Raw genomic sequence first — 281,552 nt, 5'->3', positions numbered from 1 at the left:
CAGGCCTCACTTATTTTTGGTTGCATGCTGTACAATAGGAAATGCCAAAATGGTTTGAAAAGTTATTAACATATATTTTAATAACTTTTTTACTAATAGAAATTTGTATTTACATTTGCTCCTCTTTTTTAGGCTTTTGAGGTTTGTATCTATCAGCTTTCCATTACTAGAAACTGAGTTTTTGTTGATTGTGCTTTTTCAAAGTAGTTCAAATTCAGTCCTTCTGGTTGGAGAGGGTTTGTGAAAAGTTCCCAGGCGTGCATTTATTTTTAATCTCAAATATTACATTTTAACACTTTGTATTTGTTTGTCATGTTCAAAGAGAAACCGCAACTGCAGTTACAAGCCTTTTGCAGCTTTTAACGGGTTTTCTTTCAGTAATTGCTGATATTTAGCTTCACCCAAATTCCCGTAAATCCTGAAAAGCTTCCATGTGTCTGATGAAAAATAGCATTCCAGCAGCATTATGTTGGAGTGTTAGGTGCCTCTAAAGTGCTACTTTTGTTAGTTTATTTAAGGGTCCCCATTAGTTTCTACTTTTCTTCCCAGGGTGCATGCCTCAAATATTGCAATAACATCACGCTTTTAGAAAAAAGACAATAAAATATATTTTTATAAGATGCTTTTTAATCTGTAATTAATGTAATTAGAGAAGCCAACATGCTCCAGTACTAAAAAGCTCTATACACAGCTGTTTTTTTTTGTTGTTGAGAGTGTTAGCTGGAGGCAGAAGTACGGTAATATAAAAGTAACAACAGAGGCTTGTCTAGTATTACCATGTCTATTGTAGGGGGGGTATCTTTTCTATATGTAAACTAAAATAATACTTTCTACTCAAACTGCAAGCAGGACTTCTTATAGCCTTCTTTCAAAAACAGTTTTCCTCTTGCCACACAAGCTGTATAGAAACTAAAATGGATTCCTGCATGTGGAAAAGAGTAGCTGCATGAAACACAGCACACAATTTCCAGTGTTTCTGATAAAAAAATCTTCTGTTTTAAACAATTACTTAGAACTAACCAAAGGAAAAAAAAAAGTTGATCTGCAGAATGTCGGCAAAACTGAGATGATTCACAACTTTATCTCCAAGTCTGTGTAACTTCATCAGTGCTGCAGCTGGCAGTGTACAAAGCCCTTTGAGGTCATAACTTACTCCCCTGTCCAAGTAGCATGGCTTCCAGGCAGCTTTGGAACAAAAAGAACGGATTTCCAAATTTCCACATCTATGGCTCCGCAACAGTCAGACTTAGTCACTCCAAAGGCCAAGTGGAAGAAAGACTTTTGCACCAAAGTAAGAATAGGACACTCTCTAGCACACCGCAGGGAGACAGAAGACGGATGTAATCTAAGACTCAGCAGTAGTCAAAAAACTATAACAAGAAGAAAAAGGGCAATAATCTCACTGTTAGTTTTGGAATTGTGTCTTTATAAATAACCACAGACAGCCACATGGCTGACTAGAATATGAATGTGTGTGCAGTACTGCAGCCTCTGTTCTCCTCCTTTCAGCAACACCATTGACTTTGGGACTAAATCATCTCAGTTCTCAGTAAAAGGCAGCTAACACCTTCAGGGTATCATTACCCAGTCAGTAGACTGGCCTGAAATGACATCAGGATGGAATATCTCAGGAGAATCAGAGTGAAACTGCAACAAAAGTGCTTAAAGAATGAAAAAAAAAAAAAAAAAGACTTCCACTATTATTTTCCTTATGTTAAAAATTTGCTGTAAGACCTACATTTCCCCACTGTGGGATAAATAATATTTCTAGTCTAATCTATTCTGCTTCATGTTTGGACAATTCTCTTCTCTGGTTTTGGACACAGCCTAAATGTTTCTTGTTTTCCAGCTAAAATTCCAAAAATTATTTCAGCTCGCTAAATACCAGAAGAATGAGAAACAGTGCTTGCATATACTCAGATTGCTGCACCTTTAAAAATTTAAGAAAGCCGATAATATGCTGCTATGGTTCATACATTTCTGATCGGTTAATCAAAACATTTTAATTTCCCTCCCAATCTATCTATGAAACGCTGCTTCCCTCTGTGATGTAATTGAAAACTCATAATAAAAACAATTTAAAAAACCATCACTATATCAGGAATTTTTTTGGACCTCCACAAGTTTGATTCATAGTTCAGTACAATTTCAAAATTCCTTAACATTTCATATTTATCTTTACAGACACATTAATGCAAAAATAAGCAGCATGGGAATATCAATAAATTATATTTTTTGGAAAAGAGTCTGATTCTGTGGAAGATATGAATATGTTTTGGTGCTGAATGAACACATTACCTCTAGACTAAACGCAAAAAGAACTTGTGGCTGAAGAGTCTCCTTACTGACACAGGCTTAAACTCAGAAAGGAAGATGCCTGAAATGACTTTCTGTGAATTTTCATGTAGCATTTCCACTGTTTAACAGGGACAATATTCCAACAGAAGCTGAGCAATAACTCCTCCCACTGCAGCTCTGTCTGCGGCAGCTGGGTGTTCATCCTGGTTTTAAATGGTCTGATTTTCAGCAATAAAGCTTTAAATGATGATTCTGTTACAATGAGTATTTTAAAATCTAGAAAGATCTGCTACAAACTTCATTGTTGCAGATTTTAAAATAAGTTTTTCTAACATACTTCTGTGTATTCTTGCCTTTTCAGAATATTGACTTCAGGAGTTGTTTTATTAGACATTTTCTTTAAATTCCTTCACATTCTACATTTTCTGCAGGACATCATGCATAGTTTTGTCATTTTGGATCATAGACAGTAATTTTATAATTGCATTACACTCAGAATTGCTTGTCATGGCTGCTGATGGCAATTTTTTAAATTGACTCAAATACATTTTAACCTCTGAAAAAAGCAAGGAGCTTGTCAGTGACATTTGATTTTATATTTTATTTTCATGTCTTTCCTCTTTGAAGAAATGTGACGCCTTTCTTGGTTAATTTGGTGATAGACATTTTTTCTTTCTTTAGACAAATTTCTTTGTGACATTTGATCCATGATGTAACAGCATGTAAGTTTATAATGAAGCACAATAAGTAACCTCTATGAATGCCAGAATGTGCTATGTTTTCCTTAAAGAACATTTATTGAGGTCTGAATTTAGCCAAGAGGAATACACATTTGTGGAAAACATATCAATTGAAATCAAACACTCCTTTGTCATTCCTTCAAATTGAAACATTGTCTCCTAAACAGGGAAACCTCAGTCCAGGCTTAGTAATGCTCCTATTCCTCTGAACATAATAAAACATTTGCTTTTTTGTTCTTCAAGTTAAAAGATTGTTCACAGGCTCCATCTAGTGCAGACAAAACATCATTTCACGGCATTTAAATCTGAAGTGTGTGTATCCAAACCAAAGTAACAATTAAATCAAATGAAATCCCAAAGTGGTTTTACGCTGTAGAAATGTGCAGCCTCTAAGATGAAAACCGCTCTTAGTTTTCATCTCGACTTCACTTCTGCAACCTTTAGGGATTACAAAGTTTGTAGCAGAACAACCAGCATGTTTAATGAGCCTTGAATGAGCAAGGCACTGTGACCTTTGCCCTCCCATTCAAAGTGGAAAGGGAATCTGAAAGCTAATGATCTGCAGCCTCATATGTTCATATTTCATTTTCAGGCTCTTGGTTTAATCATCAGTTTTTTTCTGACACTTTTCCAGCGAACAACATGCTGAGGTGACTTTGTATGAAGGCTCATTTTTAATGGAGGAAAAGTAAAAATATATTCATGGAACTATATGAGATGTAAAGATGCATCTTGATGAACTAGAATATGATCAAAATGTTCCTTTGTAGTAATTTAATTTGAACAACTGAAAATCACATATATGGACTCATTATATCCAGGCCAGCTCTCCCTAGTGTGCACCATATGACATAGTTGCTGTCGTTTAGTTAATTATTGAGTATTTTCAGAAGAGTGGCACACAGAGGTGCATTGCAATAATTTATAACGTTGAAAAGTTCGTTTATTTCTGGAATTAAAATAAAAAGTGAAAATCATTGATTGATTGCACACATTGTCAATTTTTAACAATACAGTATAAATGGTATTTTAATTTTTTCATATAAAGTCATGTATGTTTGAAATCCATCACACATCGGAAGGAGAATGAGATACAGTCTTTGTAGCTCCTCATTGAAGCAGATTTAACTTCTTATTAATTAACACTTTCCAGAGCCTGCGTGGTTTCTAGTCAGTGTGAATAGAGCTTGCAGTAGTGCAGTAACACTATTACATTTTCTGGTTTAATAATGCAGTGTTATTCAGCTTGATTAAACAATTTTAATGATCATGTGCATCATAAAATGTACCTATTTATAAATCTAACACCTTGTAAAGTTGCCAAAGTGTAAAACTGAAAAAAACCCAAAAAACAGATAAATTTGGATGTGTCACCAGGATATGGGTAAAGTATGAAAATGAGTGCAAAGTTGTTTGCCAGATAAACCTACAAAATGACCAGTGTTTTTTTTTTTTTTTTACCAGGGATATGTTTATCTATTGTAGTCTGAAAATGTTATTCCTTATTAGCATGAGTTCAGTGGATTTGTATAAGAGCTGTAGAGCTGTTAACCCAGCCATGATTCTCCTCTGGGAAACGGCTAACAACACTCCACAAATTCCCTGAACACACAGCTGAGTGCAGCTTAAAACTGTGTATATTTTCAGAATAAATGGTGAAGCGAGCCAAATGATGCTGTAGGTAGCACATTTAATATAAGTTTGATATGAAAGACTGCCAAGATTGTAAGTGGTTGAGTCCCTTGAGAACAGTTCACAAGTGTTTTGCTGCATAAATTGCTAACATGATGAGCAACAGTCATTTTGTGGGATCAAACACTGTCCTCACTTTCACAGTCAAAGATTGTCCCTAAAGATTTTACATGTTTTTTTTCTGAATACAGGCATTGCACACATTTATAGGACCATGCATCTTATTGTCTATAACTCACATAATTCACATAATTCACCCAAAGTGTGATAAAATTGTCCACTTGCTTGTTGAGAATTATACAGTTTAACTCTCTGTGGGTTTTATCTGTTGGGGGTCTGTTCATTTGCTGTTAGATGTTCTGGTGAGTAAGTGTAGAGAAAAGCTGTAAAGTCCAGTTTTTCTTCTTTGAGACTGTCTTAAGATGTAAAGATCATAAGAATAAACACCACAGTTTCCCATCATTTCGAAAACTCAACTCAGTTCAACTGAATTTATTTATGTAGCAAATGACAGTAAAAATCAGGCCCTTTTAAAACAGGCAGGAACAATTAATTTCAAAAATATATGATCAAATAAATCTACAGCTCCACAATCATATAAAAAGGTTAAAATTAAATTAAGCACATTTGAATTTGATCATAGTTATAAAACAATGCAGTGAAATTCTGTTTATAATGCAGGTTGGTAGAAAGTTATTTGTTCCAGGTGATTGTGTCAAGTCAGTGACTTTCCAGCAACACCCTGAAAAAGCATGTGGTGAAGGTGGGCAATTAAAGCAACTTAGTTTTTAAATTTGCAGCAATCCTGTTCTTGACTAAAAATGTGTCAGCACTGGATAGTTGAATCGTGGTGATAATAACGTTACAGCAATATTTCCTCCTAAGCAAGTATGTGGCAAGATTAGCTGGTTGATTGCATCCAATCATTGACTCCGCAGTAATCCCTCCTCCTGAGCTCACATGCGGTGACAGTGGATGCATTGAGCCATTAGCTTTGTGGCAATTGCTCCTCCTAACCAATCATTAGGCAACATTAGACAGTTGAATCAATAATTTTCCCTGCAATCACTTCTTTTCAGCAAGTGAGGACAATGAATGGTTTATTGCATCCGGTCACTGACTTTGCAACAATCCCTGATCCTGATTAAAAAAAGAAAACAAACAGTTCTCTAAGGACTTAGAAACCTCTAACACTAACAGGGGCATTATTAGTGGCAATCTGTTGCAAATTACTTGGGGTTAAAGAGAAAAAAAGACAAATTAAATTATCACTTTGCTGCTGAGTGCTTGCAAACTAGATAAGTAGGATATTTGACAGGTCACCAGCCTTAAATTCTAATTGGCAGTCCAGCTTTGCCAGTGCACGGCTGAGACAATGCATTCAGTCTCTAACATTTTGTGGCAACCACCTAGATAACACAACTTTTTCCAAATATCACTGTATTGACAGATTTGAAAACAATGGTGAGTGAACTCTGACATTTTTAGGTTCTTGTATTCCTAAAACTAACAATTAAACACCAAAACACACACAAGCTGCTGCAACAGAGTAGAATAAGTTAATGCAAAGCTGCAGACAACCGATCTGCCAGAGACGCACATTAGTGTCTGTACTTTCTGCAGGATCACTACCTCTGTAAAAGTCTTAAAGGCCAGAAAGACAGAATATTTTAAACAGGGTGGAGTTGTACCAAGAGCGACATAAACTTGCCTTAGGCGGGTTATTCAAGCCTGCAACACCATCACCTCACAAAGAGACAAAAAAAAAAAAAAACCTAAGAAAAAGATGTCCGCTGTTGTAAATACTGTGAAGATAAACTGCTGTGGCATAAATGTAAAGATGAATTGTCTTTGTCATCTATTACTTATTTCTATTTAATTATTTTTTATTTTAATGTAATTAAAGCTGACAAGTGTTAAGTGTAGAAGTGACTACTACAAAGTAATGATCGTAAAATTATTTAGTCAGAAGCCCTCTGGCAGGAATCAGATCTTAAATTAGTTGGTAGTCTGTCAGCTCTTATTGCATACATTAATATTTTTTTTCACAGCCAGGATCTATTTAATTTCACAGAGTGTATGTATCACTTCAATTCAAGTATGTATTCACCATAATTCATGTTTAAATGTAATGCTATTATTCCTCTTTAAAAAAACAACTAACAGGAAGCCTGTGTGGAGTTATCAGATTCTCCAGTTTTCCACTAATATACTGGTTGTAAAGTCCAAATCATGTTTGTCTGGCCATTTCTTGCTTCCAGTAGAAGTGTTGTAAGTGTAATTGAAGATGATTATGTGTGTATGTGGTCCTGTGACAGGCAGGGGAATATGTATTCTGCCTTTTACCCGTTGACTGATGGTGAACCATTGAAAGCAAAAGAATAGGTAGATATTGGTCAATCATGCCATAAAAGAGATACAACTGTAAGGTTCTAGCTGCAGCTTTGTTAAAGATAAAGTGGTCAATTTGATCAAGCAGTGAAATGATTCAGGTGAGTTTTTCACATGTTAGCAGAAGAAAGAGGTGCAGCTTTGCTTTAAAACAACATTGTCAGGAGTTTCACAGATGATTATTACAGATGACTGGAGATAGATGATGCAGGGGGCTCAAAATGATGTCATGAAAGCCAGTCAAGTCAGACATCCAGATCTAGACTGGACTGTCAGCAGGATGGTCACACGTATTATAAGACAAATTTGTTTCTACTTATGAGATCAGCTGATGTTTAATGTGGTAGAAAAGAACTACTGTGAGTTGTTAAACATGGTGGTGACTTTTACCATTTTTTGGTCAGAGAGGAAATTTACTATTTTATTGTATTTGAAGCCAAATAGGATCAACATTGCTATTCTAAAACACCAAATTGCAGAACATGAAAGCTTTCTCTTAGTTGCAGCAGACAGAGAAGTGCTTGATGATCAATTTGTCAATCTGAAAGCCCGGCAGAATAAAAATGCTCCAAGAAAATTGAAAAATCAGTCAGAAAAGCACAAAATTGTAGCTTTTTCCACACAAGGCAGCAGAAAACCTCACCCTGTCATTACCACCTGGCACACAGTTGCACAGAGACAAGATGTAGTGATTTATTATGAAGGGGGTGATGCAACACATTGCATTTTTTGCTTAGTAATCATAAAATGTTTTGTTGTCATAAGGTGCTCTGATTCACACCTAGTTTCACTGTGGAGTTTTATTTTCATCACCAACATGTCTAGGTTTTATCTTGGGAGAAAAATAATACTAATTTTCAACTGGCTGGAGTGCAGTTATATGATTTCTGAGGAACAGATACAAATAAAACTTTTTCCCAGAAATCTTTTTGGGGGGGATTTTAAAAATTATACACTTGATGGCAATGTGAAAAGATCATTTCAAGTTTCCAAATAGTTTGCATCTTTACTTTTCATTTTGACTTTACTTTTAAATCACACAAGTGGGACAAGCTATGTAAAAACACCTCAAGTTTCACCAGGTTCTCGTGGTCTGCAATTGCACATCAGACAAATACTAACGTTCCTCTCCTCTTGATACTCTACTGACCCAAATTCTTTTGTTTAGACAGACCTTCAGTATTTTGGGACACCGCTGTATAGGTAAGAAAAACTGTACATCTAAGGATGAATTACCATAAACAGTAGAAAAAATATAGTTTCAGAAACATCCACCAAAAATCTGCAATGAGTTTATTGAAGTGACCATTAATAGTGGCCATTTTCCATCCTGGTCTTCAGGTTACAACCATGATAATGAAGAAAATATACATTGTTTAAAAAGTTTAAAATGGCTGTTTACTAAAAATGAAATATATCAACAAATCTGTTGCACAAGCTTAAATTTTTATTTCCACTTCATTTTGTTGTAGAAAATGAGAAAGAAAGAAATTAGTTTTAAAAAAATCTCCAAAAATCAAGATATTGCTGTTTACATTGATAAAAAACTTTAAATCACCAAAAACCTTTATAAGAAGGATCAGGGAGGAAATGAGAGAATTTTCTTCTAATGATACTTTTCATTTTATGTATTTAAAATAAGATCAGAGGTAATTTCAGATAGCTCAGACTTGAGTAACTTGCATGATATGCTGTTTTATATTTAGGCATTCTCAGCACCGAAGTTTTTGTCAGAGTCGGCCATGAAAGCTTCGATCTCCTCCACTGTTCGAGGCACGCAGGTCAGCAGCTCCATGCCATTGGCCGTCACTGCAATGTCATCCTCGATGCGGACCTGGACAAGTTAGAGAAACTGAGGTCAGTTCATAAACCCAAAGTCCCTGTGAGTGAAAACATTTATTTTACACAAAGAACAGTGAATGAATTGTGAACTGTTTTACATTCAATGATTTCCCACTGATTCAGGACCAAAAGACACAAACGTGTAAAAACTCCAGAAGCACACTGACCCCTCCGAAGCCTCTGAAGCGGGCCAGCACTTGGGAGTTGATGAAGCAGCTCTGAGCAGGGTCGGCCAGGGCCTTGTCCAGCAGGTGGTCTATGAAGTATATCCCAGGCTCCACAGTGAGGACCATCCTCTCCTGCACCAGGCGGCCCATTCGCAGGCTCTTTAGTCCAGGCTCATCAATGCGCTCCACCCCCTCAAAACACGTAGATAATTGTGTCTTTTTACAAAAAAGTTACAACCACTTCCATTTAGAAAACAAGATAATTATTTAATTATTTAATTTAAGATAAATATTTTTTGAAAGTTGTCTGTTTTTCAACTGAATAAGGACTATTTTGCACCGCTGAATCCAAAAGTAACATCCATTTTTCTCAAACAGGTCAGGTTTTTCTTCTAATTTGATTTAGAGAAATCTGATCTTCTGACTAAATTGATTACATTTTCGAAACATTATTAGTTCATTTCTGCTAATATTTCTCATACAAAAAAGGTTTTGGGAAAAAAAATGTTTTCTGGCAGAGTGTATTAATTAAATGTTACATACTTGGATTTCTGTGAATTGAATAATAAACACTTATAAGGGTAAGTACATGTAAAATGAACATTTCGTCTTCATTGTGCAAAATTCTCCATCTCTTTTCTGTCCTGATGGAACCAGCTGCTCATCACTCATTGATCTCAGAAAACTGATCCATTTGTCAGAACAAGTTATACATTTTGATGCTCATGTTGCATCCATAGCTTAGAAAGTTGACCTGATTGTGCAAAACCAACGTGATTTTTGGATTCAACACATCAAAATTACCCTAAAACAGTTGAAAAACCTCAGGCAGTTTTTTGGCTGTTGACCAGAGTAATTTACGACATTCAGTTCGTTTAGCCACTAGTTGTATGAAATGTAAATTTTCTGAGGAGCACTAATCAAATGGCCAGAGATCAGAATCGACCAATATCTCCTGGATCAGCTATAAATGCATTAAAATTAAGAACATCTATAAACATTAACCAAAAGCATCCGCTTTGATTATTTTCACTTTGAGTCAGTAATATTTAAGACATATTTGATCCGAAGTATAAATGTGAAAAAGCTTCTAACTATTTTTATTTTACCCCCTTACCTCTGGGTAACCTCCCACGTCGTGAACATCAATGCCCAGCAGGTGTCCCAGGCCGTGCGGCATGAAGACAGAACCCAGGTGGACCTTCAGCATGTCCTCAACATTTCCATGCAGGATGCCAATCTTCACAAGTTCCTCCAGGTGAACTTTGTCAACCAGACGGTGCATGTCAGTCCATTTCACACCTTCAAAACAAACATATTTTAGCTACTAAGGAACAGAAAGTGTTTTTGCATAGAAAAGCCCATTTTATTTATTGGAAAATAATACAGACATCAATCAAACTGTAACACATACGGACTTATGTGGTAAAGTTGCACCTCTAGAGGAAGCAGAGGTGAGGTAGTTTTGGGGCCAGAGCTGCTGTCACTAATATTTAGTGTGAACAACTCTGCACTGGATGAGATTTTCTCTAAGGTGAGAGTCATACCTCTCACACCTTCTTCTAGTCCTCACATGAATTCAGTCAGCTATATCTTCCCCGCCTCAGGGTCCTTCCAGCTGCCCCTGTGCAGCCCTGATTTTTTGTGACTGCTTGCTGTGTGTGCTAACAGAAATGATTAAACTTCCCTTCAAATGCACCAAGCACAGCATATACAAAACAAGTGGCAAGAAGTCTTAAAAATCTGCCATGCATGTCCAACACAGTGTGGTGGTCCTTCTATAATTCCTTTTCGTTTATTTTCAAACTGAATAAATAAAGATACAACACACTTTTCTTAAAGAAAAAGAGCCTTTTGAGTCAGACCCACTGAAACGGGAAGGCACTATCACATATGTACGAAGATATGTTTTCTGGAACAACAACAAAAGATCTTTCTGATGGTTTAATGAATTTCTGGTAATTTATTGGGAACGCCGAAAATAAGTTCTAGTACAAATGTTTGCTGCAAAGATCATCAACAGGGATTATTTCTCCTTACCTACTAAAAAAATTGTTTTGTTATTTTGTTAGAAACATTTTTGCCCCAGGATAAGAAATACTTTTCAGCATCTGATTCCCAAAACAACAGAGGAAGAGTCTCATGATACAACTAGCGGAGTACACAACATTAGCACTAAATTAATTAATGGTGGTACAGAAACAACATAAGCAGCTTATGATTCTTCTCAGGTGCATAGAAAACCCAAGTTGTTAAGAGAAAAGCCTTTGGCTCTTCTGTATTGTTAGCTCTGGTGTCTCTCACTCTCCTCTAGTCAATACTCTACAGATTCCTACGGGTTTATGTAAGGATCATTTGTGACCAAAGCATAGAGATGCCTAGGTCATTGAAATATGTATTAGTATTTATGGCAGTGTGGGCAAGTTCTGCTGGAAAATGAAATCAGAATCTCCAAAAGGCTTCAAAAAAGAAAAAAGAAATGTGATGGACTGGCGACTTGTCCACGGTGTTCCCCGCCTGTCGCCCGAAATGTCTTGCTGAAGATAGACACTAGCACCCCTCCCGACCCCACTTGGGACAAGGGTGTAAAAAAAATGTATCCATGTATGGATGGATGTTATCTCAAAGGTTCTACTTCTATAGTCTAAAGAACCATATAAAGACTTCTGGTGGGCCGGATTTGGCCAGCAGACCACGAGTTTGATATGTGTTCTTGACTTTTGTTTGTTATGAAATGCAAAATTTACTTCCTCACTGAGCAACATTTCAGTTCCTTTTCTTCTGTTTTCTGGTCTTACCTCACAATCCCAGAGATTGTGGCCTTTTTTCTACGACACCCTCTCCTTGCACTCAACTTTCTATCAACATGCCTATGAACAGTCATCTTCTACATTTATAAACATTCAATGAAATAAATACTTGAAATATATCAATGGGTCTGTAATGAAACTATGAAACAACTAAGTATGTTTTGTAGTTGCTAACTTGTCCTTAGCAATAATGCAACTATTGATATGCACCTCTATTGTTTTTAGCAAAGCAACATTGTATCTATTCAAACATTCATAGCATAAATATGCTTTACTATTATTGATTTTTCCTGAAACCCTCTTACATGTTGATTTGGGAATTGCAATCCTTTTGGAGTTTTAAGTAGATTTTTTAGCTCAATGACAGTAAAGCAGAGAGAAGCTCTGCTTCTTCTATTTCTGATTGTGAAAAACAGAAATAAGCAAAAGCAAGGTGCATACTGTGGCTATATTGTTCAACAAAATCACTAAAAGAATGACAAAAACAACTGAGTAGGATGTTTCAAAATGACTGTACTGTATGGAATATGTGAAGACTTTTTGTCATGTATTGTTTCTAAAATAATAACAAGGTCACATTTTCTTTTGGCAACTTGTCCTTAGCATCACTGAAGATGATAACCTGGGCTGAGGGCAGCCATGACGGCGCGTGAGGATTTTAGGACCGCCTCATAGATTGCCCTCTGGTCTGCAGTGAACTTTCCGTTGGCTGGGAAGGAGCAGGTTATGTCTGAGGAGTAGCAGTAGTACTCTCCTCCCATGTCAAACAAACTGCAAGAGGAAGCAACATTATAACTCATTAATTTGTTTCTTGTAGTTTGGTTTTAGGTTTGAAGTTCTTCTGAGTTTCCAGAAACAATAGAAAGGCAATTTGAAGCCAATATCTTAAGACAATTTTTGAAATGCTTTCAAAACAAATTGTGAGTCATGAATCAGTAATTTGATGAAAAACTACTAAAGTCTGCTCACCACATGTCTCCATCTTGAATTGTCTTGTCATTTGGAGCCCCAGCATGACCGTAGTGGAGGACAGAGGAATTATTGCCCCTGATGGGAGTAAATGAGGAGGAAAGAAATCAATAACATTTCACAGCTTCAGCTCTCTGGTATACAATTATTCAACAATGACATAGATCGTAAAATAGCTGGCATTACAAACTTTTCTCTCATGTTTTAAGCTCATAAACTCAAAAAATGAGATATAAATCACTTTGTGTTTATTTTTCCAGATCACACTGAAACGTCCCTGTAGGGCCGTCCACATGGCAACCCGTCTAAAGACTAATTATTGATTGTGTCAAGCTCTCCCAATTCACTGATTGGAATATTGATTGAGATTAGAAAATAGAGATTGCTCCCTGGAAACAAAGGCTACCTTTTCAGACTTTTAAGGAGTTTATGAAACAGATTAATTTGTAACTATTTAAATAGTTAAATGTAACTCTGCTACAAAAATACCTTAAATGCACTATACCCTATACGAAAAGTATGATAAACATGGATTTATGTGATAAGGAAAAGAATGCTACTGAATATGAACATCATCAAGTAAAAAGTAAGAAACTAAAAAGTAGTTTATATTAATTTTAATTAATAAAGCCTCACGTTCCACAGATGCAGGTGTAGGAAGTGTGTCGCATCCCGCCTTTGGAGTAGCAGTAGTGCTGGAACAGACTTAAAAATACAAACAAAAACACAGCATTACTAATGAGAAGAAAAGTAAACAATCTGAGCCCAGTCATCTTCAGTGAAAACGTTTGTCGTCTGCATTAAGTAAAATTAATTTTATTGTCAAGAACTTCAATGACCTTCACAATCCTTGGTGGGACTATAAAGACTGAAGAACGGGTATCTCATATTTTGTCTCTTTCCATAGAACAAATATAAAATTGAAAGACAAATATCAGCTAAAAGTTTCACAGCAATCTATCAGCACAAGGTGCTGTGCTTCCATCTCTTATCAGCAAATGCAGAGCAGCAGATTCACTGATGAAAACTAAAATTACAACTTACCTTTCCATTTCATATTCTTTCTTTCCAGGTCTGATGTTTTTCATCACCTACAATAAAGGGCAAATATAGATTATCATTAAGATTAACCTCAGAATTATCAAGAATTAATTATTAAGGGACTATTATGGTTAAACTAATCTGAAACAAAATATTTGCACCCACTAGATGCACAGAAATCAATAAACCCTTTATTTTTATTTTGTAAAAGGGAAGGCAAAACTGGAACATCAATCCCACAACAAAATAGGTGAAAACAAATCATGAATGGACCTCTAAGGGTTTTTTGTGTTTTGCCTAATCAAATTTTAAAGATTTTTGATTTATACGTATATGAAATTAGTTCAGGGAAAAACAATAAATAAATCAAAAAAAATACAGATCTAATTCTCTGTTGTGTAAAATTCAGAAAAATTTTACTGACCAAATTGTGAAAAATCAAAGCCTATCTGTGCCCACTTAATTCAAATATTGATGCAATAATTAAATTCACAATAGATGAATGAAAAACAAAATGTACCCTTTTGTTATGTTGCTTCCCCTTTTAACATCAATAAATTAAAATGAATAAGTCTCGAACTCCTTTTGATACAATGCTTCTTGTTTAGTGATCCTCTCATATAATCTGTCTTGAGAAGGAGTATATTACCATTTTGTGGGCTTCACTGGAAACCCTGTTGGTGTAGCGCAGGACCTCCAACTCCATATCAGTCTTAAGGAGGCGACTGCAACACCAGACAGAACAAGGAGCAATCAGTTCACGTTATGGTCATCACACAGCTTGTGGACACCCTGAAGAAATCTTCTTTAAATCTATAAAGTTTTAAGACACCTTATAAAGTTACAATTCAAGCAATTTCCAAACATAACTTTTTAAAAACAAATATGTGTGGATTATTTTCACAACAATTTAATGGGGTTTTAGTTATAGGATGTAAAAGCTCATTGTAATTGTAATGAAAATATGTTGTTTTTTTGCCTCGGATTGGGACAATTTTAAGTGTCTTATATGTGTGTGGGGGAAGATTAATTAAATATAAACTTCACCCTTTTAACTTTTTTAAATTTACATGTTGGAAATTAACTGTGTAAAACAGCATGTCTAACATTAACCCCAGGATCTTCTGCATTAATTAAATCAAATATTCAAGGGAAGAACCTCCATTAATCGTCACCCCACAACAAAACAGTGCTGCAGTCTTCCTTTAGCTTACAGCTAATTCATATCTTTCTCATTCAGTTGGGGAATTGCTAGGGAAAATGTTTAGCAATTCCTGCAATAATGGAATCAAATAAATTCAAGGCAGGGGTAACCAGTAGAAACACTGACGTCTATTCTAAAAACAGATATCCAATTAAAAGAGACCCATGCTACTTTCAGCAAGAGGAGCGAGGGAGAGGGTTCAATCAGGCTCTGGGCTCGAAGAGATGTGACTGAAAAGCATTCTTCCTCATTTCTGAGAACATCGATTCATCTGGAGGGCTCAAACTCTAATAGCAAAGACAACCAGGCGAGCACGTAGATCATTATGTCCATGCAGAGAGATTTCTGACTCAGAGGAAAGAAGCAGAAGTAGAAAACTTCCACCCTGAACACAACCACAAACAAAAATTCCCTAGGATACGTGTTTGTTTAAGAATTCTGCTGAAAAAACATTTTGGAGCTCCTTAGGCAACCTTTCCCAGTTATGCAGTATAAAATGCAGTTTGACACACTCACCATTCCACAATGACTGGGTGTAAGAGAGTGTTGTTCACTTGGAAGCTGAAAAAAGAAGTACACCATAAACAAAATGTAATGTGGTACAGTACAACAAATGCATGAAGGCAAGCAACATATTTCTGATAAAGTGAGACCTAACAAATAAAAATCATGGATGTTTACCTAATTACAATCACTAACATGTATGTAGAACACTGGTGTATGTTTAGCTATAAATGTAAAACAGCTGGAATAGAAAAATTTATACATTTGTCTGATTTCTTATTCTTATAGACATGTTTGTTTAATTGTATTTAATTAGCTCAAACAAGTATCTAGAACAAAGTGCAAGAAACATATGCAACCAAAGGTCACACAATCTGGGTGAAATCACCGAAAGAGAAACAGTGTTTAAGCAGATGTTGGTTAGACCTGTATCTCTACAAGCTGAGCTGTTTATCTTTCAGTCACAGGTGCTGGGTTTTCCCTTTGTTCTTCATCTCATACTGGCGTGTGTTGGTGTGTGTGTGTGCGTGGGTGTGTGTGTGTGTGTGGGTGTGTGCGTGTGTGTGTGGGTGTGTGTGTAAGCAAGATGTGGTGATAAAAACTGTATAAAAAGCTTTGTGCAACTCATATCGGGGTTCTACTTCTCTGACTTCCAGAGACAGAGGCTTTGAACGCTTTTGCCTTCGAAAAAAGCATTTAAAATGATTGATCTTTCTCTAATTTAGCGAACAGTTTTCTCTTCTTTTGGTAAAGAATTTCCACCACACAGCCAGCCTTAACAAATAAAAGGTAAATCCTGTTAGTGCAAATTAGACACACCTGCTGATTCCTTCAAAGGAGGCTTCACGGCAGATGCTCCCACTGTCCGTGTTCTGTCCTCGCTTTAAAGGAAATAAAATTATTACATTTCAAACAGTATAAAACAATTATTACAGTAGCTGTACTCCAGTTTTAAAGTCAAGATTTGCTTTTGATTCTCTTCAATCAAGGGAAACAAATTAAAAAAATGGCCATTATAGAACTGACTGAAGATTTGGTTTGACTTTTTTTTTTAATGGAGGTTAGCCTGGATTTTGCTGTACCAAACACAAATATGTAAAACGTCACACCCCTAATTCAGTTGCTTAGTATCTAATACAAGCAGGCATCATAAAGCTTAATCCTGTTAATTAAATGATAGTTACCAGTGTCAGGAGAACTGATGGCTTCATGTTGGACAGGACTTCAGAAACCTACAAAAAATAAATAGAAGACTCAGCAGTGCTTCAAGAAAGACAAGAATCAGTCCTCATGAAAAGGTCACTCTGATACTGTGGCCTTTCCAGTAATAAGCACCACAATTGATGACGAGAGTCTGCTGTACTCTGCCAGCAGCATAAACATCTCAAAACAAATTCTTGTTTCAATGCTCACAAACATTGCGGTGGGATTTGAGAATGTCATGTTGACCTTACTGAGATGCAGTATACTGCATGTTGCCTGGTTTTGGTGGAGAAAGCAATAAATAATATCTAAATAATAAATAATCATAAATAATGTGACAAGAATTTTTTCCTCTTGCTATAAATGTTGCTATTTATACGAGAATGACAAAATGAAACACTTTGCAGAGCATAAAATCCTGTCAGCTCTTTGACGAGAACATAAATTACTTCAAAATAAATCAAAACAAAAGAAAAGAACATTAAAAAACATTGTGACCTGCTTATGATATGCTCCTATTTTGTGTAGTGTATGTTTCAGTGTTTTAGTGTTTAGATTTGTTCATTATATAAGTGGATAAGTTAATTGCTAAATTAATTATAAAGTTAATCAGAGTGCATCGGTTGGAGATGCTGTGGTTATTCAGCATCTCAAGGTGAGTGCGTCTTTATCGGCACAGACCAAACATTTTCAAAGCGCACACATTCAATGAAGAAATGTAATTATAGGGTCATTGCTGCGCTATTTGAAAACTTAAATGTTGCAAATGTGAATTACAAATGGATTCTCAGAGTCGTAATGATCTTGACACAAAATATTTCAACATTTCCAAAACAATTAATGGCAACTTGTTCTAGAATGTTATAAAACTGTGTATGCTGCCGCTTCAAATGTCTAAGAAGGTACGCACAAGGGACATATGTTTTTATTTGTTTTTATCTCTGCAATATTAAGAGCTTGACGACTTTGTGGCGAACAAAACCAGCCCAGCTAATCATTTAAAAGTGAAGAAGCCATTGTCAACTTTGCTCTCAAAGTCCATAAACTTGTGACATCTTTCAGAGCTAATGATTAGCTTGTGGACAACCACAAGCTGCTGCATCTTTTGCTTTCCTCAGCACTTGTCCTCAGATATTGCTCAAAAACGTGAGGACTGACCATACAAGCCTCCCAGATTTTCATAAAAATGCTTGCACATGGCTTAAAAGAGGAATCATATAGATATTTAGCTATGAGTCAAACATATTCTTCAATATTACCCTATATCTTTTATCTCTGTAATTTCTATTTGAAATGCTGAACTCCTGCAGTAACAGTTATTGGATTTGGATCATTTGAATTAATATTAGCTACAAATATAAGGTTAAACAGATTATCTGCCTCAACAGTATCAGTTTCTGCCACCATTAAATATCATATGGTCATGCTAAAATGCCATGTCTGGAAACGTAATACATACTTACGTCACAGGTGTACTGCACCTCATCGACAGCGTACTTCTCCTTGAAGTACTCCCTAGGAAAGATCCTGTACACAGATGCAAGCACAGCAACTGACAAAGTCCAAAAAACATGTAAAATGTACAAATGTGGTATTATGCACAGTGCTGGACTCTTTGAGGAGTTTTAGGACTTACTCCCCCATCCAAGTAGCATAGCTTTCAGGCAGTTTAGGAACAAAAAGAATGGATTTTCCCGTGTCCACATCTATGGCTCCAAAACAGTCAGCCTCTGTCACTCCAAAAGCCCAGTGGAAGAAAGACTCCTGCACAGGAAAAAGAATCAGAAGTGTAAAAACATGAAAATATTTTATCTTCTGTTCACAAAGATGGTAAACTGATTATAAAATGATAAATAAATGCAAAAATACAACCCACCTGCCTGAAGAGGACGTCGGTGTCCGTGCAATACCTTTGCGTTTGCTCTCCCCCTTGCAGCAACACGACTGACTTTGGCAGTAAAGCCTTTTTAGCTCTCAACCCCAGGCACAATCTTTGACGATTCTCAGCGAAAAGGGCAGCGGACACCCTCAGGGTGTCATTACCCAGCCAGTAGATGGGTCTGAAAGGACAAGATACATCTCAGGAAGGTCAGGGTGGGGCAGTGGCTGGTGACACTGAAATTCATTTAATAGGTTTTTACTAAGATTAGCCTTAAGATTAGTTTGTCTTGCACCTCCTGCAAAATGACAACCATACTGACTCTTCTTATTATTTTTATCCATGTAGTGCATGGATAAGGCAAACCATTATAAATTGTAAAACAGCACTGACCTGCAGTATATTTAGTTGAAAACTAACATCTTTAAAGTTTCATTTCTGTTTCAGTGGTACAATAATTAAATGTGAGAACGGATTGAAAAAAAGTTTAGCCATAAAATGACTTAATAAAAAATAACAAGACTACTTATTTAGACATGTCACAGTTCTACTTAGTCAGCAGTTTTTTATGTCTGTCTATATTTATATCTATACTGTGGTATTAAATTGTGGCTTTAAAGAAATTTAATAGTTCCTTATTCATAAATATGCACATTTTCTGATGAAAGTAATGTTATTAGGAGTTTAGTACATTTTAAAGTTTGTTTTCAAGGCAGCTTACAAAAATGAACTGATACACACTTCCTCTCTGTAAATCTCTATGCAATATTAGAAAATGTAATGACAATATTATAATTACATAATGCGATGACGATATACGTTTAGATAAATCAACATCTTTCTAACATCTCTGTTTCTCATGTGGCACTACAATATTTCCAACTCATTCTGTGACCTTTGGGATCTTGAACACCAGCTCTACATTATCTACACTAAGTGTTCAGCCTCTGCGCTCTCTGCAGGTTGAATACTTTAAATACAGAAGGCAAGGTTGCATTTTAAAGAGTACTTCAGAAATTTAAAATTGTTCACACCAATTTGTGATGACAATCTATTTGAAATATAGGCACACCGAAAAGGATTAGACGAAAGGGCAATAAAAATCCAGTTCTGTTTAGAAGAAACAGTTTAGCCAGAAGATGCTGACAAGCAAACTTGTAGATCTTAGGAAATAAATCTGATCTCCAGCAAGAGGTCTGCTGATAAGATAAAACACGTTTCCACCTAGAGCAGAGGTTAATCCATGAATCAAAAGTATTTTACTGCAACCTGAATGAATGAGGCTTATTCTAATTTAGTAACAGAAAAATCTTAATCAGATACAGAGACTTGTTGTAATTAAGCTGCCTGTGTGTTTCTCTGTGTAAGGTTTCCTAGATTTCTCATCATGTGAACAAATTGTTTCTACACTATAGTCAAACTTTGCGATATCGTTCGATATTTTCTACCTCTTCAAAAACTGGATTCTTTTTTCGGAAAAGTACGAATATGTGCATTGTTTTCATTCTAATATAAGAGATGTTTGCACAAGTCAAAGACCTTTGAAGATATAACCTACATTCCAGTGAAATGCTAAAATATTTAATTTTATCCCCTCGGCTACGTGCATCCTGTTAAAAAAATAAAAATAAGAATACAGAACACTATTTCAATTATTCAGAACTGTGTAGAACACCTAAACTCATCTATTTATTTCAAGCGTAAAATTAAAACTCAAAGTATTGTTATTGTAAAGACAGAGATAAGATGCAGGCTGAAAAATGACCCGAACTATTACTATTACTAATTAAAGTTCTGCCTAGCAACAGCTCCAGCGCGCAGCTCACCCTGGCAGCAGTTAAAATGGCAAATGAATGGCAAAAGTTGGAATTTTGTGACTTAACGGGAATATTTACATAATTAAATAAAATAATCTCTGGTAACTCACTGTGCAGCTGAAGCCATGTCGACACTTTCTGTTCCAGAGGGTCACGTGTTGAAAATGGTCACGTGGGCTTTGCAACGCAGCAGCATCAGCTGACGGGAAGCTGCGCTTCTTTTTCTTTTTGTTTTTTTATTATTATCAATGTTGACATAAAACATAATTAGGCATACTACATAAGAACGTAAATTAAAGACTATTAAAGATGAAACTACCGTTCAAAAAGAATACATTAAATAAAAACGTAAAACAGAAACTGTTTAAATAAAGAGGAAATGTTTTTTTAAACTAAATATTTAAAAATCATTAAACTACTTCGAACCTTCGTGTTTTTGCCGACTGGCTGCAAAATGATTATATAGTGCATTACAAGAAGGCGTGCTGCATTGGGGTGTTCGGGACATTACAGTGTCAACGGTGAAACTGCATAATAACAAAAAATACATCCTTCTACAAAGCTTTGTAGTCTTCTTACACAAAAGTTTAATAAATAAACAAGCAAAACGATTTCTGCAAACACCTTATAATTTAGAACAGATAATAGTTTTTAATATTAATTCAGTAGTCTACAATTTGTTTCACAGTTACTTTTTAGGGTGCTTTTTAAAAAAATAGCATATTACGTCTTTGTATTCATTTTGTGATTCATTTAGGGAAAAAATTTACATCAAATACTATTGCAGCATAATCATTTATAAAACTTAGCAGTGAATTCAGGGAAACACAAAAGTCCCTGGCTACACTGCACACAATCCTGTTTTATTTAATTGCGCCATGGTGCAGTTACAGTAAAAACAGCAGGGGGAGATACTGCTCCCTTTAAAACAACAGTGGAGCAGATTGAATTATTATCATTATGGATCAGTGCAGATAAATGATGCAAGAACTCTAAATGATATGTCATGAATGGCAACATCCAACTGTGGCCAACTGTCAACATGGTTAGCACCCCATTATCAGCCTTTTGTCCCCACAGAGACATAAGGCTGATAATAGGTTATTAGATAACAAGACATTGACAGTCGTTTATTTTTGTCTCCTGAAGGGCAGATTCGTTAAGCCTTTAAATGCTTAAAATCTTGGAAGACATAATCTATTTTGCCTGCCAGAGAAAATGTCGTACCACATGTTGCCCTTCACATTCAAAGGCAGTTTGCAATCATTACAAGATCTTTCATTTCTAATTTCACAAAGTCAAACCAATTTCACAGCACATTGTGAACATGTTAGTACCTCTAAAACATTTTATCATGTTAAAACCACGGCAGTCAATGTTTTATGTGATGGGCCATCACAGAGTAGTGGGTGACATCTAATTGAAAGTTCAAAATTGGATAAAATTGATTCTTTAAATCTGATTCACCTAAATTAAATGCATTTGTACCAGTTTCTTTGACAAGCTGCTTAAACAGAGGCCACCTTTGTTTAATTTATTCTCAGTAAAAATACAATTCTGCCAAGCACTTGGAAGTTTAAGAGAACTGCATCATGGATACCAAGGAACACACCAATACAGTTCATGGATGAAGTTTTGGAGAAGCTTAAAACTGTGTTGATTGTAAAGCAATACGTTAAATTTAAAAATCTCACAGAACACTGTGAAATATATATAGTAGCCTGCAAATATTAATGCATTTTATCAGTCATAGATTTGGATATAGAAAATGCTAACTAAGAAAGAATGTTATAACCAAGTTAATAATAATACATTGGATGACTCTACTGCTGGAAGAGGGGAAGGTTTAAAATAAATTTGTACTTGGACCTTGAATGCGTAAATGTACTTTATTGCTGTTCTGCTTTTGCTTGCTTTTTAAAATTTTCTTTGAATGTGACTTTGTTTATTCTTGTATTACAACACATTCACTAAACTCAAACTCAATGCATGCTATATCTGTGGGAGCTAAAACAAATCCACAAGCTCTGTGGAAGAATCTGCCAACTTGGTAATTATTGTTCATGCCCTCAGAAAATATGCATTTTGTGGAAAAGTGGCAAGAAAAAAGCTACTGTTGACAGAAAATTATTTTTGGAGTTTAACACAAGTCATGTTGAGGACACGACTTGCAGAACACCCTTTCAGATGAGACCAGAAAAACACTTTTTCCCGCCAAGAAAAAGGTTACGTGTGGAGTAAAACTAATTCTGCACATCACCCAACACATACCACCCCGTTGGGTGTGTTGGCAGCCGGACAGCATTGATGGTTTTTGTAGATTTATCGCATAAAATCTCTGAAAGAAATATTGAAGTTTGTGGTTTTAATGTGACAACTTAAGAAAAAAAACTTAAAGGGCATGAATTCATTTTCAAGGCCCTGTAGATGTGCAAGGATGATCTAATGTCACAGAAACCAAATGTGTTACTTGGAGTTGTAGTTATTAACAGGATTGGCAACTTTTCCACTATTCATTTCGCTGCAAAGCCACCAGCTTTCAATGAGTCATGCCAAGATTTAAACAGCAGCAGCTTTAGACAGACTTCACTTTACATGTGTAAATACACCTGGGACTTTATAAAAGGAAAACATATAATCAAGGTTTGCTGCTCAAGGTTTTCTTTCTTGATAATCTGGGCAGTTATGCTGAGAAATTCATAGGATGTTCACCAACCACTTCTCTCTCAAGTCACTCTTTGTGTGTGTGTGTGTGTGAGATACATAGTTTTGAAATATTGTCAGTGTTCATCCAAAATGTACACTGGTAGGAAAGAGGTGTTTTTCCTGGCAGTCCAAAGCTACAGGACATCAGGCGGCCAGCGGGTTAGTATACATTGGGGACTAGTTTCCCAGGATTTTATATTCTATTTTTGGTGCCAGATGCAAGTTATGCTGATATAGCTGAACCTTTTGGCTTTGAAACTTGAAAGCTCACATCTTGTGGACTTTAGACATTTTCAGGGAAGCACTTGGCATCTTCAAAGACTCTTGCTCTTTCAGACAATAATGAGTTGTGTCGGTAAAGGGATGTGTTTGAAATTTTGAGCCCAGAAATTCCCAAAATCATCATCTTGTCTAAGAAAGGATGAAAATGCAATGGAACTGTGTGAAGTACAGTACATGATTCAGAAGCTTGTAAAGTGAATATTAAAGACAAAAATCTGAAATAATTGTCTTCTGGATGACCTCCCAGGTAACTTGCGGTGTCTAAAAAAGCATTTTAGCCTACTTTTCTTCAGGTCACTGAAGTCTGTGAAAATTTGTTTTTACACAGACCTATCACAGCATTCCAATCATGTTGCTGTCCGGAATTTAAAAGAGCCACTTTTAACACTTTGATCTTTTTTCCATTTTCACTTTTCTGACAGCTGCTGCTGTGTGTTGCCTGACCCACTTTTAACCAAGTTTAGTCTAGAAATCTCACATTTGATTCGGTGTTTATCTGATTAGGGCCCTGGTTGGCTGCAAAACAAACCCATGTCATTAGCTCTCCTCCATCATGCTTTATCAATAACACAGGATGTTTTTGCACTGGACTTGAACCTTGTCAAGTGGAGCTTAACAATATGGTTAAATTGTCTTTAGTTGTGTCACATGTCCAGAGGATGTTCTTTGAGCCCAGCTTGCAAACAGAAGCTGTATTGGTAGTCCTTCAAAGTTATGCACAAATCCATGTGATTTATCAACCACAGTTCCTCCAAAACTGTTATTCTGAATCATTCAATTTGAGGAAGGTTTATCTGGCCTCTTTCTGCTTTTAGACTGATTGGATAATGTGCATGATGTACTGTGGGAGATCAGTTAACATGCCATTCTTATTTTAAAATCTTTTTGTTGTTGGAGTTAGAAAATTTTGCTAAGAACAATGAGCACGATGTTCCTCTTTTATATACATGTGCCAGGCCTCAAATGACTTGCATGTGTAATTGCAGATAAAGGGGGTTGTATAAACTATGGAATATGGTGATGTGATTTAATCTTGCCACACTTTTAGATTTTTATCTATAAAACATTTAAATATCACATCTCATTCCTTGTACTCCACAATTATCCACTGCTTTGTGTTGGTCTGTTACATTAAATTATTTAAACCTGTTAAGACGGGTATTGTTAGGAGAAAAAAAAAGTGTAAGGGAGAAATCAGTCTACCTCAGCGTTTAACTCCTGGAATAATGACACTGGCTTAAAAGGTATTTAAGCAATGCTAATCACCTCAGAGCTCTCTCTGTTACCTTCACGCCACATGATATGTTTGCTACCTTCTTTAGCCCTCATTTCCAGCAGCAGCTTTAGGATGATGTATTCTCTGATCTTCCCACCACCAGTCGCATCAAACACATCTGCTTTTCCTGACCTTTTTAAAATTTGCATATGTCTCCTACAAGATGAGCCTAACTGTGCACTGCACAGTTTATTTTCAATTCATTCAAGCTGTGTGCTTGTATGACCGATTTCCTAATTTAAGCAATTTAAACGAAATAGTTGTTTTTTTCTCCACAGCACAAATTAGTTCAAGGTATTCTGATAATACCTTTCAAAACTGGAGGCATATAGTCAGTGTTGATCTACAGAAACAAAGCTTAGGTCATCTCTTATCAGGGTCTAACATACAGATGTATGCACTGCTCACTGATTTCGCAACATGAATCTGCAAAAGACTGAATGAACAACAGAGCTGTTGGAATGAGCTTCTTGAACACAAATCTCTACCTGTATCATAACAGCTGATTACCATCTGAATTGCAGAGCAAAGTTAAAACAGACATGAGGAATTTGTTGGTGCAGTTCTCTCAGTAGGGGTTTCTTTGAGGTAGAGTTGTGCTGATTAGAAGCTCTTGAGCAAGATGAGTTACCGACTAATTACTGCAAAACCTTCACAACAACAAGATGCACAACCAAATTTGTTTTGACAACATCAGACAAAATGCCTTCAGAAAATTAAATGTTCTCCAACAGAGACTGAATGTGGCATAGGGCTTTCATGGTATGGGGCATTTCCACGGCTATTATACAAGTTTGTCTTCACACAATACCAAACCTCATCCTCATCAACAATGACATTAGAAAAGAAGTTATGTCTTTACTTCACACTGACTGTACATTGCTCATATAAACTGCATTAAGATGTGCAACACACATTTGTATTCAGCCCCCTTTGAAGTGACACATCTACATAAGTGATTAGTAAATAGAGTCCACCTGTTTGTAATTTAATATTTTCCCCATGTCAGTACTCTGCAGGGCAATTACAGCTGCATGTCTGTTGGGGTATGTCTCCACCAGCCTGTCACATCTGCAGATTAAATTTTTTGTTAATTCTTCATGACAAAATAGCTAATGTGCAGTCAGATTTGATTAGACAACATCTGCGGACATCAATTTTAGTGTCTCGGATTCTCAAATGGATTTAGTTTTGGAACTTGTCATTCTAGCATATTCATAGTTTGACCTGTACCTTTCCAGTGTAGGTGAAATTCTTTTGCAGCTTGCAGAGGTGTCCAAAACTAGTCCGCTTACGTATATTCTGGCACTTTTAGAGTAGCCTGGTAAAAACCAGCCCTTTATTTTATGCTTTGCTTTGCACAGAGGTTCTGGAGCCATGCCTATTGAAAAACACTTTTCTGCCAGAGGCCTGAACTCTGCTGAAGGTTGTTAACGATTGGATTTGATTATACCCAATTATTAATGTTTGACCTTGATGTATGAGAAGTAAGCTACACTATGAAGCTTACCAGAAATTGCATGTGCTGTAAACAACCATCTCATAGTGCAAAGAGAGAATGTCAAACTGAGTGGCATCTTTGCATCAACGTTTCCTGTTAGGAACCAGATATCAATCTTAGCAAAGTCATTTTAGTTGTACATGTATAACATGATGTACTACAGTCAGAAACTGTAGTAATAAAATACACCTACATGATGCAGTGGTGTCATAGATAATCTTTAATTTAAAAAACGTTTGATGTAAAGGCGTTGCAGCATGCCTGTTTGACATTTGCTTATTTTGCTCAAGATATGAGCAGAAAAGGAGTGATTTATAAAATCGGAAACTATAAAAAGATAGAAACTGATTCAAAGCAGAAAATATTTTGTTACCATAAATTGGCCCCTCCCAGCTTTTTGAGTGGTGCAAGGCAAAGTAGAAAATTAGCATAGCATCTATTAAGGTGCTTTTAGATCTAAAGTTTAACAGTACATATAAAAGTCAAGGCTGATTCTTTGACCAGGATGAAAGCTGTCTGTATGATTGGAAGCAGCATTTGCTGCCTCTTGTATGACAGCCTGGATCTCTTCTTGCTTGAATTGATCGACTAAAGCCACACGAACACTGCTTCAAGGTCAGTATGTTTCCATGTTAACGCTTCAACTCACACAATCCCATTTTCATTGTGTCCTTAAAATTCTTACAGTCCTTTTAATGTGTCAAAAAAAATAAATCCCAGAAACCTCAGAGTAATTCTTGCTATTTCAAGAATTTGATTATTAATCCCAAATGAAAGATGAACAGAATGTTTGATGGGGGAAAAAAAAACTGATCTCAGTTCTCTTCTAAAATGTTCACATCTGTACTTGGTTGTGAGAAATAGTTTCAACTTAACTTCAAACAGAATGTCCTTCAGAGTTTGACTTTTACTTCCTTTGTGCACCCATGGGTGCTCTGTTGGTGGCACAAGTATCATGTGCTAATACGTTTCCATCTGCTCAGATGCCAGACGGAGAGATGAATGGTCTGGTAGAATTAGCTTCGCTTGTTTCCATCTTGTTAGTATGCCTCAGAGAGTCATACTGTTGTCAGAAGGCTGACTTGAGGCTTCTCTCCAGAGAGCTGTGCAAGATAAACATGGCTATACAAGGTAGGGACAATCCTCAGAGCAGAATAAATAACATCATGACATGCAGAGGACAAGTCATTTCAAACTCCTTTGTTTTTGTGAAGGTACAGATGGTTAGTGATAATTTAAAAGTGCCTTTGCACAAGACGTAAAGATACCAAACTGTGTTTCAAATTTTAAAATAAGATTGGTCTGTAACAAAGCTTGTGTCCTGCTCACAATTTCCAGTGAGACATCTTTAATTGTGCATAGAAAGTGAAGACATTGAAATCTGCACTTGTATGCATTTGTAGTCAGATGTTAGTTATGTTAGTCAGTAACATACATAGTTGTTAAATTAAATCCAATATTTTTGGGTGTGAGCTGAAACAAAGTCTGACAGCAAATCTGAACTCCTCATTATATATGTATATATACATATTACTATACAGTTTGGAGAGACTCATATGGACACAATAAATCCAAATTGTTAGAACTAGAATAGCACAATAGAAAGCAAGGAACGAACAAAATATAATAAAACAAACATCTTTAATATCTTTATCTTAAAACTATATGGCATCTTGAAATTTAAAAAGTGCAGTTTATATGCAAAATAATACTTACTGCGAATTGAGAAGTATGTTTGACTCTAAGCAGATGGAGTCTTTTCTTGTTTAATAGCACACAGTAGAAAACTAAAGCTATGCGCTTAACATCCACTATATCTTCTATATAGACTGTTGCTCACCACCATCTGAGTCGTTAATAATTGTTCATTTTATCTAATAAAGTTATTTTCATTAATAAATAAGATTTGTTCTTAGTAGATAAGCTCCAATGTTTAGTCATATATATTTGCACCAGTCAGCTGCTGTAAATAAGTTAAATTGGAGCGCTCCCTAAAGTTGTTACTTCTATTTTAGCATTGCTGCAGTCTTTGCAGATTTCAATAAACTAAAACTACGCACCACACTTGATTACATTGAACAGTGAGGATAAGAACCGTCCAAATGTCAAGGGAGATGATACAGCAACACAGAAGGTTGTCCTTTGAGAGTGGAGAATTACATACTGCGGTTCCAGAGAAAAGCTTTTAGCTTAATTTTAGGATTATCTGGGCTGAATACAAAATACTAGAAAATGAGACATCTGTTGCTGCTAGAGCAATAAATAAATATAGCAGGACAAAATTCATTTTCTTAATATCCTTCTTATGTTAATTCCCTCTCAAGGATGTGCAGAGTAAATTATAATTTTGTCCTTGACACTTGTAAACACCTTGTCAAAACAGAATATTAGCTCAAATAGAAAAGTTATAACCTGGCAGGAAAGAATTCACTGGCTGACTTTAAAACGACAAATATTGGATTTGCAGTCAACACCTGGACCTGAGGTTAGAAATGAGAATATACACGTGTGTAAGCATGCTCAGAGTGTGATTAAAAACAAGCAACTGAAAATGTTGATGCTATTTAGCTTTTGAAATCTGCTTTTGAAAGATGATTAATAAAGGAATGACAGATGGTGAGAAAAGTGGATCAGGTTAGGGTAAGCAGAGCCAAATCCAGATCAAAGGCCACTCCCTTTGCAGGTTAAGCAAGCCGCATTCACTAACCCAGCTCAGCTGTTTATGATAGATGAAGATTAGGGACAACACGCATATTTCATCAGGATTTGTCCCAGTCATATGGTGAAACTGGATTGGTCTAAAGCCGCTCACTTTAGCTGTTAAATAATCTAAATTATTATGCAACTGCTGTCCAGTAGAGGTCATCCCTACTGGCATCCCAGGCGTGTGGCAGATCAGTCATTATTATTCTCAGATGTCCTTCAGGTTTAACAGTGCAGAGAGGAGACAATGAGGACCATCTGTTTTCATTTTTAAAATGGCTGAAGTGCTCATGGTGGACATACAGTCAGTCAACTGGATGCAGAAGGTGTTCGAGGTAAGATGCACAAAGATATCTAATCCTGATTCTGAAAAGTGTCTAAATACTCTGTCACTCAATTGGGTTAACAAAGTTTTTGGGGAGGCATGTTTTATCATAACGTTAAAAGTACAAAAACAAAAAAGGTTATAGGTCTAAAATACACAAACACATCAGATTTGACTTTTCGCCAACAGGGGTTGCTTTTCCTGTAAATATATGTCAGTGTTCCTTTCATGTGAAAGTTTGAATGTCTGAAAGCTTTGAAACATATCCCATTATAAGTTTAAATTTTCTTAATGATTAATATGCAAAACCCTGAAATGCAAGTCTGTTTTTTCACTTATTTAAGCGAATGTTTGAAACTCTGAACATGAAAACTTAGGAAATAGTTGCATCTATCAATCAATTGTTGACATTTTTATTCTCTCTGAGTCTAATAGTAAAAGTCCAATAAAATATTCGATCCGTTTTTCTGACTGGATTTGATGGATGCATGTCATATCTGTAGAATTACGTCAAGTCTGCCTTAGCAGATCAGCTTTTCCTGACTGGCTGAGAAGCAGAGATGGATTTAGACAGAACCTATCTGACTCTTGATGGGATTTTTGCAATCCCATCGAGACGGGACTGCAAAAACAACTTGATTTCTAATGAGACAGTAAGGTGATCAGTTGTTTCTATAGTGGTTCTGATTTTGATAGTTGAAGGTTCAAAGGTGGTGGACTTTAAATGCCCCCTATTCAGACTGATCACTCAAAATTAGCCTCCTTTGCCCCTTTCCTTAAACTTCTGAGTGACAGGTAATCTCGATGGACTCACTAGGGACGATGGCAGTCATACACATAATGGAACGGTTTAAATCACATACAAAGTACCCAGAGTACCTGATTGAAGAGCCTGAGAGTGATCACGGACTGCAAGAATGACAGGAGAGAAATCTCAAATCGAAGCATTAGCCTAGATTCACCAAAATGTTCATGGCTATATATTTTTTTGTAATCTTTGCTAAAAATATATGAAAAACCAAACCAAATGGACATTTACAATTCAGACAGGAAAAGCTCTAGGGTGAGAAATGTGAACTTGATAAAACACTTTCTGTGTTTTGTTGGCTTGTGCACAAAATAAACAGATAGTATTCTGTGATTGTGGAGCCAATCTATCACAAGGCTAGCACAACGACCCAATCAAACATGCTCAAAAGAGCAACACATTCTTTGGTAAATGGAGTTTCGCATCAGAATCCAGTAATCAGAATGTCTCAGTCAAGTTTGTGTTAAGTTTCAGTCAGTTTTAGTCTTCCTAAGTCAGACATACTAAAAATCTGAGGGAGGCAAGACAAATCCAAATTCAAGAACCAGCCAGTTTGTTCATTTTTAGCACAAGTGGTGAATTAATGATGGTAATAGTAAAATAGTTGTTGCTGCTATTAAAAAAGAAGAGGATCATTTAATGCTAGGTTTGGACAAAACGTTTTGGCTCTTCCTCTTTTCTCCCCGAGTCCTTGGCGAGTGACGCTCTCCGTGCAGCGACGTGCAGCGACCGCGTGCTGGTAAAACGAAACAACAACAAAGCGTGTTGACATCACAGATCACAGAGTTTAATCTCATACAAAGCAATCGACAACAAAGCTGCAGAGGAACAGAGATATGCATTTTATCACAAAATAAGACACACAAGGGAAGACAAACGAACACAAAGACAGACAAAGGCGCCCACGTGGAGAAAAGATGAAAAAACTCCCCGTTGGCTTGCTGACTTGTACTTTTTAATGAAAAAGGTGTTTCCCTATTTAATATATGCAAAGAAGGCGTTCTGCTCTTCGACCAATTAGAACTCCCTCAGGCCCCCAAAGAAAATTGGGACTTCCTGATTCATAGCAAAGGTGTCTGTTCTTTATCTAAGCAAAGGGCGGACTACCCCGTGGTCATCTCTGCCTGATACGGAAGATCCCTGGCGCCAAGAAGTCTCTTGCCCCCCCCATCGGAATGTAAATTTTATTGCTCTGGTGTGGGGGAGACAAAGGGCCCTGCATCTCAGACGAGACCTGTTCCAAATAAGAGTATTATACATAACTGTTACAAATGTTGTAGATTAACTGTATTTAAGCAGTAAAATTAATCATTTTTTCTCAACACTGCAAACGTATAAGGAAAATCTCATTAGCCCATTTGCAAGCTAACCAATAACAGTGCAAGTGAAAATGTACAAGTTAACATTTTCAGCCAGATGAAATGCCACTCGGCAATAACTGGGAAAAAATGCATATTTCTAAACTGTTGAACGATGGTGGAGTACACAGAGCACAAGCATACTGACAAGAAGAGAACATCTAAACTGCACAAAAACAAGAATGCACAACCAAGATTTTGAAATTTCAACACTGCATCATACCACACAGTCCAATAATCAGACTGCAAACAAACCACATAATTGGAGGTTTGTCACAAATAGTGAAATATTAATATGAGATTAAATTATATGTGCACATCAAGGACATCCACAATTTCTGCCCTGAAAAACTTTCCATGTCAGACTTTATAGCTGACATAAATATGACATGTGAGACAACAGGCTCCCTTTGTTCTATTCTTCCTTCTTTTAAACAGTCCAACCTATGCAGCCCTCCCCATCTATTTTGTATGACTTCTTATGAATATCAAAAGCAAGCAGCTGAAAGCAATCCAGCACTTTAATCTGGATTTCTCCTTGGTCTACATACTACATAGAGAAACAAGCACTCTGAAGGCCAGTTATGCTTTCATTGAACCCCATAAAGCGAGAGACTAAAACATCAGAAGGAACCGTGGTTGTTAATTTAACATCCTGGTCTGGTTTCAATAACAAGCTGATGAGTTATTGGCTTCCAGAAGCATTTGAGGTTTTGATGCGATACATGGACAAGACAATTATAGTAATTGGATGAACGCACTATGAAAAGTCATAAAACCTGACATCAGGGTTTGGTGTAAACTCTTCTTCTTGTCTTTGTTCATTTTATGGAATGTAATTTGCTGACTGGCAACATAAGCGAGAGACTGATTGTGTGAGAAACATCATAAAAGAATAAGCTTCCTTTCTTTCTGAGACAAATGCCCACTGGAGTTTGGTGCAGTCTGTACATTTGGAATGAAATGGCTAGGAATTGCATTACTGTGTATACTTCACTCTGTGGTTATTAAGTCCTGCCAATCACATCATTAATTACATACACATATCTGTACTCAGTATTTAACACTGGGACTGGTTTCATGCTTTAAATATAAAGCATGAATTCATGCTTTATATTTAAAGGATGGTTTCATATATTGCAGTGCATGTTGCAGGTCATAATTTCTCATTTGTTACAGACAATGATAGTTGAACAAGATTAGTAAATTAATGAGAATAAAAGACATTGTATGCAGCCCATTGAAATAGGCTGATTAATCTTGTGGAGCAAGTTCAGCTGAGTGAAAAGATGGCAAAATTGGGACAGAAATGTTATCATACAGTGGGTATGGAGGGGAAAAGTTAATTGCCGATATGTTGGGCATTATATTCTCAGAGAGTTGCCTCTTGTTCGGAGCAGTGTGCTGTGACAAGTGGTAATAGATTCATCAGCGATATTTTCACACCGTCAAATAATTGCTTTTCTTGTTAGGTAGCTTTTAATGTGGGATTAACATACTAATACGGCAAATTCATGCAAAAGTTATGTTATGCTATGAGGTAATTGGACCTATTAGCAGTCTTTGATCAGCTCTTATCACACCCCGTTGGCTTTTTCCCCCCACCTCATTTTCAACTTTCTTCATGCTATTTCAGTTTTAATCTTGAAATGGATGAGCAACAACAAATACGTTCTCCCCTTCTTTTACTCCCTTCGACCCCAATACTCTGTCATAATAAAACAGAGTCAAAAAGGTTAGAAACATGAAAGCCTAAATTTAACTCAGTAACAAGAAGGAGTAGGCCAGTTGTTTTCCAACTCTGGTCCTCGAGGCATACTGCCTTCATGTTTTAGATGATTTCATACCTTAACACACCTGATTGAGATGATTTCACTTCAGTAACAGCCTGTTAGCCATCAACTGGAGTCAAAGCTAAAGTTGAGAAACATTCAAAGCATGCAGGCCAGTGTGTATTGAGGAGCGGTTTTGGGAAACATCGAGTTAGATGATGTTCCTTGTATTTAATCAACAAGTATGCTGAACAACATGTGCAACTGTAGTCACAGGAGAGTCAAGCTGCTTGCAGCTGGTCTCATAGCCTTTACCTTTATCATGCTTGTCTATAGTTTTCTTTCTCTTCTTCTACTGTAGAGCTATGCTATGCTTCCTTTGGTCCTACTTCACTGTGTTACACACCATGCCATGAACAGCACAGTGACTACATTCACCCTTTAAACAGGCAGTTTGACTGATTGCAAGCTTGAAGACACCTGCAATGCTAATTAGAAGAGATACCTTAACATGTTCCCATGTTGTTTTCATTTTTTTTCTGTAAGTATCATCAGTTTTGTCCAGGCCTGTTTAATTAGTTTCTTTTTTTTTTTTTTTTTTTTAGAACTTACATTTTTTATTTTTATTTTTACAGAGCAATAATACAGCCGTACATCAATGGTACATAACACAAGTGTTGACAATATGAAATCTTCCATAAAATAAAATAAACATCTTGGCATGATATCTTACAACCTCAGCATCACATTTGTAGACTCCTCACCATACAACATTAAAATAAAGATACATTTTGGGCAGGATAGCTAAACACCATATGCCAAGAGACAAACTTGTTAGGCTTATTTACATCAACAGAGCTTCTGCTGGCCCCCAGCGCAGACTAAAAGTGGTTTTTTGAAGTCTTAATGAATAGGTTATCTGTTCCATTTTATACAATTCCCTTACTTTTTGGATCCATAAGTCATAGGAAGGTGGCTCCAACTGCATCCACCTGATTGTAATGCACTTCAGGGCTGCTGTAAAAAGGATATTTAACAGATATACTTTGGTCCGTCCTTGCAAACCATCTGGTATAATACCAAGTAACGCAACTGTAACATCCTTTGGTATAACTTCCGGGAAGATTTGGTTTATAGCCCTGTACACCTCATCCCAAAAGTTTTGAAGTTTGGGGCATGACCAAAAAATGTGTGTATGATTGGGGACCGCTGAGCCACAGTTTCTCCAACACAAGCTTGGTACTTTAGGATCCATCTTGGAAACTACATCTGGGGTCCTGAAATATCTGCTAATAATTTTCCATTTATATTCCCGCCACGTATTTGAGTTTGTAACTCTATGTGCCTCAGTCCAAACTTCCTCCCATGTTTCGTCAGAGATTTTTTTGGCCGTCTCTGCCTCCCATCTTTGTTTTGTCCAAGTGGGTTTGTTAAGGTTCATTGACAGAAATACACTATATAACTTTGTTATCAATTTTTTATCTCCTCCCCCTTTCTGGTAATGGATTAGGAGGTTTTCTATTGGTGTGGGATTTAGTACTCTTTCCCAGTCCCTGTGTGCAGACAAAAAAGAACGCAACTGTAAATATCTAAAGAAATCATTTTTCTGGAGATGAAAATTCCTACATAACTCTTCAAATGACATAAGATTGTTCCTGTCAATCAACTGATGAAGAAATGTAAGCCCCTGTTCAGCCCATTTAGAAAACGTTTTGTCTAAGAAATTGGGTGTGAAGGATTTAATATGTCCAATGCTTGTTAATATCGACAAACCTCTTGGTAGCTTGAAAGAAATTCGCACTTTGTTCCAAATGTTAAGTGTGGTTTTAGTCCACAATGGCAGATCCTTTACTAGGATATCTAAAAATGGCAATACTTTTAATGGTACTGAGCACTTTGCTTGCTCAATGCTCAGCCATCTTGTTTGAGAATCCTGTTGGATCCATGAAATTAAAGGCTTTAACTGAGCTGCCCAGAAATAGTATTTCAAAACAGGAAGATTGAGGCCCCCTTCCGTCTTACTTCTTTGTAGTGTTTTGTATTTTATGCGAGGGCGCTTGCTTTGCCATATGAATTTTGATATAATTTTATCCAATTCTACAAACATGGACTTTGGTATGCCAACTGGTAACATCTGGAATAAATACAATAATCTGGGTAACAGATTCATACGAATGGTCTCAATGCGACCTAGGAGGGACAAAGGCAATGCTGACCATCGCTCTAGGTCATTTTTAATTATATCCAGTGTTTTGCTGTAATTGGCATGATACAAATCATTTAATGAGAGAGGAATATTGATGCCTAGGTATTTAATGCCCTCCCTTGGCCACCTGAAGCCGCTCTGTTGTTTAACCCCCAGTGGAATATTGTTATCGACATCCATTGCCTCAGTCTTATCAACATTTATTTTATAACCAGAAAAATGTCCATAAACAGAGATCATTTCCCTCAGACGTGGTATTGATGATGTAGGATCAGACAGATACAGAAGTACATCATCTGCGTAAAGAGATATTTTATGTTCCTCTGTGCCAATCAAAATCCCTTTAATTTCATTATTGTCCCTAATAAGCTGAGCTAGTGGCTCGATACTAATTGCAAACAAAAGAGGTGACAAAGGGCAGCCCTGTCTGCATCCGCGCTCCAGTTTGAAACTTGCTGACCTGAAACCATTAACTCTTACAGCCGCTTGTGGGGATGAATATAATGTATGTATCCAATCTATAAACTTGGGCCCAAATTTAAATCTCTTTAATGTTTGAGTAAGGTATTTCCATGACACGCGATCAAAAGCCTTTTGGGCATCTAAAGATATTACAGCTGTCATAGCTTTCTTTTCTTTTTGGTGAGACATAATATTCAATAAACGACGCAGATTATTTCCATAGTGCCTCCCGACAATGAATCCAGTTTGATCTGGATGTATGATTTGATTTATTATAACATTTAATCGTCTCGCCAGAATACCAGTTAGAATGCGTACGTCTCCATTAAGCATCGATAATGGTCTATATGACCCACAATCAGTGGGATCCTTACCTTCTTTATGCAAAACAACTATTGTGGCATCAGACCAGGATGGCGCCATTGTTTTAGTTTCTAAAGAAAAGTGGTATGCTTCCAATAAAAGTGGAGTAACGATGTCTATGAAACATTTATAGAATTCATTTATGAAACCGTCGGGACCAGGACTCTTATTATTTTTAAGGGATGAGATAACGTTTTTAATTTCTTCTTCTTGAATTGGCTTATCTAATTGTTTAGCTACAATATCGGATAATTCAGAAATATTTATATTTTGTAAGTAGTCAGCTATCTTACTCTCATCACCGCAAGTGTCAGTGTCTCGGTATAAAGCCTTGTAAAATTCTGCAAATGTTTCAGCAATATCTTTCGGTTTTAAGATGGATTTATTGCCCGATTTCAGCTTTTGAACTACGTTTGAGGACTGTTGTTTTTTAAGTCGAAAGGCCAAAAGTCTACTCGCTCTATTTCCATTTTCATAATACTGTTGCTTGGCAAAACGAAGGTTACCTTCTATCTTTTCTGAAAGTAAATCTTGGAGCTCTCTGCGTGATGTATTCAAATCATTCAGAATCCTGGATGCTCTAGTCTTTTTATGTTGAAGATCCAGTTCCCGAATTCTATCTTCTAAATATTTCTGTTTGGCTGCCTTTTGTCTTTTTTTTGCTGTCGTGTAGGAGATGATGCTACCTCTTAAATAGGCCTTTGCACAGTCCCACAGCATAATAGGTGATGTTTCAGGGGTATTGTTTATGTCCAAATAATTTTTGAGGTCTAATTTAACAAATTCAACAAATTCTTTGTCATTAAGAAGGGAGGCATTAAGTCTCCATTGCTTAAATGATGGTGTCAATCCCATATTCCACTTGAGAGTAACAGGTGCATGGTCAGAGATTGTGATGGGCAATATTGTGATATCCTCAATTCTGTGTAGCTCGGCCTTGGCAGTAAAAAAGTAATCTATTCGTGAGTAAGATGCATGCCGGTTTGAGTAAAATGTGAAATTTCTGTCCTTTGGGAATTTGGATCGCCATACATCCACTAATCCAGCTTCCACAGACATATTTTTAAGCATTTTACCCATCTTAGATATAGGGGTTCGAGAGGCTGGGTGCCTATCTATATTTGACATTACACAATTAAAATCCCCCCCCATAATCAGTAGACCAGAGCTGTATTCTGCAATCATATTGAAAACTGACTTAATAAACCCTGGTACATCTTCATTAGGGGCATAGACATTTACAAAGGACACTGATGTTCCATCAATTATCCCATTTACCAATATAAATCTACCCTCCTTGTCCTTATGTACTAACGTTTCAGTAAAGTTAATTTGCCTATGTATTAATATAGCAACACCCCTTTTCCTGCCAGAGCAATGTGACGAATAGTAAACTTTATCAGCCCAAGACTTATTTAATTTTGCATGTTCTACATCTGATAGGTGTGTTTCTTGTAGCAGTGCTACTTGACATTTTGATTGTCTAAGTTGCAGCAATACTTTTTTTCTTTTGATTGGACTATGCAAACCCCTCACGTTATAACTTGTTACTGTTAGTGTACTCATAACTGAGTTAAGTTAAAAATATATATGTGGTAGTATTGTGTTGGAGGCAGAGACGGCCATTTGACAGATGGAACCAAACTTGAGTAACATGGAAGCTGAACACCAAGATGATGCAATAAACTAAAAATAGTAAGGCTTTGCTGTACAATATTGTCAAAACTAAGATTCAAATGCTCTGCTTTTTTTGATGCAAAAGGATCCTTGGGGAACAGAAGGATCAAAACGCAAAAAACACAATTAAAAATGTGCATTGCTAACAAAATGCAAGGTAGTGGGTTTAAGTCCCTAGCCACTGTAAAAAGCGGCAACAAACACAACCGAAAAAGGGTTGGATGTGTGCAAAAACAACAACAAAAAAATAAGAGTGTGGAAGTTCAGGCTCCTGCAGGAGAGCATAAGTATGTGTACTTTAACCACAACGTAAAATCTACTAGTAATATTAATACAACTTAATTATGACTAATTATGACTTAGTAATTTAACAAGGTTAGAAGTGACAATGTTACGCACCTTTCAAACGTACCAGTTTAGATAAGTGGCACTGCCGAACATAAACACGGTTAGTATTTAAGCAGTTTCAGATCCCGTTATTGTAGCGGGGATGGTCTTCCGTATGTAGTCCATGGCCTTCACGGGATCCCGAAACTCCTTACTGTCCTCTTTGTATGTGATTTTGAGTCTTGCTGGATAAAGTAATCCGAAGCGCACATCGCTCCGTCCCCGTAAAGCTTTCCGTGCATCGGAGAAGGCGGCGCGCGCCTTGGCGACACTGGTGGTGTAATCCGGGAAGATGGCGATCCTTTTACCCTGGTAGGTCAGCGGGGCTTTGTCCCTGGCTCTCCTCAGGATGTCAGCGGCGTCTCCATCATAATGCAGCTTGGCGATGATCACACGGGGTCTTTCTCCGTCTCCTGGTTTCGTCCGAGCTGCTGTTCGGTGTGAACGATCGACTTTTACATCCCGGTCCATCTGCAGCGCTTCTCTGATCATTTTTGAAACCTCTTTAGGTTCGGCGGAGTTCGGCTGTTCCTCAACGCCAACTATGCGGATATTTCCGCGCCTCATCCTCCCCTCCATGTCCTCGCACTTGTCCCGTATCTTAACCAGCTCGCTCTGAAGTTCGGTGACGGTGGTCTGCAGAGTGTTTACCTCATCAGACCATGTAGACAGTCCACCTTTCACGTCTTCAATGTCCGTTTTAATTGAGGTAATTTCTGCATGGATGGCGGTGGCGTTGCTGGCTATTTCGGCCCTCACTGCGTTGATGTCAGCTCTGAGAGCGGTGAACTCTTCAGACAGCGCACTCCTCATTTCCTCCCTTATAATTTTGGAGATTTCCCCTCCTATAGAGGTTAGGATATCGGCTCTCAACTCCTCACTCATACTAGGGCTCTTGGGTTGTGGGTCTTCGCCTTCTGGAGTACGCTGCCTCGTGGCTCTGGTGCTAGCCGTTAGCTTTGCCGTGTTACCGTCGTACTTGAACTTTCGAAGTTTATCCGCCATTTAACAAGTAACGTCCACTGGAACGGAATTCTTTATAGTCCAACACCTTTATCAATCCGATTTAGGTCGCAATTAGTGAGCAGTTGTGGTTTTTAAAGCGAAAATATTAATAAGCCTGCAGGAGCTCTGAAATATCCGTCTTTACTCCATCTTGGCTCACTAGCGCCCCATTAGTTTCTTTTTTAAAGTGATTCTGTTGAATCTGATTTCCAAGGGTTAGTTTTCAGTAAATTTTTTTGTATTGTAACTTTTGTCAGTTTCAAGTATTTCAGTGGCCACTGTGGGATTAACAGCTGTACATGCTGTTGTTAAACATTTGTAAATTGTACAAAAAGAGTCATAAAAGTTTAACTCACTCAACATACGAGCTTTTTGCAAATAAAAATTGTTTTGGCAATCCGGATTAGCCAAGAATAGGAAAAGTTTAGCTTTATTTATTGTCAGATAACTTGGATATTCTTTTTTTCATACAGTGGCTGCACACATCTGGTTTTAACTCCAAAGAAAATTGACAGTGACAAGTTATTTCATAATGAGCTGATATTAATAGTTGATCTACACAAATCCACTCCTCTTTGAACTATGCAACATTCAGTATAGTATTGATTTTGCTAAGTCTTAACTTGACAATAGAGATCTTCCTTTAAGGCTTTACAACCTGTGACTTTTCTCAGCTGAAAGATTAACTGTAAGGGATTTGTGCAAAAAATTGTGACATTCTAGATAAGACAAATTGGAAGTGATGGTTACATTTTGCCTTGCTTTGAGAAAAAAATATATATTTTGGGGTATATTTTGGGACTTCCGATGTCTATAGCCTTTTCTCAAAACTTTGAAGTCATCAGTAATGCATATGTAGAGTACTCTTTTAACCTCATGGAGAAGCTTATGTAATAGTTTAAAAATGGATTCATGGCGCATTCTGGGGGCTTTTCAAAGCAAGAAGAAAAAAGTTTCTTATCAGCAAAATTAAGTCAAAGGGATTGAGTGTAGTTCATATAAAATTAAAGTGAGCGAAGACACCCTTTAGCTATGCAAATGAGAATGTGATCTTCTATAATTAACTCCGAGAACGTTCTGATCAAAATAACCAATATGTAAAAACACAAAATTCCAGGCTGGCAACTATCAACAATATTTATTCAGAAATTGCAAATGCCATTTAATGTTTCTTTTGAAGCTGCTGCTTTTCTGAGTTCACAACAATCAAAGCGCATCCACCCACACTAAACTTCTCCGGCTGATCACAAAACTCCTCCTGAGATTGTTTCTGGAAGGCACTGCACTCCAAAGCAGTTGATAGGAAGAGATTCTTTTTCTTATAGGTTGGAAATCAGTGGGGAGAGAAAATTCACACCAACTAACTTATCTTGCCTCCCACTCACATCATTACTGGGCACTATATAGGAGATACTCATTGCCCAGAAGAGCAATGGCAGATTGATCAAACCACTTGCATGCCCTTCCTGGCTTCGAAAACCAGTACAGTAAGAGTTCTGGCATGCCACAAATCAAAAGAAAGCCACGACTTGTTATCTCATTGCAGCTTTTCTCTGGCCATTCCTGGCAAGCCATTTTTCTAGCTTTGAAGTTGGAGCCACTGGCAATGTCTCGAGCGCTTCTGCCATCTAGTGAGTGCCTCTTTATTAAATCCTAGAGCTGACTCTAATTACAGACTTTGTAGAGAGGCCCTTGGTGATGGGCACTGGGGCGGAGAACAATGTACATGACACAAATGCCCAAAAACTCGTAGGAGAGTCTGGGAACTCAAGACTCTGATGACAAGACATGATGCCCATGTCTAATTGCTTTCAAAATCTGCAGGACAACTTTTGCTTTTCCCTTTACCTCCATCCTAATCAGAAAAACAACAACTGAAAACTTGCATGAAGGCATTAACTAATGCAGCTTAGGTTTCTGTGCAACTGTGGCTTCACTGATGTTTTGCTCCAAGTTGACAGATCTGCTGCTCTGATTTGTGGGGCAGATGTCATCAGTGTCTTTCATCCTGAAACTTAGTTCCCCTGTCACCTTCACTTCTGCTCTATTTATAACTTGTAACCATAACAACTAGGCTTTTCTCTTTGCTGAATGAAAAAAAAAAATCCTGTCACTAGGTGTCTCTGTGCCTTAGATAAAACGACTGACACTGCACCCAAAAACTTTCATCAGTGCTGTCAGCGATTGCATTACTCTCACAACCTGTTAATGATGAGATCTGCTGTGTGGATTTACTTTAATATGGTAATCAGAGAGCGATGAAACCATTACTGTTTCAGTTCCAAAAATAATTCTTTTGTTTGTCAGCAGAGAGAGATGAAGAGATGACACTTTTTAGAAGGAAATCTGTGATCTTTCATCAGTTTCCATCAGGCTTAATGATCTCATGAGAAGTAATGCTTTGTCTTACATTGAGAATGTGATGGAAAGAAAAGGGAAACGTGTCAGATTATTGTTAAGGAGTTTGATCTAGGAACGGGGTTGGGTGATTATAACACCCCGCCAATGATGCAGAAAAGCAGGCTCTATTGAGCAGAGCACTGACGCATGCAGCTGGGTTGGTGTGCACTGAAAAACACCAACAGTTGAGGAACAGGGGGGAGCAGGCGTGTAGCTGATGAGGGGTGAAGTCATTGTTCGACATCTTGCTGCTTCCACCATCCCGGAACTTTTAGTAAAAACTAATTGCCCCCAAAGGGACCAATCCTGCAGTCACACCTAAATGAACTTGACCCAAGTGCATTGTGGGGTATAGAGTTGAAACTGTCTCCACTGTTTAATGTTGCATGCTCACAAGCTTCGACAACAGTTACCAAAGCAAATAAACAGCACTGGCTTTTGGAAGGAGGGAAGGGAGAAAAGGAGGTGAATGAATAATCCCTGTACCAAAAGAGGAAACCAAAACTGTTTATGAAACGGCACTGGAAGAAAATAAATCAAGAACGCAATTTATCTTGTGGTGAAGCAGCAGAGGGGGATTAGAAATGATTATCGAAATCTTATTATTTTCTGAAAGTGGTCTGACCTTGTTTGTAATGTAATTTGGAGAGACTTAAAAGATTATGATGAGATGAGTCACGTTTCCGTTCTCAAATTAAAGAACAGAGCAGTGTGCAGGGAAGGCCAGAATGAATGTCGTCCTAAAAATAATGATTCGATTCATTCTGATGCCAGTATGACGCCAGCAAGAAAGAGGAAGATATGACCTTCAGCAAATTAAATTCTCTTGCTGTCTTTGATCCAGCATCAAGACATACAGGAATAATTCTGACAACAAGACATGGAAAAAGAGAAAAAAATTAATGACTCTGCTGAAAAGTGAAAAGGAGAAAAGGCTCTTCCAAAAATATGGTGTTTAATTTATACACAGTGAGATGAGATCAGGAGGAAATACAGGGTCTTGCAAAAGTTTTCCTATTGAACTTTTTCACTTTTAGTGTCTTGTATACACAATTCTTTCAAGCCTAGCTCTTTTTTTCACCCTGACATCTCTGCAGACAAGGATCCATTCAGTCTATCCATCTTCTGCTCTATTCTAATATCACTGTGCAACAGCTCTCCAAAAGCCTGACCCTGACATGGAGCGTACCACCCACCTTTTTTCCAGTTTAGAAGATGACTCCTGTCCTGGCCACTTTACAGGATCACTCCAGTGCATGCTACAGATCATTTGTAAAAAAAACAAAACAAAAAAAAACCCACAGATGATATCCAGAGACTCCCAAACTAGACACCCAACAACTACACTTTGACATTCAGAATGGCCAGAAAAAACTTTTGATGAGTTCAACCTCGACTGGGGACAAACTTAACCCTGTGCCAGCTGGGACAACGTTTGCTTTGTCAGAAATTATCAAATTGAATTGTTTGTTTTACCTCTTTTGTGTGACAATGTGACAGGAGAGGTGTGACCCATGTGTGATGCACTATGACTTGCACACCAGGCAAGCAGTGGTTGGCTAGTTTTCCGTGGTAGTTTGGCTAGTTGCAGATAAAGGTATAACTCAAGACAAAACGAGAGCCAGAGTGGGAAATGCCAGTGACAACCAAGACAAATTAACTTTAACTTTTTCTCTTGTGTGAAACTTTTTTGATGAAAAACTTGTCTGAGGCTCACAGCACTACAAAGTAAAGTGTAAATTTAACAGTAAAAAAAAAAGAACAAAGCTGCATCTTCTGAGGCTTTAATGAAGAGAAAATAATGACTGAAGAATGAAATGCTCACAAGAAACACCATTAATGAAGATAGCCACAGTCTTTGAAATTGATACAAGTAGAAATTAATATCCTGCACTGCAAAGTAACATTATTGTAATTGAACAAGCTTCTCAGGAGAATGAGTTTTCAGAATTGGCAATACATCATAATTATATTGTAGCAGAATCTTAGAGGCTTTTTATATTTATTTATTAATGTTTGCATCCAGTTTTTCATAGTCAATACCTTTAAATTGTCCCCTATAGAATTCTTAAATGATGAAAAGACAGTCTTTTTGAAACTGTTTTTGCAGCTTCTGTGTATCTATCTTATATGTTGTAACACAAACCTTTTACAGAATCATGATCTCACTGAAAATGGTTTTTAAATTTAATAAAACAAGCATTTTTGATTTCTAGAGGGGAGCAATGTAATGATGACGGATGAACACATCAGGCTACAACAAAACTGGAAATCTCTAAGAGTTTGAACTACACTGCACATCACCCTGACCACACAATTATGACTGTAAACAATTGTGGTGGCAACTTGGTGCTGTGGCCATGTTTTTTTTCAACATGTGCAGGTTAACTGATCAGACCTGATGGATGGAGTGATTTACAAGAAAATCTTGTAAAAAAAAAAAAAAAAATCTGTAAGAGGCTGCAAAACACTTGATACAGAAATTCACCTGCTAACAATATACATATGTTAAAAGAATTTAGGTTGTAAAACGTCAGTATAAAATAACAATGTGGAATAACAATATTTGATACATTTTATATCTTGTGGATATAGACTGAGCAAGAGTTCAATCCTGTAGAAAATATATTTTTTGTTTGCAATGCATTAGAAAAAAAACTCATAGCCACGCTACAAAGAAACCCCCAAAAAAGACACCTGGGATGTGGTAATATGTTGGGTTACTGAGGTGTGCTCCCTCAGTTCCGACAAAAGAGCTGTTTCCATAGTGATGCCATTGAACCCAGGTGAACCGATGCTATTTCTTGTCTTTGTATCAAACAAAGCAACAAAGTGGTTTTTTTGTGTAGTGAAAGGTTGTGTTTTCTCTGTGTATAAGTGGACTCAGTGTGAAGGGTTGTGGTTTGTGAATATAAAGCAACAATTAATCCATCCTCTCCATGACATTGAATATTTGAAAAGAATAATTAAACTCTCCATTTCAACAGAAACAATTTAAAAAAGGACAAGAGTGCACACTCAAACAAGTTTTCTCCTAATAAATAGAAATAAAAGGTTGTCATAATAAATTGGAGGTGACTATAAAGGGCTATTTTAATTCTGAGTAATTAATGTATCCAAGTGAAGTGATGGGGTTGCCATAGCAACTTGTCTTTCAATCTAAAGAAGCAAAATGAGCCCATCGTGTAATTTTCAAGCCTGTTCAATGTTTATTTATCTTGACTGAAAAATTTTTGCACCTTAAATATTTGATGACTCCACAAACATTGCCAAGGAGAAATGCTTTTTTATTGATTCCATATCATTCCATTGTTTACCAATATAAATTAATAAGTCTGCAATTTAAAGTTTATTTTGGTGAGTTCATTTATGGTGTGGAATATATATTTTTGCATGACTGCTAATAAATATTTCAGCAAAAAAAAGAGACCAGCTAAATTCAATGTGTCCTGATTCATACTTAAATTATGAACACACTGATTAATTAGCTTCTAGCTGCAATAAAAAATAAAAGTAAATTTTTCAAAACCCATTATGACTCCTCTCAAAAAGTAATTGTGAATATTTCAGTCTACAGTCAAGAGAGACTTATTTAAATTACTTTATCTTGTCACAGTATTTTACATCTATTCAAATAAAGGAGTATAAATATAAAAATAATTGTATTTTATATGGCGAAATAAGAATAAATACAGTCTAAACAAAGAAAAGCTTGATTTTTCTTAAAATGTATAGTGGAATGTGCAGACAACAGGTTTAAATATTCAACAAAATTCTTCAATTAGAGACAGTTGCATTTAATTCAGTTTTTGATGATGCAGTGTTCAAAATGTTAAAAATGCACAACAAAAGTTTCATTTGATTAAATTATATATGATGGAATATGCAGAAAGAATAGAATTAGGCTAAAAGGTATATTGCTTTATAACATATTCAGTTTGTGCTTTTTTTAAAGTAACTAAGTAATTATTAAAGTAGCTAATTTCTTTTGAAAATAAGTAATAACTGGATTACATTATTGGCTAAGTAGTCAGTATAATGTATCTATGATGCTTTGATGTTTCCTGAACAGGTTCTTGTTGAAAATGAGAATTTGTTCTCAGTCAACTTTCCCGGTTAAATACAAGTTAACCAATTACTATTTCAAGTAACTTGACCAACTCTAGTCCAAGCAATCGACCAAGGCCCTCTGCACGAAGCTTAGAGCAATTGGCTGGTCTTCATCAGGTCAATTAATTAGTATTTAGTCCCATGTGTTCCTCACACCTGTGTTAAAAACTTTTGATGAACACAACAATAACGACACAGGAAAGAAAGAGCTCGCCAAAGGGTTTGGAGTGTTTAGATGAAGGGAATGTTTGTTGCTTGATGTGACATGTATCGCGGAGGCCAGGCCAACACAACATTTACAGTATGATGCTTCACAAAGAGCAAAGACAATTTGTTCTTAGTAAAGCTGACATGTAGTGACTTGTTGTCCTCTTACAATCTCAGATAATAACCATCAGTGAGGACCTCCCTGTAAGCAGCTGTCAGAACCTAACTTTGGTTTAAACAATGATTATTTTGAAAATAAAGAGACAGTATTTATGAATTTGAACTTGATGCTATTGCAAGTGATTTGTATTAAAATACAGTAACTGCAAATGACTGTTACTGTATGTGTGCAGCTGACCTGGGTTCATTCCTGACCTTTGCTGCATGTCTCTGCCTGTTTCCCTTGTGATCAATGTAAAGGCCACTAGTGGAGTCACACAAAAATCTCAGAAATAAAAATGTGGAATAAAATTAAAAAGCTCACCTTAATCTATGAGCTATGATTCTAATATTTGAAAAGATGCCAAAGACATTATAACAATGTTTATAACAAACATTTTCAATAGTGGGTCTTTGCGAAGACTGACTGTGTCTGTGCAGCAGCTGACTGTCTCTATACCTGCATGCACACAGAGACAAAAAGGAGTCACTTGGTTCTTGCCTTTAGGGAAAATATTGCTGGCTCTTTTCTGCTTGAAATATCCAAAACTTGCCCCTGAAAAACATAGTACATATTTTGTTCTTCCCTAAAAGAGCATGGTTAAGTGACATCAGGGTGAACTGCGCTCACTTGGTGGTGCCTCTGGGAAACAATTATTTCCAGGATTAAGAGGTGCTCCAAAAGGTATGAACAATACAAAGTCCTTGAAGAGAAACAAACATAACTCCAAAAGATAAGGCATCACAAATACAGAGTCCAGTGAATCTTTTCATTGACTGGAAATTATACACAGCGATTGCAATAATATTTTGAAAGAAGCATTTGAAAATTAAAAATTCTTAGAAATGATTTTTCTCTCTTCATGGCTACAAAAAAAAATCAAACATATAGCATGTAAAACAATATGAAGTGAGTTTGTATAAACCACATACTTGTTTTTAAAAGAGTTTTCCATGTCACATAATTCCTTTCTTTCACAACAACCGACCTCTTTTAACCTTCGCTGGTTTCAAACATGACAATCAAACCCTGGATGCTGTTAGTGCTGAGTGATCACAGGAACTTCTTCAGTTGTAACTCATCAAAATTTGATGCAAGGGCATCAAACACCATCTTTCCAAAGTCATCCTCCAAACAGCACGAATGAATAATTACTGTCAGAGTAATTAGATTTCCCTGCATTGTTGATGATGGAGACCCTGTGATCACTCAATGCAACAAACCTCATTAATGAAACCACCAAACGCTCTCTAATCTTGACATATTGAATCCCCATAGATAATAAATATCCAACTTGTTTCCTTCCCTTATTGTCACAACAGAATTGAGCAACATCTTGTTCTGCTCAGTGGGTGCACTTTTAGATTTGTTGGTTTGACATCCACTGAGCTCATCTGTGTTTGAAAGGCGTGCAGCTGTGGAGCTTTTCTTTCATTTTTAAAACAGCATTTGGTTTTTTGCTTTATGCATTGACAAGTTAAAATGATGCTCTTCAAGCATTTCATGATCCAAAAATACTGCAGACGTCTCTGCCAGAATCAGAGATTAAGGCTGGAGTACAGATCATCCCATCCACCAACTGTGAGCCTGTGGATTCTTTCTGTTCACTAGATTTGTGCTTCTCTGTCTGATAATCCGATGTTTTATTTAAATCTCAATATGGGTTGATTCCATCAAGTTATTCAAACCGTCTATTTACAATACCCACCTGTACTTGCAGGGTCACGGAGAAGCTGATGCTGATCTCTAGGCGTCATTCACAAGAGACAAAAGAACAAACTACCCAGCATCCACATTCATACTCAAGGGAAATTTAAAGTAACTAATTAAGCTAGCTGTTATGATTTTTATGACTGTGCCACGAAGCTGGAGTGTCCAGTGAGAACCGGCATATGCACAGAAAAAACTCCATGTTGACACCCTTCACTGTAATACTAAAAACTTTTAGAGATGATGTACTATTTTATAGCTTCACAATCTAAAGGTAATTATTAATTATAATGAAGGTCCTGGGATTTTTAGAAAAAATATATCATAAAATACTAGACTTAGAAAAATGCGGGTAATGTGCATAAGCTCTGTGAGAGTAAACAGGAGAAAGGAGCAGATATCTCCTTAAGCAGACAAGAAACTCTTAATTGAAAACACTCTGCCTTAGGAATATGAAACAAGCAGTTGGAGACGATGTAGTTACATTTACTTTTCTGCCCTCTGTCAAGAAAACAATATTTAGATTTCTGCAGATATCATTTAATCAAGTTCACATTCCTCTTATAGGTTTTCTATTGATAATTTGTTTCCATTCTGACTTGGTTTTCCTCCAGATCTGAGACAAATGGAGGGGAAAGTTGTATATCTGCATTTTGACTTCCCTTTCATCCACCATCAACTTAGTTTACAACTTAGTGTACAATCTGTGGATGGGGTGCTAGTTTGTTGTCACTGATGACAAAATTTCTTTCAACTTTGTTCTCATCAAAGGAGAAATAGGGATATGTATTTTGACTTAAGGAATTAAAATGGCAACAGGAGAGTCAGCTATCACTTCATATTGATGTCAAAGCCTTTTACGACTTTCCGTGGTGCTCTCAGCCGGGCTCATGTTTTCCTTTCATGCATTACAAAAACACACTTCTCAAATTTGAATTTGGAAATTATTATCACTCTTAAGACTTGCAAGATCAAAGACAATTAAAGAAAATGTTGTAAACAACAATTTTACACAATTTTTGTGTGCTTTTAAAATAATCACTGCCTTGCTAATATGCTGAACAGAAAGTGGATCAGACAGCAGATAGGTCCTATCAAATGTATGCTGAGCAGAATGTAGCGTGTCAGGACGCTCTGTAAGTGTTGGGTCACTGGCTTTGTCCCCTTGTCATGTACTATCTCTCAGAGTGAGCACATGACTGCCTCATGACCTTTTCATAGAGGATGGTAGTCTATCTGTGTCCACTATTCTTGTCTTTAAGCTCCACCTGGTTTTCCATGTCATTCCAGCATCTTAACTGGCTCAAAGGTTGGCCGTAATTTCTCAGAAATAAAGAATAAACATTTGAGGGGTAAAGGAATCCCTCCATGGCAACAAGCCTTTTCCTTCATATTTATCAGTGCTGAAGCCCCTGGAACACAGACACACAAGGGACAAAAGGGATTCCAGGTACAATCCTATTTTATCTCTTTCTGCTGTAGAAATAAAACAACCAGAACATATGATGAGGTATCAGAGAAATTTAAAAGATCGGTCAAATTATGAGATAAGCTATCCACGATGGAGTTATATCTGTGGTCAGTAGTTGCATTTCTAACACAGCAGATGGCTCTGGACACACAGCACTGCAACAGATTGGCTAAAATAATTATCTAGGGAAGCCTGTGGTGTTTTGTTTGGAATAATCCTTTCAGTGGGCACACAATTGAGCACAAAATCACATCTTGGCTTGGTAGAAGTGCAAAAGAAAATCTTGAGGACTGTGGAGATGCTGTGTGGTTGTCTTATCTGTGTCAGGATGAGTGTTCTGAAACAAAAGGCTATTTTTAGAATACTATACCAGGAAGCAGCTAATTTTAGCCAACATGTTTTCTTTGTTTATTTTAGTCCTTTTGGTTTTTGTATTAAATGAGGTGTAAATCAGGAAGCCACCATAGTGCAGAGGAAATTAGCACAGAAATGTGGGTTATGCACATTAGGGCTCGCTGGTATGGCTTCAAGGCAAAAAGGACATTTTTCACATTCCAGGTGTTCTCTTGACAGGTCACTTCCTCACTCAGCATAAAAAAATAGATTCTGGCTGTGCATGTATGCTTAAAATCCCAGCATTAGATAAAATAAACACTTGCATTTGCCAAACTAAGGCATAGATGTGAGGTACACAAGTGTTGCTGAGGAGACAAGTCAGACTCACATGTTTAGGTTCTTTGAACAAGTGTTGTTGAGCGTGAGAACAAGCAGAGAACACTCTTCATCTGTCCCTCACTTCTGTTCAGCAGCAGACTGCTCAGGTACAAAGAACAGGAACAAAGCAGATATTATTTTTAGGGTCAATTAAAAAAAACATAACCCTGTCAGTTTACCATGCGATAATACAGACAATGAAAATATATGTTTCTAATAATAAAGCTCTGTTTTTCTATTTATTCTGTGCTAATCTGAACTTGGTTTTCTCTATCTACAATGTATTTAGAGTACCTTCTTTCTTACATGTGCTTTGTCCCCTAAATTACTTTTTCTGACTTCTTTCAAGAACTGACTTTTCTTGTCAATCTTAAAGACCAAATTTTGGAGAAAACAAAATGTAGATCAGTTTTATTCTCATCTGATGAGACTATCTTCATGTACATGTTTGTTGTGTCTACATAGTTTGTGACAAACTTTAAATAAAACTTGCAATTTTTTTATTTATTTATTTTTTTAACAGAAGCCTTCCTCTTGCCATTCTTACATGAAGGCTACGTTTGTGGCACACAAGAGCTGTGGATCTTTGCAGCTCCACCAGACGTGCAGTATAAGAGAGTACTGTTACAGCATTATAGTTAATTGTACTATAAGTAATTAGAACTTATCAGATACAAAGGTTAAGCTCCACATATTTTCTTCAATTAGTCCACAGAAGAAAAAATTCAGAAACCAAGACTTTCCTATTTCTTTCATTTATTAGATGCTAAAGTTGTAACATAGATGCTCTTCTGATTGTCCCAGTCTGGCGAAGGTCAACATTAATGCTTCACAACAATGACAGCACATTGCAAGTTGTTAGCTGTCAGAATAAATCAATAAGCACATTGACTGATGTGTACTGCTGTCCAGGGAAATGTCAACACTTCTGATAGATATGCTTGTCTGAGCTAATTTAAAATTCAAAGGTCTTTCCAAGGGCAAGTCCACTGGAGACACCTGGTTTAATTGTACTGACTGAATACAAAATAGCAAAATCAAAACCCCCATTAGAGGATATGGGTGTTTGATGAAACGATTTGTTATGTTTCCCTATTAAGGCTTGAAATTTAAATTAGTTTAATCAAATGATCAGACACAAAAAATCCAAACAGTCCCATTTTGCTTACAAGTCCACCAATTTCATTTGTTTATATGTTAATCAAATGTCAATTGGTGGTCACTGTAGATAATGAATTGCCTTGCAAAAAGCGTATCAGAACGTTGCAATCACAGACTTAACTGCATTTTATTAGAACATAATGTGACAAACCCACAAAGTGTGCAATGGACAATGTTCCTCACTCCTCTTTTCTTTCAGATTATCTGATTAGTGTTAGAAAATTGGTCAATTGCTCCCCATCGACCTCAACAGTGTCAAAAATCATTAGTAATCAGGTTCTTGGTGCTCCAGACTATCTTCTTGTAACTTTTCTGCTACAGAATTTATCAGGATCCAAGATGCTCTCTTTGACATTAAAGACAAGCCACAATTCTTAACAAAGGGTAAATGGCAAGATCAACTGTGCTTATCCCCACAAAGGTCTTGAGCTTGATTGAACTACAGGTGTGAAGATTTGGATTATTATGCATCAAGACAAAATCAAACAAATCACAAATCATTAATTTTCATATTTCAATGAATGTGTAAACTTTTCCAAAACACTGTGTTTGGTACATTAGTAAGAGAAGTAGAAGAGAAGAAAAGAGAAGTCTTTTCTCTAAGGTTGAATATAAGAACAACAGGTCAGAGGTCTGCTGCAGCAGCGTCAGAGACACAAAGGCAGCCTGAAAACAAAACAATAAATAAATAAGAACATTTGAAAACATAAAGGAACTGAGTCATCTCTAACTTTATAAAGTGAAAGAAAATTGATTGCTGTGCACAAAATGGTTTGGCTTCTCCTCGCTTGGCCTTATTTTTACTTTCCTTTAGAAAACTTGAGGGAATAAGCCTTCTAAGAACATCTTACAGAAATTGTCCCGAAACTTTTTATTGCACTGTTTTAACAGTCAGCATTCTCAGCTAATGCTACAGTTCAGTGGACAGTCTCAGCAGACAACATCAAGAGCTTCAGCTCTATCACTATCTTTAAAGACACATGAGAAAAACAGCTTAAAGCTCCTCAACTCCTTATCTACTGACTCTGCATTTTTATCAGTTTTGCCTTGTATAAAAATATCCTTGCTTTTAATTTGGACTATGCTGACACAGTATGTGTGTGTTTCTGTGAGCTTGTGATATATGCTTTTGTCAAAAACACTTATTGTTTACCAGCTTTAACTTTCAAATTTGGAGCAGAGTACTTCAGTATCATCATTTTCACTGCGACTGTCCTCCGGTGCACTGCGGCAGCTTTACAATGACTGCTCAGAAGGGCCTCTTAACACAAGTTGAGTTGAATCATGGCTGGAAAAATGTGTTTAAAGAAAGAGGAAGTTTGTATGTTCAAAAAAATTAAGCATGCTAATGGAAAGAGGACATCACATAAAGCCTCAGGGAGATAAGAATGAACGTGGTCAGATTTCTAAAAGAGGCTCAGGTGCCGGAAACTGAAATTTAATGATGTCCCAAGAGAACACAAAGCTAAAGCAGACTGACCCTGTCAAGTCAAAGTCGAGGATAGTTACCTTGTGAGGGCAGGGGACATGTAAATGGGCTTATCCCCCCAATGCTTTGACATTTCAGAGAGGCCAAAATAGTTTGCTGCCAAGAGAATCACTGCACCCTGCAAAGTTTGTGGCAGAAATGAGAATGACGGTCATGCATTTTGCTCAGTTCAAAATGTGCTGAAATTATTATTTTTTTGTCAGCAGTAAGTTGATTCAACCCACAGGATTTCAGACTTGTTGATAACAGGCAACAGTATTTTCCTCACTGAGCCACACCAGTTTTTTTTTTGTTTTTTTTCTCCATGGTGACAGATGGCGCGGTCAGCTTGAAAACAATGCTGAAGGACATGCGGCCAAGATGTCACAGAACGTCCCCTACTCCATCGATATTGACTTAGCGTGAGCGCAAGTGAGACGACCTCACATTGGGCCTCTCATATAACGTAGTACATCAAGTTGACACAGCGTGTGTCTCTATTTCCCGGATCAAACCGCGCACAGCACCTTCTCATCAAACTGCTCCAAGGGTCAAACGGCTGTGCAGCCTGCCCCTTGTCAGATTTACTACATACTAAAGGCCTTCAGACACTTTCTTACATTTTTCAGTGCAGTACACAACTGGGTGAAGCTCATCTGTGAAAATGCATCTCTATCATAAATATTGGCCTTGAAAAGCCTCCAGATTTTAGTGGTTCCTGCTGTTGTACTTTTAAAATGACTTTACAAGCTTGTGTGCAAAGCAGTATTTTCAAACTCTTCCTCCTCCTACCATCCTGAATCTACTGAACTTTTATGAATAATGGTTGTGGAACACTTTTATATTCCTTCAGGATATTTCCTTGTATTTTAAGCCATCGACCATTTCATGGTAAACAGACTATCCTGCCATCTGGAGTCGGTAAAATAATTCGATCATATAAATGATTAGTCAATATGCTTTAAGTAAAATGCCTTGCAGATGGCTGAGAGGCATTTAACCCTCCCATCAACCCAGGCATCTTTCACAGGGGGCCTAAAACCTGAAATGTAAATACATTTACGATGCAGTAGTTCAGCATGTCAAGCTGCTCTTGGATTTATTTTAACCACACACCCATCTGTACCTGATTTTATTTGAAATCAACAGCACATGATACCATTTGGCAAAAACAGCATTTCCAGTGTCATGCAACGTAATCATCTTGTCTGAACTGTCACATTACAACCACAGAATATGATGAATTTTGTTGGGATGTTACATCACAAATTAACTCATTAATAAAAAGTGAAAGACAAGATTTTCCAATTCTAGCAGCACTACCTTTTCCTGCAATTACAACTGCAATTGTAATTGCAAGTCTTTCAGGGTAAATGTGGGGATTTGAGTTTTTCTGTGTGTTTATTTTAGGTTTTTGTGTCTATTGAGTCTCCGTGTTGACCTGACTACTCCTTGATTGTTCCCAGGTGTGTCTCGTTCCCTGATTGCCCTCTGTGTATGTATACCCACCTCTGTTTCTTGTTCTCTGTTGGGTCCTTGCTGTATCTGTCTGTTCAAGATGTCGAGTCTAGTCTGCCATCAGTTATTCATTTGTTTCCAGTTGCTGACAGTAGTTGAGCTTTAGCCTTCCGCTCTCTCTGTGCTGCCTGGACGATTGGACTTGTTTTCTGTAATCTACATTAAAATCTTCATTTTCTTCACACCAATCTGGGTCCTCAGCATCTGCCTCACCTCTTCAACCACATTCATAACAGTCAAACTCAAATTTCCACATTTAGAGACTACCATTTTTGCCCATTCTTATTTCCAATACAGCAGATTTTATACAAACCCTCTATGAAAACCCATTTTCAAGTCTTGTCACAGATTCTCTGTTAAATTTAGGATATTTTTTTCATATCTACATTGATCAAAACCATTCTATTACAGCTCTGGCTATATTTTTAGGGTTACTGTCCTCGAAGCAGATCCTCCACCCCAGTCTCAATAGACTTTCTTTTATGATTCATTCATCAAGTCTGACCAGCTGGATTGCTCTAGATTTAACTATGGATGTGGTTTTTCAGCAGTTCACATCATTTATAGGGTTCAATTTTTACATAAAATTTTAATTTAACTTGCCCTGAGCTTCTTCCACTTGTTTGCTGTCTCTCTTTTCTTGTCACTCTTCCATTAAAATCAGATTTATAGGAGGGAACAACACATAGTTTAGATTATTATGCTGTTTGTTCACTGATGTTCTCTTATGAGCTTCTTGGTTGTATTTATACTGAGATTAAATTACACTCAGGTGAACTGCGGTTATTAGTTAATTCTGGTTGCCCTGAATTTCATTTAGGGGTATCAGAATAAATGTATGCATGCATGTTTACAATGAAACACTTTTGAAAACCATCTGTGTTTTGACAAATAAGGTTTTGCATGAAATGGGTCAAAATGTCAAAAATAAGAACTCTTTTTACCTCTTAATGTTAGGCTGCTTTATATGATTTAATTATGTTGTATTGTTTGCTTATTTACATTATTATAATGAATGAGCAAAAGTGAGATAAAAGAAATCACTTCTTCCACTTTCTTCTAGCTGCCAGCTTTATTGGCTTTTTGATGCCATTCCTTCACCTTCACTGAGAAGTTTAATTATGTTTGAGTAAAACAACAGACAGGTTGTCAGTCAGTTTCATTGTTGAATATTTGGCTTTAAGCTGAGACAAGAAACGTCTGGAGCAAGAGTGATATTAACCATTTCTTGACGACAGGCAAAATTGGCAGAGTTCTGTTAAAAAAAAAACAAAAAACAAGAAATGTCACAATGAATCAGTGCATGTATTGATCCCCTAGACACATTTATTTACAGTCACTGAGCCGAGAAATCAGCCTGTGTCTCTCCTCAGAACTGGCTCAGACTGTGTTCTCACACAGAGAACTTTTCTTTCTGCTCACCACAGTAGAAAATGTTCTCTCACAAAAAGTAATGAACTCTAGGTTGGAGTGCTAACAGTGTGGATTTAATAAAATGATTTTGCACAGTGGGATAAAATTACATATATTATTGTACTGCGATGTAGTGCAATGTTTCATAGTTAAGTAAAAATAAAACTCTAACTCAATCAAAGCTTGGTATAAAATCTGGCACACCTGCAATTATAGCAAGTTAATCCCAGACAACTAATCCATAACATTAAGATTCTGAAAGTCCGACAAGTATGAAAGTATGAAAAATGCATACAAGATGCCTAAAATGCAAACAGATACTTTTTTTATATATATATTTTTTCATTATTCAGAAAGCCACCATCCACATTGCCTTTTTTTAAATATTCATTTTTCTTCTGTAATATGTCAAACCTTTTTATTCTCTCTGTGGTAATTCAGTCAAAAAAAAAAAAAGATAAAGAACAACACCAACAAAAGTGAGATACACTGATACAGTATCACACATTGAGGTGTTATACAATATTTAGTATTTACATTTGTTCAAGAGTCCACTGAGATATAAAATAGTCAAAGCTGGAGAAAGGAGTCTACTTAAAGTGTGACTAAAGATATAGGGCATTATTGTCGTCAGCTGGTGCAATTGGTGATTTGACCAAAATTAAATATTTTTTTGTGTAATTTTTCACTTGTTTTTTCACTTGTTATCTAAATCCATTTCAATTAAAGGTCGATGTTGGTACTGCAGGAGCCTTGAAAGGCAAGCAAGAAAAAAAGATTCTTCCAAAATGTTTAAAAAATTTGAAATATCATTTTTTAATATTGTTTTTGCTTGCAGGGTTTCCTGGTAAAGCATGCATCAAACATTAAAAATGATTGTAATGATGTTCACACCTCTTTTCCAAGAATGCCAAGACACCAAGCTAAAAATACAGATTTAAATTTCCTTACCCAAGAATAAAGCATGTAGTCATACAGATTTATAATCCATTAGCTTCATCATAATATTTAATGAGAAATCCTATTTAAAGCCTCCCTGTGTGAAAATACTCAAGAGTTCAAATAACCAGGCAGGTAATGTGCTTGCATGCATAATACAGAACACACTTACCCAGTTAAAGTGAGAGAAACAGAACATGTCCTCTTTTCCACTTGTGCCGCACTTGTGCTGCACTTATAACAAAGCAGGCTGTGTGCTTCCGTGACCTTTCAGATGGCCAAGTCCCTCAAGTAATAATCTTTCCAGCTGAATATGCACAAGCCTTTGTTCAAAGACTTGTTCATGCAACCCAAACACACTTAAAGTATATATATATATATATATATATATAAGAACGAAGGAAATGTACATGTATCTTCATGTACATACGATTTGCTCCTCCTTTCTTTTTCTCTCTTTACCTAAAGCCATCAGACCCCTGTATTACTTTAAGAATCCCTCTAGTGTTAAAATTGTTGAAGCCGGTGAAAGGAGTGCACTTATAAGTCTTCATCAAGCCAGTGAGACAATGACACTTATAAAGACCTATGTCATTTAATACACATCACCGGCTCAAAATGGAAGCAGAAAGCCCAGGCAATTGCCCGAGGAAGCTCAAGGCCGGGCTAACCGAGAGGCAAACGGAGAAATCAGCCTTGCCTTTCAAGGCTCCTGCTGGAAAATAAGACGCAATGCTCATCTCTCTTCAAAGAGCAACACTTAACTATATAAAATGCTTTATGTATTTTGGGATAAAATTTTGTATGGCACTACTAGAAAGCCTTTTGAAACCAGATCTCTTGGTCATGCACTCTTGTGTAAAATAATACCTATACAACTAAACTTCAGCATGGTTCTGTTTTTACATGCAATAGATTCCCATTTTACAGTTTATACACTCTACATCTATACCCAGCAATGCTTGGGGGAAAAAATATGCCTACAGTGAATAAATGGGTATGTTTAATATATGGTTTACAAAACTGTCAGTGAATGGCACAAAGAACTAGTAAATTCATCATTGAGTTTAGGAAGAAGAATCCGCTAATTAGAGGTTCCTGAGTTTGCATGTGGATGACATCACTGAAAACAAACGCCAACACTTGTTTTGAAAGCACAGCAGCATCTCCAGTTCCTAAGAACCACCTGACCGAGAAACTGCTGCTGTCCTTACACACCTGATCCCCTGAGGGCATGCTGAGCTGTGCAGCATCTCAACGTGGCTCACCACTACCTCAGAAAGTCATCGCTACTGCACAAAAAAAGCCTTGCCTTCTGTCTTTTGAAGAGTAAATCTGCAACTGAGAGCTAGAATGTTTTTGGCTATCCACAAATACATTTCAAATAATAGCTCTGTATTTTAAAGAATCTAATAACTTAGAATGATTGAATCTACATTTGGTAAGTGTACGTACAAATTTTCTGCTTGTTTAAACACAAGTTGGGCTATTTGCACAAATAGAGCAAAGGACTGTGTTTAAACAAATCTCCAAAAATGTTTGTTCAGTGCAGAATAAGCAAATTTAAGTTTTACAAGTCAAGATATTTTAGATTTTAACTTAGAAATTATGAAGAGTTAGATTTCAGATTTTTTGAAAAAGTTCTTCATCAGCACAGGTTAATGTCAACTACTTAAATAACCAACCATTGTGCATGGCCATATACATTTTTCTACACTGCTGATGTTGCGCACAATACAGAACGTCCAATCTTTAATTATCTGGACATACAAGTAAGCAATGGAAAACTCGGAGAACTGGACCATATCGTCCAAATTAGAAACCACCCATGGAAACAAGATTTTTCTTCTCTGGGGTTTATCCTACATCTGGACTTTTTCTGCATGACTGCTCACATAGAAACATTTCAACAAACTCTAAAAGCAACTGAACATAGATGCCAGATGTTGTTGTTCACCTATCTCTTAGTCTTAAATGTCACTGTAAAAAAAAAAAAAACTGAGTTTGCAGAGAGAAAAGTCCTAAACACCTGCACAGAGGACAGTATCTTTGCTGAGCAAACATATATGTGAGGAATTGTGACAAGTTGCTAGGTTGGAGATGGTGATTGTTCTCTTCTTTTTTTGTATTTACACATGTATAATTTCAATAATACCTTTCCACAGCAGTAGTGCTACAACTCCAAAATACAATGGAGTACATTGTATTTTGTACTCCATACTCCATGTAACCCACCTTTAGGTTATAGGTGGCTACAAACCAATTATATTAACTCATTTACATTTAACTAGCAAGTAGCTTCTAAAAATATGTTATGGCGGTCAAGTGAATATACAGTAAACAGTATTTATTGTACTTTAAGTACTTTACATTTCGCTAATGTGTAAATTAACTACTGCAACTACCGGTTTTATAATCCTTGTTTTATAAACATGATTTCAAAATGTGTTTCTTATGAAATTATAACTTTCTAATGATGTTACTCACTTTTACTTTTTTAAATTTTACTCCTTGTAATACTTGAATTTGGATATCATGTTGCCTTGCATATATTAGGCATCAGGTTGGAACCCAGGACTGGGTCTGTTTGAATGGAGTTTGCATGTTCTCTCTGTGCTTGCTTGGATTTTCTCCAAATACTCCACTAAAAAAAGACAGATTATACATAGGTATGTTTCTTTGTTTTATGTGTCTGTGTGTCGGCAAGAAAATGGATGCAACCGTATTACAAATTAAGTCAGATACTATAATCAAATTGTACTTAAGTAGTCTTTTTACCAAGTATGTTTCACTCTTGCTGGAGCTATTTTTCGCATGACTATTTTTTACTTCTACTTGAGTAAAAACATACTGAAGTAATACTAGTCTTATTTGAGTAACATTTTTGCTGAAGCTGAACTCTGCTGATGCATGAGATTAAGTGTTATTCCCATCTGATTTGAGTTGTTTTGTTTTTTTTCCATTGGAAGACTACATGCATTTGTAGGAGTAGAAAATGGCTCTGTGGAAGAAACAGACTGCACCTTATTAAAATGCTGAAGAAGTCCTCCAGCCCAGAAAGCTTCAGTTGAGATACTTAAATACTCCAAACTATGCAGCATCTCTATAATTAGATCAGCAGATTTAGACAACTTTAAATCACAAATGAGAAAAATTACCAGAGTAAATTCCATGGAAATAATTTTTTTAGAGAATTTTCCTTAGACATTTTGACAGATAGTAAAATAAAACATAAACACACACGTAATAATCAATGATTTGCAGCAACAAACCTTTAGGGTTTTCTGAGAATGTCCCCAATAGATCCAAAACTGACAAAACTGAACTTTTTTTTGTTCTCAATAAGAAATGTACAGTATAATTAAACTATTTTGTTCCTTTTTGCAAACAAAATCACAGGGAATGGATGGACAAGCAGGTGTTCTAGATGCATACTTGCTCATTGTAGCTAAAGTTGATAAGTGACCTTCAACAGATCCAGAAATGTCAAGAGGTGAACATGACATTGTCATGGAATTATTTTGCTCTTTTCAACATGACCATCCAACAACAAAAAGGAAGAAAAAATAGAGACAAAGGTGTCTGACAGATATTTTATGTTACAATCCATTTTTAGGTTCACAACTTGAAAACAACACACTTGGTTCAGTTTGGTTCAAGAAATTCTGTTGCTGGAATGATGCAGTTTGGAGTGAAACAATAGGCCAATCAACACTACTTAATATAATGTATTTGTATACAATGTATTTGCTTTTCTAAACACTCACGGACACTTTACAGAAATCAAGTAAAGTTACAAACAGAGCACCAGGTACATCAAACAAAATAATAAAAGCATAACACTTAAATACTTAGGATGTTGTTGGTCTGTTGCATACAACCAGAAGAAAAAAAATCATTCACCATATTTGTGGCCATAATGTAGTCTAAAATATGAAGGGGTTTCAAGATTTAATGCTTCGTTATCAGGCTATCCCTACACAGATTGTTAGTTTGGCCCATGGGTTTTTACATCAAGCTTCACCTGTACACACACATAAAAATCCAAAACAACTCTGTCACTGTGTATTGTGAGCCAATCAGGACTGTCATGTTTATTCTATCTTTTATGAGTTTTGTTCAACCCTCTGCAACATGCCAGCAGACTTTGCTTTGCTCTCCACTCAGACTAAATAATAAAAAAGTAGAAAGTGGTTGTTGTTCAGGCGTTGCAGTTGAATAACTCTCAGGATTCCAATAATGTTGAACCTCTATTCTAGCTGCCAAGAGATTCTAATGCTGGGAAGGATGTTCTTGAGACAAAGGCTTTCTAACAACGTTGGTGATTGGAGATCCACTTAAGGTCCCATTATGGATTTTTATCCAGTCCATTAACAAGGGTAGACAGATTTTATTTTCTTCCTAGATATCAGTGAAATATTGACAGGATTTTTGCTGCATTGCTTTTTCTATAAGTTTCTAGCCTTTTCCCACAACTTATGTTGTATCCAAGTTGTTCTAAATCTAAAATTCTTAGTAATTCTGTCATTTGTAGATTTTACTTGGCAGCTGATAAATGTCTGTTAGGATAACATGTTTCATTAACAGAACATTTAACTGTGTGAGAGTTTTTGTAGGTTAAGATATTTACCATGTGCTCAAACATTGAGACATTTCACCACTATTGATTTTTTTTCAAAAAGTGCTGTCAAAAACTCTCCTACTAAGCTAGCATTTTGACTAAGGCTGCTTTTTAATGTTTAACCACAAAAGTGCATTTCCTGTAAATATTTTCAGAAAACAAAGAGTTTATGCCTGAACTACAGGAGACTGAGACAGTGAACTGACCACATAAAAAACTCTGTTGAGCCTGCATGTAAATCACCATCACTTGTCCATGCAGTTCAACTAAAACATTTAGTTTTAACAAGTCTGTTGTCGATGCTCTAGGGATGACCTCCTACTCCTGTCCTGCATTTCCAGTACCTGTTTCTCTCAGCCTCGGCACAGAGCTGCAGAGACTGCCAACACCTCCATCTCTAATATACCTTCATCATGGACTTTTCAAGAAAACGTGATTCAACAGCGAGTTCTTTTCCCATGTGGCAGGTCTCACCAACCCAGGAAAGTTTCGCAGCTTGACTGAAAATCTTGTTAGCACAGGACTCCTTATCTGTCCTAATCAGAGGATGTGAGAATAGAGAGCAACAAACGCAGCCAAGATCCCCTCTCTCTGATCATTACATCAGCTACTTGGTCTGCTAACTGAATATTTATGAAATATCTGCTTTTGCATGCCTGGACAGAACTGAGGAACACTGCAGCTGAGCTGACCTTTGAGTTGTACTGTATGAAGCACTATTTGATGTTATAAAATTTTACTGGTACCTGATATCTGGGACTGTCAAGAAGTCTTTATTACTGTAGCCCGGGAATTACTTAGCCTCACGGGAAACAATAACTGGGGTTCTTAGTGTGCAGTATATTTTATTTTCCGTTGAGATAGATTAAACAAAGGTGTCTTGTTTCTTATTTTTGTTCACAAATCAGAACATGTGTACCAAACATTAGGTAACTACTGATGACATGTGGCAATCTCTAAAATAACAGAGAAAATGCAATATATAAAAGACAAGAAAAGAAATACGGCAGTGGCCTCTGGCTGCACAAACAAAAAACAGAAAGCTGCATTACACCACACTGATTTAGAGCACATGGAATTGTGATGACTTATTTTATCAACACTTACATTCCACAGTAACTTCTCAGTTCACTCTTACTACTAGAGGACATCATGATCAGACATCGTATTGTCACGTGCAGGAAATGGCCGCCCTGCACATACAGGTTCTCTGAAAAATACTGGCTGCTTATCACATGAATGAGAATGTACCGACATATTTCAACAAGTGATGTATATATTTACCGATTTTCTGCCGTTCACATCCACGTTCAACACGTAGCATAGCAACACAGGAAGAAAACAAGATGCCTTTCCTGCCCCTTCTTGGGAAACAGTAATCACCTTGAAACACTGCTCTCTGGTGGTCAAAATGTGCAGCACCCGAGACCAACTACCTGCACATATTTAAATGTGAAAAAACAAATACAATTACGTAACTGAGCCAAAATAATTCAATAGCATTGCTACTGTAATTTAAAAGAAAACCAACACTTTGAAACAGTACACTTATTCAACCAAAATTTACCACCTGGCTACATTATGATCATTAATTTGTCTAAAATTAATCTAAGTATTCTACGACATAAGACAAAAAGCTCCACTACAAGTGCGTATACCATCTGTACAGAACAAACTTGTACCAAAACAAAAGTAAAATCTTTCGCACATTGTCATCTATGTCATCAGTAACTAATGATTACTCTAACTATTAGAGTCATTTCAGCAATTACTCTAATAATTATTCTACATTTTCTGAAGAAAATGATTCATTTTGAAGAAATTTTTTCTTCTTATTCAGTTTGTCCTTGTGGGCAGCGAAGTTGCTGATTTTGGAGCTGGTGCTTTTTTCTTGGTCCGTAGAGAATTTAAACTGATTACCGTAGAAATAAAACTGGTGTTAATTCTTTTATCTGTGGGTAAAGTTTGGGTCTTAGGCCAAACTTAGACATACTGGTTACATATACAAATGATTTAGATCTTTCTTTATTTGTCCAAAGGAATCATACTTTTGTCTGTAGTTGTCACGATTTGCGGTAGAGAGGTGCTCAGACAGATGCAGAGGACCCAGGTTGGTGTGCAGAAGATGATAATTTAATGAAGAATTGATGTCAGAAATACAAAATCCAAAACTCCAGGCAGCACAGAATGAGCAGAAGGCTAAAGCTCAAAACTGGTAGCAACTGGCAACCAACAGACTAGACAAGACAGCTTGACAGCAAGGCAGATAAGACAAGGAATCAAGAACACAGGTGGGTTTAAATACACAGGGAGACAATCAGGGGAAACAAGAAACAGGTGTAACTAATCAAGGGGCAGCTGGGACAAGACAGAGACTCCACAAAACACAGAAATCTAAACAAACACACAGAAACAACCCAATCCTTACAGTAGTTGGACAGAAATTGCACCAAAGACATGCGTAAAGCTACAATTCTCATTGCTAAACATAATTGAGTTTGTTTTGAGTCTTTTTATTCCAAAGATTTCTGTCAAACAGGCATATTTCATACTGACACATAAAAGCAGCTGCTGTCTATCATGTTTGGTATTAGGAAGCCAATAGAACTTGCTCAAGTTGAAAAACCTTAAACCTTCAACAGAACTTAATAAAAGATGTGAACAAATAAAGATTTCTGTGTCCAATTTTTAGTTTTTAAATTCAATATTGTTGTGGCTTGTATGGTCATTATGTGCTGGGGGGAAAAACATTCAACTAACATGATGCATGTAAACATAGTTTTATGAACTAATGCTGCTTCAAATGTTTCTTGTATGAAATTAACTAATTTATGTCCCTTTTTGCCATCATTTATTCTGCTAATTTATTTCAGTATTTTCCTTTATATACACATGCTGTTTAGTCAACTTCTCCATGTTGTGTTATTTTCTAACTATTGCTTGCCAGACGGGCTTTGTTTCCTCTAAAATGTCAAGGAAATTTTAGTGAGCTGCTCTGTCTAACGATCTATCCTCAGTCACTCTCCCTGAAGATTCCTGCTCCACAGTTCTTCAGCAGAAGCAGCACCTCCGATGACTCACAGAGCAGCAGACACCAGAGATTATTAATGTTTTTACAAAAATAGTTACACAGAAATAACAGCGGCAGCAGTAACCCATGGTTACAGTGACTACGTCACTTGGTGTCATTGATCTCTTCACAACTTCACCTCCTCTCCGCACCAACCAGTCCTCCCCAAGTTCTAATTAATCAGAGGCAACAACACTGTTTCAGAATACTCTCCTGAGTTTTATTTATTAAACGGACGAAAACACGTTTTAATTGCCACCTATCACGAGAAATATGCAGTTTTTTCCCCCCCACTGTGAGATGTACCCTACTCGGGTTCTGGCTTATTTGAGAAATGTAACATAACCGGAACAGTTCATCTCTTCAACTCTCTTTGATGATCTTCAGTAATAAGCGATAGGAGAGAAAAAGTTTCCGTTTTTCAAAGGACAGAAGCGTAGCTGTTATGAACTGCTTTCCTACAGGGTAATAAAGGTCTGCATCTAATGCCAAGGGCAGTTGAGAAGGCACGGAGACCATTACAGAGGAGCGTGCTAGCTCACAGCTTTGTCTGGGAGGCCAAAAACAGCTCAGTCCCCTCGCCCCCCACTCACTCACACACACACACACCCACCCCCACACCCCAACCTGCTTTTGACTTCAGACACAATTATCTTGACATGCTGCAGCCAATATTTCCTTAGTGGTACCAAGGGTGAAGACATGTTAGAAATGTCATCTTTTAAAAATACTTTTCTTCAGCCAATGAATGTGCAGCAAGGACACTCCCTGAAGCATTTCCTCTGGACTGCAGGAGCGAAAAGAATAGAAGCAAGGAGGGCAGACAGCAGGTCATGGACGTCTCACTGCTGTCTGCAGCATAAATAAAACATGAACAAATTCTCATAAAGAATGTTAAGTTTCTTTCTTTTTTTTTATCAATAAACAACTTTTAATGAGCAGCTTTTTCCTTCTGGTTATTGTGTTTGGTATCACAGACGTATGATACCAATGCAGCACTGGACCATATGCTGGAACAAATGTGAAATGATCTTACCATTGCTCTTTGGTAATAAATTAGTGAATTGAAATTAGTTTGGGTCATCTAAGTGGGAAATTACCGAATGTGTATCGCTGAACAATGTGGCTTGAAGAACAACAAACTCATTATTTTGGAATGGCTTTCATAACCTTATGAAACAGAAATTTGTAGGCAAAGCTGAAAAGGTGTGTGCAAACAAGAGGACTAATACACCTGAATTAGTTGTTCCATAGATAAAATACAGTTTAATCACAAATTGTCTGTGCTATACAAAGTGTTTTTTCAGTTACTTTATTTTGATTAACTAAAATATATGTTTGATTGTCTCTTCCCGTCACTTGCGCAATGTAAAACCACTCACTTATGCTATTTGTGACCTTGTATACCATGTATTACAGGGTATCATAATCCCTTGAACTGAGAGGCATTACCTCTCAAGAAAGAGCAGTGAACAAAACCGGTTTGATTAAAATGGGCCTCACTGTTCTTTATAACCCAGTTACTTCAATCAAGATCAGTCTTTAGTGTTTGTTATGACAGGTGGTTGTTCAGCTAGACAGCAAGATACCCTGTCAGAAAATGTTTCTCGATGGGACTGTGGGATAGAAAAAACAGCCTGGATGATGACAGGATATCTTCACAACAAAACCAACTGTAGAGCTAAAGATAGGCTTCACAGGGATAATTAAGTTTTTTAAAGTGGGTATTGTTTAAAACACATATGGAAAGTCAGTATCTTGCTGTGATGTTGTTGTAGCCAAGTTTTAAAAAACAGAAAAGATACACATACTGCTGGTGTGTGGTGCATCATGCAATGAGCATCATTTACCACCAGAACACTGGAGTTGTGGTCAACATCCACATGTGTTTGGTGTGAGTTATTGTGAGGAATTATCAGTTCCTGTGCAATTAAGTTTAAACAGAACGCATGAGTCTCTGCTGCTTGTCACCACAGTTTATTACATGACATTTAAAAAACACATAAGTCAGAACTGAAGCTTAGTATCTGTACGTGCTTTCTGAAAGGACCAACATTAAACATACACCAAAACCATCATGAAAAAAGATTAAAAGAAAAAGATTCAAGTCTCCAGACACCTTATTCTACCCAACAATGGATCTAAAACTCTACAAAAACGCTTGTTTTTGTAATTTAGATTGGATTCAGGTCATGGTTCTGACTAGGCCTTTCCAAATTTTTACTTTTCTTCATTTGTTAAGTTTTGAGTAGTGGTTCTGAAAGGTGTTTTGCCAACATTGACTGGTATTTGGAACTATACATATCTTCCTCCAACTTGATTAAGGCCCCACTTCCAGTGGAAGAGGAAAACCCCAACAAAAGGCAAATTTTCACAAGCCGGTATTATGTAAGTCATTACTCACCCATTTTGTAAATGCAAAATGCATCTGTCACAGCATTCACACTTGCATCCAACCAGACTTTGTGTCTCTCGTTCTTCCTCTTGGAAAAATAATAAGAGGCCCTAATCACCTTACAGACCTGATGTACGACTCGTTAGAGAAATTTCTTGCCCACTGTCTTTGCTTCAGTGTTGGCTGATAAGGCAAAAATTACACAAAAAATGTCTCTGGTAAAGTATTGAGTACCACTACCTCTGCCATTATAACACTGTTTAGTTGTCAGAGGTTGGCTCTACTTCAGCATGGGGGCAGAGCCACCCTCATGTCAATTTAACATGAGTTTGAATGTGATTACAGCCACAAAACCACCGGGTGACAAAAACCAGTAATAAGATGTACATAGTTATGCAACTACATTATTTTGTTTTTATCTTTTTATGAAACAGGTTTTCGACTTTTTTTTTTTCATAATTCACACTTACAGTGTATAGATAACATTAAAGGAAGACAAAGTTCCTAAGTTATTTACCTTAAGCTCATTTTTTACCTAACAAAGAACTGACCGTAGGGTAGTGTTGACATTTCATACCCATTGGGTATATTGTGACAGATTAAGTAAAACAGGTAAGATTTTTTGCTTAATCAGTCATTATTGCTAGGAACAAGACAAAAAACAAAGATCTTACAGTTTTTAACCATCACTTTTATTGAAGCAGTGTGAGCATGAATATAATTTAAGAAATTACATAATGGACTGTTATGGAAATCTGTGCAACTGTTATTTTTGATGTATTGATTTAAATAGACCAACCATGTGACTGCTCCTGGTTAAATTGGTATTTAAGATTTTTAAAATAAAAGCAAGGTACTTGGACATGATGAATACCCTGGATTTGTATCTTCTTTGTTTTCTAAAACTGTGATCTCCTATCACCTCAGAGTTGAAGCTGCCTGTGGTTGATGGCACACATAATGTGCTGGCTTCCTTTACAGTCGGGAAAAGCTCTCTGCTGACTCAGGTATTAAACAAATTATGCAAATTCAGTGTCTTGAATTAAACAGCATGTATGAGTCACAACAGGTTCACTCAGATTTGTAGAGCCAACAGATTTAACAAACTCATTATAATTCATTACTCGCTGCATGTGAGAAAAATGAGCCTGTCATTCGGTCTGTGTTGATCTGATGTCTGAACTGCTGGTGGGTAAACCTTATAAACCATCAATTTATGTCATGTCAAACCAATGAAAATATAATAAAATGTAGGTTTATAGTTTAAAGCACATGTTACAGATTGCTTGTTATTGAGAAGGTACAATCTTCCTTCTAAAAATTTCCTAACAATTCACTGTGAGGACCTGTTTTTGAGAAAATACATCAATAGCTTGCCATGTTTCTAAAAGTAAAGATGAAGAACAATCTCACCTACTTCATGCATCTTCATCTTATATGTCTTTTCTAACAAAAACAAAAAAAGAGAAAAAAACAAATACCGGTAATTTATATTTGTAATTTATTCAGTGAGGAAGAGGAAGTGACTGTTGTGGCTTGGAGACTTAATAAAATGGTGCCATACCCAGAGATTTAAAAGCTATTTGTGGTGACGCAAGACTGCTGTGATTCATCAGTTCTAAATTAATAGCTGTGAGTCATTACTCCGAGCCACCAGAATAGTCTGCATTATGTAAGGGAGTCATGCAGTGCCATTTTTCCACACAATAATTCAATGTTTTACTTCTAAGGATGTAACTGCAACAGTAATGCAGCTGGCAAAACATTATTCAGAAAACACCGTCTTATCGACTTAAACTCTATAAATATGCCTGCAGTTAGTTTTCCCAAAACTTACTGACTAAAAGGTCACATCAAGCTAATGGTATCAGACGTGGTCATTGGAAGGGAAGATAAAATACTGATATACATTTAGATGGCTTCTGAAGTCAAATGTGCTCTTGTTGGATTCACTCCTCCCATTCCGCTAGGGGGCTCTGTAGTTGTTTTGCATTGGTAGTGGAGGGGAGGTGAAACAAGAGAAGAAACTTACGGCAGGCCAGTAATACACCGAGACTGCCGTTAGCTGAAGCTAACAAGCTGAAGCTTAGTGATGGTGAGATGAAGCCTCATGAGGCATTGAACCACTTGAGCCAACTGGTTCGAGAAAGGGTTCATTTCTTGAGGCTTCATGTGCACACAAAACCACCTACTGGCCAGGTGTATAATCACAGCCAGCTGTATCTTAACACGTGTGATGCATTGAATTTTTGTCTATTATGGCTCTTTGGAATGACGTCACAAAAGGTGTAGGACGAAATCATTTGTCTACATAAATTATGTATACACATATGTGTATAATAAAATATTGTTTGAATGTATCCTCTGTGTGTAATTATTCCCAAAATAGTAGTGTCATGTGATATGGCATGTTGTGTAATAAAGTTTTTCTGTGACTCTAGAAAAATGGCATGGGCTTAATCAGGCAGAGGACAGTGAAAGTGCTTGTGGAACTAGGGAGGGGGTGGTGAATAGGCTAATGCTTGTGTAACTTGGATGATTTCATGCATTTTTATTAAGAAACAACAATTTCTCCACAATTTTTGGTTTCAAACGATTTCTCTTTTTTGACACTACATGGATGAGGTGTTATTATTGTACCCCAACTCCTTGGAGCACAATAAACACCTCACCTTTACAGAACATAAGAAACAGTGAAAAATACAGTTCCTCATAAGCAAACGTAATGCATCTGCAAATGTTCAGTTCACCTTACCTTGTTAGGGCTTATCAAATCGAAATGTTCCCACATAGGGGAAATCCTCCTCTTTCTCACCGGCTCCATCCTACTCCTACTCCTATCCTCGCGCTCCTAAATCTCCTATCTATCTATCTATCTATCTATCTATCTATCTATCTATCTATCTATCTATCTATCTATCTATCTATCTATCTATCTATCTATCTATCTATCTATCTATCTATCTATCTATCTATCTATCTATCTATCTATCTATCTACTAAACTCTCCAAACACCAAACTAACTGTCTCAGACTAAATAACCACTATCCAAACTCTGCTATCCAAACTATCAAAACTCTTTCCACTCTCTCAACTGACCGCAACTTGCCTACAACAACCCACATTTTGAATGGAGCCTGTGGGGTTTCTAAAGCTGTCAAACCCCGCGCCAACATCTGAGCCACTTCCCGAAGCAGTCACGTGGTACAGCCAGGCAGCGAGGCTTCGGACGTCATCGTTTTCGGCTCCTCCCCTAAATGAAGCAAGCCTCGATACGCGCTTTACGGAAACGCCCCCTTCATTACTCGACACATGCCTCGAAGCCTCGGCACATCACGTAACATCACTACTGAAGCTACAATAAGATCATATTCTACTGGCGTTCATGAGTGTTGCCCAACGTGGTGAGTTATATTAATGCTGTAAGCTGTGGGGAGATGAGTTTTTTGTTATCTGTTCTAAGCGTGAGCTTGCTGAATTTGCTAGTGCTAATTAGCGCAATGCTAGCTGTGTTTGCTGTGCTGTGATAGTTGAATGCCGATGTTTATTATGACAAAGTGTTATAAGAATAAACTGCCTTATAACTGGTTAGTCAAGCCTAGCTAATAAATCTATGTTTAAGTTTGTGTTGATTGAATTCCGCAATACTAAGTATTGTTTTGTTTTTTCTTACTTTATTTACAGTTTAACCATGTAAAAGCACTCGGCAATAAAAATAAACAACAACGACTCTCTTATGTTCTTTGTAACAGCTCTAGAGAAATAAAACAAAACTAAAGCTCATAATTTGTAAAGGTTACACTCTTAAAGAATGACGTAAAGAAATATTTCAAAAATAGCAAAAGTATATTTTAAAAATTGTTTTATATATACATTAATTAACAAAGCATTTTTAGAGCAATGACTGTTTCAGATTGCATTTGTACTTGTTTAGGAAGACTATGCCTAACACTTAAAGTTTAAAATGCAAAATAAAAAAACTATTTAATTTGAAATGTGTTTTCATTTATGTACATAGCTCTACTTTTACAACATCTGTTGGGGCCAAATTACAGTTTTTTATTGTTCCCTCTGCCAATCTAAGTAGATAAGATGAGAGATTTTGTTCATTTTCCTTAAACCCAGATCGACAATAATCATTCTCTTAGGGTATGATTATGGATGGGAAGTAGGTTGGAAATTAGGGTATTTCCAACATTAATTCTAATTAGGGAGAAGCAAAAGTTTCTTCATTTGAAGAAACATATAATTTTGTTATTGTAAACTTCACAAACCAGCTTGGCAGACATAAATTGTTGTCATATATAACACAACACATTAAATAAAGAGTTTCTTTCAATCGTGAGAAACAACACATTTTATTTATTTTTTTTATTTTCTGTGTAGTTAAATAATATTTTTACAGTATTAACATTATGGTTTTAGTGAATAGAATCTGGTGGCTTTGAAAAATAAAAATCACACTGCTTCAGCTCTTTCAATACCAAGTTTAAGAATTAAAAATAACGTTAGCATTTAGAGTAATGTAGTTCTATCTGAACCATTATTGGCATCCACTTTCTGCTATGGATAACCACTCTACAGGAGCGGGGGGCGGGCGGGGGTGTTGTCCAATTCAAGATCAACATGAATTAAGGAGGCGTGTCATGTAGTTGCTGCAGATGCAACTGGACCTTTCTCGCATGTAGCTGCAATACAATATACTTCTACAGAGGACAGACCCACATGTCTGTCAAGCATTTTACTAGCGCACTGGTGCAGAATGGAGTGTTTACAATTCATTTTACGATTTTCAAGAATCACTTTGAAGACGTAAGGGCTTCCTAAAAGTGTCTCTAAAGTATATTTGCTCTGTTAATATACAATAAATATATCTGGCAAGCATTATTAGCAGGTGTGTTTTTCTTTGGAAAGTGCCTTGGGATGGTGTTTGGTGCTGCATAAGAAAACTAAGCTAAATTGAAAATAAACATTGTTCTTAATTCTGCTTCCTGTAAAGCAGTTTAGTGGTACTCTAAAACAAACCTGTCCTTGGAGAATGGTCTTTGGTCCTGATTATTTTTTTTAATATTTGTCTTTTTACTTTTGGTACTTTGTGCTTCATTCACCTTGAACACAGCTTCAGCATCTGTGCTACCTTTTCCCCCTTATGAACTACATTTAGCAGTCTGCTCATCTGTCTGTCTGTCCAACACACCCATCCACCTATCAGCCTATTGTATGTGCGCCAATATCTCCTACAGGCGTTCAGGGACAAACTAATCTGATGGAAAGACTGAGCTGTGATTTCTGGCTCTGCACAAGAACATGTCTCACTTGAGCGGTGATGCGGTTTTATAGCTCCCATGACACAGAGGAAAACATTTAAAAGGCAAGGCTGAAATGAGCTTAGCACACTTTATTACCCCTCTGCAAACAACTCAAGTGTCAAGGAGCACATTTTTGATTCGGTAATGTTCTCAGGCCCACTGGAGGATAGGAGCAATTAGCCCTGAGAAGCACACATTGGTGGTACATAACTAAACAATACAAAGGTTTAATTCAAGTGAAAGGGGGAGAAGAACAGTACTTTGAGGTACTAAATTAAAACTCAGATCTCATTACTATACACCCGTCATTTATGTTAAACTTATCATACGTATGGCCTCAGAATATGATTCTAACATATGTGTATTTGTGAATAAAAGTAAATTATGAATAATGAAACATTTGAACACTAACTGTAATGAAAACAGTGAGGTTAAGTCCTTTACTAGTGAGGGTTTGTATGTAGATTTGAAAGGTAGTGAGAAGGAGAATGTTGACACTGTTCTTACACATGGGCAACCAAGATTTGTTTGTTGCTTATCCTTTGCAGTGATTTTGGTTTCTTTGGGCTGGAGACGTGATGTGTGTTTGTATGCAGTTACCTAAGACCCCACAGGCCAGTCTCATGTTGGAACAGAATTCATCTTTGGAAGATCAGTCTTTCGTTAGATGCCATGTAAAAAGACGAATATGACTAAAAATACTAAGACTGATATGCTGCATAAGGACATGGACATGGAATATTTGTTGTAATTGATGGAACCAAAGAATCCAATCTAAGCAAAAAAAATCTGAAGATGAAGATGCATAAGTGTGTGAAACTCACTAGGATGTACAGTATATTTCTGACTTGGGAGCTCTGACAAAAAAATGCAAATATCCTGCAAACAACAAAATGAACAGCAAATCAAAGGATCAGATTCACACACACACAAATTTAATTAAATATGTAACTGAGTAGGATAATTTAAGAAAGTTGCAATAAAAACAAGAAATAAAAAATATCAGCAGGGATGCAAATACTCATTGAGTTTGAGTTTATAATGAGCAATGATGGTTATAAAGTCTTGGAAGACTGGATGCTTTGTGTAACAAGGTTTCAGCTGGCTGTCACTGAAGTAGCTCTCTAGTTCAGCAGCAGCTTTATGCACATAGTGGGAGACATTGTCCAACAGTGATGTTATTTTTGCCAAAGTTCTTCTGTCTTCCACCATCTGCACTTGGTTGAACAGGCATCCTAGGACACAGCTGGCCTTCCTGATGAGCTTGTCTAAGTGTTTATTGTTAGGTGTAGAGAAGTTGCTCCAACAAACTACATCATAGAACAGGGCTATTCATCTAAATTGCTCAGGGAGCCACAGTTACTGAAAGCCAACAGTTCAGGGGCCAGGCATCCAGCAATAAAATATGTGAGAAACTAAATCAAGAATTAAGTTTTAAGTATTTACATAATCTGCTCCATTTATGAAGAGTTAATTTGTCCGTATTAAGTCAGAAAGGCAATAAACCCACCTGTTTAGAATTGTATTCGAAACGTAATCAATTATGAATTTAATGATGGCACTTGACTTAATGTCATGTTTTGATTGTTGATTCTACATTGCATGACTAAATATGCAAATATATGTTTTTGTTTGTTATGATGTAAAGCATTTTCAATTGCCTTGCTGCTGAAATGTGCTACACAAATAAAATTTGATTGATTGATTGATTGATTGATTGATTGATTGATTGAAACAGAACCCAAATGTGTAACTTTTCTTACAAAAAGAGTAGTGATTTTCTTACATGAAAACATCATGATGAACAAAATGACACAAACCCCATTTAACTGAAATATGATTCTAACATGCCAACTTTTGATAATATTTCATTTTTATTCTAATTTATTTAGTGGTACTTGGGAGAAATACACTGGTGGCCTGGCTAAATTCAGTGACAAAGTTATGAAATAAGAGCTCAAAAAGTGTAAGAACTAGACACCACTCTAAACAGCAATAAAGAGAAATTGAATTTTTTTCACAGGACAGTTGCAGAAAAGTCAGGTTCAGAAGATGTGAGTAATATGCAAGCGCTAATGTGGGCACTCATTCGATAAAGGGGGGTTATTGTGTTTTTTCCAGGCACGAAGTACCATTTTATAGCACAATCAAGTAATCTTTACATTCAGCTGTTATAAAAATGCCCTTTATGTCACACATAATTTAAAAGAAATTTAACTTCACAATTTGACACCTTGAATTTAGTAGTCTGTCTCTTTAAGGAGCTCCGGCGCTTTGTGTGAGCAAGTGTTTTAGGCATGGCCGCCAAAAGAGATTAAAGGATTTCTCAAACATGTGTGAAAGAATCAAGTCATGTTATTGATGAGCCAATAACACTATAACGTAATATAAAGCTCAAAAAAGTTAATTTCACATATTACCCCCCTTTAAGGATGTACAGGACTCGCATGCGTGTGTTGACCTAAACATAGTTAGCATGTTAATAGCCATTTCTTTTATGTTTGGCATTGAAGATAAATTGCCTAGTCAAAGACTGCATTTAAATCCCACTAGATGTTGTGGCATGACTTCTAACATGTACACTGACCTTCCAAAGTGGCTGAAATGAAGCTATTCTGCAAAGAATAACAGACCAAATTCCCTCCCTAGCAATATAAAATGCTAATTACTATAATTTATGTTTTTGAGCTGGCGTTTGGTTATGATGGCTACAAAAACAAAATAAAAGTTTTTATGTCAATGAATTTATTGAAGTATATGGAGCGTGTTCTTTCTGAAACATTTTATTGCAACTCATCTGGATACAGTCTGTGTCAGTGCAGGAGAGTTATTATGCAAATAAAGTTCTAGTAAGACTATTTCTGTGTTCCTGCGGAGAAAGGTAATGAAAGCAGTTATGAACAGCTGGGTGTGCTTGGGTCAATACATTATTATGGCCTTGCTTCTGCAGTCAATGGGCGACATAAACATGTCAGCAGTCATTACAAACACAAGACTGATCAAGGCTCTGAGAGTGTTTGCCCCTGCTGAGCAGTAGGAGTTCTGTTTTTATCATCTAAATCTGAGTTGTCAAACCAGATTCCCAGCAACAGTGACCTGAATACGTCACTGTGCAGATGATAAGTAATCATCTCAACAATCTTACTCCAAAGTTAAAAGGTCAATAATAATGCTTTTCAAAGATAACTTTTGAAATCCACCGTGGTAATTCCAAGTAGGGCATGTTCACCTGCGCCAACAAGGACAGTGCCCCGCTGACTCTGTGGTGATTTGTCAAAGCAAGCGGAGTTTCAGCTGTGAGACAAATACCACTTCTTCAGTCATCACCACATCCAAGGAGCAACACATTGTCAAAGGGATTGCAGTTTGCATAGTTCTTTTTGAACGCAAGCCATGTTTATTTAAAGGAAGCGTACTGACACACAAACTCTATTCCGAGTGTCCTTGTTACGATCAAAACCCAAAACTTTCACACAATTCGAAAAGACATAGAATGAATTTTCCTATGGGTGAAAAATGAGCCATGATCTTCAAAAATTACTTTCATCCTGGCTTATGGAGACGGTGGATGTACAGCAGTGTGTGTGTGTGTGGGGGGGGGGGCATGCATGTGTGTGTGTGTAGGCGTGGGTGTGTGTCAGAACCCTGAAGCTGTCACTGATTTCACACTGGAAGAGACCTGAGAAAAAGCTACAGCAGCACCTGTGCATTCAGGCGTTAAAGTTCATTAAAGGTGTTTTTGTATAAAAATTCTCTTTTTTCTTTAAAATGTATAAATTTTTTATTTTTATAACAGTATGCAGGATTTTATAATAAAAGCAAGTCATGAAGTAGAGGAACTACCTGCTTCTAAAATAATAGTTGAATGTCTGTAATAGATTCTACATAAAATAATACGTTTCAAAAACTTGATGAATCATATCCATTAAAAACATCCTTGGTTTTGTGAAGCAGTTAACCGAACTGTCAAAGACATTACTTTTCCTATGTATGAATATACATTCATAATCATTGACCCTGATATTTATTTTATGGAATCAAAGCACATTAAGGGTAAAGGTCTTATTTAAATTCCAGACAACACCAATGAAAACAAATTGCTGTCCTCATGATTTGTCAGCCTTTGACAAACAGTTTTATTGTTATAAGGCTGTTAATGGTGGTCTGCAACACTTGCATGGTCAGTTTCAATAACATTCTCATTTTATTTACTTCCTCCAGAAATGATTTCTTTGCCAATGATTGAGTTTCAAGGTGAAACTTCACAGGTATATTATTCCACCTCCTAAATCCTAGAAATATAGGAGCCATACGCCTCAACTAATAAAGTACAAGCCTGCATAAAACAAGACCTACATTTTTTCCCTTTAAGGTAGCCTTTTCTTAGTTTTTGCTTTGAGTATTTAGAACATGTTCTTTCAGCAAAGAGTCGAGTTATTCACCTTGCATCTGTGGCCTGATGCTTCAGGGTAAAAACCATAAACAGAAAACACGAGTGAGGAGTTTGTAAAATGTTGTAGCACTTTTCCGAGACTTTGAGATGAGTCCAGCAGTTCGGTTCAACACAAGGCAACAAACATACAGTATATGACACATAGATTGTTAAGGCAAACAAACGAGTATGACCTTTGCAACTGTTAGACACATAAAAATCAATCAAACTTATAGTTTTAAAGAGAATACAAATTGATTTACACCAGTTTAGGCTTTATAGTTGAAACTTTAGCATTCATCATGTAAGTCATCCCATTATTTTTCAAATATCTAAGTTAAAACCTTTTGCAGCCAGAATCTTCCCTTTTCTCTGATCTTTGCTCAATCTGAGATTTTTTTTCCCCAGAGAAAAGTCAGACTAGATGAAAATGCTTCATAATCCTTGTCAGGATTTTCAAATTCATCATAGTTTACTAAAGCCAACAAATTGTCTTTAAAGTCAAAGCCTCATGTCAGTCCCAGTTATTCACTACGATTCCTGCAGTGGGGCAGTCATGGCTTAGATGTTCAACTGCTTTGTCATTAGCTTTGTGTGAATGTGTTTTTTGAAATCCTAGAAAATGTCAAATGTTTATTGTGCATTTTTTTCATATATAAGAATTTTATTATTGTTAAAATCTCTTCTAAGTATCCACTATATCCTCAGGTCCACCTCATGAGGATGAGGACCACAAGTGGGGGGTTCAGTGGGCTGGAAATACTCTAATTTATCACGTTTCTAATAACACAACAGAAGTCTTAAATACACCTAAAACAATCCCTTAATTGCTGTCGTTTTACATCAGTCATGATCTTTTTGTTCTTTTTGTATTTGTCTGATGATGCTTACATGAACGTTGAATAAAAATAAGTTTTACTCAGCTGAATATGTTTACTTTTTATGGAGTGTAATGTGATTTATTAATGTAGTTAGTGGCAGTTCATACAACTAAATGAGCTTGTTTCCACAAATTTAGATTTCACCTCTAGTTCTGATTACAATATTTCCACATGCTCAGTGATTTCTACTCGGCGCAGATTAGGAATCTGGAGGGACTTAAAATCTGTTTTTTCCCCCTCCTTCATAAAAAGCTGTTTGCCAGTTAAGTGGAAAATGATGATCATTAGAAGTAATCAAGATGGGCTTCTTTGCCTGTTGCAGATAAGTTAAGAAGCTTTAATTACAGCTCCAGGCACAAAGGCTTTTCTACAGAGATTATATAGTATAGAAGGGGATAATTTAAACAAGATTTTTAATGCAGAAATCATCAGGAACCCATTTGGGTTTTTAGACATGCTTCTATATAAAAGAAGACTTTAGAAACACATTACGCTCTCAGTGGTAAAGTCTGCTCATGAGGAGTGCTTTCAGTCTATTTTATCATTTTATTTGCAATGTTGCTGTCTAAACATGTTATTGCTGCTGCTTTTCACAGAGCACATGAGATACCAAGATGTTGCTGTTGATAAGCTTCCTGCTGACAGAATCCCATACTTCAAACTGACCTCACTGCAATGATTGGGCCAGGGTGCAAATACACTCTGGAAAACAATATTTTTTCTTCTTGTAGTTTGTCATCAGCTTGACAGAATTGGTGTACACCTGAAACATTATGAAAGAAGAAGGAATGATAGCTATAATTTTAGAGCATTTCTTTGATAAGCAGTCACTTCAGCAATTTCCTGGCTCTGCAGCTCAGATGTAACAGAGCATCAGTGAGCATGCTGGCAGAATAGTTTTGTCACGTTTTCCATATGCAGTAATATTGTGACTTTTTTTCAAATTGTTTATTTGAAATCCAATTTAATCCAGTTTTGTGATTCTGAATATTTAAAATCTGTGAATAAAACCCAGTATGCATCCTCCCATGGATCCGTGGGTAGAGTGTTGTCCTAAAGCTGGAAAGGTTGTTTCCAGCCTCCATTTGTTATGGAGGCTTTATTCACAGAAACAGATAATGTGAATGATATGATCACCCATGTCTGATTGCAGGTGAAAAAATACTGCACAGAATACACAGAACATCCAGAAATTATTCTCACCACATCATGTTTTGCACATTTTTCTCACTGTTTTTCTCATTCTTATTGCAAATTGCATTAAATGAATTTATTTTCTCCAAATCCTACCCCAATGTCAAAAAACATTTTGGAGATTTTTATTAATTTATTAGAAATAGAAAATAAAAAGTACATCACATTTATATAAGGATTCACAGCCTTTCACATGAAGCTCAAAATTGAGCAGTTTCCATTGGTCATCTTTGAGATGTTTCCACAGCTTAAATGGAGTCCAGCTGCGGTAAATTCAGTTGATTTTACCGCAGTGCTTTTGGTTTGGAAAAGCACACACCTGAAGGACTCTCCGACCACAAGGAAACAAAATTCTCCAGTTGGATGACGAAAGATTGCACTCTTCAGAGTGCCAGGCATCAGGTTTGGAGGAAACCATAAGATAAGATAAGATTTATTGTCACTGTCATCAACAGATTACAACGAGATTGAGATTTTATCACCAGGCTTATATCATTCCTACAGTGAAAGATGATGGCGGCAGCTTCATGCTTAGTCAGGATAGACGAAAAGACAAATACAGCAATGAGCAGATACATCCTGGATGAAAACCTGCTCTCGAGCGTTCCTGACCTCAAACTGGGGCAACGGTTCATTTTTCAGCAGGACAACAGCTCAAAGCACATGGCCAAGATCTCGAAAGACTGGCCTCTGAACCCCTGAATATCCTGGAGAGGCCAAAAAATGGAAAAAGTGAAGCACTTCCTATACACTTTCCAGATGCACAGTACAGAAGTTCGAATTATTGCTAATGAAAAACTGAAAAGACAGAAACACTTAAATACTAAAAAGAGTTTCATGGACCCCCATTAATCATTTATTGCCTTTCTAATGTTCTCATTTGGTTTTCATTGTCTTGCTAACAGCATTGGAAGTGTGTGCAACACACTTACCGCTCACACACTGCAGCTCTGGCAACAGGACAAAACTTGGATATGAAGTAAATCATTTTTGAAGTCCAGACTCTTATGTCCCACTGGTCAGAAAGCACCGCAGATAGTCGTGATACCTTTTCAGCATAGCCAGGAATTCACGTTCAACAGGATTTTATCTTACCAGAGACTTACAAAATGCATTTCCTTGCTGACTGGAAACACCATGAACTGTTTCCAATCATTTTAGCATAATTCTTTAGTTAAAGTATAAAATCTTAATTTTAGCTGTGCTAAGGTATTAAGGTACTCCAAATATGTATTGTTTTTAATTTTATTCAAAAGAGTCTTGTATAATAGAGCTTTTTGGATCAATAATTTCAAGTCATTCACTAATCCATCCTATTCTACTGTAACTTTTATTTTTTTATCTAGGAGAATGATGATATTACTGAGTGCATCTCATAACGCACCTTTGTCAATTAACCTCTGAATTATTTCAACAATGACTTCTTTAGCGGCAGGCTTCTAGTTAAATTGCCTTACAGATTGCTTATAATTCCCCTCATTTATTATAACAACTGGCTAGAGCCAGGGAGACATTTGCTGAAAATAAGTGGTACACTTGCACACAGACAATGACCCTAAAAATTCAGTAAAAGTAGCTACACAAAAATTTATCACTTGGAATAATCAAAATGTTGACCTGAGTGATACAGCTTAAATAAAATGTTGCCATAAGGAAATATATGTGGTTTAGTGTCTGTGAGAAAAAAAAAAGGTTGTATCTAATTATAAAGCACATGCAAGTGGTTTGAACTTAAGAAATATTAAAGCTTTTAAAAGAACCACAGCCACCTAAATCAGAGATGTTTGCAGAGACTGCCACTGTTTTGTAAGCTCCAAGGTTTCTCTGGCACAGTTTATCTTGTTCACTTCCTCTTTAAGCCTTTAGATTCAACTGTAGTTCTCCTTGTAATGAATGTTTTCAGCCTTGCAAATTCAAGTGGGACGGTTTGAGCAATCTGAAAGCCTGCAAAGTAATCTCTTTACATAAGGCAATGGGATATCTGACCCCCATGTAATTACAAGCCTATCTCCAAATCATCAAGCTTAGCATAAATAAATGAATATAGAATTTCAGCATACTTTTACTGAAAGACTATACAAATCAGATTTAGTAGGTTAGGACAGTGATGCTGATATGGCTGTTTTATATGATCCTTTCTTAGCTTTAGAAGGACCAAGAAAGTGTTTTGCCATTTTTACTGATTTGTCACATTATGATTTAAAAATAACTTATAGAAACAGGTTCTCTACCTAGTAGAAAAGTAAACACATTTCAATGGGCAACAATTTAATAAAGTTGTTGCATTGAGCTTCTTTTGTACTACTTCATTTCTTTATCATAGGCGAGTTTTAGGGGTGCAGTTAAATGAAAATTATTCACGCCCTTGCAGATTGAGATTTAAAATATTTTTATCCAACCAGGGAAACAGCTAAGATGGTTGCTGCAGATTTTACAGTGCTCATGATTGATGTGAAAATCATGGAAAGAAGACTTACAATGTCCCAAAATGATCTGATTCTACAGACTTAGCATATTTTGACCATTTTTGAGCAAAGACTTCTTATTTGATTGCAGGAAAAAGCACAATAAACAACAAAGTAATATTCCACAAATAAAAAACAATACAACATACATTGCACTTCTCTTCAGTCCCTCTGAGTGAAAATGTTGTATTACCATTTTTCATGGCAGATTTAGCTGCAGGTCTTCTGAGGTTTGTTTCCAACACAGTCTCGCACTGAGAGCCAGAAACTGCTGCCCAATTTTCATAGCAAGATAACTCAAGCTAAGATAAAATGGATAGAAAGGGTCTGTGAATGCCTACTTTTAAGTACTTTTGATCTAAACGATTCCATTATGGATCTGCCCGTAATTTTGTGGTTGCCCTGATGTACAGTGAACTTCCACTCAGTCTCAAATGTTTTGCAGCTTTTAAGAAGCTTTCTTCTTGAACTGCCTTGTATTTGGCTCCATCTTTTAACTTTGACCAGGCAATACTAGTGTTGCCTTGTTGAGCATGATGCTGCCACCACCACGTTTCACACAAAGAGTTTTGGGTTTTCATTAGCTGTAAACCATAATCATCAAAATCACAAGGAAAAAATCCTGGAATACTTCACTCGATTTGTAACCAGTGGAAAAATATTGACCTTTTTTTCCACCCCTACTCTAATCTTTTGAGCTGTACTTGTAATGTTATCACATTGCCGATTTCAAATATATTCATTGTGTTAAGTATTGGTAGGAAGGGCAGCAATATTTATGTGTTAATTGCTTATAATACAAGAATTTAGTAATGATAACAGTTTCTTCTTTGGTTTGTTTTAGGGCTGGTGTGTGTTGTGCATGTGCCTGGATGTATTCCTGGAGGTTTTTGTTCAGGCCTGTGATTCGTCACCTCATCAAGCTGACTGATATTTTCCTGGCCCCCATTCTGCTTTCTGCCAGATTGTTTTTGCCACTATTTGGATGAGGAGACATGTGGTGATATTCTGGTAATACTAGTGTTGCCTTGTTGAATTTCCTCCTTAATTAATGTCCATCTTCTTTCTGTGCCTTCTGGAAATGCTGAATTGTCTGCTACATGCCAGTCTGCCACAGACAACCTGCCTGCATGTCTCCCTTGCTCCATTCACTACTTACCTGAAACACATGGATCTTCACACCTGGACACTTCCATTACTTGTGAGAGAGAAAAATACCACTCCAGCTGATGTTGGCCATGAGGAAAAGTGCATTTTGGAATTAGTCTATATATCTAGGTGTATGTGTATGTGTGCTCCATTTCATTTCCTAAACAACTTCCTTTGATTCGGAAGTTGCAAAAAATGCTTCTTTAAGCAACTTCTCTATCAGCATTGAATTATTATGACATTTTTAAATGTACTCTTCAGCTGGAACTCTTGTGCTTGGACCCTGCACCTCAGTCTCCACTGGAATTTATCACTGGTGACAGCTATAGCGTATGCTGAGGTTGGTTTGTCCTCCTTCTTTCTAAGGTAGGAATGCATCTGTGCAGACTTGAAGTCATGTTGTCATCCGATATTAACAACATCCAACAATACCCAAGTTGGATATGGTTGGTGCAGATGCACTATTTGACTCGCAGTGCATCAGCATGGTTCATATTAAGTCATGAACTATGACTTAATATGAACCACAAACATTAGTGTACATTATACAAGTTTTATGTAATAGATACAACAGAAAGTAGTGCTTAATTATGACATTTATTTTCCACATTTTTCTTTAGAAATAAAACTCAGAGGAGAATGTTTTGTATTTGTGTTTATCCCTATTTACTCTGATACCCCAAAGTCAAATTATAATTATAAAAATTTATTATTTATTGAATTACAAAGCCACCTAGAGAACAGAGTCAACAAGTACAATTTTTATCCCAGTTTAAATATGTCTTCTGTTAATCCCTCAGAAGTTTGTTGAAGAAGAAGTAGTGAGCAAACAGCATCCAATGTAACATACCAAGACTTTTAAAAACAACTGAAAACCGATAAGACATTGCTGTCCACTTAAGGTGACAGGCCAGGCAAGGGAGGCATTAATCACAGAAATATGCAAAACACTGTTTGTGGCAACAAACTAAGCACACCTTGCCACGGTGAAACATGATGCTGGCAGTAGTACGGAGTGGGGATGTTTTTCTGCTGCAGAAAAAGAGAAAGTTGCCTCAGTAAAACACTGCAAGAAGATAACTGTTGAAGCAAAAAAGAAAGAAATGAAGAATGACTCAAGGCTTTTCCACATTCGTTTATTACTGGACCTGTTCGATCCTGTTCAAGGTTATAGTATTTCTGCACAGCTCTGTATATATATGCAACTTTTTAAATATTAACACTAAGTTTCTGATGTAATATCTGAGAAATCTTCATTGTTTTGAGATGAAAACTCTAAAAAGAGAGTCTGAAACAATGACTGACACACAATAGAGGTCAGGACCTCCTGCTTCTAATTTTATGAGGTATATCCTTTATTAGAATAAAAATGAATAAGAATCTTCAGAAAAGAGTTCCATAACAAATACCTCACATCTTACTGTCTTTTTAATTATTCTTGACATGTTTGCAGTGAACAACAGCAGCTTGCTGTGTTCCAGCTGAATTAACCATACTTGAACTGGAATAGTTCAAAGAAGCTCAGAGTTTACAAAAATCGGACATATTTCTGTTTTTGGGTTGTGCCCTGTGTAAGTGCTTAGCTACATAATTGTAGGTGCACCTAAATGCCCATAAGAATTCTGGTGAAAAAGTGAGGAAATTAATTGCCTAAAATAGCGGGCAAATAACAACTGAACACTCATCAGCTCCAATGACAGACATCATCTGGTTCTCTTAACCAAATGAACATGCCGTAAATTGATCAATGCCCTTCATACAAATCAAATTATTAAAAGCACAAACAAAGCAGGAGCAAAATAATACAAACAATGTCACACATGAAATACACACAAAGGTTTGTTGTTGCTAGGAGACAGTGAAGAAGGGCCTTAGCATTCAGCAGTCTGGACCACGACACAGTTGAGCAGGCAGTGAGGGTGAGTTCGTTCAAATAAATGAACAGTAGATTTGGTGATAGATAAGGGAGTTCAACAAAAAAATATATATATATATATTTCAGTTTAATAGAACACAAATGTATGCATGACAAGACTTTACATCCCCCCTACAAAACTTTGTTTTGTGGTGTTAGCATTAGCGGATGATGATGATGGATGAGGCCCCAAAATGTATTCTAGCCATTCTTCTGACCATTTCCTAGCTAAAATTAAGGCCTTCAATAAGTTTGGAAATGGGTTGTTTTTCCAATGATCTGAAGGGCTTGGTGTCACAGTGCCACAGGGTACAAATTTATTGTTCCTTGTCTGTTTACACCTGTTGAAGTTTTTCACATTTTGCTGAAATACAACCACAGACAGCAATGTGGTTTCTGGGGGTTTTAATTACGTAAACCAAGGTAGTGCATAACTGCAGTGGAGAGAATGATTGATGGTTGTCAAATGTTCTTACAAATAAAGTTAAAAATACGATGGACTGGTTTATATCAACTTGTATTCCTTCTTGACTTGCAAAACTGTTTTTTTCTTATGATGGTTTCTATAGAGATATGCAAAAGTAGCTCTGTTTCCATTACAGATTGGTGCAAAACTTTCTCAATATTCCGTTAATGTTCTAAAAACACAATTTCGGAATTGTGGTGTTTCCATTAAATAAGAAATGCAATTAGGATCACATGTGAATAAGTTTATGCCATTCAAAACCATGCCATGCCATGGTGTTTTCTCCTTCATGGTTTCCACCTGTAACAACATCGGGTTGTTGATCATGACTCATTTGATGTGAAAAATGTGCTTCCATTGCAGTTTTGCTAAATACAATTTGATACATCCTATCGCCAAAACGTTTTATAAAGAAGAAAACTAATTGGTGTGTTTCCATTTAGCAAATTTATTTTTGAAATGTCAGTCAAGCATATGGTCAATGGAAACGCAGCTAGTGGCTATTGAAACAACTAGATTTTTTACAGGGCAAGAAAATTTGAGATTTAGAAAGCCTTGAGACTTTATGTACACACTAGACAACAGAAACATTACAGTTTAAACAAGTTTTTTTTTTTCATCACAAGAAGCACTGGAGACAAAACAGCTGTGACATGAAACAAGCTAAAATCAAAAAAAGAGCTTCCATTCATGTATACAACACCTGACAATGTTTTTGCATTGTTAGGTAATGCTTTGCTCACATGCTGCAGAACCTGTCAACACAACCAACCCCATTAAATGAGGAGGCTGCAGGGAGGCTGTGGTGCAGGCTTCTTACCGAGTGGATTAGTGAACGCTGTGGTTAGGTTGTCTCCTGAGGGCGCTTACATTTACACCATCAGAGTCACAGTGACTTCATTGTCAAGGTCAAGCAAATGAGTCAGGTGGGATGGCTCACTGCGGGGAGAATAGGCACAACTGGCCTCCATCCGTCACGGCGTGCTCCAGCTTAACTGTGTTGACTTAATGCCACTGAGCCATTGTGGCTCAGCGGTTAGTGCTGCCTTGTCACAGCAAGAAGGACACGGGTTTCATTTAGCCTCTTCGCTGCATTTTTACAACCTCACATTGATGGCACGGACTTCACCCAGCTGCTCCAGCTGCTTCTCTAATGTACGAGACCTGCTCTGACAAAGAAGAGTAAAAGAGGAAAACGTAAACGTTGTGCTTAATAATTTTGCGTTTGAGGATCAAGTAGAACATTTTTACCGTGTTAAATTGTAACCTATATACATGGATGTGAGTTCATTATCTTTTTTAGCATTTATTTGTGCTTATCTGACAGAATTGGACAAGATGCCTCACAAGCTGTTTGCTGGCAATTAAGAATATAAAAGCTAATACTTCAGTGTTGCTATGATTACAGCTATATCAGCACTGATATCTAGGGAAAATAAGATGCTTACTGTGTGAGAAACAGTGTTTCCCAATCTTCCATATCCAGCACAATAGTGGAGATAAGCCAGCACAGCCCTAATTAGTCCAACAGAAGAAATTTTAAAGGCTGAATCTCACCCAGGAGCTGCATAAATGCATAACAATCCACAACAGAGAGGAAGAAAGCATGGAAATATTCCTCCTTTGTAATCAGCATTAAGCTGAAGCACTCATCTACAGGAGCGTCACACAGTTAGAGAACCTTTCCAAGATAAGCTGGATACACCTATTCAATTTGCTGATTAAAGTCATATCAGAGAGTGCTCCTGTCAGCTGAGCTTCAGTGAAAAGACATAGCTCAAGAGTCTGGGGAATCTCTTTGAAGATGACTCCGTTTCAGCATGCACCACAGAGGGCTTAATGCTCCACACAGACATGGAAAGGAAAAATGTAATTCTCCCATATCAACCCTAAAATGTTTTCATTTCAAAATGAGGCTGATCACTTTCAAGTGTGATGAAGATAAGCCTCCTTCAGTGTTCGGCAGCAAAAGGAGATTGTTTTCCATCTCTGTAAGAATCCTGTGAGGGTCCTCACAAAAACACAAGAGTCATCGGTTTCTCAGAGGGCGGCTAGGTTCTCTTGTTCATCCACAACAAGCTGCCAACCCACAACTCTCCAATAACAAACATTGTTTTAACAACATTGTGAATGTGAATAAATGTTTTGCATAAACTGAATGCTACAACAACGTTTTTGAGGATTGTGTCAGCTTATTGTACAGTTGCTTTATAACACATTACGACAGGAGTCCCCAAACTTATCAAATCTACAAACAATGTTACAAAATATGTAAAAATAAAGAATTACATTTAAATGTTTTCTCACTTTTATTTACTATTCAATAGTTATTATATTCATTTACTATAAAGGCTGCATCATACCTTCTGATTTTAGTTGTCAACAACTTCTGTAGGGGAAAGTTTAATCAAGTAATATTTTAGAAATTTATTAATATGATGCTGAATATATAACCAGATGAAATTTTCATAAAATGTGCATCAAACAGTTGATAAGAACAATTGTTACTTGGCCTTTTTGTCTGCAGCTACAACTATCATGGCATTGGGCATGGAGTGGTAACTTCATTTGACAGACCATGTGTGCACAAAAAACAGCAAACATATTTGATATGCTGGCTTCCAACAGGAGTATCCCATTTCACTTTCTTTTTTTATCTACAACTATTTGAGGTCAAATATAATATCTCAGAATAGGGTACGCATTAGATACGGAAGGCACTTGGAAATGGAATCTGGTGACTGAAAAAGGTTCTGACAAACTGTCAGTACATGATACCATCAACTTGACATCAGGCTTTATATACTACTGTATATGCCATCAGTTACTAATGGCCAGTGGCTTTATAAAATCACTTAAAAGGACATCGATGAGTAGTGCTCAGCTGCAGCTGATAAATGCACTCTCATACTTTAGGTGTCAAGATTGGCCTGGTTCCAGAAACACTATTACCTTAACATTCAGCACCTTGTATATCATCTGAGACGTGATAATTAAACCCCTGCTGCTGTCATATTATTCATTTGTTTTTATACTTTTCTCATCAGAGACAATACAGTCAAACTTATCTGACTTGGAGTAGTTGGTGTTCTGCAGAAATTCAGTGCTTCACAGTGCTTTAAAAATAGATCATTGACATGTACAATATAAGAACAACAAAAAATATTTCAACAACAAAAGAGCTGTGTGACATGTAGCAGAATTGCACACAAGTGTTCTTATAATAAAGTATAACTTTATTAAAACATACAAAAGGTTCTTAAGCTTTCTGTTGACTTTAAAGGTAATGGTTTTGAAATCAGTATGTATACTGCTGTGTTTTGGTTTTGTTTTTATTACGGATGGTATTCCAAACAAGCCTTCCTTTAATGGAGAAATTTTTCCAGTTCAAATGTGATTCTGTACTGAGATACTTTACAGCTGATGTTAACAGAGCTCCCAGGTATTATGTTGTTTTTGTATTTGGAGGAAACCACAGAGTAAATTTGATGCTCATTTATTGAAACATTTAAGACACATTTTCTAGAAAAAATATTGAAGATATTGAAACTCAATAGGTTATGTGATATCTACAAATCGGCTTCTTACCCATAATTTTAAGTGAGTGATTTTACAGTGAAACAGCATGTTTTGTCATAGAAATAGATGATTGTTACAGATTTTCAGACAGCATAGAATAGGAAAAAAAGATGATATAAGCATACATTGTAAGGCTGTATGGTCTGCGTAAATCCTACTACTAAAATTAGTAGGATTTTAGTGATCCTACTAATCACTAAAATCAAAGAATACTCTAAACCAGTGGTTCCCAACCCCCGGCCGAGGACCAATTGGTACCGGGCCATGCAAGAAATAATTAAATATTTCCGTTTTAGGTATTATTTGAGTCTTGAGGACCACAGGCGCTTTTTGATTGGCTACCTGTCACATTCAATAGGCTGCAACAATCGGGCCAAGACAATGTTGAATATGCCCTATTTTATATCGGGCATATTCAATCCACCACCAAGTAACACACCAAACACTGCAGGACATTGTAAGATTGTCGTAAAGAGAAAATCGGGGCAAAAAAAAAAAGGTTTTAGCGGGAACACCAACATGCAGAATCTTAAGGGTAGAATCTACTTCAACATTAAACCTGCTTACAAATTATCAAGCTCTTCTTTTTTATGTGAATTTTTGCAAAACATAATAATAGAGCACCATGATCAGTCAAGATGAGACTGTACGCTAAAACTAATTTGCTTATTCTAATAGAAGAAGGTCTATGCTATGCCTGATGCAAAACTACATTACCATGATGTTGACTTTGACACCCTTCCAAGATTTTCATCATGCTGAATCCATAATTTTCCTAAATGAAAACTATGTAGGCTTTTCAATACAAAAAGATAAATTATAATAGACTTTGATATGTTATTTCAGTTAAAAACCAGGGCAGAGTCAAGCTATGAGGTGACAACCTGGAAGCAAGAATGAATGAAGTCTTGGTGGCATCACAGGGATCTTGTCAGAGTAATTTATTGCCATGTGAGGAAATGGCAGGGGGATAAAAAGGAGGCAGAAAAGTCTTGGCAGGGTCACTGGAACTTGGTCTCATTGCTCTAATGAGTGGCTCTCAAGGTCCCGATTTCAGATGGTTTTTGTGTGTTTGTGATATGGACTGCAAGCTGTAGACTTGAGAGTCTTGCTATTACAGAAATAGGAGATGCCAGTTTGACGCATGGCACTCTACATTGTGCAATTCAAAGTTGGATGAGATTATCATGACTGAAGGCAAAGGGGCAAATTATCCTCAGTGGAAGAAAATGTGGGAAGATGCAAATCACAGCAGGTTTATTCCGGGCATTTTCTTCTGCTTCTAGGTAATAGATTATAGATATGTCCTTGGTTTTGGTCTTGATACATGCCAAGACCTTAATTGATTTTGTCAGATTTTACACATCTATATATCTGCAGGGCTTGTGGGTTACTTTTAAAAAGTTACATGAAGCTCCTTTAGGTCACCTAAATAAGTATGGTTAACTGAAGTGGTGTCACTTGAGGCCAAGCTGATTTTGTAAGAAGGCAAGTTTGAAAATAATTGCAATGGATATCAAAGTTACGGCTTCAAGCTCATTCTTCATCATGCAGGTGCAGCTAGGTGTCAGTGCACACGTGCATTGTATAATCACTAGTAGCTAAAGGGCTTTAATGACTGTTGTGAGCATCTTTTAGTTATCAGCCACTAGCAGGCCAATCCTTCCCATAATTTTCTTGATAACACTGCTAAAGCATGTAGTGTCTGGGTACTGATGTTTTAACCATCAGAACTCACGTTACATGCTCTGTGTTTACACTTGTTTCAATTCTAAAATTTAAATACACAAATACAGATTTCAAAAAATGAATAAGTTTGGCTGCAGCTGCCCAACTCTTGACTCAACTCAAGGCCTTTTAACTCCTCAGTCAGACGGTTCTGTGTTCAGATCCCAGCCTGAAAGTCACAAAAAATGTGTTTTAGGTTAATTGGTCTCTTCAGATTGTTCTTTTGTGTGAACATTGTGTGGCAGCTGTCCTCTGTGTCCCTATGTAGCCCTGCGATGGACTTGTGACCTGTTCAAGTTGCACTCAGTCTATCACCAAGTGACCGCTGGAGACAGGCACCAGCCTCCCTACAAACAAAAACAAGTAATTACAGTGGATGAATGGATTTATTTATTTTTTCCTTTTCAGTCTATGTTTGTTGGGTTACACTCTCCACTTTCATCTCCATCTGCAAGCCAAAAAGAACTGGGACACCCCTTCCCTTGCTGTGAACACTAATACTCCTGTAACACTGTTGCAAGTCTGCCTTGTGCTTCAGTTTTATGGGGAAATATGCTGGTAAACTATCTTAACTATGCTTTCGTTCAAGTTTGTTTTCACAGTAGATGTTATATTTTTTCATTAGTAACATAAGTTGCCAAAGAACAAATGTGATTTTTCCTGTGTTTGAAATTTGGGTAATTCTCCTACTAAACGCACAACAGAAGCTTTACTGTGTGATTTCAATTGTGTTGTTTCCTACACAGGCATCCGTTTTGTTGTAAACCATGTTTTTGTAAATCTAACACATACTGTAGAAAGCACTTTACTTAATCTACTGTGCTCTCATACTCCCTTGAGGTTCACTGTTGAGATTTTAAAAGCAGACACCTTTCTAGGTGTGGTTAATAACAGTGATCACATCCACTTGTATGGGAGAACTTACCTTTTTTTTTCTTAATAATTATTGTTGTCATTGTGTTACAAAAGTGACAACTTTATTTGACTACAATGGTTGTTTTCCCCATGTCAGATATTTCAAAAGCCTTAAGATTTTGAGCCACCACTTTCATGGATTTGTTATTGTGGTTCTTTGAAGAGAGCTGAAAGGATAAAGTGGTTTCAGTTAGGTCAGGTCGATCATGCAGTGTGAGCCCCAGAGTACATTAGAAAGAGCTGAAATAACACTCTCAGAGTGCCCAAGGAGAGGACTGCAGTGCCACGACTGCCCAGTAGTGCTTTTGCACTACTGGATGCCCTGTGGATCCCTCAGATTCATTAAGGGGATTTAGGGATTGAAGCGGTATCTACTCCACTACCAACTGTGATGCATGGGGAAGGGAGAAAGTGGGTCGGGGTGGGTGGGGGGAACCTTACTGAGAGAAAACATGATTGGAGAGGAAACTATTGAAAGATGAAGCAACCTTGAGTCCATTGCATTTTTTAAAAAACATATTTTTAAACCAACCTGCACATTAAAAGTTCTCATTATTCTTATGGCCTTCTGCATCTCAAAGCAATACTGAGGACACTGGAACCACACAGAAAATGGCACATTTATGGTTACACTTGGATTTTAGACTCGACTGAACAGCCTCCAGCTTTGTGTTGTTAAATTCAGTTTTTCAAGGTCGTCCTCTTGTTGGGTTTCCAGCCATCTTGAAGTGCTTCCCACACACCCTGAGTCCTGCTGGCGGCTTTTGCATCATTCACAATATGTGTTAATGAAAAAAAAAAACCTGTAATGCTGTACTAGTTTACCATTCCTTTCTTTTTCCTTTCCTGCTTCCGTTTTTTATATAGAGTCGAAGTTAAAAATATAGGTACACATGGCTTTTGGCAGGCTAGATCTAAAAAATACATAAACATTTATCAATATCCTGGTTGCCTACCCCTTTGCACTAATATTTTGTTTCAGTTTTCAATCTGCTTTGTTAACATTTAAAATCAGTTATAGTGAATCTGATAAGCCAACATAGCATGTGAAGATACAGTAGATTTTTTCATATGATGATAACTCATGTATTCTCATTATCTCTGGATCAAGAGGAAGGATTACAAGACTAGCTTGGCTAAAATCTCTCAAATCCTTGTAGGAGAATGTGTTTTGGTCTGATGAAACCAAGAATTTTATGGATTTTAGTTTTCAATATCACAACATACATGCACATCAAAAAAATGAATGACTTCACCAGACAAAAAAATAAAGTTCTGACATGAACTAAACTAAACATGACAGTAAATCTGTGGGTTCTCCTGAAAAGGGCTGTGGACAAAAGATGTTCTCTAGATAAATGTGGCAAATCTACAGTTAAAATGGCAAATATTGTTGAGCCAAAATGTTGAGAGCAGAGAGTTTTATGTTTACTTGAGATTAAATTTAAATCCTTCTACAACTTATTGAACAAAACATTACTTTTTTCTTGATGCTAAAAGTTATAATAATGGAAAAAAGTGTCATTTCTGCTTTATTTACTAGTGCCTAATTTCATAAACATGGAGCAACTGTGTCTATTGGTAAATAAAACTAACTCAAACAGTCAGTTTGACTATCAACATTTTAAAGATTCAGATGAGGAAATTCAGCGGGTTTTCAAGAGAAAGTAGGGAAAATAAAGTAGACCACTTATTATGTTCCTATCATGTTCTACAAGTAAGACTAAATATATTAATGAAGCCTATCTATATTTTAAAAACGTTTTGACAGGCTTATTTGACTTTCTGCCAGCTCTGGGATAAGCAGGGTGTGATTTTCTATTCTCCACTCACATATTTGCTTAGTTAAATGTTACAGTATAAATAAAAGGTAGAAGAATTTTAGTGGTAATTTATTTGTTACATCACCAAAAATATTTTTTCAGGGTGTAAACATTTGACATCCACTGAATGTAATTCAGTTATGTGTCATGTTACTAGAGTTTTTTGTTACATCTATTTTTTTGTAAAATAAATGAATTACTTAAATATATGGAATATGTTATGAATATGTCCTTAAACATGTGAATGATGCAATGTGTTATTTTAAAATCTATAAAAATTTCACTTTGAACATTTTTAGAACCTGGTTTAAACGTCTTAGACTATATCTTTGACCTGGTTGCACCAGCAATCAGAGGTGTGTCATCTTTTAAAGTAATGGCATGGAGGGATACCAGTTTCATCTGGCAGTTGGCAGCTGCAGTGCGGCAAGAAAACATTCCCTTTGGCAGTGAGCATGAGTTGCTGCACGCCTGCTGCAAACTTGGAATTCACAAGGGATAGACTAGGTCTGCTAGCACTTATTCAAACCTCCACTTCCTCTGATATTCATGTAATTTAAAATCTAGTTGCAATCTGACTAAGTTCCATCAGTCTGTGTGTCATAAAGAAAATGAAAATAAACTGATTTGGGTTTTTACAGTTCAAACAATGTTAAAAAATTGCTTTCACTGAAAAAAATTGTAATGCATGAAATAAACGCATTACTAATAACGATGAGAAAAATATTGATGGAATAGATAACAAGATTCCTCCTTTTCTGACGGACAGCAACACCCTACATTTTTACATTTTTTGCTTGATTTCTGATACATAAGTACCATGGACATCCATGGTTTTGCAATAAATTGGCAAACACTACTTCCTTCATTTCTGCACTGGTTTTATGAAGCAGATTGCACAAAATGCATGCAGACATAAGCACATCCATCCAGCTAAGCACCCAGTTTTTTGCATCTTATTACAGTTGTCCTCTGATCCACAATCACAGCAGGTTCTTAAGTTAACACAAAGATAACTTTTAGTTTTTAATTTTTCACTTCAATTGATAGAATCTGGATCCTACATGGCAAGCTCTTCATCAGAAATGTAGAAATAGTATTTGACTGTGGGAATCAAATTGGAATGGTGTTTCTAAATCAATAAGAAATGCTGCAGACAATGAAAGAGGGTGGAAAAATGCTCTGTTAAATTGATTCATTTGGAGACTAAAAATATTGATTAAAGTTAGATGTGCATCATGATAGCAAATAGATGTGCTATATTATCTTGCATTAACATCTAAAAAAGAGAAACCTTTGCAGAAAGTTGCATCCTGTTTGTATCAATAAAAGAAAAAGCGTCTGAGCGCTTGCATGCCACTTTCTCCTTGGTCAGTGGCATCACCCTCTGCTAACCAGCCTACTGTTACAGAGACTTATCGCTGCACCTTACCCAAGCTGCAAGATTTGGTTGGCTTGTCTTTACAGAAGAAGATTATTTGATTTGAATTGCTATTTGTAAAAATATCAGAAAAACTGCAAAGAGGATCAACTCCACTTTCTGTGACATTCCTGATCCAGTTTCAATACGACCAACAGTTCAACATTTCGCCCAATTTTTCTCCCTCATAAATGGCCTCCAGTGTAGCAGAGTTTCTGTTCATGTTTATGGCAAAAAGTCTTTAATAATGCAAAGCTTTTTGCTCTAGATGTAACTTACATCTAGAGAATGTAAATTCAAACAAGCCTGTTCTGTCAAACAAAACTGTTTAACAGCCCGTCAAAATGTTTTTAAATATAGATAGGGTTCATTAATTTATTTAGCCTCTGTTGTAGAACATGTTAGGAACATAATGTAGGTGAACTCTCCCCTCAATTTAGTTCAATTTAATTCAACTGAATTTGATTTGATTTAATTTATTTCAATTCAATTCAGTTAAATTAAAAAATACTTTATATATCCCAAACGGATATTAAAATTGAATTGTCATAAGTTATGTCATGCAAGTATCTTTAGAGTCATTGTAAATGGCGATGCTGTAAGCAGGGAAGATCTCTGGTAGAAGTCAGTCTTGCAACAACTCCAAAGAGGCTTCTCACTGAAGACTGTTGCTGTATGATGGTGGTATGACTGTCATGACAGGCTAACAGCTGAATTTTCTGGCAGTGCCAATTATTTGTAAAGCTATTTTAGAAGATTGTTTTTAGCATTTAGCTTAAAATCTAAACAGACACATAAATTCACTTTTTAGCAACTATAGATAGCTTCCAAATAGAATCCAGCAATGAAGTGCAGATAATTTGTCAAAAATGTTTTATTTATATAAAATTGAGAAGTTCTAGCATGAAGTGGGATACATGCATTTGGATTTTTCTTATTTTATTTAGTTTTAGTTTTATTCATTTATTTATTTATTTATTTTGCCAAAGCTAGTATTGAAAGCACATTTAAAGATAGCTGCATTCTGGTGAGGATGCATCAGCCTGTGTACAACAGGAAATCAATAGCAACTGTTCATTTTATGGCAGTCTCTTCCTGAAGAACAGTTAGCTGGCAGGAGGTAAGGCCTGGCAGATATTTGAGTCAAATATATGTCTGCAGGAGAACTGGGGCCACAACTCATTACCTCTCCCTGTTTTGAAATAGACAGGCCATCCTCTGACGCAAACATGAACCCTCCATCCCCAAAATAAAGCTATCCCAAAGCGCATCACCTGCAGGCAGGTGCTCAGCAACAGAAACCAAAGCCTGCAGCCACTGAGGTTGTTTATTATTCTCTCCAAATAAAAAGAGGTCAAATACAGAGTCTGGAGTTAAAAGAAAAGACTGCTGTGTATACTGTATGTAAAAATGCAAGCCAAAACAGCGAGAAAACGCCTTATTCAACAAAACAACTTCAAATGCCATAGACTCCTCTGAATTTTTAAGCATCACCCAGAGCTTTCTGTCTGAATCTAGGCAAATGACAAGCACACAGAGAGTAAAATCCATAGACTGTAGCTCGACCGTCTTAAATATCTTTTCAGTCCAATGCTCTTCTTCCACATCCAGACATAGGAGTATTCATTCTGGGGATTGGCTGCCCACGCAGCGCCTTGCCTGTCAATTGATCAGGGCCTGACTCCAGCTTAGTGTGTCCTCAAAACCTCAAATGAGGCGCAGAACAAATGCATTCATCTTCATCTGAGGATTGCGAGATAAAGTTTCAAAGCTCTTTCTTCATTTCAGCTGCAGTGGAGGTTAGTATTTTATTGCTTGGTAATGGTACCAGAAATAAACTTTATTTATATATATATATAACTTTTCATGAGTACCAACCTATATGTTGAGCATTATTAAAATAGACATGAACATCAATTCCCCATTAAAATATTTATCTTCCAATCCATTCTAGTCTAAATCATCAAAAGTATGCATGTTTTTTCTGCTTGGTGTCTGTAATTTACTGAAAAATAAATGTGTTGTTAAAATCAAATAAAAAAAAAGACAATTTCTGTCTCTCTTTTCCATCCTTCTTTTTTTCTTTCTTCCTTTCTTTGAACTACCTGCAGTCCAGATTTTTGTGGCCATCCAGACTTCATAGAATTTGATACAGTATTTTTTTTAATGCAAACGTGTCAGATTTATTAAAGAGATACATGTTTTTGAAATGTGCTAATCAGAAATTTTTAAGTTGGCATAATAGAGCTACAGAAACCAGGTATTTGTTGTTGTTTTTTTTAATCTCATTTATCATATTGTGGTCATTTTTCTTATTTCCTCATTATCACAGAAGCTCTTTAATGTGTCGCTTCCCAAAGCATTTTTACTTATCATGTTGTTTCATGCAATGTTTAATGCAAACCTTTGACCATTAACACTGTTGTATCTTCTATGTTTTACTTTGGTTCAAACTGAAGCATGTAAACTCAATGCCCCCAATATTTCAGAAAGCCTTGTTTTTCTGTTCTGCTGGTTTACTCTGATAAATCACCACTCCACCGGCGGCCTCGGAATCCTCAGTGAAAACACAGCAAACCTTCGAGGCTGTGACCTGCATGACTTTGGAGATGTTTGTATGCTGTGTAACAGTCAATAGCAAAGAGAAAAACAGCCTGCTTTGATGGGGAAATCCTGGATGTTTTCTGGCCACTGTAACTTATTAAGCTGTTGCTCATGCCCATTTATCAAAATCAATCAGGGGGCAGTTGGGCCGAAAGAGCAATTTAGAGCACTGCAGAAATATGCCATTGCTGACTCTGTAATAGGCTTGAGGGGGATTATATAAGGATGTATTGGACCTTGGGATACAGATTGCATAGAAGTGTAATTAATCATTTACCACTTCAAAATCCATACGTTTTTTAAGTAGATGAGGTACTGTTGACATACAGGCCCTGCTTGGTAAATGAAAAATATAACTTCTCCTTTTTAATAACCAGTGCTATGAATGACAGTGTGAAACTCTGATAAGGAAAAAAATCACTTGGACCACGATAACAGCAATATTCTGCAGGTACTATATAATGGCATCTGTTTGCTGCAGGGAGACTTTAGATCCCAACACTATTGATTATGAGCAACACCAGATGCCAGAGTTGGATGAGCGATGAGCACTGAAAGGATGAAACTGATGAGAGAGCCACGAGGTGGTTGTTTGTCTTTTGGCAAGGGAATTGAGTCAAAACTCACAACCTTCAAAATCCATCAGCTTCTGGCCGTTCTGCAGAAAACAGGTTTATTAAAGCACATAAGACAACCTGACACTTTATATCCCAACATGCTTTAAAATGACAACACCTGCTTTTGTTGCCTAGTCACTGTCACTGGAACGACAAATGAAGAGGTTCTTTGAGTTGATCTTTGTTAAAAAAATGAATATCATCCATCCATTGACTATACCCACTTATCCTTGCAGGGGTCACGTCTTGTTGGAGAAAGCCTATCCTTAGCCCAGGTAAGAGACTTCTGACATTGCCTGTGGCTCTGGAGTGGTTTAACACAAGGAATGCTTTAGCCATAGCACACATCCTTAATATGTCAGAGTATGGGGCATCTTGTAGCTTTTGAATCCTTCTAAATCCCCTTTAGGGTGCAGTTATCCTTGTTGCTTATAGGCTCCTTTTTCTCCCACGGTTTTCCTTCCACTCAATTTTTCATTAAACTTATAGAACAAGGCACTATTTAAACAACCGGTTTATTTATTGACCTTTTGGGTAATAGAAAGGTCATCCCCATGATTTTGTGGGTCATAATATAACATTTCTGTTTTTAAAACCCTTGCTATTGGTCTGGTGTAGTGTAATTTTCTAGTTATCTAGTTAATCCACATTTTGGATTTTTATTAACTACAGTCATATACAATAAATTAAAATGTGTGTTCCTTAAAGGTACTTCTAAAAAACCATCTGTAAACAGTCTTCAGCAATCTTTGTATTAACGTCAAATCTTTCTTTTTATTGGTCTGACTTAATACTCTAATCTTAAATGTTGTGCTTTTCTAAAAGTGGTGAATCAGCATGCTGTGGTGGCGCAGTATTGAGGCCGTGGTCCTCGTGGCGGTGGTTGAATGTTTGATTCCCGGCCTGGCGACATTTGCCGCATGTCTTCCCCTTCTCTCATTATTTTCTTTCCTGCCTAACTGCTTTCAAATAAAGACTACTAGAGCCAATAAACCTTAAAATAAATAAATAAAAGTGGTGAATCTTCATAAGTAGCAGAAATACAGGCTTACAGTTCAAATGGTTCAATATTTTTCACTTAGTAAATAGTTACTGAAATAAGTTAGCCTTTTAACAATATTCAAACTATTACATTCAAAACAAATAACAAATAATTAATTCTTGAAATATATCACTTTGCAGGAAAATTTAGTTTTACATTTTGAAATGAATTAGTAATAATAATATATTAATTAAGAAAATTTAATCTGGAAAACAAAGATCTAATTTGATTTAAAAGTAATAGGTCTGACTGACCATTTTTCTGTGTTTTCCAGTCAGGTCTGCAGACACCACCTGCAGTAAAAAGCATACGATTCCAGCAGAGACATGCAGCAACTGCTAGGGTGGTGATTCTCAGATCTTCAGGACTTGGGCAATGTTCTGCCCCACTTACATGTGGGAACTTTGTCAATTCAGAAAAAAAAACAGAAAGAAGCTTCACAATAAAGCCAATGCTTTGTTACTGTGGATAGCAAAGTCTTTCCTGTGTCTGCATTGCTGTTCTTGGATTTGGAACCAAAGTCCCTGCAGCTATATCAAGTTTAGAAATGAAATTTCTTTGCTGCCCAGCACCAGCAGAGGGGGGTGTACTCAAGTCATGAAAAGCAAGAGAAGGTGTCAGCCATGACTGCTAGACCCTCTGATGCTTCTCAGCAGCCACGCCCTGATATGAAGCATGTCACGATAAAAACAGACTAAATGTAATACTGACTTCAGGACAGAAAATGGTGGGAGCCGGATGGACCCGCAACATGTCATACATACTTTGAAACATTGTTATGTACAAAGATGAATTTTTGTTGTATTTGCAGACATAACAGTTTAATAAACATGTGATGTCCTGCTTTACATCAGTAGCTTTTATTAAATAAGCATGTCTGGTTCTTTGAGATCTGCGATGTCTGAATGGATTTGTAGTTGTCAGTAAGGAACAAACTGAAAAATATGTTTCAACCAGAGACAAATGAGCAGTCCATGTCATTTGCTAATATTTAAAATTTTAATAATAATAACAATGAAAAAGGGTTAAAGAAAGCCTTTCTGCTGGGTGTTATGAAAATAATCTGAGACAATTTATGCATATTCTGTCTTTTGATATCCATCCCCTAGGCCTTTTTTCTCTTTTCATTAAAGCTCTATTTTTCCGTCCCAATGATGCATTTGTCTTTTACAGAAAATGACTGGGCAAAATGTTTTAGTTCGAATCAGTGCCAGACGAAATAGCTCATTGTGTGAGCTTTCTTTTCAAGGCCGACAAATGTGCGCTGGCTCGGAGATTTACTATATTTCATTCCAGCATAATTTGGCAAAGCAAACGTGCTGAAGTGGCGCTTTGATCTCATCACAGTGGAGAGATTGACAGGACCTCAAATCACGATAGTCATGCTTAAATCAATGGTACACTCCACATTTGAATGTCGGAGGGAGCTGCTGGGTGGGTTCAGCCAGCAGGTAGACTTTCACACATTAACCAATGTCCCATCTGCCCAAAGCCATCTGATATCCCTCCAAAAAAGAGGCTTCATGTTGATGCTGTAGTTTTAATTGAACTTCCTGATCCAAGAAGTTGTTTACTTTATGTAGAAAATTCAGTTTGGTTCTTTTTGGGAGGCTTGGTTGGTAGTTGGTGTCAATAGGCACCCACATAGTGTAGATTTGCTAACAGCCTTACCAGTCAGTAATTTTATGTTTTCCAAATATATACTAGGTTTTCGTCTCAGCATCTTTTCAGATTTGGCAGACTACAACACTAAATTTAGCCTCCATGATTTCAAAATACAGCCTTTCTCAATTTGCCAAATATAGAGGCCAGAATATATTGTGTAATATTTTTTATTCATGAATTTAAGAAAAAACAGAACAAGTATCCGCTGATTAAGTATTAAATATTTTGGGGGGGTTTTGTCTTTTATACAGGGACACCTCCAGGAAGAGGTGGCAAGATTGGAGCCAGTAATAATTTTGGGTTGTCAGAACCATTTAATAATGTATGTTGCTTAGCCAGAGGGCCAACTACTGGTGCAGTAGTTAGCTCTGTTGCCCTGCAGCAAGAAGGTCCTGTGTTTAAAATACTGGTCAAAGCTATTTTTCTGCATAGATTTTGCATGTTCCTCCAAAGGTTCTCTTTGGCATGGTGGTTGTAGATGGGGGGGAAACAGATGCCAGCACCTTTGTAGAACAGTTCTTTACCCCAGTTATGGCCCATGTACTAAAGCAATAACACTAAATCAGTTTCTTTGGATGATATATGTGTTGTCTCAGGAAGCATAACTAATTGGTTCCTTGGACTAATTTTATTTTTCTATCTTCACAGTTTTGATTTATCAATGAATAAAAGTAAAAGTGCTGCACTTTTAGCTTGAACCGTACTGAGAAAGGGTCACAGTTTTAATCTACTAGATCAGGGGTCTGCAACCTGTAGCTCTGGAGGATGAATTCAATGCTGATGCTTCTGAGATTTTTTTTTTTAAATATCCTGTCAGTGTGTTTGTTTCTCCCAATATTTGGCCTCTATCCAAAATTTACAGAATGTTTTTATTCATGAATTTATTAAAGAAAAGGACCAGCTTTGATTACTTGCAACATTTAATTGGTTTAGCTGCATGTAATGTAGCCAGTGGTCATACTTTCCTTTCATATTCTTCCTTTCTGAATGTCAGAGTCATGGCTCCTCAAACAGAACCAGGACCACAATTTTAGGTAATAATATTGTTCGAAGAAAATACCTATTTAATACACATTTGATTTACAACTAAGCAAAAACTTTTCTCAAATATTATATAATATGATAAAGCAAGAAGAGACTAATGATTTGCAAAGCAATGCAAACAACTACTAAATATATATTTTTAAAAATATTCTTTCATGCCTTGCATTATAATTCCTGTACGAAGAGTTTTGACAGAATATGAAAAACCTGCTATACAGAAATATGTATCAGAGTGAGCAGGAAACTGTATTTTCACAATTTTCAACACTAAAAAAAATATTTCATCTTAAAAACAAGGAGTTTTTAGAACAACAAAAGAGGGAAAAACACAATCTTAATGGCATCCACTGAATGCAAAACTGATTTTTAAACAGTAGTTATAATTGTAAAATAGCTTATTCATGGTGACAATTGGAGACCCAATTGAGCCAAAAAATTATTAACCTTGCACTCATTGGCCATTTCATTAGGTGATGCCCATCTATTATAAGACAACAATGCTTTGTGACAGAGATTCAGCAAGATATTGGAAACATTTGATAGAACATGTATATTCAAAGAAGGTATTACACCAGAAAGATCTTATCTTATCTTATCTTATCTTATCTTATCTTATCTTATCTTATCTTATCTTATCTTATCTTATCTTATCTTATCTTGGATATACCTGTGAGGATTTGAGTTTTCTGTAAGTTTATTTAGGTTTCTGTGTCAGTTGAGTCTCTGTGTTGTCCTGTCTACCGTTTGATGATCCCAGCTGTGTCTTGTTTCCCTGATTACCCTCTGTGTATTTAAATCCACCTGTGTCTCTTGTGTCCTTGTCTGGTCCTCGTCTTGTCTGTCGTCTATCCTGCCTGTAGCCGTGTTTCTCACCAGTTACTACCAGCGTCTGAGCTCCTGGCCTCTGCTCACCTGTGCTCCCTGGATTAAACAGGTGAGCAGGTGTTTTTATTATCATTATACCATCATTTACTCTTCATACCAGGATCCACTGCGTCTACCACACCGCCACAATTCATGACAATAGCAAGTGCTTATTTGATTTAGTTTTGGTTATTTGTCATCTCTAAGCAATCAGTATTCTCCCCTCACCTAAAGATTAACATTACTGTTCTATCCACTCAACACTTTCTAGATATTTTTTAATCATGCACAGTAACTCAATTGGCATTTCTCTTTTTACACCCTTGTCTCTAAATCGGGAAGAAGGTTGTGCATGAAGATCCCACTAACACAGTATTTTCTGAAATATTCATATGAGCCCAACTGGCACAAACAATTAGGCAGCATTTAAAGTTGCTTAAATCTCCTTCTCCTGATGAAAGACTTGAATCCTCTCGATGCCTAGATGTGTAGACTTGCTGCCAAAATTACACATTATACAGTACTTAAAAAAAAGTGTTTTTGTGTTGTTTCACTCTAATAATTTTGATTAATAAAAAAACTATAATTGTATGACAACGTGAAGTAGGTTTATAGGAAAAGCAACAGATCATACCTAAAACTAAAGACGTTCAAAAGGAAATGACTGGCAAATTTTTACATCTACCTGTCTGAAAAGGGTTATAAAACCATTTCTAAGACTTTGGGATGTAAACAAAACCCTGTGAAAGTAATTATAAGAAATGGAAAAAAGCATGGAGCAGATGTGTAGCCTCCCAGAAGTGGCTGATATACCACAATTACCTTATGCAGGAGGTCACAAAGGCACTGTGGACAATATCTAGTACAACACTGTAGGTCTCTTTAATAAAAGTAAATTTGTTTTTTTAGAAGGTGTTTTTAGAAGGCATCTATGGAATGCTACTTTCAACATTGCACTATTAAAAATTACACTTTTGAATATTTGCTGAGTTAATTTGGTTAAAGCTAGTGGTAGTAACAGATTTACAACAGAACAGTTTTGTTGAGTAAAATATTATTTCTCATGCATGCAATAAATGTTATGTATGTAAGTTTTTGTTATATGTATACATTTTATGCATCAACAGGGAAGCTGACAAATTTACTTAATCAAATATTTAAAACAGCTGCTACTTAAAATTTCAAATGTGTGGAATAAAATCATTTGTTCAAATTGATTCCCAGATCTGGAAAATTAATTTGAAATAATTTCAGATTTTTTATCTGTTTGATGTATTTTGACATGCAGGACAGTGTTTTTAAATTCCCAAAACTGTGCCTAAATGTTTTGCAGCATTGTACAATTACTGTGGTCAGTTGTTATGCATAATGAACTTAGACATACTTGCACATACTTTTCTTAAAAACTCTGAGGTTGTTCATAACATATTTTGTACAAGGAAAATTAATTTAATATAAAAGAAAGTCCACTTTCTTTTAGTTCTTTCTAACTTTGCAATGAGTTTATTGGTGTGGCCCCTTGAGATCAGATTAAGCAGTATGCGGCCCCCACACCAACATGAGTTTAACATCCCTGCTCTAAAGGTTTGGTTCCTTGGATTTAAAAAAACAAAACTTTACTAAAAACCTGCCTAATTTGCTCATAATGACTTCACTATTACTCATCCTATTACCCCATCAAGACTCTATAATGGTTTTTTCTTCAACTTTTGTAAGTCAAACCAAAAATCTCTATAAGTACACAATTTCTTAGACAGACCTGCCCTTCCAGGTATCATCAAAAAATAATCTTACACTTTTACAAAGTGTCTTCTCTTCTTTTTTTTCAACATTTCCTCCTTTTATATTTTATTTTTTATCAATGAATAAAAATAAAGGTTAATTTATTGATATCATTACTTTGACTATAGTGCTACAATATGTACCATTTCCAGCAAGTATTTTGGCTGTAAAAACACTGACTTATATTTTAGTTCTTAATTTGAATTTTTAAGAAAAAAAGTCCATTGTTGCCATTTAAATTTGCAACAGTAAGGCTTTATTGTGGTTCTTAAACAAACTATTTCAAAATGACCATGCTGGTCAGTGTGACTTTAAAGTCCAATGCATTAAAACCCTTCTCTTGGTAAAGGTACCAAGAGAAGGGTAAGGGTACCATTTTAACTCAGCAAGTCCAAATCATCAATCTCATCTATGTTTTGTCTTTACTTGTTGAATACAGAGCAAAATTCGATGTAATAACATGTTCAGTAGAGTGAAAGAAAATTTATTTCAGTATCTTACTTTTGAAAAAAAATTTTTTTTTCTTTTTTGTGACACAGGTTGCTCTGTGAACATTGCCATATTTCCAAGGTGGCAAAAAATACACATTAAAATGTACAAAAGTTAAATTTAACAGTGTGCGATTTGACTGATTAGAGACGTGATTGAAAATTCAGTTGTTACTCGGAAAAAAATAAATCTCTTTTATGTGGCTAAAAGTTAGTTTGGTGTAAAGTGGAGCTCATGTGCTAACAAAGATCAAGTTAAGGACAAACATACGTCATATATATTAAAAAAAACCAAAAAAAGCCCTGGTGCTACATTGTGAAAAATCAAGACTAATGGAACTAAAATATCCTTCATAAAAAACATAATGAATCTTGTGCCTTTATAGAACAAAAGTGTTACAAGAAATTCATAAGGAATACTCTGTTATGAACAAAAAACTTTGTTTTTTTTCTATTTGTTTTATCTGCTCACACCACACCATAACATATAAAACTGGCAACAGTAACATAAACAAAAACTGATTAAGGCAGCCCAACACCTTAGAGAGGGAACAGAATGAAGAGAAAATAAAAGCTGAACTCGTGCTACAATCTTTGCTCCACTTGGTGTCACCACCAAGGTGAACTGAGTGGAGCCCAGCCTGTTTTATATTTAACCAAAGCTCATTATTTCTCAAGGTAATGACACTGGTGTGTTAGTCTTTACCAGTACGCGGTAGACGGTGGTGGTGCACAGAAGGCAAAATCAGTGAACTACATAACTACATCTTGGCATCAATTTTCTTGCCTTCTATGAGAAGAAAACATTTGTTTAGAAATCATGACAAGATCTCTAAAGAAAATAAGAACCAAATAGTTGTATTTTCCAGTTGCACAAAGGAATTGAAGAATTTACTTCCATAATTATGCATCGAGTTTAATGAATTCTGCAAAATAAATTCCAAATAAATATAAATTCCTGTGCGTTTTGTGACTGAGACTTTTCAATTGCAACTTCATTAATGTTTTTGGGAAGATTTTCAAAAGTGGATATTGTACAAGAAATCTAGTCATATTTAAGATTTAATATGATAAAATTTGGTCTTCTAATGGGATGAAGAGTTAAATTATGATATTAACGATTTGATCCTCTTGTTAAGTGTTTAAACATAAAACGTCACATTTAATCAATCTCACAATAAACCAGCAACAACAGACTTTTTGTATGTCTGTAAATCATGAGGCAGTTAAGTTATTGCAGTGCACATAACATTTAACTCTCGCAGAGCGCCATTGTTTCTGTCATTTGGACAAAATGCCTGTCGGAACATTAATAAAACACGGAGCGCTGACTGTCCGTATTAGAAGAGTCTTTATTAGAAGACACTCCTCCTGCTCCCGCTGCTCCGCTCCTCTACAGCCAGTCGATGTGCGGGAGGAAATTCGCAACTCCCATCTATTTTTTTTTTCTATTTTTTTTTTTTTTTTCTATCAGTGTCTCCATCGTCGTGAAGACAAAGAGGAGCCCTGCAAAGTGAAGATGGGCTGCCATCAGTAGCGGGAGAAGCCGCTCCTGTAAAGTCACTTGTTTCTGCAAGCGTCCCCGCCCGGAGGCGAGACAGCAGGCGCCGGTCCTCGGAGACTCTCCGCGGCTTGGGATGCGCAGAGATGTGAGAGTAAAAAGAGCGAGAGAGCGAGGGATTGTGATTGGCCGCGCTCATCCTAAAAGCCACCGAGGAGCATCGGGCGAGGCATGTCAGAGAATTCACGGGGAGGCATCAAAACTTGGAGAAGACGTACGTCGACGCGTTTGCAGCAGCAGCACCGGGCTGTGTAGGTAAACTTGCACCATCTCCCGCCCCGCAAGGAGCCAGCGAGGAAAGGACGCGCTTTCCGTGGTGCTGAAACGGGTGGGCTCGGCTGATCAACTAGTGAAGAAGAGGAGAGACAGTCTCACTTTGTTCCCCAGCGTCATGGTAGATGTTGGAGCTTTGATTAGGTGAGTCCAGTAATGTGCTTTGGAGTGTAAGAAACGGAGATTAACAGTTTTAACAGCTAATACGCTGTGTTAGAGCGAATGTAGGCTAAAACTATATGATTCCGAGTGTGTCTGTTCCCTATGCGTTGCCTTTATTCAAGTTTTAACCAATAGATTGACAAAGTTTCTCTCCTGAATACTTCACAGCCTCTTCACCCACTGAAATGCAATTTGTTTTTGTATCTTGCCTTTATTTATTTATTTTTTAAAAAACTTTCCATAATTTAGAATTTAACCTTTTTTTTAAAAAAAAAAAAAAATCTATTTCTTAAATATCAATGAGTATAGTTAATTGGCACAGTAAGTTTGGAGTTAATAAGTTGGGGAAACCTTAAATGTTTTATTTATTGCATCCATCATTGCTGCAAAAAGAACATTAAAGTCAAGTGTTTTTATTTGGATCGGTAAAGGAAGAAACACAGTGCATTGTTGGTCTCTGCGACCTAAAAACTTCCTGTTACTCACATACACCTGGCACAACATTTTGTGTCTTATTGTGTCCAATTTGCAAACCACTAGTAGATTAAGAAAAAATCTCTTTGAGATGAAGTTGAGCAATTTGTTCCACAGTCACTAATTATAGATGCATCAATCCGTCAGGGGTAGGAGGTTGGAATTGGCAGATTTCTTGATCAGATCAGTCCGGTGTTTGGTAGGTCAAAAGCTGAGAATTTAAAAGTTGGTTGTTTTTTTTTTTTTTGAATTATTTCAATAGGAAATAATTCAAAACTAAACATATGATACTTCAATCTCTACACCCATCGCCCAAATATATGCAACTTAAAGCATTTTTCAGTTAATTCTGACAGTCTTTTAATTCCTTTATTTTATATTGGATTTAAAATTATAGTTAATCTGTTGTACACTTATTATTTTTATGTGTCACTGTCCAAATTAGTAGGCCAGCGCTGCAAATTTTACAGAAGTTGAATATTGACACCTGTCTGATTTAAAGTGCATAAATTGCTGTCAGTGAATCTAATGCTACTGATGCTACATTTTTTTTTGCTCCATATGAATTGTGATTTAATTGGCTTTTTATTTCATAGCAGCATCAATAATTTCTCAAAATAACATAACGATATACAGAATGTTATGCATAATCTGTTTAGTTTTTATTCATATCAACAGGACAATTGCAATAGCAATAGCAGGTCAGACCTAAAAGGCATCAGTATGAGAGTGACTGGTGAATCTTTGTTGCTGATTTCTTTTTCGTCACACTTTTGTTTTGATATCACATTGAGCTGCAGGTTTAGGCTGAAGGAAAAATGTTCACAGGTAATCTTTCAGATTAGGTCACCTAAAAGTAAAATAGATAAATAAGAAAAACACACATTAAATAGCTGAATGAGAAGTTTTTGAATAGGACTTAAAAGTTTGAATCAAAAGAATAAGCAGTGCTGAACAGTTCAGATAGCAGTGCAAATGACAACCGTTTGTATCATTCATAGAGTTGCAGATAACTGAATGTAATGTATATAAGTGCAGTGAAATGTTTGTTACAAAAGAGGATATTCAATGAAATGGTAAATAAAGATTTCTTAGAGTTATTTATAACAGCAGACTTAAGGATAGTTACACGTAGCATTTACTGACATCCTTTGCTATTTTGTGAAAATGAAACTGAATTTTTTTTGTTTTTTGAGTAATGTAGGAAAAGAGTAGAAGTAGCATTCTTTTACCCAGCAACAAGTGCTGGAGAGCAGCACTGTGTGACTCTTTGCTCCACAGACGGAGAAAACTAATAGCAGGAATGATGCGTTTTAAACAATGTGATGGGGAAATATTTTGAATTTGCTTTAGTTTGCTGGAGTTTTGGTTCAGTCCTCCTGATTTAACTCAGCCATGTCTGTAGGCTGCCTTGTTTCCACACACCTTTTCTAGTCTGACCAAAAAATTCAACTGAGAATGTTGCATGTCCAAATGTGGTTCTGCATTTACAGTTTGTTATTAACACAGCTAACAGGTATTATGTTGCTGCCTCTATGAGTGTGTGTGTATATATATATTTAAATTCTTACCTTTCTTAAATTAAATGAGTTATAAAATTCTACGATAAACCTACTGAACGTTCAGTTCTATGCAGGTGAATGGTGTATTTTTCCTAATGGTTGACTTTTGAGCCAGATTGTGACATTCCCTCTTTATGCAAGGACAACTTATCAACATGACCATAAACAGAGCAGTAACTGCTAATAAGGCTGCCCAGCAGCTTTAATCAATTACTGTGCCATTGTCCTCGCAGTTGGACACAGAGTGCAGGTGTCATCAAAGCAGAATGAGGCTTCTTTGAGGAGGGAAATTCAGGACTCAATGACTTCACTCAGATGGGTCACCGGACACACAGCAGAGCTTTGACGCGTACAAATTGTGCTTGAAGATGGTGCGTTCATCCCCGGGAGGCTCGGCTGCTGGCAGGAGACCAGCAGAGCGGGGACATTGCACTCCAGATGGCCCAGAAAGGCCAGAGGAAGAGGGCTGTCCAAGCCCAGCTGGGAGTCCGGGAAGCTGGACGGCCGGTGTCGTTTGCTTGTGTGCGCACGTGGTTGTGGGAGGGAGAGAGGATGAGAGACGCGAGGAAGAAACTGGAGAGAAGGAAGGGAGTATGAGCATGTTTAGGGACTGATTGGACAGGAAGAGAATACGAGAGCGAATGATACAGGCGCCTCTTTAAGGGTTCCACTGCATGAAAGTAGTGATAGGAAAAGTGTGGGAGGAGGAAGAAATGAAAGAGAAGATGAAGGACAGCTTCTGCAGTGTGTGGATGCTGATGGAAGCGACAGGAAAGTAAAAACAGTCAAAGACAGGCAATAAAAAAGAGAAAGAAACAGGCATGTGTGAATGTTTGAGTGTGGGAGGGAAAGAGAGAGAGAAATTAGACTGGAAGACGCAGTTCTGCGTGTCTGCTAGTGTGTGTTTGCAGAGAGAGAGGAAGAGGAAACACTGGAGGAAAAACAAAACAAAGGAATAAAATTGTGTGGGAGATTTTGTGTGAGAAAGGAGGGAGTAAAGTCAAATAAGTAAGGAGGGGAAAATGGATGTAGGATATGGTTGGTCACTTTGTTGTCTTTGGTGTTACCTGCTATAGTTACACCTGTGCAAAGTACATTTAACTTTAAGCCTCCTTTTACGTATTCTGGAAGCTTTGACCTTACCAACCTCTTTTCACATACCTTTCTTTTGTTCTGGTCTATCTGCTTCAAATCTAAGCACTTTAGTTTCACCATCATCCTGCTGCAGGGTCATACTCTGATATTCAGTCATCACACTGAAGTTAAAGACATGTTGCATGTGGGAGGCTTTTTCTCACGCTTATTTTATTACTGCTTGTTACCACTTTGAGGCATCTAAAGTAAAGCCACCTGAGAGCAAGCGGAGAACACACAGAGGCTTCACACAGATAAAGTTGCCTCACTGTTACCATTTGGGAAGCCACTAGAGAGCAGGTGGAGAAGAAAGAAAGCTCTTTTCATTCTGCCACATCTGCTCTGTGACGGAATGGAGCATGATCTGCACTTTGATCACAATGAATTATTTCTTTCCCTGGCTATAAATATGGTCTGTCTATGTTGCCTAGTCTCTCCCCCTAAACACTTTCAACTAGGAATCAGTGCTTGCCTCTTAGTGGCTCTCCCCATGAGCGTGTCACTGTGAGTGTACTGCAGCTTTGGTTTCCTTTCTCACAGTGAAAAAGAGCCACGGCTCCCACTTCAATGAAAATGTTAGATCCAATTGAGTGTTGGTGTTACATTGATTATAAAAAAGAGTACAATTTAAGAAATCAGACAGAGGCTTTGTTGCTCTATTCTTAAGTGAAATTTTGCGTGTGTGCGTGCGTTTGCGTGTGTATGTGTGGGATGCCCTGAAAGGAGACCGGATCAATAGACTGTCTGCACATATTGTTCACCCTGTGGCATCTTTATTGAGAATTTATTGCTCGACATCAAAACACATTAGCTATACAACATAGCAACATATGTTGCTGTTTTATAGTTAATATGTTTTGATGAGCAATAACCCATAAAAACTCCAGTTCAGCAGGTGCTGATCTGGAGTCTTCTAAATAGGATCTCACCTGAAATTGTGTCAGGTTTTGATATTTACAATGCTGTTCAAAATTCCTTCCTCAGTTGGTGTATTTTGCCTCAAAGGAGTCAAACTTTCTTTGAATCTTTCAAAATGGCCTCGAGCAAATTTTGGCAAAAATTCTGCAGGGTTTATGACTTGCCTTGTATTATGAAGGTCCTGAGTTTAAAACCTTTCTCCATTGATTTTAGAGGTTTTCCCTGTGTAGCCATTTTGTCTCCAGGTACTGTGGCTTCCTCTCACAACCTAAAATCATGCACATTAACTCTATTGGCATCTTTATATTGCCAAAATTAGCATTGCGTGTGTGCATGGTTATTTGTACAGCATGTTTTTGTGCTGTCCTGTGATCCACTGACAACCTGTCCAGGGTAAACCTGCCTCTTGCCCAGTGACCACAGGAGATATGGACCTGTTCCTGTTGCTACCCTGATCAGAAATAAACAAATATAGACAATTGGTGTGTGCTTGTTTAATTTACTTAAGACATGGTAGTAAAACTTTTGATTAACTATTACATCTGTTGTATTGTAAAAGTGCAGTTTTTCAAAGGCTCAAAACAGTCAGTGTCTTGCAGGAGTATTCATTCTGTCAATTCATTTTTTGACTTTGCTGCTTAACAGTGCCACACTTTTAGGTGATAGACCATTCCAAATCAGTATATAAAACAGAAGGATATAATTATTTTTTTTTACAAATATATATATGTAGGCATGTAGGAGGAGTCAACCGAATGTGATATACTTAAAAACAGTCAAGTTCAATTAATCACTTTGTAAAGTTGCAAATAAAGTTCACTTACATGCAATTTCATCTCATTAAAAATGCAGTTGTGATTTTTTATAGAATATTTGTGAGAAAAACCACATCATGGAGAAGCTTTTCCATTATAGTTCGTCCAATGTGCCCATAAAGAAAGAGTGGCAAGGACAAACCCACACCTGGCCTTTCACTGTTTTTATGTGAAAAAACTACGGACTTTTTCATTCCACTTGACATTTATGCACTACTTTGCATGTGTCATGTGTGACATGAAACATTTTTGTTAGAATGAGGCAAAATGTAGAAAACCTTTTCAAAGCACTTAAAGGCAACATGGTGTCAATTCACACTGTTATATTGAAGCTAAATGTCAAAATGTACAGTACATGATCAGAACCTTATTTTTACATGACATCAAATCCACAATGAAGGGTGATACAGATGAAAGATCAGTAAATATTAAATGTTTTTCAGGGAAAACATTGTCTGGAAAGCAAAAACCCTTATTTGTCTTGTTATTCAACCTCATATAACAAATAAAAGGAAAATAAAATGAAAATTGTTGCTCGGTTTTAGTATTTGCATCATCTGTTTTTTTATTCTTGTAGTTACTCTGGAAACTAAGACAAAGCCATTGCTTTCAGTGGTCTCCAGGTAATTTGAAAACTTTAATTGTCTTTTCTACCTAGTATTCTGAAGACATCATGGTCATTTCACATGTTTATTTGACACTAGACTGTTCTGAAAACACATCAGACAAGCAGTTCAAGATAGCAAGGTGCTGATTTGACGCTAAGTTGAATTTTAGGTTATAAAAGCAGGAGTACTGAGAAGCACAGGAACCATCCATTTTCTGTTCACCCTTTGTCCCTAATGGGGTCGGGAGGGTTGCTGGTGCCTATCTCCAGCTACGTTCCGGGCGAGAGGCGGGGAACACCCTGGACAGGTCGCCAGTCTGTCGCAGGGCAACACAGAAACATACAAGACAAACAACCATGCACACACACTCACACACCTAGGAAGAATTTAGAGAGAGACCAATTAACCTGACAGTCAGGTTTTTGGACTGCTGGAGGAAGCCGGAGTACCTGGAGAGAACCCACGCATGCACAGGGAGAACATGCAAACTCCATGCAGAAAGACCCCGGCTGGGAATCGAACCCAGGACCTTCTTGCTACAAGGCAACAGCGCTACCAACTGCGCCACTGTGCAGCCCCAAGCACAGGAACCTTTAAAGTTTATTTCTTAGCAATTTTTTGTCTATGTTTTGTCTATGAATCATTTCATAGTGACTAAGAACTGCATAAAAGAGTAAATATTTCCTGCAGTACAGTTTGAAAGTCAATAAGTTACTGACTAAAAATAGCAACATTGCCCATCTTCAACCAAATAAAGGGAAAGTTGGCCATGGGACTCTAACTTGTTAGAATGAAGAGAAGTTATTTAATTAATCAAGACAAATTGATTATATGGTGGTAGGACTAAACATAGTTTTGGTCTGAAAAATTACAGAATACCTTACATCTAGTCAAACATTGTTATTGTTTGCACCACTGTTCCTTATGGGTAGCATAATCCAGTCAGAACAGCCCATTGCTCAGACCTTTAGCCTGAAGACTAGACTAAATCAATTTCAGTATGAAATAGGTCAGAGTCATGGGACTACAAGAGGGAAGCTAATTGTGTTTAACAGCTGATTTTAGGTGTTAACCAAGGAGCTTCACTGTGTTTTCTTTTAATTGTTAAGTTTATTACTCTTTTGAATAAGCTTTGATTGCGAGCACCCCACAGAAACATGATCTCAGGAGAGTCCTTTCTTTGTAGAGTCATTGTGTTCTGTCACTGAATGGCCTTTCTGGGTGCAGGAGTTTCTCTAACCACAGTCAAATTAACTGACTGATTGTGTGCCTTAGTGGTTCTCTGTCATTCTCTCTGTGTTTGCTATGGGATGCACTGAGGACCTGTATAAAGCAGTATTGTCTTAAAAGTCATGAGAATTCTTTAATAACGTTACGATCTATTTTGCATAATTTTCCATGCATATATAACTACGAATGATGATGTAGGAGAGTATATCAGAGAGTAAAAGAAACCCTAGACACATTCAATATGACAAATTAACTCTGTAAATTTGACAGTTCCCAACCCTGCTCCTTTATCTGAGCTTTGGATCACCAAAAGTGACCAAAAAGAGAAGATTCAGTGGAGTTGTATAGGTTTAAGTTTTGAAATTGATGAGGCAGATAAACATGCAGGTATACAGTATTAGAGTCCAATGTTTAACATCAGCCTGACAGTCTTTGAACAATTAATTTTCTAAGATTATATTATCATATTCAAAGTGTGAAGCGCATAATATTTGGAGATGTTTCAATCTACATTTGCCTCATGAGAGATCCTTTGTTAATTTTCAACAATGCTAGTCTGGAAAATGTGCACATAATTCAAACAAAGCATTAAGGGTTATCAGAATAAGGTGGATGTAATCAATATTAACAAACTAAATGCACCACAAACAGACAATAGGGAAAAGCTGTCATTGGCAATGTGACACAATAACTAGTGTCTGCCCCAATTGTTCTAGTTCATTGTTTTTCTTATTCTCAAACCCTCCAATACACACACACTCTCACACAGAGACAGAAGGAGAGAGAGATCTTATGGCAAAGCAATTAAGGGAGCCGTCTGAAGTGAACAATCAGCTGATGTGTCACAAAGCTAAAGAAGAAAAAGGTGATTAGGCAGTTGGTGCAAAAGGCAAACCTCACCAGACAGTTTTTGGCCCTGGTTACACATCCCAGGTATTTTAAAACGGATATTTAAAAAAGAAAAGTCATTCAATTTAGAAAACAATCTATACACTTGCTTGTCGAATGCCAACACTGCTGTGCTACACCTGTATTAACAGCATGTGGGTATATGATCAACTTTACTACAGAACTTAAAAGAAGATCCTGAACATAGCTAAAGGATTGCTTGGCTACCTTAGCTACCATATTATTTCTGTAATAGTGTTTACCATTTCCCCAAATCTCACATTTCAAGTTTAAAGGAAAGTTGGGGCATAACCAGATAAGACATAAAATAACCCCCAAAAATTGCTTCAGTTATTTTTGTCTAGCACAAAAAGCAAGAGTAGGCATTTTTTGACTAGTTTCTGCATATGTAGATCACACCACAAACTAGTTTTGTTTGTTTGTATAAGTCCATACAAATTGGATGGAAATTACATTCTACAAGTCCATAGGATTTGTAAGCTTACTTTTTATCATGGCGATCTGGCTGTTTACTCTGTTGACGTCAATATTAGAGTGTGGCAACAACATAGATGCAGCAGTCATTGCAAGTTCTTGAAACAGGTAGATGATGAATTTACAATCTGGATGCAGAAAGGTGAACTTCCCCTGCTGTGAGCGCAGCTGTGAAGATCCGTTGTACATAGACGAGCAAAATAACGTTGGAATGAGGGACGTGCTGTTCATTTGAAAAAGTAAAAATGAAAAGTCCCAACAACATCAGAAAAGTCTCTAAATTTGTCTCAGATACTAGAAAGACGTTAATATTTCTGAGCATGTCCCACAGGATGCTGGACACATAGTAACAGTTAGTAGTTTAAATTAAAACCACCTAAATTATTGACATTTTTTCTTCATCTAAAGGCCACATTTTAGTTGAGCACTTTGAAGCAAACTGATGCAGACATTTATCTAATAACATGGTGACAAGTTTTTACCAGCAGTGCTATATCTGCTAATGGTTGAAAAAGAGATGGGACAAACAGAGAGATAAAAGCATGTTAAGACCTGGTGAGACCACAGAGGCTGTTCTTTACAAAGATATGTTTATCCGTCTGTTATCTGGAAAAGCTGGGTACAGTTGCTTACACTATAAACAAAAGTAGCACCATTTGGAATTAAATCAATATTTTTACTGTAGGCCAGTAAAGCTGTAATAATACCGAAATGGAAAGTGTTAAGCTTGCCCATATGCCATCTGTGTGGAAGCAGAATGTTGTGCAGATTTAAAGTAATAGTGGGTCTTTGCAGTTCAAAATATTTGATAACCATAATTAACAATGGATTTTAATAAGAGAGAGTAATTAGAACATACTTGCATCTAAACATCTCACTAGTTGATGTTAAATTTAAACTAGTTTGAACAATATTTGTGAGTGAGGGGCAAAAAGCATTCAGTTTTTAGAGTTGTGAATGACTGCTGGTTTGTTATATTGGTTGGCATTTTGGAGAAGATTTTGTAAAGTCTTCACCAAATGCTATAAAGTTTAAACCTAACTTAACAATTTGTGACATTATTAAAACAACACTCCCTGGGAGAGGTTACTCCAGGATGTTGCAAAGTAGGCTCAGACCAAAGGACCAATCTTGTATTCATGAGAGACATTGTGGCATTTTTCCTGACTCAGGAACAGTGAACCACATCTTTAATAGAACTGCTCATGCGAGTTTCCTTGTCTTTTCTACGAATGTTATGTAGATCTGGAAAAACATTATGACTGTAACCCTCAAAGCATTTCCAAGGGTGTGCTTCTGGAGTATGTCATACATAGGTGGATTTTAAGGTACGGTCTTGAATATCCAAAGAAAAACTTGTGAGCATAATGTCAAGCTTGTTTCCACACTTCACTGAACTTCATCAAGGCTGCCCCTTCTCACCAAGAATATTTGAGGTGTTCATGCCCTGGTTTCATGACTCAAGTGGAGAAATTCTAGTATCTTTAATTTGTTGATGAATCAAACCGAGAGAAAATGTACAGATGGATGGTGATTTCCTTTGCCATTATCATGGTTATGAAAGAGCTTAGCCAAAAGTGAATTTCTTGATTCACTGGTTGATCCACTTTCCAAACTTCACTTATTGCCACTAGGGACCAGAATAAAGAGACGCTGAATATAAGCTCCTCAAATGAGCTCTCTCCGTTGGGTGGCTAAGCTAAGCTTTTGTGATAAGTTGAGGAACTCTCCCTTCCAGGAGAAGTTCTGAGTAGGGCCACTGCTCCCCTGCGTCAAAAGGAATTAGTTTAGGTGGTGCAGGCATCTGATCTCCGCTGCCAATCTCTGGAGGTTCTCAGGGCATGCCCTTTTGGGAGGAGACACTGGTACTGACTGAGAACTTGCTGGACAGACTGTGCCGCATCACTTTTTATTCGCTTTGAAGTGAACAAAAAGTGATGAAAGGAACAGAAGGTTTCTGGTTTCTCTCCTAGACTTGTTACCACCATGACCAGACCTTGGATAAAATGCATGATAATGACAAAAAAATAATAATTCAATCCCATATTACCATCAACTACAAATTCTGAATACAACGTATTTTTATAGGAACCTGTTTGGCTGAGTAGAATTTTGACAATCTGTACCTGGGATTGTATTTTTTTCCCTTAACACTCCTTTCTGATACATGCAGTTTTTTAATGGTGTAATCACACTGCCTCTGATGTGTCATGAGCAAAGTACAGTAAATCTCTCAAAAGCACATGCAAGTAGTGAAAAAGAGACACTTCAGGCAGTTCTTGCGGTGCAATCAGCAGAGATTTCATTGTCTTATTTTAATGCATTCCACAGGGATATGGCGTCTTTCTTTTTTTAGCGTCATTGTTTGTGCACAAGAGTTGGGTTGATTTTATTGCAAAGAATTCACATTTCTTGTACACAGCACATCCTCCACTAGCCTCTTCCACAAAGTCTAGCGGTTCAGCCCATCACCTCTAATGCGAACAAAAGGTCAGTCCTTAATTATTCATTCGGGATGTCAAACAATGCTTGCCGGCTGTTATTTAGGGTGGGGGAGACCCCTATGAATAATTCAGGTGCAGGATTCTCTTTCCTTCAAAAAGTGGCACTGTGGCTTGGATGTTTGTGAGAGCCTTATCTCCATGCAAAAACCCTCTGTCATTCCTGAGCTGACCTTGGCTGTCGCTGCCGCAGCAACACGGGTGGCACAGAAGGTGGCAAGGACTTGTGTTCTTCCTGTTTCTGCAGGCCTCCTCCACACATCGAGAGTGAGTAGGAAGGACAACAGGGAGCTGACTGCTCCTTGTCCAATCTCCCTCAGTGTCTGTTTACTGTACACTATGTGCCATGCTGTGGTGGGTGGGTGCCATTGTACAGAAGGAGCAGATTACTCTTTTTACAATGAGTTATTCTGCTTTTCACCCGAGGTGCGTTTCTGTTTTGGTACACAAGATATGTCAATTGCTCTTAAGCAGCTTTCTTAAACTGGAAAGAGGTGTTTATTGCAGCTGAAGAGGCAAATGCAGATATTAATGCTATTAAAGTGCATTAAACTGAAGAATGGTGTAATGTGAGTCACTTGCATGGAGGGATTAGAGGGAAGCGGCATGGAAGGGATTCTTAGTAAGGAGAGAAAGTGAAAATGTTCATCTTGTTATGAGAGAGGCAGGGGGTAAACTGAGGGACAGAAAGTGTGTGTGTGTGCATACATGTGTTCATCTATGTGTGAAAGGGGGGAAGGCTTATGCCAACTCTACTACCGCTGAGCAATAACAGAAGCACATACGCAGATAGATACAGAACATGTTTTTCAAGCAACGGATGGCATGGAGCCCAGAGAAAATCAAATTAGGAGAGTGTTTGTCGCCGTTAACGCAATCAACAGATCGATCGTACCCTCCTATGGCCACCATCTTACAGATTCAGTTTGTACTGAGGCATTTACTGAAGACAGGGAAGATTATCAAGGCTGTCATTATTGACAAAATACTTGATTAATGATGTAATGCACTTCAGTATTCATCAGTAGGGAAAAAAATATTATTTTGATTTTCTTAATTAGTTTGTACCTGTGTCAACAAACTTGATACAACTTATCAGAGACAGTTACAACCTGTTAGTGTGTTGGAGGAAGATTTAAAAACCCAACAAAGTGGGGTATGCTGTGGTGGCACAGGGGTTAAGCACAACCCACATATGGAGGCCTTAGTCTTCAACGCAGCTGGCCTGGCGACCTTTGCCACATGTCTTCCCCTTCTCTCATTACCCACTTTCCTGTCAATTAACTATCAAATAAAGGCCACTAGTGCCAATAAAATCTTTAAAAAAACACACACACACGCCCACATCAGAAACAGTAATAGCAGTGCCATAGTGAATAAAATGAGTTATTATTTAAAATTTTGTTTTAGTACCCATCATAATATCCAAAATGCAGTATTTGTAATTATCACAGTATTTGGTTGAATTAAATAATGTTGATAGAGTTCTATAAGAGTTTTAAGTGACTCAGTTCCAGATCCTTGATAGAAAAATTTTTATTTGCACAGAGTGACATTAAGGGGTTGGGTTGTGTCAATATTTCTCTGAGACACACTAACCTTATTTTCTCCAATCTCTGTGCAACAAAGTGACAAGGGCCATTTATCTTATAGCTGTAAACAAAAGGCTGATGAAACACAGGTTTAGTGAGAGTGCTTGGGGAAAAAAACGTTAGAATTCATATTAGCAGTTATAACCTTAATAATGAAGCTGCTGTTACTGTGCTTCTTACGTTGCAATGTAAGGTCATCGAAAAGATCATCTTACATTGGTTTAATCTGGAAGCACTAAAGTGTTGTCTACGTCTTAGCTTTTGATGAGTTTCTGAATCTTGTGTAAAGGGTGGGGAATTCAAGGTTCACTACTGTGTTGGGATGGAGTACGTAGATGAGTGAATTTTTATTAGTTCGGACAAAGCCTCTGCATAGTGCATCCTTAGTAAGATCCAGCATTACCATTGTTTTTTTTTGTTTTTTTGTTGTTGTTCTGTCAATCCAGTTTTTCCGGCATCTGGACACAACCAAAACAGATAGGGTAGTAAGATTTTTGTGAATTTGAGGTTTCTGACATAATTCTCACTTTAAAAAGTTCCAAATGTTTAAGAAGTGGCAGAGACTAAAGTTAGTGCTGTCCACAGCTTCAACCTTTAGTTCATTCACACATATACTGTATGTATAAAGTGTAAACATATTGATAAAACCAACAGACCTAACATCACAGAATCTGGCTTTCCGAATAGTTGCTGAGAACAGTTTGGGTGTTTTTTTTCTCCGTTTAGTCAAAATAATAATAATAATTCTCTAACCAGTTGTCTGGAATAAACAATTATTTCTCCTCAGTAATATATCCCCACTGTGAGAGTCTTTATGGCTTCATCCAGATCCCTGTAAGGCCTTTAAATGTCAGTCATCTTTGACGTATATGGCTTAATTTTGCTTAACAAAGTTGTTCTTGTATAATCTTTTATCAATGTGCTTCTGTTAAATGTGAGTAAATTCTGTATGTATAAAGATTTCCTGAATCAGTTATTTTTGTTGTGTGTACTATGCTTTTAAAAAAAAAAAAAATCAATGTAATACTAACACAATAGGCAAAAATAATCCCATGTTCCCTCCTTACAGATTCCATGTTGTCTCAATGCTGCAAAGTATGATTGTAAACATTTGCATTTACTAACAATCCATTTACTAATTTGTATCCATGATTTAATTTTTCGTTACTTTTCATTTTTAAGGCCACATTTTTTGTTTGTACAAACTGATTGTTTTGAAGTTTACTGAGCTACAATGAAAGCAAAAATGTACATGTGGAGTAATCCTGAAAAAAAAACAGGAACAATTTGGATATTGTTAACAATTAAGCAAAATGTTTTTATTTTGCATATTCTCAGTCTTATTTTTCTTTTTTCGTTTCTTTTTCCAGTGCCTTTAGAGGATATCTGTATTTTTTTTCTTTCTGCAGCCACAAACTTTACATTAAACTGTACAATAAAGGCACTGAAGATTTCATTTTTTTGAGTTTGCTCACTGAGTTCTGTTCTATAGGCGTCCCATGTAAGACAAACAGCAATGTCACTAAAATATATGACATTTACTTGATTGCAAACACCCCAAATTTCCACTGAAGAATCTGACTAGCATTATTCATTTCACTTGAATGGGGCTATGTCGTCACTGACGAATCTAAATGTGGTCTACAGTTATAAAGATTTCTGATGCTGGAAAATGTGTACTTGATACAGCACAATAACACATTGTATTATTTCATGAACCTCTGCATCATTGTTTAGGCACCATCATTAACAATAGTCTATAGCTTTACTGCAGGACCTGCAGTACTTCACACCACTTATCATGAGAGTTGTAATCAGCATCTGACAATGGCAGGAACATATTTATAGTTGGATAAATTTTCTTTAACACCTCCCTTTTAAGAAAGAAAAAACTTTTTAAGATATTATACTGAGAAGAACTACCTTTCCTTTTTTTAAATCTTTATCAGCTTTCAACATCTAGGTGCTGGGAATTCTGAACGTTCATCTTTGCAAATTAAGCTCAGACAGACTGGATGGATGATGTTTTTGAAGATCAATTATAAAGTCTTACCAAAGATTTGCAATTAGATTTAGATTTGGACCTTGACTTGGCCTAAGACACGGACATGCTTTGATGAGAATCATTCCATTGGTCCTCTGGCTGTATGTCTAGAGTTGTTTTCCTTCTGAAAGGTGAACCTTTATCTTAATATTTGGTTGTTTTTCCATTTTCTTCCAGTAGTGCTCTATATTCAGTCTCATCCAACTACCCAACAATCCTGACCAGCTTTCCTGTCCCTGATAAAGAAGGGCATTGGAGTTCACAGATTAGCAGATTTAATGTTGTTAATGACACTACTAATACCACAGAAGGGATGGTATGCACAGGGTAATAGCAATTAGTTTTTTTCCACAGTTTTTATTAAGATTTTTTGGTGCCATCATTCTTCCACATGTTTGATTCTTCTGCTCCTCCAGAGTTATTTTCATCATCTTGGCTGTTTCTATGTTTATTCATCTCTAAATTTTGTACAGCCAAGTTACAGTATGTTTACACTTGTGCCACTCTTTTCACTTTCAAATGATGGTTTTTGAAAAGTCAAAACCTTTGCTTGCAATATCGTATTATAACATAGCTAATTTTTAAACTTGTCCTTGTGATGCTGCTTCTTCATTAATGTTATCTAAAAAAAAACTTCACAAAGCAGCTACATTAATTAATATGGAGATAAAATCACAACTACTAAACTGGTGATTTAGTGATTTCTGAAGGCAATCGTTGCACTTGATTTTGTTTTGAGTTATCACAGCAAAGAGGCTGAATATATATGAACTGCACACTTTTGAGATATTTATTTGTAGAAAAACATTTTTCATTCTGATTTACAATCATGCACTGCTTTGTGTTGATCCTCCAAAGAAAACTTCCTATGAAAAATGTTAAGGACAAAATATTTAAACTTTGCAAGACACAATATATGATACAGATTTTAAAGCTGATAAAACTTTCTTGAGAAATTAAATAAAAAAAAATGTTACAGAGTTAATAGAACCACATTTACCTGGACTCCTATGAAATGTTTATTTCAAAGATGAGTTTATACACAACCACAAGCATCTTTACAAAACAAAATGAGTTTGTTTTTTTCTTCTTTGTTACCCAAAATGATTTAACACAAGCCCTGAATAGAGGGTCATTCTTTCAATTAGATTTTCATTAAGCACATGTAATTATTTGCAGTCTCTACACTCTGACCCTGCAGGAAACACATTTTAAGCAAAGGATCCAGATTTTTTATTTTTTTGTAGAGAAAATATGGCACTTACCTCCAAAGTATTTACTCATCTGGAAAACAGTTTATATGAATATAGAAAAAAAATATAGGATTTGTGTTATTTTAGATTATAGGCAGTAGCTTTTGACAGCCTGTAATAACAATCTTTTATTTTTAGGCTGATGAAGGCTGACTCTGACAACAAAACAAAAAAAAAACAACAACATTGTGCTGAGTGGTAAAAAAAACCTGGGTGGGTGGCCAGCCAGTGCAACTACATGTTATTTGGTACTTAACCTTTAGTATTCAGAGAACATCATAAACACAGTTTTCCTTGGTATTCAATATAAGATTTAAAAAGTAAATTGTTGTACTTGTACTTGTAATTGTACTAATTTAACCATACTTTACAGGCAATGTTTGCATGAGTAAAATCACTCTGTTGTGTGCACACTGTACATGCAAACATCTGGGAAATCATTAACATAGAACATAAACAGGACTAGTTTACTAATGGAGCCTTTGTTTAACGCCTATAGGACAGTCAAGATGGGACAATTCATTCCAACCAAAAATTCTTGCAGGTTGATATCTGTTAAATGAAAAAACATTTTCAAACAATACACATTTTGTTTAACAGCACTGATTAAAGCACTTCACCTTTACTGAGACATCTTGAAAACCAGTGGATTAGATATAATTTTATATATGACTAAGAGTAATTTTGAGAACATTTCAGCTGTGAAAATCAAGTTGGGATTTTTCTTTTTTCTCTATCCGAGATTAGGCATCTCTTCTCTACAAAGGTTTTTATCTGTTATAAATATTAGAAGATACAATGCATTATTTAAGCTTTGATTGACTAATACTAAATATCCTTTACATTTCTCAAACTGGAACAGCAACCTTACAGTCAACCTCAGTTATGAACTTAAACATCAGTGGTGGTCACCTGGAATGCTAAACTAACATATTTCATAAACATATGGCAACATATAGTTCTAGTTAGGCGCCTTCTGTGTTTTGCATCACACACTTCACATGCTTGCTGAGTCTTGGTTTATTAAACATTTGGCTGCAGCTGCACATATCAGCCCCCACGAGAGAAGTATGTTCAAGTAAAACATATATATCATCGTTATCAGTTTTGCTGTATCCCAAATAACCCAGAAGCAGTTTTAACCTGAATACTAAAGGTGCTTCTCCAGAAAAGCTTCATTAGATAGAAAAAACTCAGTTTGTCTGTCAGCTTCCGTTTGTCAAAACTAAGAAGTTTGTAAAAGACATTTCTAGTTTATTCAAGCATTTCTCAGATAATTTTAACTATGGTAAATCTGTCCAGAGTTACAATCTGAAGAGCTTTAATGCTGGAAACAATTTATGTTATGTGGTAAATTATGTGGTTTATTTTCATAAAACAGCCACCCATAAAAAATTAATGAAGACTGTAAGCATTTCTGTTCATATTTTTTTCAGTAGTCAGCAGACATTAAAGAGTATCATGGCAAACTGCTGATATAATTCTATAAACCTTTAATGCCCCAATGTTATGTCTTCTAGAAATAAATTTTTAATAATTCACTAACAGTTTAGTTTTAAATTTAGTTTAACATTTTAGTGTACAGAAGGAAATGAGTTATGAACCTTTGCCTGCTATAAGAACTGAAAATTCTTATAGTTAATTCTAAATATGGACTTAACATGAAAGGATCGTCAGCATGGTTTACTGATGTGATCCATTTTCTGGACATTATTTACCCTATGCCTGATGATTAGAATGAAATCAGAGATAAAACAGGTCCTGTTTTACAAAATGTTGGTGCATTAGGAACCTGAACATGAGGTGAAAAAAAATTTTCAAACCTACATAGAGCTAAATGTTTTTGACCTAACAGCTACAAGATTCTGACAAGATAAATATAAGCATGAATACACACTGAAACAAAGGCAGACAAAACAGAAACAGTCAACTTGAAGTCAGACAGAGTAACCGAGAAGAGAAGAAGTGACATAAAGTAAAGAGAAGAGGGAGGGAACAAAAATACACACTGGGGTTGATAAGATGCACATAAAACAATTAAGATTGTTCCAGGAGCAGACCAAATCTCTGACATCTGAGAACATAGGCTACCAAAAAGACCAAAAGTAATTTCTGTCAACTGGACTTAAGAAATAAATTTGCAGTGCAAAATAAAATATGCTTAACTGCAATTTCCACTAATATCAGTACTTAAAATTGGTTCCACACTGGAAACAGAAAAAATAATTAACTCTTTTAGAGCATAATATATTGAAGCTTCAAGTGACGAGATGAGAAGCTTATTAAAGGGTCATAGGGAGTATGTGGAAATAAACCTGTAAACAAAATGTAAATGGTACACAGACCTATTGACATGAAATGTACTCCGGGCATTGCCCAACTAATGCAATTAGCTCAAACAAAGAAATCAAAACCAGTGAATCCATAAAATGTGAGCTCAAAAGTGAAATGACCCAGGAAAAGCGCATTGATCAGAAAAGCTGGTACAAGGCAAGGACAATCAAGAAGACCACTAAAATACGTCAGTATTCATGCCCCCTTTATATGCTAGTTGACATAAGATTTTTGATGCATCACACTAGAATCATGTGACGATGGACACTAGCAAAGAACTCTGGATTTCTGCAACCTACGGACTGAAATCTAGTACCTCAGTGGTGCAAGGCAGGCAGGTATCAACTGCACCACCAAGCTGGGGTTTTAATAACTCTGCTTTTGCAAAACGTGCCAATAAGATGTAGATGTAATGGGTACAGACATATTTGCAAACATTTTTATATTTCAATAAGCTCAAACCTGTGGTGAATAGAAAATCTAGACAAGATAAGGTACATTTCATAGGAGTTCTGTTAATGGATTCAAAAGAATAATCAGCAGAGGTGGGGACTCGAGTCACATGACTTGGACTCGAGTCAGACTCGAGTCGTTAAAATCACGACTTGAGACTTGACTTGAAAAAATGCTCAAAGACTCGGACTTGACTTTGACTTTCATGCCATTGACTTGGGACTTGACTCGACTTGAAGCTGTTTACTTGAAAAGACTTGATATTTTTTACTGAAAGTCTTAAAATTTAAAACACATTATTTATAAAGTGGCGTCATTAATTAATATCACTCACTCTGTATCAATATGCGCAGACCGTCACTATGGTTTTCCTCTCTCCTTATGTATGTATGTGTACGTAGCTGCAGCACAACCAATCAAATTAACAGGATTTGGACGTTTAAAAAAACGCGGCAAAGCTGCAGAGCTCAGGGAACGAAAGACGAAATAACCGCTCGAATATGCTTCCGCGAGTAATTTCTTTTGGCTATGTAGGTTATGAACTTTCAACTAGAAACCGAACTGCAACTTGTAAAACATGCAAGAAGAGAATATCGGATGGAGATGCCACGACATCCAACTTTGTCCGGCATTTGAAGCTTCACAAAGATCGGTAGGTGGCGCTTTTCTTTTGCTGTAAGATAGTTGACTTTAGCTAACTTCGTGTTAGCATGTGTACTCCGGGTTAAATTGGTGATTATTTACCATAAATCCGGTCCTTCAAATGCCTCCACAAATAATGTGCACCGTGTTAGCTCAGGAAGCCGGTGGATAGTGAGCGGGGCTCCGGAACAGAAAGCAGATTCTGGACCTGAACACAGGGAACAGAGTCTCTCTGTCCCATCATGATGATGAGCCGGGACTAGTATCATCTAAGGATGGTTGGTGTATTTGAAGACATCTACGTTGGGAAATTATATTGACAATATATTGTTTTGACAGGTCAGAGAAAAGAGGAAAAACATGCTGTTATGGTTCTTTGTATTGTGCTGTGGAAATGTCAGCATTTTCGTCTTTTTTAATTGAATATCAAGTTTAACAGAACTGGGCAATAAAGTGGTCCAATTTAAAAATGTTTTTTATACTTTGTGTTCAGCTACACATGTTCTATCATTTGAGATAAATACATATTTTAAAATGAACAAATGGTCTATTATTTGAATTTTATGTATAATTGCAAATTATATAAAAAAAAATAAAATAAAAACGACTCGAAATGACTTGAAATTAAAGGTTCCTGACTTGAGACTTGACTCGACTTTTGCCTGTCTTTACTTGAGACTTGACTCGGACTTGAGGAAAAAGACTTGAGACTTACTTGAGACTTGCAACACAGTGACTTGGTCACACCTCTGATAATCAGACAGTTGAGCTATCAGAAAACTACACATCTGGATTGGCAGAGGGAGTTTATCCATTTAAACTACAGGTAATGCACTACATATCGATGCGTGTGCACATAAGACATCTTTACTGAAGAAAAAGTATATTGCATCCTGCGTAAGGTGTGTGTCAATTAAATATTACTTCCTATGGTCAAACAAGGCCAAAATGTAGCTCTATGGATAGTGTTAAGGAAAATGATTAATTTTAGTGCTTAATACAGTTAATCTACGACATGTGTAACAGTTATGTATAATACTCTTATTTGGAACAGTTTTCTGTTGAACATTTGGGAATTCAGCTGAAGAAGCAGGCCGAAGCAGGGCCCTTTGCCTCCCCCGCTGAAGACAGAGCAATAAATTTGCATTCCGAAAAGGGGGAAGAGACTTCTTGGCGCCTCTCCCTCGTACCTGGCGCGGCCCAAGACGAAGTCGTCCGCCCTTTCACTTAGACAAAAACCAGACATCGGGGCTGTGATGAGGGGAGTTTCTAAGTTTCTAATTGGTCAAAGAACGGAACGCCTTGACTGCATATATTAAATAGGGAAACACCTCTTTCATTAAAAAGTACAAGTCAGCAAGCCAACGGAGAGTTTTTTTCCATCTTTTCCTCCACATTTTGGGCGCCTTTGTCTGTCTTATGTGTTTTGTGTTTGTCTGTCTACCCCTTGTGTGTTTTTTATTTTCATGAGAAAATGCATATCTCTGTTCCTCTGCAGCTTTGTTGTCGATTGCTTTGTATGAGATTAAACTCTGTGATCTGTGACGTCAACATGTTTTGTTGTTGTTTCGTTTAACCAGCACGCGGTCGCTGCACGTCGCCCATGGAGAGCGTCACTCGTCAATCCCGGGCAAGATTAAAGAGGAAAAGAGCCAAACGTTTTGTCCAACGCTAGCATAAATTATCCTCTTTTTTAATAATAGAATTTCACAATCCTGATTCTTGACAAGAATTTGAAAATGAATTGGTGGTGGTGTTTGTTTTAAGAAGTAAACTTGATTCTACACACACTCGCAGATGGTTTCAGAGAAAGACAATAAAACTGCAAGAACTGTCTGGATAATCACCTGGCTTGACAATTTGAAAATGTGGTGGAAAGATGGTAATCATAGAAAGAATGGAAGGTCGGAGTGCATAGAAGCATTGCATTTGAAGACAATGTTTGAAAGAAGAAATCAAAATAACTCCTGAGCAATGCATGCAACTCATTTCTCATGAGTTCATGCATTTCTTGAGAAGACAGGAGATGTCTTCTCAAGTTGTCATATTAGTGCCTGCACCACCTAATGTCACATAGCTTAATTATAATGATGTCCAAACCACTAAACAACTAAAGACTAAGGGGGAAGAAAATAGGCTACATCACTCAGAAGCCAGTGTGTAGAAGCAACAAGCAAAAACAGTTCACAGGCCATTCTGGCTGTAGACCAGTCTGGCTGAGCAAAGATCCCCTTGGGACTCATTCAGGACGTAGGTTGGAGTGGTGAAATGGAGAAACCTCTACGGATTGAACAGATGGCTGGTGGCCAGAATGAAAATGGAACAGAAGCAGAGGCGGCTCATGGTACCTGCATGTCCAGGACAGCAGAACCCACTCAAATTAGAGGACCAGGATGCAAACATGATCTAAAATGCAGGGGGCCTTTTGGTAGAATCCAGTGAAATATATGACATCTCAGGTTAGTGGAGGCAAGTCTGGCTGGATTTTGTCAGAGCTGGTAAGTTGTTTTGGCAGAGGAAGTCAGGGAAGACATGAAGATTGGCTGGGGTTCAAAAAGGCAGGAAATACTTGAAGAGATTCATAAGACATCAATAAAAATAATAATAGGGAAGAACAGAATGGCACAAAGCATACAAAGATGCTTGAAGAAACCCTGAGAGATTAAAAATACAGTAAAGAGCCTTATAATACATTGGCGGTCCAATAAATACCTGTGGGCAAAATGTCTAAATACATTTAATATTATTTATAATCTAACCAAGCTTTTACTGAAATGGTAAACAACATGCAGTAATAATTTGTCCTCATTTATATATCTTTCAAAAAATAGATGCAGATTAAATTACTGGATTGTGTCTTTATTCCTGGTGAAGAACAGAGCTACTCTAAATGTTTAATAGGAAAATCTCTTTTGTCAGATTATATGTGCTTTTAGTTGTTATACTGCTTTACATGTCTGTCCAATCTTATAGTATGCTGGGGGTCTGATTTTCTTAGGCAAAAGTTACATTGACACATCAAGTAGTTTCTCTTTTGCTTCGCTCTTTTACCTGAACTGTTCAGCAACAGATACATATCATCTACGTGCACTACGGAAATATTTGCTACATTTATCAACACTTGATTGCTCTGAAAGTCAAGTTTTGTTGTGCCAATTTAACAGATGAACCTTTACACTTGGTGGATAATAATTGTTTTATTTCAATGCCATTTCCAAATGATATTTTATTAATTTATTCTTCAAAGAACTTAAAGAAAACCGACAATTTCTAAAACTTATCTTATAGGCTTAATATTATGTAAAAAGTTTTGCTAAAAGTAATATAGTGCAAAGATAGTTCACACAGACAACACAACCTGTTGGCTTTGTGGAGGAAAAATGGACACATGATTTCAAGATTTCAAGACATCGGGGGCAGTTCCCCTGGATTGGCAGACTGGGGTGGTGGTCCCCCTGTTCAAAAAGGGGGACCGGAGGGTGTGCTCCAATTATAGAGGGGTCACACTCTTAAGCCTCCCTGGCAAGGTCTATTCAGGGGTCCTGGAGAGGAGGGTCCGTCGGATAGTCGAACCTCGGATCCAGGAAGAGCAGTGTGGTTTTCGTCCTGGTCGTGGAACACTGGACCAGCTCTACACCCTCGGCAGGGTCCTGGAGGGTGCATGGGAGTTCGCCCAACCAGTCTACATGTGTTTTGTGGACTTGGAGAAGGCGTTCGACCGTGTCCCTCGGGGAGCCCTGTGGGGGGTTCTCCGGGAGTATGGGGTACCGGGCCCTTTGATACGGGCTGTCAGGTCCCTGTATGACCGGTGTCAGAGTCTGGTCCGCATTGCCGGCAGTAAGTCGGGCTCGTTTCCGGTGAGAGTTGGACTCCGCCAGGGCTGCCCTTTGTCACCGATTCTGTTCATCACTTTCATGGACAGAATTTCTAGGCGCAGCCAAGGTGTTGAGGGGGTCCGATTTGGTGGCCTTAGGATCTCATCTCTGCTTTTCGCAGACGATGTGGTCCTTTTGGCTTCATCAGATCGTGATCTGCAGCTCTCGCTGGAGCGGTTCGCAGCCGAGTGTGAAGCGGCCGGGATGGGGATCAGTGCCTCCAAATCCGAGGCCATGGTCTTGAGCCGGAAAAGGGTAGAGTGCCTTCTCCGGGTCAGGGGGGGTGTCCTGCCCCAAGTGGAGGAGTTTAAGTATCTCGGGATCTTGTTCACGAATGGGGGAAGAAGGGAGCGGGAGATCGACAGGCGGATTGGCGCAGCGTCTGCTGTCAAGCGGGCGCTGTACCGGTCCGTCGTGGTGAAGAGAGAGCTGAGCCAAAAAGCGAAGCTCTCGATTTACCGGTCGATCTACGTTCCCACCCTCATCTATGGTCATGAGCTTTGGGTCATGACCGAAAGAACGAGATCGCGGATACAAGCGGCCGAAATGGGTTTTCTCCGTAGGGTGGCTGGGCTCTCCCTTAGAGATAGGGTGAGAAGCTCAGTCATCCGGGAGGGACTCAGAGTAGAGCCGCTGCTCCTTCACATCGAGAGGAGCCAGTTGAGGTGGCTCGGGCATCTGGTCAGGATGCCTCCTGGACGCCTCCCTGGTGAGGTGTTCCGGGCACGTCCCACCGGGAGGAGGCCCCGGGGAAGACCCAGGACACGCTGGAGGGACTATGTCTCTCGGCTGGCCTGGGAACGCCTCGGGATTCCCCCGGAGGAGCTAGAAGAAGTGGCTGGGGAGAGGGAAGTCTGGGCCTCCCTTCTGAAGCTGCTACCCCCGCGACCCGACCTCGGATAAGCGGAAGAAGATGGATGGATGGATGGATGGATTTCAAGATAAAAGTATTTTTTTAAAAGACTGTTTTGAAGTTTGTATCTTCAAACAGATTGGGGAATAATTTGCATAAATTGTCTTCTATAATGTATCAATTACTGATAAAATATTTATGATTAGTGGGAGGAAATTATTCAAATGATTTTATTTTACATCAAAGCAAATCTGTGTTTTTAGGCTATGTCTCACTTGAAATACCACTTCTTTACCGAAATTATTTCGGTAAAGAAGCGGTGTAATATGAGAGAAACAATATGACTGTTTTCTGAGTAACAAGCCATTGAACCAGCAGCACAAGAAGATAAAGGATATAACTTTCATCCTTGCTGCCAGTGATGTCTGTGTGTTGTTGTTTTTCCTATGACTGTAAATCATATCGTTGAACAATGAGGAAAAGCCCAGATGTTGATGTCACATTTGAGTAATTGGAGCCACTCCTGTGAATGTATTTTAACGTATTATGCAAAATTCACTTTTTGCATATGTCTGTTACCTAGCAACCCCAAACCGACCCCAGCCCCTCACCTGGCAACCCAATCATACATGTTTTGGTCAAAATTGTGTGATGAAAGGCTACTCAATGAGAATTAAGCCATTGTTTCAAAAGCAGATTGGAATTTGCAAATGTACAAAGGGACAATGACTTTCATCTGATGATGGGAGTTCATCCTGTAACAGGTAGGTTGCCAGTTCCAACCCTGTCTCTCTCATTTGCAGTGTCCTTAGGCAAGACATTTAACCTGGTGGTGGTCAGAGGGCCCGGTGGTGCTGGTGTATATGGCAGACTCACTTCTGTCAGACTGTGGTTACAGTGTAGCTTATCAGCATGTGAATCTTTGTGTGAATGGTTTACAAGTACAGGCCAGTCACCATGACATCGCAAATAAAGAACATTATGTAGAAATATTGACGCATCATTCAGACATCAGCCAGGAAGTTAAAGCTTCAACACAAATATGCCTTCCAAATGGACAATGACACCAAAATTACAGCCAAAGTGATAACAACAAAGTCAATGTTTTGACATGGTCATCACGAAACCCTGACCTCAGTTCTATCAAGAGTTTGTGGGCAGATCTGAAAGGGCATTTGTGAGTGAGGAGGTGCACCAACCTGACTCAGTTCCACCAGTTCTGGCAGTAGGAAAAAGTCAGAACTCCAGCAAACTACTGAGAACCTTGTGGAAGAAAATCCAAAACATTTAACCACTCTGACAGTTCAAAGGTAACATTACCAAATACAGACAACATGTATGTAACCTTCTGATTTCGAAGACATTAATAAATATATTTTTTGGCATATTCGTCTCTCATTATTTGCCAATTATGAATGTTGATAATTCTGGCTCACTTAAATCAAAAGTTTGATCTGACTTAATTTTATATAGTGAAATAAAAATGGTGTCTATGTATTTGGTGCATGCTAAATATCCGGTTTCTACTGTATAGAAATATTTATTTATATTTATCCATCCATGTTCTTAGAATCTTTTGCACTCATATAAACTGAAATATAGATTTTTATTTTTCTCAGCTTGCTGTTATTACAGCAATATCACAAATGAAGTCAAGACAAAATTAGGTCATTCATAATGAACCAAATAACAAAACAAAAAATTTTTTTGTTCAATTTAAACTTTGTGACTGAACTGAATTGTTTTTTTTTTCTTGTAAGGTGTCTTTTTTCAGTTTATGTTTTCAGGCATTTTTGTTTGATTCACAAACTTTGTAGTTCTTATTTCCTCTTATTGATTGTGTGGAACAAGTAAATATGGTTTATAGTTAGACAAAGTAAACAGAGTAGGTCTAGATCAGGGTAGCACATGGGGTCTACATGTAGTCCAAGTTGAAATCATGTTGCTCAGTGGGATGTTCAAGTTTGTTTCAAAACATTGTTTTACAAATATTGAACTGAGGTGCTTCTCTAAGACTGTGTTTTGGATATCAGAAGTACTTTTAAACAGCTGGATTATGTTTTTTTTTTCCATAATAAAATAAAAAGATCACAATAATTTCTGACTGATAGATTTACTCAGTGTCTCATTGCAGCATGAGTAAATTTTGGTCATGTCCACACTCTTTATGTACCCCTTTAAAGACAAACTTAGACTTTAGTGTGCAAGCCATGCTCCACATTAACAAAAAACACCCCATGCCTACTTGTGTGTAGTAAAACTGTTGCATTAATAATCTCCATTCTTGTTGCATTCTTGCACTGTATCTCATTAAACCATCAATGTCTGTGATGCTCTGTTTGAAAATGCTACCTTGGTATTTCAGTCTGAAAAGGGCATCTAGAATGTAAAGGGCAAAACTGTCCATGGAATGAGTACTGTTCGAGCATGCATATGTGCTTATTGCATCTCAGCATGTCTTGATTTAAAGAGCTATTTTTAATTATTTTAATTGAGCACACAAATCCCAATGGACCTTACCAAGCTCCTCCCACAACCGACCCACGTGACCGCAAGTCTCACAAACAAAGTCTCCTGCCTGTTGTTTCTATGTAAACATGACTCGATTAGTGCATCATTTCTACTGGATTTTCACAATATACCAGCTACTACAATGGACAGAGGAACTAACAAGTTCATATCATCATCTGGGAGGAAGTTACTGGTTTCTCAGTCACAAGCTGGTTGCAAACCTGAGGCCAGCAGGTGTCAGTCACTTATGGTAGATCTGAAATTTGGTTTGATGACATCAATATGAGAAGCTACAGACTGATAGGAGGAACCAAAGAGCTCTGTAAAGGTAAAGGCAAATCTTCTGAAGTTGGGATATAATTAATTTAATTTCACATAATTATCGCGGTAGAAGCCATTTGTTTGTTAAAATTTTATGAAATATATTTGTTCTATTTGATGTTTGTTGTGAATGACGTATACTCACAAAGGAACGAGGTCATTAATCCAAAGTTTAGAAACTACAGCGGCTGTAAAGCGCCACAGCAAAGGTAAACAAAGGTAAAATAACCCGAACAGGTGATCAACTCAAGACCACTCCTACCTTTTTACTCTCTCTCTTTGTAGTTTAAGCACACCTGTTACCGTGGCAACCGCCTGCGCCCTGCAAGACGAGCAAAGATTACGTTGAAAACATAACATTCAGTCCGTTACGATATCAAGTTTCTAGGCTTGATATTTATTTCTCGATTATTAATCAGCGCTTCCCTGAACACAGCGATGGTTGATTGACTAGCTGTACTTGGTGCTAGCGTGGCTAACACGAGTAACAGTTTAGTCCAAAGCCATTTCTGCTAAAATAAAATCTTTAGTGTATGTCAGATACATACACATTGCATATTGATCTGTTTAGCTAACGTAAGACTGTGTAGCAGACAGGCTTCAAGGTGTAGAAGTTGTATCAGTTCTGCCATTATGCTGTACTTAGCTAACGGGAAGCAAAGTGTGTTTGTGAGACGGCCACGCACGTGACCGCGTAGAATGGGCATCAGCCAATGAAAAGCGTCCCCTGTGGTAAGGAGTCTGTTGGGAGGTTTTCACCGTTGAATGAGAGTTAGTTAGAGATAAGGTTATGTAAATAATGCAGATTACATTTAGGCACGCACTATTAAGGTAAATATGCAAATACATTATTTAAAACAATCATGTTAGGTCGTTTTTAGATTCTCTCCACCCCCCTTCTTCTTCAAGGACGGCGCCCCCTATGGACCAGCCGCCATGGACCCGTCAGGTTACTTCTGGGCCTCTGTTGACTAGCGTCCCAAACACGAAGCTAACTAGACAATCCTGTATGGTGGCTAGGGAAACATTATAAACATTTGACCAATCAGTACCGCTGAATCGCGCCCTGTTGCTTTGGTGATAAATTGATAATGGCGACACATGTTACCCAGAGAAAGCTGACCGAATTCTCCACCTTGAATGACATTGCAGAGAGGATTTTACAGATGGCCGGTAAGCTACAACTTCTGTTCCTCAGCATGTTTTATTGGTTTTAGTAACAACATTGCTCTGGTCTTTTGTGTTTATTTTTTGCTGTTTATCAGCTGTTATCAGTTGTTCTTTGCTCATAATCAACTATTATCATTGATGTGTGTGTTTTTCATGTTGCTCTGGTTAGCACAATTCCAATGCTAAGTGTTGGAATTGTGTTGTCACTGATGACACTCTTATTTTCTTCTTTGAGTTTCTGCTGTTATCTTGCTAATGTTTGGTTGATATGATTTTTGCTGGGTCAGATGACCATTATGTGATTTTGCACAAGGAGGAGCTGAAGTCTTGTTTGGTGACTCGGATTTTTGAACACATCTGTTATATTTTGCTGAGCACATGGAAGTCAGATAAATCCAGAGGGATTGTCTGGTGTTGTGGTTCCAGCAGAACTAGTTAAACTTCTAGGCAATCATACAGTTTGGTGTTTTTCTTTAGTCTTATTCAGTCTTAGCTGTTGACAATAATTTAATAATTAATTTCTTTATGTTTTGCAAGTCACTGAATTTGTACTTTTAGCTAATTTAACTCTTCATAGTATTTTGCTGCATGAAAAATACTCTCTTACTGTGGAATTATAGTAATTTGAATCCTTATACTGGACTAGTAATGGAAATCTTAGATTTAATCTTTTGCCACGTCAGTCCTACAAATTTTTTTTCACCAGCCTGCATGTGTTCAACTGCAATCGAATACATTGCGTAGCCTAATTGTTGAATTATTGAACATCTATTTTGAAATTTTTTATTGTATTATTCCAAACACATTCAGTAGGCCTTAAATTCTTGATTTACAGGTGGTGTTGTCCTGTTTTCTTGTGTGTAGTTTGTTGCTGCTGTCGTTTAGTTTGTGTCTGCTTAAATAAAACAATAATTGTGCAAATTTACAGTGCCTTGTAAAAATATTACGTTTTTACGCTTTCAATATTTTGTCAAGTAACATGACAAATTTCAATCTCTTCTCCTGGCATTTTATGTAATACCAATATGCAGCTTTTCATAATTGTGAACTGGGAAAAAAAATGATACATGGTTTTCAACATCTGTGTTTTACCTACATCTATTTTTATTCAACTTATTTAACTTATCAGTCCATCGTTTTATAGAGAGTTTGGTACAACTGCAATCAAAACAGCTGTCTAAATTCACTGATAGGCAAAGACAGCATTATTCGGAGAAATGGCTTAGAGATCTGTGGGAACTCTGAATCTGCTGCAGAGATCTACAGCTCATGTGGAAGCATCTGTTGGTAGTACAGACTATTTGTTATTCTCAGAAGGGGAGTGAATAAAAATGCACACCACGCATTTCAGATTTTTGATTGTAAAATAATTTGAAAACCACGTGCCATTATTCTTTGACTTGATGTCACATAAAATCCCAATAAAGCAATGAATGTGTACTGCACATTAACTCTAATTTTCATCCTCATTTGTACCAATGTGCCTCAATGTTATATACCATGGTGCACTAATCCACAAATTTTATAAAACAAAGACAAACGGACATGCATTGTCTGACTTGGCTCACAAGTGACTGGTTGAACAAAGGGTAAACTACTTTTTTATGGAAAACAAAAAGTCCTGCTGCAATTTGAAACACTATATTGACCAGAAAAGCTAAATGTATGCAGACAAAAATTATGATTTTTTAAAATTGGCTTAATTAACCAATTTTAAATCAAAGGATCTTAAACATGGCTTCCTAATAATGCATGAGAGAAGATAGTGCAGTTGTAAAAATTGATGTTTACATATTTTATTTTTAAATTTTAGAATAAAATGATAAAACGGTAGCAGTTTTATTGATCAGTTTTAGTATGTACTCTGAAAATATATTAAGATATAAAATTTAGTGTCACCCTAAGATTATTATTCTTTCAGAAACGCTTTACTAGTGCACATTAAAAACTTGACACTTACCTATATCGCTAAAATCAAAGCTATGGAACAAAAATTCCGCTCCAAAATCACAAAATACACAGCACGCTATCCAAACCACCTGCATATCCCCAAGAGCGCACAAGTCCAAATAAGGTCAATTACGTAACGGGCTTCCCCAGTCACCAATTAAACGCACAGAAATGGCGTCTCAGCGTAACGCTAACGAGCCAGACATCCAACGCGAAACAAGCGCTCAAACAACGTAATTCAGTCCAAAGGTAAGACAAAAAGTCAAACTTACCGAACCAAACAGAACTCACAAAACCGTTTGAACGAGCCCCCAATTGTTACGACTGGCTCAAGGTCATAACAATAACGGGAGACCATGCAGGGATTAAAGTGCATAAAAAGGAATGTTTATTAACACAAACAACAATGGATTGAGGATGTCAGTATCAGTGGTGTAATGCAAATGCTTGGATGTGGTGTATGAGTGCATATGGAATTGCTGAAGTGCAAAAACAAAGACAAACTCAAATGTGCAAAAGGAGGGGAGCTGAGGCCTGGCAACAAAGCATCAAGGCAGAGTGGACGCTGAAGGCGGAGACAGCCAGGTTTAAATGCTCTGTGCTCCAAATGAATAAAATCAGCAGCACCTGTAAAGGGGAGGAGCACAAAGACAGACAACAAGACACCTGCTTCAGCCCATAAGGCCCAGGGCCGTAACACTAGGCCATATAATTTGTATTTGTGAAACATTAGAAAACATTTCACATGTGGTAAAATGCTTAGCCACAAAATAGAACTTCCACATGTTTCACATTGGGAAACACATCACCCACAACTCCCACCTTATGTACTGTATTATATAGTGTTTTCCCCACACTACATCATGTGATTTCCACAATGGAAACGCAAATGGAAAATATTTATGTTCTTTAAGGTTTCTATTGCAATCATGTTTTATTAGTTTTAACATCAAGACATGTTTTATTTCTTGAAAAGTTCAACGTGAGTCTTGTAAACACAGATTTAATGAACCTGTGAAGTGCTGTAAAACCTTGAGCCAGAAGCATTTGCTCACAGTTTTCATACAGATTGACTTCACTATTATTCAATTATGAATAATAGTGTCAGTAAAAAACAAGTGAAATAGGCTGTAGAGTTACCTACAAATTGGAAACCTATAACTACTTTAATCCCTCACACTTCCACCTGTGAGAACAAGAACAAAGTGTTACTTTTTTATGAAATAATTGTACTGTGACTCTTTCTGAGAGCTTAGAATTTGTATGTATAGTGCAGCTTGACTGTTGAACCAGCTAAATTCATTAAGTTGTTGTTTCTGGCATTTGTTCTGCTAGCTTTTCTTATAGGAAACCTTTAAACCAATTTGAATATTAAAACAAACTTGAGTGCATTGTTTGATAACTAGGATCAATTTAAACTTTGTGACTGAACTGAATTGTTTTTTCTTGCAAGGTGTCTTTTTGTGACATGTCTTGTTAACTGTCACTGAATAAATAAACTGAACTGAATACTGCGGATCTCAAAGGTGTAATTTCAGAGTTGCATGAAATTAATATGATTGTATAATGTACAATAAGAAAATTAATTACCCAAATAATAATTGCTTCATTTCTTCTAAATATAGTCATTAGTATTAAAAACAAAAGAAAAAGAAATTGACAATAAGACTGCAAAACTCGATGTTCCCTAACTGATTGAAAAGGGGGACACCAGGTGTATCAGTTGTAAAGCTTATATTCAGAGGCTACAATCGTCAGTGCAGCAATTATGGATCATGTTTTGTTAATGAAATCCCAACAAATTATCATAACATTTGTGTTTGTAATGTGAAAAACTTCAAGAACATTGTATGAGCTGAAGAAAATCTGTTTATCAGATTTATGTTGGTCTGTGTTCTATGCCTGCTGCTTTATTTTGCATTGTTATAAAGATGGATTAAACTGAAAACAATCTAAAAGCAGTCATTTCTCTCTTTTTTTAATATTTCCCCAGAACCTATTATATACGCACCATACTGTGCCGCATTATGGTGTGGATGAAGTTAAGGATGGAGATGGATTCCCTTTGGATACGACTACGAAGAATGCCCCGTGGCTTTTGGTTCATCCTGCTGTTTGGCATTGGAGGTGCACTTCTCTTCCTTCACCTAGAGATCCTATCAGAGATGTTCCTACAGCAAGGCCCTGGTTAGTCTCTACTTTTTTTTGTTAAAGTTTGATAAGAATGTTTGTAGAGGAATACTTACAATCAATCTTGTGAGTGCTCATTTCACCTGGATGCGATATTCTAATGAAGATGGATTAAACTGCTAAACTTTCCAAATAGAAACTAGTCTGTTGAAAAAAGCTTATAAAGCTGAGCTTGAAATATATACTTTATTTCAATTACACAGATGTTTCCTTGCATAACTTTAATCTGTGTGTAGGTTTGGTATGCAGACACTTAGAAACGCACAAAATGCCTATTCAACAATGTTTATGTAATTGTGAGAGAGGAAAATATGGCAGGATGTCTGATGTCCATGATCTCAGCGCCTTACAATCCATCATAACTAATCTGTTGTGTTGTCTCCTACAAATTTACAACTCGGAAACACTCAGACCCTTTATTGGCTCATATTGATAGTTTACATCCTGCTCATCTTAAACATCTCCATGATGTCCATTGCTCTATGGAAAGGATGTATAAAGCAGACAAGAAAAAACATAACAGCGTTCAGAACTGGTTTTAGATCTTTTTGTAGAGGTTTAGAACTAAAAATTATATTTAGGATTTTTATAGCTATAGAAATTGATAGGTATGTTTGAAATTGTTAACAAAACCTGAAGGCAAATCTTCTGGAACTTAGGTGTGTTTCCCCAGCTGGATCCTTTTCCAAAAACCCCAAACAGCAGCCGTGATAGCGAGGTAGTGCATACTTTTTGATAGACCCTGTACCATAGGTGGAGTTTTGTTTTTGTTAGATAGTGACTGGTTAAGTATTCACAGCATTTTGTTTCAGACAAATCCCAATTTAAACTTCTGCACAGTTCATGTTTTGTATTAACTTTTAATTATAAAAGAGGAGTAATTGGTGTTGGCTTGAAAACAAAACAAATCTATGATGTGTAACCTTTAGATTCAAATACCTTCACAAGATCAGCTAACAATTTTGGGAGTAAATAGAGTGAGTCAAAATACAGCTTCAACAAGGCTTGTACTGTCAGATTGTCTGAATAAAAAGTGTGGCGAACACTAAAAGCGTTAGGATCCAAAATGTTACCCTGTAAATATTTCAAAAACACCATGGATTTTTTTTTTATAGATACAGCATGTGCCAGTGACTTTACTTGAGTTTATAAAAGATAGAAAATAAACTCAAAATATATGGAACTTTTCTAAAGGCATCACAAGTTTTGTAACAGGTTTGAGAAAATATATGTTTAAAATAAAACAGTCCAATCAGAACGAATGTGGGCGGAGTGATGACATTAATCACTACATTACCTGACTTACTTCAGGAATGTTAGGAAGATTTATAAAAACTGTCTAACATGAAATGTGTCTTTTTCTATTCAAAGTTATTTCCAGATTTAATTTCTAAATGGGAAAAACTTCATCCTAAAATTGTGACACAGCCTGACCCTGTTTGACTCCCAGCACTAAAGCGATTGGGGCTTTAAGCAGCCATAATGGATGTGTAAAACTAAGCTGGTTCATGTCTTAGAAAAAAGAGATCAGCTATGAGCTTATGCACATCTTTGGCTTTGCAACAACACTTTCAGCTAAATGAAATAAAGCATTATTTCCATGCCTCTTCGCTTGTGTCTACTTTAACACTTAAACCCTTTATGAAAAACAATCCCTTTTACCTAAAATTACACAGAAATTACATTAAATTATGGAATCAGCTAGCTTTACTGAATTTATATGTTGTAAAGCAACAGCTGAGAAACGCATCAAACAGTTTTTCCTGGAGATAAAATTCTCACCAGCATAAAACCAGCAATCCTCTGAATATCTACAATATCATGTGTTAAGAGCACTGTGAATCATTACAAAGAGGAACAGTGTCGCACTCCACGGCAACAAGAGCCACTTATCCAGAGTGCAATCTCCCCAACCCTTTAATATTCACTCGATCAGCACAAGCTTTCAGGTCCAATTTTGCCTCCCCCCAAAAAAGTGGAGCTATTACAAGAACACAAATATAGCAAAGACCCAAAAACACACACCAGGCACCCTGCAAGACAAATTACTATTATGTAAGAAACTAAAAGAGGTGACAACTTTGATATAATAACAAATAGTTGGTTGGAGGAAACATACCATGATTAGATCAAGTAGATATGTGTTTTGTTTTCTCTGTGCTGTTTGAATAATAAAACATCTGGAAGGTAAGCTCCGGTTTATAATTTTGGTCAGAATTGAAGTGATGGAAAATAACTCACTAATATGGAAATGTGGATTAGAGCTCTGCTGATGAAAACCAACGTTCAGATCTGGATCCAAAGACTTACTACAAAGTTAAGCAAAGTATTTGAGGGATTTTACCTGCCTAAATCTAAAATTACCATAAGCATTTTCTTCTGTTTAAAACAGTGGCTGATGCCAATCATCTCAAGCTCTCATCTCAGGCAAGCCCCCAATTTTACCAGCAAACTCAAAGTAAAGGCAGAAAACTAATTCAATTCAGCTCAAAAATACTTTATTAATCCCAAAGGGAAAGTAACATTGTTGTAACTCATTATATGTGTCACAAACAGTTGTTATAGATGGTGATGGCTAGGGGCAGGAAAGGTCTCCTGTAATTGTCTATTTTACAGTTAGAGGTTGTGAAGAAACCTCTAACTGAAGATAATATGTTTTTCATGACAGCCTGATGTTTAGGGTTGTCCATAATTTTCTTCATTTTATAAAGAATTCTTCTTTGCACAATCATCTTCATAGGTTCCAGAGCAGTCCCAAAACATAGCCAGCCTTCTTTATCAGCTTGTTGAGCCTTTTAAGTTACTGAATCTTATGCTACAGGTTAGGTTAAAACTAACCTGTATTTAATTTACAGCCCAAATAACAGATTGAAGTATGTCAAGCAGTAACTCAGTACTACTGTAATGCAGGCATGAGTGAAACATTGGTGGAGGAAAATTCAAAGCAAAGCTGTGTGGTGCAATGGGATTCAGAGATTCACTCTCTGAACTCATGAAAGACTGAGGCACTGCAGCTTTAGAGTGGAAACACCAAGCCAAGTTCATCCTAATATGCTGAAGACCCATTCACACCCACTGAGTATCTGCAACATATCTGTCAAAATATAAAAATGTAATTTCTTGCATAAATCCAAAGTGGAAGCAGGAAGCTGAAAAACTGGAGGTAATTATTATGAAATGATCTAAACTATTTAAGTAGTAGTAGCATTTTACTCGTAACCTGCTCAAAAAGATTATATCTAATCACACAAGACAAGTATATTCCTGGAAAGGGGTCAGCCCTTTAAAAAAGACTCGACACAAAACCATGCACATGCATACCTGAGAAACACCAGTTAAACTAAAAGTCATGTTTTTTGGACTGATGAAACCAGAGTACCCATGCACACACAGTGCTAATGCTGGGCCTCTAACTCCTTACTGTTTTCAGAAAGGAGGTGCTACCAGCTGTACCACTGTGCAGAAAAAAAACCTACATTAAAGTTAAATTTAAAGTAATTCTGATCAAATTGCAAAAAATAAAAAATAAAGCTGTGAAATTATTCTTTGGACACAAATTAGTTATTTTTTCTCATTTGACTGCTAGCTAATTTTTTTCCAAAGATATATTATCAGTTTTTAATGAGATTTGCTTCCTTATCACATCCTTTTGTTTCTTCTACTTCACTCCTACTTTAATATTAAAGTGAGAGTTTCACTTTCCTAAATCATGCATGAGGGACTGTGTGCTGTATAAAGAAGGCATTGGCAACACTGCTTTCACAGCCTCACTCTCTGAAGCACAATGAGCAAGCAGTATCTTGCCTTAAGCTGTGGTGTTTCACCCTTGCAGAAGCTCATATCTAATAGAGCTGAGTTCTAATACATTGGGTGTCAGCTTTTATCTGCCTTCCGTTCTTTCTCTAGCTCTTTATTTGGTTTGTTTCTGAGAGTCTTGTATCCCCTGCATTAGATGGCCTGTATTATTGTAGTTGGAAAAACTGCTCTTTAAAAGCCACGAGTCATCCCCTGATCTTTGCTCAATAATTGTTTGAGGACAATTGCAGGAACAGCAGCCACTTTCTCACAGAGCGTTTTGGATAAATTTGCAGCACTGGACATTTTTTTCTTTTTCTTGTTTTTTTTTTTGCATATGGCTTTGGGAATGATGACCAGCTGCTGTAGGGAGTAGAAGCTCGGTATGTTTGTCATCTCACGTGGCCCAGCACAGAACTGTTCACAAAAGGAGGAGAGAAGAAAACGTGCGCTTAGTAGAAAGAAAGATCTTTCTGCTATATGCAATCTTTGAAGTGCATTGCAAAAAGTATCCCATATTAGCAGTTCATTATGCCTTGACACTACAATCCTTTTTCATATATTTACTTTAAATTTACTTGAATTATATCTAATGACTCATCCACAGCACTTCTCTTGCTTCCAACACACCTTTGAGGTGTATTATCTGTGTCACCAGTGACATGCTGTCAGAAAGCCAATTTGACAGTAGAAGGAGATGATGTACAGCACAGAAGGTGCAATCAGTGCCAGTAACAATCAAACAGATACAACTGAGATTTGACTCACGTAGTAAATATTCTGCTAATCCATTGATAAATATTATCCAGAAACAAACAATGCTGCTAGAATGACTCATTTCCAGATTATTCAATCTGGCTGAATGTTAGCTCAAAATACACCATTGCTGATGACATAAAGAGTCATTGGAAATGTTCTATTTATTCATGTTTACAATACCATGATCTAAAACTGCAGACAGCCTTCTTAGTATTATTTGAGAACATTGTTTAGACATTTTTTTAAATGTCATATCTGCAGATGTTATTATTAAAATAGGTCTGCATGATGTTAGGAAGACATCCAATTGTGAAGACTAAAGAACATCCTCTGCTTTCTCTCATTTGCATTGTTATTTTATTTGTATTTGTATTGTTACAACCTATCCCTTAATAGATAAAAACGGAACAAGAATATATATATATATATATATATATATATATATATATATATATATATATATATATATATATATATATATATATATACTGTATATGTATGTACTTCTGGATATGTCAGAAGATGTAGTAATGGAGAACGTAAACAAAAGCAGCAGGCAAAACCAGAATCATGTCAATAAGTTTATTTAGAGATTTTGAGACTCTTGATTTCCTCTTATGAAACCAAAAATTGTTGCATGTATTCACTCAAAAGTGACAGTCAAATCAGTTTCTGAAACACCTTCAGGTTTATACAGGAAATTTAGGATTTATTACACACAATCACTCTTCCTTGTCTCACACTAAAATTTGTATGTTGAAAATCATATCAGCAAAATCTGCAATAACAGTGAGGAGAAGTGTTTAACTGCTTTGACATTTAAACAGTATTTAGAGAAACTTCACAGGCCCGATAAAAATGTAACATGTTGTTACGATATCTCAACTTGTAATACATCTAAAACGTGCTCTAGCCTACTTTTCTCTTTGACCTAATAGCTAGAGCCAATGTTTAAAACAGCCTTCTGGTGAGATGTTATCTTCAATAATTATATTCATTTTGTGTTGCACCGCATGCCTGATGTCTTTTGTATCTGAAGGGTGGGTTGTTTGTAAAGCCTAAGGCTTCGTAAACCTTCAATTCACTAAAGGAATATTGTAAAGCAGAATTACAGCTAAATTAATTATACATACAGGATTTACAAATGTAGTTTTACATTAATTTAAACTCCATTATGGCACTCCTTCAATAAATTGTAAAGGGAACTAAATGGGTCAGGTCTCTATGAAATAGAGGCTGCATCACCAGACTAATGTTACATAAACATTTTATTATGTAGCATCGGATTTAGGTGTCACTTTCCACTCAGCAGAAATGTGAAATTCATTATCTCACAACTGGAGAGAATCAAAGGCATGAATGTGGTTCATGTTTTGTTTTTTAGAGGAATCTGACAGATCGTTCATGTTCATTACATTAAACTCATTCAGTGACTTGGAAAAGTTTTCATATCCCTTGAGCATTTTCGTTTGCCATATTACAAGCACAAACTTTATTCTATTTTATTTGGATATTATCTACTAATATATTTATATTTGTCTCTAGATGCACAGCTAAACTGGGCCTTTACAGAGAAAAACAGGCATAAACCCTATCAGAATGTCTCTGCTATCTCCCCACTAACCTCTGTCCACATCAATTGTTCAAGGAACTGGGTTTTATGCATGAAGGAAAAATTTGACCTCTTTGTCAGAGGTCCAGTAATCCCTTAAGCCTGTTCTGTTTGCATCTTCCAATTAAGCTGTCTCTTAATGTAATTAGACTGTGCTGACGGCCTCCGCTGCAACAGGTCACCACTTCACTCATAAGAAAGTCCACCAGTGAATGTTAGTGGATCTCTGTCGGTTTTAGTTTGCCTGTTTTTTTCTCTCCTTTCATTGTGTGGGTAAAGCTTCACTAACAAAGGTTGCTTGTGTTGCTCTAGCACAGGTTGTTGTGGTTCTCCCAGAGCACAAAGAATGAAAACATGTAGGAAATAATACCTGGTTAAAGAAATCCAATTACATTATTTTGTAAAACTTTAAATGCAATTCTAAACCTGTTGGCACGAAAAAGCCAGTAAGAAGAGCTTTGCTGTAATTGTTGGGATCATATATATGGTATTTTGTATTTGTAGTGTAACCCAGTCCCAATTACAACAAACTACCATCACACAGTGAGTTTCTTTCCATGGTCACCTCAGGTGGCAGGGAAACCTTTTCTATTGACACCATGGTTGCACTGAAAAAGAAAAAAAAATGAATTCATTGTTATCAGGTGTCTGCATCACTGTCTCCTGAGCTTCCTCCAGACCTAGGTCATGCCAATTGGATATAAAATGGAGCTGCTCAGAGGCAACAGAAAGGTTGTGTGGTTTTCCATTAACATTAATGCTGGGGGTTGTGCCATGGGAGCCCTGCAACCTAATCTGTTTACCCTGCCATCTGATCCTGCCAACATATTCTGAAACAGATTTTATTTTCCACATTCCAAGTCTGGCTAAGGTTAGGAGGGGAAAGAAATCCCAACAATAGTAGGGAGAAGCTCAAAAAGCTTAAAAAAAAAATCTCAATTTTTCCCTTGGAGTAAGATTTTTGGAATGAGTGCACAGCTGAATCAACAATTTACAGCAATTGTACTGTTAAAATAATATCAAAATATAAATGAGATAACCTAAATAATACTTTGTAGGAAGAGAAATGATGTGGGAAAAAAAGAAACGTTAAGTTAGGAAGAAAAGTATATTCTGTGATATTTTATAATACGGTCAGTGCTGAAGATGCAGATCCCCCTCCTGAGTAGCAGCGCATGGCTTACCCATCATGCTGGTGGTGCTGGGACTTTCAGGTTGCCCTTTTCCAAAACACCATGCTGGGAAGCCTTTTAAACTCCAAAGGAAATAGAACATAATGAGCCCAGACACAAGGTGGATCCAACAGTGAGATTGATTAAAAAAACCCCTCTTTGTACGCAATGATCACAAATATTGCCTTGTGGTGCTCTCATTCTTTTCCATTGCCAACTAAGGCATTTTGTATGACTGCTGGGGTCTCTATGTCTAAGTAAAATAATAAACTAAGTAGGTGTATATGAGACGCAAGCTGGGAACTGCCTTACAAATAGGCCAAAATAAAATCTTTAGTTCACATATGACACTGCAGCAGAGCTCAATGACTGGTCTTCATTGACACAGCATGAATTCATTCTCTTAAATCTGACCTCTATGTGAAAAATATTTATGTCCAATAGAAAAGACATAAAAAAAACCCTGAGAAATTCAGTGCAGAAGGAGAACATAATTTTACAAAAGTGACATTTTTCTCTCTAAAATCTACAATAGAAAGCTAAATTAGTTGCAGCTTGACTTGCACTGTAAGTAAGCTAGCACTCTCTTTGTCTCCTTTTTAAACAATAACTAAATGGTTCAATATCTAGCAATACAACTTTTCTGAAATTCTTTTAACCTCATGTCATATGCTCCTCTTATCTCCTTCTCATTGAAGCTCCCTCTTCTGGCAGAAGTGCCATAGTCTGTTGAATTTATCCTGCTAATGTTTTTTGTGGTGGCAGTGATACATAAACAGTAAATTTGTTTAAAGGAGGTTAAAAAATGCTTTCAACCACCACTATCAGAGCTGGCATTTCATGAAAGTTAGAAGTTTGCTGAAATTATTTTAAAGTGACACAAAATTTTACTCGAGTGTACAGAGTAAAGAAGCAAATCAATCTTTTCTACCAGCCTGAAAGCTTTCCTGAAAGTTGGTGGAGATATCATTTATCTGTATGCTTGTCTGCATAGCAAAACTTTGACAGCAGAGCTGATTTCATCAGACAGCAGTGGTGTGTTGCATAAGCTTTATGATTTTTCCAATGTTATCACAGCATCCATGTGAGTCTGCTAATATCAAACATAATGTTTCACTCAGAAGTCTTGGATTTAAAGCTGCTAACAGATCAAAAAACTAATTTCAGGAAAAAAGTGCAGAAAGTTTTAGCTTTGCAGACATCTTCAAGTGGTGTGGGAATACTACAGACTGGAGGAGAAACAAAGATAGAGTGGGAGGAGTATAAGAGGTTATATAACCACTGCTCTCACAAAGGAAATATCTTGCAGCCTAAAAAGCAAGGAGTGATAATAAATGCCATTGTTCAAGGTTGCTGAAGTCATTATACCGTCAGTGAAGGAAGGTTTTACAAGAATGCATATAGGGTTACATAATTATATTATATAATATAATCATAGTGTTAAACATTCTAATAAAATATTGCATTTTTAGGCTTTATTATCTTTACATTTTTTAGTTTTCTGTGGTTGTTGTAGAACGATAAAATCATTTGTTCTGTAGTTTTCTCTGGCTTTAATTTGTAAATGGATCAGATATATGCTAAAAACCAATGTTTATTGTTTTAATTTCTGTTATGAACTCCAACAGATTAGATGCTGACTGACTAGAAGTTTAGAAGTGTTAAGGTGTGTGGAGTTCCCTTTGAGCTACTCTGTCATCATCAAATTGTGCCTGGATGTTGAAAGAAGTGCAGTGTTGTTCAAGCTTTTGGGTGGAATACGAAGTTCACCCACACCACTCTAAATGATCTTAAACAATCGTAAGAATCATTCTTAAGCAACGTTTTATTGGCTGTCCTATTTTGTGAAGGCATATATCGAAATGATGATATGAACGGTTTTCACATCATTATAAATTGAGATACACCAACACCCACCTACTTTCAGTAAAGTTTGATGTTGTCCACGAGGCGCCAATTTGAGTCATTTTGAAACCACGCCCCTCTGCGTGGCATCTGCACAGACCAAGTATTCTGCATCACGCACCTCTGAAAATTGTAACTACATGGACAGTTCTGTGTGGAAGAACATGGCAGGTCCTCTTGGTAGAATTTCACAAAGACCAAAAAGTTTAAGGAATCGCTTGTGTAGGATAACAATGAGTTGTTGACATGGTCTCATGTTCTCCAGACACTAACTGTGTTAAAAATATATTAGATGTGCTAGAAAAACAAGTCGGATAGCAATGAACAGCTTCAGCAATTTGTGGACTTCATGGTTTAAATGTCAGAAATTTTGATATTGTTATCCATCTCTCTAGCTGTCTATAAGGTCATAATGTTTTGCTTAGTTGTGATGGCTACCTTTCATGTAAATCTTTTAGTGTTGAAGACAAATGCTTTGACAATGAAGTAAAAATATTTATTTATCATAGTAATTATTTTTTTTATTCCAGAGGTAAATTCATGCATAGGAAAATTTAAAATTTTGAAGTACAATATTTGTGACATTTAAATAAGGTATATCTACTGTACTTCTGAATATAGTAATTAAGAATTTATCGTTTGAAATCCTGTAACTTACCCAATTAAACATTTTCTCTGGTGGCACCAATGACATTTGTCTTGTTCCAGATAACATCTGTTCTCAAACCTATTTTGGCAAGTTAGTTTTTGTGCACTGAAGTTTTGTAAAAAAAAAAAAAAAGAAAGAAAAGATTTTTAAAGTCTTTCTCTCAGTTTAGATGTATGGACTATTATTGTACGACAACCATGCCATTCTCCTCCTCTGTTAGAGTCATGGTTATTGTTCTGAAAGGGATTCCATATGATTGTTCCTGAAGGATAATCCTTGCTTCAGGAGCAGCGATCTATCCCCGCAGACTGAATCCGCTGTGCTCATTATCAAATCAGACTTTAACCCATCCCCTGTCAGCCAGTGAGACACATTGAATGGATATCATTGTGGAAGGCTAAGACTTCCATCACTGTAATCCCTCTACAAAGTATGGACACTCTAAGAGGAAAATGAAAAGAGTGGCCCATTCACCATGTGTGTCATTGCAGAGGGCACAAGGAATGAAGTTACTGGAATCAGTGGCCTGTGCTGCTGATTCCTCAGCCCTCCCTCAGTCAGAAAAGAACAAAAGATTAAGCCCTCCTACTATCCAAGGTGATAACAAGCTGTCAACTTCTAAAATGTAATCTGCTGACTGCTGGAGGAAGTGGTGGTGTCAGTGGAGTGGGCCGCCAGCTGATGGTTATCTCCTGAATGGCATGCCATTGATGGAAAGAGCTGTGGCCCTGCTGGCAGATACATAAAAGCCACTTCTGTCTGCGTCCAACAAAGGTCTGCATGGGCAAAGGAATCCATACTGAGCCAATTTTCAACATATTTATATACACATATCCCCTCTAGACCTCCCATCACTCTCTGATGTGAGCCACAAAGAAAAGCCAATGGAAATGATAAAAGGCATGAATAGCGCCCAATAGACTTGAGATGATAAGGAATTACCCCCTGACAATGCTGACAAGTGATGGGATGCTCCCCTCTGTCAGCATGCCTCTGGAGTCCCTCCACTGTGTCTAAGTCCAGATTGCTAAATGTAAAAGCGATATTACTGCCAACACTACACCCTAATGCACCCTTCAGTGAATACAAGGCTGTGATATGGGAGCTCTCATCACGTTGCAGCCAGTAAAGCAATCCAAACTGGACATGGTCCAACCTTCTAACAAGGGTACTGTCAAGCAGCTAATTGCCTTCACCTAGATTATCTTTCTGTCTCTCATCAACCTTGTTTTCCCTTTCGCCCACTCTGTTTGTTCCTTCTAAATGTTAAAACTTTAAAGTAGGTTTTAAATTACCCAGAGCTGCTGCAAGGTGGATAATAAAGCACATAGAGGCATCTTAGATCATAGTAATTATTAATACTGACAAGCTTTTATTGACATGTCAAATCTCTGTGTGGGTTGTCTCTTTGATAGGGTAAAGGATGTCATTTTCTTGTTTGTAGAAAAAGCAAGTGTAGATAATTATTTGAAAAAGAAATACTTTGTCAAAAATCATGTCAGTCGATTTAAAATTGGATTCCTCCAGTTAACTGTTTTGACAATGAATAGGTACTCTGACTTGTTTTTTTGGCATCCGGAGAAAATAACGTTTTAGACTTTTTTGTCTTTGGATACCATAGATCTTATGGTGCCTTTTGGTATGAAATTCTTTACTGCCAGAAGGCATTTGAGTAAATTGCCAAGACAACAGATTGTCATGGCACCAGATGATAATGGAAATGACAAGTCTTTTTGCAGAAAAAAAGGAAAAAACCTATACAGTTACACTTTAATTTATGTATTAATTGTGGGATTTGTGTATTTGAACTATATTCTCTTGCAAGTATGCTTATTTAAGGGCTGCAAAATGACTAAAGGTCTGTGGCTCAAGCCTAATAAACTATCTTTGTGTCATAATCAGAGATGAAAGGAACCCCGTAGGGGCAGATAATTTGAGTAAAGGATCTGTTGTTCCCTCTGAATTAGGGTGAATAAAGGACCAGCGCTGTCAGCCAGCGTGGTCCAAGCCATGTTTCTATTACACGGTTTTACAAATGTGTAACAAGAAATACAATTAAAAACACATGTTAAATAGATTGTTTACGTGAAATTACCATAATAACCTGATATTGGCTGGAGAGTGCAACGTCTCCCCTTTCAGAAACTGTTGGAATTTTTCAGATAACGCAAAGTGTGGCGGAATTATGGTACTGGAAATTTGACTGGACGGCAGGCAGAACATTTAGGATTTAAAGGTTTAAAAGTTCACAATTTCGAACTTCTAATACTATGCATCCAAACCTGTTTTCTTGCAGAATTATAATAATAACCATGCAACTGATTCCCTTGATTTTCTTCTTGATTTTCCAACAACAATGGTATACATTTATAACCTACAGCAGTTTTGTATATTAGGCACAATGCATTGCATGGATCCAATGTGAGAATGTTAATAATTTGACATTTGATTTGAACTTGAAAAAACTGACTTGTGAACCTCTGATCTGTTCTATGGCAAAGTCAGCAGTTATTTCTTTCCCAGTGCAAAGCAGCAAAACATTTCTATAAATACAGATTATTACATGCAGACAAAATACTGGTAGACTGATTTACCTTGCTGAGTCTTCCTTTTCTTGACTCACAAGTTAACTTTTTTTGACATGTACAATTGAGGACGAACATGGACAGCCTGGTGCCTTTGTGGCCCAGAACGTTCCCTGATACGCAGTTCCTGCAAACTTTGTCATCCTGTCAGGTACTCTGTGATCCATGTCGTCCTGTGGACCCATCTGTCTTTTCTCTGAGCAGAGCAGGCCAGATCAAAGTAACCAACAAAAGTAATTTCCTCAAAACTGTCAGCTGTGGTCAGATGGAGAACCATCCTCTGTTGCATAATTGCATTTTTTGCATACGTACATACAGTAGGTTGAAAGTAGACTGCCAGACTACAGTGAAAATGCTCAAATGCTAGTATCAAGGTTTGTCAATTTTTGTTTCAGACCTCAGAGTTTGGATTGGTCTATTAATGTGGTGCAGGTTGCAGATGGGGGGTATACACAATCGAAAGATAATCTGTTATTTTGCCCATTCAGGAGAGGAAATACAGTATTTCTGTTCTGAGTACTTATTCATTTCTTGCTTGAGGTACACACACAGCACAAAATCAAAAATCTGTTTTTTTTTGTTCTGAACACACTGAGGAATAACTCTCTAATGTCTGTAGTGTTATTTATTACAAAATCATATTATAAACTAGATGAGTCACTGCTCACTCTTCCTCCTTCCTCCTCACCGTCGACGCCAGGATTCTTTGACAGCTGTAGAAATATATTCTGTGTATGAACTGCAACTGAGAAATTTTTAAACTTAAGATGGTGCATGCTTCTGCCAAATTGGAAGCTATCACGGGGGTGCACCACATACTATGTTTCATATTGTTCTTATTGATTTGTTTAGAAAGCATATATTGTTTATTGGTGAGAGCCGTCTCACAACAGCCAGAGCCATGAACATAGCAGTCATGGTGCCAAACACTATACAAATTAAAATGAATATAAATAAGTATAATTTAAATGACAAAGTCTTAAATCACTTCAAGCGCTGCCAGCCAGCGGTAGGAATAGTTAGGTTGGAATATGCCCAGCATAATCGGTCATCCTTAAAATTATTCAGTGGTCATGCAGTTATGCGCGGGCGTACATCATGGATAAGCTGCTCCTTGCAGGCTGCTCACAGGACACAGCGCTACCACAATGAACAGCCACAATCTCACTGCAAAGTTTTGTTTATGCTCCACACAGTCAGGGGACTTTCACGCTCCATTAGGCAAGCTCATTGGCACAGACAGTGGTTGGCATCGGTGTGTATCTGTTTATGTGTTGCCCACAGACAAGGATGAGATTGGTGAGGAGACCTGGCTATTAAAAAATATGAGAAGAGACAAACATCCACTGCTTCTTGATTGACCAATAATGGCCATCCTGTGGAAAACAATGTCCCTGTTGACCAACCACTTTTCTTAAATGGCACGAGTTTTGTCTGCGCAGAGCAGATGTGGATAGTAACTATTTACATTTGCACAGTTACATTTACTTGAGTAACATTTTGGGGAAAAAAATTATTTTAGGAATAGTTGCTTTTTTTATACCATATTTTTTTATTCTGACTTGATTAAAATGTATGCATACTCTGTGTTCTGTGAGACTGAAAATATTTTCTTCTGCTAGATTCTGTAATTTTGTAAATATACTTGTTTGTATAATTTTTATTTTAGTCTTTAAAATGCCATGATTTGCAGAAAGCTTTATATTTTTGTCTGTCTGATGACTGCATTTTGAAATATCTAACCTTATGACCACTTAGTCAGTACTTATGTGGCCTTTTTACTAAGTACTTTTTTTTACTTTAACTTAAGAAATTTCTTGGATGGCTACTTTTTACTTTTACTTGAATGAATTTATGTTGTTGTGTTACTCTAACTGGAGTACAATTTTTGTCTTCTAGCCACCTCTGAAGCAGAATGAGAAAGAGAGGATCAAATGTGTAAGATTTGACAGCCTCAGTTTGAATTTATCTTGAGCATAGTCTGAAAAGCCCAGTAAGTTGAAATATAAGCAGTTGTAAGACGACAATATTTCATAGGACTTTATTTATAATGCTGTAAATAATAAACAGTACAGTAAAATTCAAAACAATAAGTTACAGTGAAGGATTCTTGTTTGTAAATAGCTGAACTATGTTCATGGGATGACTGACTGTTGTTGACTTCAGTTCATTTAATGTCATGGCGGCTGCAGTATTATATTAACAAAGCTGTTTTCCATCAATATTTTTATATAGCACTTTGCAGTCAGGCAATCTGTTACACAAGAGTTGTATTTTTCTATAAGCAATATATCTTATGACCCAGCTATTATTTAGAGCAGAACATTTACCACATTATCTCACCTCTTTGCTATTGTCTTTCTAACAAAAGCTTTACTTAAATGCGTTTTTGTCATTTCAAAGTGCTGAAACAACTGCCATTCACAGCTGACATTTTGATGAAATGAGATGGTTATACCCTGCTGGCCATCTGTTTTTCTACAATTATGCAGTGATTTTAGTTCTGACACATTAAATGAACCTCTTAATTTGATGTGTTTAGAAACAGTCTTTTAGTTTCTGTGTTTCAGTTTTCACCTTTTCCCTTTCTTCCCTTTTCTGTGTCTTTGTTGCCATTTACACTGAGAACTATCTCAGAAAATTGAAAAGCTTTCAGGCATCTGCCAGGCACTTTTAAGTCTGCTTCCCAAGAAGCATTTTTACTCATTTTGTTTTACTGCATCCGTCTGAGCCCATAACAGGTACTGGCCATTAAATTACATCAAGATAAATTGAGCTGTTCACTATCCACTTCCAATTTCTCAGAGTTTGGTGCAAAGAAGAATTAGACACAGATCCCTTCATATTTATTTCCTGACATCTCAGAGAGTTTGAAATTCTTTGTCTTCCCTTACCATTAGAGGCAACACTGCTTATTTTATGAACATTGACTCTGGGTAAGCTGGGGCTAAAGGACTTTAACTCCATATAGCACTGTATGACTTCCTTTCACTGCTTTCATCGTTGGGGATTTTGTCCATCTGAGCTGAAATTGATACACTTGCCCCACTCTGTCTCATTCTTAACACTGAAAATAGAACTCCATCTCTCACACCCATTTCTATTGATTATGAATCAGACTATATTTCATGACAAGACATTCTTTCATTTTTTTTGCCAACTTCATTGTGGGTGTTTATGTGTAAAGAGGATTTTGGGGGATCCATACAAAATTGTAGAAGCACTGTTAAGAAATAAGCCCACTTCAATAGAGGGATTTGCAAAGCCCACTCTGAGGTTGGTGGGAGCCTCTTTTTTTTTGAAAGCTGCCTTTTTTTCCCAGACTGTTTACTGCACTGTACTCCACACAAAGATTGGTGCCATTCAGTGTTTCCCTCAGCCATCAGCCACCAGATTTATACTCAGCTGACACAATCAAAAAGTCCTCACCAAAACCAGCTGTGACTGTTTTATTGATTTCTGCCAAAGATAAGTAACAGAACAGCTAAAAGCTTCATGGTAAAAACTTTTCTCTTACACATAGGTACAGTTTTCAAATTATGGGATGCATACTAGCGCTAAGCTTAATACCACAAAATACCAAGGAATGCATTATTGGTAGTTTAAGAAAACTAAAAACCATGGTCACAACAGGGATACATTAACATGTTCCAAGAAACATCAATCTCATTTATATAGTCTAAAATTGCTGAAGCACCTAATTTATAGCTGAAACATCTAAGTTATACAGATAATTTGTTTCAGTTAGAACATTATGGAATGTAAACCATTTGCTTGTCAACTTATGATTGTCCAGGACACTTGATATGGACAGTCATGGGTTGAAAACTAAAGAATGTTCACTATTTTAGGGTAACACTATTATCAAAAGCCTCTTGACTAGCTATGAGTGACATTTCTGTTCAGCAACTGATTATTAGAGCAGGCTGATTATTAGCCATCTTATTAACTAGCTAATAATACCTTATCATACTTGTATTAAAGAGTAAAGTTAAATATTAGGTAGATATGAGATGAGATTGGCATAGACATGGTGATCAATGTGTTATATTATTTGAGCAGAAGAAGGAATTATTTTATCTTTTCTGTTGTAAATAAAAGCCTTATTATTTCGGTGTACTTTTGTGCTGTGCAAATAATCAGCTGTATAAAAATTAAAAAGATCCATCAATGGATCAATGTAGGCTTAAGCCTGACAAAGACATGTCTGGGAATGTCTATCCAATCATGGTATGACTGACCCTTAAATGGCAAGTCTATCAATTCAGTGCACATAGAGAAGTGAGGCGGCATTAATTATGAGCCTTCAAGTTCCAAGGGACAGTTAATCTTTGTCATTTTGCTCCCGGAGACATTTGGATCTGTCACCGAGATTGGAGCCAGGTCACCGCCCGTGACCCATAGCTGAGAATAAGCATTCAGCTCACGTTCATGGAACCTGTACTGATTTTTACGTCCACACATTTTGCTTCAGGCTGCATTCGCTCATTCACTAATGTGTTCTGCGGCCTGAAAAGTTTCCATTATTTAGAGTAGAAGTTTTAAAAGAAGTAGAATTACATGCATGCAAATATTTTGTTGGACTGAAGACATCTGTAACCACATTCTAATTGTATATTAACAATATTAAAGGCTTCTTGTCTGTATTATCCTTTTTACATCTGTTCAGAAACCCCATTATTTGTTTTTGCCAACATTTTGTTCTCATTTTCAGTTGTTCAATGATTTTAAAATGAACTATTGTGCACTTTGACTCTGTCAAAGTGCACCATTTGAGTTGGGCAAAAAAAGGTATTTTGTTAATGCTGCCTCTGTAACTCGCAGATGCCAGTGGCGGCCATCATACCCCAGGTGTAAAGTGTGGATTGATTCTTGCAGCCAAGCCAGGCAACAAAGCACTGCAGAAAAAAAGCAGGGAGGACTAAGCGAGGCAACATTTTGACAGAACTGGGGCATTGCCTCGATTATACCTTCTCAGTGGCCCTTTGTGTGTGTTCAAATGCTTGGAACAAGACAGATCTTGCTTTACTGAAAAAATGTAGATGGCAAATGTAAACCTATTTTTGAAGGGCTAATGTCAAGATAAGCCATTGAGGCTGATGGTGATAATTGCATGGTATACATTGCTACCATGCACTGACAGCAGCCCGGAAAGACAAACTTTGCATTAGGAGTCTAAGCTGCACTGCAGAATGCAGGGTCACAGGCACAGGTGTAGGCAATAATAAGGAGGAGATTTCAGGGCTGCTTAAGATGTTAATTCTGTACGTGTCTTCGCACAGGTTATTTTCAAATGCTCATTCTGTTTGCCTTTCATCTGCTCCCCTTCATGTTTGGAATTTATTGGTATCACAATGTGCCAAGATGCTGAGCTGAACTCTGTAGAGAAAATGCCACCAATCACAAAAGTAAAGGGAAGAAAACTAACTTGAATTCTCTCTAAAGTTTAAGAACTCTCTCAGCGTACGATTTCTGCTGTCTTCGGAGATGATCATAGGATGTCTGAAGGAGGAGGCATGCTGTGCCTCTTGGATTGAGGTTAGAGTGTGCAGGAAAGCAGGTCTTGTTGTTGGCAGTGAGTGTGTGGCTAAAACCAAATATGGCTTGGATTGATTGAGAAGCACGGTTTGTTGCTGGAACATGACGGATGTGTTGACAGTGTAAAGTTCAGAGGCTTCATCGGCTTTAACAGTATAATCAGCCCTGTTCAGGAAAACTCAACAGCTGCACCATCTGGACGCCCAGCTTCGGCTGCCTTCATCTGTACAGTTACACCATGGGAGGAGCAGTATGAGCTCTCTGCTATCCTGATGAATGTGAAGGACTCATCATGAAAGACTGCTCAGAAACCCCCTCCCCCCAACTATTTCTAGTTTATTAGATTTTTCAGGGGAGATGTTTTTGCCTAAAAGTCTTGTAGACAATATTGTGACTGCTCTTCCTTTAATTTGGGCCCCTTCTTCTGCCAATCCCAAAAATAACACAGCAAGGAAAATAAGTATTGAACAAGTCAACATTTTGCTTGTTGCTAACAACCCCAGTAAGCTGCACATACAAACAAATCAACATAAGTACATGAATCAAGTTGTGTTTAATAAAGTGGAATGGCACTTGGGATAGATATTGAACTTGCTTACTGAAATGTTCGATATTTTTTAGAAAAGCGTCTTTTGGTAAATGCCTTTTCCCTGTGTAGAGGAAATATTCTCATCATTTGCTTAAGTAAGATCTTAAAATTAAGGTTCTAGGAGATCTTCTGTGTATTTGATCTTTCGTTCTATATATAGATTTTAAACTGGAATCAAGCCATGTGACTTACTGGGCTACATCCTAGTCGTTTTATTTTCCTTCAATGAAATCAATTGAGAGTTTTGTTGCCTGTGTGTTTGGATCATTGCCTTACAATCTTTCCCTGCTTCAGCATCCTCAGCAATGTCCAATTGGATTTCTCCATGATCAGTTCACTGAAGTCTGCCAGTACCCCTTGCTGAAAACAGCCTCGTATCATTATTTTTTCATCTCCAAATTTAACTCCAAGTATTGTGGTTTTCTTTATCTTTAGTACGGTGTCTCCCTCCAAACATACCGAGTCCAATCACATCCGAAGAGCTCAGGTTTAGTCTCGTCTGATTAGACCATTATTCTTTCTGTTTCATAAGATTGTCCACATGTTTAGCACCAAACATTTCACTGGCTTAAAGCTTCATGCATGCTTTTTCTTCAGCGGTGGATACTTGCACTGTGAGCGTTTATAAAGGTGGCTGAGTTCATTACTTCTTGTTTTAATGTAAAAATCTTTCTTAACAGATCTTTCTAAAAATCTCTGAGAGTGGTCTTTAACTCTCTGAAATATCTTCAGACCGTACTTTTAACTCTTTTAGCAGAAATGTAGCAAGGAGCACCTGGCTGTGGCCCCTTCGTGGTGAAATTATGACCTACCCCTTATGGGTTATGCTGCTAACAGTGCCTACTCAACAAAATTTAGAAGTTTAAATATTTATCTTGAACCAATGCCATGAGCATAGTTTGCTTCAATAACATTGTAAATGACACAAGAAACCTCTTTACTTTTACCAATGAAGAGATGCTTGTTTGTGCAATAATTTTGGGTGACTATGTCTCATCTTGCAATCAGAAGGTTGAAAGTTCAAATCCAACATCCACTTCTGCTACATGTATAGCATGTGTATGTGGCTCTGAGCAAGGAACTTAACCCTAACTTACTTATCGTTCTGTGTATCTGTGTATGAATGTGTTTATGAAAGAGGCTAGGTAAATGTGGCTCTTGTGTAAAGCACTTTGTACAGTCAGTAAAGTTCATTTAATTTACTGTTTTTTGTAAACATCATAAAGGCCATTAATTTGATGTCATTTGCACTGATTTTCTTAGACTTATATCTTTTCTGTATACAGTGTGGAAGAATGCAATTTATGTTGTATGAATCTAAGATCTTTAACTACCGATGGTCAAAAGAAGATCTAGGCTCCTCAGAAACATTGAAACAACCATTTAATTGTTGATAAATAATAAATTGTGAATCAAATATCACTGTCAGCCATGAATGGTGTACAATATATTCTCCCATAATTTACATTGTGGACTCTGTAGGGGTCCAAGTATCATTTTATGGCTATGCCAATAAGCAATAGAACAGCCATTTGGAGTGAAACTGAAAAATGTTTTTTGTTTTATTTCCTTGTAATACTTCCCAGTCTGTTCTTCACTGGGTGTAAAGCCACATCTCCAATATCAAAAGATGGCAAAGTTGTTCTAAATTCTTGATATCTGATGCATATGGTGGCCCTGCAAAGTTTTGGGGTTATAAAAAGTAAAACAAAACTATAAAAATATTCTAAACACAACTATTTAAAACAACACATTCACATTAATTTGATACAGTTAATTTAATCAAATATTATAAGAGTAAAGCATATTTTATATATAAACATAAGTTTAAAAATGTGTATATTTTCTCCCTTGTTTGGTTGTACTTACCCATTGTGACATTTTATGTTGAGGTTTTTAGTACACCTGTCAGTTTAGCATTTTCAACCTATGATTCCATCGAATTCGAACACCAAAGCAATGAGTTCTTATCACCACAGGTGTTCCTAATTATGACAAATATTGTTTTATATCACTATTCTACCTGGATGTGTGCCACTGCTATGGATTATCCACCTTTGACAGAAATAGTTTGAGTGTGGGCGAGAAAACTGCACATTGATTTCCTTGTCAGTACTAGGGTGTTAAAACTATTTTTCTCCATATTTAATAACTGATGGAATCATACAGTGAGGAGAGGATGTGGGTGTATTCTTACTTTGTTATTCATAGATTGGTTTCATGGAAATCTCAGCGGCTCAAAATACTCTTCCTGCTCTTCCTACACTACAAATTAGATTTTGGCTCACAAATACCCGCATAAAAATAAACATTTTTTATATATTTTCGGATCTCACGGTTCAATGCCTTCAAGAAAAGTGACACTGCAGATAATATGCTTCTCCAAGATGGCATTACGGATTCCCAATTTGTATTCTCAAAATTTTAAAGCAGACATGCCATAAAGAAAAAGCCATTTTCCTGGAAAGCAATGAGCTGACTGCTTTTCAGCACAACATGCCAGGTTAGGTTTGACTCTGTGCCAATCAGCTCATCAGAGAGATGATTGCCATGTACAAATTTGAACAGGCGATTAGGTAGAATCGACTGTTTACACTCTAGAGAACGATGATGCTCTGTTATACAGGTGATGACCATGGGATGACATGTGCAAGAATGCTTCTATTTTGGGATCTCAGGCCAAGCTGGGGACAGAAAGTGATTGAATAAAGTGCTTAGGATTTCTGATTGTATTCTCTGGGTTGAGCCACTGACATGATGCTGGTTTACAGAATAAGTTGTTTTGCAGTGATTTATTTCTGCCAGAAACAGCATTTTATGTTACATCAAAGTGAGATAAAAGCTTCTATTATTTCAGAAAGTACAAATCACAAGGTACTTACACTTGCTCTGTAATTACACACATCCCAAGTCATTTGATGAATGTTTTGCTAAAAGCCAAAGCTCAGAGTTAATGAGGGTGAAATGTTCAAAATATTTTTCATCAGCATAGTCAGCTGCCATTGGGACAATAAAGCATTTTGGATTATTGATCTTTATCTCACACTTTATGTCAATATCCAAAGGGAGGGAAACTTATCTGTGGCAGATGATTGATTTGAAACTCTGGCTCATCTGTTTCTGTGCCAAATCCTAAAGGCCTTTAAATTTTACTTGCTCTGATTTTGTTACAATTCTAACATGACCTACCCCTTTTTCTGTGCCTTTTTGTTTTTTGCCTGGGAGCTGCTGGTAACTTCAATTTCCTGAGGGAGTCTTCCCAAGGGATCAATAAAGTACAAGTCTAAGTCTAATCTACAGAAAAATTGTAGATGTTATGTTGAACTTTATGTAATCCATCTGTCTGTCTGTACATCCGTCCATCCATCAATCACAGTCAGATAAATTGCAAAGCAATGCCTCTACAAAGTTGCTCTGCAATGGACGACACATTCACTGGAGATGGGCACCACCACCCCTCCCTACCCCACTAGGGACAAAGGCGTAAGACGATGGATGGATGGATGGATGGATGGATGGATGGATGGATGGATGGATGGATGGATGGATGGATGGATGCCTCTACAAAGTAGGAATTGCAATATGATAGTACAACTTGGTATGTGGGCTTCAGTTCATAATCCAGTGTGATTGCCCTGTTTATGAAATTTGGTGAAATTGGCAGTTTGGGGGATTTTGAGTTCTTAGTAACTTCCTACATTGAGGTCTAATTGATTTAATTTCTAGACAAATGTACAATATAATGTGAAGAATAGCAAATAATAAGATGTAGATGTGGTGAAGACAGTAGAAATGGTCAGCACATTATATTTCCACAAAGGAAGATGTAGCCCCTTCAGCAGAATATATTGTATTTAAAGAAATTTAAAAAAGACTAATTAAAATATAAACATCTTACTTGGATTTCCAGAAACTTGCGTTGTTTGATTTGTGCAATCAGTTGTTTTTAAACGTATCCTGTCCAATTAAAGTAGATTTTTTTACAGTAGATCTGTCGTTTTTATGGGATATTTGCAGGGGTGCATTTTAAACAAACTACCATCTAGCAGAGTAAACTGTTTTTGGTGCTATGAATATCCAGGGAGCAGAGCAAAGGGAGCAAAAAAATGGGTGAGGCCACCATGTGTGACCAACTGCATCTAATGAGTCGTCTTGGCGCAATGTGGCTTCGTGGTCCATTTCTCTCTGCTCATGAGGGCCAGAGGGGTCAGCGGGCTTAATAACCCCCTCTTTAATTACTCACCTCATTTACACTTGGCTCCTCTGACTCTGTTGCAGCTGAATGGATGCTCCCTTGCTATTACAGCAACCCTCTAATAATGAAGGCTGATTGATTGGACTTCCCTATTGAGAAAACTGAACATGCTATTGGAACAATCAAAGAAGATGTTTGAGATGGAAACTATTAAAATGTCAAGCAGAGATAAACATTTTACATCTTGATTATTGTGTGCAAATGCATTAAGCTTAAGAATATTATTGTGGTGTTGTTTTTTAAGAGACCATGTATGGATAGATAGACAAACACATAGGGAAGGTACATTGATGTATTTTAATCAGCTTGAAAATATTTTATATGAATCTCATAGAATTCTCATAAGCCTTTTATTAGGAAAGTTTGCGGGTGACACTGAAAAGGTAATGCTGTTTGGAAATCAGAAGGCGCTTCAGTAAGCCTTTGGAAGAAAGAACACCCCCGTCTATAATATGAAATTCTCAGATTAGAAAAAGTTTTGAATAATGCATAAACACAAACCTCTTTCAGCGATCACTAGCCTCTCTGTTGACCAGTGATAAATCATGCCTGCTTTATCAGGCTTACTAAAGTTAAAAGGACAATAAGTAAAGTTCCAGGGAGACAATGAAAAATACTTATCCTTTATGTGGGAGATGGAGGGGATTTTTAGATTGGCTTTGGTCTATCTTGACAATCGTACTATTGATTCTGTTCCTTTTGTGCTACTTTGGCTAAGATTTCTAATTGGATCCACACTGTGGCTGAGGTACACCTTTTGCTTGGTACAAATAAGGCATCTTTCCCTCGGTTTTTATGAAAAGATTGTAAAAAAAAAAAAATTCTATTTCACTTTAATCCAAATGATTTTTGTGAGGTTTAATTTAGCTTAATCAAAAAGACCCAAATGCTGCTACAATGAGATAAAAGCAGAAAGGTTTGAATAAACGTGACACAACACCTGCCAAGGCCACAACCCCATTCTGCAACATTAATGAAAAGGATTCAGATCAGCATCAAAAATGAATAGATTCCTTCTTTATCCTCTGCATCTACAGAAGTTTCATTAAATTCAGATAGGTAGGTTTTGCATGACTCTGCCAGAAGTTGAAGCTGGTAAACAGAAAAAGAAATTTCCACTTGCTTCAGTGTCAGTGAAAAATGAGAAAAGCAATTCCGGAGGTACCGTGAATGAAGTGCATCTTGACAACAGAGCATAAGCAGCAGCTGTTCTGATGTCTCCACAGCAGTTGGAAGATTAAATAGCTGCTCTGGCTTATTTTAAAATTAACTATGTTTTTTGCTGAAGTTCTTCTCAGCAAAAACAAAACAATGCAAAAACCCTTCCCAGCAAATTGGAGTTCTGAAATATAAACACATTTGCTATAATTAGTGTTGCAGTTTTGTCATGTTTTATATTATTACAAAAGCCATTATGAGAAAGGTATGTTTCTAGTTATTTTAAAGGAGTTAGAAACAACTCAAATGCAAACTGTCTACATTTGCATGATACAAAACCATATTATCAATACATGTCCAGACTTTCACAAATGATAATGGCTGTTTTTGTGGCTATTTAGTCGATAAGCACCTTTTGTGCTATGACTACTACTTGGCAGAGGCTGCCTGCTCTGTCAATGTGCTATCAATCCCCCCGATAGCTGATTATAAGTCTACTGGGAAAGTTTCCAAACATCTATGAGCTCTGGAAAAGCACAGGAATGTACAGACTTTAATGCAGCTCCATAGCAGCATGTCATCAAATCCAAAAGATTAGTTTACTTTTGGTAGACTTACAGTGGATTGCTAGTTGCAACTTATCTCACTGATACAACCATCAACCTCAACTGGAGGAACTTAAGCCCAACTCCATACGCTTTGCTAAAATAGGCTAGTTTTCTGTTGACATCATTTTTACCTTGATTATTTTATCTGAAGAGGCCAAATCAGATTACCTGGAACTATGGTGGATATACCATAGAAAAAAAAAGTTTTTTTTTTTTTTTTTTGCATGGACCCTGAGTTATATGGATTTTTGTGTGGTTTCAGGATGCTAAACATTTCTTGGTTGAGTATTCCAGACATTTTACTTCAGTCATTCCCCAGTTAATATTTTATGTAAACTTTAAAAGATAAACAAGAATCATTAATACTTACTTTGACAAACACAACACGTAAACCCAGTCACTCAAACCAGGTTTTTACAGTGTTAATATCAAAAATCGATTTATAATATTAACCAATTCAATCAAATGTAGCTTGGACTTTGTAGACAAAGAAAGTAACTTTGAATTCAAATCAAGTTTGATTACAAATGAACTGAACTTGTGTATCGCTGTGTATTAAAGGTCTTGGGGTACTACAATTTCTTAAAATGGATTTTTTGTTTAAGTTAACCACAATTGAATAAATGATAAATTGCCTTTAGATCTCAGGTTGTAATCTCATCTTTGACACTCCCCCACTAGAACTCTCTGTCTGCAAAGTTAATTTACAGACTTTATAGAAAGATTTTTGACCTTTCTATAAAGTTTTGATAGTGACCCTGCATATGTTCTAAAGTGTAAATATTGTTGTCCTCCGTCTCTAGTACACACACTCGAAACCAGGATCCATGTAGGGGATTTAAGAGCCATTCTAATTAAACATTTCTAAAATTATTGGATGGACTATATGTGGATGGACTTGAATTGTAACCACTTTGAGACAATTTGATATTAATACTGCATTGATCTGATTTCAGTGTTTTTCATTCCATTTTGAGTTAGTCTGTTGCTTAAGGTGAGGTTCTGTTTTCCCAGATTGCAGTAGTACTCCTACAGGAAGAGAGCTCACTTAGTGTCCAGGGTTGCAATCAATGAAAAGCCTAAGATTTGAACCCGAAAGTGGACGGAGCCTAGCTGGATTAAAATGCTCTGGGAAATTAAATTCTGGGGAAAAGAAACACTCTCGAACTTGAACATAAAGGGTTCCAGAGGAATTACTGGGAATCTGGGAATTACACAGATTCACTCTTGAAAAAGATATTTCATTAGTGTACAGCTTCATTTTACCTTGTGTTTGTCTTTCAGTTTGCTAAAGCACTGTAGAATCTGAGCTGGAGGCAACATTTCATATAGAAGCAGGAAAGAGTGGCACAAGCCCATCTAATAATGTGACTTATCACTTCCGATCAGTTTGTTCTATTTATTTGATTCATCTCTGAATAAAACAAAAAACAAACAAAAAAACTGTATCCTGATTGAGGCCTGGAGTTGTACAGTAGCTGCTGTTTTTGTGTTGGAGATTAACTTTATCAATAATCACTGAGAGTGTATTTTGTGAATGAAGCATGCTGCTCACTCCTCATCTTGACTCCATTGGAGGTTTGATGTGGTTAATGTTGTTGTGGATAGTATTAATGAAAACCTATTTTTTAAAAAGCAGATTTCTTGCTCTGCTTTCTCAAAATAAATTAGCTTCACCTTGGTCTAATTTTAATCAGACAAGATAACTTTTTAAAAATTATTTTGCAACACATTTTGTACACATTTTCTGAATGCTGGACTGTTTTCGGTCTCTGTGACACAGTATAGTTTGGAATCTTTTGTTTGTGCATCTGATTTGGCACCCATTAAAATTTGTGACTCATCCCGTCTGCTGCTGTGACAGTGGATCTTTAGGCTTAATGAGACTGATATACACTGAAACATATTAATTATGATCCTGCTGTCTAGGTTGTTGCCAGTAATTGGAAATAAGCTGTCATTGTGTCTAAAACAAAAATAGTAAATGGATATGTTGGCAGTTTAGATTCAGAAAACATAACAATTATAGCTAAACAACAGAAATATTTAGAACTTTGTATGCCACTTTATAATATCTTGGATTATCATTTTCCTCACAGAAGCATTCACATAACCACAAACTTTAATGGTTTAGTTAGAATTTTATGAGATGAACCAACATACAGCATAACTGTGAAGTGAAACAAATTATACATGGTTTTATTTTTTTTTCTTTACATCATCATCATAAAGTAATCTTATTTATCCTTTTGTATGTGTTTGTTTTATCTGCTTTTACTGTGAACCTCTGTTGTGTCTTCTTGTGATTGATTTATGCTAGAAAGTTGCTTGCAACATTAACTTTACAGTGAGTTGAAATCTGGACACGGTATAAATTGATAATGGATTTAATCTACCATTTAAGTATCTTAGTAACCAGAGTCATAATTTGTATGCATCAGTATGATGTAAGTCACCTTTGAGCAACATCATGCATGTCACTGCTGTTATTACTCATGATGTATCTTTCTTGGTGTGGGAAGTCATCGCTCAAACATCATCTTAAAGATATCTGTTGAAAGTCTCTGGGGTTTAAATATCTGTGGATGTTCTCTAGCTCAGTAGAGATGTCTAAAAAGAATCAGAATGTCATTTATGTTTAAGTTCATGCTGTGAATATTTGGAAACAGGATGGAGATGCATTATTTCATAAAAGAAGCGCAAAATTGTATACATCTATAAACTTGTAAAGGTCTGTCCTTAAAAAAAAACATTCCAGTGTAAACAACAGTTTATGGAAATGTACTGAACTGTGAATGTGTGAGAATATGTTTAGTATATATAGCCGTGTCCCTACCAGTCACTGGATGACTCTGCCTGGCTTGTGATGCCAGCATGCTTGGTTGACTGTGCAGCCGCTCGTTCATGTGTGCTCTTACACGCATTGCTTGCAGGCAGTATCCGGTCAAAATAACACTGTTATCATGTTGCACTTTGATATCCATCATCTTTCATATTTTAGTCTCAGTTTGTGGATAATTTTTGTCTTCAAAAATTTCATAGAATGCCTGCAGGAAGCCTTTTTGAAATCTTATTGAGCATGGTTTAGTAACTCTTCACAGAACCATTTACTAAAAGTAGTTACCATCAGAGTGAAAAAATAATAATTGCTCTTGAAACTATGTTTCAGGATGAATTTATCTTATGTTGTTGCTAACTATGAATTAGGACACCGTTACAATACGGTAAATTTGTTTTTTTCCCCCTCAAAGCTTCTTGAAGGTTTATATTAATCTTATACTTTAAAATTCATCATTTTCCTGCACAGTTTTTCTGTGACCACTATAACTTTACAAAAGTTGCTGCTTTCCTTGTCCTACTGTATTGGATCCTATTTTTATATGATGTGCTCTGGGGAACAACTTAAGAGCTAAAAGTGATATGCAACTGTTTTACTCAAAAGTTCAAGCTGTCTGCATGTACCCTCTGCCATGCAGATTTTTCACTGAGAAAGAAATTTACAGGACATTAGATGTGAAGAAACTCATTTGTGAAGTTTGCTTCTGTCTTTTATAGAATGTCACATCAATTATTAAATTAAAATATTGAAATTTAAACAGAAAAACTGAACAAGTGTATCAGTAGTGATAGTTTTGGTATACAGGCACTATTATTTTAATGTGTCAAGACATAATTTATTATTTTGTGAACTACCTAATGTAATTTTTATCATGTATGCCAAAAGAAAAAGTGGAATACACATATAACTTCAGTCAGGATTGCACATTCTAAAAGAAATACAAATTTGACAATGAAAATTGTAACATTTTCAATATCAACATCTTTAATTGGTTATAAGAGTAATAATATTTTACATTATTTCTTCCATCGTACCCAAAGGATATCTTGATGGGTTTTTTTGTGCAGTCTTAATGAGTTGACATTTTTCTGAGCAGTTCATAATATCTTGTTACTTCACCTTTTCAACCTATATCATCATCCAATATATGTTAGACAAGGCGAGTGGAAATTGCTATTTAAAATAAAAATAACATTTGGGTAATAAGGCCTGCTTCTGCACAGCAGCACATCGGAATAAATGAATATCTACACACTTGGAGGGCTTCTTTGTGATGGGAAAGTTTTCCTGTTTTCGTCCCACAGCACCTGCCGTTATGGGGGTCTTAAGAGGGCACGAAGACGCCGGATGGAAAGTCATTACGAGGAGTCTTCCTTAGCAGCAGGGCGGGTCAGCAGTTTAAATTAGCATTTTAATGAGAAGAGCATGAGCGAAGCCCAGCAGGATGACCTATCAGGTGGCACTCAGAGTATGTAAATGATTAATTACAGCATCTAAAATGCATTGGGATCACTCACTTGTTAAGTGAATGAGGAGCCAGTCCTAAAGCAATTCCAGTATTGATACTATCTACCTGTGTCTCGCTTTCCCCCAAATGCAATGTGATGATAATTGACTGCGACCTAATGAGATTTCTCAGGGTAATGTCTACGAACACAAGGAAAGCTGCTTTTATAGCACTCCACTGAGTGATAGAATGTGTTTTTAAAGAAAAGATGGATAGATTTACAGTTGTTAAGTGCATTTCTGTCATTAAATCTGTCCCTATCACTTGTCAAAGTAATTTCATCAGTGAGTTGCAGAAGAAAAAAAATCATTCCTAATTAGCAAATATTCAAGTTACTTTGACTTAGCATTGCCTCTTCCTTTATCATAACACAGTATTAAAATATGAGGGCAATGAGCATAATAAATACCAGCTTTGGCTTTTACAAACCATTTAATTGCATCAGCTTGGAAATAAGAGCCGTCCTCCAGTTCACCCTTTCTACTGCAGACAAAAATTCTGATTTCCATAAAAAGGGATCAAATGGATGTAACGCAGCCAAACACAAGTTGGAAAACAAGCTGGATTCTTAATGTGGAAAAGGAATTTACCATGTTCCCGTTTCGTCTCAGGGGAACAAAATGTGCCCCCCTTGGCAAAGACGGTAAAAAGTAATTTGCAAGAAAAAGTTGGCATACTTTATGAAATTGCTCGAGCAGAGCTCCTTCTTCAGTTTTAATGGGGCCTTTTTTTTGCTGTAAAATTAAAAGTCAGAAATGAGTCTGCACTGGGAAAATTCCTACTAGAGCTGACTTTTTACCCTTCTTCCTTTAAAAAAATAATATCTCCAAAACTATTTGCAGCATTTGGGTCATGAGATAACTGACTTTAGTTTTATGAAAGCTACCCTCAAAGTGTGATCTATTTTACCAGGTCTGACTAGCAGAGGAATTTTAATTTGCAGGAAGGGAATGGATCACTCCTTTTCCAATATCTGAATTTATATTTCTCCTCAGAGATGATCTATGCCATGTTGTGAAGCAAGCTGAGTTCAATAGAATGTAAATGATTCTATAATAGTGCATGAGTGTGCCTCTTCAGCTAGACTGAAGTGCACCAAAGGGGCATGACTGGAGCACAAATCTTATCAGCATCATACCATGTCTGTTCACAAGTGTACTCCTGATACTGTGGAGAGGTTCACAGTGCAGTGGGAAATGAGCATTTCACCTCATATGCAGTGTCTGGAGTACTTAAAGACCAGAAAGAATGTGAAAGACTGGCATAACAATGCATCAAGGTTATTTTTATATAATCTATTCAATATATGGAATATGAACTCGAAATATATCACATAGCAGATATTATAACATTGTTTATCATATTTTGCTGCAGTTCAGGAAAATATGTGTTGTAGAATAACGGCGTTCCTTTTCTGCATAGCGGTCACCTCAGTGGACAGCTACTCTGGTTCTAAGTGTGGATGCTGATGGTATTTTTACATGTTGGACTCTAGTCTGTTACTCCATACACTGCCACCTACTGATCAGCGGGGGCACATTCACAAAAAAGCCAGTAGTTCCACAATATGACGTCCTTACATGTAAATACATATTAGTAGTATCATTTCATAGATACGTTCTAATATTATTTAATGTTAAGGTTTTTATTTTTTTATGTTTGTGGTTGGGAGGAAACTCCAGTTAATTAATGGTCCATTTAAAATGGACATCATGTACTGCTGACAATAAAGCCAGCAGTAGTGTCCATTATTAAATAAACTTAAATCACAAAGTGCATTACAATAAAAACAAGTATACAAAAAGCAGAAACTAAAATTTAAGAGAGAAGATAAACAGATCACATGTAATATTATACAGCATAAAAGTCATTAAAAGCCATTCTGAATAGTGCAGTGTTCATCTACTTCTTAAAGGGAGCCATAAGCTCTATATTATGTAATAATGTTATTTCCTCATCAAACTCAAAGCTGGAGTGTTGCTTTGATTCTTTCATGCATGTTTGAGAAATCCTTGAATGTGGTAGCTATTCAGGGGTGCCTAAAAGCTTGCTCACAAAGCACCGCCTATTTCTTCAGCTGCAGTTTTCAGCTGAGCTTCTGTCTCACAGAGCACCCCTTGAATTTGTTTGTCAGTCCATATCTTCAAATCTTAAAGTGTGTTCTGAAAAAAGACAACTAAAAAATTAACTCTGAAATGTAAAACGTAATGTGGTGGACTATTTTGTTTTCTTACATGCTTGAAGATTGAAGATGCATCTGAAAACAACTAAGACAATCAAAATTCATGTGAAAAATACTTACTTTTTTTTACTGCAGAGGTTAAATGTGAAGATAAAGACTGCTTGCTTCCTACATTACTAATTTATAACTTATCTCAGTTTGAAATACAGTTTTTTCAGCTCTAAAGCTAATTATGTCCCTTCTGCATTCACAAAAATACTCTTACACAATTTAAGGCTAGTTTAGCAAAACCTTGAACAAAGCTCAAGCTGGGAGTGTATATATGTAATTACCACCCAGGGACTGTGCTTTGTGAATTGTGGCATCCAAAATATTGCCTTCTCCATGGTTTTTTAATTAACCTAATTATACTGCTGATTTGATTTCGCCTCTGATTACTCCCTGAGAAAAAAAAAAACAGACAGGATATCAACTATTCCACTCACAGAATGGAAGTAAAGCTTCTGAGAGAAAATTTTAAAAAAGCTTTCACAATCTTATGGCCAGATGCAGTTTGAACTGTGCCTACTGTGTATTTTGTGTTTTTAATAATTAAATAATTCATATTGTAATATCCTCTGGTTCTCACATCCTTTTCAAGAGGATTAATAAAAGACCTTCAGTATAGTGCCCCCAAGAAAACTTAAAATGATTCTTGGGTTAGTTGTTTACCAATTAAGTGTTAGATTTGAAGTTTGCTCTGTAGTGAATTGATTGGTTAGGCAACTGAAACAGCTGCCACCGTTGCTGGGCATTATATTAAAAATGAACCCTTCCATGTTGCTAACACTGCTACTGCATGTACTTATTGAACTGAAATCGTGCAATACCCAAAATGCTGCTGCTGCTGTGGGTCGGGACACACAGAGCATCTCATGTTGTAACTCCCTCCAAGCAGAAAACGGACATAAGGCGTTCTTCGTTGTTACTGGCATTTAATAACTATGCCGTGAGAACTGTACAAACACAAAATACATATTTACAGAAACACATTCACTTAGAGAATAGACAACTATTAGACACAAAATTAAAATACAAAAAAATGCGTACCTCATTGGCCGCTTCAACCTGAAAGGGTTAATACAAAAAACTCTGTGTAACGTCTTCTTGTAATCCAGCTACACGAGCCTTAATGCCTCACCGAAATCTCTCCATCAACTAACAGCAAAAAAGAAGCATGCTGCCTTACACAGAGTGCCGCGTGTCACTATAAAATGTGCTGGAACGAAACAACACATTAAACATTGGTTCCGCTTCGGAACCATTTGCACACTTTAATAATAAATATTAATATTTTACATCACTTTAACTTTTCTACACCAACTTAGAATCATCAAATTAACCCAAACTGTATAAACTGCTGCTGATGGCAGCCACACACGTCATTCAGCTTGCAGCATGCATTTGCTGATGCCATTTCAAAATTAGAAATGTCCGATTGCAAGACCGGCATTGAATGAGTTGCTCTTGATATTCAAAATGGTATTGGAGTTATTATTACAGTGCAAATGTGCACAACAGAAATGCAGAATGCAGGACTGCCATATTTATTTACTTTCTCAATCTGTGCTCTGTCCCACCCTTGTCATCTCTGTTTAATGGGTCGATGATTGTTACCCAAGTGGCTTGTTTACAAATTATAATCTGCTTGCAAAAAAACACAATGTGAAAGAAAACTGCACTGAACAGAAAAAGAAAAAAAATCAAATCTGCTTTTGGTCTTTACCAAAGGACTTTCTTGGAGTTAATACACAATTAATGAATCTGCAATATCTTGGTGCCAAATAGATCTGTAGGTAAGCATGGAGTGACTCAAGTTGCCCTTTTCTTATATCATTGTTCATAATGCTAGTCTTTATTGCATATTCTTTATCGGTAAAAAAAACAAAAAAACAGTCCTTCAGTTACTCTAATCCTGTGCTTCAAGGTACCAACCTTCATTTTTATTTCAAACTTCACTCCAGACCTGCATTAGGAGATTATTCAGGACAGTATTGACTCCAGTCTTGACTGCATTTCTCCACCAACATTTGTGTAAAATTTCTCTTAATATAATGGATGGCATGGGGTGAAGCCATCCATTCAGTATTGATCTTGTTCAAAATAAAGAGAAGAAAAAAAAACTGCTTCAGCAGCAATGACCTGTGGTTGACCTCATCCTGCTTACTTTGGGATAACTGGCACTGAGAACATTCGTTACTGAAAAATCTGCTACCGTTCCACATTAAAAAGACATTTCCACACATTATGAATTTAGACTGTTGAGACAGCTCAAGGACCGGCAAGTGGGAATGTCTTGTTGTATTCATACATGATAATTAACACATAGTGCTGGACAGTGGGGCATCTGGCCAAGTAGGGAGTTATTTTGTACATTAGTGTAACAAGGGATCACATTGCTCACTAGGGAAGTTTTACTGGCAAAGAGTGCCAAATTCTCTAATTATTTCAGAAATTTTCATCAGCTTGACAGTGTTCTGTCTGTAACAGATTGGAACAAACTGACAGTTTTTATGGAGTATGCGCATTGCGGTCAAACTTACCTTAAAGGCTAATTTCAACAGATGATATATTTATGGGTTTGTGCTGGCTATTTTTTTCCCCCCTGGCTTTGTTTGCTATTTAGCGCTCAGAGCTACACAAATCCCTCAATAAGTAGCTGTGGAGGCTGGTTTATTCCTCAGCAGAGATTTATTCGCTAAGTCATTTGGAAAATTAAGTAAAAGGGGGAGAAACTGTTTTTGTTTGTTATAAAGCTCTGGGCTTTCTATGTTGGGAGGATTTCTGCTCTGCAGATAATGGCTTCTTCCTCGGAGACAGCACACAGTGTTATGCCAAAGTCAGGCTGCTAAATGAAGGGTTTCATACAGTGAAGTGTTATCCTTCTGTAATGGGAACAGAGCTACCCTACCAGTCAGTAATGAATGAAAGAGATAATAATGAAACCTAGTACTTTATTCAAATGATCCGTCAGCAGTCTGATCCGTGTGTAATGATGCTTTCTATTTGACGGGCTATAAAAGCGACGCCATTCATTCACAGTGAACATGAAATCTCAAAGTAGGTGACATGATTATGCTTCTCATGTCTCTGGGAAAGTACAAAACCATTTATTTTGCGTGAATATAATGTATGTACGTAATGTAATTTATGTAAAGCAAGAATGACTCTTTTGGCCTTGTGCAGTTACAACAGCATGCGGAATGTTCATTTCTCAAAATATCTCCAGCACAGATATGCTGATGAACTTAAACTGACCTTTTGCAAATGTTATTGAGAGAAACGTCTTTTGATGTGAAATCAAACAAAACTTCACATGCTCACAAAGTTCACTTGTTTTGGCCTCCGTCTCCCTCTGGAGAAACTTTACCAGTAGACTGGTTCAATAAACAATTTATAGCATATTGAATAGCATTTTGTTTAATTTGGCATCTAATATGCATAAGATACATAAAGCCATATACAATAATTTTCTTTTGCTTTCTTTGTTGGTGTTACCTGACATATGGAAGTATATACATTGATTAGTACGACATACCATCATACTATATGTTATATTAATAATACACAGCCTTTACCTTTTTACTTAATTGTAAAACTGTTGTCATTCAGTGTGTAATATTGTCATTAGTGATATTATTTTTGCATTTAGTGAAGTGCCTTGTAAAATTTTCCCTGTTTCTGATGAAGAAAAACATCACTTCAGTATGATTCCGCCACCAACATCTGTTATCTCCAGGATTGTTTTACTAATTAAGTGAATTCTGAAGGCAGTTGATTACACTGCGTTGGATTTAGAGGTATCAAAGTTGAGGGGGGCTGAAAACAAAAGCATGCCACATTTTTCAGATTTTTATTTGTAAAAAAAAAATATATGAATCATTTTCCTTCCAATTCACAATATGCTATTTGGTGTTGAAGTGTCACACAAAATCAATCCCAGTATAATTTATCAAAGTTTGCTGCTGTCCTGTCACCAATGGGATATCAGTACATTTTTGCCAAGAAATATATCTGTTTAGAAGAATAGAATGGAATAGAAATATGCTTTACTAACCCACAATGGGATATTATTCTCCTCCTCTTCAGGGTAGTAAGTTAAAGGAGCGACTGAGGGGTGTGAAATACTGACCTTCCTCTCCAAAATTATTAAATGAACTAAAAGCACAGAGATCCACGAATGCATCATGCACATTAGAGGCAAAATAAAAAAATGGGCACTTTTTTATTCTCTTTCCTGCTAGAGCTAATATCACTTCTACCACTAAACCTTTGATTTTATTAAAATGGAAGATTCTTAATGAAAATTGCTCTCAGTCTTTTTACCACTTCTGTTACGATGCTTGGCATTCAACTTCTTTTATAAGTTATTTCCAACTTCTCTTGATATGGTACATCCCCACCAGGGACATATAAATATAGTTTCTTTATGATACCCTGACCAATCTATCTGCCACGGAGTTTCCATTATTGATGCTGCTACCTGTGGCAGTATGGAAGGTCTGCATATTACTGCAACCAAGGCCTCTGTGCAGGTAAGTGGAGGTGCTCTGAAGGGACATGAAAGACAGAGCGGAGGACAGTGTGCGCCTCACAGGATGACAGCATTATCCAGTTTTGCCACCCACTCGTTGGGAAGGGTAGGAAGATGCAGCGGCCAGATGGGACTGGAATTTAGCTCGTTTAAAATGGCCTTGGACTTGCCAGTTGGCATTTAGCCTGTGAGCTGAGGCAGATAATAACACCTTTTAAATAATGAATTAAGGCTTCTTTTAATGAAAGATTCAGGCTCCGTGTCCTTTCACATAATCTGGAGGCCTTAGTCGAGGCTTATGTTACCATGGCAGAAGTTCCTCTTATGCTGAGCGAGTGATGCACCATGAATATTAGTCACTCTCTCCTTTCAGTGCCTAACGTCCTCCTTGTTTTTCCCCACAGCTTTGATTTAATTTGCCCCAACAGATCATAAAGTGTTTAATATGTTACATAAACTTGGGGATGCTGTCAAGAATAGATAATAAAGGGCTGACAATTAACATGTAAAAAAAGAAATATTAACAGGAGTGTAACATATGGGCTGTAATGTGGTGAAGCAACATAAGCATTCTGTGAGTGTGACAAGTATTTCTTCAAAGCCAAAGATATGCATGCATCTGGAGATGACTGGTAAATAAGAATTATACTGTCAGCACTGTGGGGGCTGAAAACCCATCAAACCATAACTTATCATGTTTTTCTAATTAGCCTTCGCCGCAGTGTGCTCTAGTGTCCTCGCCAGTAGTCAGAAATTATACCTCATTAATATTCAGAATTTACTTGCACTTCTGGCAGAATTTCTCTTAAGCATTATGTGACTTCACAACAATACATCAGTTCAAGAAAAACATGGCATGCACAGTTCTGTTATTACTAATAAACAGACGACTTAGTATGTTTAATAAACACAATGGGATGTAAAAATACATATCACACTACTTTTCTGTTGCTGCAGAAACCTTTTTTTTTATTCTTCCTTGGGCCCAGATTAAACTGAAATTTCATGGTTTAGAGTATCTACAACAACCAATCTGTGACTAGTTTGAAGGTTCAGCTTTGACACTTTGACCAAAATGACCAATAAAGTATTTTCTAACATTAATGATATGTATAAGAATTTAAATAATCCATCCCATTTAAATTTTAAAGGTCTATTTCTGTCTTCTCCATCAATCTTACCAAAAATTGATTTTACAAATTTTATTGACGAAGACAAAAATATATAGACTTACATTGCACAAAATTGTACATGTTTTTATCGCATTGGTTCATAGCGACCTTTCAAAGCTGTAACTTGCCTCTGCCCAATGGCTGCTGGCGATAGGCAGCAGCAACTTCCATATTGAGATTTCCATTTTAACCAATGAAAATCACACTTTTCCTGAGATTCACCAATATTTGACCATACTGTATATTCAATTTTGTTCTAAAAAATGCTAGGTCTTATAAAATATAGTTTTTAATATTCTGTTTTACTTTTAGGTTTTTAGTATTTACAATGTGTTTAAGTTATCTTGTGGCAATTTAGCATTCAGTCTGTTTTCTGTTTTTAAAAAAATATTTCTCGACAAAAGTGGTCTTGTGCAATTCCCGAATGAGCTGGAGCTTTTCATCTTGTGAGAAAGGAAATATGGATTTTTTATTTTATTTAGGCAATCGACAAACGCTTTAAGCGGATCTATTTTAAGGGAAATAATCTTTTTCTAATCCTGATGAAGAGGATTTTAATGTGGAGTGAGGTGGAATGTGATGAGTTAAATTTAATATATTTATAACATAAACACAAGATCAAGGTCAGGATCAGGCAGATTGTAAGCATCTTAACTATAATTTTTTCTGACCTAAGGCTGACCTCACTGAGCATTTGTAAACCACCGTATCTCATCAAAAATGACATCACAAATTCTGCTAGTTTTCTGGGTTCAATGTTAATGATATTTCTGCAGTCTGGGGGAAGAGAATGTTGGGAAGGTAACTGCAAAAAATGCTTGTAAGAGGACATCTGAAAACACTTGTTTTTATTTTTTATGTTGGTTCGTCACTGAAAAAAATCCAAATAAAGTAGTGTGATGTTTGTAATGTGATGAAATGTGAAACTGATCGAGCTGCTGTAGCTGGTATAGAGTTGGCCACATTTCTCTATTATGGATGAGTTTGATTAAGGAAATTGTGTTATAAGGATGTGGATGGCAGCAAAACATGCACACTTTCCTAAACTTCTGATGTATTGTCTTTACACAGAACCTAACTACTGACTTTCTTGAGATTATATCTAGGAGCCTTAAATCATCAGATGACATGAAGCAGGCAGGCTGCTGTTCCCAGCAGGTATTTCTGTGAGCTTTGTACAGGTAGCAATTGATCTTGTTGTTTTCCCTGAAAGGGGTAGTAGATGTGGCAATAAGATAATTTGGACCTCTTACGGGATCTAATCGGTGATATATTGTGTCCAGTCTCTCAGTGATCTATTGGCTTCATTTTGGGGTACTTAAAAGTTTCCACAAACAGTATGCTTCCAGCGAGTATGATGGGATTTTTTTCCCAAATCTTTTATTTGCTTTCAATGTAAGCCCATAAAGAATGCTGAATCTTGATGTACCAGTCCACATTTATCCAAATACATACACATCAACTATCATTTATTTAACTGTAAAACTCTTTGCTTTATCTAACCATAAATACATCCCTGGAATAGCTAACCAAAAGGAAATATCATCAATCCCAGAATGTTTATCTTTTTATGCAGAATACTATAAATGAATCTACAATTCTTAACTGCTTGTGAAAGTTGTTTGAAAAATTTAATGGATGGACGAATTTAATTGCAGTAGCAGATTTTTTTAAATCAAAATTTGTATCTGCCCCTGACCTTTCAATAATTTTGGATATATTGGGTAAAATATAATTTGGTTTATAGTTGTGTGTTTATTCAGAATCAAGAGACTTCAGAATTAAAGTTATGATTCCTCTTTTAAAGACGCATTACATTCCCTTTTTTCAAATTAGAAAACCACTAAGCCTGCTATTGGATTTGTCAAAGAAAATATATTTTTTAATTTAGTTAGTATCTAATCCAGTCATATTTTCAGCCTTGGACTTTTGGAGTCAAGTTCTACTCTTTATTATTGCAGTGTCGTTTGGTAAGAACTTTTAAGAAGAAGCTAATCCTAATGTCAATGCACGCACCAGGAACTAGAGGTGAAGAGACAAAAAAGGCTACAAGCTTGATAGTTTACGCTGTACAATTCTGCAAACAAAGTAAGAGAGAGCATAGATTTCTGACATTTTAGAGCCAAAAAGAATCAGTTCACTACAGTCTGTAAGCCCAAACTCTTGTGCATTCATTTTGATATTTTTCTCTGAGGTAAATCTGTCTGAATGGGAACCTGAGGCAGAAATTATGCAGGCAAAAACACACAATGCCATCATTCTTGTAGGTCTTGATTTAATATTATCAAAGGCCTCTTTCAGAAAATATTCCATGGCATTTTCATAATATCTTACAGATTGTAGCATGGAGCTGGAAGGAGAATCTACAAACAAAGCAGAGCGCTATTTTGTGAAATAAGATGATCTTTGACAAGATCCCATCCTCTGTAGAGGTCAGATGTCTAGGTTATGAGGCGCTCTGTGCTGATTGGATTATTCTGCTATTCAAGCAGAAGCGGTGCTTGGCACACAAATGCAAAGTGAGAAAATTCTATGTGTAAGGCTGGATGAGATGCTAATAGAAAAGAAGAATTGCCCTCGGACAAATTCAAAGGGGAGGCAATGCACAGAAGATATTTTGAGACTGGAGGCAAAGCTGATGTATAATGCCATCTCAGCTCTACTGCTGTTAGGAGAAGATGAGACTCAGAGTGAGATTATCACAGAGCACAATCACTTTTTATTGAGGCAATCATAACAGCAATAATCCCCTCTAGCCAAACAATTCCAGTTTTGGCATGGTTGTAACTGGGCAGACGGCCTACAGCAACTACTGACCAGCATCTGTGGAAAGCCTCTGCCTTGCAGTAGCTCTTCCAGATCCTTTGTCTTACTCACTGACACACTAATTCAACCCTACCACAAATATTTAATCTAGCAAAAAAAAAATAGTGGTGGACACTCTAATCTGGGAGAAAATAGCCACTTTTATTTTGCTCATGTAAGGAGAGCCATATTCACTGAGAGACAGGCTGTTTCTTCCACTAAATTAGCTTGTCAATCAAAGCACATTCCCAGGACTCTCTCATTTCCCTCCAGTACTGATTAATGGCATGAAGCGAGTTTATCAATGTGCCATATGTGAAACACAATTCATTACCCTCATCTCCAAAATCCAGCAAAAAAAGAGAAAAAAAACCCACTGCTGATTGTCCAAACGGATGCCCTATATTACTGCTTGTTTGTATGCTAATGCAAATATCAGTTTTTCACATGCCTACTATTTCCTAGCAGTCCTTTTATGAGTTAAGTAAGAATCCCCTCCAGGTTGATCTGCATCATGTAACAGGCAGACCAGAAAGGATAGCCATTAATCAACTCATCCACAACTAACAAGCTAAACTTATTTTTCTTTCTCGATTAGCAAATCCGAGCCTGGGGACTCACAGCTGGTGTGGACACAGTTACTCTAGGACTGCATGCAAAATCCCTTTGAAAACACTGATCAGATTTATTCAAGAAATGACAATTTTGGGTTGTGTTTATCTCCTAATCACTGCAGGAGTCATTTAGCAAACCGGTAAATTGTTGAAATGATTTTGACTTTCAAATAAATTTTTACAAATGGGGAAATAAACATCGCTAGATTGCAGTGTTTCTCTCTGCTCAGTAAAATGCCACTTCTAATTAGGAAAAGCCTTCCATTAATTTAGCAAGAAAATAATGTTCTCCATCACTTAACTTGGCACTTCACAACAATTCAAAGCTTAGAGTCTGCAGATTAATAACTTTGGAGCAGCAGGATTTTTTTTTTTTTTTTTTACATCAGATCATGCTGTCAGGACATTTTTTGAATTTGATCTTGCTGCATTCACTTAACTGTATTAAAGAGGAATTAAATAAATGTTCAGAGCAGTGCAGTTTGCATTAATCGACCAAGAGTGGTAAAGCTCACAGCAAAGCTATGGGTAACACTACTTTAGCTGGTGAACCAGGGCTTCAATAGCTACTGATAGCTTGTGCTGCCTTTTATCCGTGTGTCACTAACTTTATCTTGGCAGCCATGTGATGTTATCTAAGGGAAAACTCCCCGGTGAGGCCAAAGAGACAGCATGAAAAGAGCTGCACGGTGGAAAAGAGATGCACCAAGCCCAAGTGAAAAAAAGAAATGTGTTGCAGGATTGAACTTGAAAACCTTGATGTGCTACACAACCCAACATAATTATTGCAACATATACTGTATCTATATGTTTATTTGGCTTTGATTTTCTCTGTGTAATTTTTGACAAGTACTATGTAGCACAGTAATTCTTTACATTAATGTTATCTGTACCACATTGTTTTACTAATCCAAAAAACGGAATTATATAAATTCATTTTATATAATAAATGTACTTTAAGGTACAGCTAATTAAAACCTAATATTCAGTGTTTTAGAAACCTACAATTTTATTTAAGAGTAACTAACAAAGATAACAAGGTTAATACAGAAATAATCACTTAAGTTGAAGTGTCATTGTACTGTATGGTGTTTTCACTCCATACTTGGCTCAGGCTTCATTTGCATGAATTATTGCATAACTACTCTGTGTAACAGAGGGAATCAGTCTGTGGCTCTGCTCAGGTGTTAACAAAGCCCAGGTTGCTGTTATAGCAAGAATCTATATATTAGTTTCATTTTTTGAATTACTGAAATAAATTAACCTTTCGATGACATCTGAGATGCAGTTGTAACTAATCATCCCTCTATCTGTAAGAACTTTCATGGAGGATTTCTTAACAATGACTGTGGTGATCTGTTTGTGCTAAGTGGTGACCTAGGCAACATTCACACTGCAGATTTTGATGCTCAAATCAAATGCATATATTTTTTTAAATCTTTTTTTTTTTTTCTTGGTCATCCACATTACTATTAAAATGTTGTCTATATCAGTGTGAACTGTTTCACTTGCACAAAAGAACAATAAACAATGATGCTTTGCACAGCATTCTTTGGTGCAGGAAACATGAAAGAAATGTGCATTTATTTTTCTAATTTGCTTGTCTAATATTGGCTGCTTAATGTGTCAGCAGGCACTGAGACGGAGTTGCACAAATTAAAAAGAGAGTAAAATTCAGCATTTTGGCAAGTTGTTTGAGGTGACCTATCTGCGAAGAAGCATCGTAGTGTTGGATTAAAAAGGGGGCAGATTACTGTGGTAAATGTTGTCCATCTTGCTAACTACTAACACCTTTGCCGGTGTACAGTTATGACAAATTTTGATGGAAAGTGACATCAAAGTCACATCAAAACCCCTTTGGTTGTTCCCACTGGAATCACATTCAAAAAGATTGGATACGAGCTGGATTCAGGACCACATATGGAGGTGGCTCAAATCTCACTCCAAAAAATCAGATATGGGCCTCATTTGCCTGCAGTGTGAACATAGCAAGCAGATGCTTCAGGACAGTTCATTTCCCCCTCATTCCTGCTGTCATTCTCATTGTCCATCTTTTTTTGTTCAGTTAGTAGATTATAAATAAAAAAAATCAACAGAGCTTTTTCATTATTTATCACATAGAACATAAAACAACTATTGTTTCTCATAATAAACACACATGCCTCATCAATAAATATGTGTGCTTTTTGCATCCATGAATATTAATTCTTAATATGATGTGCAAACATCAGTTCATTGCCTCCTCTTCCAGCCTGTCGGCAGTCAAGAGACTGCCAGTGGTTGCTGGGATTATTGTACTCAAGTTTGGTTCCTCACCTCTTTATTTCTCCAGATATTCATTTTGTATAAAAAACACCAAATTTGGCATTCTACCAAAAAGTAAAAATTGACGAGAGCTGGTAACCAGTAAAGTCATGAATTTTAATTTTTTCATAGCCAACAATATGTGCTCACTACTGAAATACATGAAAACAAAAATGATTAGCATAAATCAAACGATCACCATCAAACAAACACAAAAGATTAATTTTAACCTATGCATGGATACATCCATAATTAAAACGGATTAAAAATCAAAGCAGTAAATGGAGCTTATTAGTTTCTTAGAAGCTACAAGGGAAGGATTTGATCCTCTAATACTGACTACGGACTTTGATGGACGGAAGGTTTGGGAGACAGATAAAATGAACTTTCTGGACCACATTAGTAAGCCAACATAGTACAGTGACTCTATAGTACATACTGATCATACTGATCACTGAAAACAAAGCTCAGGCCCATAAAATACAAGCAAAGAAATATTAACAAACTAACTCATGGTTAGTTTGATTGTCGATGTGATTGTCTGTTGCTGCCTGAGTACCCAGGCAACTGAACAGGTATACCTAATAAAGTGGCCAGTGAGTTTACATGAAATGTATAAACAATATATAATTTGACATGTTTCAAATAAATGAGTGGCTCAAAAACATGTACAAGGTTTATACAAGAAAAGGGGAAAAATCATACCCAAACCATTAGAGGCCTGCCTCTTCATGCATGACCTCTGTTCAGAAATCTGATCCAGTTTCTTCACAGGGAGAGACGAGAAAGACACTCATGTGGGAAATTGGATCAAATAATGGTTTCCGCTATAAACTAACAGGAGTTCATGTTCATGCATTGGTTGTATTACATCACATGGTTGCAAATTCCTATCTCCTGTGAATTTAAACTTGTGAGCTATTATTTCTTATTGAATTTGCATGTCGAATGACTCAGGCATTCCCTCTGCGGTCCCCCTCAGTTTAGTAGCCTATTATTGTGGCAGCCATTTAGAGGCTTGTCAAGCATCTACACTCCCAAAGACTGAAAGGTTTGTTGTATACAGTAATTAGAGCTCTTTTGTGTCAGAAAGTCTCATGTAAATACTGTGGCATCAAACTGGATGATTCAATGTTTGTGTGATTGGAATATTGTCAAAAATCACTATATTGTCTTTGGATGTGTAAAAAGGGCAATTATGGTTTTGGAAGCTTCACATTTTCACATTTGTAGTTAGACTCATTTGTCTTTCAGGAGATCAAATGCCTTCGTGTGCAGTGGTGCATGTGGGGTCAGTTGTACACTGCTGTCTGCGTCTTAAATGAACCAATTTGCTGCTGCTTTTACAATGATGAAATGAGGACTCCACAAGAGGCAGAGCAAAAACATGATGTTGATAAATTTATCATCAAATGGGGCTTAGTGCTGGGCGGAAAAAACATGAAGCATATTGCCTTATGATGAAGATGTTGAGTTGACTGTCTGTGAATACTAAAAGGTTTTTGCTAAGCAGAGGTTTGGAGGACTGGTTGGTGATTGCATTGTAAATTGAGAAGGGGGTGGGGGCAAACCACTGGGAAGGTAATAGTCTATTTTTTCAGGGGTCACAGGAAAATAATTAGGCAAACTCTGTGTCTACATCACTCCTTGCTCATTCAATTAAATATTTTTTATTTGCTGATTCCTAAATGTTGGGCAGGGAGCCATCTGGAGAGGAATTACGCGGAAAGGGCTGTCAAGTGTAATTCATCGCAGTCTGTCGTGGCTTTGAGAGGTGTGCTGGGAAAGGGAGTTGATTCATGAAACGGCAAAAACAGGAGCTCCAGTTTGTTCTGTACCTTGTCCTAACTAACTTTGGTACCTGCCTTGTATCTAGAAATCTGAAGTGACTTGAAACTACACTTCTAACTTGATGTTGCAACAGAAAATAATTTGCCACCTTGTTTGTCTTGATGTCAAGTGCATCATGCTTTGCTGCTGTGTTAAACCGTCGCTTAGATAGATTGTTTCCTCACACCTGTATCAACCAACATATTCACTGGAATTGTGTCCACAGAGGCAACGTGCTGCCTGAGATTTTACAACCACAGCTTGTTGCCCTATTAAAATAAACATTCTGAACTTGGCTATAACTCACGCTTCTGGAGCATCTCTGCATTGACCCAGTGCTGCTTTGATTGGGCATTTCTGTCAAAAGACCTGCCGTCACTGTGGAAGAGGTTTATGAGGCACAACCAGGCGCTATGTTTATTTTATGATAGGCTTACCAAGTAAATGGGAAGAAGGCGAAAACACAGGCAGTGCCATTAATTCCACAGCACGTTTGTGATATGCTGTCCTGTACTTGGGATCATTTTTTGTACTGACGTGCGCATGTGTTGAAAAATGTCTCCTTCGTAGTTCAGCAGTGTTTACTTAATGCAGCTCATTTAATTCAGGCAAACATTATCATGGTCTGCTGGACAGCATTGCACCTCTACTTATTCATATGAGAGGCCTCACTTGTATGCAGGTTCTTCTGTATTGTGAATAATTGTATTACACCACATCTCAAGACATGTGACCTGCCAATCTGTAGAAAATGCCCTTTTGAATTTTGTTGTAAATAATGTTTGGAAGCTGTAAAACCACATAGGATCAACCTGAAAGCAGAAGACAGATTATATAACATCTTTTTGAAAGGCTAACAATTTCTTTTCCTTGCAATTGCTACTATGTTTCATGCTTATTTTGCTTGCTATGAAAGTTGTCAAAGTGTCTCACATAATGATTTATTAATAACAAAATGTGAGCAGTCACCTGAGTGATACTGCAAAGCAGTCTCCTGAAACAGCATAAAAGAAAATACACCAATTCAATGATTTCACCTCTCCTGTTTTCAGCAGTCAAGAAAGTTAAGATGAAGGACCAATGCAACATCAATGAGAAATATTTTTTACTGCAACCCCTTTCTGTTTTATTTCAGGAATTTACAAAGGCATTTAATTGTAGTTTTTAGAACTGGCAACGACTTCCTGGAATCCCGCAACACGTCAGTCCATTCTCTTTCAGCTCTAAAAGGACAGTACAACTAATCAACCTCAGCAGGTCCTTTAGATTAACCGTTTACCTAAGTAAATAGTTTGCTTAGCATAATGTAGCATGTCATTACTCTGATTATTTATTTAGTGCAAACAAATAAAACATGCAGAAGCAGCATGTGAAAAGTACACAGTAAGTGCTTTAGAGGGTAGTAGCAGCAGCCAGTGCTGCTAATCAGTATGTCAAATACTCTTCATTAACTGATCATTGGCATGTATGTGCTGCTCATGATTAGCTGATGTTTACACAGTATGGATTACAGGCATTACATGGTTTAAGAAAAAGAAAAAGTACATTTCTGGACTAAAATACTGCGAAGAAACATTCATTCCAAGAGAAAGTAAATGTATTGCTGAGATCTAAATATCTGTTACAGAAATCATGAAATCTGTACAAAACACAGTTTTACATATAGTGTTGTTAATCTGAGATATATAACTATGGTACATGTATGCTAAATATACAATTCAGAATATCTAATACAGCATGTTCAATTGGGAAGTAGCTCTAAGCTAAATGTGGGGTGAGGCATCTCTTCTTGTAAAAATAAATGTGTTTACTCATTGTCCCTAAAATATAAATGATAATTAAAAAATCTATTGCTTGTTAACAGAAATATCAGATTCGCCATGTCTTCATGGCAGCTGGTATAGTAGTTGGTATCAGACAAACTGGTCTGACACCAACAGAACTTGTTGATCTAACTTTGATGCAAATCTCTCTCTCTGGTATACAGAGAATGATAAAAGAAAAAGGGAAAAAGAAAGTAATTAGCATCATGTGTTGGCAAGAATGTCTTGTTGAACTCAGAGGTCAAGTAAGAATTGGCAGACTGGCTTCAGATGAAGGCAATAGTAGCTCAAGTAACCACTTGCTCCAACCAATATGAAGATGACTTCACTGAATGTACAACATGCTCCATGTTAAAGCAGGGTTCCATCAGCAGAAGACCAGGACCCACTCCTGTGAAATGCTAATAAAAGCCCAATGCTACATTTGCACAGGCTTAACTATATTTGATAACAGAAAAAAAAACATCCTCAGCTTTGATTTCAATTTCAGCTGCAACTTTCAGATAGTAGGATCAGAATTTGTCATAAACATCAGGAAATCATGGATCTGCTTTGCAGAAATAGTTTAGTAGAGTAATGGTGAGGGAAATATTGTCTTGACACATTGTGGCAGTTGTGCCACAATGATTTAATGATTTAATTTAATGATTTAATTTAATGACATGATTTAAATACCACTGTTATAATATGTTTAGATACATATGGGGACAGTTTAGATATATTTTTGTCAGATAGTACTGTACTTAAATGGCATTTTCGTCTGTGTTCTGCAAAGTACACACTTCTCCAGTAGGCGAAATAGTGTCTATAATCTGATTTTAGAATAGTTAGTTGGTTAAGTTGGTACCTTTCTTGCCAAATTTAGGGAACTGCAAAACCTCTTACCAGCAATTAATGCAGTCTCAGTTTACTACATTGTATGAATCGGTGCCAAGTGCACCCAGTGAAATGTTTTTTTCTTCCAATTGGCGCTTGTAGAGTTACAATAAACAGGTTTCCTTGGAAACCATTCACATTTTGACCTCTGTGCTGTATTTTGTTATAGTTTACAAGCCAATTTATTTTTTACTTCATTTGTAGATATGTTGTCATTTTACATTTTTATCTCTATTATGATTCTTATTGTTTAAGGGTGGTGACTGTCGAAAAGGAGAGGAGGAGTCAGATACGGCTATAATGCAAAGTCAAATTTCTTTTAAGTTATCTTCGATATGTGCAGGATTTTCACAACAAATATAGATAACAGTTATCTAATTTAGCTGTTTTGACATCTGGTATTTTAAATTTTTTTCTCTTCTTTTTTCTTTGGTTAATTCCTACTATTCTTCAACAGTGCCACATAAGAAAAATAAGACATTATAACCTCGCAAGTTGTATTAAAGTTCATCGGGCACATTCATTGTTCTCTCAGAATGCATATTTGAGCCAAACATCCATTTCACATGTCTAATGACTCATGCTTTATTAAATTCAATGTGTTGAAGATAGATGGGGTATTATTAAGCTGTGGAAGTATATGAATTAATTAAAGTTCCACTTTTTAATTCAATATAAATGTCAGACTCTTTGTGTGGCAGGATATTGAAATCAATCAGGTTTTAATATTATGTGATGCTCTGCTCCTGACATGGATCTGCACATCTGTGTCTTATATTGGCTGCTCACGTATGGGTCGTCTGGCGCTCACACTGTCTGTCATCTTAGCTAGAGCCGCGTTTGTACACACTTCACAGAAGAGCAACACAGCAGAGATGCTTAAAAAATAGCTCCTAAATTCAGTGTGCTGAAAAGAAGTTTTATTTTGTTGAAGGTAGAAAGAAATCTATTGTTAAGCTGACCTAAGGGTCACTTAACAGTGCTGTATAAAAGTATTTTATACAGCACTGTTATAAAATATACAGTAAAATACTTTTACTGTATAAAAGTATTTTATACAGTATTTTTTATGCTGCTGTGCTTCTGATTGTTGCCCATCTGGATAACCCAAGTGGACTTGAGCATATAATCCTAATCTGATGGCTAGATGTTCTTTTTCAGTATTTCCTGCTTGAGAGCAGAAGTCATGGCTCCTTCAACCATGACTTGATAGCATCAAAGCTGCTCCTAGATTATCATTCTGCCACCACCCTGTTTGGCCATTACTCTGTTGTTCTATTTCTGAAAAACTATAAGCTGTAGACCAGATGTAGCAGGATGCAGTCAGAAAGTTTGACTTTGTCCTGTCCTTCTACTGAGTATTTTACAAAGTTGTTTGCCGATCATCGAATCTTTGTATTGTTTTTGGTTATTTGGTGATATCTAGGTTATTTTGTTACATTCCAGAGGAATTATCTGTACACTCCTGGAGTAGTTTTGGTTGGCTGGCCACTCCTTGGAAGGTTTTCCAATGCTCCATGTTTACTTATTAATGCTGTTTCTCTGGTTCTTTGTCCCAAAGCCTTAGAAATAGCTTCGTAACATTTTCCATACTGGTCAGTGGCTTTTCCCGCTTCAATATTTTGTTGTTAATGTTTTTTTACACTACTTCAGGTTTTGATTAAGGAATTTATTGATTTTGCAGATCAGGTATCATTCAGAACTGGACGTGTATTGTGAAACTGAACACGGTTTAATCACAGTCAATCATAATTTAATAAGGGGAATATGTTAGTTATCCCGCCTTAATAAATTAATAAATTTAAGCATGACAAATAAAGCAAAAACAGCACAAAACTGTAGGGTGGAAAATACTTTTGGACAACACTGCATTTTTCAAATAAAGTCCAAAAATCTGATGTAGAAAAACATCAGATTTTCTACATCTGATGTACAAAATCTGATGTAGAAAGCTTCTGATTGTTGTCATATTTAGTAAAATTTCAGTGTACCTGAAATAGTCTGTGAGATAATTTTTATATACTCTTCAACGGTCTTTCTTGTAATGCAGACATTTGCTACAAAAATAGCAAATTATCTTCTGTAGTACATATTTTCTATAAAAAGTTCAGGACTTCAGAAAGACTTTTTCCTGGAACAGAGTCCAGTAGTTTGCCACAGACAAGTTTTTTTTTTTAATTTGGAAAAGAATGCAAATTCAGGAGCAAACATTTGCTTTGTAAGATATGAGTACTATTGTGAGTAGAGTTTATTGCTCTTGTTTGGGGAACCTTTCATTTATTGGAAGATGGTAATTTGCTGCCCTCCACTGAAGAACTTGAGGTCCAACCATGTTACAGTACAGAGGGGTTAACTGAGCACCTAATGTTTAAGAAGCTTTTAGTTACTTTCAATGGTCTCAGCATGTAATTTTAGGACATAATATCCTCCAGCAAATAACATTTCCCCCACACCAGAAGACGTAATGGTGATAGGTTTCTAAAGGAAGATTATATTTAATACATAAATTCTACAGCAAGACTTTTATAGCAAGAATTTTCTGTATTCATTTTTATTATTGTCAAGAGTAGACTCAAAATGATCGAAAAACGAACTATGACTGTCATGGAGTTGTAGTAGTGATAATTGTAACAATATTTCTTTCGGCAATGGGCCATGTTGTCCTTTAATCTTCTGCTGGCTCTGGCCAAATCATTATCCAACCGTCCAGTTGCAAAGTTACAGGTAGTAATCATGAACCAATTTATATTCTAATGAGCCTGACATTAGATAGAAGTGTTCAAAGGGCCGTGCTCGACGATGCCAAGCAGACAAAAATTTTGAATCTTATTAAAGTGGGTAGGAAATCAGCTGACTATGATTTGTGGTAATTGGCAAGACATTCTGCTTCAGTGTGCATACACATCCTGCTCAGTCACACTGTGTGCCTCCAATTCAAAGAGAAATTTAAAAAAAAAAAAGCATAATTATGTTTGTTACTTTTGCCTGAGCAAAGTGAGTACAATCGATCCCAATTGGATGGCTTCTGTCTCTCACAATGTATGACACCGCATAATATAACTCAATTTTTTTTCCTGACTGATCTGGAGCGTAACAACATTCCCATAATGAGCCACGCGTGTGTCCTTCCCAGTTCAGCTGTTACATGAAGGCTTCCTCACAGTTACAGCAGGCTGGTAAAAATCAGAGCTCGAGTGAACTTGTAACATGCCCCAAAAATATATTAGTCACAATAATCTTTTAAAAGTTGCAGATTTTATTAACTTAACTGAAAGTTAACACATGAATACCTTTTAATTAAAGGTAAAATCTAGTTCAGTTTAGTAATTTTGAACACATATTAAACTGAGTTTCATCTCCACAACTTCCAAAGCAAAGATGCTGCTTGAAGGCAAGTGATTGATAAAACAAACTAATAACGAGTGTTTTGTTTGTCTGTGTAGTATTTACATAATGATAGATAAAAGCTTATTTAAAGTGAAATATTAAGTATTAGGCACATTTATGAGCCCCTCTGATAAACACATGTAAAACGGTTGGGAAGTAACTCATTACATGGAAGTTACATGATTGCATTTAATAGATAATTCATTTATTAAATATGTTATGAAAACATTAAAATGCATACTGACTATACCTGATGCATATAATTAATTAATTATGTATTTTATTATTTCATGGTTTCTGCTCTGTTAGCACCACCATGATTTTATTTTATCTGTCATTCTCACCCATCCACATCGAGACGGGATTATGAGCAGAGCTAACACTGATTTTTTGAGCCTCACTAATTTATGTGAAGTTGACCTGCGTTTGCAGTACTGTTGCCTTGTAGCAAGAAGGTCCTTGGCTTGCCACCTTGCCTGGGACTTTTCTGCATGCAATGCATGGACGGGTCTTCGCATTGACTATCTTTGTTATTTGACCAGCCCACACTGTTTCAGTTGAGTTCCCAGTTGAATTTATTAAACTCCATTTATTATGTTTTTGATGGTAAGACAGGAAACTAATTTTCCCAGAATGTCTCCCAATAATATACGGTTGTTATCGAGACCTAATCTGAAAGTGATCTTTGGAAATGTTTTATCCCAAATCACCATGCCCACTGTGTGTGGTGGTAAAACAACAATTGTTCTTCTCCTGTTACCAGAAATTATGTACAAAGCAATTGCTTCTTAGCATAGTTTTTTTCCTTCCTGAATAAACATACACAAAATAAATAGTTTTTATACAGTGTGAGGTTTCTATACTGCAATAACAGAAGAATTAATAAAGATCGCCAAAAAATGTGGCTAGCCACTTAAGTTACCACTGAACTTACCCCAGGGGTCTTCCACTGTCTTGCCACTTTTGGATTTAAATCTGCTCCAACACACCTGAGTCAAATGCATCATTAATGACAAAGTCTTTTCAAAACTAGCTGGCATACCAAGAAGGTAATTCAGCCTTTTGATTCAGGTGTGCTGGAGCAGAGATGCATCTAAAAGTTGCAGGACAATAGAACTGAGGACTGGAGTTGCACACCACTGACATAAACCTTTAGTTTTTTCGTATGGAAGTGCATATTTCTTCACAGAGTTTGATCTAAGACATCATCAACAACAGTTGCATCTGCTTCTTAGCAGCCACAACAAGTCAGAATGTCTGCTGTGATAAAGGTACACAACAGATTGGTCCAATTAACCAGCTTAAATGAAAACATCTGTGCTCCACATCAGGCAAGGAGCTTAACTATTTCTGGCATTTCAAAAAATTCTTTCAACCTGTCAGACTCTGGCAACCCTAATGAAACCAAACAAACAGCAACAATGTGTACCAGCAATGTGTGTCTGTGTGTTTGTTTTTGTATGTCTGCTGAGACCACAACTGAAAGTTCATTACATGAACCCACATTCTCCCTCAGCCAATTTAGCTTTTTGCACACCAAACTAAGACTGCCAGATTAAAATTGTGCTGAGCATAAGTTGCAAAAACATATTGACTCTAATAATTATCACTGCATTACCTGTGAGAAATAACAGAATTAGCTGAGTTGGTGGAAACTATGAGAAGGTAGAAAAAATTAAGCAGCATTAGGCTGGTCAAAGAAAAATGAGTGGTTCAACTTTAAATAGAAAATAAAAGTAATATTTAATAGGCTTTAAAAAAGCAATAAATCTTGTCGCTTACACTGTAAGGTCAGATAAAATGTATTCTAAAGACTTTTTCTAACATTAATTTGGTATAGTATGGGTTTTCTATTTTCTGTCTTGGATTTACACAAGGACATTAAAGCAGAAGTGTCAGGGATTCAAAGAAATACTTCTGTGATGTTATCAGAAAGCTGGATAACTAATTAGCATTGCAGAAATGGTAGATTTTTTTTCTTTTTTCTTACATTTAAGTACTCAGAATTCATTTCCCATTAGGATAGTGTCAGTACTGGCGATTGTAATCATTTCAATACCACTATAAAGGTAGAGCTTGGCTCAGCTGTCTAACATTTGTTATTTGATGGACACTTTTGTAACACAGCCACATTTATCCCTGTAATATTATTTTACCATAGTAGTCAACAGCCCAACGTAATCCACCATGTCATTGACAGCATGCCTGACAACACATGAAGCAAAATCTGTGCTACTTCTTACAGTTCAAGGCCATTATTACATGCAATAACCTACATATTTGCCAACAATTATTTTAAGGCAGCTCTGATCTTGGAAAATTTATAAGGATTAATCTACTAAGAGGGAATTCATGAGAAATGTTGACTGAGAGCACCATAGCAGAGGAATTTAAAGAACCAGCCACTAAACAGATGTGTTCAAATGTATTAACACTAGAACTGTAACCCCAGTCAGGTTGGCATTTTAATTTCTGCTCCAATTCTGACCAGCATTGTTACTCTGATGCTCAGTCCCACTTTTTTTTACTTGTTTGAATATACAAAGTTACTTCAAGCTAACGCTGTGCTAGCCTGGCAATTGCCTTCCTACGTAATTGATTCCCATATACCTTTAGTCCTCCAATTGAGCTTGATTTCTTTGGTTGAATTTCAACTGGGCAATAGGCGAAAAGAAGAAATTGTGAATGATGACGACAATTTTCTGAGCCGTTTTAGAACTGTAGTCTAAGTAGTTTCACCAGGAGAGGAAGTGAACGAAGCCATCTCCTTCAACTCTGCACTCCTCTCATTGCAGTGGGGGATAGTTGTTGCAGACCCTCTGTAGAAAGCACAGCATAGAACAAAGCTCTGGTTTATACTAATCTAATGCTATAGATGTAGTTAAAAAGAATTGCTCTTGCAGTCTGTTGTTCTTTCTTCATTTGGCTCAGACACAATAAAGAATGCTGCTACAACTAATCATCAGGAAAAAAAGAAAAACAAAATCCTGCCTCATTATTTTTTAGTTAAGCTATAACACCCAGAGTTGCATCACTGGTTTGGCTGGTGACTTCATCTTTAGCTATCTGGCATCAATTATATTGTGTCCCCCTCCCTCAGGTTGTTTCTTGATTCTAATAGTTCTCTATCCAGGGGAAAAAAGGTGTTTCCACCAGAGAGGCTGTTTTTATTGAAGAAGGATACATCCATCCATTACCTGTGTTTATTTCCACCGAGTTTACCAACATTTCATTCATAGATGCTTTCTGTGGCAAAATCAGTCACAGTCACACCATCCTTTTTCTGTGCAGCCCATATGCGGTTGCACATTCGTTTGATGTATTCACATTTCCAGTTAGTACAGTTCCAGACAACACAACATCTTCTTTATGTGGTCGAGCCTTTGTGTTTTAGTGGATGCTATTGAAAAGGGCTTTTTGAATCACAAAATGTTGTTTTAAAATTCCTTCTCCACTTTGTAAATCAGCTTAAAGTCCATTTATGTTTAATATTTAAGAGTTTTAGATTTTCTGTATATAAAATATGTTGATAGGGCCTATATGCTCTATAACATATAAATAATCACTAATTAAGAACAAACTGAAATAAAGAAGTTAATAGATGTCTTGATTTATGTCTTTTTACATAAGATATTGTTTTTGCAAATCTAGAAGATTAATGTTTAAGGGGTTGTTTTGTATATTTTTAAGTGGTGATTTGTGAAGTGATTTTCAGTAGTAGGTCTCAAATCTTCTTTCACTTGAGCAGTGGTCAGTGTGCTCTTAATGCATCAAACTAAATATGATTCCTGATGCTTAAATAAATTGCAATTTTGCAGCACATATTAATATTTCTAAATGAAATTAAGGTATCAAAGATTTATTGTAATTTTACTTATTTGATTTAAATATCATATATATTTAAAACAAATGTTTGTGGTGATTAATACTTTACTTTTCTCAAAACAAAAGTGGCAGTGGAAGCATGCCTCTAAACCAACATATTGGAAATATACTTCCAATATCATCACTATGTCTTGTCTTATAATGTTCATTATTGTACTGATTGTACTGATTATTTTATCAAAAGTGGTGAATTACAGTGAGTACATATAGGTGTTGCTATTAACATCTACATGCTATTTTTCATAACATTCTGCTACGTCTAGTCTTTACAACTACTTTCTTTTTTCAACTCAGTGTTGTATTTCATCTCCACTGCTGCCACTAATGGCGTTTTTCCCATTACATTGCCCCATACATTTCTACTCTGTGGGGTTTTTCCCTGCTTCCTCTTTCACTGCAGACAGGATAAGTTGTTTGTCCTCTCAACATGAACAAATCTTAGTGAAACACAAAGAGCTGCTCTTTGTGAGCATGTATTTATTCGGTGATATTATAAAATGTTAGAATTTTATCCTAAATAATTGTTTATTAAATATAGAGGGATAGTTGCACTTAATAGGTTTGTTTTCAGTAAAAACGAAAGGTGTTTTCAAATAAGGAAAAGTTTTTTGTACATTTAAATTGTGTTAAAGAAACATAATTTTAAACAAGCAAGTAGTGAAATCAATGTACACAAGACAATTATACACATGTAATAGTAATTTTCTATAAAGTGCACATGTGGGTACTAACAGTTTCTCAATGTCTACAATATTGTGCCGTCGTGGCTCATCTAGAACATGAGCAGAGATTTTAACAAGAATGAATCGCTTAGTTCATGTTAAGTTTTACTATAGTTATATTGAGCAATTCTATTTGATGCACCATACTTCACGGGATTTCCTCATATTGTCATAATACTGCTTCTATGAATTTATTTACTGAATATTTACTAAAGACTTTTAACTATTTCACCTCCAGATAAAATCACAACTTGATTCCAAAGAACACACACAGACAATTTTATTTCTAAAGGACACTTAATGAGGAGCAACCCTACCTAAGGTTTTCTTACAATATTAACAATGTAAGACAATGTTCTTGCCTGAAAGCATTTTACTTTGGAGCTCAGCTTTTTGTCGCTTCCACTGCTGAGCCAAAAAATTATTCTTCCATTTAAAAAGTACCAAGAAGGAAGGTTCATTATAAAATCATCCACTGTCATTAGCATAATGTTTCATGGAGGGATATGTGCTTTATATTCTCTAACCTTCAATTGCAGCTACTGTAATTTTCGTTATTTAAAGAGGCTATGGAAAATTAAATGGAGAATAATTGCCAAGGTGAACAGTTAATTTAATAAAAAATAATTTTCCTAATGTTTTATTCAGTACTACTGTATAATTAATTAAGTCACTTGCAATTTATTAGGGAGCAACAACACAGGTTGTCAAGACTAAATAAGATAATGACAGGGAAAGTTGTACTAAAATGATAATTTCCTTCTTACTGTACCCACTCACAGTTTTGCTTTGACAAGAGGGAGCAAATTTTAATTGCACCTTCACTCACCTCATCTGAAAATAAGTAACGCCCCCTCACATTGATTTTGGTCTGAGTTGCCTTTGGCGAAGTCTTAAAGCCAGCTATTCACTGCAGGTGACTAGAGGAGCCAAGGGCCAGGGGCCATCCTCATTGAAGCCCCAGGGCTAATGACTTTAGGCAAAAGTGGAGGGACACAAACCTAGAAAAAAAAACTCTTGCATTAATTTGGCAGTAGAACACTCAGAGCTTCTTAGATAGGGGAGAAAGAATGTGCAAAGATTGTCTTCAAGTCCACTTGAACGGGCCCTTGAGATGTTTTTTTTTTCTCATCACAAGTAAGGTTGAACTGCTCCTGACCTTCTGCCGCATCCAACAGCTTGACACTGAATAGATTGTGCATGAGTTCAATGTTGTTTGTACAAGGATTTTTATGCATTTTTCTTGTTCTGCTGGAGCTTCTCTTCCTTGGCTCACACAGGCATGCATTAGTAGAAACGGAGACAGTGGAGAGCAGATAGACAGAAAGGATTAGAAGCAGTTCCACGTTCTCATATTTTAACCAGTGAAAAAGAAAAGAGTTTTGTCAGGCTGCATTCTACACAGCAGCGCAATTTAAATCCTGCAAAGTTATTTATATATTCGAGTTATGGTGTGATTTAATTTTTGCTGATTTATCTGAAAATGTTCACTGTTTACTATATAATGCAAAAATGCAATGAGCATTGAAAAGCCACATTTTATGAGTGTCTCATCAGATTTTGCTTTCCAATTTCTAAAAATGGTTGAAAAGGTTTTAGGAATAATCAGATAAATTAACCCTGACTTTAATCTGTGTTTGGGCTAATCTTAAAACAGAATAAATGTCCCACTAAAGTGAAACGTTTAGTATTATGTCTGGGGATGTGTATGTATTTGGATAATATATGTTTTCTGTGGGTTGGCTGGTGATTTCTCCTAATCAGTCTACTTTAAAGGTTTAAAAGTCTGATTGTACAAATGTCCCATAGTAAATGTGCAAAATAATATCATTGAAGTAAACTAAATACACCATAGCAACGATGGTGACAGTGGTAGGAGTTAGTAGGGTTGGTAAGGTTACTCTTTGTTGTGATATGAAGTCACATTTCATGCCACACTGATCAAAAGATTTGAAAGTTTTGGAGTTTCTGAGTTCCCTCAAGTGTTCAAATAAATAATAGCTGAATTACTCAGAAGGTAGGGCCAAGTTCACTATGACATTTAAAGTTTTCAGCATGCCAAGATGAATGAACCATCATCAGCACAGACAGCCTGTCTGCATAGGTCACCTTGAAATTTTGTGACATTATTGTTGGGTGGCTCTGACAACTTATTGTTATAGATCTGAAATTTGATTTTTTTTTTAGATGTCTACAATTAAAATCATCTCTGCCTAGCAGTGTACATTTGATATAAGATACAAACAGTATTAGATGCATAGAAAAGTGATGCTGGAGTGCTTACTTAAAGTCAGATCTTTTCATACAGTTTACAAACCTACGGAAAATATATACCAGTCTTCAGGAAATAAAAATAGAACATTTCTTGACTTACAAATATTGATGCAAGGGCATTATTCTTTACTTTCATATTGATTCAGTCAACATTTGTATTCATTACTCAATGTCCAGTTTAAATTATGCAGTAGAGTGACTGAGAAGACTTTATAAACACATATTGTCTTGAAAATGCTCTAACTTCCTTCATCTTTTTGCAGCAACATCTGATGTTAGTTTCCAGGGTTGCTATTTCAACAAGAACCATGAAAGTGACAATTACTTTGACTACATCATGTGTTTCAGTCACTAGAAATGTTATGTTTATTTCCCTGTGTTTTGTGCAAAATTGTAAACAAATATAAATCATCCTCAAAGAGCACTTTGTGTTTTTGAAACATCTCAGTTTCAAATCCATGACTAACATTTTTTCCTTCTTGTTTCTCTATCTCTTTTTATGTGCTGTATTGTGGACACTTGACAGGTAAGCACAAATGTTATTCTCTTGCTCAAACATATCTTCTTTGCATCGTTACAAAAGCCCAACAAATTTTAGGTCCAACATGTAATTTGCCCAGCACATCAAAGTTTGAAAATTTACCACACAGACGAGCCTTGCTTGAAAAGGGAAGCGAAACAAAGCTGGCCACAAGTACATAGTTTAGTCACTTATTATCACTGAAAGTATTTTAATACAAAAACTGATCATTTCAGGGCCCGGAGGCAAGCTGTCGTAGGCTGACTTGGTAACAACAAGCTGAATATTGATTTCAGAGTAAAAATAAGGCAAATTTCGGATGAGTTCCACAAGGTTGCTTGTTCACAGAGAAAGCGAGTAATAGATATGCAAACTACATCCCTATGCACAGTGCAGCACAACAGAAAACATTTCAGCAGAGCTTGCATACTTGCATTTGTTTGAAGATATGAAGGCTATTGTTTTCCCCGGGAGGAATTTGGCTTGGTGGAGGACTTTTTTTTTTTTTTACTGAGTTGTTTTCTATTTTCGCGGTAGTTGCAAAGTATGTGTAATAAATGTGTTTATAGGCTGCTGCACCACAAAAAAAAAAAATTTAGAAAATGACTATTTGTTGAGGAGAAACTTAGAGAGTGATGAAAGTTTGGTTGGAGGAAATCACATTTGCAGAGGTCTGTCAGCATGTTGGAAAATAAAATGTAGAAAATATCATGAGACATCACAACATCTGTTATGAACTATTCCAAAAGTTTATTACCATTCAAATACAGAGTTAAGCCAATTAGCTTCAATACGCTTTCCTCACAGGAGATGGCTAACTGCTAAACAAACGGTTTACCTTATATAAAATATAACATTGTATTCATATCAAAATGCTAAGAAGATAATACACCTGGGTGTGAGTGTCTGATTTGTATGATAATGCATGTTGCAACCGAGACTTCTTGTCCTAGAAAACAACACCTTTTTTCTACAACCAAAACAGTCTATCATCCATAGCTGTATAAAAACGATTCCTTATACATGGGGTGCCTACCAGGGTAATTCTCTGGGTGGCGGTACAGATTGTGCACCATCCTGGTACAGAAAAATGAAAACATGTTGAAATAGTTCTATTTTTCTTCTGTGATTTACTTTAAGTCTGATAAAAAGCAAAACCTCAGCAGGGAAAAGCCTTAGTCCGGTATTCCTTTGAATTCCAACTCACCGCATATCTCCGAGCATCCACCCACAGCTTGTTTTTTGCATTCATGACAACACTCTTGATTTTTGCAGGGCAGCAACATGACACATCAGCTGCCAGTGTATTGTCGAGATCACTCAGTTACATGAGAGATGTGTCTGTCTTGTTTGCTGCCGCTGCTCTGCTGAGACTGGCTGCTAAGCGCGGTCCGCCTGCTTTGCTCCCATCTCACACTCAGTCTTCCCACATAAATTGAACCCCTCAACACGAGGCTGTCTCTGCGCAATACGGCCACACTGCCTCACAGCCGGTGATTTATCAGGGTCAGCCTCCCACGGCTCAGAGTCATGCAGAAAGACCAGAGTATAATCCTGCTCTTACCCATCCCACCTTACTGAAGAGCCAAGCCTGTGTGCATGCTCTACCTCTGCCTCTTGTATATGTGTACAAATGCACTTATGCACGTGTAGAGAATTGGAGATGTATTTTGAACTCTGTGTGTGGTGAATTACAGACTGGTAATTTGGAGCCAAACTAGCCCACGCTGCCTTTGTGGACACGTTTTTATGACAAAAAGCTTTACAAGTTTTAGATACCATTTTCAATCAGTTTTTCTTAAGCCCCAGTGGAAAGGTTTGATGGGGCCTGAATTTATTGTTGCTGCCAGGAAGAACAGAAGTACAATAAAATGTTAAAATAAAACTTAATGAAAAAAATTACACCTCTAATTTTAAATCGGTTCTTTTTTCATTGAACAATTTAAGTGATGTAGTGAAACATTATTAAAGCTAAAACAAAATGTCCAGTTAGTAGAGTGTATATTTAAGCTTAAATCATGTTAGGGTTTTTTTCGGAATGCGTAATATTTCTGCACTAACATCAGTATCAGCCAACATAACGGTTTCAATCCATTAACTTTGGGCAGATATTAGCAACCAATATTTATTCAATTGTTTCTGGAGGGGGAATCTAGGCGGTTGGCTATGTGGTATTTGTTTAGTCATGTGACAGTGATAGTCCTGCAGCAAGGGATTGTGGGGAGTTTAACTGAAGCAGAGAAGCAGTGGTGTAGTAAGCGGTGTGGTTATTTTTTTCAAGTGTCTAAAGGGCAGCGATATGATATAAACAATATCAGTAAATATGAGTTATTGTCCATATTAGCAATATTTACATCAGGTTGACATTGACCCAAATTTTCATATTGGCGCATCAATAGATATTATTCAATATCTTTAGTAGTGATGGCCTCTGTCTCTTTAAAAACCTCCTACCCTTTCAGGCACTACCCCGTCAGCACACCATCACAACACCATTCTGTTCATGAGGCTTTTTACAACCATCTTGGGAGCTCAGCAGATACACAGTTCAACAAGGTGTTTGCTAAATCCTGCTGCCGCTAGTCTGATGGGGCAGTTTGAGGAGTCGTGTGGGGAGGGGTGCTGTGTGGGGCGGGAGTTTTCAGGCATAAGTAGATTTTTGATTAGAAATTATCCAATGTTGTCCTGTCTAATTAAAATGGTCAAATAGCCCTTCAGCGTATCCCTAGCACCAATATGAAGCAGATGCTATCTTTAGCATTGTTAGCTTCATACAGCATAACTCTATGATAACGAGTACCTGAAATGTTGGCAGTTTATTAGCCAACTCAACTAGCATTTCTTCCATTTTTTCTTCCAAATAAAAGTGTCACAAGCAGAGTTGTTATATTAATTAATGCACATTTTATAACAGGAAGTATGATTCTTGTACCAGAACAAACTTCCAAAATAGAAGTTAAGAAAAAGAAAGTGTTGCAGGCTCTCAGTTTGCAGGACTCTGATTCAGGCGAAATGTTTTCTGGTTTGAAGGAATTTGCCCAAAAAAGGATCTGCAGTGATCAGTCTCAACATCAGATTGGTTCTGAAACTAAATAAATATTCATCAACCACAAAACCTAAACTATATTATCCATAATAGCAGTAAAAATTGATAGTATATTTCAGGTGAACAACTTCTTATAACTTTTATAAAGCTTTTCAATAAAGATATTCCAACATACTCAGCAAACAATATTTCCTCCTGTCTGCTTGCTGCTGTGCTTCTTAGTGACCCCATCAGTCTGGAGCCAAAATCTAAGTCTTGCTGTGACCCTACATACAGTACGAGTCAGATAAAAAATTCTTTAATCATCCAGGATTCTAAAACCATTTTTTGAGCTTTCAAATCATCAGAACATTCTTTTAGATGGAGCAAGTCGACTACCTGAGGAAGGTCAAGAAAGGTTTTACTTACCTGAAGAATGTAATAATGCTCTTTCAGTGCCTTAATGGAAACTTTAGTGTGGCAAGATAAATGATCTAAGAAAAAGCTTTTAAAAACAGACTAAAAACAGCAGTAGGTTCACAAATCCATATGAATTAAATAGAAACTGAAAGCAGGCGTAGTTTGTTAAATATCCAAAGAGTGCAGTGGATGCAATTTTTTATTGTCAAAGGCCCAGCTAAGCTCTAAAGTAATACAGATGAACTCTGAGCTGATGATGAAGACCTAATCTCTTCCCTGACAGTGTAGTTTTTACATTCTGCCTTATTCTCAGTAACATATGCAGATTTGTACCACTTCTTCTTAACCAGTTCTGCAATGTCCTATTCTTTAAACGTACTGCCCTGTCTGCACCATTTTTTGCTAGTTGCAGTCTGACATGTTTTATAGAGAACCACTGGAGTCTGGAATATATCTGCAGCTCTACTAGATGATTTATTTTATTTGCCAGAGATGTCAAATCAGCAAAATACCATAAAAGACAGAAATGGCTTTAAGCCCTATCTCACCACTAAGCATCCCTAAGCAATGGTCTGAGTATTTTTGTCCACACAATACAGTTTAGACTCTAATAAATAAATAAATTAATATCATAGCTTTTATCTTGGGGTTGGGAGGACAGTGGGTCAAGCAGTGCAAAAAGAAGGAGATGAAAAAAGTGGATTAAAAGATGACTGAACACAACATAAAAGTTAAAACGGTTGCACCAGTCTGTTGAGAGGATTTCAGAACATTACATGGATTAGAGAGTTTTCCCACTTGTGCATGCAGTTTGTCTTGGTTGTTTTTTAGAGTTGACCCTCTGTGGATATTTCTAAAATGTGAGCTGTACCACGGTGCGTTGCATAATCATTCAATTAATAACAATCCAAAGTGTGCATTATACTATTACACCTAAAAGAAATTGAATATTCCCTATAAATGCATTATTTTTGGCCAGTCATCTTAGGAAGTGAAACTCGTAACCCTAAAATTATCACTCATAGTGCTATATTCAATACCTTTGTTTCTTGTAATTTTGATGATTATGACCTACACATAATGAAACCTAAAATTCAGTGTCTTAGAAAATTAAAATATTGTGAAAAAGGTCATTAATGAAAAGTCATGGTGTCACACCCCATTAGCTCAGTAAGTCAAAAAACCTGCAAAGGTTTCCTGAACTTATATATAATATACAAAAGCCTGACATTTTGTGCTTAAAAAATCCCTCTTTGATTCGTCTAATGTTAGACTTAGACTTAGACTTAGACTGACTTTATTGTCATTTTGCATGCACAGGGTGTATACAGAACGAAATTTCGTTGCATACGGCTCAGGACAGTGTTTTGAGCTTTCAATGTTGTGAGGTTACTCCAGAATAAAATAAAATACAGTATAAAATATGAATATAAATATAAATATAGAATATAAAGTGCAGTAATGACAGTAAAATATAAGTTATTTAGCTCTGTACATGTGAAAGGTATAAAGTGGAGACCAGTTTTTAAGTGCAGACCGGTTAAGAGTTCAGCAGTCTGATGGCAAGTGGGAAAAAACTGTTTCGGAACCTGGTGGACCTGCACCGGATGCTGCGGAACCTCTTCCAGAGGGCAGCAGGGAGAACAGTCCATGGTGGGAGTGTGAGGGGTCACTGATGATGTTTTGGCCTCGGGACACGCAGCGCTGGGATGAAATGTCCTGAATGGAGGGAAGGGGGGCCCCGATGATCCTTTCTGCTGTCCGCACCACTCTCCTCACGTTCTTCCAGTCGGAGGCGCTGCAGCTTCCACACCACACAGAGAGGCAGCTGGTCAGAATGCTCTCTATAGTGCTTCTGTAGAACGTCTTGAGGATGGGCGGGGGCAGGTGTGATAGAATTTTCACTTAGACACTTAATTTGGCATTTTCTTTACCTGTAAGCCATAATCATTTAAATTGCAAAAAATAAAAGCTTTAAATTTCATTGATTCTCAGTGAAATTACAGTTTCACTTTCTGAGATGACTGGCAAGAAATATAAAACTTTTACCCAGTATTGAACATTTTTTGAGATGTACTAGCTGTGTAGACAACGTTGATGTGTAAAGCTCATCAACATATCTGTGAGTTATTACGTGTTTTATGGCATGCAGGTCTTGCAGTTAAGATCTTTGTCTTTGTGCTGACTTTGAATTCTGTAATTGCCCACATTGTTTATTCTCCTATAATTTTCTCATATCCCAGCTGGATAATTTTGTCATAAAATCTTTGGTAGCTGAAATAATTTCACAAAAATGTGTCTGCGGTGACTGTGATGCACTGGCTAACCATACCCCTGGGTGACTTTGGTGAATCTAAAAAGTTGAATTCTGAATGCCAGTGTAGTTCCACTTAATGAAGGTACAGTATCTGTGATGTTGCATTTGCAGACTAGTTTATTTTGATTTGTCTCACTTGAACATCCTTTCAAGTGAGACATGTTACTTTTTCTACCTTGATCTTGTCCTTCCACTTCCTCTTTCATGAACAACAACTTTGCACCACATTCTTCCCTGCTGTTGGGGTGGGTGACCTCTCTTGCTTAGTTAAAAATCATTTTGAAATAATCATGACAACATATATGCTGTGACAAACATGGGTGCAGGTGCATTCATGCTGTCAGTGCTCTCTGTACTTGACTGTTCAGACATTAAAACCAAATGCTCCTTTTAAATAACGAGTTGCACAACATTATATCCTGTTATTTTCATTTAATGAATGATAATTGTTATTATGTTTTTTTGATCTCTCTGGGGGACACAGTTGTGTGAATGTGCCATGTCTCTGGGTGCAAAATTAAACTGGTAAATAGTATTTGTGGATCCACAGGATCATCCTGTGGGTCCAGATTTAAATCTAAATGTGTATCTTTGGCAAAAAATTGTAATTGATTTAAGTTCTATCCACTAGTTTATGTTGGGCTATCACTGAAAACCCAAATAAAACAATAAAAAACTGCTAGCTCTGCTTTGTGCATGTGTGGGCGACTTTGGCGACATGTTATTGGGTACACGTTGTAGTATAGGAAGAAGTTCTCACAAATCATTACAGTATTTATTTTCTGTGAGCAAAATCAAATAAGTCCAACAATAGAAAACAATCTGCTCTGGTAGTTTTTGACTGACCATAGCTGCAGCTAGGTGTGTGTGTGGGTGTGTGAGAAGCTTTTGGACAGTTTGATGAGTGTAAAAATACTGCCATTCATCTGCTCTAGGTTTTGCTTGTATCACAGCAACAGAGTTCAATAGATCTTTTTCTGTTTGACATTTAATATAAAGTAGTAAACATCTTTGGTTACATTGTTAATGTCCCTTCAGTGAGGGAATAAAAGACACTATTGGTTTTATGTACACAGATTTTCGGTTGTTTTGCCACCTTTGTATGAATATGTTTCTCTTGCATTGATTGTTTCTCTTGCTCTGCTTCAGCACTGTCCACCCACAGTGATCAAATAGCCGAAGGATAGACAAGCACACAGGTCTTATTCACCAGCCCACTGGTCCGTTGTGATTATCCACAAACTTCGTGGATGCAGCGCAGAGCGGCCTGATTATCACCTTACCGTGGGCTGGATCCTCACAATAAGGTTGGCTCTGATGAAACTTCTGGCTTTGAAGTCACTCAAAATCCTCCCTCCATCTATCTACGCTATGCTCGTATTCCTCTCTTCTTATTTTCTTTACTCCTGCCTCTATCTATTCACAGTTTCCATTCTTAGATATTGTTCATTAAGTATAGTTTTTGGTGACTTTAAACTCATTAGAAAGAAAAGTCAAGTTCATTTCTAATGCAGGGTATTATCGTGTTTCAAGCAGACGCTTAAAAGCAAGTTATCCCTCAAACTCATTAAAAAAAGAAAAAAAACTAATTAGCTAATTACCATGAGCTTTAGTTACCCTGATAATAGTTTTCAGCTTAGAGAGGAGGCTGCAGGCTTTGATTTGTGCCTTGAGCATATGTCAGAAGTCCAGAAAAACAGCGATGAGCGTCTGAGACCTGAGAGACCTGCAGTATCGGAGGGTTTCTGTTCATTCTTGCACCCACTGACTCACTCTCACGGTCACTGTGTCACATCAAAGGCTGATAGCTTTAAGGAGAGAAATCCAATTCTGTGCCACTATTGAATCAGGTGAGCAGGAGCAGACAGACGGTTGCATGTCATTTTTTGATTTTTTGAAACACAAGCCTGCCTGTGATGGTTGCAACCTCAGAAACACAACACTTCCTCTTTTCATAGCCTCTAGGGCCTTTCTTTACATCCACTTCTTTTTTAAAGCACCCTAACCCTCTTAGGATATTATGTTCACTAATAAATTGTGCATAATGGGCATAAATCCTAGAAAGCAGGCTTCAAACTTCAATCAATGCCATGACTTATTCTACTAAGGTCTTAAGCATACAGAACATTTTAAACCGAGCATACTGTGCTGGCTGTACTACAGTGAGAGAAGGTTGCTGGGTGATATTGTATGAAGTCATTTACTTGATGATGGTTTGATGTTAAACAGCAGGATCCACATAGAAATATTTATCCTAAAAATTAGTAATTAAATTAGTTAAGATAAAACGTGATTTACTTCACTTTTATACTGGCTTTGAATCTAAGATTTTTTTTTTTAACCCTCTGTAGATTTTTCAATTAATTGAAAAATTCCAGCTGAAACTGCATGTTTATTTAAATTATAATCAATGACTACTTTCAATCTGTTCATTACTTTCTTATACTAAGTCAGACACATTCCTTTAGTGTTTGGCAGCATTGCTTTTCCACAAATTGTGTGATTAAATATTATTGTATCATTCAAATCAAAGCTGTTTTTCTGTGTATACTGCCAAATTGTAAAGAGGTTAAATATTTACTTAATTTAAGAAGTACTACAGATGCAGACAGCTACTGTATTTATTTATACACTATCTGTTTATTAGTGGGTAGTTTTATCGGTATATTCTACTACAACCAGCCCTTTGAAGAAAATGAGTTTGACACCATTGAGTTAAAATGTTATTTATTTTTACTGATCAAAGTTTCTTAAAAGCACAACTGTTGACAGCATCATTTTACAAAGCTTGTTTAAATCCATAGGAAAGTTGGAAATGACCACGACTGGAATCAACCCATCACAGTTTAGCAGTACAAAGTCATAAGCCGTCCTGACCAGCTATGAATACCAGTTGGTCAGAACGGCTTATGACTGACAAGAGAAAAACATCCTTCCTTCTCTGGCCCTTGAAAGCTCTACAATTCAACACTTCACCTGGGATTCTGCTCCTTTTTCATGACGCAATTCTGACTAAATGCACTTTTCCACCATAGAAAACTTTTTTATTCCACTGTAACATTTTTTGGAGCTCACTCAGGCTGTTCACATGCTTCATCTTTATACAGTCAGAGAAGTAATTTCTTCGCCTGGTAATACTAATGAGCTGATTAATGAATTAAGAAAACTGATGGGAGAAAATATAAATGAAGTGCAAAAGATAGCTATTAGAGAACAAGCGAACTAACTTATGGCTAATCACTGACGTTTTTTCTAAACTAATAAAAAATGAATTTTATGGTTTGTTTAACACAAGCCAAAATTAATTAAATGTAAAGCCCTCAACATCTTTTTATGGTAATGTTGGAGCACATCTATTATGCTGCCTGATCCTCGCATGCACCATGAATGAATGATCATATTAGAGGTGGCAGCAGTGACATTTCCAGGTGGATTTTCTGATGGAGGGCAGACACCAAAGCAAACGGGTTGGAAATCTTATTACAATGATTTGTATTTATGTGCAAAAGAAATCCATAAATGCTCTAAAACTGATGTGTTTTGTATTTTGTCAACAATACATGTCAGTTTTTCTTCCATACTGAGCTAGCAAGACGAAGAACTTCCAGACTGCCAACACTTTAGGAGACTTTTTGCAACATTAACTATTTATTGGAATTCTGTGGGAGCGCCCTCAAAGCCCCTCCATGCCATCCATTATCCCAGAATAAGAACAATGCATGGATGTGAACACAAATTTCAGGTGGAGGATGAATCTGGGTCCATTTTTCTAAGTCGGCGATTCATTTGTCATCCTTGCAGCCTGAGCAGCGGCTGATACCTCCCAGGTCTCTGATTAAACAGGGGAGAATTAATAACAGGTGTCTGAGGAGGGTGTCTGGGAAAAGGTTTCTTTGCAAGATGGGCCAAGCAGCAAGACACAGTCTGCAATTAGAGGTAAAGAGCAGTGGGAAGCCTGTTTGTATGTTTGCTGTTTCATATGAGCTGCATTGAAGGTCTTTCTGTTATACAACACTTGGTAAAGGCATGCTGCAATTATCCAAATTAATAGTCAGAGTAAAGAGTCTCTGAGAAACGCTTCTACAAAGGAGAAAAAATGCTGTCTCTGGCAATAAATCTACATTACATCCACAATTTATGCCTGCACATAACTTTCCCTCTTTAAATGCATCACAGGTAGACAAAAAATGGAACACTTTTCAAGCAAGCTGGAAGCCAATGTAACGAATTCAGGAGAATCTTTGATTACCTGTAATGTGGTTATAGGTAATGGTGACCTGTCTCCAAGGAGCCAAGCCAGAGCTAAATTATATTTCAAATCCATTAAACCTTACCTCAGATCCATGATTTGCTTCCAGCTAGCAGCTTCCCAGGGCAGTAGGTAATTGAATTTCAAACCTGAAGCCAGGAAACAGATAGGCCCCTGAGCTAAGGCCTCAGCATGAGGTGGAACACCGTTCTGCATACACTCTTGATTTATTTGTGAATATCAAACCTCGTAATGTGCTGCTTTCTGTCATTGGCTGGAATTATTTGTGGAATTGTTAAGGTAAACAGCAGACTTGCAGTGCCTAGCGAAAAGCATTCATATTGTAAACCTTTTTATGTTTTATCACATTATAACTAGAAACTTTAATATATTTTTGGGGATTTTATGTGATAGGTCATCGCAAATTGAGGAATAGCCATAAATTAGAAGAGAAAGACACAATGTTTTAAGTTTCTTTTGACAAATACAAATCTGAAAACTTTAATGTCCATGTTTATGCTGCTACCTTGAGTCTGTTTGAGTCACCTTTCTCTGCATTTCTACATCTTTACCAGGTTTGCTAATCAGGCATTTTTGCCCATTTGTCTTTGCAAAAATAGTTAAAGCTCATACAGATTGGATCAAGAGCCTCCATTACACATGCCTGTTGGTCTAGTAAACTTGGTTTGAGTGGAGACCAAAATTGCAGCATTTGTTGCATTTTCAGCTGGTGTGGTTTGCTTGCACTCTGAATTGTCAAATGTATTAAAACCTATGAGCAACCTGGTTATCCCCTTGCCTATCATGGCGCTGTCCCAAAACAAACTGAAGGAAGTTCCCCAAAAACCCCTGAACAAGACACTGAGCGTAACTTCCTTCTTCACAAAATGAAAACAAATGGAATGTTGTCAGATTTTGGCAAGTGTAGGACAAACACTCTTCAACAATGGGCTCAGCACAAGTCATTTCTCCCAATAGATCTAGACTCATGCATTTGTTTTTTTTTTTTGTATTTACCCACAATTCCCTGTGCTTTAGTGGTTTTGGCAAGAAGCGGAAAGATTTAAATGGATCTGGAGTTGACTGGGCCATTCTAACAGGAGCAAGTTGTGATTGAAACCATTTCATTTTACCTCATCTCAATATAAGCCTACCCAACATTCATATTGCAAAGGATTGGTTGGAGTGCAATAATTGATTGCTAATATATTTCAAGAGTTTTGAAGTTGTATTATTTTATGTTAATTCAATATTTAGCCAAGAAAACAGAATCTCCTGACAGCCACAGCTCTCACTGGACACAAATGACATTTCCAAAAATGCTACAGGTCATGTAGAGTAGGAAGCACAAACTACAAAGACAGGAATGAAGAAAACAGAACTATATCGCAACTGATATGGTCATCACAATAATTACCAATATTATTGTCATTGTAAGGTCTTCTAAAATTGTGTAGCCTGAGCGTCAGCTGTACGTTTAGGGTCATTTTCCTGCTGAAAGATGAACCTTCGGATAAGTTTCAAGTCTTTTGTAGCCTCCAACATATTACCTTCCAGGACTGCCCAGTATTCTGAGTTAACTTACTTACAGCATGATGCTGAATCCACCACGTCACCATTAGATGGTGAGTTCTGGCTGGTGTTTGGTGTTATTTTTCCTCCTGGATATACAGTAGTTTAATATCTAAACCAAAAGGCTTAGCATTGATCTACTTTGTCTGCTGTAGTACTTGTCCTTTTTAATGTAGTTTGTTTATTAATGTTAACAGAGACATTAACAGCTGGATTTAATCTAAAATGAAAGTATCAACATTAGACAATTTTTGCTTATTGAGAGACTTGTAAATAAAGTTGTTTGCACTGGAATTTGTTCAATGTATGGCATATTTTTTATGCTTTATTGCTTTATTCCTCTAATTTTCTATCATAGAAATCCAGATAAAATACATAATAATTTATACTTAAGGTTTTTAATACTTTTGCGACAGCTTGGATGTTTCTGCTTTAATATTAACTCTTTCCATATGACATATAGGAATCATCAGGTTGTCATGTATTTCTTTAAAACAAATACAAATTAAATCTGCTCAAATCTTTACACATAAACAGAATGGTATAGATTTAAAGTTATGCAAAGAATTCTTGGATATCTGAAATGAAATTCAGCAGGTACCAAAATAAAAGTCCCCCTCGCAGGGCTTTAATTCAGCCTGGTGACAGCCAGACTGGGTCATAACCTTGGTTTGTCTAATTGCTTATTGTGGGCCAAACTCTCAGGGAGACTTCGGACAGTTAATCAAATGATCCTGCACTCAGGGAAAAGTATTGGCTCTTCTTTCTCCTTGCTGTCAACCCTGCTATTTCAAGACATCCCTCACTGTAGACTCAAGACAGACGACACCAAACTCGATCGCAAATCAATCATTAGACCAATTTACCAATTAGGCTTGTTGTACTCTATAAATAAACACATCACAGCTCCATTGCCCTCCGTCCCTCGAGATATGGTCTCAACACCGAGCCTGACAGCCAGGGTGCTGCGGATAACACATCGATTGAGCTCCTCTCTTATGCTTTGTTTGTCAGGAAAAATGATGAGTTTCTCAAATAATTGTAATCTTAGCAGTTTAAAAAATTCTAGGCGTCAAGTCACTGATGACCTGGTTTTGACTGATGATGCACAAAAGAAGAACTCATTCAACACATGCATTAACATTTTTCTAAGCAAGACGTAACTGTGGTTAGTAAACGCCCGCTTCTTAAACAATACTGACCAGCAGTAAGGATTCCTCTGGGTTTTCTGCCGATTATTATTTTTTTCTTTCTCAGATACTGTGTTATAAAATCAATCATGCCCATTAAGGAAGTAATACACTCAGGTATCCACCACTTAGAGGTACCTATGTTAAGTTTTAAAGAGCTAGTGTATAATTCATAGCGGAAAGATTGTTTTGTAATGATACCACAGCTCTTGGCGTCATCACAACCCCTGGCAAGGCCATCTCCTTTTCTCAGCTTCAATGCTGCTGCTGCTGCACACTGCCAGAGCTCCAACATGGCTGTTCAACCCACCTGTCACCATGCAGAGGAAAACATTTCATTTACTATGAAGATACATGTCAGTAGCCCGCAAGGAGAACCACGCGCATTTACAATAACTGTCAAATGGCTGAGATTTAGAGCATATATCTGCAGTTGTTTTTTTTTTGTTTTGTTTCAGATGTGATATGTGCCTGTTAATGCATGAGCACACGTAGGCAGGGCATGTCAGAGAATGGATCGGTTCAGAAAGCAAGTGGTGTTTGCATTGTGTTTGTTCTGGTTCTATCGAAGTGTAAACACATCAGAAAGCAAAATTGAAAACATTCTTTTAAAGGTAGTATTAAGGTGAAAGCAGCAGAGAAAGACTTTTGAGTGTAACTGTAGGTGTTGGGACAAGGGATTTGCTGCAGCTTGACTAACATTTTATTTTGACACTTCTGTTTGGTAGCGGTTTAAAGCTGATCCTAGTTTTCTAAGAAAAAAATATAGTAATACCCCCACACAATGCTGGTTGCTTGTGTTTCATTTAAGTACCATAGACATGATGCAGTAGAAAAATATTAATCAAGCATCACCTTACTACACGTGACACTATAACATAAACAAAAGATCCACTCAATGAGCTAAAAGCCTTTGTATGTTTTATTGACTGAAAGCTTGGAGGCAGACAATCAGTAAATTATGTAATCTAATACAAAATTATACTTTGACATCAATTACAGATATATCCTTAATTTATATTTTATTGTTACTTTTATTTTGTCTACAATTGCTACTCAGTGGTGGTTGTTGTGTGTCTTGTCTCTATGCTGCTGTAACTGCAAAATAATTTCCCTGCTGGGATGAATAAAGTAATTCTATTCTATTCTATTCTATTCTATTCTATTAATCCCTATGTATACAGTATGAACTATTCAAGCTAAGAATGCCTAAAAAGTGGCACACATACTTTGATGATGATGATGATAATGGCAAAATTAGATGTACTACAAAATAGAATTTCCTCATGTTTAGATCAACATGCTTTTAGATGAGCTTGAACATTTAAGATGTTTCCTTACCACAGGGAATAATTTCAAGAACGTTTGTCAAACCTAGTATTTTATTTATTAACTTTCATTAACTTAAATGACTTATGGCTGAAACAATAAAAAGTTGCCACCCAAAAAAAATATATATTTTATTGATCACCTCTAACATTGATTATTGCACACATACATAGTGGCATTGTTTCAATAAATATTGAGAAACTGTTAAATCAACTTTTGTTTAAGAGCACCACACTCATTGATGCAGTAGAGGCCCCACTGTGCCTGTCCACCTTCCACCCCATCCTTCAGTCACTCAAGAACAAGATATCAATCTACTTGATGTCCTCAGCTGGAGGCAGAGACTGACCCTTGCCCTGGGGTGAACCGTGGCCTATAAATAAATAGCAACATAATGTCTAAAATGGTACATTTAATTCACTTCGATACAATAAAAAGTATATCAGTCCTAATGAGAAATTGCAGGTGTCCGCTGATGACAAGAATGTTTCTCTTTGAATGGTCTGCAGAGTATTTTTGCACATTTTTGTCCGGTATAGGTTTAAAAGGAAAAGAATTGTTCTCAGTATTTTAACACCCCTGCTGCTTCAATGGAGGCCCTCCCGGAAACTGAGTGTTCCAAGAATAGAGAAAGAACTGGTTATTGACTCTGCTGTGCACCCAACTGGGCTTTATGATTTAGTGCAGTGAGCCAGCGTCAGCTCTCTGAGCAATGAGAAGCAAACAAAATACATTTTGTCAATATTCCATCAGGCAGTAACCCTCTCTCTGTTAATGTAGTTCTCAGACGTTTCTTATCACCTGAGTGTAGGGCTTATATTTAGTCAGCAGCTACTCAAGGGCTTCTGCAACAGTGTCAAATTAAATCGATATGATGCCAAAACAAAGATTTTTAAACACTTTTTTGAAGTTTAGTTTTTTAATAATAATAATAATGTTACACTATTACAGTTTACTGTAAAATGCCATCATTTTGACCAAGACATAAGTCATTATACTGTTTTCAAAAGTGTTGCTACTCCATTTGTATTAGTTATAATCATGAACCTCAATGTACTTTATTGGGATCATATATCACAGACAAATATGTAGTAGAACATATTTGAATGGTTTATAGCTCTCCTCAATCCCCAATAAAATCAGACATGGCATGCATATGATTCCAGTCTCCCTCTACTGTGATCACTTAATATAAATCTAACTACAAAAAATGCTTCCAGAAGACCCCAGTAAACAGAGTCATTATGAATACAGTTTTATGAAGCCCTCATAGGTTTGTTCGAAAACATTAGTGAGAAACTAAACAGTCAGGTAAGGGACAAAGCTGTGGAGACGTTTGGAGCATTATTAGGTTAATCAAATTCAAAGTTTTGGAAATACAACAAAAATGGAAAGAGCATGGTTCAATTGCAAACTTCCAATATGTACTGTAGGTTCGTCTAGTTATACAAGGGGAGCATCAGTCAGAGAAGTAGGCTAGAGAAATTGTAGAGACTCATATCTTAGTGGGAGAATCTGTTTCCAAGAAAGCTATAAGTTATTCAGTCCACAATTCTGGTCTTTGTGGAAGAGTGGCACATACAAGTCCACTGTATCTGAGAAGTAGTCTCAGATGCAGTTTGACAAGCTAAGTAGAGGAAACAGGAAACATGCTGAGGATTTCCATTTTTGTTATCTTTGGATGGAACCAAAATTAAACTTTTTTGGCATACCTGCAAAACAAATACTGCACATTCTCACGGTGGTGGCAGCAACATGCTCTGGGGACACCTTAGCTTCAGTAGAGACATGAAAGATGGATAGAGCTCAAGATATTAGGCATTAATATAAGAGAACATTTTCATTTCACGTCACAAATATTTGCTACTTTATGTTGGTCTATCACATAAAATCCTAGCAGCCTGCATTGAAGTTTATTGTTGGAATAAGAGAAAATGTATAAAAGCTTAAAGGATATAAATACCTTTGCATTAGCTAGCCTGGTTCAGGGTAATATAAACCTTTTTGCACAAATAGCATAACTTTAGAGAGTCCAAATAAAATATTTCTTGTCTTTGTGACACCTTTTATGTTGTTTTTGCAGAGAGCAGGAGGGAGCATTCATTATAATGACTGGGATTCAGGAACATGTCATCATGTTTCAGGAGATAAACTGACAGTCTTGGCTGTTTTCCTTGCAGTAGTATAGAGGCAGGTGAATTATATTTAAAAGGAAACAGCAAAGCAAAACCAGATCATGGATCTTGCGTACTCATAAAAATGATAGGAACAAAATCGTTGAAAGGCAATCTTTCTAACCACTAGAACAAAGCATAAAAATACTAAAAAATACAATTCAATGTTTTCTGAACTCCCAGCTCTGACACACTCTTGGGAAAATAATACACTTATAAAGGGTAGGATTTTATGTTGGACCTATTGAATTGTATTGATTTGTTCGTTTCTGTGTGCCTTCACCCACTGTAGATTACACTTTTTCATTGGATTAGGAGTTTAGTCCTGTGATTGAAGCTTCGAGTCTAAATGAGAAAATGTGACAAGTTTTCCATTTCTTCTTTCATAAGTCAGTTTCGAGTATTCTGCAAATTACTTGCCTGCTCTGTCACAGACTGGTGATTTGATTTATTTCACTGAAAGGCAAAAGTAAAGTAGAATCTTTCCAATTGTATTCATAATTAAGGCTTGATTTCAGGAATATTGGACCTCATCACAGATCAGCAGTCCTTTTAAGTCCCTTAATGTTCCAGTAGGAAAGGTTTGAATATTTAAGCAAAATTTGCATCCAGCTTATCTATCTTTATGGTTTCCTTTTTTCACTTTACCCTTAGTTCCCAGGGTAATTTGTACTGCATAATAGGCCTGAGGTGCCACAGGGAGGAAAATTCTGATGCTTAAGTCTGCAAAAGCTCTCTGTAATAGAGACACAGGATTAGTAGTGATTCTTCTGTTGTAGATTGTAAGATTTATAATATGGCAACTTGTTTTTAAGCATGTTGGGGTAGTCAAAAGAACCTGCTGTGATAAGAGATGCTGCATAATGATGATTACAGGAGTGAGGAGATGTAAGTTTGGCTGCTGAATGGATACCCAGCCCAGTGGCTTTCACCAGCAGCTAAAACGGCTCAGATTGCACTGATGTGAATTCCCTTCTCAGCCATCTAATGGTAGATGTTGAAAATGCACCCAGTTACATAGCTCCTTTTAACCTTATCAAGGTTCTACAAAATGCTTTACGACGCCTTTTTATTCCCTTTACACACTCACATACACTCTCATCTACTATGAGCAAATCACTAGAAATGTGGACACTGAATCTTCTTGCTGATTTGATACCTTGATCAAGAGGGGCTCAGGATCAAATCCTTAATATTTGAATTAGAAAGCAAACACTTTAATACCATGGTTTACCTAATAGCAATTAGATTTTGCTCTATAGATCGCAAAATCTGCAAGCAATTGGTTGTTTAATAGATGTTTTGCACTCGTTCTCTGAAGGTACATAATTATTGATAAACCCTGTTATAGAAAGCATTTTCTTGCCCAATAAACTTTGTGCTCACAAACAACAGACAAATAACCAGTGGTCTCCTCACTGGTTACTCCATGCTCATTCACTTTGTTCTTTTGAGATTATCTTTGGAGCAAAAGCACTCAATAAATCATGACTGCTTACAGAGGCAGTCATGTTATCTTGATTAATATAACTTCGGAAACACCATTAAAAAGTTATTTTAATCACTGTCGTGTTCAAAATCAGTCCAGGATCCAACATACACTTGATATTAGATGAGATGAGGTGAGATGAGATTAGATTTAATGTAATTGCACATAGTTTGCAGTACAATAAAATTAAAAGTGAAACTTTTGACTCTCAATATTTATACAATAACTTCATGTTTTCAGGCTCTATATTATAAAGATTTACCTTTTACACTTTCTCTACTGCAAATTTGTGAGAGAACTGACTGAGGTTCTCCATGTTTAAATTTGCAAGCAGGGGCTCTTCTACTTTTAGTGTCACTTGAAAAGCCACATCCCACTGGCCAGCAAGCTGTGCCGAGAGCTAGATATAAGGTGACGTTCATTTGAGGGGCATTTTGGAAATCCAATACAGCATAATTCACGCTTGGCAGAATGAAGTCACCTAAAGTGAGAGTAAGTGACCCCTGCAGAATGCTGAGAAAAAGGAGGATGTGCAAAAGTTGCCAACACCACATTTTATGCCCTGCTTCGGTGTTGGCACTGGCAAATGAGGGATTTGATGGGGAGCACCAGAGCAATGGCTTGAGTGGCAGAATGCTCCTAAAGCCCCAGCTAGTTTAATGAGGCAGCTTGATGTAGCAACCAGGTCCACTGGGCACAGGAAGGACCAGATGTCACTCATACGCTCACTCGATTCTTCCAGCACAGCCTGCCTTCACCATTCAGCCCATCTGCTGCTATTAAGCACAGTCAATATTTAGCCACTGGGAGAAGGACAGACACGCTCTGCACCTGGATCGTTATAGTACCACTGGAAAACTGAAGATATTTTCTTCTCTAAGCCTGCTTAAGAAACAGTAAACATCTCACTTTCCACCCACTCATAGTAACCCTTTGGACCTCACCTCCTGATGTTCCACCCACTTCTTATTTTCTTTCTCTAACTGTGTATAATAATGAGGCAAAAACTTAACACTTCACTTGGCTCAATCACTTTCAGGAACAGTTGAATAAGCCTCACAGCTGATTTTGCATGACTCAGCAATGAATCATGGATCGTCAAGGCGACACTGAGCAACACTGACATGCAATTTGCCAACTTTTGCCTGAAGAGAAGACCTTGAAAAATTAGGTGGAGATAAAATATTATCTATTTCCCACAGAATAAATAGTTAAGTATGTTTCTCAGATTTCCTCCTGTTCACAATACTATGTAGCTCAAGGCGTCTTGAGCTGCAACTGTGTTACCAAGGCTAGAACATACAATGTAGACTCTAATCACATTCGTATCACAAAAACAAAGTCTCAAGACTTTTAAATAGGACTTGAGCCCTAAAGACTTAAGACTCTTAAAACTTCAGGTGCTCCTGCAGACCTTACTTTAACTCTGCATTGGCATCAGCCAGTTTGTTGAAACAGCAGCATATCTACTGCTGAGAAGTGGTTAGATAAGCTAAACAGGAGGGCCAGCACTGTTCTAGGATGCTCCCTAAAACACAAAGCCTATATTAAATACTGTAATGAGGTATTGACAGACAACATTGCATTTGTGAATTTGAAAATATTTTACTGTTACAACTACAATTGCAATATCTATTAGTATGTTCATCAATCTGCTTTTTTGTGTCATTATGAATTCTTCATGGCAGACATGACAAATTTATTGAAAGCAACAATTAAGACCCTAAAACCATTGAAAGCTTGAGTTATCTTTACTCTAATGCATTCCATTTGTTAATACTTACACTCCCACTTAACAAAAAAAAGAACAAGTGCCAACATCTGCTGTAGTCCTGGAGGCTGTTAACTTGACAAATATAGACATACTATATTGTATTTGTTTACATAAAGGGAGTAGACAAAGACTGAAGACATTACAGGTATCACATTTTATAGTGGAATATTTAACCACTGCTGATTGGAAGTAAGTGCCAAAGGGAATAGAGGCATTGTGGTAATGCAAGAAGTTGAGATTCTGCCTTAGTTTTTTAAAGAAAAGAAGACCTTGCCTCTACAAATCTCAAAGAATTTCATGACTTGTACTCCAACTTGGACCAAGTCATGGCTAGACTCTCTTGTGGTATGAATTTGTATTTAAATATATTGCACGACTTAGTTTGTTGTGGTGACCTTACACGATGAACTCAAAGATGTATTCACATAAACTTGCTACTTTGGATTGCAGACTGAAAAAAAAGTTGCTCTACCTCCAATTCACACACTATGAATAAGATCTTGGCTCTGTGCTGAATTGCTCCAATGAACTGAAGAGCTCTCATTGGAGTTTATTTGCATTGCATGAGGCTTGTCCTCTTCGGGATATGCTTGGCTTGAGCCTTTTATGAAAATGCAGTTTAATTACCAGTCACTGATTCCTTTCTAACCCCAACAGACACTTTCTGAAATATTTAACATTCATTGGTGGTTTTGTAAGGAAGTGGAAAAGAACTCAGAGGAAGTTAAAACTATTCTAGATTACTGAGGGGGAAAAGCCCTTTCCTGCTTCAGAACTATAATGCATCTGTTTGAAACCAAGATCCTCTTAAAAAGGCTGATTTACAAATTTTCCAGTATGGCTCAGTAATGGGCTAAAATTGAAATGCTGGTTTTGACTTGAGTAATGAATGTGAGAGATCTAATAGAGCTGCAGATTGCCCTTCACACTAATTATGAAGCTATTATAAAAAATGCCCATCCATTTTCTACAGTTGAGGTTGAAATGGCAGTCGGCTTAGTTTGAAACAGCATCCATCTCTTTGGCAACATTGTAAAGGTCTTTTTGATAAATAACAAATTAATAAAAGCAAGACACTTTTACAGACCTCATCCTTACTACTACTGATGTACTCACAAGTTTATCTTTACCTAATTAACGAAAGCTGCTTACAGGAAGTATTTAAAGTAAAATAAAAACACTGATTCAAGCACATCATGCATTTTGAAAGACAGATTTAACTAGACATATTTGCAGTATTTAGATATGTGAAGTGCTATTTTTTCTTTGTGAAACAGTTAAAGCAAGAAATTATTTTACACCATTTTTCCTTTCCTTTGTGCTTATGCCAGAAAGTTTTGATCAAGATATTTCAGAAATACATAAATAGATACAATATAATATGACTGTAATATTTAATACAAATCAAATAAACCACCCAAGAGAAAAATCCTTAATTAAAAAATTAAAATGAAACATTCACTTAATATTGATATTGGTTCTTACTCTGGTATTCTATTGTTCAGGTGTAAACCTAATAGCTGTAGGGATCAACAACCCCAAATTCAACATATATAATGGTTTCCCTTACTAAAATCTATGATTGGGTTTGACTCTGGAAGAGTGAGAGTGACTGTCTGAAAGGCAGGAATGGAGACAGAATAGAGTTTCCTATATTATTAACACAACAGATTCAAAACTTTCTGAGCCACCCAGAAGGTTATTAAATAAATGGTAGCATGACCATGTAGCAGAGCAATGAGAGTATGACCTTCCTCTACCGAATACTCCGAATACTGGTAATAAGCAGTTTGAAGAGGATTATAACAAATTCAATTATGATTTGAGGTGGACCAAATCTTGGTTATCAAGAACCTAGTGAAATATGATGTCATAACAGCTGGTCTAAAGTTATTGAAGCAGAGGGCCTGGCATAAATATACCCTCATCACACTTGTGTATTTGCCTTGTATTTAAAATATGTAGGAAATGCATACAACTTTCAGTATTACCTTCATGCACATCCAATACTATAACTTATACAGTTTGATCACTAGGCTGTTGTGGATCTTACATTGATTTTTCATGTCATGGGACAAGCATATCAACTCCAAGACACCATACCGCACATGTAAACATATCCTGGAGAATTAACACAAGTGCTACCCAGATGTGGCAGCAATGATCCATTAGGAGCAACAAGTAATTTAATGAGAAGCTCCCTCTGCACTCAAGAAAATTCAATTACCTTGACATCACAGGAATTTGGGACAGTCCCACCTTATTTTAGAAAAAATTAATGCTTTATATGATGACTTACAGTGACTATAAACTACAGTCCATTAATTGTTCCAAGATTGTTCAAAGATGTTCAGGCTATTACTGAACATGAAAAAATAAGATGATACTGTTCAGGAAGATCGTGGGATGGTATAAAGTAGATGGTTTGCCAACAAGCAGAAAATGACTTAATTTTCAGAGGCCACTAGTATGAACAAAAAGTTAAATGTTCGGAAAGCAGAAACTTTTAAATGTATTTCCAGAACCAATCTTTGTTTTCTAAACGCCACAATCTATCTACCCAATTATTCATTGAAGTGAAAGACCAAAAGCTGGGAATTTTATTTCATCCCTGCGTTTTTTTGTTATTCTTCAATAGATAACTCCATGCATGATGATACTGCAGTTGAAAGCCATCTAAGCCAAAGCAGTATCATTGCAATGAGATACTACTGATCAGTTGGTGAAAATCATAATCTGCAGAAGTGCCTCTGTCTCATCTCCTTGTCTTATGAAGCCGTTTTCATAATCAGTATAAAATGTGGATCTTAAGATTAATAAAAATATAAAAGTCTATTTAGATTATTTTTCCCTGCTGACCTAAAGTGAACTTCCTAGCTTCAGTTCTTATGATGGTTCCTAAAATATTACCTAACCTTTCCATACTGACAGATGGTTACAATGCTATTGAGCTCAGTAATCTCTTTATTTACCTCTTTGGTTGTACTGTTGGCTTGATTGAAAGTTTGATGAATCAGTGCAATATAGTCTTGAGGCTGGTTAGAGTTAATGGAAAGATGGATTGAGCTAGATGCAGGCAATCCTGAAGGAAAACCTATTATAAGCTGCAGAAGACTTCAGCAGATGTTTATCTTCCAGCAGGACAACTACAATATAACAAACATACAGCCAGAGCTATGGTGATCAAAGATCACCATAGCTCTATATATATATATATATATATATATATATATATCAACCGAGAAAATTAAATAAAGAAGAAAATAAAAATATGAGTAATAATTAAACTTGGAAATAAAAAGTGCATATTCTGTAAAATGAGCTAGGCTTAATAAATCCTAACTCTAACATACAATATATTTTTCCATTCTGTACACAACACATCGCATGCATTAAATCATGTTCAGTGTAGAATATGGCTACCATATCACCCAACAATATATCTCACTACTCACTATATACCTGTACTTTAAACTCTGTTGCATCCAAAACATAAAATATGGTAATATTAATTTGCATCAATGGATGTAGATTTTAAGATGCATCAAGTAAAAAGTAATTAATGAAACTAAATCCCTTCTAAGAAAATGACTAACATTGTAAACAGCTTGAGATGTTTTATCTTCGCTGTTTCCCACCACGACTCAGCGCCCTCATTACCTGCATGCCTTCTATTAGCTAAGGGTTAGTAAATCAAAATTTACCATGAACACATGCCTGCGCTTGTCTCTTGTCACACCAGGGCATGTTACCCATGAGCTCCTTGCCATGTCTCTGTGCCATTAGACAGACAACTATCAGGGTGGTTATGAGGCCAATCTGCCCTGAGGGTCAAAGTGCCCTTTTCAGCTCACTCCTCTGTAATTACATTAACGTCAAGCATAACGGACATAAAATACAGCAATAGGCCTTTGGAAGTCACTAATGGGTCAGGTCAAAGCTTCTCCAGTTTAACTGATCTGTCAGGAAAGCACACAAGAGGCAAAGAATTTGAAACATAATTTAGTGAATATGCGACAGAGGTTTTCTTCCCAGAGAGGAAGAAACCCGTAGGGACAAACAGTGAGGAGAAAATTCCTACAAAGGTCAGCTGGAAGTCTTTGTGACATTTCTGAGTGGTGAAATAAAGTGCCTTACTTGAGTTTGTAGACAAATTATGCCCTGTTGTACAAAGAGCTCTAGTTATGAAATAACAAACATTGCTATCAAGGTTTGTATGTATTGCTAGAACTTTTATTACCCTTTAGTGGCGAGTACTTGTCTATGATTTCTGGATAAATTGAGACCCATGAGTGAAAAGCTCTATCATCTATCTGCTCTGTCAGTTTTCATGCGTCTCCACTGACAGCATACTGGATGAGTCCCTCTCTTGTTGTAAACACAGGATGATAAGGGAGGCAACCCTCATAATCTCTTCTGATTCTCAAGCCCCACTGCTGTGCACATCATAAACATCTTGGAGGGTTCATTTCCATTTGGATTGGAAACCCGGTTCAGGGATTTCTTTTGTTGTTTCAGCCAAATGCCTTCAGCAGAGACAGGTGCATCATCTGTTTTCATATAAATAAGCACCTTGTGTACGGGGCTCTGTGTTCACTGTCAGAAACGCTTTCATAAAATTGGCCCAGTACAATGTTTGTGAACCAGGATTCAACAAAACTGAAAAGATGAAAATTTCTAAACTGACAATTTCACTTTTTAAACCTGTTGTAGTTTACTGTGTCTGGACTACTGTTGACTTCAAGAACGTTTTTTAAAGGAAACATATAAGGTGTTATTGGTGTCTTAATGTCGTTTTGCAAATAAAGATAAGCTATATTGTCAAAACTTCTCTTTTTATTTCAACATATTCATGTTTTTGCACTGAATAAACGAATGAACAAACCCTTTAAGCATTTAAACTATTTTCTGTCAATAAGCAAAAAATTGCAAGCGGGCAGAAGATTAATCTACAACAAAGTTATGCTGCTTCATAGCTGAGATTATATGTTTGAAAGAACACATGAAATATGAACAAAAATGAAAATCACTAATTATCTGCTTTAACAGAAGTATGAGCAAGTGTTATTTTAACTACTAAATCCTATAACTTATTTAACTAATCCAAATAATGCATCATAAAATATACAGTTTGCTCTAATTAAAAACTTATTTGCCTTTATATGAACACAATGTTCATATCACTGTTATGCAGTTTGCACAGCAATTTAGACCAGTATAAAATAACTTAAGTAAATATCAACAACCACCACTCAGTCCTCAGTGGTGGTTGTTGTGTGTCTTGTCTCTATGCTGCTGTAACTGCGAAATAATTTCCCTGCTGGGATGAATAAAGTAATTCTATTCTATTCTATTCTATTCTATTCTATATGCATCACTGTTACACGCCCTACAAGAACTATACATATTTATTCTTAAAATCTCTTTTTGCCTTAGGCGTTGCATATTTAGGTGATAATTATATGTAAATGTTTATGGTTATTACATTAATTAATAATTTTATTTTTATGCCCCCATAAATATAAAATAATTTATACTATTTCATTTGTATAAATCATTTGTTCATTTGATTTGTTACTATTTTACTAAACACTATTCAACCAAAATCTCCCTTTAGTCCTTCACACTGTTTGTGTTAATCCTGTATTGCATTATATTTCCTTTTTTTTTACAGATTTCTATTTTTAATGCAGGATACAAAGAAATTCCTTACTTTTTACATTGAAAAAAATAGAACTCATTCCCTAATATAATACATACTTTATTGTTATTGATTATCTCAAAAATGTTTAAGTTAAATTATTTTTCCTTAAAAAGTTGAAAAATCAAGCTATATTCCACCACCATCCTTCCATTTTTTTCACAAACAGCCGTTTTCTATTTCATTCTTATCTTAAGCCTGTTAACCTAAACAGCCTTGGGGGGTGTCCTCTCAGTAAAAGCCTTATGACCTTTAAATGATGCAAATGCTAAGCTGCCATTGCAGCTAATGACATCTCATTAGAGTAGCAATGCCAGCGAAAACCAAGAAAGCTATCCAGGATTTTAAAAAAGAAATCAACCCGTTCACATGACTTCTGTAGTCCCACAAATGCTCATTCCTGAGAAGTAATTATTACACCTCTGAGTCAGAGGTGGTAGCAGAACAGAATTGGACTTGTGTATGGAATACAGGTACAGGTTATTCTGCCAGGTTTGCCAGAATACTGCATCTAAGCAGAAATGCACAATTTAACTGTATTAAAATGTCAAACAACACTTAAAAACATGGGAAGGTAAAAATGTATGTAACATGCCATAGAAATGTACTTGCTCTTTACTCCTGGTGACTCATGCTCTCTTGTCCCGATATCTTTACAGGTTTGCAGTTGTCCCATACATTTTCCATTTTCAGATGATGCATTGATCAGATTTCTGTGAGATACTCAGCTTGAAATGTTGTTTTATGTTGAAACCCTGCTATAAACTTTAACACAATTTTTTTTTTGCATGTTCCTCCTTTCTCCTCCCTTCAATCCTACATACTTACTTACACAATTTTATCTTTGAACTGTTTCATCTGTTGCCAGGTTTCCTTACAATACACTAATTTGCTCTAACAAATCTCTGTAGCCTTAGCAGAGCAAAATTTTCCTTTAGAAGAAGTTGCATCTATTGACCATTTAGGTACCTTCTAAAGGTAAATCATTGCACTGTTTTATTTATTGAAATCAGACTAAAAGGATTTGAATACAAATTCTTTTCACCTTTTTCAGATTCTTTGTAAAAGTTTACATAACCATGTGTCATTTACCTTTCACTTTACAAATACTCAATACCTTCTTTCAATCTAATCTGTTGTATTTAATTCCCATACAAAATGCGGAAAGTTCAAATGGAGCAAATACTTGTGAAAGCCATTCTTACCTTGGTCTATGTCTAATCAAAGACTGATTATTAGAATAGGCTCTTATTACTACAAGAAAACATTCAAATCATTTTGGCTTAAACCAAAAATATAGCTCTGCTTTGAAATGATTTTCTTAATTTTTTCAATCTTCATCACCCTTTACTTTTTCTTCAGAGCTTTGAAGAAAAATTTTCTGTGGCATATGGTGTTTGCTGGCAGTGTTCAGGTAAACACACTGAGGATTTATAGATTTTCAGTGGCAAACTTTTTAATCAAAGTGGGTGCATTTTATAACTGCTATCTGTTGGCAGGTGGCTCTGGCCTGCATTCACTCACTTTTAAATACAGCGGCCAAGCAGCCTCCCACCGACAGACACCAGTGTGCAGTGGGAGCCGTATTAATTTAGTACAAGGCATAAAAGATACCAACACACAGTGAAAGCAGAAGGAAAAACAGGTGGTTTTGAAGAAAATGCTTTAGTACACTCCACAAGCATTTGCAGCTTGGGTAACAGCGGAAAAGCAAGGTGAGAAGATTAAAGCACAAGTAGCAACTTAAAAAAACTATAACTGAATATAGTTAGTCAAACCACTTGATGATTTTTCAACTCACATTATTTAATCATATGCTCTACGTCACACAAATATTTAAATAATTTCATTAGATTTTCTTTTCCTTCAATCTGCTTCCATGTAGGTATTAAAATTGGGCCTTGTGTCAAAAGCTGTACTAGAAACTCAGACGGAACTTAAAGTACTTTAATCATGCATTACTTATTTATAAATTAGATCAAAAGCTCTGCATCAGCACACAACAGCCATAGCTTTAGCAATGAAACACACATGTCTTAACTCTTCAGTGTGTTTGTGAAAGTATGAAAGAAGAAAATTTGCGGGGAGTGGAAATTGAGTTCAGAAAAAAGTTTGCCAGCTGTGTCTGGCAAAGGAAAATACATTTTAAAAATGTAGCATAGAGCTTATCTCAGTTGTGTAAAGCACAAGGAGTTTTTTCCCAACCTACAGAGATCTGAGAAGGTTGCATCAATCATATTTCTTTTTGTACCCAGATTACTTTGATATATGCAGTGCAGCAAATCTTTTTTCCTATGCACAAAGCACCTCAGAATTTCATTTTGTCCTTTTTACCAACTCAACCCTTTATACTTATGTGGAAAATTATTGTTCTGTATTGTTTGCAGGTTCAGCTTGTTGCTTCCTGACTCTTTGCCCTTTGATTGGGTATTTTGCAGCTCATTTTCCTGCCCAATATGAGCTTGTCTTTCATTGTCTTACAAAAAGAAAGACTAAAGCAATACAGGTCTTCTACATGTGGCCTATTGCATAATTGTGCATAACAGCTGGGCTTCCTCACCTCTGTCTGGGCTTACAAGCCATAATAGGGCTGAATTTGTGCAAGTAGAACTGGAGGTACATCAAATAATTCATGGCTATACAAGATGTGGAAATGTTTCAGAGTTTTGTGCCTGAAGTGGATGTAAGCATCCCACCCAAAGGTTGTGCTAGAGTTTTGATTCTGTCATTTTCTCTTTTTTAAAACAGAGAAACAATTAAATACCAGAGATATAGACAGAGGAAAAAGGAGATAAAAATATCTTGAAAAGGATACTTTGAAACATGCAAGGTGATGTTTTGTCTCATTTTGCTTTAATTAGATTGGAATAACTTATTCTTATTTAAAGAAATATCTTGTCGGAAGATCAATATACAGTAGGCAATTATTGACAAGCAATGCTTGAAGTTTGGCTATTTCAAGGGTTTTCCTAACTAAACCAGACATAACACAATCAGCAGTAGTGTGTGTTTGGATTTATTAGGGACACTGCAAATGTCACCATGCCAAATATGATGATAATGTTAGGTTTGGTATCAGTGGTGTTGACTGTGGAAGCACAAGCTTAAAACTCAACTGTGAAGTGGGGAAATGAGGTCAGCAGCACTTCAGCTTCCCAGAATCTGTTTTCAAGTCACAACTCTAGGTTAATGTAAAGTGAATAGGGGTTTTACAGCGTGCTTGACACAATCCCTAACTGTAATATTAAACTCACATGGCGTGGAAGAGCAAGTAATCAATTACAGGCTAAATAAATTGGATGGCAGCTAAGGAAAGATGGGCAGCTGAAGACATATTTATCAGCCCGCAATCACTGCTGAGGAATTTTTCAGGTTTGCTTCAGCTGAGTGACAGATGGAGAGTGCTGTCTCTTTAACAGCTTCCCTGAGAGGCAGGTTTTAGGGAAATGGGACCACGCAGTACCTTTTAGCTATTTGGGGAGGAGACTTGTGTCTCAGAGCTGCAGGGCATGTAATAAAGAATTCATCTTTTACCTGAAATAATAAAAGGAAAGAGGTTGAATTATACATCTAATCCCACTGCATGCATTCCTGTCTAACCAGCTCACGAATCCAAAAGACCGAGCTCTTTCTGTTAGAATGTATACGTAATGCCATATTAATCACCAAAGAGGCTTATTCACACAAAGTAATAAAAAAAAAGTACAAAGTTGTACTTTTCAGCTTGTGGCTTGATTCACTGTCATACACAAGGATATTAGCTTCCCCTCTGACCAAACAATGCAGCTCCTCAGGCTCTCCTCCTTCATGCAAACACGATAAGGAGAGCAGCCTCTGTCAAACATGTTTGTCTCTTTTCTTCTGGCCCACAGCGCTGCCTCCCAATGAATCACCCAAATGTTTATTTAAAGAGATTAATTCCTCTTACAGTGTATTATTCATCAGGTTTTTAAGGGCATACTGACTTATAATACAGCTTGTCATTTTCTCCAGCTGACTGAAGCGGGGCTAAATTGTCCTGAATAATTCAGGAGGATGGTAAATAAAGCAGGAGATGAGGATGCAGTTCGCCTGGATGTAACTGGCTGAAAGGACTCTTAGGTCTCCAGGTGTAGCGACTGCTCCCTGTTCAGAAGCAGAGATGGAAGAGAGAAGCACGCATTATTTAAGCTTGGCAGAGCTGGGCCTGCATCCAGCATGGAGGAACTACTGCAGGAGAGAGTGAGGAGGGAGGAGTGCCTGGCAGCCCACAGTTGAGCCTGGATTGGGAAACAAACAGTACGAGGGAACAGAAGGCAGGACCTCGGAGGAGGCAGATTCTCAAAGGGCTTGTCAGCACGTTATCAAAGTAGAGAATGTGCTGGTACATTGAACATTTGAGGCAAAAGCACAAAACATCAGTGTTCTTTGATGTTGAATAGAATTGCGTGACTATTTGTAAAAATCATGTGGTTTTTGTCTTAGAAATGACAAAATCTGACATAAACTGTGTCTCTACCCTAAGTTAACACCAAATACAAAACAAAACACAGGGAATAATTTGTATATATTTTGGCTAAAGTAATTGTATTTCACTGCTTTTTTGGGGAAAAAACTTGTCTAAAAGTACTTTGGCATCCAGTCACTGTGTATCGCAGAACCGCATTTGCTCGTTAAGCCTTAATTGACTTGTTAGGACTAAATTACCATTACAAATTGGAAACTGATGACAATTACAAAGGAGAATTATCTCTATGTTAAAACGCTTAGTGAATCTCAGCAGTGACAAGACATTCTGACATGTTCAGGGATTTGATAAACTAACTTTTAAGAGATTTCAAAGCACCTGCAAAGTTTAGTTTTACTTGTCCAAAATGTAAGTAAGAAAAAGCAATTTGTTGCATGGGTTGCTCATCAATAAATTAAAATGAAACCTTCACATTCTTCTTTCTCTGGAAGGCTTATTAGGGACACTAAACTAGAACATAGATGGTATATATTACAATACAGTATACATATATTGAACCGTAGGATAAACCCAGTGTGTTGAAACATTGCTCAGTTTGTTGAGCATTATATGCAAAAAAATAAAAATATTTCAAAGGAGTTAAAAGCATTGTAGGAACAGTTAGTGAAACCACATGAAGTTAAAATGTTGTTCTATGGACAAATTCTTTCAAAACTACATTTGAACATCTAGCTTTATATTCACCAGCAACTCTTGAAGTCAAACCAAGTTAAAGGTTTAAAAAGCAGTACAAAACGTGAACTATGTTTTTTTTTTTTACAGTTGCCCCTCAAAGTTTTCATTCTTCTGATATCCTTCAGCATTTTTCTCAGGCTTGAGTCTGTTGTACTCTGCAAAAACAAGAGGTGACTCAAAACAGACCAGTACATAATATGCAGCAAAAACTCCAGCAGGCCCTAAAGGGGGACTCAAAGAAAATTCAGGAGTGTTTCGGCTGCTCTCCGGGTCAGTTCTGTATAAATTTTAATTGATCTGAGAATGGAGAACGAAGTGTATACGTGTGTAGAATTTCTTGTGTTAAATTTTGAAATGATTAGGGATCAAAGTAATTTAAGCGGACAGAGAACTTGTTTGAAAATTTGTTCAGCTCTATCCTCATAAATTAGAAGGGCTGTTTTTATCTTTTATTAATCCAGCATCCCACTCTGATCTGCATTTAAAACACTGTGATGACAAATCTGAGACCAATGACCTCTTTAATAACAGTGTGAATGTTTAGTTTTGTCCATATGAGAATAAAATTGCTCCGCTCAGCTGCTTGACTTTTCCATCTTTTTGAAATCACTACAACTTCAGAAGTAGTAAACAAAGACCAAAAGGATTTCTTCTGGGGCAAAATGAAATCCAGCATCAGGCATCATATTCGTTCTTTGCACATCTAAGATTCAACTCCTGCATCACAGGCTCTGAAAATATCATCAGTCGATATAATGTGACTGGAAAGTTATATAGCATTAAACAAACACCTTTGCAAACTGTTAGGTATTCCTTTTTCCAAAATCATATTGTGTTCAATTAAAATATGCATCAATTTGCTGATGCTGAAAATCCTGTAATGCTGTAAAAAATGATTAAATACAGCATCTTTCACGTGCATAAGTGCTGTTGAACTTTCTTACATTTTCTTATGTTACAACCACAAACATCAGTGTTGTTCACTGGGATTTTCTGTGATAGATCAACAGAATATAGTGCAGAAATGATAAGTGAGATGCAAGGGATAATCTGTTTTCCAAATATTTTACAGATGAGACTGAGCATAGGCATTTATCCTTTTGAGTTAATACTTTGTGGAATGAAATTTTGTTGCAATTATGTACCCTGAGCTTCGCCCCGAGCCAATCATCCAAGCTCACGGCGATTCTCAGCACTCACGTCTTCTGCCGGTGTCTGAGCGCCAAAGAACTTCGGGTCAATAAAACTTTCTAACTGCCGCTTCTTCTCTGTGTGAGTCTCTACAGATAGCTGTTTAGACTATTTTTTGAACATTCCCAGATGGACCTTTGTCAGCCAACTTACTGTATTTTTGCTAAATAACTGTCTGATTCAAGACGACCCGGTTTGCAACAATGCTCTTTTTTCAATTTACCTTAATGTTGTCCCTCACTTGTCTAATTTCTTTCTTGGTTTTGATACTGTAAGTTCTTTAATGCTAACAAACCTCGGAAGCCTTTACAGAACATGCACCATAAAAAGTTCATAATATCATGTTTTGGTTTGTTTTTCTTTTTCAGTTTAGAGTTATGCATTATTTTGTGGTAATCTATTTGAGAAAATCCACATAGCGTACATTAAAGTTTGTAACAAAATACAGATAAATTCAAGGAGTATAAATACTTTTACAATATGATTTATTGTCAAATTAAATATTTTCATTCCCCACATATTGTTGAAAATTGGCATTGTGATTGGCCTTGCTACTTCTACAGCAACACCATCTCAATATTTTTGGGCCAGAAGTTATGTTTTTATAGAAATGGTTTGTATATCCTGAAGGAAAAATAAAATAATGATGTGCATAAACCTTGGTTCGATAATACAAGAAGCCTAGACATCACATCTGCAAACAGCCTCAGCTGAAACTTAAAGGGCACATACGTTCAGAGAAGCTCTTATTTCATTAACAGCTGCCTTCTGTAAGCATCTCCAGTATAATTCAGGCTTTGTATACCCCCAGAGACTGTCAAGTGGCTGTGCCAAAAGTCAGGAAATGAATCACGGCTTTATTCTAATCCTATCAACCACCTTTGAATGTGAAACAGCACAATGCATGTCTTCATGGGGGAATGGAACAAATACAAATGACTCTCTGGAAAGCTGTTCATTGCGTATGTGCAGGAAGCACAGGGCACTGGTTTGTTAGCAAGTTACCCGGACACTGCTCCAGCTAACCAGAGCCTCTAGAGGCAGTCACTCCCCATTACCCAGCCTAATCACCGAACATGCTGCTGTCTCCCAATAATGGACTGACAGTTTTGGGCAGCGTGTGTGATGTGAGTTGAGTGGCACCCAGCTTGCTTCACTGACCGCCTTATTGGCCCGTCAGTGTGGAGAGCTCCTTAGTGTCCTCCTGTGTGATCTAATGAGTAATCCTGTCTGCTAGTTGCCCTGTGAGGATAAAACGCTGCTCCTTATCTTGATATGAGAAACACTGCTGAATGACAATACGTTGGCCACCTTTGATTTCTCGCTTTATACCAACAGTTCTTTACTTCGGCTAATAAAATATGTCATAATCATCTTCCAACATGCTGATGAAGAAAAGAGAAGGATTTGCATAAATGAGTAAATTAGAAAATTCAAATTTCACATGATTCATCAAGACAGTGAGACCACACATTTCTTTTTAGTTTCTGCTTGTGAAGAATGGTTAAAATCAAAATTCTACTTTGTTTTTGTTTTCTTTGTATGAAATTTCACATTTGTGATGTGTCACATGTACTGCGATTTCATTGTAATAATCTGATTTTATATAAATATGTATTTAATAGTTTAAAATGCTTTTATATAGATGTTTTTATTTTTTTATTTTCAAGGCTTACAAATGAGGATTTTTAAAAATCCATGTTTTTAGCAGGTGTTAAATCCGTGCAAAATATAACCTCAGCAGAACAGCAGTCTTGACCTATTGCACTATGTAAATGTGCAATTTCTAGAAAGTCCAGAAACACATGGGTTTTGTAGTACATCAACACTAATATAAAAACATTTTCCTACATTTATTATAATTAATTAATTTTGAACAATTTAATAGATCTTTTTTTACCTTCACTGTGTTGGATTGCCTTCATTCTTACCTTCTAGTTTACTAAAATATGACAATGTTCAAAACCAATCTGTTTATATAATGCACTCAGAAATGTGTTAAAGTTTAAATTGCACCAACTCTGTTTTCATGTCCTTAAGGTTATATCTAGTCTCTTCTCATCAATAATTGATGCATACTTTCCAAATCATCTTTCCCATAAATCTTCTGATTGTGTGCTGAGGCTCCGAGCTCCATGTCAGAAGATAAGAGGATGGAGATTTATAAATTGTACCAAGAAATTCTATGGGATTTCAATTTTGTTTTATAGCTTCATTAAACATTAATTATATAATGCAATTAAAACAACTTAAAAAGTGAGATAAAATTAATTTGATTTGTGGATTACTGCAATAAAGTAGATCAAGAGCAAAAAACCTAAGTTGCTAGGAATATTTTTCTGATTTCAAAATGATACATTTAATAGAAAAAAGTTGCTGATTTAATATTTCATACATGTAAAGTAAAGGTGAAGGAGTTTTCAAAGCTGGAAAGCAAAAAGTGACAAACAACTGCTGTTGACAAAAAGGATCCGACAACAGATGCAAAAAAGAAGGTTAACTCGATAAAATTTCTACCTCCTCTGTTTTTCCAAAGGCATGTGCCTTAATTTGATTTGAAAATGTCCCAAAGAAAAGGAAAACTAGTAGATTTATCCATCCATCCATTACCTAAACCTGCTCATCCATGCAGGGTCTTGGGGGTTGGTGGTTATTTCCAGCGATCTTTAGGTGAGAATCGGGTAAATTCTGGACAGGTTCCACGTCCTATTCAATCAAAAATGTGTCATGCCTTAGATTGTATGTCAGAATACAAATTACTTTAGCTCTTGGTTTCATTCCACCTGACAGACTTTAATCAACTGTGTGAATCCAGTGAAACTCAGGTTGCCTAAAACTAAGCCAGAGTTCTGAATGAATCAATTCATACCATTAGTATGAGAAGGGATGAGCTTCAACTGTTAATTCAATATTTAAGGGACTTTTGCCATTATTATAAGGCAGCTGTGAAAGTTGCTAAAGGAAAAGAATATGTGTTGGTTATCATTTTGTCAAACTGCCAAATCTTGTATAGTTTTCAAAACCATTGATAATGTTTCCAATATTCCACAAATTATATGCATTTAGCCTTCCTTTGAGAAACATGAAGAAGTTCTGAACTTTTTTGGGTATAAAGTGGCAAAAGCTCAAGCTCAGATATCTCCTCCTGCCTTTGTCCCACCTGTCTTAATTTTCTGCTCTGCTGCTTTTCACCAGTTCAAGTTAGTGACCTTTAACTGTTTGAACGAGACTCTTGATTATTCTAAATTCTCAGATTTTCCAATACGTGCACTGTGACCTAGGTTATACAAAGAGGTAATTTCTACTTTAGGGCCGTGTGTTCTTGCTGTTATCGAGAGTCTGTCCTCGGGTATTGCTCCAAATGACTGGACACATGCAATATTGTAGCCTTTGATTAAAAACCCTAGTTTCTACCCAGCTGTTCTGTCACAATTTAGACCATTCTCCAGACTCTCTGTTCTTTTGAAATTGGAGAAAATCATTATCTTTGATGGATCTTTTTACTGGCACTCAACACTTCTGAGGTCTTTCAGACATTTGCTTTTTTCATCATATCTTCTTTCATTGGGCTTAATTTATGCAGTCATTGTTTGAGTGTCAAAGAAGTAAGAAGCCTGGATTACACTTAAAGGCCTTAATTTTAAACGTGTTAGACCATCACAAAGCCTAGTGTATAGCTGTGAAATATAAGGTGAAATCTAAATAATCAGTTTCTAATCAGCAAAAAGTTTTCTGAACCATCTTTTGCTTTAATAGCAGTTGCATTTGTTTTAATGTATAACTTTACCGGGTTTGCAAATCTAGAGACTGAAATCGTGATTATTCTGTTTGAGAAATAGCTCAAGCTTCCTCAGATTAGGTGGAGAACGTTAACCATTAACATCCATTTCAAGTCTTACTACAGAATCTTGAGTGGCATTACGTCTGAAGTTGGACTGGATCATTTTACCACATGGACGGGCTTTGCTATTCCATTGTAGTTGTAGGATTACAGCTATTATCTGACTGCACATTGAATCACCACTTCAGTCTCAAGTCTTTTGCAGCTCCTAAAGGACGTTCTTCCATGACTGATCTGTGTTTTTCTTCATGCATTTCTTTATAAATTCTGACCAGCTTTTCTGTCTGACAAAAGGGGAGTTTTGGTCTGATCTGAGTAGATCCCCTTCTACTACTCTGTTTAATCTTCTGCTACGCTTCTGTAAAAGCCAGTTCTGTGGGGTGAATGGCTGATAGTTCTCCTGTTGATAGATTCTCCTACCTGAGATGTTGATTTCTGCAGCTTATCCAGAGTCTCTTGGCTCCTTCTCATGCTAAAACTGTCTTTGTCCTTCCTATCTGTTTAGGTGAACGGCCATGATTTGATGGTTTGCAGTTATGCTAATTCCTTTTCCATATGTAACCTAAACATTTGCGTGTTAAACCTTTGAACCACCTCATTGCTGATCTGTCTGGGATGTTCTTTTTTTTTTTGTCTTTATGATGCTGTTTGTTCAGCTATGCTCTCTAACAAGGCTTTCACAAAACAACTGCATGGCTTGGAGGTGGAGCCGTTGTATTAACTGAGTGACTTCATGAGGCAAAAAAGTTGCACTGGATTTTACTTAGGGGCATCAGAAGAAAGGGGTTGTGCTTACTATGGAACATTTGTGTCATGAAATCTTTCAAAATAGCATTCCTCGGCAATACTCTAAATCAGTGGTTCCCAAAGTCAGTCCTTAAGGGCCGGTGTCCAGCATGTTTTACTGTAGTTCTCTCTCTGGTGGTAATAACAACCTTTTCAGCATGTCAGTGTTCTTCTTAGACCTTCTAATGAGCCATCATTGGATCCAGGTGTGTCAAACCAGGGAGAGAACTAAAACATGCTGGATGCTGGCCATCGAGGACCGACTTTGGGCACCACTGCTCTAAACCATATCAATTATGCTGAGAAGAAAGTTGTCCATAGGAAAACATATGGCCACTGACTGGACTTTTAGTTTGACAACAAAGTAAATGCATTCTCTATGTGTGTTTGAGTTTGAGGGGTCATAAGTTTTATAACACAACCACACTTTGAGGATTTTTTTTTCAACTGAGAAAAACTGAAAATCAGTCTTTCTGTGCAAGATGAAACGAGAGTCGAAAACATCATCTTTGAGGTTAGAGGCTGGCTGGGAGAAGTAATGTTCATTAAAATAAGGTGGTAAGCAACTCAAACTTAGCGAGGGTCTTTGAAGTAATAGTGAAATGATATAGTCTTTTTCCCTGTAGATTGTCATGCAGTTCATGGAGGGGACAGTTCTGAAATGGAAAAAATGACACAAACTATGAAGATAGTGAAATAAATGTTAGTTAAGGAATGCCTTGTAAGATTAGTTAAACAAAATGTAAACAACTTTTGTGATTTGTGTGAGGAAACATAAAGACACATTAGGTGGTTTCCAACAAACCTGCCTATTAAAAATGCATGAGTGTGTCCAAATTCTTACTTGTACACTGCAAACTGATGAACTCAATACAAATCCCCTAATCCTAAAACAGGCAGATTTTAAGAGAGAAGATGCACTTTCAACAAGAAAGGATATGTGAAGATTGCATAGTCAAATACTTCTGATTAGGTGCAAAATCATCAGCTTTCCCTTCATCTTGGGCAGTTTTGAAAAGTCATTCTTTGTCATTGCTAGTATGAAAAATGAGCCATTCTTGTGGATAAAGAGAAACAGACTGAGATCCTATCCTTGTGTTATTGCCCTGAAATTATTATTCAGGAGTGTCACTTAATGCAATACATCTACACTGGCTGTTTCTGACTTTAAGTTGTGGGGAGTCATTTCAGGCAGTTTGATAAAATGAGTCCTACTATGGATATTAAATTATGAGGATATTAAAATGGCTATCTCAGGGATATGAAGCACTGTCTGCGGACAGAAGGATTTTAATAACAAGATATAGCTTTGGATATTCATATTCATAATAAAAAATGTAGGATTGCTTTGTGTCATTTTGATTATTTATTGGTTTCTGCTGCACCAGAGCTCAGTAAAATGACATTTTGATATTGAGCTTGTCTTATTTAACTTAAACAGAGCAGCCAGCATTTCAATACGAGAATGGTTCCCCCAATCTGTACAGAGGGCAATGTCTACATAAGGTGGAGCCGACAGTCACAACTCTTTACTATCCAGGGTCTTTCATTCGCATCTGTAAAAGCTGTGTCACAATGCAATATGTTCTCAATATAAAGCACCGTTATTTATTTTTAACAGGTCTGTGTGCATCCTAAAAAAAACTAAGAAATTAGTTTTTGGACTTAAAGCTAACAAGATGGTGAACAAAAAAATTACTTAAAAAAAAGTACCTGTAAAAAATGAAAAGGCAAGAAACATGATCTGCTCTAGTTTTTATGCTTATCTGATTAATTTTTTTTTTTCCCCAGTTTTGATTAAAATTGCCTTGCATGTACAATGTTGTCTTGCCAGTGATGTAATATGTTAGATGCAATCCATCAGTGGTGCCACCAAGTGGTTCCAGAGGGTACAGTGTCCAACACTGACATTGCACTTATTTTATTTATATGTTTATATGTTTGTTGTCTGTTTTGAATGTCTTTCACACTTTTCTCATTTCTACCATAGTGTTATATCTGCAAATTTGCTAGGATCCTAGTACAACACTAATGGTGACTCCTGTCTGGTCACATGTGCCATCAAACTATGATCTGATAAAACCTACAGTTTAAAAAAAAAAAAAAATTGGTTTGAAGTAGAAAAACTACACTATTGACCAGTGTTGTTCTTCTCTTGGTTGTTTATTTATCTTTGACAATACAAAGAAACGATGAATAACCCAGTTCTCCTACAGGAGCGAGTCTAAAGCTGCCATACTTGTCTGGAATAAATCAAACACACACTTTATATAAATATCTCCCTCACTATATGGCAGCTAGGAACAGGAAGAACTGAAAACAGTCAAAATTCAGTCTATCTCGACAAACAAGACCATTAAAGAACTCCTCATAAACCAAAATAAAGGCAAACATTACAGTGCAACAATACCATGTAGTCTACACCTTTTACTTTTTAGCATTTTGTGTGATATCTTCATATGTTTGTAACATTGCTGGTCCTATGATTTTTAAGGTCTCCCTCCTGCTTTGTTCTGCTTCTCTGTAGGCTTAAATTGACATTCCCATAAGTATTGCGTGTACAGCTTTGGGAAATCCCTCACAAATAGAATCAATTTTTGTTCTATGACAACGAAACAGTCGAGTCTTATTTCATTTGTCTACTAAGATAGTATCCATCAATTGGCGAGACTTGTGCATGAGCCAAGCTGGTTTTTCAAAGGGACGAGTCAGAGCCAGCTTTGCCTGGGCAGGTCTGCGGGTGGTGGGCCCGAGCCTGACACAAACACCCCCGCAGCACTTTCATTTAGCAGGGCCTTCTCACTGCTCTTCTCCCTACAAGGCTCCTTCTGTTCATATTTTGATGTTTTTCCTAAGAATCTCTGAGCTAAAATAGCTAAATTTATATATTAAGGTTGGAGTATCAGTGTTTTTACATTATTGAATTTATACTGAATCAACAGAGGGAAAAAATATCCACTACTAATTTTGGGAAATTATAGAAACATTGTTTTCTACTGTTCCTTGGTTTTCCTGATGCTCCTTTTGTCTTGTCTGCGGGGGTGTGCGTGTGTGTGTGTGTGTGTGTCCCTCTCACAATTGTGTGTGTGGTAGACTGACCTTTGTCTGATGGATTGTTTTCTCTCAAATGAAGACATAAAGGAGGTGGAGTGTGTGTGTAGGGGTGTGTGTGCACCCTGTGGAAAAGAAGAAAAGGGGATCTTGGAGTAAGCTGAGATGAGGTGCAACTCTGCCATGTAATTATGCGCTCCTTCTTCACCTCCCTCCACTCAGCTCCTCTCCAATACCTCGTCTCCTCCCCCACATTTTTTTTTTCTTTACTCAACTCTCATTCTGCAGCAGCTCCCAGCAGAGCCGCAGGTGGTGGCAATCTCTGTCTGTCCCACTGCTCTGACTGTTTACACAGCACGGGGCTGAAAGCTGGAGGGCTGCTGCCCAATATCACAGGCTTTACCTCTCAGACTGCACAGCCACCCCGCATGCACAACAGCTAGGCAAGTAGACACATGATAACACACACTGCGCACTAAATTTTGTTTTGCTATTTGCGGCTGGAATGAATGTAAAATTATAGGAAAAATCTATTATCCTGTTTCAGTTCTGATTTGTTTTTTACGTATATTTGTTCACCTCGCCCACAATTGTGTGTTCAATATTGCAAATGTACCAATAGACAATGCACACCCCAACTTATCTTCTCCATCTGGTGAGATGTCAGAATCTTGTCATCTCACCCTGTTGAGTAGTGTAGTTTGAGAGGTGTGGTGCTTCAGGCCGGATTCAAAATCCAAAAGGTGTATAACAAATGTCAGGGTGCCCTAAAAGCTCAGATCCATAGTCTGAGGTTCACACAATCTCTAGTGTGCTTTGAATGAGCTGTGAATTAAAACCTCTGGTAAACCTCAGTGAACTGGGGCAATTTTGTAAAGAAGAATTGGCCAAGTGCTCTCATCATCTCTAATTGGCCACAGCTTAATAGTCAAAATGAAAATTATCCTAAAGACAATTTTTGTAATTTAAAGTTAATCCACTAAAGGATTTGCTCCCTTTCTCTTTGGCAGGAAATCATTACTGCCTAAAGAAGGTAAAAAGTAAATGCTTTTGTAATGTGTCACTTTTTCATACATTTTTGTCTTGCAAATGTATTTATGTTTACTGAACTTATTCACATTTTGTTATCTTAAAACCACAAAGGTCAATGCATTTTGTTGGAGTTTTATGAGAGGCCAAAACAAAGTAGTGTATAATTGGGAACTAGGAAGAAAATAAGACGTAATTAATTTTACAAATTTGAAAAATGTTGCATGCATCTTTCTTTAGCACCCCTGAATCAACACTCATTATTGCTCTGGCTGTATGTTAAGGGTCATTGTTCTTATAAAATCAAACCTGCTCTGGAGTGTAATTTCTTTTCTGAAAAAATGTCCCAATATTTAGCTAATTAAAATGTAATTTGTCATCTCTCTTCAGCATAGTACATTCGTTAGTAAATTATTCTGATTATGTTGAAACCCGATGTTCATATGTAACACCTGGTTGATGGGTAAGTCAATCTGTCAGAAGTTTCCAAAGCTATGACATCATCATCTGGGCTTTTGCTAAGTTTTTTAAGACATATGAATAATTTGGTTTCTAAACTTTTGATTTTGAAGAAGTACATCAATCTCTGAAAGATTCCTTCTCTTATTATTATAAAACAAAATATTGTTTATAATTCTAACTGACCTAAAACAAGAAATATTTGGTCGGATTTAACCTCAGGGAGTGAGAATAAAAAGTTGCATGTGTCATTTTATTCAGTGTATGTCAACTTCTGGTTTCATCTTCTGTTTTTTTTTTAGATGATATATTTTCCAGTGTGGAATCAAAGTCTCTATTTATGTCCCCGAGATTCATTTTAAAATACTTTTAGCTGAAGCAGACTGCTAAGAATGATCAGAATGACAGGGGCAGTTTTTAAAGTTGTTTAAAAGGCTAACCTTACAACACATTTTGATTTTGATTTGGTTCCACTTTAAATTCATCTTTGTGTTGCCTCTTACTTATCCCAAAGGATGTGTATCCCAAAGGAAAAAAAAATATTTACATATATATACAGTAATACGGAGCCCCCTAGGGGACATGGGTAATTTATTTTCTTTTGCGTTCCCTCGCAAAACTTTTGCGTTCCCTCGCAATACTGTACTGGTCAGTTATGCAGCATAATTGAATACTGTAAGCCTTTCTTACAGTGGGCGCCGTACTTTCTGCTTTAATATAAGGTTATGTGAGGTATTTCCATGAATGTTAATATCTTTTTGTGAAATATCTGAAGTTTTATATCTTTCTTTAGGATAGAAAGGCACCACAAACCTACGATATAAACAGAAACTTTCCGTAAGTAGGAAAGAAATAAAAATACATCCTAATTTGGACTATTTCTGAGTTATTATCGCGGGTAATAAGTCATCTGACAGTTTTGATTGTGTCTCTGTTGTGTTTGTAGTCTGAATGGTTTAAAGAGCTGCTTTCAGTGCCGTTCCATCTTAGCCTTAACAGACATAAACATACAGTAATAAATCAATTTTCAATCAATGTTTTGCACCAAACAGTTTTTACTATTAACAAGTTTTTATTATTAAAAACACGACAAACTAATGATGGTAAAGGGCCGCACTGGGTTAACTCGGGGAATCTCATCTGTCCGTGTATCAATCAACTCCAAACCTTTTCTTTGTTCTGTCACAATTACCGATTTATTCCATTTTGATGATTATGCTCCAAACTTTGCAAGGACTGACCGCCCCGCTCACCGCTTCTTAATACACACAAAGCCAGTATCCTTCCCATTCATACCTGGTGACGTCACTCCCACGTCGACACACCTACGTGTCAATGCCGCTGCTCCTGTCATATCAATAATTACTTATTTCATTCATATGGCTCTTACAGAGCCTCCGTGAAAACTTGTTTATTATTATTAACTGTTTGGTGCAAAACACTGATTGAAAATCGATTTATTTTTTACTGCATGTTTATGTCTGTTAAGGCTAAGATGGAGTGGCACTGAAAACAGCTCTTTAAACCATTCAGACTATGAACACAACAGAGACACAATCAAAACTGTCAGATGACTTATTACCCGCGATAATAACTCAGAAATAGTCCAAATTAGGATGTATTTTTATTTATTTCCTACTTACGGAAAGTTTCTGTTTATATCGTAGGTTTGTGGTGCCTTTCTATCCTAAAGAAAGATATAAAACTTCAGATATTTCACAAAAAGATACTAACATTCATGGAAAAACCTCACATAACCTTATATTAAAGCAGAAAGTACGGTGTAAGAAAGGCTTACAGTATTCAATTATGCTGCTGACCAGTACAGTATTGCGAGGTAACGCAAAAGTTTTGCGAGGGAACGCAAAAGTATTGCGAGGTAACGCAAAAGAAAAAAAAATCCCCATGTCCTAGGGGGCTCCGTACAGTACAGACCAAAAGTTTGGACACACCTTTTAATTCAATGAGTTTCCTTTATTTTCATGACTATTGGCTTTGTAGATTCACACTGAAGGCATCAAAACTATGAATAACACATGTGGAAATATGCACTAAACAAAAAAGTGTAAAACAACTGAAAATACCCCTTATGTATATATATATATATATATATATATATATATATATACAGATATATCTATATATATATAGATATATATACAGAAAATCTCATTTAAAATTCTAATTGGAATTTTTTGTGAACAACCTCTGAGTTGTATATTATTTTCTTCCTTATGGCAAGCACTGCTCTCCCCCTCTGGACTCAGCTCCTCTTCTATGGGCGGCTGGGTTCATTCTATATGACGGTGGCCTTTGCTTTGGTAATATAGGTGATCTTCCCACCATGAAAGAGCTGCAATCTATCTCCCGCTCGCAGGAGGTGGCAATTTGTCGTGTGCACAGGGCGTTAACACGTCGCAGCTAAGAACAGATGCGGTGCTTTCACAGATAACACTCGTAGAATAAGATGGAGCATTCAGATTAGCTGTGGTGTCAAATAAATTGCATGCTACTGGAGTACACAAGGAGTTCTGAAACGCTGTTCCGTATATCAGATCTAGCGTGGGTTCCTGCGTGACAGAGGGTAAATGAACCATGGCTTTCCATGGCTCGGCTCCTCACGGGACCCTCAGAATGCCTTAGAATTGACAGTAGTCTTCGCTTATAAACCCCAGACACAAAGATCACAAAGCCGCTCTCTGTCTGCATACAATCACAGGCACTGCTGTCAGTCTAATGCTAATATTTTCTCTCTGCAGTTTCAAAAATTCACCTGTGCAGAGAAGAGCCCCTGCATTCCACTCCTAAAAAAGACAAGTTCTCTTTGTTAGATGTTTTAACTTTATGACCTTCCATTGTGAGTTTGACAGAGAGTGCGTTCATATGGCTTTATATGCCTCTCTGAGAATTCAATTTCGCTCTAATATCCTGGTATTATTGTCTAATTTTCTGCTCCGTGACCGTGTTCACTGGTAAATTCCATTTTTGCCTCGGAATAAAGTGCTTTGACTTCAATTATCCAGGGAGTGATTACAAATGCATGACTATTGCCGCATTTTGTTTAAACATGTGGAGAAATGTGGCTTAAGATATCACCAACAACTGCAGCGTGTTTGATTTTTTTGTAGACACTGACTTATTTGGATAGCTGTAAGTTTTGAGTAAGAAGAGACTTTTTCAGAGGAGTGACAGAAATATTTCCAAGCATTACACCTGCTGCTTCATTATCATTCACAGCCTGTGTGGAAGGCAGAAGGACACAAAGAACCAAATAAAAATCTCGCTCTGTTGAGCAATGGATTTAATAGTGCCAGTTCTAATAGGCACCTCTCAAGAAATTAGAGGATCATCGAAAAAAAGTAATTATTTGAAGAATTTAATTAAAACTTGAAGCTGATATATTATGTGGATTCAATGTACACATAGATACATTGAAACATTTTCTTTTAATTTAGATGATTATGGTTTGCTGCTAATAAAAATCCAAAATTTAGATGCTCATAAAATTAGAACTAAAAAAATCTAATTAAAAGAGATTTTTTTTTTCCCCAACACATATGTACTTGCTGGAGCCTTCTTCATTTTAAACAGTTGATATCATTCCAGAAAAAAGGCTCAGCCACCAACCAATCTTTCCGCCTTTCATCCTCACAGTCATTAGAGTCCTCCGTGTAGTGGTGTGGTAATGACTCCAACTTTTCTTTATCGGAATGTTTATGAATATTTGAAGGCATTTCAGCTCGTCGTTAAAGAAAATCTGTGTGGGAGGCAGTTATCCTTCTGTACCGCAGTGTGCACCTCTTCTTGAAAGTCTCCAGCGATGGGACTGTAAAAGAGCAACGCTATAAATCCTGTCCTCTGGTGAAATTGCAATATCACCCAAAAATCCATCAGTTGAATCCATGGCAATGATCCAATTTGCAAACATCCTTCCTTTTTTTCTTTGTTTCTCCCATTTTTGCGCACTATCAATGTGATATGAATGAGTTTTTTTGTTAAAGAAATTTAGAAAAAGATGGCCGCTGTGGGAGAAGGTGAAGCCAGATTTATTACTCCAATGACTCATCTCAACAGATGGCTTCCTTTGCACGAGCGTGCATGTGCATTTGTGTGCATATTAAACAGTACATTTATAAGGATTGTTAAGACAGGCAGGCAGGCAGACACAAACACACACATATTGAAGGGAAGATGACCTAAGACTGTGAATGGCACCCACACAGAGAAGACTGATGCCAGGTCAGGATGAATCGCCCTTCCACTGGCTCTCTCCAAGCCAGTTGCCTTGGATTCGATCCAGTTCTAACCGCCTCCCGAGAAAACAGAGCTGACCTTTTCCAGCACTCGGAGATGCAGGATATAGACTCAGAGAGGGTTGTGATCCTTGTCTTGGCATCACTCCTGCTGATTTTTATTGCTTTTACTTGTTGTGGTGGGATTCAATCACTGTGGTGCGCACAATGCAATATGGAGGTGGTTTTTTCCCTCCCATATTTCTCTGATCCGTGCATGGACGTTAGCAGCTCATCAAAAGGGTCCCACGGAAGAGAAGCTGTAGGCCCATAACGGTACTTTATTGGACTGTTATGGGATTAGGTTTTCACTTATTGCCATTTGAACGGGGATGGAAACATCTAAAAAGCTTCCTCCTGCCCAGTCATCAGCCTCCACTAACTCATCCATGTCACTTCTCCCTGCACAGCTCCCTCTGGCTGCTTCTTGCAGTCTCTGAACTCTTACTTTGGCACACGAGGCTCTGATGTTGCTGATGTTGGAATTGAAGCTTATTTCATAGCTGTAGTCACTGAGAGCGCCTCTGAGCGAACATGTCTACTAAATCATTGTAATGAAAATGTAACACTGGAGACACAAAGACGGTTCCTGGGGTTCCTACTGCCCACACTGCTGTTTCCTAAAAAGATAAAGTGATTCATTTTGTTCAAAACCACAAACATCAGAAGCTGTCCATTTGCTTTGAGACAGGTTGCCAATAGTAATATTATCCCCTTATCTGTCTCACATTTCATCAGACAAAGGGAAAGTGAAGAGGCTTAAAGTGTGCTCTCTGTCTTTTGATCATGACACTGCCTGTGCCCCTGTAAGACTACATTTTGCTTTTATTATATCAAAAGTATTAATTTACACTGAACAAGTAACATCTCCCCAGCAAGCCCTTTCAAAATATGTACTGCTGCGAGATGGCATTTGCTCCTGACAAATTTTATGTCAGACAAGGATGACTTTAACAAAGTTTGACTTCATTTATTAATGGAAACAGTGGTACGTTCCAATCAGGCTACATATTTGAACGTAATTACCCCTAAATCTATTACTGGTTGGCAAAGATACATTTACATCTTTGTGAGGAAATTTTTCATGTATTAGTTTCGGAATTGTTCTAATTCAAACAAACTGGAGGGTTTTTGAGCATGAATGGCCTGTTTAAGGTTTTTGAGCATCTCAATCAGATTTAAGTCTGGGCCATTGCAAAATCTCAGTTTTGTTATTTTTATGACATACAGATGTGGGTTGGAGATGTGCTTTAGATTACTGTCTTTTTGCTTAACCAATGTGTGTTTCAGTTAAAGTCACAAATTGGTGGTCGACATTCTTCTTAAAAAAAAATTTTGCTAGAAAGCAGAAGCTGTTCCATAAAATATGGCCAGCTGTCTGCAGCCATAAACAAAAGACCAAAACACTACCTCCATCTAGGTATTATATTTTTTCTAAAATGGTGTGATAATCAAATGTAACGGGCATATATTTAAAAATGTGAGTCAGTTGAACTTTTTCACAAAAGATTTGGGGATAGTCTGTGACTTTGGCATATTATGTGGTTGGGGCCTATGCATTTTTTGGGGTCAGCAATAGAACCCCATTTTGGATGTATCACATGAATGCCATTTTTGTCCAGTCTCTTTGTAGCACAGTGTGTCCACATTCCAGAGGCAGATGGTCAAACAGTGTCATTGTCAACCAATATTGGCTTTACTGATACACACCGGTTCAGGTCTATGACTATTTCTGCTGCGAATTTGGAGGCATAACATCAAAGGCTCCTTTTTGTTGTTTCATAAATAGCACAAAGTGACTCCAAAGAGTAAAACACCTCAAATGTACTTGAAAATATGTGAAATAACAGAAGAGGTTCACTCTTCATTGCCTAAATGTCACCGCCCTGTATCATTTGCATAAAGCTCCACTGTATACTTGGCTGTAATGAATGATGCCTTCCAGGTTTCATTTGCAATTAAGGCTAATTAGCAAATGTTGAGTTACCCTTAATCTTTGCTGGGTGTGGATTATAAACCTTTGCATGCCACCATATGCACAGTAAATGTAAACTTGTGGTATTAGCAGTAATTAGTTTACTTTAGCAGGATCACATTGGTTCTAATATGGAAAATTTGTATAAGAGGCACTGGACCAGTCTCTCCTGCAGGTGTTGGATGTTGCATCTTTAGCACTGATACAGTGAAACTTGTTGTACTGTTGTTTTCCATCATATTTTAAAATATTTAGAAAGCTATTAAATATTTTTTATAGACAATGCTTTTTGGCCATTCTGAAGAATAAGTATATGAGGAATAAATTGCAAATGTACAAAGTTAAAGTTATTCACAAGTGATTTTGTTTAAAAAAGCATGAATAGTGGAGAATGATGTATGCTGATCATAATGTGTTTTAACTAAGGCATTATGCGGCCTTAGTTAAATAATGTTCCAGCTTCACCTTCCTGTTCATTTGATACTATAATCTATATGATTTAATGATTAGCTAAGTCTGAAAACTATGGATTTCTTTTAGGAAATGTTGAACTATTCTGTGGTATAAGCCTCTTATTTTCTTCTTTTTTTGGATCGTTTTCTGAAAATCCGAGAGATGGCTGTGTGAAATCCCGCTAGATCAGCAGCCTCTGAAAGACTTAGAACAACCTGTCTGGCACCAACGACCATTCCATTCTCAAAGTCTCTCCGTCTCCTTTTTTCCCACAGTTTGAAGTTCATCAGTGGGTCTCCACTAGGTCTGCTCTATGTTGCTGCTATGTGACTGTATGCATAATCTGTAACAAGTTTGATTTAAATATGTGAATGAAAGAGTCTTACTTATTTTTATGAAGCATCAAATTTAATATATCAATAGCTGTTGTGGCCAACTGATCTATACAATATGGTCATTTCTTAAAACATTTTTCACTCCTACCAGTTCTTTACCATTTACTTTGAAATATAATTTTGACACTTGTTTTAATTTCCAAATTGGAAGTTAGCATCATTTAATGAAAGCTGTGGACTGACAGGCTGAGTCTATTTGAACAGTTTGTTTGGTTTGAATATTCAGCAGTGTCAAATGAGACAAATCAACAAATTGAATAACTATATACTGTATTTAGTCTAATTCAGAGCACAGCTATTTGTAGTTACTCAACAAAGCTAAACTGTATTGTTGATATACAGTATGTACTGTATATAATACTGCCCCTACACGGCTCAGGACCACTGAACAATCTCCCACGCCCTCAATAAGAATACTGACGACTTTAGATCACTTTTTAAGAATAGATATTGTCTCACAATCGTGCTAATGCATAATCTTATTGTGATAATTGCAGCACCTAAGACCCTCAATGCACCAGTGATATTGTCACTTGAGACGTACATCAGAAAGCCACCTTAAATGGAGAATGGATATGGTATTATCTATTCAAATGAAGCAGCTCATGTTACATCAAAGTGCCATAACCTTCAAAATGATGGAAGCACTCAACAGGAGGCACTTGTTCCATGCTGGCAGACGGCACAATTACTACACCGCACGGTGGGGGATGAAGAGTGCAACCTAGCTCAAATAACACTCCAAACTTCCTGTCTCCTTGTTGACTGCTTGTGAAGCATTTTATTTTTATTTTTCAGCTTTAAGACCCTCTCCATGTTGCTGGAGTTGAAGAGAGATGTGGTTGCCACGGGTCACCAGTGGAGAAAAATGGAATTGTGTGAATGCATTGAATGGAGATGGGAAAATTTAAGTCAGACGAAGGCTTTACTGAACAATACCTTTCAGCAACAACAGGAAAATTGTGCTTTTCTATGCATTACCTTAGATGCTGAAGTGAATTACAGAGATACAGTAGAAAAAAGTGAATTTAGCTTCTGCTTTGTGATGCTGTAACATTTTTTTCTTAAACACAACAATAAACATATGTATAAATGCTAGCTGAAAATGGCTTTGATTCCACTTAGGTGCAGAGTGGCAATATAAACAAAAAAAATTGTCTTACTCTAAATAGCTTAAAATGCATAGTCTAAGAAAGTCTATTGTTACCTGGCAAAGTGAACTTTATGTTTTTTTATGATCCTCTCACAGGACACTAAAAAAGATAAAAATGTCTTGCTCACATTCTGTTGAAGCATTGTGAAGATTAATGACAGGCATTAAGTCAATGCCCAAGTCTTATTTCAGTTATTTAAGTTCCTTTGAATGTAAAAAATTGGCCACAGGGAATAACATTATCACACCAGGTCATAATCTAACCTGTTCATTGCCTGTGTCTGGCAGCCATTATTGTAACTTCACAGCCATTATTCTTCATACATAAGGCACTTTTACCCCTTTGTAAAGTCTCAATTTTTCTGTGCGGAGTTAAAATAGCCCAATATTATTTTTGTGGACTGACTAAGCATGTCATTTTTTCATTAACCTGCCCAGACTCTGCCTGACTGAACTCTCTGAGCCATCAGCCGAGCCCAAGAGCCGAGCTTGTAATTAGGTTTTAAGTGTCTGCCATTAATAATGCTGCACTGACATGATGCAGGCCTGATCTAGACTTCAATGTAGGTTTGTGGGCCGTCATTAGGTGGGATGCCCAGAAAGCAGTTCACTGCCTTTTCATTCTTTTTTCTCGCTGTGCAATCATCTGTTTCTTTCTCACTCTCAGGTGTTGCTCCGGCAGTCAGTGGATTGACAGCTCATCCTCCTGGTAGCTGATGTCATCTGTATCTTGTGGTTCTCTTCCAGTCTTTGTAGACAGCTTTGTTGCTATGCTGGGTTGCAAAACAGATTAATGACTTTCTGATGCCTAATACATTATCCTCAACCAGTTCTCCAAGTAACACTGGCACACAATACTTCCAGCATAATTGAGTTTATGTTAAAAACATTCAATGAGAATAAGGCTGTAACTCTGGATCACTTTGGTATGAGTGAAGGTTTCACATTTTTTAAGACTATACATGCATACATGCCTCTGCATAATCCAATTTTTACAATCAGGTTTTTGTGATTATAATAAAAATAGATTCTGCAAAACAGAGTTTATTTGCTAAACCTTTAAGCTCATTGAAAAGATAAAAGGCAGTTTGGTGACCTGGCTTGTAAGGGTGGAAGCTGCAACATTTTAGGTTACCAATAGACTGGATTGTTATGCTACAGACACTTTATGATTTTACAAAAAGAATAAAACAATTCACAAATATCAAACCATGAATAATAACTGAGGTTAGTTTTAATTAGTTTAGGTATTTTATATTTTTAATTTGAAGAGCAATGAAATGGCCACCATAAAATATTTAATCAGTTTTTATTGTGGAAGTCCTATTGAATTCACTTAAGTTTTTTACACTCAAGTGAATTCCATAATAGCTTATGCCATAATTATTATTTTCAACTGTTGTCTGTTGTGTCTTCTGGAAGATTTCACAGAATGTTATTAAAATGCTTATACATTTTTAGCATTAATTTTTCACTCTAGCCCTATAACGATGTGATTACCGACATGAACAGATGGCGGGGGACAACATAGCCAAAGTGATGACAAAAGTAAAACATTTCAAAAACGTAACTTTTTTTAATTTGAGGTAAGCTATCTGCTTCTTATTAGGCCACACTTTGGATACTTTTACTTGCCATCATTTCAGTTTCTTTTCTGAACAAAAGATTCAGAAGGAAATCAATTTACTTTAACTTTGGAAAAATGTGACACTGTGAATACCTGTAGTACTTGCTCGTCTTATAGAAACATAATATTGCACTCCGCTGTAAAGATGATGCCATAAAAGCTGATCGGTCAACATAATACCCTTGTGGTTTACGATTTAAATAGAATCCAGAGGATATGATATGCCAGATTTACTGTACCATAGTGTCTTGATATTTTTCTGGTTACTAAACTGACTGTCTCAGAACAGATGCTGTTCTATTCTGGGAAGCAGGCGGTTCTGAGTACACATTACATTTGACCCGACAGAATGAGCCCGGACCCCCTCTAGCTCAAACAGATTTCCACCTGGTCTCGCCATAAGATGATAAATAAATAAATAAGAGAGAGAGCACATCACCATGTGGTTACCGGGTACTCCATGATCTAAATGAGTGACTGTACTTCAGAGAGAGGGTTTCATCTCATTTTATTGTCATATTTAGGTCAGATATTGTACTCCAGAGCTCCAGCGGTGTTCTGTTTCTGTGCTTCGTTGCGTTTTGTCTCTCTCTGTCTCCTTTCTTGTTTTCTCTGTCTCTCTCTCTCCCTGCCCCTCGGTGTCGTTTTTCACTTACTTTCTTCCACAGCTCAACATATCTCTGCCTCCTAAACTCTTTGTTTGCCTCCTTCTTTTGTTTACACTCTGCACCCCATACGCAAACCGCCTTCTGCTCTGACTGTCGACATTGCACAGGCTAGAGAAGTGTTGCATTTGTAACATTCCATTGTCAGCCCCTGAGCAAGTAGCTGAGCTCAAAGAGAGTCCCATTCAACAACATGGATCCCCCATAGAGCCGGCACACTGCCAGCCACACTCCCCCATCAGCCAGAGCCCTCATCAGCTGAACCTTTTTCTCAAACAGCATCAGAGCTGTCAATCCATCAACGAGGCTGTAGGAACTGTTTTAATATTGCAGCACAACAAACAGTACAACACAAACCAGCTGCTATGACTCCAGATGGTCACAGTAGGAGGGTGAGGTAACTAATCTGACTTTTTCTCTTTTTTTGACAGTCCAGTGTTTCTCTGACAGGAGTGAAAAAATTAAATTTTTAGATGAGCAACTCAAAAGAGCAACAGTGTTGGGGAATCTACATCATTTCATCCTACCACATGACTGGACATTGGGGTTTGTGTCAAAGTGGAATATTTGGATCTGAAAATTTATCTGCTAACATGATACAAAACGTCAATTTAAATCTACCTGAACTTGAGCTAGCTTCAATCATATTTCCCATTGGTAAAGTGAAAGTAGTGTACCAATTTCTATTCTAGTCAGTTCTCTAAAAACTTAATGCATAGTGGTCACTAGGGTGGACGAGTATTCAAAAGTTGTTTTTATTGGTATGCTTACATATATACTTCAAACAAACCTTAGAGGTGTATAACTGGAACAGGTGCATAAAAAGCTAAGCCCCAAAAGCCATAAAAAAGAGAGAAACCTACACACTGTCAAACTTAGAAGCTTTTAATATTCAACATTTTGGTCACAGACCTTCATCAGACAAGCACATTAAAACCGTTCAGTACTGCTTGAAACTGGAAATGTTTGTCTAACTGCCAAAACTCTAGACAAAAAAAACATGTATAGTTTACCTAAGCAAGAAAAGCTATTCACATTATCTCATCAGTGCAGCAGATGAAAAAAGACATACAGATAGGATGGTAGTTTGCATCTAAGTCATCTACATGCCATGTAGTAACCATAAACCAGAGGATGCTGGGGGATCAAAGGATGTGGAGGTATCTAAAGATGCTGAGAATAAGGAGGATTTGCCACTTGAGGTTCCACGACAAAATAAAGCAGAATATTAGATATCTGCAAGCTTATTTGTTGTGGGAGCCTTAGATGTACTCAAACACTGTTAGAGTTTTATGTTTTCTTGAGTCTATTGTTGACTTTTGAACAATTTCTTTGCAGTATTTTAGTTGTTTTTATAAAACTACTTGTCATTAAATATGCAGTTTGAAATTAGATAGAAGACAAGATGTGGAAAAATTGAGAGCAAACAGCTGAATGAGGGGACTGGGGGCAGGACTGGGGACAGGAGCATTTACAGAGCACAGAGAATGACTCAGACACAAGGCTATTTTTGCTTTCATTACACTGAAAGCAAAAATCTAATACACTGTATTAGATTTCAGTATAATGAAAAATCTAATACATTTTGTAATATCTTATTATTTTTAATCAATATGCACATTGTCCACCTAAGGGCACATGTGATGAACTCTTTGGGTCTTAAAGAGTTTTAAAGGAATTATTGGAACATTGTCATGTTGAGAGATGACTGAAAACACATAAGAAAAAACATCCCAAGGAACATTATGATTATTTCCATACATGAAAAAAGGGCTTGACTTCCACCAATAGCGTTTTATTATTTATATTACACTCTTTCTAGAAAATGTCACATCTTGCAGCTTATAGAGTATGTCAAATGTTTGTCACATGCAAGTGACTTCCAAAAAGTCACAATGTTTGTCAATTTTTAGGAAGACAAAACTTCCAATAAATCAGCCTCCCAGTCTGACACCGACTCCACTCTGCTGGTTGTCTGAACTCCTCGTATCTCACCCTGAACACAACATTGACTACAAACTCTTAGTTCTCTTCCATTGTTTATAATCTGGACATATGGGTGAGCTGAAAATGCATTATCACAATGTTATGAAAATATGAACCAATTTAAATGTGCAGAAATGAAAAGAATACAAATGAATCCTTATTTAAAATGATTTCAGATTAGATTTCTGAGAAGGTTTAAAATATATTCTTTAGCATCACTTTGAAATAAGAAGAACACAGTCTGAATTTGTGGAGTCAAACATAACATTTTGAAATACAGAGGAAACCAGTGCAGTGAAATATAGTTATCAGATGTGGCTCCATTTTTTTTCTCTTCTGCTTTTCACAAGCTGGAGGTGGAGAAAAAGAATAAATCAGATCAAAACCAGAGACACACTTCTTGTATGAGGTTATCATACCGTGATTCATTTCTTTATTTGTCACCCTCAAATGAGATTTAATGAGATTGCATGAAATATATGAGATATATTATTATTGTCTCAAGTTTTTTGTCAATAGATTCAATTCAAAAATAATTTCTTTCTATTTATGCATGACATGGACATAAAAGTATAAAACCCCATTAATTGCCTTTCAGCGCAAGTTGGTGACATTGGAGAAAATGCTCCACTCAGACATAAAAAGCCTCCACTACTTGTGGTTTGCCGCCAATGCACTTTGCAGGACAATTGAATGAATGAAATAAACCACATTAGAGGGCTTTGTCTGCCGGATAGGCTTATGTTCCTGCCTCAATGGATCCCAAACTCATTATGCCCTCATGTGTTGTCACTCATATTAGGTTTGGTAACAGATGTGTGCCCATTTGGAGAAATGTGATATAGAAAGACATGAGGCGCTGATTCACAAGATAGAAAAGGACACATGTTATTTAACTACAACAGAGGATTTAAAGTGATGACATTTGGCCATGTTTTACTGAATAATCTGAATATAGCTGCTGGTATAGTTTGGTGATATAATAACATTGGATGGTGAGGGATTAGACTATGCTTACAATATTCAGAGGAAATATAAATATTTTCTCTGAAATACTAATATTTCAGAGGAAATATACGAGAATATCGTATATTCTCTATAGTGAATAGAGAATATACGATGAATAACTTTTGTAATTTTTTCTTTTCCCTTCATTGTCATAAAAACCTTTACAGTGCTTTGAATAAACTTTCTCACATGTATCTGTTTTTGCTTGCCTGAAATCTGTCAGATGATGAAACAATTTTTATAACGAAACAAAAATATTCTTAGAATTCAGCCACATTGGAGCATGAAGGACCTACTGAGGTCATGCTGCAGCATCTCAATAGCATCTAAGTCCACTAGGACACTACAAAACCTTGTTTTGTTCAGTTTTTTTCCTTTTAAGCCATTCATCACTGGTCTTTCTGGTGAGCTTGTAAATATTTACTTCATAACCTAGGCTAGAGCCTAAGGTCACAAACTGCATTTCCTGTTATAAAGCAGCCATAATAGTTCCCCTAACTGAGGCACTTTGTCCTTTTTCTAAATGTCTGAGTGTTGATAAGATGTACTTTTTGGAGAATACATCTTTTACACAACATGTGTATAACTTTCCAAAAGTTTCACTTTTATCACATCAGTCCACAGATTATTTTCCCACCTGTCTTGGGGATTGAGATTCACGTGTTTTGTTTTTTGTCTGTTTTTATTATTATTATTATTATTATTTTGTTTTTCAATCCTTTTGTAAGCTTCCAGTGGATTCTGTTTTTTGCCTCTCTTCCTTATTGTTGAAGCATACTGGCCTTAACTGGGGCACATGAGGCCTGCAAAGCTTTAGATATTGTTCTGTGATCTTTTGAGTCATCAATGTGATCCTGGAGTACCGTTGGTAGGCTGAACACCCAGACCCTCCTCTCAGCAGTATTGTCCCAGCCAGATAATACTGACACGTTCCCTAATGAATTTGCTGCCTTTAATTGTATTTAGTACTGTCCCATGTATTTGTCCTTTTCTTCTAAATTAGCCTAACTGTCTATTAATTTGAGCAGTATTTTATTAATTAAAAAAAAAAAATTCTTTAAAATATTTGATACTTGTTCTTTTTTTGATGACTTTCAGACTGTCAGAGTCATGATTTCTTTTATGCATGCCTCCTTCTCCCCTTTTTCTGTCTGTTTCTTGAACCTCTATGTGCCCGGTAGTTCTGACCTGCTGGCTGAACCTCCTCAGGGAAAGCAGCTGAGAAGTTAGGGGAACAGAGGAGCAGCACCTTTAATGTCCTGAAAAGACATGTGCATGGTCATATACTTGCATCATCACATAGAAGTAGTTTGTCATAAGTCCTTGAGAAAATTTACTTTTTTCTCTAGGTTATGTTTTTGCAGGTTATAATTATACTGATGAGGTTAATTAATTTAATTACAGCTTTAATTCCATGTCTGAGGAAGAAATCTTCATTATTATTATTTATAAAGGTTTTATCATTTTTACATGTCAAAATATCTACCATAAAACATGCTTGTGAGGCTTGATGTTCTCAGACTCTCAGTTATTAATTGTTATTAATAACAAATTAATCATAATTCTTAACAGGTATTAATTGTTTATTCTTAATCACTCTTATTTACAGTACACAAAGCCACACATTAGTAAAAGGAAGAGAAAGAGAGAAAAATATATTGGGATTATTGTCTTTAGTAGCATAAATATTTTTTTGTTAAATTATGATAAATGATGTTTTTAGCCTAAACATCATTTATCATAAATTTGTTTTGATCTTTACAATTTTCAAGTGCTCACTATACCAAGGTATTTTATTGAAGAGAATATTCCTGCCTGATTTGCTGATGAAATGCAAGGCTTGCATTGTTAAAATAGATGCATTGGTGATGTAACAGGCCAAATGTTGATTTGTTGCCTAGGGCCAGAAGTCCCTTAGAGGATAAAGTGTTTAGAATTTTTCACTTTTCAGTTTAAACTCAATCAAAATGTCACTGTCCCTGACCTTTTGTTACATTTACTTAATAAATGTGTCATTTAATCAAGCTTTTTTTACTGTTCTACAGCAACTGTTTGGTTTCCTATTCATTCCCTCATCAATCTTTTTGGTTCCATTCAGGAAATTGTATTTTTCGTCTTTAAGCTGATCAGACAGAAATAGGAGACATGTCTTAAGTAACTCTCAATCTCTAATATGTTTTCCATTCAGTAAGATTGGGTTAAAATAGAAGTACATGCAAGGACTTTCCATCAAAGGTTTGCATGCTTATTTATGAATATTAAAGTAATAATTTGGACCTAACCTGTAATTTTCCACAGTTTGAATGAATTAATTATGTATTGACATACAAATTAGAGCCACAGCATTGTGGGGTCAAAAAAGAAAGGGCAAATAATAATTTAAGGTCATTTGAAATCAGAATTTCAAAAGAGAAAAACTAAACATGCCATTATACCCCTGACTCTGACATAATAGGCACTCATTCTTTCAGCTCCCTGCAAGTAATTTGTCTTATCTGTCTTGCTGAATGGTCCTAATCAAGGCTCTGTTACTACTCATCTAACGCACTGCAGTTAACATTACATCACCAAGGCAACAACAGTAGTGGCAGAAAACCAGCCCACCACCAGGAGCTTGCCAGCCAAACAAAGTTACCCATACGTACATGTCCCGCTTCCACGTGCAGCTGTTCTTAGAGTACATAGAAATACACTCAAATATGAGTGCAGCTACTCACACATGGCAGCAGCAGCAGTAGGCGGTCCCCAGTGAGGCAGAAACACACTAATGGATAATGACAGGATTTGACAGCAGGAGAGTGAGCTGAGTCACTCTGGGCATGCAGGCAATGAATAAAAGAATGGGAGTGCTGTCTGAATATCCTGCATTGAGTGGATTTCCTTTGATACCGTACCATTCCGGCGAGTCTCCCTTGGTAATCCTGCTCATTACACTGTGCTGCCCTTCTATTCTCAGACTGGCAGCAGCAGCCAGTCTGAGAACAGAGCAAGAGGGATGAAGAGTCATTCTCACTGGCCAGCTAGCACTGTCACACAGGCTGGGCTCAGTAGTTGGATCATACTCTCATCTGCCTGATGACTTCCCAGCTGTCCTTCAAGCTAATCATTAAATACAACACCCTGTTAAAGTATCCATGCCCAGGGAACTTTTTCACATTTAGCCACACTGCAGTCACAAACTTCAATGTACGTATTTTATTGGGATTAGTCGACCAATGAAAAGCAGTGTATAACTGAGTAATGGGAAAAAAGGATACATGGTGTTTCTCCAAATAACAATCAGTAAGGTCCGACATCCATGTGTACTGAACCCCCAACAAAATAAACAATCGTGGATTATGTATCCCAGTAAAATCCCAAATAAAATCCGAATGTATTTCATTGGGATTTTAGACCAACACAAAGTAGAGCATTAATTTCAAGTGGAAGAAATATGGTTTTCATTTGTAATAATAAAAAAAAACATCAAAAGCATATGTATTCATCTCCCTTTAGTTTGATATGAGAGAAACTCATATTAACTCTGGACAAGGTGCTGAGAACCTTATACAGGTCGGAGAATCTATTGACGACTATTTGTTGTGCAATCCACAAATCTCCCTGTTGTGAAAGAGAGCCAAAAATAGCAATTGGTAAAAGAAAACCATTAATTGGTGAATGGCTTGTACTTGTTTAACACTTAATCTAGTCCAGAGGACTCAGAAGTGCTTTACACTACAGTCAGTCATTCACCCATACATTCACACACTGATGGTGGTAAGCTACATTGTAGCCTGAGACAGACTGACAGAAAAGAGGTTGGCACACAATTGGCGCCACCCTCAGCAGGTGAAGTGTTTTGCTCAAGGACAACGACTGAGACAGATGGAGCTTGGGTTCAAACCGCAAACCCACCAGTTACAGGACAAACTCCTACCTTCAAAGCCAGTGTTCCCCAGTAAATAAACAGATCAAGGGAAGTGTCTTGAAATGGGGCAAATTTCTTTAGCAGCAACAAGTTATAGTTGATAGGTTTGTGAATGGAGCTCATTTTTTAGAGACTGTTGATTTACTTTATTTTAATTGGGACATTAAAGTAAAGAAGCCTGAATGTAGATCCCTACTTTTCAAATTTCCCTTCATTGTTGTGTTAACATCGGAGATCTCAGTATCACGTCTGATTTTAATAAAATACATTAGTATGTGGTCGCAACGAGACTAAATGTGTAAAAGTTAATTAACATGCATCTTGACTGCATACCCTCCCCAAATGTCTAGAAGAGTCTGTTATAGCGAATTCAGTCCCAACAAAACCAGCAGCACTCTCCAGCTCTGATCATTAGCTGTTTATTAGACAACAGATTATCAAGTTTGTTCTCTTGCAGAGACACAGACACAAACAGCTATGACAAAAGGCTAAGTCTACTTTGTCTGATTAACCGACCTCTTTTTTTGCCTTGACAACTTGTGGAATCTGCTCCAGGAGCCTGTCGATTTCCTCCAGCTCCAGTTGGACATATTAAATGCTCAGCTCTCTTTGTCAGTGTCATATAAATGCTATTCCAATTATTCTGTACCCTCTCTGCTCACTGTCAAATTACCGGCGCTGGTAGCAGAGCATGGCTTCCACTGCACCTCACTGGCATTTTCACTGACAGGGAGAAGAAAAGAACCTGAGATAGCAGAACGAGGGAGGGCTTGGAGCTCAATGAGCATTCTAAATGCTAAGGCTGGGTAGTCACACAGTCTCAGACCAGGATACTATTTTCAGCTTATTTTCAACTAGGAGTTTAGCTTAACATATCCAGGCATTTAACACAGAAGAGGAAACAAAATTCCTCATAAACTGAATTCATGTTACTTTATTATTATTATTATTATTATTATTATTATTATTATTATTATTATTATTGAGACAGACCAACAAACATGTAAAAAAGACATGATTTAATTTTTTTTAATATATAAATAAAATAAACTATACAAAAGTGTGAACTGCATTTGAGGTCAAACCTTCCTCAAAACTCACTAACCAACTTTTACAACTTTTATATTTGCAAGTCTTTTGCAATGTCTCTGCCACCATTGCATCTAAGCAAAAATAATGTTGCTTGTTCTTCTGCAAACCAGCTCAAACTCTGAGAGAAGAAGGGCATTGATGAGCATCAATTTTAAAATCAGTCTTGATTTGTTTTCAGTCCAAACTTTGGCAGGATGATTCCAACAAATTTCCATTTCTAAACCACTTCATTGGAGCTCTGGGAGTGTTTTCTCTCTTGAACTTAAACTGAATCTCAAGTCTTTTGCAGCCTCTAATAAGTTTTTTTTTTCAAGGTTGCTCTATATTTACCTCCAGCCGTCTTCTTTTCAACTTAGGCCAGCTTCTGTGTCCATGCTGAATAAAAACATCCCAACAGCATGTTTCACAATTGGGATTAGTTTTCAGCCACATGTAACATTTTGTGTGTAAGCTAAAATTGTCATTCATTTTAGTCAAACCAGAAAACCTTCACAAGTTTTCTGTGTCCCCAACATAACTTGTGACAAACAGTAAACATGACTTATTACTTTGCTTCAACAATCACTTTATTGCAATTTTTAGCTAAAGGTCAGATTTATGAACAGCTCTAGTTGTTGGGGTTACACATTCTCCCACCAAATCTCTGAAAAGTGTTGCACAAGAGAACCTGGGAATTTTTTTCTACCTATTTTTGCTTTAAACTTCTCCATATCCTGGTCTTTTCTGCTGTATTCCTTAGGTCTCTTAATGCTGGTTCTTCACCAATGTTCTCTAATTAACCTCTGAGACCGTTATAGAGTAGTTTTATTTACCCCAATGTTAAATTAAAACACAGCTGGGCTAATTAGGTGTCTTCAGAGTGGGATTGGTTGCACTGCATCTTATTTCAGAGTGGCAAAGTAAAGAGCTGAATAAATGAATGTCATATTCTTTGGATTTCTATGTAGAAAAAAACAAAAATTCTACATTTCTTTCCACTTTGCAGTTGGTTTATCATATAAAACCCTAATGAAACATGTTGGACTTTGAAGTTGTCAAGTGATCAAATTTGAAAACAACATTGTATGTATGAGTCAACCTCTTGACAGGGAGGTATCATTTGTGATCTCTGTACTTTTAAAAACTAAATTGCAAAACAATCTGGAATATCACTCGACTCAAAAGATTTCCCAGTGTGCTAGAGGATTAAAAGAATCTCTGTTCTCAAAAGAAGCAACATGTTGTTAAAACTTTTGCATGAAAACATGCACTGATGAGGGACCAGTGTTGCAAGTTTTGCATCACATGGACTTTCCGAAATCTTTCCAACCCTTCTCTTGTCATTCATTCGCTTGTTTCCCTTCAAAGAGCCCAGCAACACGCTGGCAGACAGCTGCATGTAAACTTCAGCAAAAAAACAAGCTGTGTTTCTTAAATGACACTTCTGCTCTTGAGACCTTGGGGCAACAGCCACCTGATGTGTGCGTGAGTTATTTCAGGAATAAAGGAGTGTCAGTCACAGTGACACCCTTTTGCAACATTCGCAGTCAGGCGCGCGCCCACACGCACGTCGTCTTCTCATTAGTGCAGAGCTGCACTGGGGCTGAGTAAGTGCTGCTGCGTTTAGAAGTTCACACACATTTCTCTGTGTGTGTCAGAGCTCAGCAGCACAAAGCACTATGGGAATAAAGCTCTTTAGAAAAGTTTAATAAAAAAAAAGTTTTACCCTTATTATTTCTATTGTTACCATGCTTGAACAGAAACATCCTAAAAATATTCCAAAAGGGATTTTGTTCTAAATGCTTTGGCTGTTTTGTGGTGTCACGTCTTGCTTTTTTTTGTTCTTTTGGTAATTATCGTGTTGCCAAGTGACACAGAGGGCAGAGGTACAAGCAAGAAAAAAGATTATAGGTTGGAATTTGGAGGCCAGAAGTGATGTATTGGTGTAGAGCCAGAAATAAAGAGAGAGAAGATAAGAGGCTTTGAAAAGGATAGAGTATAGGGCCAGCATCTGGAGGGGGAAAAATGATAATGGAAGGGATGGAGAGAAAAACAGAGGCGAGACCAGAGGCAAGTCAGAGCAAAACAGAAAAGGGCTTGAGGCTAATAAGAAGCTGCTATCAAGTCTCGAGTGGTCCTGCTTGTGTGGCGGCTGGAGCCACTAAGTTGAGCTGGCAGGAATAGTAAGGATGTAAAGCTTCAAGGCCACTCAGAAAAAAAAGAAGTTCGCTCGGAGGCAGTAGCTGAACTGATCCGTCTATTTCTGTTCATGTTATTCCCAACACATAATATGAGCTCAGCTCATGACAGCTAATCAATCTGAACCATTTACACATCCGTGAAACCGCAATCAGCTTTTACTGTGAAGTTGTAATGCTGGGAAAGAGTTACATGCCACTCCGATCGCATTTTCATACAGGATTATGAACCTCGGGGTTTTCCTCTAAATGTCTGCTCCTTGACAAGATTGACTGTGATATGATAGGCTCTGTGTCCTGAATGTTGACCAGCTAGCAAACGATTTGAATATCTGCATAATTGTTCATGACCCTCCAACTTATTACAATTATATAATGTTTTAAATGAACCTTCAGTGTAAATCAGGCTGAAGAGAGGCTAGAACTCATAGGATAATTTTATGTAAGTTTCATGACATATCCTATTATGTCATGAAACTTTAGGGTTTAATGATTTTTTTCTGTTTACAATGCTATTTCATTGATTTTGTTTGTATTTTGACCTTATATTAGAAAACATTTATGTTTTATCAAATATAAACCAATATACTAAATATATATTGAATGTGCTGAATGTGTCTTTGATTGAATTCAATAAAAAAAATTCACGAAATCCACACAGACAAAAAAAAATTAAGCAAATTATTTATGTGTGTTAAAGTGAAATAAAATGGGTAACAAATATTCAGCAAGACCTTTTTTTGTAAGCAAATTATAATATTTCCTGTGAAAAAAGCTGTCTTGCATAGCTCAGGTGACATTTTGACAAAATCTGGAAAGCCTTAAAATCTTAAAGGTTCGGATTTCTTCTTCTTTAAACTGACTTTAAGTTCTTTCCATCGATTTTCAATTAGGTTCATTTAGGTTTGGTGAATGACTAAACCATACTTGGCAGCTTTAATATCTTTCTTTAACTATGTGTTTGGCAAAATTCTCCTGGTAGAAAATGTATCCTTATTTCATCTTTGGATTCTTAGAAAGACTCTCCTGGAGCATTACTGTATTCATCCTCCATCAGTTAAGTGAAATTTGTCAGTACCTTAAGCTACAAAATAGCCTCTGGCCATAGTGCTGTCACTTCCAAGTTTTACTGTTTCTTTGGGAGTTTTGTGGTGATATGTAGTGCCATTCCTCATCCAAACACATTGTGTGGAATGAAATTTAAGTTCAGTTTTGATTTCATCTGACCAGGCTCTGCATTCTACTGAATTGACCAAATGTTCTGCATTAAACTTCACATGCACTTCAACAGATTTTTTTTAATTTTTCATTGCAGCAGCAGTTTTGAATGAGCACACTAAGTGTGTTTGAAGAACACGTGGTTAAGTGCATTTCTAAGTAAAAAAAGAAAATAAAAGCAGATTTTTAAATTCCGACTCTTGCTGACCCTCTCTCTGAGTGATCATTGGCTCTTAGGAAACTTTTCTGTTTCTGATTTTTTCTGAAATCTTGCAAAGAGCACTTGGTTGTTGCTGGTTTTATAGTGAGACCATGTTGTTTCTACTTCCAGAATGTGACTCCAGCTGTACTCAGTGGAGCATCTAGAAGTTAAGAAATGCATTTTCTACCAATGCCTTTACAACAATAGGCTTGAGAATGTTTTGTCTTTTACCGTGATAACGAGAAACCTTTTTATTGACCATTACTTTGGACTGGAGATATATTAATTTGAACTAAAAAAAATACACAAATGTGTGTGTATTTTTTAAATAGAGATACATTTTTGGTTTAGATGCTTTTTTTGTAGCTCATTTTCATGTTAAATACTTTGTGTACAAAACACCCCGTAGTTATAGATAACATATTTTTTTGTTTTTAACTTTTGTTACTTTTTTTATTTTTCATTGGATTACTTTGGTTTTTAATGACATTTTTCTGACTTTCTTATTAATATTAATATATAACACGTCACCATGCTTTTACATGGGCTGGGGAAATCCATTTTTTTATTAACATGTCGTGCTTTTAGATTATGTTTAACTGTAACAGAAATCCATCTTGGCATCGAGTAGCTGAATATATTTGCACATTAAGTTCCAGCTATGTTGAAAAGTTAAAGTTCAGAATGCATATTCTAATCTACTGAATTATATTTGAACTTGTAAAATTCATGGCTGCAGAAGATCAAAATACCAGAATCAAGACATGCGTAAACTTACTTTGTATCTTATTTGAATTACAAATGTTACGATACTGAATAGCGCTTCTATTGCCTTTAAAGAGATGATTGTTGTATTTGTTTCAAAGGTAATGTTGAGTTTTTGCCCTCTTTCTGCTATGACTGTAATGCACTGCTGTAAACCAGAGGTTTATAATGAACGGAGATTCTCCAGGTGTAGCAGCATGTTGAAGCAATCCCCTAACTATTTACTTAGCATTCAGCCACACTCCCTGTGCTTTACTCACATGTCTGGACTCATCAGTCCCAGCTGTAATCAGCAGTGTTCTGACAGGAAAACAGGGGGTGTCTAGAGGGACGTGAAGTTAACTCAAATGAGAGGCCAACGTAAACAGTGACAGGGCCAATTTCAGTTCCCAATCTCAGTGCAAATGGAGGTGAACAGGGGAGCACCGGGACTTAACGAAGACATAGCACCATCTGATCACAACACCTCAGCTCGCCACCAGTGTGCCAGCGGGTCATGATAAAAGGATTTGGTCCTGACTTTAATCTCGAAGAAATGAAAGAAAAAGTTGGGTGAGGGGAAAGACATAAAAGAGGTCATCAAACAATTTATTCAATCCCTTTTGAACAAAGCCAGTACACAACGCTTTGAGTGGCTCTTTGAAAAGAAAAAAAAAAAAAACAAAGTACAGCACTGGGAAGTATCAATGGGGTTCTTTTTATTTGTTTGAAATATCAGGCAAAGTCAACATTTGTGCAGTAAAGGTCACCAGGTTGCTCTCAATCCAAAGGTAATTCATGGCCGGTGATAAAAACTGAGCAGTTTTAAAGCAGAGTTGATTCTCAATTGCTAGATCTTGATTTAGGGATCTTCAAATGTTTTTTTAGCACAATTTAGATGCTTTATTAACAGTTTTCATTTTAGATTTTTATTTACATGTTTGGGCACTAAAAGAGCTGAACATTCAGGACACTTATTTAAACTTTTACAGGTACCATTCGCTGTGTATTTATATTTGAATGTGACATTTGGTGGGAATAGAGAACATAAAGCTTTTGCTGATTCAAGCTCTTCTGAACATGATTGTCCTGTAGAAGCAGGAAAGGGGGAAAGGAGAGGAATGTACAAGCAGAGTTCACAGTAAGTCTGCTGCAATTTCGTGTGTTCTGTATGTAAGGGCAACAGAGGTTATGCCAAGCGAAAATGAGCAGGGCAGAGCAATCAGCTGAACGACTGTGCAAGCCAAAATGTGCTGGTCTTGCAGTGAAATCAAATTGTTTCATATCACCTGACGTTCGCCTTTGGGGAATCAGAGGGAGATTTGTGGCTGCGTGTGGTACTTCATTTACAGATGAACCAAAGATGCCCCTGACAGTTCTGGTTAGTGTCAAGCATGTTTTGGTTGTTAGCAGCCAGTACTGTCGGTAGTGTAAGAGATATAAGGAAAGGAAAGAAATGAAATCCTGTTGAAAACTTGACTGGATGTGTCTACTGTCTACCTTTGATACTTTTTAACTGCATAATAGTAAAAAGTGACATTTTGAAATGAAACATGGTTACCTTACAATGAGGAATAAAAATATATGGAGAAAGTCCTGGGTCTGAATCCCAGTCTCGTGTCTTCCTGGCTGGAGTTTGCATGTTCTCCCTGTTTATGTGTTGGTTCTTTCTGGGTACTCTGACTTCCTCCCATAGTCCAAAAACACTACTGTTATATTTATCGGTCTTTCCAAAATTCCCTGTGGAGTGAGTTTATGTGTGTGCATAGTTGTTTGTGTTGCACTGTAATGGATTAACAAACTATCCAGGCTGTGATTTTCCTAATATTTTGAAAGGGTTTGTTTTCAATTGTAAGCAGAGATAGTGATCAGAGTGAAGTCAGTTCTTCTAGTGAATTAGTTTGCAGTATATTAGTAAGAGTAACGCTGAAATGTGTTGTTGTTGTGTGAAGATCTGGGCCCACTGCAAGTTTCTCTAGATTGACAACACACCGTGATGCCGTCCCTGTAGTCATAATGGAAGTTATTTGTCCTACTAACAATTACAATTATTTAAAAATAAATAAATAAAAATAAAATACCAGAATCAAGACAACATCTTCCTTGTTGTAAACATTTGGTCATCTCAGAAACTGTGTTCAATGACCTTATTCTTTAGTTTTAGATCATTATTTTTGCCATATGCTCCTATTAGTGCTACATATAGAATCAATAACTCTTTTATGCTGAAAATGACTGTTCTTGAGTGCTGAGTAGGTGGGTGGAGGGTCATAATGAACTATTGTATTTTCCATTATTTCTAATGGAAAAAAATGTTTTCAAAGAGAAACATTTGTGATATAAACGGCATAGTTGAGCAAATAAAATAACAAGTTCCAAGTAAAGAATTCAGTTCAGCAGGATTTTAAAGAATGTCTCAAGCTTTGTTAAAGAGGTAGAGGTAATATAGCAGTAATGTAATAAGAAGAAATTGTGTTTCTTATTATTAACAAGAAATCTTATTATTACATTAGTTCAAAAATGTACTTTTTGATTTCTGTTTCCGCTCATCCTTCCAGGGTTGCAGCGGTTCTGGTGCCTATCTCCGGCAGTAATTGGATGAAAGGCAGAGACACTCTGGCCAGGTTGCCAGTCCTTCACAGGGCAACACTGAGACACACAGGAAATAAAACTTTGATTTCACACACTTGTAGTGTTCAATTAATCTGAAAGTCATGTTTTTGGACTGTTCAAGAAAACCTGGAGAGAACTCACTTATACGCTGAGAGAACATGCAACCTCCATGCAAAAACACTCCTGGTTGGGACTGAAAATGGACCTTATTTCTGCAATGTATCAATGCACCCAGCTGAACCATGGTGCAACCTTGACTTGTAGGGTTGCAAATATACCAGTAGTGCGGTATCTTTGCTTTCAAAAGTCTTTTCATCAAGTACATTCACAGACTAGCTCTGCAGTGCATATTTTCCACCTATATGCCTTGAGTTTTGCAGCCTCCAACACAGAACTGTGCCAATTAGAGCCTATAGCACCTCGTCTCAGCTGACATAATTCACTTAACCCTGAGCCTCCTGCTGACAGGCAGCATCTGTTTACACATCCATCATCATGCAGGCTGCCACTCACTGTCCTTCAGATGGTGTTAAAACAAGGCGCCTCCCACCACACCCCACGCAGAGCTCTCTGACTCCCTGTTTCCATGGAAATCTGCCCTGAGAAGTCTGTGCATCTCTCAGCCCTGAAAGTTCCCCAAGTGGGATCCACTCGCAGAATACGTTGCTGTCAAAGAGTTGTCATAACAATAATCAGTGTCTTATTTGATCCCACATATAAGAACTTCAGCAACTTTCAAGTGCATCATTTCCCCCCGTGGGATGCACAAGCTACCTGTGTGAGAACTAAGTTTTTAATATGGCACACAAAATAAAGTCTAAATGTGGAAAACTTTTACAGATGGATGTCATTACTCCAGCGAGGCAGTCTTCCTATACCTTCTGAATCACAATACATAAATACTTTTCTGAAGTGTCCTGATTCGGTGAAATTTTATTTTTACATCAACTCGTATATCAATGTTGAAATTAGGTCTCTTTTATAAACATATTGAGCTTCTTTTTTTTTGCATATGTTCTCAACACAATTGTCCTATATACAGTGCTATAAAGTAGCATTTAGAAGTGATGATATAGTGATAATAGCAGTGGTGAGCAGCTGTTCTTTCTTAGTGCAGTCTCACAGTTTCACTAAAATATAGTCGTCTGCTGTGCTCAGCTCCTACCTCACTGATAGTTTGTATGTTTTAACCTTTGCTCTTCCACCGACAGCCATGAGCCAAACCATGTGTTATTTATGGTGCATGGATCGGACAATGATTTAACACAGTAGGTTATTTGGAGGAAGTGTCGTCTTTTTTATCCCCCTCTCCACTAATGAAAGAGCACATTCCCGGTGATTTACGTTCAGTCCAAAGAGCCGACCTTGAATTGTGGTCCTGAGCCCTGTTGGAGCCCACATGTGGCTTTATGAACACTGTATATTTATTCATTTTACCACTCCTTTCAGTCCTTGTAAGCAGGGCCATTCTTTCTTCTTGTTGTATTGCAAAAAAATGAATTGTGTTGTTCGGAGTAGAATTTTAATGATGTGGTTTAGGCAGAGAGCCGAAACAAAACGTTACGTTACCAGCATCATTAGCATTTCCGTGTCACGTGATGTCTTCCAAAAGGTTTTCACTTCAAACATCTCCAGCTCTTATAAATGTATTATGAAGTCATTGTAATAGTGCTTGCATTCATCTGCTTTTAAGGGCCATCGTCATTACTGACCTTCATTAGCCTCCATTAGTGAGCAGCAGGAAATGCAGCAGTAGGGCTGGAAGTCAAAAAGAAAAACGACTCTAGCCGTAAAATAGAAAACTCTCATTCTGTCCATGAAATGGCATGGTGTATAATCATTTGGTCTAACTGAGACAAGGCAAACAAATATACAAAATGTTTTATTTCTGAAAAATATCAAACTACACAAAAACTCAGTAGATAACCTCCAGTAAACGTTTCATTTTCTGGATATGAGTAGAGGCAGGCACACATTTGGATAAACCCATTCAGTTTCAATTAAAGAGGAATAAGACTACTGTACATAACACCATTACAAGAAAAAATATTCAACCTATTTGAATAAAATTCAAGAACATCAGAATTAAAAAAGAAAACTATTTTTTAAAAACGGGTAAGAATGTTTAGCAGTCATAAAACAACATCTACAAACATTTAATACCTAACTTTAAAATCTGTTTTGAAGTTCAGCCCCACAACTCTCATTCATTTTTAGCCTCAAATAGTTTAAAATCAAATCAATATGAAAGCAAAACTACTAACTCTGAAAGAGCATTGCCTTTTTAGGGGTTTTATTACAGCTATTAAGCTAGGCAAGGTTGTTGTTATTGTAGCTTGTGTTAGTGACCGTAATGTAGTCAATTATAATTCTGTTTGTTTGATGCAGAACATTACCACTGCGTCCCAATAAACTTCAATTATTCAATTATTCCAGCAATTCAATTCAAAAAGTTAAACTAATATCATATTCATTCATTACAGACAAAGTAATAAAAACCTATTTAATCTCTCAGATAATTATAATATTAAACGGAAACAACAAAAATATTTTTTAAACACAAATCTATATAAATATGTCACAGCACACCTACACATAGGTTGGACTGCTGACATTAACAATGTTCAGCAGGCAATAAAGGGAAACCCACACTGCTAAAGAATCTTACTGCTAATGTAATATTGTTTCCTAACATAATATGTAAAGTTAAGTGGAAGGAAAATGTTTGGTACCAAGTCATGGTTCTCATTTAAGCTAAACCACATTGTGAATTGAAGAGGTTGAGAGACATCTGACCTAAAAATGGTCATGGCATGTAGGTTGATCGCCTACATACCATGACACCAGTGTTGTATAAAGTACTGAAATCTCAGAGTCAAGTAAAAGTACAAGTACCTCTCCAAAATATGACTTTGGTAAAAGTCGAAGTCACTGACTGAAATGTTACTTGAGTTAAAGTCTTAAAGTATCTGAAACTTCTTGTACTTAAGTATGGAAATTACTGTAAAAATGGATGTACTCAAGTAATGTAATGAAAAGTACAAGTAAAAAGTAAAACAAAGCAAATGCAGTTTGAATGACATTTTTTATATTTTGGTAAACTTGTCAAATACACTTAAAATAATGTACACAACCAAGTGCAGGCAAAATTAAACCTGCTAATAGATATACCTGCAGGCATCATTTAGTTAAGAAAATTAGGTGCTTTACCTATAGCACAAGGTTAACTTAACCTGCTTTACAACTGAACCAGCTTCTTAGTAAACCCTCCAGGACAGAAAATACAAAGTTTTTGTAAGCCTTAAGTTTTCCCTTCAAGTAAGGTCAGTGCTGAAAATGAGAAAAATAAATAGTACAGAAAATGCGGCCAACATGAAGAAAAAGAGCTGTTACGATTACTCTACTTCACAAATCAGTGAATCAGTCAATGCTACAGTCAGTAGGTGGTGCACACAACTGGTCATTATGCAAAAGAAAAAAAGAATTGGGAGGGAAATGCAGCTTATTGGCATCTGTAAACCTGGTTTTGAACTTGCATGCCTTTCCTATATTCGTTAAATTTAGTCTAAATTGCTATCGCTATGGCTTCTGTCCCCCTTGAACAGAGGAGTCTAGGTAGCCTGCTACAGTCAACATTAGGCCCAAGCTAAATACACCACGTGTGGAACTGAAACAATGCCAAACAAAGTTCATTTACGGTCAACGTTTCACAATACAGTAGTGCCTAGTGACCAAGCTATAGTTACTGAAACAGGAGGATTATAACCATTTCATAAGAAGTTACCTCGATGTATTTCTTCAAGTTGGACGGGGAGTTTTTGTAAGATAGAATTTCCACATCTTCGGGCAGGAATAACATAAACTGCATGCGGTACGACGAATCTTTAACACCCACGAAAGAGTGTATTGTGTTTAAATAAGGCCAGGGGCTCTCATCACCAGCTGGTGGTTCCCCTGGAGCCGTGTCCGACGTAGTTGCAGTCGTTGTGGTCTCCGTCTCCTCCTCCATGTGGCTGCGGCTGATTGCGAGACTTGCTTTGTGTTTAATGGGAGAAGCGAAACAGGTGTATCCTATTGGAGGTGATGAACAAGCCCAGGCAAGCAGGCTACGGACTTTGTTCGGTAGCCTACTTGCTACTTGCTAATCAGTAGGTGGGATCAAAACACTTTGTTTCTCTCTCTCGCTTTTTTGTAACGAGTAACTAAACCACACATTGAAAATGTATCGGAGTAAAAGTACGCAATTAAGTTCGGAAATATAGTGAAGTAAAAGTGAAAATCATCAAAAATTTTCATACTCGAGGAAAGTATGAAGTACTCCAAAATATACTTAAGTAAAGTAGTGAAGTATTTTTACTTCGTTACTATACAACACTGCATGACACACTGATTCACTACTTCACATGTAAAAATCTAGACACAGTGCATTTACATTACAGTACTAGAACATACTCTTCAGTGGATCAACAATGTTTTTTTCTTCAACTATTTAATCCACATTACGGTAGAATTCCAACATTCAGAAAAATTCAGGACAAAAGATAGAAACCGCTTGAAAGATGTGTTTAAAAGCACCTCGTAATGCAACACGCAGCTATTAAGTCAGTCATAAGTCTTTGTTGAGTTGCACTGCTGCATTACTACCTACTTTAATTCCTGTCATCTATTTATCAAAACACTAAACTCAGACTACTTAATGTATGAGGACTACAACAGTAAATAGGTTTTTCATGGTCAGGGATTTGCATTTAAGAATTCAAGTGCTGCGTTTAGCAATGTGGACGTTTTCAAATCTAATCCTCGGCTCCTGTAATTGTTTTAGTCAGTTTTTCATTCAGCAATCATATGTGATTGATTTGGAAAGGTGCCACGTTTTCTTTGTTTTCTTGTTTTGGCTCATTTGCCGCTCATTGTCAGTGATTCAATTAAAAACATGTTGATTCATTCTGAGCCAAACATGTATTTTGTGTCAGTAACATTGTCTCAAACCTTCCAAGCCTGACTTCACACACCAGTCCTCTGATGATATTCCAAACAATTTTCAGATGGTCGCCGTTTGGTCTTTGGAGAGACTCCTCAAGCACGACTTTAATCTCAAATCACTGCCTGCCCACTCGTCACCTCCCCTTCCCCAGCAGCTGCTCTCTCCTGCCCAGTCCTGGAGGAATGTAGTTCTAGCTAAAACCCCGTTTTATCTCTTACCACAACAACTTAAAACATCAATGGAGCGGAGCTCAAAGCCTAATACCTTCACTCTCGAGCGCTTTTCCTCTGATAAACCTCACTAGCACGCCTGTGCCTTGTATTCCTACAAAGAGTCAAGTGGAGGAGGATCGGTTTTGCAGAGTGCAGGTGTGGGTGGTTTCAGGGAGAGAAGGGGAGTGCAGCTGGTTGGGGTCAGGCTCGCTCAGTGTGCTGAATGACTAATGAAAGGTTTATGGTGGCGCAGCATGACTGCCTAGTCTGAATAGTGGGCTGGAGGAAGACACGCCTTGTCTGGTTTCTAGCTCCCTCCTGGACTGTCTCTGGTTAAAAACGAAGATTTAACAAGTTCTCGCCGAACATGGGGTCACAAGCCTTCTCTTAACAAGCTCATTATTTCACATTGTTTTTGTCCTTTGCTCCTCCTCAGAGGCTGTGGCAGGGAAAAGAAATATTGTTTGATGTATATGTCTGTAAGGGAGCTGAATAAGGATGTTTGAGAGGAACGAGCACTAATGGATCCACTAATGATGTGCCCCTTGCTTATGTGGATCCTTGCAGTAATGCTGGGCTGTGTATGAATATTCAGAGGCTTTTGTCCTGCAAAGAGAAGTGGCTGCTCAAGGTTGTTTTGAAGGGCAACAGTGGGACATGACTCAGAACTTGAATTTGCTTTTTAATCACCTTCTATCATCAAATTTACAGAGTATTTTGAAAACAAAAATAACAGCATTTGTTTTTTATTGATTAAGTGAAAAACTGTGTTTTAATGTGGATAGGGTTTTTTTTCTTGTAACTGATTGCATTAAATGCAGAGCTATCAAATCTATTCAATTCAGTTTGCTTTTATTTTTTGCTTTTATGCTAAATAAAGTCTCAATGTCTAGGGATAAAATCAAAGTTTTAATAGATGAACTTTTATACTAGTAAAGCACATGAGTGGCTCCTTGTAGTCAAGATGGGAGCCACTCAATATACTGGGTATTTATTTACGTATGTATCCAATAAAAAGACAAAAAAATTATTTAACAAAGTTGAAGTTTTTGGTATTACCCCAAACATTAACTGATCTGGTGTGGTTAGAAAACATTATTTTTGAAAGGTAGTAGCTCTCGTATTTGATAATAGTATCAATGTGTGATGCTGGTATCATTTGAGGGCATAGCAAATATTCACCATGAAAGACAAAAATAAGAAAGTGCATTTATTTAATTAAAGTGTTGTGAAAACAAATTCTCCTTCACAGATTTATTGTTGACTGTTTCTTGTAATATCACAAGCAGTTACAAACAGACCATAATATTAAAACTACTATAATTGACTGTTGAGATGTTTGCTTTTTATCTGAAAGGTTGTGTTAGTTTTGTGACAGATATAACCAAGTTACCTATTGACCTCATGGTTGTATCTTGGAGTGATTTTGGTAGGTCGGCCATTCCTGGTAAGTTTAGCCAATTTTTTTTTTTTACTTTTTGCAGACTAAGACATGTCAACAACTTTATTTTTCACCTTGAATTTCTTTACTACTTTAGTAGTACAATATGTTGCTTCTTGGCGTGTTCTAGCCTACTTCCTGTTGTCATACAGGTTCTGGTTCAGTCATTTCTTGAGTTTAAAGATCTGACAGTATTCAAGCCTGGGTGGGATTGTTAAATTTCATTAAAGATGCAATTAATACCATTAATTCATGATTTAACAAAATATCAATTACATTTGTATACAGCACAGGTGTCAAACTCCAGTCCTCAAGGGCCGGTGTCCTGCAGTTTTTAGATGTCCCACAGGTACAAAACAGTGGAATGAAATGGCTTAATTACCTCCTCCTTGTATAGATCAGTTCTCCAGAGCCTTGCTAATGACCTAATTATTTTATTCAGGTGTGGTGCAGCAGAGGCACATCTAAAAGTTGCAGGACACCGACCCTTGAGGACTGGAGTTTGACACCCCTGGTATACAGGGTTAGTTGGGTTAATTTGTTTCCCAAAGCAGATCACGTGTTTAAAACATTTCAGCCCTGGGTGTCATTCTGTTTATATAAAAACAATATTTGGGATTCTCTGAGACAAGACAAAGCAAAGGATCTCTTCAAGGTTTAACTTGAACAGATTGAAATGATCATAAGGTTTATTAAATATTTGTTTTGGATCTTACGCTATTTTTACGCTTTTGTTTTTGTTTTATTTTTGAATAGACGTATTTCTGTATTTTTATATATGGTTGCTTTTTAAGTTTTGATAAATTGAAAATGAAATGAAAGTAAATCCCATCATGCTTTAAACACAATTTGAATTTAATTTAATCATGATAGATATTCCTATTTAACAGGTTGTTTTTATATTGGCATTCATCTATGTCAAAATAACATAGATTTTGACATATATCTATATTGATCTATATCTATATTATACTGTTCTAAAAGCATTCAGTTAGAACAATATAATTTTTGCAGAAAAATATTTTGTATCTGCTTGTGTATGTGAATTTATAGACATTTTTTGTTTCACTCACTGTTAAGTTTCACTTCTGAACAATTTATTACTCTTTCACTGCACAGCGGTGAAAATCAATAGCATAGTTATACTGAGTAGAATTGAGTGAGTGTGAAATTGCAATCAAACGGAAACTATTAGAAATCATCATTCTTTTTAAAATTCATTGAATTAGTTTGTTGTATTACTATTGTTCCATATTTCTAATGTATTATTTAAAATACCACAATATGACATTTATCTCACAAATAAATGGATGTAAGCTTCCAGACAGCAATGTATATGATTTCTAGATAAAAATATTAAAGTCTTTAAAGTTTATACTTGGATTAAGTTGTGGAAACTATCAAAGAGAATTCCCAATCTCTCTTAAAACGTGGAAAAAGGGGCTAGGCACAGCACATTTTAATAAAAACCAGTTAAATCAGTGGAGATTTCAATTACCACTTTAATGGGAGGCTCAAGTTCAAAACCCATGCATGTTTTAAACACTGTCCCTGTTTGTGACTACAATGGGCTCCATCAGTTCATAACAGCAGACACATAAAAAAAAAGACTCTGCTATCGCTGCTCTTTAATGTGCTTCCCAGGCGATGGTATCTTGGTTGTGATAAATATTCATGGATTGCATGTGCGGCGATGTAATTTGAAATGAAAAATTCACATCCCACATGTGCCGCCAAATAGGGTTCGGCGATTAAATAATACACCAGCATCCAAACAAGATCAGACGATGTCAAAGCCTATCAACTCAGACCACAATTCTTTTTTTTCTCTTTTCTGTACTTCTCGTTCAAAAGAATGAAGACAAAGATTCAACACACATTGCCACACAGCAACAGCAAGCTTGGTGGTGCATAGTAATCTAAAACAACACTGAACCAAAGCAACATATTTTATTCCCACCCCACTGAGGCGTGTCTAAGTTTGAGTTAGGGTTGTGCACATCTCATCACTTAAGGGAGGTTTGTGGGCTGCATCAACAGACCTCCTCTCCTAAAACCCCCTCATGCAGGTTCCTATCACTTCCACCCTCAAATTGGAAGTGACAAGCCACTCAGGCAGAGGTGTCTTCAACTCCCCTTCCCCACCTTCCCTGCCCAAATCAACAGCCATGCAGCCCCACTCACAGCTGTCAGTTTGATTACATATCAGCATGATGGGAGAACCTTAGGAAAGAAGATGTCCAGCTGGAGACGGACCACTAAACACATCGTCTGTCCTTCTGCAGCGCATCTGCCAATACACATCGCACCTGTCCCAAAAACAACACAAAACTCTTTTCTACATCTCCATTGCTCTCCCACTGTCCTCTGGAAATTTATCAAGCTGCCTCTTTATCCACTCTGTTCAGTAAATTACATCTTTTCGTATTTTCTTACAAATTTATTCGATTCTCCACGTTCGGTCACTATCCTTTTTTCAATTTTTTCCTTTGTTTCTAGACATTGAGCACAGCTAAGTTTCCTTGCTTGTGCAAGTTCATTCCTAACACAGCATATTGAACTACCTATCTTTTACCTGTGTAATAATCAGGCTGTCATATTTTATTATGATTTAAACGGAGCGATGTAAAGTAATGGGAAGTACTTAATTATTGGAGTTCATGAACTCACAATTTTGCATGGGCCAGTGAGAGAAACTCACAGTAATATAATAATGAATGAAAGTATTATACATCACTGTGTATGCATAAAAATGTAGTGTAACATTAAGAACACAATAATTGTACTTGTTTAAGAAAAAAAACAACATTTATGCCCACTTCTTCAAAAATATTTTCACACTGATTATTGCAGTGGTAATAATGCAAGACAAATGATAATTATACAAAAAAAAACATAATACCAGTTAGATTTAGAAGTGGTTCTCAAGTAAAGACGCTTTTGTTTCAAAATTTAATACATGTTTACTTCAGTTTCAAAATGGCAATAGAATGACGAATGATTCTCCCATTCCTGGTTTCTGGAAATATAAGTATTTCCAAACCATAAAATTAGTATTTCTATTTAGTGAGGAGGAAAAGAGTGTTAGTCTTCTAGGTAGCTTTCTGGCAGTGCACACATTGTTGTATGCAACATATAACAGAAGAAAACAGTTTTTTATATTTAAAAATACTTTACAATTTTAGAGGTTTTGGACATGTAAATGTTTATAATCTTGGTAAAGCTTGACACCGGTATCCGCCCCATCTCTTAATTGTTTAGCATATGGATAAAAATGCTTAACAACTGACATTTTTGTCATTTTTTTCCTTGTGTCTCACCAGGAATGAGCTCTCCGCGGCAGTCCAAAGAGGTACGTAATGACTCTGTTTCTCCCAACACACAGTCACATAGGTTTCTTGTGACTTGTTATCTATCGGAGGGGGAAAAAAGTGATTGTCAGCCTTGTACCTCTCAGCGAGTCTGATAACATCTGTGTCGAGATGCTGACCCTACACTGTCCCTGCAGTCGCTTTACTGAGTAGACAATCCCACTTTACCAAGGGCAGGTTCCTTTCTTTCTTTCAGTTTTTTTCTCTCACAATAGGAGTTTTTTTTATTATTATTGCTTTTATCTATACAGCATCCACACCAAGGATTTGTTCGGTTTCATAATGTTTGTTGCAAACAGGAAAGTATGACAATAACTATGGAGAGAGCAATTCCTGATTTTCCATTGAAGCTTTAAGAGCTGATGCAATAAATACTTTTCAGATAAATCTGTACTTTAAAACTAATCACTAAATATTGAGATTGTTGCATAGTTACTTTGATAAATTACATACTGACAATTTACAACTTAAGACTTAAATGTATAAATGAATTATTTGAGATTTTTATTTGCCTTAATAGAGTCATAAGCCAAATATATTACTTCCTATAAACATTTCAAAAAGAACTTCGCTCTCCTTAAGAACTGTGTTTTTTAAAAGGTGCATAAAGCCATCTTCATCTATTTTTGAGTGTAGGATTTGACAAAATCACCAGTCATTAAAGAAATAGAGTGGCTACATTTGGCACTATTGGGTTGACTGCTTGCATTTGGCCTCTAAAGTATACAGTTTATCTTTTCAGGGGAAAAAATACTTAACTTAATTACAACTCAAAACGTACTGAGTATCAGCAAACACAATCACATTTCCAAGATTGCTGTTCAGGCTTGTGCGTTAGAGGGAGGCTCATTCTCCCCTCATGAAACTTGTTCAGCTCAGAGATGTTCTCTCAATGCATGGTGCGTTATTGTTTTGTCTCTGCATGATCCACATCAACAGAGGATTTGTTGTCAGTTTTTAAGCTGTGAGGAAATATTACTTTGTTTAGGTTCATTGTTCTGTCTCAAGCTGACAGACAGTAACAAAAACATTATTTTCTGAGATACCCTTTTTTAAATATGTCCTCCTTTCTCCACTATCAGTTTAGAGTGTTTGTGATAAACACAGATTGTAACACATCTGGCTGCTACTCAGAACTTCTTGTTTTAACTCACTAAATTTTGTGATTTGGCACCAGCTTGTCTGTCATTATGGTCGATAAAATGTATTGGATTTGGGCAACAAATCTGAACAGTTCTAAAGTAATTAACTATTAATTAAACCGGTATTCAAAGCAAAAGTCAACAAAGTTAATTGGAACCTTATTTTATTCTTCATGATCTTTAAGTCTACTTGGTAAGTTGAGTTATTTTGTGACTTTTTATCAATGCAATAACTTCTCCAAAAGTTTTTTCCTGAGGTGTTGTCACCGTGGTATTTGTTCACTAATATTCTCTAACAAGCATGTTTGGTCTTTAAGATGCATTCATTATTTTTAGTGTTGTCCAAACTTTTTGCAAAGACAGCCAAAATCGGTAAGTTGAAAGCATTCGGATGTCATTTTTTTCCATATTAAAACACAAAAATTATTTTATTTTTAATTTTCATATTTCTTCTTGCTTTTACCTATTTTAATCCAATTAAGAAAACAACTAAGTATTGCAGGTGTTTGGCTTAATAAAAGGAAGTCATATTGTTTTCCAACTTTTTGGGTTTTGTTTTTGTTTTAGTTTGTTATGTAAAAAGTCAAGCTACAAGAAATACGGTTGACAAAAGAAACATCATTTCCATTTGCTGGAAGGCCTAATTTGTGCCATTCTTGTACTGCGGTCAGGGGCCACACAAAAATATCCCAAGGGCCCCATTTTGAACAGCCTTGTTTCATAATATGCTGACTTGTCCTCTGCTCTTCTAATAAAAACAACTACATATTAGATATCACATTAAATAAACGGTTGCCATGATGATTGGTCCTTTGAGCCACATGCAGTTAAGTGTTCAGATAGTTCACCAGTAAGAGAGAGAGTGAGTATGTTTTACTTATAGAAAATTCATCAACTAGGTTTTATGGGCTCTCAGCTGACCCTTCTCCTTTTTCTGATGTATTCATCAGCAGCAAGGAGACTTACAGCACAGCAAAGCCTAAAGAAAGGGATAACTTTCTGTGTCTAGCTTGACTTGCACATTAAACAGACAGGGAGGAAACACTCCCTATTTTTCTCCCTTTATATGTCCCTGCAGATGAAAGAATGTGGCCTTTTGAGTCAGAAAGATGAGGACCGGTGATTTATGATGGCCCTGTCACCTTGTCTGTAGTAAAACTAAAATTATACATCTAGTCCATTGGCTTAATGATGTCATTACAGCATTTAATTGAAATAAAATGTCAGAATGTGTGATGGCCTTACCCGTCGTCTGATGATAATCAGGCAGTAGATGATTCTAATTTACATTCCCCATTCAGTGTTTATAAGACATTTATATGATGTTACAGCTCCGTTTATTGATAGGTCACGGATTGCATTGAGCTCTATGTGACATTTGCAGTTCACAAAGTTATACCTTTGTTTAAGCAGTGGTAAAACAGCACCATCAAGTGACCAATTTGAGAATAAAACCTGGGATAGACGTGGGTTTTTTTTTGTTTGTTTGTTTTTTTTTCAGACAAGCACACTCTTGCATGCTTATTCCCATTTTTAGCACAAAGTGTATTTTTTTTGTTTCGTCTCTCACGTCTGCTGCTTTTTCATTCCTTCTGTGTTGTCATTGTCTGATCAGGGCCTCCAAGCTGCAGAAGCCAACCCCGTCTCCCCAATGCAGCACCCGAACGTTGAGGAGAGCAAACAGAAAGCTACCACTGTCTCCCAGGAGCAGGATATAGGTACCCCTCAAATCACCAAGAGACAACGCAAACTACTGAAAACAAGTCCTCAGATCACTCACAGCAAAAATGTCTCCCTAACATCTCTTCCTGGTTTTTCTGCAAAAGGGAGCCTAAGTAACCTCTCAAGCATCTTAGAAGCGCGGAAGCAGGTAATGAAGAATATGTGTGCAAAATATAAAAGCGGCATCTCAAGGACGATCACACCGGATCATGTGAAATACATATATGTGGAGGAGAAATACAAGGTATTGTACTGTGAGGTGCCCAAATCAGGTTGCTCCAACTGGAAGAGGACCCTTATAGTGTTGTCGGGCAAGGCGTCCAACCCGGACAGCCTTAATCATGAACAGGTACACTATGGTGGGTACCTCAAGACGCTGAATAGATTCAACCAAAAAGAAATAATGCACCGTCTCCAAACCTATAAAAAATTTATGTTTGTCCGTGAGCCCCTGGATAGGGTTGTGTCAGCGTACAGGGACAAGTTTGAGAATCCCAATGACTACTACCACAATCTGTTTGGAAAACCCATCATTTCAAAATACAGGGTGGCCCCATCTGCAGAAGCCCTTAAAACTGGCAATGGGGTCACATTCAAGGAGTTTGTGCAGTACTTGCTGGATGGCCACCGACCGGTGGGAATGGACATCCACTGGGAGCAAATGAACAAGCTCTGCCACCCTTGTCTCATAGACTATGACCTGATCGGCAAGTTTGAGAACATGGGGGAGGAGTCCAACTTCCTGCTGCGAATGATTGGAGCACCGGACAGCCTCAAACTACCTAGTTTTAAAGACAGGAATCCAAAAGACGTGCGGACCTCTAAAGAGATCACAGAAAAGTACTTTTCCCAGGTCAGCTTGATGGAGAGACAGAGAGCATACGACTTCTACTACATGGACTACCTGATGTTCAACTACTCCAAGCCTTTTAATGATCTTTACTAATCTATCATGTGCCATGGATCTTTAATCAGTAACATTCCACATTTACATCTCTACCATAGTTTTAATCTTAACACAAATAACAATTTATGTGCATCATTTGGTTCTTTGGACCCCTGCAGAGATCAAATATTTGGATTTAACAAAACCTGTTTTTTTTCTTGGAGGGATTTTTCCACCACAGATATCTTTATCATAGTATTTAAGTTGTATTAAATTGTCCAACTAATCAGTGATTTAAATAAATGTGCAAACACAAACAAAGTGATAGAGTTAATAGACTTTAATGTTAGTGTGAGTCAAGTAGGCATTGTAATAGATGTAAGGGAGTGATGGGCAACAACATTTACAGTGAAAAGGGTTAAACAAGTCTTAATATCAGACAAAGAGGACCTGAGTAAAGAAAAAGAAAGCAGTTTTTAAATAAGGATTTCATTTAATAAGGTAAAAAAAAAGGCATCCAAACCAACATGGAGGTTGATTTGGATAAAAAAGTAATCACTGCTCTTGTTAAATCATGAATTGACTGTGCTGCACCCACAGCTGATTACTGTGAGAGCTGCAGAATCAAGATTTAACTCTCATAGAACCTGTTTTACAACATTGACATGGCTAAAAGAAATATCTCAAAAAGTAATACATCTTTCCCCAATCTAAAAAGAAAAATCACAGGAGAACAAAGCTAAAGTGAAAACTAATGCTCTCCAAAAAGAGCACAAAGGTACGTCTTACATTGTCTTACAATACATTCACAGAAATGGAAATGTTTGGGAAAATATTCTCAAAAGAGATTAAATGAAACAAACTATTTGAAAGTTCTGCATACCGTTGCATTACATATAGATAATAACCTTTCGGAATATAAATATCTTACTGTGGCTGCTCTGGGGCCTGAATGACTTGCTGTAATTGTAATTCTGCTCTGTTGGAAAATCCAGAAGTAAAATGTCTGCTCAGTTTGTGGTCTGCTCAAGGGCACTTGGGTAGGAACATTTATCAAAGTTCACCAGCAACTCCTCTGGCTCAAAACAAAAAAGGTTTTTCTTTCTACTTTCAAGTAAACTCTTGAAAGTAGAGTGAGCTCTCCAGAGTTTCTCTACAAGCTTAACAAAAAACAATTATATTTATAAGAAACGTTTGTTGGCTGCTTTTTTGTTCAGTTTTGCAGTTAATTCATGATTTGAAAAGGATTTTAATTACTTTTTCACATATGGCCAGGTTGTATTTCTGCGTTGTTTTTCTTCAGTTAATATTTTCTGATATTAGAATTAGTTTGACAAGCAAAGACATTTGAATGTGTCAAAAAAGCATCACAGCTATGTAACTTTGAATTACTACCATTTACTTCTTGAAAAAAGTTTAATTTCTATTAGCCTCAGTTTTTGAAAATCAACTCTTTTTATTTTGAAATTTGAAATGTTTTTCCATATATTATGTGACTTACAGTAGGTCAGCCATCAGTATACCTCTGTATATGAGTTCTAATGCAGATCATTTGTGTAAATGGCTTTACTAATATAAACTATAACAAACTTATACTCTTAATATTAAGAGTAAAAAAAAAAAAACTTTAAAATGTGTCAAATGCTGCCCGCTTGAAAGCTGTGTGCACTTATTGTAGCATTTTTATACTTCTAACACAAACATAATGTATATGTAGTCTAACTCATAACTGTGCTGTGGGTCCGCCGTCACCAGAGGTTGTTTCTGGAGGTTGTTGGTGTAAATGCAAGGCATCTCTATATTTGCAAGGTAAAAGTTGTTGTTGCCAGTATCCCTGTATGGTGGTGGTGCTGACTTGCCAGTCAATCAAATCCCTCAAAATGAAATGAGCAGCATGCTGTTGTTATGCAGACAAAACAGTTGCAGCTGATTTCAGTAATGTTTTCCTTGAAATATTGGATGTGGATGAGGAAAAGATTGTGGCCAGACTTCACCATCAGCCGCATTAAATATCTCCTGAACAGCTTTCACTTCCAGATCTCACGCCGTCCGTAGCCCTATTTATATGTATCACATGTAATCTTCACTTCTGTACAGGCTTCTTTCTGACTCTACTGGGTAGAATTGTATAATGGGCATTCAGATGACTATATATTTTTCTATGTATTTCTAAAATCCATGTGAATATAAAAAAAGGTATATTTAGTGCTTCTTGGTGAAAGTACGTTCAACTCTATTTGATGTCATTTATCTCTCTTTGAGTAATATTAGTGTAGAGTGTTGTGTCACTGAAGAGTTTCTTTCCAAAGTTGAATATCCACCAGCAGAAAACGTTTCTGAAGTCGTAGGAACAAACTGAGCACACAAGATTCTGCGTAGGTGAGATTGTAACAGTTGGTGGTTTAAGGTGCGTTTCCACTGCAGGAACCTTTTCCAGGAGACAAAGTTTTTTTTTACCTTGGTTTCTTCTTCAGAAACAAGGGCCAAATTAGATAACCAAGGTAGAAATATATGCAAAAGCTGTTCTGATAGAGGTGGGAAAAAACTGATGGGCTTTGAGCTGTGGATGCAAAATATTTTTCACAGGTTTTCACAACATATCCCAGCATTCTGTTTCAGTCATCCCAGCTTAACCTCTTTACAGTTAATTTAAAATAATGAGACGGGAGTAATTATTAATGGTGTTTGCAAACCATATAAATTCACTCGCTCTTGTTGAGCATCATGTTAACATTCAAACACATTAATGAAATCATCTAGCTTGGTGGTTAATTGAATAAATTAAATAAACCACAGACTTCTACTTTCAGCCATGTGTGGAAATTGGAGAGTAACATTTTTATGTACGCTGATTTTTAGACATTTTAACTGTCAATGTTACAATACTATATCACATATTTTGAGATGCATTAATTAAGTTACCTTTGGTTTTATTTTAGTTTAGCAGACACATTGAAGCTGGTGCAGCCTTTGAGTCCTGTTAATGGAGGCTTTAAGTTTTAAAACTCAGTGGATTTTGTCCTTTTTACTTTTCTCTCCTTTGATTCACAACAAAATCTGCCAAAGTAAAAGTTGCAATTACAACTTAACAATTGGAGTAACTCTATGTAAACTATAAAGAGTGATCACAATATCAGATATTGTTGTCATTGTCAAAAATAATAGTTTTTATTGTTCGAATTTGAATTTGCTTCCTTTCCCCACACACAACAAGACAGAATCATCCCAGTTCACATAAAATCCATTTTAGTCTCTCATTTCCACAAAGTTTGAAGTGGTGGTACTTGGTACTATAAACCAATATGAACCGATCTGATCTCCTGTTGATGTGGGAAAATATCTGTGTCTCAGCATCAGCGGACATAATTTGTGAGTGACCACAGACAAAATGCACATAAAATGCAAGAATAAAAAAAATTTTTCCAGGAAATTAAGTCCCTCTGGGATAATTCTGGGTCTCATTGTGGAAACGCACCTTTAGAGAAGAAAGCATCTTATTCTGTAAAAAAAAAAGGATATATAAAAGTTTGGAAATAAGCTCTTTAATTATTTAAACTCTGATGTATGATGAGCTTAATTCCACCTCATAACACATCTTGGCTCCTGACATTTTTTAACCCCAAATTAGTTGTGTGTGTGTTTAGTGGATGGCACTGAATGAGGTGTTTAGATCCTCGACACAAAAATGCGTCTTTCACCCTTCTGAAAGTGTATATTATAGAAACACTGCGGAAATACACTGGAGCTGCACTATCATGTCCATGATAATACACCACTGATATATTCCTCACACAGAATGCAACTTTCAGGACATAAAAACACGAAAAGTGCGTTCTGTTTGGACTCGAAAGTCAGATTTTCCAAAGTCGGCAATCATCAAGTAACCTAGCAGGTTCAGTATCTTATACAGCTTGTGAAATCTGCAGATGCTATTGATAACACATTCTACACATTATATATTATTAAACCAGTTGCACTTAGGGTGATGTAAAATATCTATTAGTAAAAGTGTTCCTTTTAGTGGTTTTAAACACTTACGATGGAGAGAAATGCATTGTTATTGTCTTGTATTGCTAACAGTAGGTAGCAACACAGCAACTAGTAAATCCCACTTTTCCCAATCAGTGCGACATCATTCCCAGATCCAAGCTCCAACTTCTTAGACAAACAGAACGCAGCTTAAGATTTACTTTTAGTTGTTGTTGTCATTTGTCTCTATTTGATGCAGGTCACACTACTTAATGTGCACTAACAGTTTCACTCATGCATATTTGCACTTTGTAATCAGTTGCTAAATTACATTTTAACTGTAGAATTAAGCATGGCTTTAAAATTAAGTGAAAAAAATAAAAATTGTTCAGACTGTTGGCTCACTGTGAACCTTCACTCTGACTAATAGCTGAAATGAAGGTTGAGGTCTCTAAATTACCATTTACATTTACATTGATTTAGTTTTAGCTTGCAGGTTAAATTGAAGGGGGAAATGGCTAAATTGCTGACACACAAGACAATAACTTCAAGGTAACAATTTGATATGACATGTAACTGAAAAATATTAATGTTTTTACTCCTATTAAAACCTAATTAATCATTATTCTGCTTTGCCCTTTTGCTCTCTTGAAATGTTTGTGTTGAAAAATGAATAATGAGAAAATGTATTTCTCTGTTGAATACAATAAATTATAATTCATAAAATCTATGCCAGACATTATAACAGGTTTCATGAAAACAGTGTCACCAGAACAATATAAACTTTAACTGGTGTTAATTATATGAACATTTTGTTGAGACATACTTGGCTTCATTGCCAGGTTCTACCTATTGTTGAGGTTTTGGGTGAAATCTGTCCTTTTTGCCAAGCTGTTGCCAAAGCAGTTATTGCATTATGAAAAGTGTTGTTACACTGTTGTGTTGAGATAACTTGGGACAAATTTATCATGAGCATAACTACAGTAACAAGTGAATGTATAACCTATTCTTGGTGCAAATGTGTGAAACTGATTATCTTAAGCCCTTTGCCTTATTTTTACACTGCCTATCTAATGGTGTATTTCAGGAAGACCTTTTTCAGGTGGTTATTTCTGGCTGATGAGTGTCTACTAATAAAACTGTCTTTTAGCATATTCACTGTGTTTTCATTCTTTTATTTTCTTACTAGGTTATGTAAAGTCAAGATTTGTTTCAGGACAATGCATTCTGACAGATTTTATGTGCAATACTGCTGTCTATTCCGTTGACAGAACTAGCATAGTAGATAATTGATAGGAAAGAAAGGTTTTAGACTTTTCAGAGTCATAAACCTTTCCTTTGGGATTATCTATGGTTAGATTGTGAGGTAATAGGTCTGCAGGAGAGAATAAGATGTTCATCTCCCCACCAACACCCTCCAGCTCCTTTCGGTGGACTCCATGTTGTTCGTAAGCCAGAAGTGATCTTTACCCTGAATTCTGGATTTCCCTCAGGGTCTCCTCCCCTGCATGGGATGTACCTGAAAACTCTCAAAAGTTAGCTTTCCAGGAGGCCTCTTATTCAGATACACTAATCACCTGAGCGATTTTCTTTTGATGTAAAGAAGAGACTCAAACTTTACCTCTCCTCCTGAATAACAGAGCTCTTCAGTCGGAGTCAAAGAC

General features: G+C 36.8%; 2 protein-coding genes across 2 annotated transcripts; one reads left to right on the top strand and one right to left on the bottom strand.

The window, feature by feature from the left end:
- Positions 1-8,393: 8,393 nt before the first annotated feature.
- pepd (peptidase D) lies at positions 8,394-20,747 on the bottom strand. The gene is made up of 15 exons (XM_023332867.1): positions 20,668-20,747; positions 18,738-18,921; positions 18,498-18,625; positions 18,325-18,388; positions 16,843-16,890; positions 16,478-16,539; positions 15,671-15,715; positions 14,600-14,675; positions 13,954-14,000; positions 13,546-13,614; positions 12,910-12,987; positions 12,563-12,711; positions 10,248-10,432; positions 9,131-9,322; positions 8,394-8,955 (listed from the first exon to the last, which is right to left on the bottom strand). Exons 1-15 carry the CDS (start codon positions 20,682-20,684, stop codon positions 8,824-8,826), a joined length of 1,476 nt encoding a protein of 491 aa, XP_023188635.1. The 5' UTR covers positions 20,685-20,747; the 3' UTR covers positions 8,394-8,823.
- Positions 20,748-105,490: 84,743 nt separating this feature from the next.
- chst8 (carbohydrate sulfotransferase 8) lies at positions 105,491-281,042 on the top strand. Its single transcript, XM_005796132.3, has 4 exons — positions 105,491-106,106; positions 137,741-137,934; positions 272,122-272,150; positions 274,927-281,042. The coding sequence occupies exons 1-4, from the start codon at positions 106,081-106,083 to the stop codon at positions 275,977-275,979; spliced, it is 1,302 nt and encodes a 433-aa protein (XP_005796189.2). The 5' UTR covers positions 105,491-106,080; the 3' UTR covers positions 275,980-281,042.
- The last annotated feature ends 510 nt before the right edge of the window (positions 281,043-281,552 follow it).

This window comes from Xiphophorus maculatus, chromosome 4 (genome assembly GCF_002775205.1).
Source record: "Xiphophorus maculatus strain JP 163 A chromosome 4, X_maculatus-5.0-male, whole genome shotgun sequence".
In the NCBI taxonomy this organism is placed as follows: Eukaryota; Metazoa; Chordata; class Actinopteri; order Cyprinodontiformes; family Poeciliidae; genus Xiphophorus; species Xiphophorus maculatus.
This window is presented reverse-complemented; position numbering and strand designations above follow the sequence as displayed.

What these genes read in the sequence shown, in the direction of transcription:
- pepd (XM_023332867.1), bottom strand. An exon ending in CACCCAGTCATTGTGGAATG is followed by an intron (nt 14,676 to 15,670) that starts GTGAGTGTGTCA and finishes CTGGTGTTGCAG; the next exon opens with TCGCCTCCTTAAGACTGATA. An exon ending in CCAGTGAAGCCCACAAAATG is followed by an intron (nt 14,001 to 14,599) that starts GTAATATACTCC and finishes CCTTTATTGTAG; the next exon opens with GTGATGAAAAACATCAGACC.
- chst8 (XM_005796132.3), top strand. Translation starts at nt 106,081, where the DNA reads ATGGTAGATGTTGGAGCTTTGATTAG. An exon ending in GATGTTGGAGCTTTGATTAG is followed by an intron (nt 106,107 to 137,740) that starts GTGAGTCCAGTA and finishes ATATTTCCCCAG; the next exon opens with AACCTATTATATACGCACCA. An exon ending in GTTCCTACAGCAAGGCCCTG is followed by an intron (nt 137,935 to 272,121) that starts GTTAGTCTCTAC and finishes GTGTCTCACCAG; the next exon opens with GAATGAGCTCTCCGCGGCAG.